General features: G+C 47.8%; 6 protein-coding genes across 8 annotated transcripts; 4 read left to right on the top strand and 2 right to left on the bottom strand.

Moving 5' to 3' along the window:
• Window positions 1-6,246: 6,246 nt before the first annotated feature.
• GDF2 (growth differentiation factor 2) lies at window positions 6,247-9,476 on the top strand. The gene is made up of 2 exons (XM_048859491.1): window positions 6,247-6,592; window positions 8,530-9,476. The coding sequence occupies exons 1-2, from the start codon at window positions 6,247-6,249 to the stop codon at window positions 9,474-9,476; spliced, it is 1,293 nt and encodes a 430-aa protein (XP_048715448.1).
• A 20,067-nt stretch (window positions 9,477-29,543) lies between these two features.
• On the top strand, window positions 29,544-50,924 carry RBP3 (retinol binding protein 3). Its single transcript, XM_048859055.2, has 4 exons — window positions 29,544-32,661; window positions 39,707-39,897; window positions 47,708-47,850; window positions 49,308-50,924. Exons 1-4 carry the CDS (start codon window positions 29,614-29,616, stop codon window positions 49,634-49,636), a joined length of 3,711 nt encoding a protein of 1,236 aa, XP_048715012.1. The 5' UTR covers window positions 29,544-29,613; the 3' UTR covers window positions 49,637-50,924.
• An 8,445-nt stretch (window positions 50,925-59,369) lies between these two features.
• Window positions 59,370-75,814, bottom strand: ZNF488 (zinc finger protein 488). The gene is made up of 4 exons (XM_048858914.2): window positions 75,698-75,814; window positions 70,159-70,381; window positions 62,760-62,988; window positions 59,370-60,782 (listed from the first exon to the last, which is right to left on the bottom strand). The coding sequence occupies exons 2-4, from the start codon at window positions 70,372-70,374 to the stop codon at window positions 59,617-59,619; spliced, it is 1,611 nt and encodes a 536-aa protein (XP_048714871.1). The 5' UTR covers window positions 70,375-70,381; window positions 75,698-75,814; the 3' UTR covers window positions 59,370-59,616.
• Window positions 75,815-101,448: 25,634 nt separating this feature from the next.
• On the top strand, window positions 101,449-180,858 carry ANTXRL (ANTXR like). Of its 2 annotated transcripts, XM_048858309.2 has the most exons (18): window positions 101,480-101,999; window positions 119,478-119,549; window positions 119,677-119,748; window positions 121,845-121,926; window positions 122,034-122,067; window positions 124,410-124,489; window positions 124,868-124,936; window positions 125,122-125,202; window positions 125,307-125,367; window positions 137,159-137,257; window positions 139,086-139,155; window positions 142,317-142,395; window positions 145,770-145,865; window positions 147,470-147,508; window positions 149,289-149,387; window positions 150,952-151,119; window positions 152,238-152,318; window positions 175,657-180,858. In XM_048858309.2, the coding sequence occupies exons 1-18, from the start codon at window positions 101,743-101,745 to the stop codon at window positions 175,876-175,878; spliced, it is 1,761 nt and encodes a 586-aa protein (XP_048714266.1). In that variant the 5' UTR covers window positions 101,480-101,742; the 3' UTR covers window positions 175,879-180,858. The 2 variants fall into 2 exon arrangements, 1 of the variants encoding a protein (XP_048714266.1); XR_007357692.2 differs by lacking the exons at window positions 152,238-152,318; window positions 175,657-180,858 and adding an exon at window positions 144,258-144,363 and having other exon boundaries at window positions 101,449-101,999; window positions 150,952-150,983.
• Window positions 180,859-191,900: 11,042 nt separating this feature from the next.
• On the top strand, window positions 191,901-212,616 carry LOC125640502 (annexin A8-like). 2 transcript variants are annotated; one of them, XM_048859046.2, is made up of 13 exons: window positions 191,901-192,019; window positions 192,630-192,677; window positions 197,960-198,050; window positions 198,321-198,415; window positions 199,338-199,451; window positions 201,711-201,801; window positions 202,505-202,584; window positions 203,219-203,278; window positions 203,614-203,707; window positions 207,926-208,021; window positions 208,236-208,294; window positions 209,241-209,363; window positions 211,699-212,616. In XM_048859046.2, exons 2-13 carry the CDS (start codon window positions 192,657-192,659, stop codon window positions 211,756-211,758), a joined length of 984 nt encoding a protein of 327 aa, XP_048715003.2. In that variant the 5' UTR covers window positions 191,901-192,019; window positions 192,630-192,656; the 3' UTR covers window positions 211,759-212,616. The 2 variants fall into 2 exon arrangements, with proteins under 2 accessions (XP_048715003.2, XP_048715004.2); XM_048859047.2 differs by lacking the exon at window positions 191,901-192,019 and adding an exon at window positions 192,407-192,531.
• A 55,798-nt stretch (window positions 212,617-268,414) lies between these two features.
• NPY4R2 (neuropeptide Y receptor Y4-2) lies at window positions 268,415-285,821 on the bottom strand. The gene is made up of 2 exons (XM_048858910.2): window positions 285,693-285,821; window positions 268,415-273,714 (listed from the first exon to the last, which is right to left on the bottom strand). The coding sequence occupies exon 2, from the start codon at window positions 273,601-273,603 to the stop codon at window positions 272,479-272,481; it is 1,125 nt and encodes a 374-aa protein (XP_048714867.2). The 5' UTR covers window positions 273,604-273,714; window positions 285,693-285,821; the 3' UTR covers window positions 268,415-272,478.
• Between the last annotated feature and the right edge of the window lie 1,413 nt (window positions 285,822-287,234).

Here is a 287,234-nt window from a genome sequence, read left to right as displayed (position 1 = left end):
GACTGCTGCGCTGGGCATCGCAAAATGGGGAAGAGATGGCCAGCCCTCTGTGGAGATAGAGGTGGTTAGGGACTATTTAGAAAAGCTGGACGTGCACAAGTCCATGGGGCCGGACGAGTTGCATCCGAGAGTGCTGAAGGAATTGGCGGCTGTGATTGCAGAGCCATTGGCCATTATCTTTGAAAACTCGTGGCGAACGGGGGAAGTCCCGGATGACTGGAAAAAGGCTAATGTAGTGCCAATCTTTAAAAAAGGGAAGAAGGAGGATCCTGGGAACTACAGGCCAGTCAGCCTCACCTCAGTCCCTGGAAAAATCATGGAGCAGGTCCTCAAAGAATCAATCCTGAAGCACTTGCATGAGAGGAAAGTGATCAGGAACAGCCAGCATGGATTCACCAAGGGAAGGTCATGCCTGACTAATCTAATCGCCTTTTATGATGAGATTACTGGTTCTGTGGATGAAGGGAAAGCAGTGGATGTATTGTTTCTTGACTTTAGCAAAGCTTTTGACACGGTCTCCCACAGTATTCTTGTCAGCAAGTTAAGGAAGTATGGGCTGGATGAATGCACTACAAGGTGGGTAGAAAGCTGGCTAGATTGTCGGGCTCAACGGGTAGTGATCAATGGCTCCATGTCTAGTTGGCAGCCGGTATCAAGTGGAGTGCCCCAAGGGTCGGTCCTGGGGCCGGTTTTGTTCAATATCTTCATAAATGATCTGGAGGATGGTGTGGATTGCACTCTCAGCAAATTTGCGGATGATACTAAACTGGGAGGAGTGGTAGATACGCTGGAGGGGAGGGATAGGATACAGAAGGACCTAGACAAATTGGAGGATTGGGCCAAAAGAAATCTGATGAGGTTCAATAAGGATAAGTGCAGGGTCCTGCACTTAGGACGGAAGAACCCAATGCACAGCTACAGACTAGGGACCAAATGGCTAGGCAGCAGTTCTGCGGAAAAGGACCTAGGGGTGACAGTGGACGAGAAGCTGGATATGAGTCAGCAGTGTGCCCTTGTTGCCAAGAAGGCCAATGGCATTTTGGGATGTATAAGTAGGGGCATAGCGAGCAGATCGAGGGACGTGATCATTCCCCTCTATTCGACATTGGTGAGGCCTCATCTGGAGTACTGTGTCCAGTTTTGGGCCCCACACTTCAAGAAGGATGTGGATAAATTGGAGAGAGTCCAGCGAAGGGCAACAAAAATGATTAGGGGTCTGGAACACATGACTTATGAGGAGAGGCTGAGGGAGCTGGGATTGTTTAGCCTGCAGAAGAGAAGAATGAGGGGGGATTTGATAGCTGCTTTCAACTACCTGAAAGGGGGTTCCAAAGAGGATGGCTCTAGACTGTTCTCAATGGTAGCAGATGACAGAACGAGGAGTAATGGTCTCAAGTTGCAGTGGGGGAGGTTTAGATTGGATATTAGGAAAAACTTTTTCACTAAGAGGGTGGTGAAACACTGGTATGCGTTACCTAGGGAGGTGGTAGAATCTCCTTCCTTAGAGGTTTTTAAGGTCAGGCTTGACAAAGCCCTGGCTGGGATGATTTAACTGGGAATTGGTCCTGCTTCGAGCAGGGGGTTGGACTAGATGACCTTCTGGGGTCCTTTCCAACCCTGATATTCTATGATTCTAAGTCAATGGGAGTACATCCGGCACTGCTTCTGAGGCAAAGACTTGCTCACCAAATCATGACGATGCAGGCAGCTGTGAGAAACAGCTCACTGATCCACATAAGGCCTGTGGTCTGCAGGTAAAAATTCCTCCCCTATACACAATGGGTGCACTTAAAAAGCATAAGACCTGGTCTACACTTACAAGTTATGCATGAAGAGCTATGTCAGAAGTGTGAACAAAAGAAATCACAACCCCTGCCCAGCATAGCTATGCCAGCAAAAGCCCTAGTCTAGGCACAGTTGGATACCTTGCTCAGAGAACTGGTATAAGCCATCCTGGCAAAAGAACTCCTGCCTGCTACCAGCTGCATCTCCACTAGGAGGCTTTACCAGTAGAGATGGACTGGCAAATCTTTTCTGTTTTTAAGGCCTAACCCCAGATTTTCAAAATTGATTACTGATTTCTGGACCCTTAATGTTTGGTTGCCCAACTTGAGACATCTGTGCAGAGGCCTGATTTTCAGACAGTGTGGAGCATTTGACAACTCAGAGTCAGGCCCCTTTTTAGGCATGTCAAATTTGGCATCCAAAAATCATGAGTCACTTGAACATCTAGACCCTAAGCTGATGACCTTTGAGCAATAGCACTGTGGAGGGGAATCTGGAATTGGAGCACCTGAAAAAAAATTGCTTCTGGCAAACACTCTGCTGCTTCCGGTGTACTCAGCTCCATCCCTACCTGGCAGCAGGGTACTACCCATTCCAGGCTTGAATGAACTCCTGTGGACAGAAGCCGTCAAGCATTGCATGCTTCCCATCATTGGCTTCAGATTCTACTTGTTTGCTATTTAAACCCAATACAGCATTCCCCCTTCTACACGCAAGTTTGGGTCAAAATCTGTCCTTCAAAATGAGTGATAACGTGTGCACACCCATCTCGGAGCAGCATTTGTCCTGTGACTCACTGTGCTCTGCCCTTTCACAATGATGGTGGCCAAACATTTACATTATTAGTGTCAAAACTTAGGTCCCTAAATCTGTATTTAGGCTTGTAGTGGCCTTACTTTCAAAGGTGCTCAGGAACTGAAGCTCCCTGTTGACTGCAGAGGGAGTTGCAATTGCTCAGAACATCAGGAATTTATTAAATGCCTAAATATGGATTTAGGAGCTAAAAGCAGCTGTGTTTGAAAACACCGGCTACTGTGCCCAGCATAAGGATCCCCAATCCTTACTGGGGCCTTTGGATGTTACCATAATATAAAAATATTTGCTATTAAACACTTTGGTTTAGTAGGAGTTGGGTCTGAACCAATGAGAGTTGGCTAGATCCTTGTGGCAGTTGACTTTGCTGTAATATGACCATTTTAGTAACTGCACTTGCTCTTAATTTAAGATGTCATCTCTGGTCCATTTAAAATCATTCTTAATGGTGCAGCTGTCACCATCTGCAGTTGGGGGAATGACAGCCTTGCTCCTGTTCCCTGTGTCTGGTCTTCTTTTGAAGTGGATTTGCTCAACCCACTTCCATTCAGGTTCTCTTTTCTTGCTAAGAGTATCCCATAAGCCATTTCGCTGATGACCAAATGAACTGAGGAAATACTTTCCAGTTTGTTAGTTACTGAGGAGGATGTTAGAAAATATCTACGAGGGGTAAACATTTTTTTATATCAGCAGGCCCTGCAAACTTGCACCGAGTGTATGAAAAGAATTGGATGAGGAGACCTACTGATGTTAACGTTTAATAAATTGTAGAATACCTGAGCAATTCCAGAAGACTGGAGGAGTGCTAATGTTGTGCCAATATTCAAAAAGGGCAAATGAGATGACCTGGGTAACTACAGGCTGGTTAACAGGAAATCAGTCCTGGACAATATAATGGAAAAGTGATCTGTGGTTCAATTGCTAAAGAATAAAAAAATGAGAATAAAGTTAAGCCAGTTAATGTGGCTCTATGGAAAATACATCTGGTCAAACAAACCTGACTAGATTCAGATTAGAAATGTGGTCGATAAAGGTAAGTGCATGGATGTGATATACTTTACCTTATCTAAGGTATTTGACCAAGTACCACACAACATTCTGATTTTAACAAATCCGCACTATACAAAAATCAATGGAGACTGTGTTAAATGGATTAAGCTCTAGCTAACTGACAGATCTCAAGTAATAGTTATAAATGAGGAATCAGCATTGAACAGGGCTGTTTTACAGAGGTTGTTACTAGGCCTGAAGGTATTCAACATTTTCAATGATATCTGAGTAAACATTAAAAAAAATCAATGACAATACATTTGGGGATGACAAAGATTGGTGGAGTGGTTAATGATGAGGAAAGGGCAGTCACACAGAGCAATCTGGATTGCTTGGTAAAGTGGGTCCTTTCAAACAAAATGCATTTTAGTGCAGCCAAAAGCAAAGTTCCGCATCTAGGAACAAGCCATGAGGTCCATACCTAGAGAATGGTGGGCTGTGTCCTGAAAGTGGTGAGTCTGAGAAGGATTTAGCAGTCAGAGTGGACAAAGAACTGAACATGAGCTCCCAGTGCAATGCTGTGACAAGAAAGGCTAATGTACAGTCAAATGCATAAACAGGGGACTAGAAAATAGGGAGGTGATTTTCTCTCTTGGTGAGACTAATACTGGAAGACTGCATCCAGTTTTGGTGTCCATATTTTAATACAGATGTTGAAAAATTGGAGAGGATGCAGCAAGGAACCACAAACGTTATGTGAGGGCTGGAGAAAATGCCTTGGGGTGACAGACTTAAAGAGCTCAACCAATTGAGTTTATCAACAAGATTAAGAGCTGACTTGATTACAGTGCCTAAGTACCTTCACAGGGAAAAGATACCAGGTTCTAAGGGGACCTTTAATCTATCAGAGAAAGGCATAACAAGAACCAGTGGCTGCAAGCTGAAGCCAGACAAATTCAAATGAGAAATTAAGCACAAATTTTTAACAGAGAGGGTGATCAACCACTGGAATGAACTCCCAAGGGAAGAATAGATTCTCCATCTCTTGGTGTCTTCTGATCAAGGCTGGATGCCTTTCTGGAAGATATGCTGTAGTCAAACGCAACCTATTGGGCTTATCACACAGGTACATGGGCGAAATTTAATGACCTGTGATAGACAGGAGGACAGACTAGGTGATGGAGTGGTCCCTTCTGGCTTTACACTTTATGAATCTATGAACCCCCTAGGAACTGCTGCAGGAACCAGAACCAAGGATTCTAGGTCTGCTTTGAAGAGAAATAGGTGGAAGTAACTGAATTACAGAGAGCTTGCATTATGCAATGGGCTAGATATGTCCTGCGAGAAATCTGAAGAATGACCAGCAATGAAACCTAGTTAGAGGCAGAAACTTTCATGAGTCTTTGCAATGAGATATTTTGTTTAGGTGATCTGAGATCTCATAGTACCAATAAGACAACATAGCACCCAAGCACTAGGGGTTAATTGGTTCTCTAAAAATAATATGCAGATAGATTAGGTAAAATGATTATGTACACTTAGATTAGAGCATTAGAATGATTAAATTAAATTAGATTAGATTAAATATCAGGTAATATTTTTAATATTTTAACTGGAGTTTTTCCTCCTTAAGGCACACAAAAATATATCATAATTCTTATTTTTTGCCTTGGCCTATATTCACATGGCACACAAACATATCCTTGGCTAGTCTTCAGTGTCTTCATAGGGACTTTATGTTTCGCTCAGGCTTAGTAGGCCTGGCTTTATCTTCAAGAACAACCAGTTATTGTTGCAGTGACATAGGAGTGAACTAGTTTAACCAACGACCTCATGTACAAGAATCTAGGAAAATACATTACATAACATACTATAAAGCCAGATTTTTTTTACGCCCTCCACCAAAGGATGTAAACTAAAAATGGACAAGCTGGCAAACAATTTGAGGCAAACTTGACACAAAACAGATATTTCACTGTGTACAAATAATAGCTCTTGGATGATAAATGGAAGAAAATTTTAAGGCTGTTTGTATTGTCATGAGATCACAGCTTGCAAAAGAACAGGGTTCCAGATGATTGATTTTTGGAGGACATACATTAAGGGACCATGGTATAGATTTGAGGGGTGATATTTGCTCCCCTCTAATGGAGCTGTTTGTTCTTACTCCCTATTTTTTATTTTTATGGAGGACTGGGGAAAACCAGTCTTATTCCTCCCTCCCCTTCCCCCCACAAAAAAAGTTCCTCTGAAGCCCTCTCAAAGTTGGCAAAGAAATGATAAAAACATAATTAAGCAATGATGACCCTGAAGTGAAATGTGAATTCTTTACAGTATACAGTGTCCAGCCACATGTGTTTTTTCAGATGTTTATAGAATCTTCATTAACTAAGAGCTTTGCTAGATAACAGAAGCTGAAGCATGGCATCAATGGCTGAGATAAGGGCAAGTGTACAACCAATCGGCTTGACAACTGACAAGAGGCTGGGGTTTGCAACAGAGTGCAAGAGAGCTCAAGAAAGTGTTTTGCAAAGGACACTCCAGTTGTTCGCCTTCTGTTTCCCTTTCTTCTGCCTCTAAATGAAAGGAGAGCTCTAATCAACTGGAATATCCCTGTCTTTTTTCCCCCTCCTCCATTGGAAAGTGAACATATGAAATATGCACTATTTTGGGGTGATGGCTGCATTGTCTGTTTTCAACATCATCACTTGTTTGGCAAGAGGCAAGCCCTTGGAAGCCTGGGGCAAATTATCAGCTATGGAGAACTCTGATAAATCCTTTGGTGATCCTGGAGAGGTGGAGGGTGAGACCCATTTCAACTTTAAAACCTTCCTGGAAAACATGAAAGCGGATTTCCTGAGGAGTTTGAACTTATCGGGCGTCCCTTCGCAAGAGAGGTCTAGAGAGGAGCCACCACAATTCATGATTGACCTGTACAACAGATATGCCAAGGACAAGTCTTCCATCCCTGCATCCAATATTGTGCGGAGCTTTAGTACTGAAGGTATGAGATGTTTTAAGAATATAGGCTGGGGTTTTAAGAGAAGCATGAAAGAGTCAGTTTCAAATCCCATTGAAATTCAAAGGGAGTTGGGAGCTTAATTCCCTTACGCTTCTTTGAAAATCCCAGCCATACTCTGTTTTGTTATCCTTTCCACCGCTCCCTATTTTATTATAATTTTCAAGGTCTTAAATCCTTTTCTTTGATTTCTCATCAGACCATCTCCCCTTTCTTCTCATACTGATTCAGTTGAGTCACCACAATTTGGTAACCCAGCATTTGATTCTCAAAGCTAGAGATTTTGAGCTGAGCTGCACAATTTGGGGCTAGATTTTGAAATATTTGAGGATGTTTGGCTCCAGGATGTTGCTCCAGCCCTTTATAAAGAGAGGAGCTGAGCAGGAAATATGGCTCCAGAGTTCAGTTATGAACACCAGCCCTTGCCCTCAGAGTTCTGGACTGTTTGGATTTGGGGTTTTGGTTCAGGCCCAGCTCAGCTCAGCCCATCAGTAAAATATCCATCCATCCAGTGCTTAATTTGTGCCAGGGCTTGCCAGGGCTGAGCCCCAGCACTTCTGGGCTTGCTGCATCAGTTATGAATGTAAAAAAATTTTCTTGAGCCCCGGCACCTCTTTCATTACAAACTAAGCACTGCATCCATCTAAGATAACATACAACTCAAAGATTTTAAAAGCCGCATCAAAAGAAGCAATAAAAGTGGGGGGTGCAAGTGTTTTAAGTGAATTTAGTGCTGGCAAAAGGAACCAGCCAAGAAGAATCCAAGCTTCCATTTATTTACAGACTAGACACAGCACAAACAGCAACACAGCCATCTCCACGTTCCCCCACAGCCATACCCAACCCCAATGCAGAAGGACCCTTATAGAGTGCAGTCTCCAGGGCCACGTCCTCTGCTCCTCTGGCCATTGTGAAGATGCTTTTGGCAAGGTGGACACTTGTCCATTAGAAACTGGACTGACACCCATCCACTCATATAGACCAGTAGACAGCCATCAGCTGGGGGTAACTTACCAAAGCACAACCAGCCTGATCTTCCAGACATTCCTAGCACCTCCAGCTCCCATGGACTTCAGCAGGAGTTACAGGTGCTCTATTTACCTCTGAATATCAGGCCCTACCAATCTGGGCTGGACCTGAACCATAGACTTAGAGGTGAAAGGTTCCATATCTGATTGCTGAGCCACCAAGCTAGCCAGAACCTGGAGCTTCTAATTCAGACTTTTAAAGGATTGATTGTCTTCTCTAATTCTTCCCCAGTGCAAGATAATTTTTGCGCTAGCTGCATTGGAGAACTCAGCTAAGTTGGCCCAGGGGGGCATAAACTAGAGATATAAATTACAGCTCCCTATACCTGAGAATCCCTCTCCATTGGAAGGGGAATTCACCCCAGAGCAGAGTAATGGCAGTGGAATTTGTATTATAAACCTCCATGGATGTTTACAGCTTTAATTCCTGCCGGTGCTCTTTAGAAAGGCCACATGGCAGAACCTCTATGGGAAGCCACTACATTCACAACCCCCCTCTCCCCGCCCCAGTCATGTCCCCATTATAAGCCAACACCATCTACTTTTGGGGCAGTGCAGGCTCCTTATGTGTGAGCATGCCACACTCATGCACGCACATACAGAGTGTAATTGAAGGTGTGGTTATTGTGGACCACCGCAACTTGATCCCCGGTGGAGTTGCCACCATTAGGGACCGCCATCTGGGTTTTTAACCCATAACTCTGAAGTGAAGCCAGTCCGTTTAATTTAATGCTAGTGGCCATGGTGTAACTTCACTCTCAGCAGCTCCTAGTAGAGGGTGGGCATTTCTTCTGAAATATAGTATGCAGCTTGCTAAGTGCTTTCGTCCTCCTCATTGGATTAGCCTCTCTCATAGGAGGCAGGGTGACAGCTTTTCTTAATCTCCTGTTGCAGATGTTGTTTCTCTGGCTTCCCTGGAAGAAAACCCATTTCAGAAACACATCTTGCTCTTCAACGTCTCTATCCCACGGCACGAAGACGTCACCAGGGCTGAGCTGAGAATCCACATATCCTGTAATAGGGACATTGGGCCTCTCTCTAGACTGGAAGGCAACATGGTAATTTATGATGTTCTGGATGGAGACCTCTGGGAAAATCCAGAAGGCACCAACTCATTCCTTGCCTCCCAAGATATCCAGGAATGTGGATGGGAAATGTTTGAGGTGTCCAGTGCTGTGAAAAGATGGGTCAGGGCAGACAAATCAAAGACTAAAAACAAGCTTGAGGTTGTTGTTGAGAGGAAAACCCTGGGTGACTTCGCTTGTGGGAAGCTGGACATCAGTGTTATGCCCGACACTAAAAATCTGCCCTTGTTAATAGTGTTCTCCAACGACCGAAGCAATGGGACCAAGGAGCCCAGAGTGGAGCTCCGGGAGATGATTGTTCATGAGCAGGAGAGCGTGCTAAAGAAGTTAGCAAAGAACAGCACTTTGCCCGAAGAGGAAGAGGAGGCAGAGGAGAAATCCTTATCCGTCACTGGACTCCACCAGCCTTCATCGAGAAGCAAGAGAAGCACTGGTACCAACCACTGCCGGAGAACCTCCCTCCGTGTGAACTTCAAAGACATCGGCTGGGATTCCTGGATCATTGCGCCCAAAGATTATGATGCATTTGAATGCAAAGGGGGATGCTTTTTTCCTCTGACAGACAACGTGACCCCGACGAAACATGCTATCGTCCAAACTTTAGTGCACCTCAAAAACCCCAAGAAAGCTGCCAAGGCCTGTTGTGTTCCTACCAAACTGGATTCGATTTCCATCCTCTACACTGATGATGCTGGGGTACCCACTTTGAAATATAATTACGAGGGGATGAAAGTAGCAGAATGTGGGTGCAGGTAGTACAGGGCAGCAGCTTTGAGAGCAAGATCCAACCTTTCTGCTCTTGTGTAAATCTGTATATTAACGATGTAAATGTAAATCCACACAGGCAAGCTTTTTTGTTTTTAAAACTAAAGCTGTCCAGAATGGCAGTCAGTGTAAATAAATTGCACATAACGGGGTACAATGAAACCCATGTTACAATATTGTGCAATTGAAAGCCCAATACATTATTTAATAACAGACACCAATTCATCCTGCAGAATCTGAATATGGTTTTCTGTTAATTTAATTAAACCTTGTGATTGCAAATCACAAGATTTGCCAACCTGGTTCCTGATTGTCAGAGCAGCCTAAGGGATTGGGAAGCCCAGTTCATTTTAAGGCCAAGATCCACAAACGGACTTAGGCACCTACAACCCAGTGCCTAAGTCCCAGTTTCAGGTACCACTATGATCCTAAAAACCCTTGCTCAGCTGCCGCCTAACCCTACAGACACCTAAACTCACTTGGCACCCAGGTTTTTGCTGTTAAGGTTTCCTAGGTGCCTATCTCCCACCTAAGCCCCAAGCAATCCATGAGCCAGGAGAAGACAGGCAGAGGAGTGCCTCTCTCACCCCGGGGACCTACTCTGCTTGGCATGCTCAGAGGCCACCGGAATTCACCCAAAACAGTAGGGGGAGACCAGGCAGTTAGGCTGCTCAGCTGGGATGTGGGAGACCCTTGGTTCAAGTCCCCCACTGTGTCTGATGAGAACGGATTTGAACAGTGACCTCCTACCTCTCAGGTGTGAGCCCTAACCACTGCACTAGAGAGAGATTCTTGTGCTCTCTGGCCCAATCAGTATTTTATAATTAATGTGGAACAACCTCAATAGGAGAGACACCTATCAGAATAGCCCAGTGGCTAGGCCACTCACCGGAGAGATAGCAGATCCATGTTCAAATCCCTTCTCCCTATCAGGCAGCCCTACGACTTTAACCAAGGTTCTTCCACAACCAAGGGTAGTACCCTAGCCACTGTGGGGAAGGCGAAGAAGGAGCACCTCCTCCATTGCCGTTGTGTGTGGAGCGAACCAGGCACCTAACTCATTCTCACCAGCTGCGCATCACAAGCAGAGACAGGTGCCTCCCTGAAGTCTGGCCTTCGTCACTGAGCTCCATGAGAGCACTGGGGATTAGGCCACAACCTTCTCCTCAGGATCTCTGATTGGCTGGCTTCATGGGGGAGCTTAGGCAGCCTAGCGTGCTGGCTTTTGTGGACCACATTCTAAGGTGCCCCCCATCCCCCGAGATTGTATAGGAGCCTTTCTAGCCATAAGTATAGTTAACACTGGAACAGGTTGTCAAGCTGTCTACATCACTGTAGTAACCTCAGGGCAGATTGTTAAGAAGCAGGGCACAAACCCCAGACTGCTTGTGAATTCCATCCTTAGATTTCACCAACCAATTATCAAGTGTAAACTGCTCAGGCACTGTACAGCCTTAACATGGAAACAGACAGTCCCCTTGGTACTCCAATCTGTCTTCCCACCCAGATACACCTGCCTTGGTGATAGATGGTCCCTTACACCAAGAATCACAGCAATATTCAGGTTACTCCCAGTCCCAGAGGACCAGTCACTTATCCCAGGTCAATTGCAGCTTAGATCTCACACCAAAGACAATGCTTGTAGCCAAACTATATAGAGATGTATTAATAGGGAAAGGAAATGGGAGAGTTTACAAGATTAAAGTAGGTAAACAGACACGCTAATTACAATCACTTCAAAAAGATAATTGAAGCTTCTATAATCAGCAAGTTCTAGGGCTAACCCAGGCTAAACAACTGGGGACCTCTGGCTTATGCCTAGAGACCTTGCCCTCCAGAGTCAAGGCGGCATGGAGATACTCATTTCCTTCTGTTTGGGGTTTTTATGCCCCTCCTGCCATATGCACTGAGCTGCAAACTCAGCTGATGGGCAGAATCCACTTGCATGACTCATCTTCATGGTGGGGGCAGGGCAGAGCAAAAAAGCCTTTTGTTCTGTTTAATGTTCCACACTACATTCTGTCTGGTGTCGATGGGCTTTCCCTTTGGGGCAGGACATAATGCATTTGGTTGCCGATCACACTAATTAACGTCTCCCTCCTGTCTGGTGATTTACATAGTTACAGAGGTTTATAATACCAAGACAGAAGTATTATCTTACAATAGGAGAAACAGATGTTGCAAGTGAGATTAATGCAGGCAGCAACTCACAAACATTTCAATAAAGATTAAATTCTTATAATTCTCCTACCGATTTTAACACACAGGTGAACCAAACTGATTCCAGCTAAGTATTTGGCAGTGTTCAGGTGAGACATGGGAACCTCAGCATGGTCTGCCAGCATCACACAGGTTAGCAAGGGCAGTTGTGGGAACCCCTATCATTGGAGCTTTTTAAGAACAGGTTAGACAAACTTAATCCTGCTTTAGCACAGGGGATGGACCAGATGACCTCTTGAGGTCCCTTCCAGCCCTATATGTCTATGATTCTGACTTCTTGTAAGTGACAATTTGCAGTATTCCAGCTGAGGTTCTCAAGTCTTAATTCTTTCCAGTGGCTCCTTTCTGCGTGTGGCAGGTGCCTTGCTTCAGCTTTCTTATCCTTCATGTCCCTATTTTTAACCCCTTTACCACACGTCCTTGAACGATAAGAAGTGCAGCCTTCCGCCTCTAAGGCACGGTTTCTTCAGAGGAGCTGCATCCCTTCTTATCTCCACACACAGATAAAGAGCCACTTGGACCTGCTGTACATTCTTAGTACTTCCGCAGGAAAATATGCAGGCAAACGAGATTAATAATTAGAAGCTGCATCCGGCTTCCATTGACGTCAGTGGAAGCTGTGGAGCATTCAGCACTTTTGAAAAGCAGGCCATCTTCTTCAGTGCCAAAGTGTGGACTTAGAAGCCTAACATTAGGCTGCTGTTTTTTAAAATCTTTGTCATTTACCATCCAAAAGCCTCTCTTTCCTAGGTAGAAGCTGAACCATGTTTGGTAAGACATGGCAGCATAAGGGAACGTCTCATCATACAATTTTCCTCCAGTCTTTAGGTTTTTGTCCACTAATCAAGGACCCATTCTTGATGCCTTTAATCAAACAAGACTTATTGAATTCAGTGAGTGTTTTCCCTGAATAAAACCTAAGGTGCTTTCAATTGGGCCCAGCTGGTTGGTTTAAATACTGCACATGCAGCCATTATTTCCTTCCCTCCCCACCCCCACCCCAGCATTTCTGCTTCTCGTGCAAAGCCTCCCATGAAAATCCTAAAGAACAAAATTCTGTATCTCTAGCCCATAACAAACTCGCCATCTGTTCAAACTGATGTAGCTATCAAGGAGATAAGAATCTGAACAGTAGCTGAATGTTTGGCAGGCGATGTGATTTAAATGGATACATGTGTTTTAAATCAGGGCAGCCTGAGGATAAGACAAATTCATTTGGCAAGAACCATTCCACTCCAGAATCCAATACACAGTTTATTTACTATTGTTAACTTGATACAGAGCAAATTACAGCCACCTCTGTCATGGCTGCCTGCTATTCCATCAAGAGCTTCTGGTGACATCATAAGCCACGAGAACAAAGCTTGATTCACTAGAATGCTGGGATTGATTTATAGCCCTTTTGTTCAGAACTGGCTTGCAAGACATAGATCGGGGATCTGAAGTCATGCGTGCCCATCACCCACCTTCCACCTCGCCCCCATCTGGGTTTCCATTGTCTCTTCTCTGCTCCCTCCCCCTGTGTCCTGCTATCTTCACTCCTATTCATTATTGCAACTCCCCTCCCTCTAAGCACCCACTGTTCCTGCTGCCTTGACTTCCCTACTGTCTCCTAAGAGCCTGATCCTGACAGCAGCCTTTCCTCTCCCCAGTGCACACTTCCAGAAACACACAGTAACATGTCAAGGTGCTGGTAGCTGATAGCTCCCATGTGCTTCAAACACAAGGCCTGATTCCATTCCGATTGCAACTGCAGAATGGTGTCCGGAATCAAATAAAAAAGGGGGAGGGAAGAGACATTGTTTTCCTGATAGTAGCTGGGAGAAATGTAATGAGCATCGACATTTCTATTTTCTCTAGCCTGAAGTTATATGTTGATATTTGTTTACAGAGCTCATTGGTCCCAAAGGCCAAAATACACATTTTTGGACCCATAGTCAAATCTCAGCCACCATAGCCTAATTGCAGAGTAACTCCATTGAGCACTCTGGATTTACATCAGTGAAACCAGTTCATCAAGAAAGACGCAGAGCCAGATCCTGGCCTCTAATAAGGCTGCTAAAGTGATGTAAAACAGCCTGAAAGCTGGAGATTCTTTAGGCATCGGGCAATCCCAAACTGGTGAGGAACTGATATACAGCCAACTGATTCTAGGATGGTGGCATGGCTAGGGGAATCCCTGTCTATAGGAATGGCCCCCTGAGAGCTTTGCCTGAGTAAAAATCTCAGGATTTTGTAAAATAATTAAATAAAACAATTAATTAATGACTGACTTTATTAGAATTTTTTCTGGAGGCTCCTTGAGGCATTTGAGAACAGGCATGGTAAAGCACACTACTGTGTCCTCATTGTTCCTATAGATTCACATTTCATCCTAATGTCCAATAATGCTAAATGCGCTTTAAAAACTGATTACTATCTCTACTGAAATGCAGCCAATTCTTTGGCGGAAGGTGGCAAGTAGTTAACAGTGCACAGGAACACAGGGCTACAGATTTTAGGAAGGGAAAGGAAGCCTACCATATCCAAAGGAAACCACGAAGGGCAGATTTAGGTTGGCAGGATGGAATCACTCATTTCAGATTTGGCCAGGACATCCCTGGTCTAGTGAGTGCTATGGGGTCTTTTGCATCTTTTTACACATCACAACATTTTGGGAAGCAGAGGTGGGAGGGGAATTCTTTTACCTCTAATTCATGGCACACGGTTGAGTTTAGCTTATATAAGTTGCTTCTCCACTACGTATAAGGGAAAGAGTTTTGCCAGCTTCAGAAGCTGGTTTAAGAGGTTTGCCTAGCCCTGAATACTGCCCATTTCCAAGCTTCACTAATCCATGTCTCTAGATCTATACATTCTCCCCCAAAAAAACTTTGATAGCTAGCAGCCGAAGTTGACAAAACTCTAAGCAAGACATCACACAAAGCTGGTGCAGATACTGGGCCATGTCTGCACCGTGCTTGACACAGCCTAGCAAAGGGTGCTGCAATTGTGCCACATTTATGCCACCCTGATCCTAACCCAGCCTGGTGCAATATACAACCTCAGGGCTGCTCTAAATTAAATTCATCTTCCCCTTTCCAGGCTGCTATGGAGATTAGGAATGCATATCCCATTCCTGTCCCCTTCCAGTGGTGGCTCAGCCACTTAGAGGTTGATAAACATGTTCCACACTCAGTTAACAGAAGGGGGTGTTTAATTTTCAGTCAGTAGCAGTTCATGCGTTTAAAACCAGAGATCTGGGATTCAATCCCCACTGCCAACAATCCATCCAGGGCACAGATGCTCCAACCACACCCCCAGTGTCGTTCTTGACATTAAGGTGAGGAAAGCTTGTGTTAGACAAAGAAGTTCTTTTAAGGATAACTGTACATCCACCTAACAGCTCACAAACCTGAGCCTGATCCAGCTCTGATCAGCATTCAGAACCCTGTGCGCCTGTGTGAGCAGTGACCCCTGTTACTCTCCAGCCATCCCACGCACGCACACACCCTTGCAGAACTGTTACTCCATAATGCCCCCATGCCTGGACCTGGCTTGGAGTTGAGCTTAGGGTGACCAGGTGTCCGGTTTTCAACCGGAACACCCAGTCAAAAAGGGATCCTGGCTGCTCTGCCGTTGACCGTTTGGTTGGCGGTGCCGCACAGCGGGGCTGGCAGGCTCCCTGCTAGCCTCCGCGCTGTGCAGCTCCCAAGAAGCAGCCAGCATGTCTGGCTCCTAGGCTTAGGGGCGACCAGGGGGGTCCATGTGCTGTCCCACCCCCCGTCCGCAGGTTGAGCTCCCATTGGCCAGGTCACGGCAGGAGACAAACTAAAGCGACTCACAAGCGCGGCTGTTGAGGGGTCTTGGCACATGCCTCTCCTGCTGCTGCCGGCCCTCTCCTCCTCGCGCTCCTCCTCTGGCTGGGCTTGAGCTGCGGCGCAGGCTCCTGCGGCAATCCCGTGGTCTGTGGCCCCATCGCCAGCACCCAGGAGGTGGAGGTGTGTATCCCCGTCTCCGAGTGCTGGGAATGGGCCTGCTGGAGAAGAGGGGAGGAGAACAAGACAAACCCAGTGCCCAGTCTGCCCTGGCCACCTCTGGGAGTCGGGTGTGGGCCCGGCCTGGCAGCACCACCCCAGCACCGCCTCCACCCCCACAGCACCACCCCCTCGTCCCGGGACAGTCCTCCTGAGTCCGCTGCTGGCCTCAGCAGCCCCGGACTCTGGGCAACTCCTCCCCCGCAGCCCTGCACCCCCATCCCTGCATCCCTCCCCATCCCCCTCACTGCGTCGCTCCTTGTCCCAAGCCTCCCACGGGGGCAGGGGCTCAGGAAGGGGCAGGGGTGTTCGGTTTTGTGGAATCAGAAAGTTGGCATCCCTAGTTGAGTTGACTCACCTGCTCTATGCCACCTGTGTGCTTCCTTAAGCATTCTGGCTGATTTGCACTGCCAGAGCAACCCCAAGCAGCGGCAGCATCGAGGGGAAATCAGGACCATTGTTTTTCTGAAAACCCCACATGTTCTAAACTATGGAAACAGCAGCTAAGACTAACATATACAACACTGATACCAAACATCACACACCATTCATTAATGCAGCCCCCCGTCCCCCCTCAGCCTCCCTTCTGCCCCCCTCAGCCCCTGCACCCCCCAGCCTTCCTCCTGACCCCTCCCCACCCATTCCACTGCCCTTCACAGCCCCTGCACCCACCTCAGCCTCTCCCTGCACTCCTAGCCAGCCTACTGCCCCACAAATCTCCCTGCACCTCCTCAGCCTCCCTCCTGCCCCCCACAACCCCTGCACCCCTCTCAGTCTCTCCCTGCCCCCAGTCACCTCACAGCCCCCTGCACCTCCTTTAGCCTCCCTTCTGCCCCCCATAGCCCCCTGCACCCATCCTTAGCCTCCTTCCTGCCCCCATCCCCTGCACCCCCCAGCCTCTCACTGCCCCCCTACCCAGCCCACTACCCCCCACAACTCCCCTTAGCCTCTCTAAGTCTACCTCCTACCCTCACACACTCCCTCCATCTCCCTTTCACAGGGTCTATGTGCTTCCCTCATCCCATGTCCTGTCCAGCCCCTTGAGCCCTAGACTGGCAGCCATCTTGTCCTTGGGCAGCTTCAGTCTTGCGGAAAAATGGTGGGACATGGCAGCAAACTGTACTAAGGGCGGCCTCCCTTCCCCATGCGGGCAGGCTGTGGGGGATGGTGCCCATCGCGCTGGCTTCAGCCCATTGACAGTACTAGATGGTGGCCATCTTGAATAAGGGAAAAATTCACATGTTGGTGCCTTTCACCATGTTTTCACGAGGCAGGAAAAAACTGCCTGGAGTGGCTGGAGTTGCAATAAAATCACAAGCATTAGTCATACTGCCTCACGTTCTCTTTCCCAGGCAGGGCCACTGCTTCTCGGGGAACAGACCCCAACTCTCCCTAAGCTCGGCACCTTTCCCCCAAACTGAGTGACTCGCCTCTTCCCCTCTCTAGAGCTATTTTCCCCTTAGCACGCCTGCCACAGTCCCTGGGTTCCTGGGTGCTGCATCTCCTGCTCTCTCTGCAAAGGCATGGGTCTGCTTTATATAGTCCCCATTCCCCCTCCTCGCCCCCCTGGCCAGCAGCCTCTTGAAAGGACTGGTTCATGGGAGTCAGCTGTCTGGTTGTTTGTTTTCTCCCCCAGGTGACAAGCCACGTCTCACACACACCTGTGCTTTGTCATCAGCCCAGCCAGTTAGCTGCTGAGAGCTAGTGATGTCACAGAGGCCTGTGCTTTGTCATCAGCCCAGCTAGAAGTGCTGAGCTAGTGACATCACAGAGATCTGTGCCTTGGCTGATCTAGTGATGTCAGACAGGCCTGTCCTATGACATCAGTGCAGTGCACTGGAGTTTGGGAGCCAATAACCGCTCAGAGGCCTACTTCCTGATTCCAAACCAACTAGCTAGAGATTCTGTCAACATACATTGGGCACGTTCCTCCTACACCAGAGTGATGGCTAACAGCTCCAAGATCTGTTTGACCTGGGTTCAAAACTGGCAGGCTTTCAGCATGACATGCTCTTAGAATCTGTTAGGCCACAGTCATTTGTGAGTTCTGGCAAAAAAAAAACCCCAAAGAGTATTGGGAGTCACTGGAATTCTCATTGTTTCATGTAATAAGCTAAGAAAGAGAACACTTTATGAGGGTTTAATAATTATTATTTGGCTAACTCTGACAGTGTGTACCAAACGTTTATGATCTAAACTGGACAAACAAGGGATTGGAAGGTACACACCAATACACGCTTATTCCCCAGTTTCTTTGGAGAATTACTTGCATCAGGCCCATAATTCAGCATATGGGTCCAAAATTAGTCCAGGTTGTATTGCTGCAATGCATTTTACTTGAAACCCACTTAGAGGCGTTTATTGGTGAGGTACATGGCAGCTAACCTGCTAGGGTTGCCAACTTTCTAATGGCACAAAACCGAACACCCCTGCCCCGCTCCTGCTCAGAGGCCCCACCCTTGTCCCTCCCCTTCTCCAGGGCCCCGCCCCCGCTCACTCCATCCTCCCTCTCTTTGTTGCTTGCTCTCCCCCACCCTCACTCACTTTCACTAGGCTGGGCAGGGGGTTGGGGTGCAGGAGGGGAGTGAGAGCTCTGACTGGGGGTGTGGGGGATGAGCGGTTTGGGGTGAGGGAGAGGGCTCCAGGCTAGGGCAGGAGGTTGGGGTGTAGGGGGGGGTTGAGGACTCCAGCTGGGGGTGCAGGCTCTGGGGTGGGGCCAAGGGTGAGCAGTTTGGGGTCCAGGCTGGGGCCAAGGGGTTCAGACTGCAGGAGGGGGTGTGGGCTCCAACTGGGGGTGTGGGCTCTGTGGTGGGGCTGGGGATGAGTGGTTTAGGTGAAGGAGGCAGCTCCGGGCTGGGGCAGAGGGTTGGGGTGCAGGGGGGTGAGGGCTCTGGGGTGGGGCCAGGGATGAGAGGTTTGGGTGCAGGAGGGAGCTCTGGGCTGGGGAAGAGGGTTGGGGTGCGGAAGGGATTGCAGACTCCCGCTGGGGGTGTGGGCTTTGGGGTGGGGCTGGGGATGAGGGGTTTGGAGTGAAGGAGGGGACTCCGGGCTGGGGCAGACGGTTGGGGTGCGGGGGGGTGAGAGCTCTGGCTGGGAGTGTGGGCTCTGGGGTGGGGCTAGGGATGAGGGATTTCAGGTGCAGGAGGGGGTTCAGGGCTGGGGCAGGGGGTTGGAGTGAGGAGGGTGCAGGGTGTACATTCCGGGAGGGAGTCTGGGTGCAGGACGGGACTCCAGGCTGGGGCAGGGGGTTGGGCTGCAGGTGGGGTTTCAGGGTGCAAAGTCCCGGCAACACTTACCATGGCTGCCGGGAAGCAACCGCCAGATCCCTGCAGCCCCTAGGTGCATGGGCAGCCAAGGAGGCTCTGTGCGCTGCTCTCGCGCTGGCAGGTGCTGCCGCTGCAGCTCCCATTGGTCACTGTTCCTGGCCAATAGGAGCTGCGGAGCTGACCCTTGGGGTGGGGGCAGTGTGTGGAGCCTCTCTGGCTGCCCATTCACCTAGGGGCTGCAAGGACCTGGCGCCTGCTTCCAGAAGCCACGAGGAGTTAGGGCAGGCAGGGAGCCTGCCTTAGCCCCGGGACCCTGCTGTACCGATGACCAGAGCCACCAGGGTCCTTTTTTGACCGGGTGTTCTGGTCAAAAAATGAATGCCTAGCAACCCTATCACCTGCTCACGGGAATAGTTTGGCATGAGCTTGTTATATCTGTGCTCTCTCTGTGGCCTACATGAGCTCCCCATGTGCTTCTGATTGCAACACAAAGTCTTGGCTAAAATTGGAGCTGGTTGAAAAATGATGAGTACCTTTGGCTTAAAATTTTGAAATTTTCCAATTTTTCACCAAAATATGATTTTTTTTAAAAAATTCCCCCTTTTTCTTCCTGTTTTCCTCTTCCCCTTCTCCCTTTTCTCCATTTTGCCACTAGAAAAGGGAAGGGAGTAAAAATTGGAAAAATACCCCCAACAAATGGAGGAGGGTTATATTTTTATCAAAAAATTAGAAAGTTTCAAAAAGAAAATTTGTCATGAAAAAAAGTTTCAAACAAAAAATTTCAGCTCACTCTAGTTTTAATCTATAAAGGCCTGTACAGTCTGGGATTTGATCGCCTCAGGGACTGTCTCTCCCCACACAACATCATGACAGCAGAAGACCATTTGCTGAGAAAGCCCTACCTAGCCTTAGTTCTTTCAGGTTGGGATAGTTAAAGGAACCTAGGGGAGTTATTAATTAATTATTATTATTATTAATAATTATTTGTATTACCATAGCAACTAGGAGCCCCAGTCACAGACCCCCATTGTGTTAGGTGCGCTACAAACACAGACAGTTGCTGCTCAAAGGAGTTTACAATCTAAATATAAGACAAGAGACAACAGATGGATACAGACCACCAGGACAGTGCTAAGAAATAATGGGATGATATTGGTCAGTGTAATAGGCAGCAGTCTTAGCACATCAGCAGCTGAACCTCTTCCCTGAGTATGTGGGAAGTGTCAAGTTTTTTGTAGGCATCATGGCAAAGGAGAATTTGAAGGAGGGATTTGAAGGAGGAAAATGTTTTGTGGATATTTATGGGGAGCTCCTCCTAAACATGAGGGGAAGCATGGGAGAAAACTAGGAGCCCAATTAATCTTGCCTCCTATTAGTCCAGTCCCCTGGTGATTTCTTTTGCTCTTCCTGGGATTCCATCACTTTGCAGTGTTGCAGTTGTGTTGGTCCAAGCCTATTAGAGGGACAAGGTGGGGGAGGTAATATCTTTTATTGGACCAACTTCTGTTGGTGAAAGAGACAAGCAAACAGCTGTTCTTCAGAGCTTCTTTTTCAAGCGGCGTCTCTCAAAAGCTTGTCTCTTTCACCAGCATCAGCTTTGTTGACATTTGAGCACCATGGTGGCCCTATAAATTATCAGATCTGACCCATAATATACTTTTTTTCTATTTAGCATCACGGAAACTCTCATTGCCTTAAAATGACTTCCAAGCACATTTCTGTCTATGATACAATATTCTAAATATAGCCATGCTCATTTTCTCAAGCCAAAATCAGTTTGTGTCAAACGTTTGCCTTTAGCCTCTTGACATGTACAACACAGTGCGGAACGTACCAGACGGAGTCAGTGACTGATCTTTATTGATGACAAAGCTGCTCTTTCTGCCACCTTCAGATGACTCTGTTGCTACTGCAGCTTTGGAATGAACTAGGGTCTTAGGATTGGCCTTATAAGAAAAAGGATAGCAATGTCTGCAAAGAGAAGGAAAGTTCACAGGAGCTGAAAATGATTAAATCTGCCCATTGTGGAACCCATTGAGAGTATGGGCTGAGAAATTTGGGACAGGTAAAAGGATGTAAGTCTTTCCTGAGTATGTGGGAAGTTCATACCTACAGGATGTCAGAGAGTGAAATACTTGTGGAAGCTTTCTTAAAAGGGTCACATAATTTTATGATCTATAAAAACTAGAGCTGAGCTTGAGCTATAAAGCTCAGATCCAAACTAGATTAGTTCAGAACTGGGTTTTTGCTTTAGCTTATCATAGAGGTCAGGCTCAGTTTTGAAGTTCCAATAATGCCATAGAGAGTACACTTATAAAGTTTGCAGACGATACCAAGCTGGGAGGGGTTGCAAGTGCTTTGGAGGATAGGATTAAAATTCAAAATGATCTGGACAAACTGGAGAAATTTCTGAAGTAAATAGGATGAAATTCAATAAGGAAAAATGGAAGGTGTACTGCAGAAAGGGATATGGGGGTCATAGTGGATCACAAGCTGAATATGAGTCAACAGTGTAACACTGTTGCAAAAAAAGCAGACGACATTCTGGGGCGTATTAGCAGGAGGGTTGTAAGCAAGACACGAGAAGTAATTCTTCCTCTCTACTCTGCGCTGATTAGGCCTCAATTGGAGTATTGTGTCCAGTTCTGGGTACCACATTTCAGGAAAGATGTGGACAAATTGGAGAAAGTCCAGAGAAGAGCAACAAAAATGATTAAAGATCTAGAAAACATGACCTTATGAGGGAAGATTGAAAAAATTGGTTTGTTTAGTCTGGAGAAGAAAAGACAGAGAAGGGACATAACAGTTTTCGAGTACATAAAAGGTTGTTACATGGAGGAGGGTGAAAATTAGTTCTCCTTAACCTCTAAGGACAGGACAAGGAGCAATGGGCTTAAAATGCAGTAAGGGCAATTTAGGTTGAACATTAGGAAAAACTTCCTAACTGTCAGGGTAGTTAAGCACTGGAACAAATTACCTAGGGAGGTTGTGGAATCTCCATCATTGGAGGCTTTTAAGAACAGGTCAGACAAACACCTGTCTAGTTCAGCGGTTCTCAAACTGTGGGTCAAGACCCCAAAGTGGGTCACAACCGCATTTTAATGGGATCTCCAGGGCTGGCTTAGGCTTGTTGGGATCTGTGGTGGAAGCTGAAGCCTGAGCCCCATTGACTGGGGCCAAAGCCGAAGCCCGAAAGTGGCAGTGCTTGGGTGGGCTCAGGCTTTGGTCCCCCCTCCTGGGGTCATGTAGTAGTTTTTGTTGTCAGAAGGGGGTCGTGGTGCAATAAAGTTTGACAACCCCATGTCTAGTTGTTACTTACTCCTGCTTTGAATGCAGGGGACTGGACTAGATCAGTGGTTCTCAAAGCCGGTCTGCCGCTTATTCAGGGAAAGCCCCTGGAGGGCTGAACCGGTTTGTTACCTGCCGCGTCCGCAGGTTCGGTCGATCGCAGCTCCCCCTGGCAGCGGTTCGCTGCTCCAGGCCAATGGGGCTGTGGGAAGGGCGGCCAGCACATCCCTTGCCCCGTGCCACTTCCCGCAGCCCCCATTGGCCTGGAGTGGTGAACCACGGCCAGTGGGAGCCGTGATCTGCCGAACTTGCAGACGTGGAAGATAAACAAATTGGTCCGGCCCGCCAGGGGCTTTCCCTGAACAAGCGCTGGACCGGCTTTGAGAACCACTGGACTAGATGACCTCTTTAGGTCCCTGCCAGTCCTATACTTCTATGATTCTGGATCAGGGTGCTCAGAAACAGGGCTTTGGTTCAGGCCTTTCTCTAATAAAAGTATTAGTAAGGTACATATGTTAAGAAAAGAGGAAGTCAAATTTTGTGTTTCAAGGCACAAGTGTTCCTTTGGGGTCAGAAAGGATTTCCCCATATAAGTGGCTATGAATATAATGGGTCATTTCACCTTCCTCTTGAGCATCAGGTATTGGCCACTGCTGGGGTCAGGGCAATGGAACTGATGGACCAATTGGCTGAACCAGTCTGGAAAATCTTCCATTCCTGTGTCATGGATGTTGAGTTGTGCAAGTTGGGGAATTTTTCATCACCCATCATGTAGAATTTTTATTGCGTGCCCTGTGTGAAACTAGTTCTGCCTGCATGCCGTTACATTCTAATGTCAAGGGAGGGGGGGGACTCAACGATCTGAAATGAAAGAATCAACCAGACTGAGATGAAAGCAGTGTTGCCAAGTCTTGAGCTTTAGCATGAGTCTCATGATATTTGGTATGTTTCTTAAAGCCCCAGTGCCTGGAGTCATGTGAATATGTGAGACTCTCAACTTCCACTTTTTTAAAGTAACTTTCTAGCCTTGATGGTTGCCCAGAAAAGCTTTCAACATAACCAAAATGCACCCTAAAGGTTAACAGAAGGCAATAAAAAGAACCCGAAATGCTTTTGAGCCAATCTTAAAATTTTTTGGTTCCTGACTCATGATTTTTGAACACATAGAGTTGGCAATGCTGGATGAAGGCATTCAGAACCAGGTGGGACCAGGGCCCAAATGGGTACAGGAAACTAAGTAATCAGTTTAACTGTGGATAGACCGAGATCATGTGGGTTTAGGTTGCTACACAGCACTTATTCTGCTTGGGTTCAGTTTGAAAATGCTTGGCCACTCTCAGAGCACAGGCCACACAACCTCCCATCTGTGTCTTGTTCTGTTCAGAGAAGAACAGGGAGAATCTGTAAACTTCTTTTCATGGCAAGCTGAAGTAGAGCTAACCCAGGTAATGTTGCGTCGATGTCATGCTACATTACCTAGTGTCCTCCCGCATCACAGAAGCAGGAAGTAACGGAGCACAATGAGCATAACTTGATGTGACAATGCAACACCTCTCAGATATTTTTGAAAGCCCCGTTCATTTTTTGGTACTTTGTTGTGTTTTAAATGGTGAAGAGATGGGACCTCTCCAGACACCAGGAAACTTTGTGTTCCCCTTGTTGTTATTTAGCGCTTTTACTGCCCTTCCTAGTACTGATCACCTATCCCGATATGAGCAAGTCTGCATTATGCACTATGTAGTAAAAGATTTTAAAAAGCCATTGTAAACATGCAACACCATTAATGTTTTCTGGGATGGAAAGGTGGATGCTTGAAGCATTCAGGCTAATGTACAGATGGACAGGAAAAGAGATCAGTGCTGACACATTCTTAGGGACATGGGTTATTGTACTTTTTTTTACTGATTCCTGTCACAATGGATCCATTTTGCAGCCCTGCTCTGTGGCTCGTGGGCATACCCTCTTGCAGCAGCATCACTGAAAGAAAGGAAAGAAAGACAGAAAGAAAGAAAACCCAACACCCAACCCCAGGAGGGAGAACATGTTAGTCTTTCATGTTCTGTGTCATTCAGATCACAGGTATTTTGTTCTTAATAATCTTTTTTTTCTCGTTCATAATCAGCCTTGGCCAACATTGTGTTTTCTTTTTCAAGTGAAGGTAATCCAGGCAAAAGGGGCCATATTGCCAAACCTGGAAACTGACATGCTCTGGCGATTGACAAAGGCAATTCAATTTTCCCACAGAGTGGGCCTCAACCCTGATCTGAAGGGGCCACATCTAAGGCCGAGCGGTTAAGTTGACCTGCCTCGTTCTCTCTCCAGCCATGACTATGGGGGCCAGCGTAGACTGGGACAAGGAGCCTAGGAGTGAAGGAGACTGGGACTGGATGCTGGTGGTTGATAGACTGCGTGGGGGAGGCTACGCAAGGAGATTGCAACCCAGGAACTAGGAGGACTAGAACCAGTGGAGGGGAACAAGGAGTCAGATGGCCTTTTCCATCAACAAATAGCTATGAAACCCCCTGGCAAAGTGTGTGCCATGCTCCTCTAGTGCCAGTCGACAATAGATGATAACCTACTATTGCTATCAGTTACAATGTTAGCTCAACTGGTGAAGGTCTATGTGGTGGATCTAAAGGTTCCAGCCCTGCTGATGATCTATGTGGATGTTGATTTGATTTCACATGATGGAATTTCTGTTTGTTTTTTATAAAAACCTAAGAAATTTCATGCATAAAATTACACTAAAAAAACATTTCTAAAGGTTGCAAAGTCAAGCACTCAAAAGTTAGGACGTGCCAGAATTAAGATTGTCTGTGCAACCTTAATTTGGTCTCTTGTGCATATGCATTATGAGAGAGTTTTAATTATGTGATCATGTACTATTTTTTCCCCACAGGTCCCCCTCCCTCATTCAGTACAGTTCTCTAAACATAGTGTTGTGTGTGTAATTACTATCATTATTATTACAGAGATCAGGGGCCATTGCACTATGTGCTGCATATACCCCTAGAATGAGAAAGTCCCTGCTCTGAAGAGCTTACAAACTAAACCAACAAGACAGACAGTGGATGGGAGGGGAAACAGAAGCCCCAAGAGGTTAAATGACTTGCCCAAGGTCACATAATGGGTCAGTGGCAGCGCTGGGAGTGCCATGACAATCTTTTGAGACCTAATCCAGTGCTGTATCCACCGGAGCAAGGTCCCTGGGTATGAAGGTACCATGGTTTTGCCCCACCTCTAAATGCCATTTTTTAAAAGGTATCAGAGAATTCTTAGTTAACGAGCAACCTCTTCTAAGCAATCAGTTTTTGTATCGTTGTGCCAGCCACTCCTGGCCCTTTGGGGTAAGAGGGTTCTGGAGGAGAAAGGGAGCACGCCAGGGGTGGGAAAAAGACAATGTGCTTTGGTGATCATAAGCAGCAGGGGGAGCCATTATCTACCTGCACAATTTAGAGCAGTCTCTAGGAGTGGGGGGTGTGGGTGTGTGTGAAAGGTGACTAAAAGCTTCTTCTGCCCCTTTCCACCAGGAGTCACCAACCCTGCTCCGGCTCACACGGGCGTCTCACCCTACACCATTACGAATAAATTATCAGCAGCAGCTTTAGCCTCATCTCGGTCCTGCCTTTGGTGACCCAGCCGGCTGCCTTTCTGAGAGCAGGGCTGACTCCTGACTGACGCTGGCCCAGCTGCTGCCTGAGACAGCAGCAGACAGAACATCCTGTACTCAGCACTTTGGCCACAGAATGTTCCTTCCTTCAACAGCCTCCTGCCCTGGCTGCTTTGCAGGGCTGCAAGCCGTTGGGGTTTCCCCCTTCCCTAGTTAAATCTCAGGGGTGACACTGTGTATTTACAGGAGACGCATCATTACCTTTAAGGAGCGTATTCTTTTGGTAACGGCAGTGTTCTCTATCAGTTTGGATAAACATGGCAGGCCCTGAGTTTCGCAAGCAAACTGAAAGTAGCTCAAAAGGCTAAACTGTTTGAGTCACTCTCGCAGCCTGCAGCACTTCCACTAGCTGTGATTAGGGTTGGCATGTCCCTGAGTGCCACTGCAGCAATAGGCTCGGCCTACATATTGTACGTTTTAGGGCCAGGATCAAAGGGAGGTCCTGACGCTCTTGTGCAATTGGAGATCCCATTGCTTCAGGGACCAGTCAATAGGTCCAACCCCGCAATTCACTGGTGGGATGGAAGTTAATGTTACATTTAAATAGTTAGGACCCAGAAGGGGTGAATACCTACATACTGGGTCAGATAGCTCAGTGGTTTGAACATTGGCCTGCTAAACCCAGGGTTGTGAGTTCAATCCTTGAGGGGGCCACTTAGAAATCTGGGGCAAAAATTGGAGATTGGTCCTGCTTTGAGCAGGGGGTTGGACTAGATGACCTCCTGAGGTCCCTTCCAACCCTGATATTCTATGATCTCATGATCTCACAAACTAAGGTATATCAATCCACTGGGGATCTGGCTCATTGAATCCAATGGAGCGACACTGATTTACAGTGGCTGGTGTAAATTAGCATCGCCCCATTGGAGCTAATGAGCTAGCTCCCCAGCTGGTGTAAATCAGTGTAGCAATACTAAAGCTCAGGATCTGGCCATTGGAGTTCAGGTTCAGGGTGGAGATGCTTCCTTGGGGTCCAGCTGCTTGTCAGTCACAACCTCTTGAGTCTGCGAAACTGGACTGGAAATTTCATAAGAACATGCTCTTGCCAGATTTCTGGCACTGTGATTCTATTTTTATCTTGGGTTCTTGTCTGGCCCGCCCCATCACCACAGCATCTGAGCACCGCACAGCCCTTAATATATTTATCTACACAGCCCCTCTTTGAGGCAGAGCAGTGCTATTATCCCCATTGTACAGATGGGGAACTGAGGCATGGAGAGACCAAGTCATTTATCCAAGGTCACACAGAAAGTCTGTGGCAGAGCCAGGAATTTAATCTGGGTCTCCCAAGCTTGTGGCCAAACCGCTGGACCATCCTTCCCTCTTAGGGTACAGCCTCTTCATAGTATTTCAGTAGTTTCAAGTTGAATCTATCAGCGCTGAGTCCTCAGGAAAAAAAATTGGCCAAACAGCTCCAGACCTCATGCGTTCATTTCTCAACATGAGCCAAGGTTGAACAGGGAGCCAAGGTCCAAGATACCAATGACCAGAAGTGAAGCTAGACACATTCAGACTGGAAATCAGGTGTAAATTTTTTATAGTGAGGGTAACTGGGCCAACTTACCAAGGGTCATGGTGGATTCTACATTACTAGTGATTTTAAAATCAATATTGGAGCTTTTTGAAAAGCTCTGCTCTAGCGCAAACAGAATTATTTAGGGGAGATTCTCTGGTGTGTGTTGTGCAGGAGGTCAGACTGGATGATTACACTGGTCCCTTCAGGCCTTGGGAGCTATGAATCTATGGTTAGACACGGCCAAAATTCTTTTGCTGAAAAAAAATGGAAAGCAAAAAATGTTCAGAAGAAATTTTCAAGGCTGAAACTCAAAAAATATCTATATTACCAAATGCTGATTTTTTTATTTTATTTTATTTTTTTTACTGAAAACAGTTTTTGTTTCAGCTTTTTATCAAAAAAATTTTCATCGGAAATTCCAACGAAAATGACAAAATTAATTCCCCCCCCCAAAATTTCCTGAGAGAAAATTATTGGTATTTTTTAATTATCTCAAGCTATTATTAGAAATTATCTCTGTCTATGTCTATGAAAATGATTTGCCACCTCACCGCCCCCCTCCGCCCAGCTTACAGAGTGGTGGAGAATTCAGCTTTGTGACAAAAACCTCATGGAAATGTTTCTGCATTTTTCTAGCAGCTCTGGTTATTCTATTAGCTAAATCCCCACCCTTATAGCTAATGCACACTCATGTGTGGCATAAACTACATTCATACTAGCCTACAGAAAATGCCTGCACCACTGCCCATAAAGGACACAGGCAGAATATGAGTCACTGGTGAAGCAGATCCCAAGGCCAGGTAGGACCAGTGTGATCATTTAGTCTGAGCTCCCGTGTAATGCAGGCCGTAGAACTTCCTCAAAATAATTCCCATTTGAAGTAGTGCTTTGATCAAAGCAGAAGTCAGCTAGAAGTCAGTCACCACTCCATGACACTGAGGGGGATGGCCAGAGCCCCTGTGCACCCACCGGAACATGGCAACAGGTTGATGCACATTCTTCATTCTGGAAGCAGGTGAAAGGGCTGCAGCTCCTTCTCCCTGGGCTATTCTTGCATCTGCCGCATGGCTCAGAGGATCATCACTCAGCCAGCACTTGTCTCAAAGGTAAAGCCAGAATCTGGCCCCGTCGTGTATCTTTGTTATGTCACCCTGTAGCTCGGTATGTTGACAGTTCAAATGGATGCCACCATCAGCTGCATCCCGCTCGTGCTGATCCGCTTTCAAACTCTTAATACAATGGGGTTCCGAAGACACTGGAGAACAAAGTTCTATTTTAGTATATCAAGTCGAATGTCTATTGGCTGGAAGCTGTGGCCAGACACGACCATATGTTACCCAGTGGTATTACCAGTAAATCCTCATTGAGTGCAAATTATGAAGATTAAAGTCACCTCAGATTTAGCTGCAGTATGTTGAGGCAAATGTATTTTACACAGCCCCATTCAAAATTATGGGAATTGTCACCACTGAAATGAATGGGCTGTTGTTACCTTGCATTTAATAGGCTGTTTCCAAATGTTCTGTGTTTCCAGTTGAGACGCCATAGCTGCAGACTGTAAATAGAACCTGTTGCAGTCAGTGGGCTGGAAAATACCAAGGACAGAGAATTATAAGTAATCACCAGGGCAAAAATACCAAATTATCTGCTGATCTAGCCTAATTCAAAATGTTCCAGGTATTATTTTGCCACAAGTGACAATAATAGATTGGATTATTGCTCTTCTAATTGTGGTTCTCTGCCAAATGGCTCTGCATTTAAATGATTTGAGGTTGATAAGTCTAGACCAGTTTAAAATGGGCAGTGGTGTATTGAAAGCAGTTAACTGTCAGAGGGAGACCTATAAGTCTAACAACTTGGAATAAACATCTCCTTGAGTGTTCTTCATTACTGTTTCATAAGAGGTTTGGAAAGTGGCATGATGCTGAACTTCATCTATTCATGCACTTTGGCTGATGCACTCCAGTTTAATGAGATTAGAGGTTTAATGCAGATAAAAGACTTATCGAGTCGGTACTCCCAGATTTAACACTGGGCTTTCAGTGCTGATTCACAGACAGAGAGGGTCAGTGGAGAGCTAAACGTGTCTAGATCTACAAGCATCTCTGGTTTCTTATCAAGGTGCAATTTATTTTCCTCCCTCTAATGATTCAAAATGATTGGGGGACCTCTCTTGTTGTTATCAGCTCTGGTTTTCTGCAACGTATGTACTGAGGAAATCTTCCAGCCAAATCTGGTGCGGGACATGGCCAAGGTCCTTCTGGATAATTACTGTTTCCCTGAAAACCTGGTGGGGATGCAAGATGCTATCGAACAGGCCATCAAAAGTGGGGAGATCCTGGACATCTCAGATCCCAAATTGTTGGCCAATGTCTTGACGGCTGGTGTACAAGGTGCCTTGAACGACCCAAGACTGGTGATCTCCTACGAGCCGTTGGCTCCTGTGGCTCCAAAGCAAGAAAATGAGGCTTCCTTTACTCGGGAGCAGCTCCTGGATCTTATCCAGCATGTGGTCAAGTACGAGCAGCTGGAGGGAAACGTGGGCTATCTGAGGATTGATCACATCATCGGCCAAGACGTTGTGCAGAAGATTGGGGCTTTCCTGGTGGACAAAGTGTGGAAGACTTTGATGGGGACCTCTGCCCTGGTGCTAGACCTACGCTACAACACTGGGGGGCAGGTCTCCGGCATCCCTTTCATCATCTCCTACCTATACGAAGCCGGCAAGGTGCTGCACGTGGACACGGTGTACAACCGGCCCTCCAACACCACCACGGAGATATGGACCCTGCCCCAGGTGCTGGGTGAGAGGTATGGCAAGGACAAAGATGTTGTCGTGCTGATCAGCCGGCACACCACTGGGGTGGCCGAAGATGTGGCTTACATCCTCAAGCACATGCACAGAGCCATCATCGTGGGGGAGAGGACAGCTGGGGGCTCACTGGACATCCAGAAGCTGCGGATCGGTGCCTCCCATTTCTACATGACAGTGCCCGTATCACGGTCTGTGAGCCCTCTGAGCGGGGGTGGGCAGAGCTGGGAGGTCACCGGGGTGCCGCCATGTGTAGCCAGCCAGATGGAGCAGGCCCTGGAGAAGGCACTGGCCATCCTGTCAGTACGCAGGGCAGTGCCTGGCATGATCAGCCGCCTCATGGGCATACTACAGGACTATTACACCCTAGCAGAGCGGGTGCCCGTGCTGCTGCAACACCTCTCTGCCTTCGACTACTCCTCCGTCCAGTCTGCCGAGGACCTGGCCACCAAGCTCAATGCCGAACTGCAGGCTGTGTCCGAGGACCCACGCCTCCTGCTCCGGGTCACCGTGCCAGGCGAGGCTGCTACCTCACCCATGGAGGAGGAGACCCCGGTGGCTGCTGACCTGCCCGACAATGAGGAGTTGCAGCGGGCCCTGGTGGACACCGTGTTCCAGGTGTCAGTGCTGCCAGGCAATGTGGGCTACATGCGCTTTGATGAGTTCGCTGATGCCTCCGTGCTGGCTAAGCTGGGCCCCTACATTGTGCACAAGGTGTGGGAGCCCCTCCAGGCCACCGAAAACCTGATTGTGGACCTGCGCTACAACCCTGGGGGCCCATCCTCAGGCGCCGTGCCCCTGCTGCTCTCCTACTTTCAGGACCCCACCACCGGCCCTGTCCACCTCTTCACTACCTATGACAGGCGCACCAACCACACACAGGAGCACAACAGCTGGGCTGGGCTACTGGGCCAGCCCTATGGGGCCCAGCGTGGCATCTACCTGCTCACCAGCCACCGCACGGCCACTGCCGCTGAGGAATTCGCCTACCTCATGCAGTCCCTGGGCCGCGCCACTCTGATCGGCGAGATCACAGCGGGCAGCCTCTCACACACCCGCACCTTCCCTCTGCTGCAGCCAGAGGAGGACATCACCCAGGGACTCAGCATCACCGTGCCCGTCATCACCTTTGTCGACAACCATGGAGACTGCTGGCTCGGTGGCGGCGTGGTGCCGGATGCCATTGTGCTGGCTGACGAGGCGCTTGAGAAAGCCAGGGAGGTGCTGGCTTTCCACCAGGTCATGGGAGCACTTGTGGAAAGCACTGGACAGCTGTTGGAGGCTCACTATGCCATCCCAGAGGTAGCTGGGAAGGCCAGTGTCATGTTAAACACCAAGCGGGCCCAAGGTGGTTACCGCTCAGCTGTGGACTTGGAGACATTGGCCTCCCAGCTCACCAACGACCTGCAGGAGGCCTCAGGGGACCACCGTCTGCACGTCTTCCACAGCCATGTGGAGCCCACCGCCGAGGAACAGTCCCCCAACAAGATCCCCACTCCAGAGGAGCTGGCCTACATCATCGATGCCCTCTTCAAGGTTGACGTGTTGCCAGGCAACCTAGGCTACCTGCGCTTCGACATGATGGCCGAGGCGGATACAGTGAAGGCCATCGGGCCGCAGCTAGTGCGCCTGGTATGGGACAAATTGGTGGGCACTGACGCGATGATCATCGACATGAGATACAACATGGGCGGCTACTCCACCGCCGTGCCCATCTTCTGCTCCTACTTCTTTGAGCCCGAGCCCCGGCAGCACCTCTACACCATCTTTGACCGCAGCACCTCCCACAGCATTGAGGTGTGGACCCTCTCCCAGGTCACTGGCCAGAGGTATGGCTCCCTGAAGGACATCTACATCCTGACCAGCCACATGAGCGGCTCAGCAGCCGAAACTTTTGCCCGCTCCATGAAGGATCTGCACCGGGCCACAGTCATTGGTGAGCCCACCATGGGCGGCTCGCTCTCGGGGGGCATCTACCGGGTTGGCAACAGCTCCCTGTATGCCTCCATCCCCAGCCAGGTGGTGCTCAGCCCCCTCACCGGCAAAGTGTGGAGCGTGTCGGGGGTGGAGCCACACATCACCATCCAGGCGAGCGAAGCCATGGCTGCAGCCCAGCAGATTGCCGCCTTGCGCGCCAAGGTGCCTGGCATGCTGCAGACAGTGGGGAAGCTAGTGGCGGACAACTACGCCTTTGCAGACATGGGGGCCGACATGGCGACCAAGCTTACTGCCCTTGCCCCCAAGGACACTTACAAGATGGTTAACTCCGAAGAGGAGCTGGCCAAGAAGGTGGCAGCTGACCTGCAAGCCCTGTCTGGAGATGCGCACCTGAAAATAGCCCACATCCCAGAGCCCTCCAAGGGCCACATTCCGGGGATCGTGCCAATGCAGGTGAGTCTCTCACATGCTCAGCTAGGGACTCGCTACCATCTGTCACATGGGGTCTAGGACTGTGTGCAGCGAGTTAAGGACCCCAGCTACATTCCTGGCCCATATTTCTAAACCTCCCAGGTTTCCCAGGCTCCAGCACAGAGGCGAAAGCCCAAATGGGTATAGGGCATGCAGGGCTTTGTAGGGGGACCTTACTGCTCTGGGGCTGCTGAGCTGAGCTCTCCCATGACCAGTGAACATGGAGGGGTTGCTGGGGGTGGGGGGTAGGGAGCGTACCACTGATTACATGGAAGATGTCTCATACCAGGTGACTTCTGACTTCTTCTCAGATGCTCTAGTTTTGCCACGTTGTATTAAGTTGGCCTCAGTAAGTACATTACTTGCATGACCAAGCCTGATGGCATTGATTTTTCGATCTGAGATGAAGTGGTTGCTCTAGGGGTCTTTAACAAGAGACATGTCCATGCATTTTGTAATCTACCCTTCTGCACGTATAAGATAACCTCACCCACCATCTCATTTTCTGTGACTCCCAGGATTGTAGAGAACTCCCTTATATTGACCATCCTCTCCTAACGGGTCTCCTAATCAACATTAGAGAGCTTGGCCGCGCTTTGCCTTGGAAAAGTGGCTGGATAGATGCTAAATGACCTCAAAGAGAATTTGATTTTTAATAATCCACTTTTGCCCCCGCTGTGCGGTTTGCCTGGCAGCGCTTCTGTGTCATTCTCAGCTGAGCTGCTCATACCCGTGGAGTGCTTCAACAAACCCTTTTATTTGATGTGCTGGAGGGAGCTCCCAGGAGTCACTTGTTAAAATTCCATCACAGATGGACTCAGCCCCTCCTTGGTTACGGCTGTAGCATCCCTGACCCAGACAACTTACCCCTAGGGCTCTTAATGTTGCCTTTGGAAGAGCGCCTTATTTTGCTTTTGGAGCGGACCACATGGTCGGGCATCTTCCTGAGGAAAGAGATCCCTGAGCTTCTACCCTGTGAGGTCTTTGGCTCGTACAATTTATTGTGGGGGGTGACCCTGTGCCATGCTCTCAGCCTCTGTCCCTGGGGATCACGATTGAGCATTTCCAGGGAAGGGCACTTGTTTTAGGTTTGTTTGCCCAGAGGTGCTGCCCCTTTCCTTGGCTGTGAGAAAGAATTTGTGCTAAAAACGGGAAACTAATCAATGGATTCTCCGTTCCGTTGCTCACCCACCTCCCAGTGGTCCTGGGACATGGGCATATCCCAGGCTAATGGGGAACTTTTGTGGGAGCTACTTGCTAAAATATGGGCTACACCTCACTGGTGATCTGCTGTCAGGTCCGTAAAAGCGCCGTCTAGCAAGTCAATCCCCCTACCCCTGCATGTAATAGTTATTTATGAGTGTCTATTATTGCCTGGTGAACCCTGATTGTTGGAAGCAGATTCATAGGATAAAAATCTAACTTAGCACCTCATAGGTGAAATTTCAGCCCCGGTGAAGCCAGTGGGACCCCACACTCAGTAATGCTTCTGTTCAGTCCTGCTTGTCCAGGGCAGGCATTGGAAGAGGTAGGATGGCTCCTCCGTAAGAGTAGAGGGGGAGAATGGAAAGGGGTCAGTAGCCTCCAAGAGGGAACGCATATCTCAGGAGCAGAGAAGGTCTGCAGTCAGCTACGGGTGGCGAGCAGTCTGGGAGCAGACTCTCTCATGGTAGAGTACAAACCAGGAGAGGGATAAGGGCTGGATAAGGGGAGGCTGGGCTTGGGGAGTTTCCAGAGCCGAGAGCAGGAGTGGACTAAGAGCTGGAGATGAAAGCCTCAACCTGGTGACAGGGAGAGAGCAGTAGAGGCTGGAGACACTATTGTGCGGAGCACTGGGGCAGCAAGAGGGCCCACGACGCGCCAGCAATGTAGCCTCTTCTCTCTTTCCATAGCCAACTACAGCAGCTAGCCAAGTGCCAGCAGTGAGTGGGCTCAGCCCAGAGTAGCACCATCGCCCCACAACTCAGATGGGGCCCCCGCTCCCCTCTTGACCCTCTTTGCAGGACGGACATTGGCCTCTACCTTGCTCTAGCTGCCACAAGGGGGTGCTGTCTATACATTTTTCCTGAGAACCCCAGTGCCACTGTCCAGAGAGCACATACCTCAAGGTAACGTTGAAGCTCACATTCCCAAGTGGCAGACTGTAGTAGATGAATCTTTCCCAGGGCATCTTCATTCACTGCCATAATAACCCCTCCAGCTTACTGCCTACATCCTTCCTAAAACGAAAGGCACCAACCTTCAGAGCCAGTCAGTCCCTCAAAAGTGGGGTTTGCTTTAGCTTGACCCTGATAATAAAGCAGAAGAAAGTGATGGTGTGCGGGCGGAAGAAGGGGAAGGATGCAGGTGACATGCATGTAGCCCTGGTTTGGCCACCCCATTGAAACAGCTGCTAAACCAGCATTTAGCGAGTGAAGAGATCTCCTCTGTGACAGCGGCAAGGTCAGTGCTAGCTGGAGTTCCCTGGTGCAGAAATGCTAGTTGCCCCAGTCAGGTTTCCCAGGGGCTAGCATTATGTAGGTGTTTGCTGTTCAGAACATAGCCCCCACTTTTGCTGTGAAGCAGGGTTCCATATGCTCACAGATGCCTGCTCAGCAACCCCGGCTCCAACTCCCCAGGCTTATCCTCTCGGCTGATTCTCTTGTCTCTTTCCCCCCCCAAACCACAAAGTCTCCAAGGACTTTTCCCTTTGCGTACTGAGACGTCCATGTGAATGAACACCCAGGCCCTGTAAGTTGCATGGGGCTGGGGCAGAAAGGACATGCTGCCCAATTTTTCCACACGTGATGTACTAAGTTCAGATGACAAGGATCACAGATGGGGCCCTTTCCTCCAAGCTCCCACTAACCCCCTACATTTGGGGTTTAATTTACTGAGTCTCCAGCTGAGAATAGGGCCCCTAGTAGCCTCCTCACTGCACATCTCTAGTAAGCAGGATTCATTTTAAACAGCAACTGTCCTTGCATCTCAAATCTTCCCTTTCCTAGGTAAATATTACATATGCACAGTCTCTAACCCCAGGGGTGCTTTCTGGGGTATTGTCAGTATTTGGGGAGGAACGAGGGGGTTTACGGACAGTTCAGTGCGAGTGGGGAAGGGAAGCTTATGTCTTTTTGCTTGGCTACACTAATGAATAAAGGCATAGCACTTTGCTTAAAGGGACAGTGTCAGGACAGGGGTAAAAAAATCAATACCTATTGTATTACCAGCAGATGAAAGAATTTAACTGTGGGCCCAGTTCTCGTCTGGTGTATACAAGTGTAACCCCATTAAAGTCAATGGAACTGTGCCAGTTTACACCATCTTAGAATCTGGCTCCTATACAAACCTAATGGACTCTTTGCTGTTTATTTCCTTTTCACATTTCGCTCGGGCTGGACCACGGCAACGCATTGACCCAGATCTCCAGAGCTCTCTTCCAACCCTAATCTTCTATGATTCTATGTCCCTTGCTTTTGCCTCTCTCTGATCCTCACACTCTAGCACAATGCAGTTACATGTAGGATTCACAACAACGCAGCCAGAGCCACTTTTTAAAAAAGTAAAAACACCACACACAGTCTGTTTAAAAGTGCCTGTTCATTTTTGGGTTTTGTAAAACTGATTTTGAATGAAATCCTAAATTTGGCTGCCTACCGTGTACTTGCAAGCTTTCCTTTCTATGATAATATGCCACTGTATTTGTCTGGAAATAAAAATGTTGCAAACTAACTCCAGCCAGAATATTAATTTACAGGACACCTGTTCAAATAGCTCTGTAGCAGTGGGCCGGCTAGTGTGTTTGTGCACCACTGCTCCCTGCTGGGTGGAATTAGAACAGCCCAGTTGTGTGTTTGTCTTGACGCTCTGGCTGGTAGAGTGCTGTGATTACATGAGAACCTCAGTTCTCATTTTAAAAAGAAGTAAGTTTCTAGCCTTGCTGGTTGCAGAGAAGACATGACCTGAATGTAATTCTCATGGTTTAAAAACCACATGCAAGAGAAAAAGAACCCAAAATATATTTTTTTAAAATCTGATGATTTTTAAGCCATCAGGATTTCAAGGCCGTATGGCCCATCATTTTTGGATGCCTGGAACTGGCAATGCTGTTTGTTCATAGTACGGAAGTACCTAGAGGCTCTGAGATCAGAGGCCCATTGTGCTAGGTGTTGCACAAACACATAGTAAGAGACATTCCCTGCCCCAAAGACAAGAAAAGAGTGGGAGAGGAAACTGAGGCAGGGAGCAAGGAAGTGATATGCCCAAGGCCATAGAGATGATCAGTGGCAGAGCCAGGAATTAAACCCTACTCTTTGAAGGCCAGGCCGACATCTTAGTCCTGCATCAAGCCACACCATCTCATTCACGTAGCATTACTATTGTGTGCTCAGTGTTTACAGCACAGGGCCCACAGACCCTATGCTGTTAGTGAACAGCAATTCTTCTGTCACTCAGGTGGCATGGGCCTGGTCTGTTGGCACGGGAAAAATCTCCATTCTAATTCTAAAAATTCTCCATTCTAAAAATCCCCACTGCTTGCAGTGTTCTTCTTATTTAGGCCCAGAGAGCTTATATGTAACAATTCAACCCTTTTAATTTAACCATGCTGTCATGAATTTCCCGTTGTGTAAGAGGAAATAACTCACTACTGTCAGCCACCCATGTTTAAAAAACAAAGCACGCATCAGGCCACTCCACATCATGAGATTTAGAAAGAAAGGAAAGAAAAAAAGCTTTTTATTTGCCTTCCAGCTTTTGAGCCATTGGGATACCCATATTTTCCAGCTTTTCACTGCAACCATCAAGGCCAGGTGGAGATACTCTCCTGTTCACATGACTCCAGGAGCTGGGGCTTTAAGGCAAACACCAATTAAACACAAGACTAACAGTAAAGTCAGGAGAGCTGGTGACACTTCTAACAAGTGTGGCGCTCCGAAATGGGCACAGATTGGTTACAAGCATGTTCAATGAGCGGGTAAGAAGCTAGATCATAAACCACATAAGTGTGAACAAATACAGAGCTTATTTTTAACCAACATGCTCAGCTCACTCTTACTTCTCCCAGATAACTTGTTTGCAGTCCAAAGTACTTACAGTAACATTCCCCTACCTAGCATCCAATTTACAGAGTCTCGAAATATCCAGTTTCCTCTAGCCCTTCCCCCCGGCTAAGGAATTCCACAGCCTCCTTTCCCAGGGCGATGATATAGCTCAAGCCAGCTTCCCCAGCAGTCATATTCCAGCCCCACTTCATAGAGTTTCCCTTCCAGCAAGTCAACTAACAGCTAGGTTTTGATCCTGGTCAGGTGACACCGCTCTAATTACCACCTGGTCCCATTCACTAGCTGGTCCTCTCCTCCCTTAAACACCTATTCCTTAAAGGGACCATGTCATGGAACAGGGTGGGCTGGCCCAGAGCTCCCCCTTACTCTCTAATGGGGCCAGAACATTGTGAAGGTATATTCCAGAAACACATCTGTAGATGGGTTTTTTTCTGACCTCTCCATTGCAAGGAGGGGTTCAGCATTTCTGCACCAGACCAAAGCAGCATCAGAACAATGCAATGAATGCTGGCTTTTTTCTTTAAACCCTGGGAAGATCAAGTTGCATGGCTGTCACAGGCGTGAGTGACAAGGTCAGCAGCGTTGAACTGATATGTCTGCAGCCCAGACAGCGGGGTTGTTTTCCAGAGGGCACAGAGAGAAAGAGGGGCAGAAAGGGAATCCACTAGGCAGCTCTTGCGTTTAGATCAGTAGCTGGTACCAGCAGGGACTCGGGATCCACAGTCAAAGTTTTGGCTTTGCAAAAGGCACTGGGATGGTGGCAGCAAATAGCTTCAGGAGCAAAGAGGAAGAAAAGCCCTGGGCTTCCAAGTAGCACTGCCTAATGGGCTAGCACTCAGGAGACCTGGTTCATTTCCTACCTTGGGTGAGTTACTTCCCCTCCCTGTATCCCAGTTTTAACATGGGAATAATGATACTCCTTTGTGATGCAGGTGGAGATATACTGCTGGGAAGGGGGCAGTTGTACTTGCAGAGGCAAAACCACGATCAATAATGTACATTTACCTTAAACTGTTGGGCTGCATTCAGTCTGGGCAGGCTTTTCTTATCACTGCCATAGCTCAGTGTCCCATCAGCATTTATAAAGGGAGCCTCTCAGCTCTCCGGTAGAGTGGGGACGTTTAATAGGGGGAATAAGGGATTTGCCCAAGGTCACATGGACACTGTGGCAGAGCTGGGATGTGCATCTACGGACCAAGGACGTTGATCCGTTCTCAGAGACGTGCAGGCAAAGCACTGAAGTCTGACTGGAGGAGCAGGCTGTGGCCCCACTATAGACAGGGGTTACAGGGACTAGAGCCCTGCCCCCGAACCCGACAGGACCCTACAACAAGTGTTGAGTCTGGGCTGTGCCGGGTGGGAAAACAACTGGATCCTGTTGGACCCGACTCAGATCAGCTGTCCTCCTCCTGCCTGTGGGGTTGTTGTGCTGGCATCTGCATGCCCCGCTCCTGCCAGCCATTGCCACCTAGTTGTGCTGCGAGTGTGCCAAGGAGTGCTCTAAAATTAGGCCCAAGCAGACCTCACCCATGGACACAGTTCTTCTACTTGTTGGCTACACCTTGTCTTTCATTATTTGTTTTCTATGTTTGCCCTGGAACATCCAGATGAACAAAATAAAGTTAATCACTGCCCTGCATGTGAGATTCCAGACACATGTCCCACATATAAGCATCTTAGCACAAGGGCACCACATGATATTCCTGACACATGTACCATGTATAGGAATCTTAGTACATGGCCACCACATGATACTCCTGACACATGGCCACCACATGACATTCCTGACACATGGCCAACATAGCCTCTTAAAACAAGTCTCCCACATGACATTCCTAACACATGCCCACCACATGACATTTTTAACATAAGATTCCTAACATATGCCCAGCATGGGCTAAACCTGACACATGTGATTCCTCTCCAATCTTATGCCAAGAGTGCAGTGCCAGATAATGATTTTTTTTTTTTTGCAACGCTTTCAGATCCCTTCCCCAGAAGTATTTGAAGATCTGATTAAATTTTCTTTCCGCACCAACGTATTTGAAAACAACATTGGCTACCTGAGATTCGATATGTTTGGAGACTGCGATCTTCTGACCCAGGTGTCTGGGCTGCTGGTGGAGCACGTGTGGAAGAAGATCGTTCACACAGATGCATTAATCATAGACATGAGGTAAATTCTGGGCAGAAATTCACCACATATTCTGTTTAAGTATCATTTTATTTGAAACAGTGAACTCACAGATTCCAAGGCCACATGGGACCATTGTAAAAAGAAAAGGAGGACTTGTGGCACCTTCAAGACTAACACATTTATTTGAGCATGAGCTTTCTTGAGCTATAGCTCACTTCATCGGACCATTGTGATCACCTAGTCCGATCGCCTGTGTAACACAGGCCAGAGAATTTCCCCAAACTATTTCGTAGAGCAGAGCTTTTAAAAACACATCAGATCTTGATTTAAAAATTGCCAGTGATGGAGAATCCACCATGACTCTTGCTACATTGTTCCAATGGTTAATTACTCTCCTTGTTAAAAATGTACACCTTAGTTGCAGTCTGAATTTTCTTCAGAACTAGATTTATGTGGTTCACTGTCATGCCATGTCAGCTAATACTGGGGATGAAATGAAGAAAAGGAAAATTCAGGGTGAATATCCAAGGAAAATTTCCTAACAGTGAGATCTATTAGCATATGAAATGATGTCTCAAGGGAAATTGTTCCATCACTTGGGACATTGAAAACTAGATCGGAAAACTAGGAAATATACCATAGGACAGCGTTTTTCAAAGTTCGGGTCGCGACCCAGTACTGGGTCACGGCATGTCAGGCACTGGTTGCTCTGGTCAGCACCGCCGACCAGGATGTTAATAGTCCCGTTGGCAGTGCTGCCCAGCTAAGGCAGGCTAGCGCCTACGTGCTCCGACACCGCGCTGCGCCCTGGAAGCGGCCAGCAGCTGGTCCGGCTTCTAGGCAGTAGGGCCATGGGGCTCTGCGTGCTGCCGCTTCCCCGAGCACCGGCTCTGCACTCCCACTGAGAGCTGGTGAGGGGTGGTGCCTGCGGGCGAGAGCCGCAGAGAGCCTTTTGCACACTTCCGCCTAGGAGCCAGACCTGCTGCTGGCCATGTCAGGCGCAATGTGGTCTGCAGTGCCAGGACAGGCAGGAAGCCTGCCTCTGTACCCCAGCTGCGCCGCTGACCGGGAGCCACCCGAGGTAAATCCGTGCCCCAATCCCTGACCCAGCCCTGAGCCCCCTCCCCTCCCAAACCTGGAGCCCCCTCCTGCACCCCAACTCCCTCATCCCAGACCCCACCCCAGAGCCTGCACCCCCAGCTCAGAGCCCTGACCCCCTCCCACACCCTAACCCCCTGCCTCAGCCCTGAGCCCCCCAAAGCCAGAGCCCCTCCTGCATCCCAAACCCCTCATCTTCGGCCTCACCCCAGAGCCTGCACCCCCAGCCCTGACCCCCTCCTGCACCCCAACCCCCTGCTCCAGATCAGAGCCCCCTCCCACACCCTGAACCTCTCATTCCCAGCCCCACCCCACAGCCCTCACCCCTGCATCCCAACCCTCTGCCCTAGCCCTCAGCCCTTCCCACACCCCTAAACCCCTCATCCCCAGCTCCACTGGATTGCAGGCATCAACAATTATCTTCAACTGGGTCCCCAGAAAAAAAGTTTGAAAAGCACTGCCATAGGAAACAACCCTGAACTGACACAGCGTTGGGACCTCCCAGCTGTTTTCCATCTCTGATCTCTATACAAGCACTGACTGTATATGCCTTTGTTTACCTGCGTGTGTTGGTTAATGATATATTTTATTATAGGTGATGGTCAAGCGATTCACTAGTAGAACAATAGATGCTACTGTGGGCTGCACTAAGTTACACCAGGGGATCAGTGCAGATTGGTCCAAGAGTGAGGAGCACGGAGGTGGCCCACCCACCCCCCATTAGCCCTCTGAAGCCCAGTTGCAGCAAGGCACTTAATCACATGCCTAACTTTAAACAACAACTTTACTGAGCCGCCCAATGTATGAAAAATGGTACATATTCTTAAGGGTGAGTTGCTGCTGCTCTTTGTCTTAGCAACCATCTACAGAGGTGCAAATAGTTCACTTTTACACAGCACTCCCCTCGGTGGTTTTCTTGCCTCAGCCGTATATGAGGCCGCAACACAACTGGCAAATATTTACCTAAAAAATAAACCCAGTGTCAGAAACGGTTTCAAACGCTCAAGAAACGCACACATCAATTACAGTCAGGAGTCTCGCCGTATTCGGCGTTTTGCTTAAAGCCTCAGCTTCTGGAGTCTGGTGGTTCTATGAGAATCATCTCCGCTTTCATTTTTTAAAAATTAGATTTCTAGCCCTCGTGGGTGCAGCGAGAAGCTGGAAAAGGAGACACAAGCACACGTCAGGGCACAGAATCCAATACAAAGGACCCAATGTTTATTATGGTTTTAAAATCTTGTAACTTTTCAGCCAATCTCGCGTTTCTTTGAGGGGCCCAATGTCTGATTTGTGAATGCTGGGGACTGGCAATCACATTGTTATCTAGGTCTGGCCCCCATCCCTGTGCTATCTGAGCCCCTCACCATCTTTAATGGATTTATCCCCGCAACGCAGAGTTGTTGTCACCAAAGTGCAGACAAGGAACTGAGGCACGGAGAGACTAAGGCCCAGATCCTCAAAGGCTTCACTCCTTTTGATTGGGACCTAAGTGACTCGCCTCCCATCATACAGGAAGTCTGCGGTCAAGCAGGGACTTGCACCCAGGTCTTGAAAGTCGTAGACTAGCGCTCTAACCATTGGACCATCCAGGCTGGATTTTCCACCGCAGCTCATATTCCTAGAAGCAGGACACATGTACGATTAGACACACAAGGCAGGGGAGATGATATCTTTTATTGCACCAACCTCTGCTGATGAGAGCTGAGTAGCTCAAAAGCTTGTCTCTCTCACCACCACAGGCTGGCCCAATGAAAGCGATCACCTCCTCCGCCTTGTCTCTCGGATATCCTGGACTGACACAGCTACACCACCACTGCGTATAGACAGTTAGTTAGTGCTGCTGTATTATTATTATTGTCTTGTCAAAACACTCATCATCCCAGAGCTCTCAACAGTGGGCTAGAAAATTTGCAGCGTCCCCCCCCCACGGATTTTCACAGACAGGAGGCATTTGACATTTTCTGCTCCTTCCATGTCCTGTAGACTCAATCAACTCATCACCATGTGAAATCCGCACTGTAGGGCAGGCAGCTGCTCTGTCATCTCACTGCCTGGCTTCAGGATGGCTTTGAAGCTTTGTCTCTCTCTTCCCCAGCCAGCTGCTCTAGATTTGCATTCTGGGGACTCTCCTTAATAACATCCTGGTGAGAAACGTTTGTCATCCTCCCTACCCGAAGAAAGTGACCCAAAGATTCAGATAGTCAAAGATCGGAAGGGAAACGGCCAGGGATCTTTGGCTGAATTAAAGTGGTCTTGGATTGATGGCATATGAAAAATAATCACTTTAATTTACAAAGAGGCGTTCCTACACCAAAGGGCTTTACAAACTGGTTTCAAGGATCACTTCCCCTCTCTCTGAAAGGGGCGCTGCCTGTGGGGGGAAAGCTTGTAACTGTTTAACAACACTCAGCAATGCTACGGGGCAGTTTAAGACAGGAAGTGAAGAAGATTCTCCTGCAATTGTAGGGGGGAGTTTAGGCAGGCAGAACATAATTGCTTGCGATAGACTGGAACCAGGGATGTTAGTGAAGAGGTTCCACTCACTGCTGGTGCACCTCCGTGAGGCTAAGTGTGGGATTAGCTCTCACCCCCTCCTGTCAGTTGCTCATGCTGCGGCCCTTCTCTGGCTCTGTGTGACTCAGGGTGCTCTCTCTTCATGACTCAGCCCTCTGGCCAGGTCACTCTAGTGTCCCCCCCACTTGTGGGGTAACAAAGTCACACCAGACAAGCTGTCTCAGGTGGTCTTTTGTTCCATGTTGCCAGGTCCTGTGCCACTTTCCCAGTGGCTGGTAGGGGAACCCAGGCCCACCCGCTACTCCGGGTTCCAACCCTATGACTTGCAATCCAGATCTGCTCAATCTCTGTTGCAGTAGCTGTTTTCCTGGGCTCCTTCCTACCCCATTCTTCTCTCTCCTGGCCTATCTCTGGGTTTACCACCAGAGATTCCTCTGCTCCCCGTGGCTACTTCACCCCTCTCAGCTGCTTGTCAAGTTCCCCAGTCCAGGGAAAGACCAGCACTTACTCTCCCCCTGGATCTTCTCCTTGTCCCTGGCCAGATCTCTTTCCCTCTAGGGAGTTTCAGAGTAACAGCCGTGTTAGTCTGTATTCGCAAAAAGAAAAGGAGTACTTGTGGCACCTTAGAGACTAACCAGTTTATTTGAGCATAAGTATCCGATGAAGTGAGCTGTAGCTCACAAAAGCTTATGCTTAAATACATTGGTTTGTCTCTAAGGTGCCATAAGTACTCCTCCTCTAGGGAGTGACTGCAGACCTCCTCCCTGCTCTAACTTCCTGGCTTTACACTCCTAGCCCTGCTCCCACCCCAGCTGGGCTTCACCTGTCATTAATGCTTTGCAATCCCTGATTCCCTTCCAGGTGCAGTGTCTAAGGTTAACTGGCCCATCCTGGCCCACATTAACCCACTCAGGGCTTGTGTGGGGTAGACACCCCGTCACTCACCCTTCCTGCAAAGGGACCAGAGGACACCAGTTCTCGCTGACAGCACGTTTTGAGGTTTCAACTTTGTCTGGGTTCCATACTGGAACAAAACCAAACCTATCTGCATTAAAGCAGAGCTGGGTCTAAATGCCTCAGAGTGGGCAGTCGGGCATCGGCACATGGGGAAGTCCAGGTTCAAATCCCAGCTCTGCCTGATGCAGGGCACAATTTTTCATTCCCAGATCATGCTGATTCCAACAGAGCAGATACTTGAATCTGGGTTTCCTATACCCCCAGGGCAGCACGCTACCCACCCCCCTAGAGAGTGTGAGAGATTCCCTCGCTCCCCAGCCTGACAGTCTTCAGCAAAACTGAAACATCTCGGTTCCAACATTTCATTCTGTCAGAAGTGGTCTGACCCGCCCAGCCTCACCCTGGCCAGCACCTCTAGTAGTACGGCTCTGCGCTCAGGATGGCTCTACACCTACTGACGAGGAAAATGGCATGTGCTGAATTACCAATATCCCTTGCTGGAGCCACAATGCTCTTTAGTGTGAGTTCCTCAGCCCAGCCCAGCCTAGCCTGATATAGAGCAAAATTCCACTCTCTGTTACACTGGTGTAAATCTGGAGTACCTGCATCAGAGTCAGCAGAGTTATTCTCAATTTACACCGTTGTAACAGAGAGCAGAATTTGGCCCATGATTCCCCTTCCAAGCCCTTTCTCATTTCATTGTGGGGGGGAAAAGAGGGGGAGCTCATCTCCTGCCCCCAGCTGGCAGTGAGCTCATAATGACAGTCCTGCAGGAAAGGGACCGTGACTGGAGCCCAGTGTGGTTCAATGGAGTTCATGGTGCATGGCAAGTGGAAAGCTAAGAGTCCGGGCTTATCCATTCACATCCATTAACCATGGCATTGCCTCCTGCACCCCATTCAGAACCCTCCAGCACTCTGCACACCCCTCATTACAGTGACAACTGCAGCAGCTTGGGCTGTGACAGGTACAGCTGGGTCCCTGCGATGTACTGGCAGCAGAGCCTCGCTCTACTCTTCCCCAGCATTTTTCATCCCTAGATCTCCACATGCGTTACAAAGGAGATCGGAATCATTATCCCCATGTTACAGATGGGAAAACTGAGGCACAGAGTGACAGAAAGTGACTTGCCCAGGGTCACCCAGCAGGCCAGTGGCAGAGCCAGAACTAGAACGCAGGTCTCCTCTGAATCCCAGTCTAGTGCTCTGTCCACTAGCACGCAGGAGAACTGTGTTTCAGGCTGATTTGGCTATCACTGACTCCAGCATGAGTCCACTGTGGCCGTTCCCACATTGCGTAGGAAGCTGGGCTGATTTCCCTGTCTATGATGGAGTGACCCCCCTGGATTCTACTAACCCCTCCCTGGGCTGGAGAGCCATTTTTTGCTTTGGGGTTTGGCTGGATTGCACTAAATATCAGTTACTGCCAGACCCTACTACAAGGTCTGTGCCTTCCCCCGGATGTTAAATTACAGCCCGGGAACACCTTGCCCTCACTAGCTGGGGAGCAAGGGCTAAACATTTCCAATACAGTGCACTAGACAATGTTCTGATTGAAAGGAGAAAATAAATTAACTCATTCTCCTCCTCTACACCAGCATGTTGAAATCGGCCCTGGGATGCAGGGCAAAGGGGAAATACTTGTAGCAGCCTCTTGTGACATCTCTGTAGCACATTACATTAATGTGTGTATACGTCTGCTGTGCATGCCGTCAGATATACAGATTAGAGATGCTCCAGACTGCCCACTCGGGGGCGCTTTACACCACAGCACATATGGCATTTATTTACAGGAGAGAAATGGCTGGTGTCATTAATGGGGACATGTTTAAAAGGAATGGTGTGTCTTTGCAGCAGGAGCTCCATCTGGGGTGATACATCTATGACTTATATCTTGAGCTGCTGATGTAGAATTAAAAGGGAGATTCTTAGTTTAAGAATCATGGGCCAAAATTCTCAGCCTTGCATGCCCTAAGTTAGGCACCTGCATGAATATTTAGATACCCAAATATGCCGGCTGATTCGATGTGGTGCTGAACATTCACAGCTCCGATTGGCTTTCATGGGTAGGGCAGGGGCTGAAAATCAGGCCCCTTATTCTGGTGCCTAAAAATGGAATCCAGCGTCTAGATTTACACAGCAAAGTTTGAACGGATTGGCTCATTTTTAAAGGCCTTTGCTTCTGCTAGTAAGAGCCTTAGGTTAATAAACCCGGAGAACTATAAGAATGTCATGTCCCCATTGACGCCGCTTGTTTATTCTGTGCATTTTGGGGCCGGGGGGTGACCCAGGAAAATAAACCAAATGAGTTTCACTTCTTGTTTCTGGTCAGGTTCCCTTTCAGATTCTCAAGGGCCAGAACAGTTCTGCAACGTTAGGGGTGCAAATACTGCGGGGCAGAATGCACTATGTAAATGGAAGCCATGACGTCTAGGCCATATTACTGGAGGTGTGCAAGCAGTTGCATTCTCTGCCACAGCACCCCCTGCCATCAGGTCAAGGTACTGCAGGGGTCCTCACATCTAGCACACCTGTTGCTCACCTCTTTGAGCGTTTCTGGGGCAACAGAGAGTCCAAACATCTCAACAAAAGACCCTTTCACCCTCTGGAGCTACTCCTCAAAACACCTGTCCTGAGCTCTGTCCTCAGCCCCATTCCAGGTACAAAAATCCTGGTAGAGGAACTCAGACCCACCTTCTGCCCTTGGTGCCAACCAAGCTAGGTCTGCTCCTTCAGATATCCTGCTGCTTCCATGGGCCACATCCTACCTCCTAGCCCCTTACACTGCTTCCCCGCAACCTGTGGTTCACACAGTCTCTCTTCTGGCTCGCAGCCCTCTCCACCTTTTCCCTGGGTCTTCTCAGCTCCATGGTCCTCCCCTAGAACCCAGGACTGCCCCACTGCCTTTGCCAGGGCCCACCACAGGGACTAGGTCCATCCCTGCAACCCTCTTCAGCTTATCTTCACCATGCCCTTCCCAGAGAGGGGAAACACCCTGCCTTTTCTGTCCTGGCTCTCCTTCTACTGACTGGGTTCTCGCTCTCTTTGCAGTGAGCCTTGACCCGGTCACAGCTGCCTCACTAATGGTAATTAAGCCACCAGATCAGGCTCAGCTTGGGGGTTGCTTAAAGGACCAGCCAGCCAGTGACAAGGCACTACAAAGCAGACGCTTGTGGGAGGGAGATGGGCAGGGCGGGGCAGTTGTACTATTTGCCACAAGCTTTCAGTTATGTCCTTACATGCTTCGGATGAGGGGGTTTTTTTTGTTTGTTTTTAAAAAGGTACAATATTGGAGGCCCCACTTCCTCCATAGCAGCCCTGTGCTCCTATTTCTTCGATGAAGGGCACCCAGTTCTCCTGGACAAAGTCTACAACCGACCCAATGACACGATAAGTGAGATCTGGACCCAGCCGCAGCTCGCAGGTGAGTTATCAATTGCTCTTTGTGAGAGCTTTTCCTTTCAGGTGACGACAAGTACTCTCAACCTATTTCCCACACCCATGGAATGCTGGTTTCCTAGCAATCCATCAGAAACAACGTTCCCCTACCACTAATGGCCAAGCCTGTATGGAGAATGGAAAAGTAATGAGCAGAGGAAAATGATATACTCCAAATGTCTGAGCTCCCTGAATACTGATCTTAATGTTAAGGGGGGAAATTGCAGACAGTGCTGGCGCAAGGTGCTGCATTGTCGGCCATAATTAGACATGGTGAGTGCTCTGGAGCAGCGTGAATTGGTGACCTGTTTGAGCATGCTGCAAACCCCCAGAACGGACAGAATCCCATTGACTTCAGCGGGAGTTGGATCCGGCCCTACGTATCCGCTATGATGATTGGGGATATCTTCTGGGAGGAGTTCATTTGTTGGTGGCACGGGTTGTTTTTAAAATGAATTCTCTAAGAGAAGCTTCGAGCATGAGGCGGCCCCCTTGCTGATCGCTCAGAGCTGGCTATCTAATAAGCTCCCAGGATTGTCACTCTGTGTGTGGGTCACGCTGACGTCTAGAATGTCTGTACGGTCCACGTGAAGCAGCTACAAGCACTGCCGAGTGCTTTTTGTTCAGAACATCGCCAGGTTCCATCATCACTGGGTTTGGCGACCGTTCCCGACCAATTTGCATGTTCTCTGCTTTTTCTTTACACTTAATAAATTTGAGGCATGCCACAGCCTGGGCTCTCGCCTAATCATTAACTAGAACACCATGGGCACCTATGACAGACAGATACTTAAAGAAGCTTTAAAAGCTTTAAAAAGACTGGATTTTTAAAGGAGCTTAGGATCAGATTTCCAAGTGCTCAGCTCCCTTTGCGACACCTAGAGCTTAGCACCCAACCAGCACTCAGTGTGCTGAACTATTTTGAAAATCTGGCACCAAGAGGAAAATCTACTGCTCCCATCTGGTTATGTAAGGGACACAGCCAAGTCAGTTCAGATCCCAATTCGAGATTTTCTATAAAAGGGTTTGGCAAAACCTCTGATCAATGGAAATGTTGATGTGCCTTTTTTTTTATTGTGCCTAAAAAAATGTGCCTTTTTTTTATTGTGTTTGAGCTCCACAGAAAGCCCTGTGAATGTAAAACATGTCCCCCCTTCCCCCATCCCCATTTTCAACTCAAGCACCCTCGCAGTCTTGTTACTGCAGGAGAGCCCCAGAGGGAAACTGACTCTGCACCACAAGTGAAACTGACTGGCCTTGCTTACCATGTGTCATTTGAGGGCAAAAAGCAAATTCATACCCTTCAAGCTAGGGAGTGAGTGAGGGTTTCAAAATTCTTTCAGGGGCTATAATGCAAGGCGGGATGGGAAAGCCCTTTAATTGTGCCTCGGCAATTTTTTGAAAGTGGAACTTTGTAAGGACACTTGCTCTTGCCTCTCACAGGTGAGCGGTACGGCTCGCAGAAGGGCTTGATCATCCTCACCAGTGCTATGACGGCTGGGGCAGCCGAGGAGTTTGTGTATATCATGAGGAGGCTGGGCAGAGCTTTCATCATTGGAGAAGTGACCAGCGGTGGCTGTCACCCGCCTCAGACATATCATGTGGGTGATACCGGCCTCTACATCACCATCCCCACCTCCAGATCCGTGACCTCTGCTGATGGCACCTCCTGGGAGGGCGCAGGGGTGGCTCCGCACCTGGAGGTGCCAAGCGAGACAGCTCTCATCCAAGCAAAAGAAATGCTCAATGCACACCTGCACAGCTCCCAGTAAACTGGCTGGCGCAGCGAGCTCCCTGCCAGAGGGATCTAGGTGGCGCTTTTCAAAGGCACTTAAGGGGGTTAGGTGCCCAAATCCCATTGATTTCCTAACTCCCTTCAGCCCCTTTGAAAATCGCAGCCAAGGCTCACCGGGGGCGTGACGCACCCCTCTATGGTGGTGTTTCTGTCCTCGTGACACACGCACAAAGTCCATCGTGTCTGCTTTGGAAAATAACGTGTATGTTCCCCCTCCTGTGTCCTGAAGAGGAGTGAGAAATAGATGCAAGGGCCCAATTCCCAGCTGAGTTCATCTCCCGCCTGGCTCCTTGTTCACGTGTTCCAGAAGGACCCTTCTCCACCAGCCCCGGCACAGCCTCCCTGTATTTCTGGAGTTGCATTCCTAGTACTCACTCCCCCAGCTCACAGAGAGATGGGTGGGGAGTGAGCAGGGAAAAGGCAGTGGTGTGACTCTGCCCCCAATGTGCCAGCTGGCATAGCTAAACCAGCAGGTCAGGGTAGGAAGAAAGTAACCACCTTCTAGTCAAAGCCAAGAGCAGATTGCGCCCAGCCCAGGAGCAAGGGGGAAAGTGGCGAAGAACCTACCTTGCCAAGGCACAATTCCCTCGCTGGGCTCATCCTGGGCTGGTGCAGTTACATGCTTCTCTTGGCACGGAGTTAGTTAAGGGACAAGCGAGCCCATAGCACCCAAGTATGGTAATTGACATGAGCCCCAATCAACTCAATACATCTCTGAACTTCAGGAACCCTCTGATCTAGTAGTTTGTCTGCCTGTGTAGGGATTTATACATACCCTCCGCTCACTGCAATCTGGGTCTGAACTCTGTTGCTCAATCCCATCTCCACTAAATACCTGTCTGAAGGCCCTGAAGAAAGTAGATGAGCTAGCGTAGGCACCCAGGTTTGGAAACTGGTCTTCAGAAGCTGAGTTAAACGTCGCCTTTCTGCAGTATGTAGTGGTTACACGTTGGGTTTGTTGAAACTCAGCGTGCAGATTTAAAAAGAAAAAAAATGCTGTGTTTTAAACACCGAATCACGAAGAATATATTAAAAGATTGACCTGGAAGGAGTTTTAACCATCAAATAGACTTTGTACCATTTCTGTGATGTTCACCTTTTCAACATCACTCAGTGAAACCAAAGACTGTTCAGACTTCGCTTTCCATTCATTTTCATGGCTGGGTTTCTTGACGCTGCAGGGGGCTGTTTAAATGGATAAAAGTTTGTACAGGACCTTAGCTAGTCAAAGCACTATATAAATGACAAGTATTAAAAACACTAAATCTGGCAATGCCCACAGTTGTCAATGCATTCATAAAAAACACCATGAAAATATTTGTATCCGTACTAGGTTTTGAAAAAGCCCCTTTGAAGTCTAAAGAAAAGGAGTACTTGTGGCACTTTAGAGACTAACCAATTTATTTGAGCATGAGCTTTCGTGAGCTACAGCTCACTACATCCGATGAAGTGAGCTGTAGCTCACGAAAGCTTATGCTCAAATAAATTGGTTAGTCTCTAAGGTGCCACAAGTACGCCTTTTCTTTTTGCGAATACAGACTAACACGGCTGTTACTCTGAAACCTTTGAAGTCTAAATGAGCTAGCTTTGCTTCTTTTGTTTTCCGAAACACAAGTCTATATTTCCATGTGAACAAAGGTCATCAAGTGTGAATGCTCCTATTTGCTGTTACTTACTGGCTATTTATTAATTATTTTCCTGTTTTAAAAATTTCAGTCATCCCGTCAGGGGCCAGAAATTCTGCCATGTGACTTAAGTGACAGCACTAATAGCAAATAGAGTTAATTCGTCAAAACACACCCGTGGACCAAAATTTGTTCCCATGAACTACATGGTGATGATTTACAAATGACAGACGCATGACGGAAAATGGGATCAGTCTGGGAAAAGAAACAAAAAAGTTGCATTTTCTAAGCTAATCTATTTGCAATGGATAACTCAGCCAGCTCTGCTGAATCCCACTGGATTTGTCTTCACTAGAAAGTTAGGTCATGTGAGAACATGACCTTGAAGAGTTGTGTTAACTTACACAATGTTAACCATGATTTAACACTTAATGGACACAAGTACAATTGTGTTTAACACCCCGTCAGCTAGTCATGGTTCACCTCTACAGGGCTTAAAATGGACCAGCTGATGGGGTGTTAAACATGACTTGTCCCTGTCTACACTGACTGCTAAGTCATGATCATCATCATCTATGTTAATACAATGCCCCAAGGTAGTGTTCTAACACAACCTAATTTCTCAACAAGAAAGACGAGGGCCATTGAAAACCATTTGTATGAAGAGAGATTGAAAAGGCTGAGGCTGTTAACCAGAGAGAAGAGATGAATAAAAGGGGATGTGATAAAAATACTCAAGATAATGCATGGGGAAGAGAAGGTAGCCCAGGAGTTCCTGTTTCCCATCTCATAATCCACAAACAATGAAACTGAAAGGAGGCAAATTCAAAATAGAGAAAAAGGAAAGACTTGGAAAGGGAAGCCTGTGGAACTCATTGCCACAAGATGTCATTGAGGCCAAGAGCATAGCAGGATTCAGAAAAGGACTGAACACTTCTATAAACAATTGTAACATCAGGCATTATAATGGTAAATACTAAAAAAACTTTGATGTAAACTCTAAAGATGGAGGGTTTAGATCCCATCCAATCTCCAATGGCTGGGAGTCAGAAAGAAGTTTGTCCTGAGGCAGGTGTCCCACAACTGGCTGCTGTAGGGACCTTGAACCTTCCTCTGAAGCATCTGGTGCTGGAGACAGGATACTGGGCTAGTCTGGGAAGTGCCATGTTCCTCGTAGAGAGGAGCCCTGGGAGCAAAGGCACCACGCAGGGTTGTCTCCCAGACAGCGATGGACATCCGAGAGCACACAACCCCATCCTGAGCAGCGCGTGCCCCAGGCGGGGTTTGTACCATGGGGGAGGTGGGAGGGAGAGACAGGAAATGGAAAACGGAGTACCCTAGGGGTTGGTCTTGGGGCTGGTTTTGTTCAACATCTTCATTAATGATCTGGAGGATGGTGTGGATTGCACCCTCAGCAAGTTTGCAGATGACACTAAGCTATGGGGAGAGGTAGATATGCTGGAGGGTAGGGACAGGGTCCAGAGTGACCTAGACAAATTGGAGGATTGGTCTAAAAGAAATCTGATGAGGTTCAATAAGGACAAGTGCAGAGTCCTGCACTTAGGAAGGAAGAATCCCATGCACCGCTACAGGCTGGGGACCGACTGGCTAAGCGGCAGTTCTGCAGAAAAGGACCTGGGGATTACAATGGATGAGAAGCTGGATATGAGACAACAGAGTGCCCTTGTTGCCAAGAAGGCTAACGGCATATTGGGCTGCATTAGTGGGAGCACTGCCAGCGGATGGAGGGAAGTGATTATTCCTCTCTATTCGGCACTGGTGAGGCCACATTGGGAGTATTGCGTCCAGTTTTGGGCCCCTCACTACAGAAAGGATGTGGACAAATTGGAGAGAGTCCAGCGGAGGGCAATGAAAATGATTAGGGGGCTGCGGCACATGACATATGAGGAGAGGCTGAGGGAACTGGGCTTGTTTGGTCTGCAGAAGAGAAGAGTGAAGGGGGATTTGATAGCAGCCTTCAACTACCTGAAGTGGGGGGGTCCAAAGAGGATGGAGCTCAGCTGTACTCAGTGGTGGCAGATGACAAAACGAGGAGTAATGGTCTCAAGTTGCAGTGGGGGAGGTCTAGGTTGGAAATTAGGAAAAAACTATTTCCCTAGGAGGGTGGTGAAGCACTGGAATGGGTTACCTAGAGAGGTGGTGGAATCTCCATCCTCAGAGGTTTTTAAGGCCCGGCTTGACAAAGCCCTGGCTGAGATGATTTAGGTGGGGATTGGTCCTGCTTTGAGCAGGGGGTTGGACTAGATGACCTCCTGAGGTCTCTTCCTACCCTAATCTTCTATGATTCTAAGGGGCCAATAAGGGCGAAGAGAGAGATGAGGGAAGGGATGAAGCAAGTGGGGGAGTGAACACACTGAGGAGACGGGCTCAGAGGCAGGCAAAGGGCAAACCAGAGGCAGAATGTGTGGAGGGACAGGGGGAGGGGAGCGAAGGGCTGGAGAGAGAGGCTGAGGGGAAGGGAGGGAATGGGAGCAGGAAGGGGAGTGAAAGGGGCCACATGGTGGGAAGGAAAAGGGCAGAGCGGGGAGGAGAGGAGATGGACCAGGATGGGGGGCAGCTATCACTGTCTCACTTGGGCACTGCAAGTTTCTCTCTTCCTGCACTATGAAGGTCATGGGCCAGATCCCCAGCTGGTGTAAATCAGCATTGCTCCCATGAAGCCTGTGCAACTCAGCTGGTGCCCACCAGCCAAGGTTTACAGCTGGCAAGGCAAGTGGGCCAGAGTGGCCGCATTCAGCGCCGACAGCTGCCGGGGCTCAGGACAGGATGCATGCTGCAGTCCCTGCATCTCAGGGCAGGGGCATCCTGCAGCTCTGGCGGAGATTACTGTGTCACAGTGAAGAGCCGCTGCTCCCAGCGGGGAACGGGTCCCCTCTCACCCATCCTTCAGATTCCCTGCCTGGTAGTTTCCCTTTTCTTGGGTCCATCTGACTCTCGCTGCTCGGGGACGCTGGCCCCAGGTTCCTTAGCCCGAGCACACAGGGCAGGCGACAGGAACTGTGTTCTGTGGGCCCGGACAGGAAAAGGGACTGTGTATGGATGGCAACCTGGAGCAGTGGACAGGATGCTGGGCTGGAGGCAGAAGAAGCAGGCTCCATCCCCAGCTCTGCCATTGACTGGCTGGAGGATCCTGAGCAAGACACTTGTGGCCACATTTGCCAGAGTGGCCTCTGATTTGGGGTGCCTCAGTTTCCCACACTGCAGCCATATGACAGCTCTGAAATGGAGCTGTGAGCTGACAGGGGGGAGCCCTCAGGCCTGAAGAGCCCCCCTAGGGCCAATGGAGACAGCAGAGATCTCCCACTGCCTTCCTGCAACCCCAACCACCAGCACTTGTTCAGAGAGCTCTGCCTGAGTCTACTGACCTCCATCTTTGGGCTCCCCTAGTGCCACCCACTTCCAAAGGGGCTAGGAGTCCTGGCATGTTACTGGGGTCAGCAGCTCAGAGCACAGGGACTGGTCTCCCTGACCCCCACCCCTTCTGGGGACCGCAGATTTCCACCAAGGAATGGCTGCCGCTTGATTTATTAGCTCTTTGCGGCTATGGACAGAGACAGTCTCATTCCCTGGATAGTGACCTTGGTGCCTCCGTCTCTGACCACAGCACAACAGCCCTGGGACCACACCTCCCAGCCAAACACCAGCTAATTCACTCAGCCTCCCAACTCCCCTGCGACTCACGTCTCCCAATTGACTGACTGAGACAGAGAGGCCCAGGGAGGTAGCGGCAGAGCCGGGGCGGAACGCAGAGCTGCTGACCTTCGGTCACAGCCTTTCTTCTCCAGCTTAAAAATCCTGCTCCTTTCCTCCTTCACTCGGGCCCGAGAGGGATGCACAGAGCTGCACTGGACTTAGTCCTCAACCCCTGCGTTAAGTCCCTCCACCGCCCCAGCCCCCTCTCTGCTCCCCGGAGTGCCGGCTGGATGTCCTTTCATCTGCACCAAGTTAAATGTTCGGACTCCTAGACGTGGACTGAAAACACTTCCCGGGTGATGCACTTGTAGGAAGTTTGTTTTTCTTTGTCCCGTTTGGCTTTCTCCTCCTTTCTCCAGCAACAGCTGGTTCTGCAAGAAATCGAATCCCTCCATTCTTGGGCGGACACACTGGATTATGTTAGCAGGCTGAGACGAGAGGCTCTTTAAGCATGGATGCGTGAGGAAAGATGTGGTCCCTCCTTGCACTGCGAGCTTTATGTGTAAGCTCATTGTGCATACTGGGGCTTCACCAGTGCTCTCTCTTATCAGCACAGGTGGGGCTGACAACTGAGCTGGGACCATCAAGTCTCTCATCAGTCAATGGTTTGTGTGCATTCCAGCCCTGCTCAGGAGAGCACTGCTGCTTCTGCTTGAAATAACCATGTACTTTGGTTGACTCAATGTCTGAGATATGGATCACTATTTGCTCCAGCTGCCAATAAGCAAGGGCAACACAGCAGAGATCTGCAGTATGGGTCCTCCCTATGTGCAAGAGGAAAACTCGCAATCCTCACATGCCAGGGGGCTGCTTTCACTCACCCTTTCACAGGGGAGGAGGGACACGAGGAGTAAACGCTGACCAAAATCACCCTAGCACTTGTTGGTTTTAAATTCTGGATTGCAAGCGGCTTCTGCCACTGTTCAGATCTGGTTCTATTTTCTATTGGTGTGTCTAATATAGGGTGACCAGATAGCAAGTGTGAAAAATCGGGACGGGGTGGGGTGTAATAGGTGCCTATATAAGAAAAAGCCCTGAATATCAGGACTGTCCCTATAAAATCAGGACATCCGGTCACCCTAGTTTAACAGATGGAACTTCAGTGGAGCCATATTCCACCAGACTGTGCAGTTCTGTTGAAATCTAACAGCGTTGTGAAATTAGGTCAATTTCACTGGCATTCCATTGAAGGGAAAACAATTTCCAACATCCTGGTTCAAGATCTTCAAAATGAACCATTTCAGGTTTTTATTTAGAAATGACTTGCCACTTCAGTTGTTTTTCTGTTGTATCATATTGCATATTGTACTGCAATACACAACATTTTTAAAAGTTAACAGGGCCATTAAATATTTTGAACGACTCCAAATGCTTTTTTTCCCCCTGGAATTTTGAAATTGCTGGGTTTTGTTCCGATTTGGAACACAGCCAAATTTCAAAACTTCAAAGTCCTTCATAAAGTGGAACTTCTATCTCCCCCCAACCCCCTTCTAATACCGGAGGTATTTACACAGTGCTAATGGCTGAGTTCCTATGGGCAAGGGATTCCCACAAACAGGTTAGCTAAAATATGAATTTTCTCCTCACAGAAAACAATGGCATTGCATAACCTGTGAAGAAAAGTCTTCAGGGCACCCAAGATGCAGGGCCTTACTGAATCTGGCCCTTTGAGCTGGTATTGAAGTAATTTCCCAACACAGGGGTAGAGAGCAGTGTGCAGCTGGAGGTGCTGACTTCCATGTGACATGCAAGACCAAGGCCCTAACCACATGGTCATTGAAGATCCAGGATTTTTTTTTACAAGAGTGTGAGAAAATGTTATGTCACAACTGCATCAAATGGCCTTTGTCTTACTTATCCTGGGCCAACTCTGATCTCAGAAGATGCAGATGTCAATCTGGAATAGCACCCTGGATTTCAGAGGAGTTATTCCTGGGTTTGCACTGGGGTGAGATCAGAAGCCATAATCCTCCTCATATATGAACACTTCTACTCTACTGAGTTCTTCATTACGCTTTATGGATTTTGACTTCTCCTTGACAGGCCAGCTCCCAGCTAAAGCCAGACAGAGCTAAGTTTGGCCCAGAAAACTTAGACATGAATAAATTCCTTATGTGATAAATTTCATTGGACACAGACGTTAGAGGTGGAAAAGATGCAGGGGGCGAGGAGGAGGGGGGAAATCACATCTCGCCCTGCCCAATGCAGGATTATTTCTTGCACTGCGTGTTCAGTTCTAAATGACTCCAGGAACAGAGCTTCCACCACATCCCTTGGAAGACGGCTCTACAGTCCAACAGACCTCCCAGACTCAATTTGCTTCCTCTCAGTTCTAGAGCATAAGCCGCAAGCTGTCACATGTAATCATTCCCTTGCCTTATCTTGGGTAAAGCCTGGGCCTGTCTAGCTTGGTTTTTGGCCTGCATTTATATGGATGGGAAACTTCCACCCATGAATGCTGGGAAAAAGACACCCCCTGATTCATGGAACTCTCTCAAGAACTGACAGGGAGTGTAATAGCGCATTGGATCCAACTGCCAGCCACCTAGGCCTTCACAGGTGTGCTCCTGACCACTCCGAATTTCCCAATGACATCAAGGGAGATCGACTGCTGAGCCACTTGCCCTATATACTTCAGTCGGACTCCTTCAGTTAAGACACTAGGTGCAGCTCTGGTTCCCCGGCTCCCGCAGACTATAGTATAAACAGAAGGAGTTCAGAGACAGACAGCCAGAATTAGGGGCCTGGAAAAGTCAACATCTGAAGAGAGACTAAATAAGCTGGAACTGTTTGTCTTAGACAGAAGATGAGTAAGAGGGGACGTGATAAAGGGATTCAACATCATGTGTGGTATAAAGAGGATCGAGCACTTATTTTTACCTTTGGCATGATACGAGGGCAAGGGGCCACGCAGTGAAACTGAAAGATGACGGATGTAAAAACTGATCGAAGAAAACGCTTATTTTAAAAACACAACATACCATTAGCCCGTGGAACTCACTGCCACAAGATAAAGGTCAAGAGCTGAGCAGACCTAAACATTGACAGCCTATAGTGAGACCAGCCACGAGTACCATGAGGTAGCATTTCTTTTCATACGGGACCTAGCCCTCATGTTTCAGGGAATAAACTGAGCACTAATTGATGGGGGCTGGAATAAATTTCCCCAGCAGCAGGTTTTCCCATAACTGTCCATTCCTGGGAATTTAACACCTTCTTAACAAACAGCTGCCCCATGGCGGAAATGGGCTATTGGCCTAGATACTCTGCTCCAGTACAACAATTGCTATGTTTCCTTATTACTTTGCAAAAGAACTGCTAGCAGTAGAGGGCCTGTAACTCAGAACTGAGCAGTTCTGATTCCATCTAGCAGAGGGCACTGGTGATACATTCACCCTGACCAGGGCATTAACATGGCCAGTAGTGAACAATGGACCAAATTCTGCCTCCATTGTATCTGTACAAACCCAGTGAATTTCATGGCTGAATTTGGGCCTGTGTCTATTTGGTAACAGTGAGCACAAGCCACAACATAGAGATCTGGATCTCGGTTTAAAGAAAGACGTTTCAGAGTTTGCAGAGTATGAACAGAACCCAGATCTACTGATGTTCAATCACATCCTCTTCTGAGTTTGGTTTGGTCCATTACAGAAGAGGGGTGTTTACACAATTCAGATGGTGTTTGGATCACAACTCCCTTCAGCAGCCCTGGGGCAGGCCAGAGTCGAGGTTTCGTTTCAAGCCAATCACTGTAATCAAGTATGTCTATTTCCTTTACACAACCCAAGCTAGGAAAGTGGCACCCTCTAGAGTCTGGTCCACATAAGAGGATAAAAGTCTACTACATCTGTCAGCAAATGGTGTTATTCCTTTAGTTTAAGTATTTGAGTCTGAAGCTTTTTAATGCTGAGTGTCCGAGGTTCAAGCCGGCTGGCACTAAACCAGCCCCTGTTACTAGAAGTGGGTGAAAATTTTCTGTCAAATACTAAATTCACTGAAAAATGGAGTTTCGGTGCAACCAAAACACTTGATAAATTTGGGTTGAATTCAATGAATAATTTTGGCCAAATAAAAAATGAGGAAACATTTTTTTGAAAAAAGTCAAAACGTCATTTCAAACCAATGTTGGAATGTTTTGTTCAACCCAAAGAAAGCATTGTCATTTTTTTTGTTTTGGGGAGAAAAATGGGGAAAAAAATCAGTTTGGGTACAAAACTAATTGATTTTTTTTCAGATGATTAAAAAAAAAATCAATTATTGGCTCAGCTCTAATTGTTGCATATGCATATAACGGCACATCTCACATGCGGCTGCAACAGATTGTTGTCTGTAAAGCAGCAGCTTCTAGCCTACATTAATAAAACATTTCAATTAATTTCATCATTTTATTTCCTCAAAAATATACCAACAAGCGCTTGGCTGCATTTTCAAAACCGCCGACCCCTTGGTCGCATGTAAACATATATTTTTTGTGAAGCATCGATTATAAATTATTGTAAACAGCTGTTTCCTATAAGAAATTAATTTAAACACTGGAAAAAATAATAATGATACCAACTAACGTTTTCCCTCCCCACCCCCCCAAGCTGGTCCTGCAGTCAGATCAATCTACCCAGCTCTAATTATGAGAGGTCATGTGTCGGGATAAATGGTGCCGTTCCCGAAAGTACTCGTGACAGATTGGACACGTCAGCGCCTCCTCCCGTCTCCTCTTGCACTGAGACTCTGCCGAGGAGTAGTCCTTTTTGTGATGGGACCGCATGTGGAAGACTAAGTCGGACGTCATGCGGAAGGAGAGGTTGCATTTTGCGCACCAGTTCTGGGCAGCCACCCCGAAGGACGTGAAGGTGGGCGGCAGCAGAGTCAAGGAAGAAGAAGAAGAGGAGGTGGTGGTGGTGGTGGTTTGCAGCTGCCCCCCAGTTGGTTTTGGCCACGGTTCTGAGGTACACGGGAAAGCGTTGCTCCGGCTGATGCTCGTCTGCAGTGCCTGAGAATTACACAAGTCACCGACAAAGAACGTGGAATTCAAAAGGTTGCCATAGCACATGACATCTGCTGTGGTGATGAAGCCAGACAACTCCCCCAGGCTCTTCGGTAGCTCGTTCATGAGATGGGAAGAATTCCCGGCAGGCTTGTCCACCAGACACTTGGTTGGCTTGCTAAAAGCACTTTTCTGTTCCCCCCGGGCTCGGGTGGGCCATACGAAGGAGAACGCGCTACTTGAGGAGTTCAGTACCACGTCCTTGGGCATCTGCTCTTTGCCAAACTGGCCCAGGCCACCCCCTTGCTCCACCTCCTTCGCTCTCTCATTCCTCAACCGGTCCTTCATCCTCCTGACCTCGGTGAAAGCACTCTGTTTCTGCTCCAAGGCATCCTTCTTCGCCGACAGCTTCCCTGAGCTGAGCTTCCAGACGGAGCCAGCCAAGGCGTGTTCCCCCACCGCCTCCTCCTTGCCCCCATAGCTGTGAGCTTCCCCCAGGTTATTTGTCTTCTCCAGCAACACAGATTTCCTGCTCCTGTTGTTCTCTGCCTCTTCCGACTTTGTTCTCTTCTCCCCTGACAGCCCACGGGGATCATCTCTCCGCATGGCTATTTTGACCTCCAGATCCCTTGCCAGGCTGTGGAAGTTTGTGGCCTGCTCAGGCAAGTGGCCCTTCCAAGCCTTCTGCTCCTGCAGATTTCTCCACGGTGGGGCATTCTTCTCTGGGACACAGAGGAAGCGGACGTGGGCCAGATAGGAGTGCCCACCTTTAAAGGCCTGCTCGCATTCCGGGCACCTGAGCTCTGCGGAAACAGAAAATAGCCATTGAGTTTTGCGTAGTCAGAGTCCTGCCTGCTCCTAAGGCCTGGCTGCTCTCGCTGACACTAGTCTAAACCAGGAGCAACTCCATTGCTGGGACACTGGGGTCAAGCTAACTGGAGTGCAGGGTCAGGTGCCATCTTGCTACAGGAGGCACCTTGCATACATTTCCTTCCATACGCTCTACAGCCCGATGCTGGCTGCTGAGTCATGTGCTCACAGCAGACACGGGCCTGAATTGACCCTTCGAACTCTGTGGCAGCTCAAAGCCCAAAACCCAGATCTGCGCCTGATCTTGCCAACAGCCAAATCATCTTTACAATGGTCTCGATGAGAAACCCAGCTCCAAGCACCCTGTGGATCCAAAACCAGAATCCAAACGTGGCGGCACCTCTCTCTACTCCATAGATCACTCGGGAAGCCTGCGTACAGGGGACAGCCCTACTAGTTGTACGGACAGAATTATGCCGGTGTTCTTAGAACACTCCTATTCTGGGATAAGAGGCCTTTTTTCTATTGCATTTACATCCCCTCCAAAGTGACATAAGCTAAACTGATAAAAAGGCTGTCTTATACTGGATATCTATGTGGGAGGCGGTTATACCAATATAACTCTACTGATTTAAATTCACACCTTAGGTAATATCAAAAAAACGTTCCCACTTTGAGTTGGTGTGATAGGGCCCACAATGGCCACGAAGCCTAGTGGCTAGATCGTTGGTTAGGGGGGCTGTAGGGAGACCTGAGCCCTCCTTCTCCCTCAGGTCCTGGCCCAGGGTCCTGTGTTGCTCAACCCCTAAACAGGGAAGATGGCTCTTTCTCCCAGCCGTGGCGGGGGGTGTTCAGGGCCTGTTTTCCTGGCCTGCTCCCTATGCAAGTCCTTTTAGTTTGGGGCGTGGCCCCACTAGTCCAGTTGCCCAGGGCCATCCCTACCCATATGCAAAGCATGCAGCTGCGTAGGGCACCAGGAAATTTGGGGCATTGGCTGCAGATATAACGGGGAGGGGCTATTTGAACCCGGAGGTTTTCTTTAACCCCTGCTACGCCCGGCAGCAGGCTTTCTGCTCCTTCACAGTTGGTAAATTTCCAGGCCACCATAACCAATTTTAAACCGCTCTAACTGTGTCTACACACACACACAAGTTGCACTGCTTTCACTAAAATCAGTTTGAAAGCAGACTGGGTGCAGACTCCTGTGTGGACACACTTCTATCAGTTTAAAATGGGTTATAGCAGACAGTGAATTTACTAACACAACCTATCTTGCTACAAGCCAGATTTAAATTAATTCAAGACCCTCCACACTGGGTTTTGACAAAGTCCATTTAAATATCACACCATAAGTTACACTACAGCCTTGTGAGTAGATGTGGTGTGAAGCTGTCAATCTTTCCCTAATGCACAGTGTTTCTTTAAAAGACTGTATTGCTTTCTGTGTTACTCATTTTCAAAGCAATTCATGGAGTATAAGTGAATCTCTCCCAGCCAGATGTGTTCCCAAGAGCCCCTGAGAATCAGGACCATCTGCACTTACCCAGGTCTCAGCTAATTTAAGCAGATTGAGCTGTATCAAGAAGTGTTCAGACCATGAGCTGTTTTCTGTAGCCCAGTTCAGTTACATCATTCGAGCTCACCTCTGACCCTATGGCAGCACACCCGAACCCCTAGGCTCGAGCGGCTAGCCCAAGTCTCCACCGGAGCAGCTACCCTTAGTGAGCTAGCTCAAGCCCTGTTAGCACAAGACTGTCAACCATGGCTGGAAGACTCCCTTCATTGACTCCAGCTCAGTGCACCAATAAAAAGATTTGCTTCTAACTGCCCAGCCCTGAAAGCCCAGCCTGGGATCGGAGAGTCAAGCTGGTCTCTTCCCCGCTTGCCCAGCATCACCTGTAACAAAGATCTTGCTCTCAGTGATACCCGCACAACCTCAGTGTCTGGCAAATTTTCTCTTCAGTACTCACCAGTTTGGAGAGTCCTGGCTTTGATGGCGCTGAAACCCAGGAGCCTGGAAAGCTCCTCATCATACCACACAAGGAGCTCCTCGTTTTTGCCTATTTTCCTAGTAGATCGATAATACAACTGGCTGTTTTTTAAGTAGGCTTCCAAGTTCTGTTCCTTGCTATTGGCAGCTGCTTGAACGAGCCTCATCCAGGGCAGTCCAGCGGGGCTATGCACCGAGGTGACATCTACCTGTTAGACACAAGGCAAAAAGGGAGACAATAGGGACCAAGGATGCATAAATTCATCAACTCTCTCAGCAAAGACTGTCCTTTCTTGTCTTGCACGTGATCCAGTATGTAAGGGCCGTGGCCCTGACGCAGCAAACGCTTACACAATGGGCCTGATCACACTGTCTGCAGCCTTCCTGAACTACACCTCGCGCCCATGGGACCACAGAGCCTGCAGCTGTGGGAAGGCTGGCGAGATGGTGGGGCCATCTGCATCAGCCCATGGAGCAAGACAGAGACACCAGAACGCGGCAGGCGGCACCCTCTTAAATGATGGAGAAACCTGTGCTGTCCTACTCAAAGAGTGACTCCCCCTGCCCCGATACCCACCCTCTCTCCCTGCCCTGCTGCTCCCATGCTGCCTCTCCCCAGTCTTCCTCTGCAGCATATGTGCTCTCAGCCCTGACACAGTCATTTGGGAAATCTCACCTGCCCACTTTCCTCTCTCCTCGGGCTGCAAAGAGAAGGAGAATCCCCAATACACACAAACACACACACACACACACACACACACAAGGTTCTTCCTCCATAATTTCAGTATCGCTCCATCTCCAACAGGCCATGTCAGGGCAGGGCTGTCTTCAAGTGATTGTGACACTGCTGTTAGTTTGCTGCTCTGGGACAGCAGCTCTTTTCAGACCTGACACACTCACTACACCTAACACACCGTTGTCACAATATATACCCATAAGGTGGCATGTAATATATCACTGGATAACTAATAACTCACTGATCATTAATATTCTTGCATGGTACATGTAGAGGGTCTGTGCAAAGAGTTATGGATGTGTTCTTGGATTACGTTATTAAAATGTGTTTGGCAAGCAGTGCGTAAGTCCAGCCTGTGCTAGACAAAGGAATGAGTATCTGATTGACAGGCAGGGAACACAAAGGTACGTTTAAACAAAGCCATCAGCCTCATGAGTGTGGGAGATAGCCTCCGGATTATAAAGTCAGGGGCCTGAACCTCAGCTGAGAAGTAACTGAATCAGCTGATTACACACAAGATTACTGTATTATAAAAGTGCATCAAGTCAGGTCTTTTCTGAAAGCTAATGACACACTGGTGATTAATATCACTGTGAAATGTCTGTATTAACACTCCATGAGGGATTATGGCTACTCACTGATATTACGCTTTAAAATCTGTGACCACAGGGAGAAACAGGCTCTCTTCCAGACAGGAAGCAGGGAAGGCATCTAGCTACCTATCTCCAGTGAAATTAAGCAAGCCCCATTTCCATACAAATCAGCAGGAACATGAGAAGTTCACAGGAAGGGAAGCGCTGAGTCTGGAGACAGAACAGGGAGCTTGAAAGAACATAAGGAAAGAGAAGAAGCCATCTCAATATCCACAAGGGGCCAGACCTCTTGCAAGCAGAGAAAGACAGGAAGCTGAAGTCTCTGCAAGACTTGCTATCACTTAACCTAAGCCCTTTTGTTAATAAATGTCTTTTATTTTTACTGGAACCCAACTCGGTGCTGTGCTAGCAGGGCAGGGTGTATTTTCCCCAGCTGTAATGTGCTTTTGTCACTTTAAAGGAGCAACACACCGTATTCATTCTCGTAGTGCTCCAGTACAGAGTTGGCAACTGCAAGACAAATGGTCTGGGGGAAATTCAGGACTGACGGGTGTTGGGGTCCCCCAGCAAATAGTAACCCAGGCTGGAGGAGAGCAGAGCAGGGCTGGGCTGTTGTGCTGTAGACAGGCTGCTGGGGTCAGAGCGCTGAACCAGGGCTGCATGGCACACAGACACTCAGGGGACTGCACGCTTGTCTGCTGGCTGTCGGCATCCAGGCTGTGAGCCCCCGCAGCGGAGCACTGAAGGCACCCAGGGTTACAGGGCTAGCAGTGACACTCCCCCTCACTGGTGTGGGTTGCCCCCCCCCACCCCGAACGTCAGCCCTCCAGGCCCTGTGACGTGCGAAGAGCTGCCCAGAGCAGCTACCTGTTCCTTCCCCTCCCCTGGGAGCCCCTCTCCCCTTGTGCCTGGGGTGCAGTGTCTGCCAGCCAGCGGCACACACAGGTAATTCTAACCCAGCCACTGCCCACCCTCCTAACTGGCAGCTGGCTCCTGCAGTCCCCATGCCAGCCCAGCTTCCAGCTTCCTCTGTCCATGCAGTCCTCCAATCTCTCCTGGCCAGCCTTGGCCATTTTACTCAGAGCTCCCTGTGTTTCCTGCTCCCCACCTGGCTGGCTGCCTGGCCTCTATCCTGCTCTCCAGCGCCCACTCCCCTGGCAGCATTCAGATCCCCACTGCTACCAGAAATGCAGAGCTCCCTGCCCCTGCAAAGCTCCTTCCCTGGGAGATTCTCGGATCACCTCACTGCCCAGTCATTCAGCCTCACTCACATCACACCTGCCCACCCCAAGATAGGCCAGGACCATTATCCTTGTGGTACAGATAGGGAAGCTGAGGGAGATGAGGTGACTTGCCCAGGGTCACCCATCGAGTCAGTGGCAGAGCAGGGAACTCAAGATTCCTGGTCTGCTCTCTAGTCAATAAGCCTCGATCTGGAAAGCATGAGTATGGTATGCCAGATAGAAACCAGAAACTCCATTACATTGTTCTCTGTTGTCAATTCACTCCAGAAGAGAAAGTCATAGAGAAATTAATGTAAAATGATAACCTCTCCCTAGGCTATAATGAACAAGCCTATAGAATTTAATAAATAACTAGATCCCTGCCCACTGAATCCTATAGGACAGTTCAAAACCCCTACAGAAATTATCTCATTCTCCATTAAATTGTGGAGGGCTTCAGAATTATTACTGCAGAACCCTATTAAACATCTGTAGAGTTCTTTGGATTTCATCTCTACTAATGCCTATAGAGCTTTTCCATACAGGATATTATTAAATACAACTAATAAGCACTTATACCTTGCTCTCCAGCTTCAGAAATAGTGCAGTTTATTCATATATTTGCATCAAGTAAAAAATTCAAATTTATTTCAAGGTATCCATAAAGGACAAGCACTCAACAACTGAACACTGCAGACTCAATTATTTCTGAAATAATGTGGTATCGCCTAGTGGTTCTCAACCAGGGGTCTGGGGCCCCCTGCGGGGCCGCAAGCAAGTTTCAGGGGGTCTGTCAAGCGGGGCCAGTCTTAGACTTGCTGTGGCCGAGAGCAGAAAGCTGAAACCCCACTATGTGGGGCTGACGCCTGGGGCCCTAAGCCCCACCAGGAGCCTGAGCAACTTTGCTTCGCAATGCCCCCTGTGGCATGGGGCCCCGGGCAATTGCCCTGCTTACTACCAGCTAACACCGGCCCTGGCTTTTATATGCAGAAAAACAATTGTTGTGGCATAGGTGAGCCATGGAGTTTTTATAGCATATTGTGGGGGCCTCAGAAAGAAAAAGACTGACAACCTCTGGTATAGCCGGTAACAGCTAATTATAATATACGTGCAATATTACATATGACCCCCCCCATATAAAAAGAATTATATTTAGGTTACAAAGTCAAGCACTCAAAAGTTAAAAAATGCCAGAATTTAAGGTATTTAATGTTACCTGTGCAATCTTAACTCCGCTCCCTGGCACATCTGCATTATGATATGCTCTTTAATTACATGATCCCATAAAATTTTTTCCGCAAGACCCCAGCTCATTCAGTGCACAAGATGGACGATGCTCTGAGAATGACACAGCTATTCAATATTACTTTTATCCTCATTGCTTTATGTGCGGCCCTGCCTTATTCACTGCATGCCATTCTAAACTTGCACTGAATAGGGAATTATTAGTTTCCTCATGGGCTTTCCTTTGGGGCTCATCACAGCAGTATCTAAGCCTAACGAATATTAATTGCAAGGTAGAGAGGGTTTCCACAGCTTGCAAACAGAGGCACAAAGCGATTAAGGACATTTGGAAAAAAAAAAGTCTGCTAATTTTTGAGCGCCTCAGTGGTTTTGAAAGAGAGAAGTTTGGAAATGAAGCATATTTTGTAACAAGAATGATTTAAATTTCACCCCAAGTGATTTCTCTCTCGGTTTCTCCACTAAGTGCCTCGCAGCTATGCCATGGGGTTTTGTAGGAGAAACAGGGTTTTGGACATCACTGCTCTGTTTTTACCCCTTGGAATGCAAGCAAAAGTATGAGCACATTAGCAGCTTGGCCAGAAGAATGAACTATTAAGAGACAAAAAGAACAGGAGTACTTGTGGCACCTTAGAGACTCACAAATTTATTTGAGCATAAGCTTTCGTGAGCTACAGCTTACTTCATCGGATGCATTCCTCATGAAGTTGATAGATTTCCACTCCATACGGCTAAATTCAGTGCCTTGCATAATGACAGGTTTCAGAGTAGCAGCCATGTTAGTCTGTATTCGCAAAAAGAAAAGGAGTACTTGTGGCATCTTAGAGACTAACAAATTTATTTGAGCATAAGCTTTCGTGAGCTACAGCTCACTTCATCGGATGCATTCATTGGATGTAGCTCACGAAAGCTTATGCTCAAATAAATTTGTTAGTGTCTAAGATGCCACAAGTACTCCTTTTCTTTTTGCGAATACAGACTAACACGGCTGCTACTCTGAAACCTGTTAAGAGACCATTAGTGTAAGAGTTAATTAGTGTAAAGGAGAGAATAAATTAGCATGCCCTGCAACTGGTTCTCTTTAAACTATATGGTACTTAATGATGATTGACAAATATGGAAGTCTGATGCCCCCAGTGGTTGTAACTAATAGCTAGGACAAAGGCTGTCACTAATTAAGGCCTTGTTGTCAGAAGTGCCCAGCACCAACTTCCCACTCTAAGCACAGTCAACAGATACGCAGGATCTCTGGAAATTAGGCCCTAAGAGAGAGGGCTGAACACATGGAAAGGGGACAGGGAATAAGTGAGAGGACAGGACAGAGAAGAAGAGACATCAAAGCCTAGCTCAGGGTGTTTTGGTCTGCATGTGGACGTACTGCAGCGCCCAAAGCCCAGCTCCTCTGCTTATGTGTCCTCTGGACAGTGTGTGTACCTCCCTTGTGGAGGGAAGGGGAAGGCCTCAGTGGCCCAGAGAGGCTCAGTCGCAACTCCACTATAAAGAAGTTTGGCTTTCAAGGCCCCTCGGGGAGGGAAGAGAAGGGACCTTTCAGGAGAAGGCAGCCGGCAAAGGACACTGTAACTGGCTGGGCAGGGGCAGGTTGGGTTTAGCAGGCCTGACTGATTTAGAGATGGCTGGGAGGAGGACATGGGGTAGATCAAGTTGAGGGAACCCTGTTATTTCTTAGGTCTGGGGTGCAGAAAACATCAAGGGAACTTGTTAAATTGAGGGTCCTGGGACTCCATGGAATCATAGAATCATAGAATATCAGGGTTAGAAGGGACTGCAGGAGGTCATCTAGTCCAACCCCCTGCTCAAAGCAGGACCGATCTCCGACTAAATCATCCCAGCTAGGGCTTTGTCAAGCCTGACCTTAAAAACTTCTAAGGAAGGAGATTCCACCACCTCCCTAGGTAACGCATTCCAGTGTTTTACCACCCTCCTAGTGAAAAAGTTTTTCCTAATATCCAACCTAAATCTCCCCCACTGCAACTTGAGACCATTACTCCTTGTTCTGTCATCTGCTACCACTGAGAACAGTCTAGAGCCATCCTCTTTGGAACCCCCTTTCAGGTAGTTGAAAGCAGCTATCAAATCCCCCCTCATTCTTCTCTTCTGAAGACTAAACATCCCCAGTTCCCTCAGCCTCTCCTCATAACTCATGTGTTCCAGTCCCCTAATCATTTTTGTTGCCCTCCGCTGGACTCTTTCCAATTTTTCCACATCCTTCTTGTAGTGTGGGGCCCAAAACTGGACACAGTACTCCAGATGAGGCCTCACCAATGTCGAATAGAGGGGAACGATCACGTCCCTCAATCTGCGGGGAATGCCCCTACTTATACAGCCCAAAATGCCATTGGCCTTCTTGGCAAGAAGGGCACACTGTTGACTCATATCCAACTTCTCGTCCACTGTAACCCCTAGGTCCTTTTCTGCAGAACTGCTGCCGAGCCATTCGGTCCCTAGTCTGTAGCGGTGCATTGAAATCTTCCGTCCTAAGTGCAGGACTCTGCACTTGTCCTTGTTGAACCTCATCAGATTTCTTTTGGCCCAATCCTCTAATTTGAGTAGGTCCCTCTGTATCCTATCCCTACCTGCCACCGTATCTACCACTCCTCCCAGTTTAGTGTCATCTGCAAACTTGCTGAGGGTACAATCCACACCATCCTCCAGATCATTTATGAAGATATTGAACAAAACCGGCCCCAGGACCGACCCCTGGGGCACTCCACTTGATACCGGCTGCCAACTAGACATGGAGCCATTGATCACTACCCGTTGAGCCTGACAATCTAGCCAGCTTTCTATCCACCTTATAGTCTCACCCTGCCAGCCCCAGGCCACTCCAGGGGCATCTTTCTCCAGACAGCCCAGACTCCCCTCTAGGCTCTGGTGGCAAAGTCCCAAAAAGCAGCCTGAGAGTCTGGTCCTAGAGTCCAAACACACGCTAACAGCCCTGACTCCTCCCTCCTGGTGCCCAGGCCCCCTCCAGAGATCTAATCTGGCCACTAGAGGCAAAAGCAAAGGGGAGGAGACCCCCCCATGGGGCTGCAGCTCCCCCTGCCGTGCAAGGAGAGACAGGGTGGAGAAGCATGCTCTGCTCACTCCTATGCTCTGTCTGGACAGGAGCAGCCAGGGCCCATACTTAGACTTCAAACCACGGCCCCAGAGCCACTCGCTCTCCCTTGGGGATGGCAGGCAGTCCCTGCAATGGGATAGTGTGACCCCTCCTCCGCCTTGCCAAGCCCTCTTGGATGTTCATCTCCGAGTGAAGACATGCCCCTCATTCCCCCCCATCCCAGATCAGTTCAGCGGCAGGTCCAGGGTGTCTCAGAGTGGGACGGTACTCATGCTTTGGGCTCTTTCCCCCACAGGAACAGTCCTTGCTGGGATCCCCTCAGAATCCAACCTCCAGGTCAGCACCACGCTGGGCCAGTTTCCCCTCTCGGCGGAGCTATTAGCTGTGCCAAACCAGGGATAAAACTATATCCCATGCCAACGCCCCCGGCCGAGAAGAGCAATCCGGAGCAGGCGGGGAGAGGTGACAGCCTTTCCAATACAATATAAAATACCAGGCTCTCCTACCTTAAATACATAATGGATATTTCTTCTCTCGGAGCATTTCAGGGCAATAAAAGCAACAGTGTCCAACAAGGTGTTCTGCAGCATACACGGTCCGAAACTGGCTTCCTCTGGGATGTCTTGGGTGGTATGGACAGTTGCAAATACATCTGGGAAATGATGATGTAGGAGCTTGTTGTCACTCGTCCAGAGGAGTTTAGGCCAAGATGTCAGTTCCATCCTCAGTCTGCAACAAAGCAAGGAATCACTTACACTGGGGATAGGAAATTGAAGGGGGGGGGGGGTTAATACCACAAAGGCAGTAAGGAGTTGGAATTGAATTATAACCGGATGGGATCTTTAAACTACTTTAAAGCTACTGGGGACCAACGCATTGGCATTGGTGGAGATTGCCTGGCACATGGGAGCTTGCGGCTTTATTGATATCCAGCCCAGAAAGAGACAAGCTATTCCGCACTAAAGCAGCAATCTTAATCTGTTGAATAAACCAGTCTATTTTTTCCAGGGCGCTCAGTCAGCTGCTCCCACGCCCAGTAGCTCCCACAATGCTGACCGCTTATACCCGGGATCATGAAGCTTTGGGCACAGTAGCGAAAATCTCCAGTTGATGAAAAGAAAGCCAAGCTAGTCCACCCTAATCTCAGCCCTGTCTATTACAGGATCACAGGCTGCCGGACTTTCTCAAGACACAGTCATTGTCTGCTTCTGCCCCCCAAAATGGAAATGCTGGGATTGTTCCAAACGCTTGTGGCTTTTCTACATCAACTGAAGATTTCTCCCACTGTGTGTGCTGCCTTTTATGTCTTGTTTGTACTTTGTAGGGTGTGAGCCCCGGTGTCCTGGCCAGATTCCAGCCGGGGAAATTATGGTCCATTACCTAAGATGCCCCTTTCTTTCCTGGCCTGCTTTGTTGAGCCTTGATGCTGTGTGCTCTTAAATGGCTGCCGTGCTGCACCCCTGAGGTGGCTGCATTTCAATTTACATTTGATTAGTTAGTAAATAAAGTGATTTGAGATCCTTCTCGGTTAGCGTGAAAGGCACGGTGTAAATTAGAGGTAGAGAAGCAGGAGTGGGTTTTGGTTTGGCAGAACCTCCTCAGTCCAGGTTTGGGTTTTGCAGAACCAAACTAGGGATGGTTTAGATCCGAGGTGGGCAAACTACGGCCCACGGGCCACATCCAGCCCACAGGACCCTCCTGCCCGGCCCCTGAACTCCTGGCCCGGGAGGCTCACCCCGGCCCCTCCCCCGCTGTTCTCCCTCCCCTGCAGCCCCAGCTCACTGCTCCACCAGCGCAATGCTCTGGGCGGTGGGGCTGCGAGCTCCTGGGGCAGCGCAGCTGCAGAGCCCGGCCTGACCCGGTGCTCTGTGCTGCACAGTGGCGTGGCTGGCTCCAGCCGGGCGGCGCGGCTGTAGTGCTGTCAGCCACTGGTGCTCCAGGCAGCGCGGTAAGGGGGCAGGGAGTGGGGGGGGGAGGGTTTGGATAGAGAGCAAGGGAGTTTGCGGGGGCGGTCAGGGGGCGGGGGGGTGGAATGTGGGTAGGGGTCCCGGGGGGTAGTCAGGAATGAGCGGAGGGGTTGGATGGGGCAGCAGGGGGCAGTCGGGGCGCAGGGTCCAGGGGCAGTCAGGGGACAGGGAGTGGTGGATGGGGCAGGAGTCCCAGGGGGGCCATCAGGGGGCAAGAAGCAGGGGGGGTTGGATAGGGGGCGGGGCCCGGGCCACACCTGGCTGTTTGGGGAGGCACAATACATACAATTTTGGAAACCTGATGTGACCCTCAGGCCAAAAAGTTTGCCCGCCCCTGGTTTAGATCCAGATTGCTTTCAATCTGAACACCCTGAATCCATGAGGCTTGCATAAAAGGGTTGTTTTGTCGCATTTTATTCTGATTCATTTGTGGCAGTTATGAAGGCCCGGGCAGACTGTGACTCCTCTGCCTATGTCCCGACATGGCGATCTCAGACATCGGTAACAATATAGCCGGGGCAGTAGGTTCTTGCAGGGACTAGTGAGTGACTAGTGGGCAGTGCTATTAAATGAATCGGAGCTCAGGGGCTCTCTCTAGCACCTTGGGGCTGGGCCTGGGAATTCCACACACGGTTAGGTTGCAGGGTTGGGCCCTTAGCCATTTCAGGGCTCGGTGGGTTATTTACCGAGACACAGCTCCATCAAGCTCCCACTGAAGGCAGTGCAAAGCTCCTCATTCACTCCAGGGAGAGCTAGATCAGGTCCATAAAGCAGAGAGACTGAAAGAGAACAGTAACAAGCCTTGAAGAGCTCTTGACCTTAGAAATACCGAGATGGAAGGACAGATGAGCCAATCTAACCTCTCTCACCTTGTGCCAATGGGATTGTTTTGTTACAATGTGATTTAGAGCTTAAGCTAACGGGATGTAAAGCGCTCAATACGCAAGGGAGCGGCACTGACCCAATTCCGGTTCTACCTCAATTTAATCAAACCAGAACAGTTTTCTCATATAGGCAAGGTCTGCGTCCCCGTCCTGCAAAGATTTTGTGCTTAATGTAATGCACTGTGAGTAAGTCTTTGCAGGATCACGGTCTAAACAGACAAGATGCTAAGACAGACAGCAGATGGGAGGGGAAACAAAGGGACAAGGTGGTAAAATGCCAAGTGCCCACAGTTACGTGGCAGGTCAGTGGCAAGATGGGACCAGATCCTAAGTCTCCTGACCCCCAGCACCAGAGACAACTCACACTGGTGCACGCTGCCTCTGGCTGCATTACGCGCCTCATGGCTGGTGGCGGAACTAGACTGGACAGTTGTGCTCTCAGTTGATCAGTTTCACTTCCTGGTTCCCAAGCACTATCCCATGCCCAGTGCTGCTGTGTTTGTGTGACACCACCACTGGGATACTATATAGCTATAGAATTTCTTTAAACACTGTTTTCATTTAAATGTGTGGGAGGATGGGGTTTACTTAATGAAAACATTCTGCTCACATTCGTTTTTAGAGAGCACTTCAAAAGAAAACAACAGAGCATAAAAATGTTGGCCTAAATTACTAAAAACAAAAAAAAATAACTGTGGGAATAAATTGTGGGCCCTGGCCCAGATCCCTTGTCTAGCAAGGTTACTCCCTTATCAAGGCAGGTAAATGCCACAAGCTGGGAATGGTGTTGTCTTCCTGGTATTATTCCATCTACCTACCTAAGTTCCTAGAAAACAGCTCCCCTCCCTGTAACTGGCCAGACTAATACAGTGTTGTTCCCCTTCCCATGCAATGCAGATAGCAGAATAACCCCCTTGTGAGGAGTAGGGGCATCCCAGGGCAGGCCCGCTCCCTGGTGGAGGAATGTCACAGGCTGACTGGCCCTTTAAGGCAAGAGAAGCTCAGCCTGGCCCCTGGTCTAGCAGCAACACCCCTCTCCCCTCCCCTGCAGCTGATGGTAATGTGGCAATTGAATGATAATTAGTGAGCCCAGGTGTGAAAGGGGAGGACCAGACTATACAAGCTGAGGGGGCAACCAGTGAGGGAGGGGCTTGGCTTGTAGAGTGAAAAGAAAAGATGAGATGCTACAGGGCATACTGGTGTAGGTGAGTGGGAGCTCTGAGACAGGCCTAGGCAGGCAGGCCTGACTGACTGACCCACAGGGTGCAGGTTTGGCTTCTGTGCAGGAAGCCCTGGGTGAGGGCCTGCAAGGAGCAGAGGATCCCCAGTGGGAGGGAGTCAGTGAGGGAAGCCCTGCTAAGACAAGAAGCAACAGAGGGAAAGCTCTGCAGGAGCAGGTCAGGCTCCTGTGGGAGAGGCCTTGACATAGGGTCAGTAAAAACACCTCAGTGGAGCCGGGGGGAGGTGCAGGAGGAGAGTTACTCACTGGATGTTTAGCTTGGACTTTCAGTTGGACCTTCTGTTACCCTAGAAGGGAATTGAGCTTCGTGTGGCTTGGTTGGAGGGCTGAGCCCCTGAAGACCTGGTGAGATGCAGGTTGGCCAGCAGGTGGCCCCAGAGACAAGGACCCCTTGAAGCATTGTGCTCTGACACTAGGGGTGTTGAACGCTATCTTACAAGGAAGAACCACTGAAGCTGGGTATATTTGAAGTGTAACTTGCTTTACTTACACGCAAACAGGTTCTGGAACAGAGGTGGTTACAAACTGCACCCAGACAATACCCACTTCTGGAAATCTCAGCCCCTGCACCAATGCCTAGTTCCCAGGAAGCTTCTCTGTCCTGAGAATTTTGCCTCCAACTAGGGCAAAGCGTAAACTGTCTGCTACCTGCCACTTCTCTTCGCTTAACTTTTTCTCCAAGGACTATATACTACATCACAAAACCAACAACCTGCAAGCCTGTCTGCCAAATACTGAAAACTTGCTCATGTGGTAAGAAAAAGAGCATGTGAGGCTATGTGTAACAGTACCATCTGGTGATGGCTGCCATAATATATTTCCCCAAGACCTGTGCATATCTGGAGTGGTCCACAGAGGCACAAGTCAGTCACATGAAGGCTCAAGGCCTTAGCAGTGCTGCCCAGCCTCCTCTTTGACGCGCCCCCCCCACAGCAGCCATGCTACTGGGGCACCCCACTGAGTAATGCCCTCAGGGTACCCCCAAAAGAGACCTTTCCAAACTGCATAGGGAAAGTGGGTGTCCTAATACTGACCGCTCCACAGCGTGTGTGTGTAGTGATGCAACTTCTGCCACAGGCCCAGCCCATCTCCTCTCCTCCAACAAATCCCAACCAACCATGGAGGGTTTCCAGAGGTTTTGGGTCAGAGGAGGGAACTATGTCACGGAGAGCGCAATCCCTACTTCTGCGCCCGCTGCCCAGCAGAACCTGCTGGCTGCCTCCCACTCATCTCTGGCCATGGAGGGGAAGGGAAGATATGGCTTCTTGTTAAAGGGATCATATTGTCACACACACAGCTATAGGGAAGGTTGCTGCAGTGTTCTGTTACTACCTGGGACGACTCTGTCTTCTGTAACACTGCACTCTCTCTGCATGACAGAGCATCAGGGAATGAGGATTGATTGGGAATCTCAGCTAGTATCTCATTAGCCCATTTTCACCCCATCCCACCTCTAGCATCTCTCCAATGCAACACGCCAGCTTTGCTTGCTTGTTGCTCAGTGACTGAAATATCCAAAGATCAGTGGCAGACAAAGTCCCCATATCCCGCAGGATTGGATGCCAACGCCTGTGAGTGACAGCTACGGCTGTATTCATACATACGGAAAAGCTGGTTATGTGAAAAGCGGGAAGCGTATTGTCTGTATATAGGAAACAGGCTTGTTGTGGTAAGTCTTGTACTGCCTGCTGGTGCTGAAAGCATCCAGCAAGTGAAACTCCTTAGAAGTTGAATAATTGATTAAATGCACCACCTAGTGTTTTGCCTCAGCATAACACCGCACTCTGAGATAGTCACAGCAGGGCAACCTTCTAGTTTCTGTAGTATACAGGTTCTTATCCTGCCCTCATCCCCATGGTATCTGAGACCCAGATCCACGAATCTAAGAAAGATAGGTGCCCCTCCACCTAACTCATCTGTAGGGCATGATCCTGTGGATGGCCTCTGAACATACCCACTGGATCTGACCTGCAAAGACAGATGTTCCTCCACCCATCTTCTCCTGGTTCGTAGATTGCTCTGGGGCTTAGGCAGGAGATAGGCATCTGGGTGCCTACAGGGAGCCAGCAGCGTCCAAGCCCAGAGACTGGAATTTAGGCACCAAGGAAACTCTTATCCTGAAAACACAGGCACTGAGTGAGTTTAGGCACCTACAGAGTTAGGTGAGTTTTGTGTGTTGCAGTGATGCCTAAATTGGGACTTAAATGCCTACGTGCCTTTGTGGATCTAGGCCAGACCTCCTTCCAGTAGTGCATTAAGCAATGTGTCTAATATCTATCTCATGTGGTTTGTTCTCTCTCATCCTCTCTCTGCAGGGAGAATTGTGTGTGCAGTGGGGTGGCTTATTGGCATAGAGTTTTGGTTTGTGGGAGGAGGGGGTATGTTAAATGTACATGTGGTTCTGGGTTTATGTTAGAGAAGGCGGCTGGAACTTGTTGCAGAAGATGGGGAGATCTCGGATGGTCCTTCATTCCTGGGGGAGTCTGTTCCGCAGTCTGGGACTGGCCCCTGAGAAGGCTCTGTCTCCTGCCCAGACGAGCTTTACTCTTGTGGTAGAAAGTTCCACTGTACCTGAGGAGCAGCATTATTGACCATGAACTTATGCCAGGGCTACAGGCTTTGAGAGACCTGGTACGCCTTGAAGATAAGGACCAAGACCTTGAACCTGACTTGATAGTGAGAGACTGTCTCCTCCTTGACCTTTTAACCACCCTCCCCTTGAGAGATAAAGGTAAAGGAGCCTCTGCAAAGGAATTAGAGAGAGAAAAGAGGGCTAGAGGAATAGTGTTGAGTGATGGAGAGGAGCCAGACCTCTATGGACGCTTATCAGGCATCGTGGACAGGAGGTGGGGCAGGGTTTATCTGCTGGGAGAACGGCAGTGAATAGAGGGACAAAGTTACACTTTAATAGAAAACTGGCTTTTTTTTCCTCTAAACCAATTTTTTTTTTTCAAAAAAAGTGTGGCTATTATTGAAACCTTTTGGTGGCATTTTTCATAAGTTAAAAAATGATAAATACCATTTGTCATGTACAGAAAGCCACACTTTGCTGTCTGATAACCCTTCCAATCAACATTTCTGGTTGTTGGGTTTTTTTAAAAAACACACAAAAATTCATGAAACTCCCAAATTGGGGCCATTTCAAACCCTGTGAAACACAAACAACTTCAATATGTTTCATAAACTTTTGTTTCCATTATCTGAGCAACTCTAGCATTGAGGGGGAGAGGAGGAAGAGGACTAGGGTGGAAGACGCTGAAGAATGGAGAAAGAAGGACAAAACTCCATCATGGTTGAAAGAAACTAAGTCTCTGGAGACAATTCTGCCTCAACTAGCCCAGTGCCGCCCCAATGGAGTCAAAGAACTCAAGTCAATGATGTGACAGAATAACTCTCCTTGGAGTATGAACACTGGACTGCTCAGGAGCTAATCAGCCCCACACTTTTGCTGTTCTCCCACCACTCCTTGCAAGTCCAAAAAAATACAAACAACTAAGGAGCGGACGTCTGCAAGGTCAGAACTGACTGCTGTCACATAGGGATCTGCTAAATTCTCTGGAGGGGTTTTCAGCAGGTATGTGACTAATCTATAGCAGAGTGTGATGATCTAATACAAAAAAGCTGCAGCCTAAGAAATGCAATGCAATGTGACAGCTTAACATTGCAAATACACACCGACCCTTATTTAGCATACACACTAGAAAGAAAGGAGCCTAACGGTAAGGTGGTAGAACAAAGTTCATTGTTAGGGATGGGCCAAAATACGGAGCTGAAATATAAATGCCTTTAAATCTAACCTTCCACCAAAATTAAATTCCTGGATATGAACCTACCTCTGTGGGTCTGATTTGCATTTGGATCCAAAGCCAAAGGGGACACCCGAGTAAGTCTTTGCAGGATCACGGTCTAAACAGACAAGATGCTAAGACAGACAGATAAGATGGGAGCTTGAAATAATCTCAAACCTCAACCTTGAACTGATTCAGCCACAACCCCAAATTCTGAAACACCCTAAACCTCATTTGGGTCCTGATCCAAACCTGGTGTCCTCAGCAACAGAGTCAATACTGATTGAGGAAAGCCACCATCATTATTAATTGAGCACTTTCCATGGGGCCATAATTAGTGAAGGAGAAGCCCTATTCAGACACCTAACTTCTCTTGGAAACCAAAGTAGGTGTATTGTTCAGACAGTACACTGATGAGCACAGGGGAGAGAGAGAGAGAGATCTTGTTCTCTGTGGCTTTGTCTAATCTAGCCTTAGCTAACTCAAATGCTGGGACCACCACCACCATTTTTACATGGGAGCTATTTCCTGATATTGAACCATCCCTTCTCTTCGCTCACGACTATCCCATTATTCCCAGATATACCCCGTTAGAATATACTGAACTATTCCTCTTTCACTTTCTGGCACTTACACCTGTCAAATACTTGCTGATGATTATCAGCGTCCGCCTTACTCTTTGTTTGCCCAAGGTAAACGCATCTCCTTCTCCTCATTAGTTTCTCAGAAGCCAAAGCTTCCAGCCCTTAAATCAGTCTGCTTGCCCTTCTGTGAAATCCCTCTGGTACGGAAGTGCCTACAGCTGAACACAGGTTTTTCTGACTATGCTCAGACCTAGATACTGCATTGCCAGATCTACTGATAGATGGGAAGGAGTTCAGGAAAGAAGAACACAATTGAGCAGGCAGCCAGGAGGAGTGATTTGTAAGGAAAGGCAATGTGGCTCATTTAGTGAAGTGACAGCCAAGAGGTGGCATGTTAAGTCTCCAAATAGCTGAAGGCATGGACACCAAAAATGAAGGAGAATTATCTAAGGTGGTAGCCAGGGATACAACTAGCAGCCACCAGTTGAAATTGAGAGGTAAATTGTAATAGATAGAATCTACCTCATACACAGCACACTTCATCAATAGATCTCAAAGCACTTTACAAAGAGGTTCAGTATCATTATCCCCTTTTACAGAGGGTGAAATGACTTTCCCATCATCACCCAGCAGGCCAGTGTCAAAGCCAGGACTCAAACGCAGGTGTGTTGAGTCCCAGGGCAGTCTGCCCTCTTAGGAGTAGTGCTGCCTAGGGGTCAGCCATCCCAATCACATGGCATGGCCCTTTAAGATTCTGGGAGGTTTTGATGTAGCAAAGACCTAGGAACTAAGAGGTATTGGTGGAGAGGAAGCGGTCCGGGGAATAAGTAGCTCGTGGAGAAGGTCAGTTCCTGTTTCTTTAAGGTCCCGGGGCTAGGAGCTTTGCAGAGCGCTGAGCTGGGAGAAGGGGGCGGGCATATATGCTGCTTCATGCCTCAGAGCATCAAAGACACTTGTAGGAGATGACTGCCTTCTGAGCCTGAGGACCAGCTGAAGGAGAAGTTGGCTAAGGCCCTGAAGCTGGCCTGCATTATAACCCAGCCCCAGGGAGGAAGGCTGGGGACTTGCATCTCATGGAGAGGGACTGGAAGCACAAGTTGGCTCCTGGAGGAACTGGGGCACAGAAACCTATTGGGGCTCCTGTATGGACCCAGAGAGGGCATGAACTGGAGCAAGTAAACAGTGAGTGAAGCACTGAAGAAAAGTTGATAAACCAGCCCCACCCCCAGGGGACAGATGTTCTGAATTAAGCAGGTCTGGCTGACTGACTGAAAGGGCACTAAAGACAATGCACCTGCAGGGCTGCAAGGGGGTGTGTTTGACTGCAACCCCACCCCACCCCATAGAACTCCGCCCAGAGGCTGAATAGCAGGACAAACTACCTGGCCATGAGTTCTATTAAGGCGATGCTGACGCCCCTCCCCGGCTTGGGCAGTGGGGGAAGGAAACAACCCTGCACGGCCCCACACAGGCACCAGCACTAGATCCTGTGGTGCCCCCACTTCTCCTGCAGCAGGCATGAATTGCAGTCTCCCCAGCAATCCTGACCCGTGCCCCCTTCAATGCAGTTACGTTTACAGAACCTTGTGGCATGCCTCTTGCCACCTCGACAGTGGCGTGCTTCGGTCCAAACGCCACTATTGGGAATGCCCTCACCTCCTGGAGAGAGGGCCCTGGTGCGACAGCACCCTGCCAGCACCCTTGCCCCTTCTGTATAAGCAGCTCCCACCTCCCTGTGCTCTCCCTTCACAAGGGCTTCTCCACCAGTGGGACAAAATGACTATTGACAGGTACTCTCCATACTATATCACAACTGAAAGCTCTTCATGTGGATGAGCGTAGGGGCTCATTGCTTTATGGATTCCTTGTCCCCCAGAGAGTATCTGATACCCCCGTGTCATGTCCCTGAGTATAGATTTTGCATCTTGATTCTGGAGATAACTGAAAGATCTGTCAAACAGCCAGTACCTGTAGGCAGGCAGCTCCCGATGGAGTGTGCACCTGGGGACGTCCCCGTGAATTCTTCACTAGACGGTGCACGAAATAGATGGTGCAGGACCAAGACAACTGCTTGCTCACACTCCCAAGAGTTTGTTTGTTTCTTGTGGGCCCAGTTCTGCTACCCTCGTTCACAAGACAAAGTAGCCTCATTGGAATCAGTGGGGCTATAGTAGGGTAAGTGAAAGATACTCCTCAGTGAGTAAGAGTAGCAAAAGCCAGCCCCCATAGCCAAGCTCTGGCTGTATCTATTCAGTGGAGCTGCCTTTCAGCTATGTCATCTCATCTGCCCTGGATCTGAGGTTCCCTTAGTGTCCCAGGTAATGCTACTCTGAGCAGTCTGGGGTGCTCGAGTGTGGTCATGTTTGACATGGATATACCACTATACCTGGCACTCACGGAGCTAGAACTTTCCACCCACAGATCACAGTGATTTACACGGGGGTGCCACTATTCGACACACAGGAGAGTGGGGCTGCACACAGACAAAGTGGCTTGTCTGAGGTGGTGCAGCTAGTCACAGTGGCAGAGTCCGGAACAGAGCCAACACCAAAGCACCTGTGTTGCCCTATATCTAAGCACTTAACTGCCCTTATCACCCCAGGACCGGAGCCCCTGTTCGCATGAGATCTTTGGAAATTAATAATACTGACAGATCTTAAAACTGAAATTAATAATACTGTACATTGATTTGGCACTTTTGATCATAAATCATCCTAGAGGGCTTTACAGACAAGAATGGATGTGCAAACTACATGCAGGGATTGCTTTGTCTACGCCAGGTGGTGAAACCGGAACAGCACTGAACGGCCGAGCCGGTTGACAATTTTCCAGTGGAACAATTGCATCAAAAAATGCTGATTCAAAACATTCCACAGGAATGTGTCAATTCTATTGAAATTTCCTATGGGAACCGGGCAGGCTGACCGGCCAAGCAACCTACTTGCCTGCTCTCCTGCCAGTTCACCTGCCCACCCACTTCCCTGGGCTTTCCAGCTCCCTGGCATCCCACTGGCAGGATCCTGGGCTCTCAGGCTCCCTAACAGCCCACCTGGCAGTCTGCCAGCCTCCCTGGGCTTCCTCCGCAGCCCACCTGGTAGGCTGCCAGGGCTTTCTGGGCTCCCTGAGCAGCTTGCCAGGCAGGCTGCTGAGCTCCCCAGCTGGCAGGCAAAAAGATGGGCTCCCCAGCTGATGGGCTCTCCGATGCTACCTGGCTGGCCAGCTCCCCAGCAGATGGGAAGCCTGGGATCCCTGTGAGAATCTTTCATTTCAGAAACCCCAAAACGTTCCTACCAGCTGGGCCACCCCTGGAAACATTCTAGGGTGGGTTTGTTTGTTTTTTAAACTTTTTGTCGTTATTCAAGATGCATTTTCCCCCCCAAACACTCAGTTTTTCACAGGATGGAAATACATTTCCTGGCCAGCTGTGCTGAACAGTCCCCACACCGTACACTACACAGCAGCACTAGCCCATAGGGCAGAGCGTGAAGAAGTATCCCACCTCCAGCTGAAGCTGCAGGGCGAATTTAAAGCAGCGTGAATCCAGTTACATACACTGGATCCTGGGTAAGACACCAAAGCTTTAATGACCACAAACAGGGAGGAGTCACGATCTCAGTTCTAACACCCCAACCAAAAGCCAGCATCTTAAGCACTCGACCAGGGGAGTGACTATACACACTCTGTGGAAGAGTCCCAGATTATCCTGCTGAACACAGCAGGGCTGGAGCTGTCCGGGAGTCATTGATGGCTCCCTGATTCTCCAACTTCTACGGGCTACTCCAACTTCTACTAACTGGCCACCATCCATAGAGGGCCCATACACTAGCTGAGCATAGCCAGAGTGCAGTATGCTATAGCCACACCCCCAACATGCACACTATACCAGATCCAAAGTGTAGGGAGAAGTGGCACAAGGGCTGGCTATGCCAGCTGAGAGCCCCCTGATGCTGGGGGAGTTCTCAGCAAATGAGCTGGAATGCAACCAGGAATCTGATCCTGAATTACCAACACCACTGGGTTTTCCTTAGAGGACTCACCTCTGCTTCCAGACCTGACCTCACTTCTGTTGTGAGAGATGACAGCACAGAGTCAAGTGGCTGGCAGACACTGGGGATAGATTTGGCCCATTAAGTATTTCCACTGCTGTATTTACACCAGAGGTCAGTCAATCAGTCAGTCTTGTTTCTATGACTTCCTTGCTTTCTCTCAACAGTAAAGGGATGAACATAGCCTGCAAACAAGGAAAGGAAATGATCACAACCACTAGGCCAAGTTCTATTGTGAGTTAGCAGTGGTGTAAACAGAGTAACTCCACTGAAGTCAGTGGAAATTAAACCAGTGTAAAACTGATGTGTGAGAGAGGAGAATTAGGCCCTTCAACTTGCTGCCCACTTTTGGCCTTCGAGAGACAGAGCACCACATGGAGCGGGTGTAGGTTTCATCTGAAGTGTTCAGGGAGCAGGAGAAGTTGGCAGATCTCCTTTGAGAAGGAGAGAAAAGGACTGAAGAGAAGACAAAATGTTAAGCCCAGAACTAAGACAATACTTTGGTTTGCAAGGCGAATTTCATGCAAGGATCTCATTGAACTTTCCAGGCAATTACTTAAGACCCACTACAGCCTTATAGAACAGATCAACATTGCTACCCCCATTTTACAGGTGGGGGAAAACTGAGGGGGTCGTGACTTGCCCAGGATTTCCCAGTGAGTCAGTGGCAGAACTGGGAATGGAATCTAAGATTTGAAACCCAACCTAGAGCTGGGAAGCCAACTGCTTCCCCGATTTTCGGCCCTTTGCACAGGTCACAAGCAAACTCACAATCTACTGGTTTTTGGTTTTGCTTGATGTTTTTTCTAATGCCAGGCTCAGCTGGAGGGGAGATGATTTCATATGAAGTCCATAAGCAATTTGTCTGTGTTAAGACATAGCCCTGTCACTGAAACATTTTAAAATAATCATTTTCCTGACTTCTCTCATAATTTAGATCCTAATCCAAGTAAGCCAGCCCCTCTCCCAAGGCAGAACACTAGTGCAGATATTTCCTCTCTCTCTTGTAAATGTCTACATTTCCCAGTTCTTGCATTTCCTTTACTCCCATTTGCTAGGAGAACATCTTGGGGTGGCCTGGGAATTTTTCAGGTTGTTCCCTGAGAGATGAGCAAACACTTTCTCCCCCCTACCCAGAAAGGGGAAAAAACAAAACAGTGAATTCATTTTCTGTGCAGCCCTGACTTTCCAGATCCCTGACTTTCCAGTGTTTGACCTTAAGATGTCGCTAGTAGCTCTTGGAAACAGCCTGACTTCCTGCATTTCATCTGTGGGCTTAGTGAAATAGCAAACTAGAGGCAATCCTAACAGGCGTTCCCCCATCCTCCAGCCTTCATAGAACTTATCATGAAAAAGAGAATAGAGGCAGTTTACTTATTTATTACAGGGAGGACAGATAGCACCACCTATTAAGTTTGCTCGATGCTTCCCATTATCAGACCCTGTTTTCAGTTGCTTATAACTTTTTCAAACTTTAACCATTTGGGCTGAAGTTTTCCATGCCAGGTGTCTACCACAGGCTGAATTGCTGTGGATAACTTCAGCCAAAATGGTTCAGTTGTTGCCAAAAATGAAGCTAAGGAAAAATACATTGTTTCATTCATGCTATAATCTTCCGGTGACTTTTTCTTTGAAAAGCTTTAGCATCCCTGTGCTTTGGAGCAGGGATCTGAGACATGTGGCAGAAGGTGACATTTGTGACAGGGCTGGGCCTTTTGCTGTCACTGTGAATGTCTGCCCAAATTTGGCCAAGTTACAAGCCTGGTGGGAGGGGGGGAAATGTAGTTTGCACATGCTCTGTAGACTTATTAGATTTTAGTAGCTAAATTCCCCCAAGATTCCATCTGCAATGGGCATGCTCCAGCAGAGGGCTGCAGTTGCAGTTCTGGGCTGCTGAGGGCCTTGCTGGGTCCAGGGTCATGCACCTGAACAGAGAACAGGGAGGCTGGCTCTCCCGCGCTCTTAATGACCCTTCTGCTGGGCCCACGCAGCGCAGAGGAAGGAGCTGCCTGATTTGAAAGCGGATGGGACAAAAGCCAAATCTGCAGTGGGGTCAGAGGGAGTAGCGTGTATGGTGAAGACGCACTATGCTGATGTGACAGGGCTCTCCCATCGGCATAATTACTCCACCTTGGCGAGAAGGAGAAGCTATGTCAGCGGGAGAGCATCTCCCACTGGCACAGCACCGGTGTGGACAGCACAGAACTTGCATCACTCGGGGAAGGGAGGGGCTTTTTCACACCCTGAGCAATGTAATTTAGATCGACTTAAACAGTAGAAAAGGAGTACTTGTGGCACCTTAGAGACTAACCAATTTATTTGAGCATGAGCTTTCGTGAGCTACAGCTCACTTCATCAGATGAAGTGAGCTGTAGCTCACGAAAGCTCATGCTCAAATAAATTGGTTAGTCTCTAAGGTGCCACAAGTACTCCTTTTCTTTTTGCAAATACAGACTAACACGGCTGTTCCTCTGAAACCTGTCATTAAACAGTAGAGTAGATCTGCCCTGAGTCTCACCATTCCTCTGCTGTCAGCAAATATCAGTGAAACCTATGGGCAAAGTGTTCTGTCCTCCACCAGTGCTGCTCCATATAAAGGATGAAAACCTATCAATTCCTTTGTTAGCTCATCTGGCAGAGATCTGTGTGGTGGATTGAAAGGTCTCAGCCTTGCTGATGATGCATGTGAGTGTCAATATAATGCCACATTCTGTCTTTTAAGTTTGCTTTTTTAAAAGCCTACATCTCTCACACACAAGTCTATGTTAAAGGTTGAGAAGTCAAACGCTGAAAAGTTAGCAAATGCCAGAATTAAAGTTGTATATGTAACCTTAATTCAGCCTCCTTGTGCAGATGCAATATGAGGCAGTCTTTATTTACATGATTATGTAGGACTTTTTCCAAATTAAGGTTGCATAGGAAGTGCCAGAATGAATATTGCCTAATGTTTGAGTTCTTGGCTGTGTAACCTTGATAATGTTTTTTAAGCTTAGGTTTTGTGTATATATAGTATGTAACAGGCAGTCTCTGCTCCATATAAATGAATACAATTGTCTCTTCACATTGGGGTTTGAGGAAACATAAATTTAAAATAGAAAGGAACAGGTTTCTGAGAGTTTGTGTTTGAATTTATACAAAACTATGAAAAAGTCTACCACCTGATTTTTGTGTTTTTATTAGCGGCTGTTAACAGTTGGCTACCCCCATTCTCTAACCACTAATAAAACTCTTAGAGGGCAATAATAGTGAAAAGACCAGGATTTGGAAAGCTGACAAAAAGGGTAAAGGTGAACTGATTGATTTAACTGGTTACTTTGTCACTGTAATAAATTAACACTCCAAATCACGGAAGCACTTAAGCACATGCTTAACTTGAAGCCCATGAGTAGTCACGCTGAAGTTCAAACAGTGGTGATCACATGTTTTAAAGTTTAGGGTGACCAGATGTCCTGATTTTATAGGGCAGTCCCGATTTTTGGGTCTTTTTCTTATATAGGCTCCTATTACCCCCCACCCCCATCCCGATTTTTCACATTTGCTTTCTGGTCACCCTATTAAAGTTGCTTAAATTACTTTGCTGAAATGTGGCCTATTAACCCACAGTGCATGGGTTATAAGAAACATGCACTGTTAGGGCCCAGATGAGCAGTGGCTGTATTAAAGAACTTATTATAAATCCCTAGAACTGGTCAGAAAATACCAAAGATTACTGAAATTTCAACAAAAAAGAGGGGGCGGAAAGCTTTCCCCAAAATTTCTTTTTTCCATCCAGTTGTGTAAAATTTCATTGAAATTGGAGGAGGAAAACTCTCAGTTTGAGTGCTGTCTCTGTTTTTGTTGACCCCATTGCACAGGTGTGAATCCTAATCCTACCCTTAGAATCCAATCTTTCAGCCTGCCCCAAATCACATTAGAGTCAATTGAAGTCTTTCCATTGACTTCAGTGGGCCTCTTTTGTGTCCCCATCATGGTGAGAAGTGCCCTGGTGAGCAGACAGTCCTGGCAGATCCACAGCACGGCCAGCCCAGCTGTGGTGACTGTATTGTTTGTTGGGTCCCAGACCCCCCACCTTCTTCTCCCCACACACATTTGGGACCTAGGCATAGCCCTAGTTTGCCTATGTGATAATTCTCCCTGGGGGCAGGTGAGGAGAAAAATGTGATTGAACCAGCCCTGCTCACAAGAGTAGCTGTTCCCAAGGGATCTCCACTATTCCTGTCTCCCCAGCTGCAGCCACTTACCACTGATTTGGCAGCTTCCCTAAAAAAGGCAGTGGAGGTAGCAGCTGGCTAGCACAGCCAGGTGAGACATGGAAGGCTTTGAGTAGGGGCCCAGTTTGCACTTCAGAACCTCGGGAATGGAAACTGACTAGACAGAAATTGGCCTGTTTGGAGGGGATGGGATCCAGTCCGGATCTCTTATTCCAGATCCAAACACCTCCAAGCCTCGGCGGGGTTCAGACTTTTTTAGAGCTATGATGTCATCAACGTCCAGCCCTGGAGCAACTGTGGATTGTAGACCCCCCCCCACTTTTTAGTGAGTCTCCATTCCCTGTATGCCGCAGTACACACCATACAGTCAGTTGGATTAGGATGAACCAGCAGATCTCAGCTAGATACGCAGCACAGTGACCCACAGTGAAGTGGAATCTCCCCAGAAAACGGTGCGGGGACCGCCACCCTGGATCAGAGTAGGGAGGTGATCTCATGGACCACCGCAAGGGAGCAATTTCATCTGCTGAATCCGAGCCGGGCAACTCCCCCACTGAAGCCCAGAAGTGACATTTCTGAGACTCAGCACTGACATGCGGCTGGGTGAACTGCCTGTGATGCTGTATAAATAGTGAGCCGTGCCCATAAATTCAAAAGGCTGGGATTTGAAAAGAGCCTAAGGACCAAGGCACCCAACTCCCATTGGCTTTCAAATGGAATTGGGCACCTAACTTCCTCTGGTTCCTTCGAAAACCCCAGGTAGAAACTTAAAAAGAGGGTCAGCCTTTTTAAAGAGTGAATTCACTAACCCAGCACATCGTACCGAACGGTTGTCTCTTCCCCGACCACACACGACTGCTAGAGCTGACTGAACTATTATATGGGAACAATTTATCCACTGGGTTTGGCCCTTTCCATTCCAAGGCCTATACACAACCTAAGACCTCAAAATAGAGCTTAACTGGGATTTCACATTGGCTTTGTGCCGGCCCCATGCCCTCCATGAATTGTCTATTAACATATCTTGAATTTTATGAATTGGTTTGTTATTTCTAAGTGAGGGACGAAGGCTTTTTGTGCACGTATTTTAGTCTCTGGTGGTTTGCAAACTATTCAAAGCAAGTAGTCCAGAGTATCTGAAATTCAATATTTGAGCTGTGTGCCGGGCCACCTCAGTTGCCTGGTCTGGTTTCTGGTTACCCTGTTAAGCTCGGATAACCCGACCTCTATGAACACAACTGCCTGACTGCATCTTTGGGGTGCTGGATCACTCAAGGAGGGGAAACAGCAGGTCTAAGAACTGTCTATTAGCATTTTAAATCTTTTCTGTCCCCTTTTACATGAAAAAAAAATATATCTGGCCAAATACATGGACCTTAGCTTTTTAAATTGCCGAGTTCTCTGGCTGAGGGAGAGAGAAAGCTATAGCCTTGATTTATTCCCTGGCAGAGAGAGGGGAGGGAGGGAGGGAGAGAGAAATTTACAGACAGTCCCTTGAGTCACTTAATTGAGAGTCCCAGAGCTCTGGCCAGCATGGTTTGGAAAGCTGCATTCAGCAACACAAGCCACTTTGTATAATTGCCAGCTGCACAGAGTGAATTCACTACTATGCACCACCATCGTGTGTAGCTTGCGTGCTATCAGGCAGATGACTGTATGGTCCCAGGACTATCTGCATGATTCCACAGAGTGATTTTCCTCAACATTGACTCTCCTCTATCTAACTGGCCCATATATCTGGGTAGTACCAGGAACAAGTGCAGAGTGCCTTCGGGCAAAGGATCTGTCTGCTGTTTGCGCATCCTGCCACCACCCACCCTATTCCCCCTCTCACTGCTGCTCATGCTGAGGGATTGTTCAGTTGTTTGCATGAAAAAGATCACTGACTTTCTCGTTCTCCTGCTCCCACACAAACACAACCACACAAGCGGACAAGGTGAGCGCTTCCAGGACCAAGATCCTTGTTCTTACAGTTCTGTACGTTCACTCACTAGACAAACTAAGCCTGGAATGAAGATATAAATTTTTAATAGTGAGATTAATTAACCATTGGAACAATTTACCAAGGGTGGTGCAGGATTATCGCTGACAATTTTTAAATCAAGATTGAGTGTTTTTCTAAAAGATCTAGTCTGTTCTAGGAATTATTTTGGGGATCTTCTCTGGCCTGTCTTATACAAGATGTCAGACTAGAATCACAATGGTTCCTTCTAGCCTTGGAGTCTATGAATAGCTAGATGCACACAAACATCCGCACAAACAAAAATCAGTTTCATGAATATTCAGAGAAAAAAATGACCAAAAAAGGTGCTAACAAAGTCAGATTCAACCAAAATTTGTAACTGGTGAAAATGTTCACAAATCATTTCCTTTCACTATTAATGCAATTATAATCCAATTTATAATCATCTCTTTTTTTTTTTTTTTGACGTTAAAAGGACTTTCATCCTACCGGTTTACAAGATTTTTAAACCACATTTGTGTTGAACAATATTTGTAATAACCAAGAGCTACTAAAGATACCAGGATTAATATTGGGTTGGCTGTGTGTCTGTTCCTTTCTGAAAGTTCCATACGTAGTTATTACATCCTTGGCATACATATATACTTTGAATATTATAAATTATTCTCATTTTCTCGTTATGATGGGGGATATCTGAAAGGAAACATCATTCACTTTTAGGTGCCTAATACTGAAGTGATGGTTGAGGTGAATACTACTATGTAATGTGAAGATTTGGTGAACAAGATAAATACTGAGTTTAAATTACTATGATGAGCAACTTTTATTTTCCTATGAAAGATTTATTTGCAAGAAGCTATGAATAGGACTTAAAATAACTTATGATACACTATTTGCTTTTTCCCTCATGATATTCTAAATAACTTCTAAAATAAGCAGTATATCACAGTGTCATGGGGACATAATTGTACTTGTATTAACAAAAGTATCATTACAAACATTAAAAAAAACTACACATAATATGCTAAGATTTTAGCTAGCCGTTTTCTTTAAAAATTAATTTGTTTTCCTATTCGCTTGTTAAAATAATCACATTCAATTAGCAGAATAGAGTATATTTTGACTTTGCATTCATGTAATGGTAATAATGCTCAATCCTCTTTTTCTTTTTGGTTCCATTTTGCAACACATATGAATTGTATTGAAATACCATAAGTCACCTAAAGCCAATCTATTTTCTCTTTATGATCCAGTTTTTTATTTGATTTACTTGCACACATAAATGACTGACCCAAAAAAATCTCAATATTACTCTTACAGTCTTCGTATTGCCTAGAGAAAAATCTCTCTCCCACTCTCGCCTTCTGTGGTACCAATTATCTTTATTAAATGGTGACCAAAGCTGTCAAGCACCATATTTAGTAATTTTTGTGAAAAAAGACTGAACACAAGGGATATTTCCTGAGTGATGGCTCACATTCAAATACTGCATTAACTACAATTGTAACTGATTTTTTCTGGACAACTGAGACCCTAAGAAACAGCTGTAAATTCCCTTTATCAAATGTCTATTGACATCCGTTTCAAGCAGCAGGTGTTTGATAACAGAAGACATTATTCAAACGTTTCACACACCCATACTAGACTGTTTTCTACCAAGTAAACTCTTCCATGGAAGGACTGGCAGATTTAATGGGGGGGGGGGGGTTAATTGACAATGGAAACAGATTCTTATTTATTTGGCCAGGAGATTTTTGCTAAATGGATTGAATCAGATTTAGAGGTCAATAGGAAGAAAGAGGTCTATGCCAAAGAAAGTTCACCAATACTAAATGGCAATTAGTCCCTAGATAAAAGTGTCTAAACCATGATCCTATTGTGATAGTCGCCAGATAGTGTTTTGATGAGCTATTGTGGTTGTAAGGGTGACAAGAAAAAAAAGCGGGAAATGATTATTTAAACGGCTCCACTAGAAAACAGCCGGGGGGGGGGAGTGAGAATTGGTTAAAGATTCATGGGGGGAGGGAGTTAAGACAGGTTGTTTTTGTGGGGTAACCTTCACAAAGTGCCTTCTTTCTGCCCTGCCAGAGGAGAGAGGAGATCTTGTTTGCACAGAGAGATGTGCTATAAAAGAAACACGAAGCTCGGAAAAACACTCCCAAGTATTCGGGAGGTAAGCTAATTTGATCGTCCTTCTCTGATCATTTTCCCTGCTCCCCACGAGTCCCACACATCTGCCCCTGTTGAGATCTTATCTGAGGTGCAGGAAGTTCTTCCCCACCCCCATCACTTTCCTTGGCTTGAGTTAAACGGGCAGTTCCAAGGAAAGGCCAAGCGAAGGGAAAAGTCTGAGTCCAGGAATGCTTCAGAAGAGCAGCTCTCTGGACCGTCCCCACCCCTGCTCTGTGCAGGGAGGCAGGGCTCGTTCACACGCTGCCCATAGCCCTTCCCAACCCTCCTGGAAGACCAGGGTCAGTCCCTCGAGGAAGGGGCACCACCAAACCCCTCCTGATCCCGCAGTCCCAGGTGCGGGGGGAGTTCACCCTAGACTCCCTGCTGCTCTGGCGGCTCAGCCGGGCTGCCGCCTCCAGCCCTGCGAGCCCCAGCCAGCTGCCCCCTCCAGCGCCGGCAGCGAGCGAGGCCAGCCCCAGGCCAGAGCGATCAACTTTCCCAGGTGTCCCAGCGGGCTCCGGGGGCTGATCCCTGCCGCCCGCCCGCCCGCCTGCTGGCTGAGCAGCTGCTCCGCACCCGCCCATCCCATGGGGCACTGCCAGCGAGGGGAGGGCGGAAAGGGACCCGGCCCCGGCCCCGGCCCCGGCCCCCGCCAGGCGCGGACACACGCAGGGAGCCCGGAGCGCCGCGCAGAGCCCGCTCCCTCCGGCCGCTCGCTTACCAGCTGCCGCCGCCGTTCCGAGGGGGAGCGGGCAGGCGAGGCTGCCACTCAGCAGCGCATCCCGGCTGCAGTCCCAGCCGGAGCGGAAAGCGCCCGGGGGAGCTGGGCGGAGCGGGGCCGCCGGGCGAGGGGCCAGAGCCAGCTCCGGGCGGCGGCTGCAGCCTGCGGTGCCTGCCCCTCGCTCGCCCTGCGCCGGGCTGGCGGAACTCAGCGGCGTGACAGCCCCGGCCCCGCGCCCGCCCTGGTCCCAGCCCCTCTCCCCCGCACCCGCCCACACTACCGCACACCACCTGCTCCCCCGCCCGCCTTGGACCCGCCCCCCACGGCACAGCTCCACCCACAAGTCCCCTGCACCCGCCCCCCTACGGCACACCCCTTTCCCCCCTCCCTTCACTGCATCCGCCCCCTACACTCCACTCCCCTGCACACACACCCCAGCTTCCCCCTTGTTTCCCCCCTCCTTCCCCCAGCACATCGCCCACCCTCCCCCTGGTCCCCACCTCCAGGGCACATCCCCCTCCCATCTCCATCCCGCCCCCCCATGCCACACCCACAGGTCCCATCTCCTGCTTCCCTAAATCTCTTCCTAACCCCATCTGTGGTTTCCATCTTCCCCTCTCCCTATGCTCTGTGTCTGCCGTGCTCCCAGCCCCGTCCTGCCGCGTTGCCCCCCATCCCCAAGACCCAGTCACTGTGCTCCCCATCACCACCTGTGCCCCTCTCGTGCGCCCCCTCTCCACTCCCACTGCATCCCGCCCTCGCCCCCCGAATCCACTCTCACCAATCACAGCTCCTCCCCGCCTCAATTCCCCCCTGGGCCGTCTCTGATTGTCTTTGTGCGGGAGGCGAGATCCCCCCTACAGTCTCCGGACAGACACAGGGTCACCGGGGCAGACAGATGCTTCCCAGCGAGTGATCGCTGCAGTTGGTAGCCTGGCACTATTATCGTCTCAAGGAGTTTGATAAGCAAGGAGATCCTCCGAGTGCCTTCCTGGCCTGATCCCCCTGGAATCCTGGGACTCGCCCTCCCCAACACCACACCCCACTGGGAACCCCTGCCCCAGAAACACTCCCACGAGCTAGGGATTTCTCCCCCATACACCCCTCCCCAGGAAAACTGCAGCCTTCTCACCAGAAATGCCTTCTTTCAAGTCACCCCTTCTTCTCCCAAGAGACACCGCATGGAGCCCCACCTCTCCCCCCAGGAACTAACTCCCCTGCCGGCCCCCCTTCTTCAAAGAAACTCTACCCCAAGAGCCTGGGGGAATTCTGCACCGCTGTGCATGCACAGAATTTATGTCCCTTGCAGATTTCTTTGCTTCCCTGCAGAAAAATGACATTCTGAAATGGAACCAAAGGGAAACCACAAGAGCAGTCTTGTTACCCTTCCCAGCAGTATGTTTCGGGGCCCAGGGCAGCTGGCAAAGAGGTAAATCACTATGATGCAGGAGGTGGGACTGGGGAAGACCCAGCCCCTGGCTCCGACCCTGCACCCTGCTCAGCTGCTAGTCCCGGCTGGGCTGGGGAGGACGGGACTGCCTCTTCCCTTGCACAGCATCCAGGGCCTGGTCAGACTCACCCCAAATTTCTCCCTCAGCTGAAGGAAGCTCTGCAAACTCCCACCCCGTGTCCTGCACCCATAGCTCCTCAACTGCAGGGGGAGGGATCCCTGCACAGGGAGCTGCTCCCACATCAACCCAACCCCTGTGCCTCCACACCCCCTCATACCCAGACCCTCCCACCAAGCCCCACCCCCCTGCACTCAGACCCCCCTCCGATGAGCCCCACTCCCCCCTGCACCTGGAGCCCCACTCCACCGAGCCACCTGCACCTGGATCCCCACTCCACCAAGCCCCAACCAGCTGCATCTGGATCCCACACTGAGCCCCCCACACCCATGCCCCCTGCTGAGCTCTATCTCCCCCCAAGACCCCTCCCACTGAGCCCCAACCACCTTAATTTGGACCCCCTGCAGAGTCCCATTACCACTGCACCCAGAACCCTACAACAAGCCCCTGTGCATCCATATCCCTCCACACCCGGATCCCCCACTGAGCCCACACCCAGATTGCCCCACACAGAACCCTCTCAAGCCACACCTGGATCCCTCCACGCTTGGTTCCTGCCTTGCTGAGCCTGCCTGCCCACACCTGGTGCACCTGGAACAGAGGGGCAGAGCCTTGGGGTGTTTCTGGGGCAAGCCCAGTTCTCCTGCTGTGTCAGGGTTGGGTACAGCCTCACCGCTGAGTCCTGTCCCAGGGGGAGCTGCACAGTGATCTCCCACCTCTGTGCAGCCAGTGGCCTGTGCTCCCCAGTGTCATGCTGGAGCCTCCACATTTATTTGACAAACAAAATTTGCAGAATTTCAAAATATTGTATACAGAATTGTTTTTATTTTATGTATTTATTTATTTGGGGTGCAGAATGCCCTCAGGGGTAGCCTTTGTATATTACAGGAGGCCAGCACAGCCAGCCTTCCAGAGCAGCTCTGGCTTGTGCTGTCACATGTCCCCTGGTGCCATTGCCGTTCCCAGGCCTGCACTGGTTAGACTGGGTCCTAGGCACACACCTGGTCCTGATTCTGGAAAAGGTGCCAAGAGCTTAGTGGAACTCCTTGAGGAATTGGAATGCACTTCTGATGAGGAAATCTTTATCTCACAAGACGAAATACAGTCATTTATGGCAAACAACAAGTCTTTTTACAGCAATAGAGAACAGTACCCACAGCGTCTGAAGGAGAAATTTAATAAATACTGCCGCTTAAATGATCACAAGAGGCCCATTTGTAGCGGTTGGTTGACAAGGGCTGGAGCGAACTAAATACAATAAAATAGCTCTGTCTTTCATTGACATCCTCAAGATGACTACTGCGCCTTCTCTTTCAAAAACTTAATTTAGTGACTTATGGAAAAATTTTATCTTAAAATCAATGTGATTCTTTTTCTTTTCTTTTTTTTTTCTTTTCTTTTTTTGGTGGGGAGATTAGTGGAGGTGATTTTGTTAATTTCACCCCACTCTCTTCCAGTCTGCAGAAGATTAAGGGGGTTAGAAAGCAGGTGTTTATTAAATAGTTAACTCTGGTGAGATACTAGGTGCTACTAGACACGCTGCTCAATTCCTCTGGATGGGACTTGGAAAAGAGGTTTCCTTTGGGGCTTTCTTAAAAATGTTCTGTAAAGCAGACGCCCCAATCTCTGACTGAGTGCTCTGATTTATAGGGCTAGTCTAGGGATTCTGGCCACGTCTGGTCTGATGGTAAAAAATGTTTGACATTAAAATAATCTTTGCTTCACAGGAGGCACTCGCAGGAAAGAAATTATGGATCTGTTTGGGGTATCAAACGACTTCTGAAACAGCTGGTATGTAAAATAAAACCATCAGCTGTCTTGTCATGATCAAATATTCCCTAAATCTGGGCTAGCAACATTGCTTTTGAAAGATGTCGTTCCCTATAAATGCCTTTAACGCCTGGTAGAAAATTCTTGTGAACATGTTGACAAATGAAATAACCCGGGTTATTTGATTAACGTCCATGTAATCTAAATATTGGCTTGTATTGAGAAAGGAAATGTCAGCTTTGTAATGCTTTTGAAAGGAGGGATTTTCGCAGTAATTCGAGAGTAATTTTATACCAACAAAACCTACACTACGCGAAATATACTGAAGGGATTAAAGAGAGGATAGAGCAGGGATTTTAACTTTCTATAAGAATTCCGATCATGCAGAAAGGAAGATAGATAATCTGGTAACGGGTCCAAACATTGCATCCAGCTATTATTCCAGCGGCTCATCACCAGTCAAGGGATGGGTTTATCTGGTGCTGCGGCCTTTTAATCTCTCTTTGGACACGTTTTCTGTAATTGGATGTATGCGGCCGATAAATGAGATCAGCAAATTCACATTGTTGGAGCTGTTTGTTTATATTTCTCAAATTGCATGCAAATGGGTTAATAATAGACAGGGAACTCATTAAAAAAAACACCCCAAAACCCCACCCTTTTCATTTGGGCGCTGGAACCATTACAAGAACATGTGCTAAGATTATTTGTGTCGATTCCCTGATGGAAACAGGATCTAGAGAGGTTAGTGTCAAATCAGCTGATGGGATTGGATGCAGTTGGTTTGGTTTTATTTTGAGCAATGCATGAGCAAATGAACATAGGCCTTCTTGTCATTTTCAATCGTGCAGCTCCCCACCCCATGCCCTGTCCCCTCCCGCCCCTGCTACCCGCCGCGCGCCCAGTTTGATTAGACAAAGGGGTTAGACGCCATCTCACCTACCCACCAGTCAGAGGCGTTGTCAAGTTTGCACAGGGCATGAAGCAATGAACCGGTCATCTCTCTATGCTGATGCTGATTTTATAGTCAGAACGTGAACCCTGGAAATATCAAAATGTGAAACAAAAATATAAGCTCTGCAGAGCTGGAGTGGAGCAAGAATTAAGTCAAAATCTCCCCTAACCACTGTGCTGTCTCCCCTAACCCTGACACACATTGGTATTTAAAGTATGAAGAAATCATTGCCGAGTAGTTCTGTAATATCTGGACACAGCAAAGGGGGGTGGGGTGGGGGATAACAGACTTTTAATTCAGACTGTTCTTAATTCTCAGCTCAATAATTATAGTTGCATGATTATTACACTATCCCCAATTTTATAAAGGCCTTCAAGTATGCCCCACTGTTGCGCTGCAGGGTCCCAAGGGGGCATTAATAGATAGTCGCTGGGGTGTTCTGTTTACTGTCTCTCTGCACGTGTATCCCGTGTCTATACAGGAGCAATGCAATCGATTGTTTATGAGGGAGCCGGAATGAAAAAGTGATACCCTGCAGAACTGGTAAGAAACATGATGAATGTGCACGAGCCACTTAAATGTCAAAAGATACGCGATGCGTACTCCGGTTTATTCCAGGTTGAAAAGCACGGTGTGGGGTAATTATACCTGCAACACTGACAGGTACCAGATCTTTGTCGCGCACCAAAGGGATCCGAAGCGATGAGCATTTGGCTTTGATTTTAAAAGGCAATTTACTGGATGGATTTCAATGCATACAGAGGGGTGGAAATCTGTTTCTGATCTGCCCTTGGCACATTTGCGCCTCGGACACGTCTGCAGCAGCCCGGGAAAGAGACATTTCCCTTGGAAAGGACGCCTAGTGGGAGGGGATTCTCACTGTCCTGAAGTCACTTGTTCATTTTGTGTGTGTGTCAACATATAGGATGCGGGTTGCTTTTATTTCCATCTCCATGATCTAAGTTAACCATTGGGGCTGAAATGGCCAGGGCAGCAAAAGTGGTTAACACACGCAGTGCATTCAACTTCCGACGGGCATGGTTTATACCGAGCACATTGTCTACTAAAACCATTTGATCCTCTTTCTTGCTGACCCGCCTACAGCCAGGGCGGTCTGATTTTCTGAACTGGGTCCAGTGAGGAAACGTGAAACGAAATCGGAGCCGGTTTGCTTGTAGCTTTAACGTTGGCTCAAGATTTTCTAGCAGTAACTTACCCAGCAGAGAGGGGAGGTGTGCGTCTGCGCCCAGATGTGAGTGTGATTGCCTATCCGCGTACATGGGAATGTGTGTGCTTGTGTTGCAGGTGTGTGTGTGTGTGTAAGCGGAAAGACTGTGTGTATGTGAAGGCTGTGTGTGTCTGTGTAAATGGGAAGGGCTGCAAGTCTGTGTGGGAGGGCTGTGTGTGGTATTTGTGTGTGTAGGCAGAAAGGCTGAGTGTAGGTGTGAGATCTGTCAGTGTGTGTGTGTTGGTGGGGGTGTGTAGGTGGAAGGGCTGTGTGTGTAGGGGAGTGTGTGTAGATGGGAGAGCTATGTGTGTATTTTGTGTGTGTAGGCAGAAAGGCTGTGTGTATGTGTAGGTGTGAGGACTGTCTCTCTGTGTGTAGGTGGGAGGGCCGTGTGTGTATTTTTGTATGTGTTGGTGCGAGAGCTGTGTGTGTGAGAAGGCTGTGTGTATATGGGGAGGGCTGTATGTGTATTTGGGGAGGTGTAGGTGGGAGGGCTAGGGCTGCGAGTATATGGGGAGGGTTGTGTGTGTATTTTTGTGTGTGTTGGTGGGAGGGTTGTGTGTGTATTTGCATGTGTGTAGGTGGATGGGTATAGGTGGGGAGGCTGTGTATTTTGCATGTGTTGCTGGAGGGCTGTGTGTGTGAGAAGGCTGTGTGTACATGGGGAGGGCTGTGTGTGTATTGGGGGGGTGTAAGTGGGAGGGCTGTGTGGGGGCATTATTGTGAGGGGGTTGTGTAGGAACAGTTGTGGGGGGGGGGGAGATAACAGAGCCGGGGGCGCCACGTTCCCGAGCCCCAGCCTGTATCTGGGCAGTGAAGTGACTTGCTGGCCGCGTCTCCCAGCCTGGCCGGGCTGCGGCTGTTGGCGAAGGGGCCCGGCGCCCGCCGCCTTAGCTCGCTCCCTCTCTGCCCCGCCCGGCCGCGCCGGGCCGGGCCGGACCGCGCCAGCCCGCCAGGAAGCTGGGGAGAGGCTGTAGCCATCCCGGCGCAGAACTAGTGCTGTGGAGCCCCGGGACCCGCCGGCAGGGGGCGGCCAGTGCCATGTGAACACATACACAGCTACACCCCACATACAGACACACAACACGCACAACACATGAACGGCAAGATATGCACAGAGTCCTGCACACACACAACACACACTCCTGCACATAACACCCCCAAATGCAGACACAGTCACACAGCACACATACACAACACAGAGTCCTGCACACACACAGCACAACCTCCTGCGCATGCACACGGTACACACAACACGGTACACACAACACATGCCTGCACACGCCACACATACACAAAGCCCAGCCCTGCACTACATCTACACACCCTTCCAAATACAGACAGAGACACAACACACACTCCTACGCACACCATACACAACACTCCTGCATGCACACCCCACATACACACGCAACACACACACACATCACACATCCCTATACATACACACAAATATACACACACACACCTGCACAGACACACAACACACACTCCCACATGGTCACACCAAACATCTTCTGCTTCCTATCCATAGGCACAGTCAGCCGCAAATATACACACTCTCTTGCACCCACGCACCTCACACAGAAATACACACAATGGTGCATAGAGGCAGCAGTCATAGGTACACAAACACAGCACATCCATACACATTCACATGCCACAGACATACACCAGGTTCATATATTCACTGGCAAATCTGGCCCCAACACACACACATACAAACACGTGGACGGCACACTGAGACAGCAAGCAACGACATAGAGGGAACCCGCCCTGCTTAGCTTCCCTATAGCAGTGGTTTTTGACCTGTGGTCTACATGGACCCCTGGGGGTCCAAAGACTGTGTCTAAGATTTCCAAAGTGGTCCACACCTCCATCTGAAATTTTTTAGGGGTCTGCAAATGAAAAAAAGTTTGAAAACCCACCAGATCAGAGGAATCTTTACCTTGGATCCCACAGGATTGGAGGTGGGAGGACCAGACTGCCCTTCTGATAGTTTCAGCACTAAAGAGGCAAGCATCAAGGGATCAGGCTACAACTGAGAGGGATTTAATTCCCACCTGAATGCACACTTCAGCTCAGAACTTTGCCTCTGGTGCTATCTGTTGTGTGACCCAGAACAGGAGATGCTAATGTGACACTGTGAAAAGGTTGCTTTGGAACTTAGGAAAGGCCATACTGGGTCAGACCAATGGTCTATCTAGACCACCATCCTGTCTTCTGACACTGGTCAATGCCAGGTGCCCCAGAGGGAATGAACAGAAGAGGTAATCATCAAGTGATCCATCCCCTGTTGCCCATTCCCTGTTTCAGGCAAACAGAGTCTAGGGACACCATCCCTGCCAATCCTGGCTAATAGCCATTGATGGACCTATTCTCCATGAATGTATCTAGTTCTTTTTTGAACCCTGTTATAGTCTTGGCCTTCACAACATCCTCTGGCAAGGAGTTCCACAGGTTGACTGAGTGTTGTGTGGAGAAATACTTCCTTTTGTTTATTTTAAACCTGCTGCCTATTAATTTCATTGTGTTATGAGAAGGAGCAAATAACACTTCATGATTTACTTTCTCCATACCAATCATGATTTTATAGACCTCTATCATATCCTCCCTAGTTGTTTCTTTTCCAAGCTGAAAAGTCCCAGTCTTATTAATCTCTCCTCATATAGAAGCTGTTCCATACCCCTAATCATTTTTGTTACCTTTTTCTGTACTTTTTCCAATCCCAATATGTCTTTTTTGAGATGGAGCGACCAGAATTCAAGATGTGGGTGTACCATGGATTTATAGAGAGGCAACATGATATTTTCTGTCTTATTATCTATCCCTTTCTTAATGATTCCCAACATTCTGTTCGCTTTTTTCACTGCTGCTGCACATTGAGTGGATGTTTTCAGAGAACTGTCCACAATGACTCCAAGATCTCTTTCTGGAGCGGTAACAGCTAATTTAGACCCCACCACTTTATATGTAGGGGGTTATGTTTTGCAAGGTGCATTACTTTGCATTTATCAACACTGAATTTCATCTGCCATTTGTTGCCCAGTCATCCAGTTTTGTGAGATCCCTTTGGAACTCTTCAGGGTCTGCCTGGGACTTAACTAGCTTGAGTAGTTTTCTATCATCTGCAAATTTTGCCACCTCACTGTTTACCCCGTTTTCCAGATCCAGACTCCTCTTTGTCACTGAGAGCAGGGAAACAACCAGACCCGCTCCTGGTCCTCAGAAAGAACTTTGCTCTCTGCAAGGGGAGCGATCTCTCTTGGGGTTGTGATGAGAGGCCGGCTAGGAGTCTTTGGGACAATATAATTGCAGCAATTTGCCTTCCAACCCCTATGGTCGCTCTGGGTTCACTCTCTGAAAGTGAGCCTTCCCCACAGAGAAAGAGCAATGTCCGTTCCCAGCTCTCTCATCCGAAGTGACTACTCGCATCCTTCCCTGTGGCTCTAGGCATTAACCAGGTCCCTTCTCAGGAACTGTGACTGGTGGGGGATTGGGGGAGAGTTAGTTCCCTGCTTGGAGATGGGCGGCTGGAAACTGCTAATTATTCAGATTTCATATGCAGCATCCAGATGAATGCGGGCTTTGGCCAGTTCTTTCAGGGGCATTTTTTGTGGGAGAGGTCCAGGCTGTGTGTTGTGTGGAGAAATCTTAACTCAGTGATTTATTTGAACCGTACCAACACCGTCCATCCACCCCCGTGTATAACACCCACAATACATAAGTCTCTCGGTGTGTGTTCGTTTTTATCATTAGAAGAAAACGTTTAAGCGTGGGGTGGCATGACGGGGAGAAAGCAGCAACCTGCACAACAGCAAGCGGGCACTTTCCTTTGCACGCGGATGGAAAAGGCGTGTGGCACGGGCAAGGTGGCTTGATAACAGCGGCTGAAAGAGGCACCGATTCGTTATGTTTCGGAAATCGCAAGGCTGCCTCCCGGACGTAAAACGTTCCCCCTCATCCGCCTCCCTGGGGACTCTTTCCCCGACTGGCAACCGCGAGGCACCGAGGGTAATGAGCAGCTAGGGAGCGGACGAGTGTACTGTTATTGACCAGAGGCGTTTGGGCGACTAATCGATCTGCGGCCCAGCCGGATTGTTTTAAAAGCAGCGCTTTAAAAACAATCGATAGCTCGATAGGAGCCTGAACTGTTTTCATGACACTGGGGAGGGTGGCACCAGTGTTGATTAAATCGATTCCCCTTTAAACAAAGGGCAGCAGCTGAGTAAACATCCGTGGAGCCAACAGCCTCTCTGCACGACCCGTTCCCAGTGCTGGGGTCCAGACAGATCACTCCAGTTCGTTTGCCTGCGGTCTAGACACATCGCTACCATTCTTTCTCCTAGCCCTTTACCTGTTGCATGATTCCAGAACGGAGCCCCGGCCGTGCCCATGACAGACACGCCACAAATAGCAAAGCGGTGACCGGTCCTAGTTGCTTTAGGGTCCCTAAACACGGAGCATGGTTGTAAAACCAGCTGCCTCCGACGGGAAGGGGGATGCTGCAACAAGCCTAGAGGGAGAGACTTCTAGATTTGCCAGCAAACGAATCCAGAGCTGACTCTCAGGGAGGGAGACGAGGCAGACCCGAGCTGTACCCCTGGGCATAGCTCTGGTGTTTGGTGGGGGTGTGTGTTGGGGGATGGGGGGCATCTCTTGCTAGTTTGCAGCCTTGCTCTCCTTTCCCTGCTCTGGAGCCCGGAACAGGAAAGTCCCAGCTCCGCTTCCCCACCATAAGATCCTGTCTCCCCCTCCCTACGAATCTGTTCGCTCCCTATGGGAGGAGGCACGCAGGAAATCGGGGCTGAGTTACTACTCTAGCAACCAAGCCGAGCCTGTTAGCGCGGGGCGGGGGGATGGGGCTTTAGGTACCGTCTGCCCGGACCCGGATCCAAGCCCCGCTGCCACACAAAAATCTCCCCCACCCCCAGCAGCAGCTCTGCCCTTGCATGGACCAGTGGGGTGGGGGAGCCGAGATCTGGTTCTGCGCATGTTTGAGAGGAGATCGGGAACTTTTCCTTTGCTTCTGGACAGACGCCGAGGGCTGCGGGGCGGGGGAGGGGGGCAGAGATTGAGGAAGAAAATGGCGAGTCGTGGGAGTTGCGTGGAGAAAGCGGCTTTCCTCTGCGCCTTCCTGCTGGCCACTTGCAGCCTGGCGTCCTGCGCCCAAGCGGAGCCGGAGGAGGAAGGGCGAGACGACCAGCGCTCCTGTCACGGGGCCTTCGATCTCTACTTCGTCCTGGATAAGTAAGTGACAGTCCCATTTAAAAGCGGTTATTCACCCTTCACTGCCTTTGCGCTGCTGCTCCTGCAGCGGGGATCTTTGCTGCTCTCTGGGCGGATCGCCGGGGCATGCCGGCCTCCCACGCTGCCCGCGCCTTGTGCACAAAGGGAGCACTGTGCAAAGCAAAGGCACCCCCCAGCCAGGGAAGCTACAGGTCACACCCACAGGGGCACCGGGCTTTTCAGCGCCTCGGTGGCCCAGCAAAGGCAGCCATGCTCCGGAGAGCCCGTGAATGCCGCTAATGCGCGGTTAGTAGCGCATAATGCGCGTCTTGCGTTATCTCTGGGCTGTTGAAGGATTTGGTGGGCTCTAGGCTGTACCCCGTTGCATTTACTTAGTTCTAGGCTTAAATCCAAAGAATTTGCTTAGTTCTAGGCTATCACCCATGGCATTTGGTTAATTCCAGGATACCGTAGAGTCTGTGCAAACTGGTTAATTTTAAGAATCCAACCCCTGTTTGTCCCCATTGCTTACAGCCTTACAGGCATGGTTTAAGGCATTTTAAAACGTGTTAGCTGGTCATGGTTAATATCTGAGGGGTTGTCCACACTAGTGTTTAAAATATGTTAGTTAAAACATGTTGGCTAACACATTTTTAGACACTATCTGTTATCCTAGTTTAAACATCGCCTAAGGTATGTCTACACTGGAATTTGTAGATATGTTTTAACAGGTGGTACTCAAGTCAACTGTAAATTATAGTGTAGACACTACACAAGTATTAGAGGACATGGGTTCTCATTCCTAGTTGTGTTTAACTCTAGCAAGCAGCCTAGGGTTCAACATGACAAGCAAGAAATGTTTGTGTCCCATCTACAGTAGAATTTACAATTGTGCTAGTCAAGATGCTTTAGTTAGGACATGTTAAAACATGATTAAAGATTGGAGCTTTTTTTCAATGTGCATCTGACCAGGTGATGGCGCGCGCTCTCTCTCTCTCTCTCTCTCTCTCTCTCTAGCAGGGGAATTGTTGACTCTGTCAGGCCTTCTGCTGAGCTTTGGGCCAAAAAGCACCTTCTCAAAAAAAGAGGGTGACTTTGTTTTGCTTTGAAAGCAAAAGGATGCAAAGACTTCCTAAGGCAGTTGTTGTTGTTGTTGTTTTGTAGCAACCTGCACCACAAAATACTCTACTTCCTACTAAGGTTTATTACAAGGCTTTCTGACTCCTGCATCAAATGCACTCCTAGCAAGGTTTTGAATTGTTATTATCAATGTTGTCATGCTGTTCTCCAGCGCATAATAAAAAAACTTTCAGTAAAAATGGATATTGGTGTTTGGGATTGGGGTACTCTCTATGGCAGGATATGGCATGTGTATAACTTTATACAGTGTAATTTCCTTGCCTTAAAATGTCATTGGTATATGCCTAGTCAAATCTAAGGCTTTAGATACTGGTTAAGGTACTGTCAAACCTATACATTGAAATTGTGTTGTAACTTGATCCCCTGACTTGATTGTGACTGTGGTATGGATGATCTATGTGTAGGGTCCAATCCTGCTGCTATTAAAGTCAATAGCAAAACTCCCATCCACTTCAATCATAGCAAGATCAGGCCTTGAAAGTCTGCAAGAGAATAAAAGCCGAACTGTTTGGAATGAAAAAATGCAAAAGAGGTAATTTGGCCATTTAAGTTGAAAGAGTTTCTTGTGGTTTTAAGGTCTGAACTTGCTCCCACTGAAACCAGTGGTGAAATTCCTGTTGGCCTTTTGGGAGTAGGGCTGTTACAATCTGCAAGGATTACGTGAAAGCATCACAGTCTATGGGCTATTCGCTGCCCTTGCGCTGTAGCAGAATGTCCAGGGATGTTGGTGGGAGCTGTGCATACAAACTGAAGTTGTATTTGGCCCTTACTGCTTTTCTATGTGACTGGTGGTATGGCAGCAAGGGGGTTTCTGAGGACAGATCTCATGGATGGATGGACTCTGGCTCTTGGAACAGTTTAGCCAGATGGAGCCAGATAATAAGTAAGAGTTGACAGGGTGGGGGGTATCACTAAGTCTTGGAAGGGAGGATGGCCAATCAGAGGGGGATGGGTGAAACTGAGACTGTAACATTCACATTTTTGGAATCATATTTATTCAGGTGTGAATTGGGGAGCGTTTCTGGTTCCAACTTCTAATGGAATAACCCCCAGCAACAGTCAGTGCTAGACATTGGGGTGCCAAGTGGTGCCATCACATCCTATACAGCACATTGTGGATTGCCTTCCTCCATTGTGCCTGGCCAGTTCAGAATTAGAAACATTCAGCCTTAATGAGATGGATAACAATGGGGTTGAAATGTTGCCATTAAGAAATGTCCCGGCTTGAGTCCTATGGCCATGTGAGGCCCTCTCTGAATGAATGTCTGAGAAGTCAGCCTGGGTGAACCAGAATGACTTTGTCCTCTCTGTTGGTTTGCTCCCTTATGGGAAGATGTTATCTCACATCAAAAGCAGGCAGACTGAAGGAATACAACACGTTTCTTCCCTTGTTGGTGCAGGCACTGTACATTACTGCAATAACTTTGTCAGGGCATGATTTTCTTTTTCATCTGGCCAGCTGGCGTCTGCAGGGATCAAATGCTCAGGACGTCAGCCGGCAGAGGGGAAAAGATCATGCACTGGTGAAGTTATTGGTATAATATATGGTGCCAATTAGAAAGAGAAACTTGCTGAGTTTGTGCAGTTTTTCCTCCTTCTGATGTAGATTACGTCTTCTTGTATTAGCTCTATGGAATAGGCAGCTTCAGAGCAAAGAGACTGAACTGTGGGTATGTGAAGGCTTGACATGGGAAAAAAGCAAAGACCTATCTCAGACCTCCTAGATGGTGTCATGCCACACACAGCAGAAGGTCAGGGCAAAGCTCTTATCCCTGCAGACAAACCTCTTGAAGCTACCACAGGTAGATACAGTCTGCCCTCTGGGTTCTGTATTCTTACCATGGTATGTTGTGCTGGAACAGCATTAGCCTGTGTTGGTTCTTGGAGGGGACACCTTCAAGTTATGGACAGAGGTGCTGGTGATTCAGAAGGTAGGGCTCTTCTGGTTCAGACTGATACTAGGGGGAATGTCGTAAGGGTAGGGCTCTTAACTCCAGTGTGCTGGTTACAGGGGGCTAGGGGACTCAGAAATCAGAGGGCTGATCTCCAATTGCACTGATGTTTATATAGTAATGCCCTGGTTGTCAGAGATGCTGAGCACCCACAGTTCCTGCTGTAGGCCACAGAAGCTGTGTGTGCTCAGGAGTTGACACTGGACTGGTGCTTAGGTTCTGCCGAACCCATTGCCACAGGTCCCTCAAGTTTACAAATTCACAGCTTCTTGGGGTAGTGGCCTCCTGGCTGCTGCTGACAGCCCTCAGGCTGCATAAGAATCCAGCTGCCTGTCTCTGCACTACATCCTCTGCTCAGGGGTTTGGTCACTTGACTCTGTTCAGATCACATGGTGACATCCTTATGCTGTGTTATCCCCCTCTCCTCTGCTACGTTGTTGCTGTTGACATCCAGCTCTTGTTTGCCACTGTGTCAAAATGCACTTGCAAAAAAACAACTGACCTCTAGTGTTTTCTAATTATAGCGGCGCCTGATAGCATCACTATAATTGTCTATCAGTGCAGCAATTATAAGTCCTTAATTTAAAGGGGTTTCTAACTCTGCCATGAACATCTGCTCCTGGCTAGTGCTTGACATGACAGGTCTGAGCCACATAGCTATGTGTATTTTTATTTACTGAATGTGAAGAAATCCTTTTGCTTATTTTTGAACTCTGCGGCTGGAGAAAGAAGGAACTGGAGATTTTTGGATATATTTTTGCATTCCTCTAACTGGGGGGTTTCACAAAGATAATTTATATTTTAAGCAAAATTGAGTGGGGCAGACTTGGGGGTTTCAGACTTCTGTTTATCCACAGGACAGACAATGGCTGTGCAAGCTACCCCCGCTGTGTTCTTGCCAGTGTGCATCAACCCTGCTCTGGAAGTGCGCTTTCAACAAGGAGACCAATTAGTCCTCTGGGGAAGTGGATTAAGACTCATTGCATCCAGGCCACACAGTCACTAGATGGGAAGGTCTTTCTGTAACTATTGCCCTTGGTCAATTTTGGACTGATGACCTAAAGGTTGCTGCAAGCTATTGCCAGTCTCCACAGTCACCCAGTCCCTACACACTGTGTGCTTTATTTTCAAAAGCCCAGGTTGGCAAGGACATTGTATGTGCCAGGAAAGCCAAGAAAACCATCGTTTTGTTTCAAACGTTCTGAGTGAATGTAGTATTCACAGAAATGATGGACTACAGGCACTGGCTAGAGCAGGGGTGGGCAAACTTTTTGGCCTGAGGGCCACATCGGGTTTCCAAAATTGTATGGAGGGCTGGTTAGGGGAGGCTGTGTCTCCCCAAACAGCCTGGCGTGGCCTGGCCCCCACCTCCCATCCGACCCCCCACCCCCGCTTCTCGCCCCCTGCTGGCCCCCCCGGGACTCCTGCCCCATCCACTGCTCCCTGCCCTCTGAACACCCTTGGATCCCCCACCCCTGACTGCACCCTGCCGCCCCATCCAACCGCCCCTCCCATTCCTGACTGCCCCCCCCGGGACCCCTGCCCCATCCAACCCCCCTGTTCCCCGCCCTCTGACCGCCCTGACCCCTAGCCACACTCCTACCCCCTGACCACACCCCAAACTCCCCTGCCCTCTATCCAACCCCCCCTGCTCCCTGCCCCCTTACCGCACCACCCAGAGCACCAGGTCAGGCCACGGGCTCTGCAACTGCGCTGCCCAGAGCGTTGTGCCGGTGGCGTGGCGCACTGAAGCTGCGGGGGTGGGGGGACAGCGGGGGAGGGGCTAGGGGCTAGCCTGCCCAGCCAGGAGCTCAGGGGCCGGGAAGGAGGGTCCCGCGGGCTGTAGTTTGCCCACCTCTGGGCTAGAGCAAATAGGAGCTGTGCAGGTTTCCACCCCCAGTCCTCTCTATGAATCTTTGCCCATCTTGCAACATTCCCACTGCTCTGGTCCAAGGACTTGACTTCAGCGCAGGGTATTGATCTGTCTCCGGTGCATCTCCAGCGTCTCTCTGCAGGGGGTCTCTGCACTGACTGCTGTTCTGTGTACTGCTTGTGTGCACTGGATCAGAGGGAAACCCACTAGATTTAGGTAAAAAATTTTAAAAAATGGATGGCTAAATCCAGGCTTGGACACCTAGGAAAGTGGCTAATGGGAGATGCTGGGCTCAGCACATTTGAAAATCACACCACTATTTGAGGTCCCACACTATGGACTCAATCACCTAACGTTAGCCTCCGGTTTTGAAAATCTTAGCCTCATTTCGCTCATGGCCTATGTTAAGATGGGATCAACCTATCTAGAAGCCCAAACATTAATATGCTGTACTGCCTAACCCTAATTCATCAGCACATCTGGGATCTGATCCTCCAAACTGACGCAGAAAGATTCCCACTGAAATCTACGGGACTTTTCATGTAAATAAGGCGAGCTGAGTTTGCCCCTTCAACTTAATTGATTATAGCAAGTTTAAATTTCTGAATATGGTTCTATCTATCTATCTATCTATCTATCTATCCATCTATCCCCATGCACCCTATATATCTATTCCCATGTACCCCATCTATCTATCCCCATACACTCTATGTATCCATCTATCTCTCCCCATACACTTAATCTATCCATCCTCACACACCCCATCAATCTATCTATCCATCCCCATCCAACCTTCTGTCTATCCCCATACACCCTATATATGCATCTGTCTATCCCCATCTATCCCATTTATCCATCTCTCTATCCCCATACAGAGCCATCCATCCATCTCTCTATCCCCATACACCCCATCCGTCCATGTATCTATCCCCATCCATCCTATCTCTCTCTCTATCTCTCAATCTGTCTCCATACACCCCATCCGTCCATGTATCTATCCCCATCCATCCTATCTCTCTCTCTATCTCTCAATCTGTCTCCATACACCCCATCCATCCATGGTTCCTGGCCAATGGGAGCTGCAGGGGTGGTGCCTGCGGATGGGGCAGCATGCAGAGCCGCCTGGTCACTCTTCAGAGCAGGAGAGGGGACATGCTTCTGGGAGCTGCTTGCAGTATGCACCGCCCGGAGCCTGCACCCCTGAGCCCCCCCTGCACCCCAATCCTTTGCCACTGCCCTGATCCCTGTCCTGCCCTCCGAACCCCTCAATCCCAGCCCAGAGCTCCCTCTTGTATCCCAAACCCCTCATCCCCAGCACCACCTCAGAGCCCACCCCCCATGCCCCAACAGCTTGTCCCATCCCTGATCCCCGTGTTGCCCTCTGAATCTATTGGTCCCAGGCCGGAGCACCTTCCTGCACCCCAAACTCCTTCATCCCTGGCCCCACCCCAGAACCCGCACCCTCAGCCGGAGCCCTCATACCCCAACCCCCTGCCCCAGCTCTGATCCCCTCCCAACCTCCAAACCCCTCGGTTCCAGCCTGGAGCTTCCTCCTGCACCTTAAACCCTCATCCCCAGCCGTGCCCCCCCCGGCACAGAGCCCTCAGCCCCCCCCCCCAACCTGGAGCCCCCTCCTGCACCCTGAAATCCTAATTTCTGGCCCCACCCCAGAGCCCGCACCCCGAGCCAGAGCCCTCACCCCCTTCTGCACCGCTATCCCAATTTTGTGAGCATTCATGGCCTGTCCTACAATTTCCATACCCCGATGTGGCCCTCAGGCCAAAAAGTTTGCCCACCCTCTGTCTATCTCCATACACCCTATATAGCTATCCATCTATCCCCATATACCCTATCTATCTATCTATCTACCTATCTATCTATGCCTTTCTCTCTCTCAGCATAATGTAACCTAGTCATTTATACCAAATTTATCACTATGTCTGAGGTCAGATTAAATGATCACAGTGGTCCCTTCTGGACTTAAAAATCCATGACTCAAGGAATCTGAGTGCCTGCAGGTGGTAATATGCATTATTATCAAACCCTGATCTGATGGTATTTTTTCCTATCTGCCTTTTTTCGCTGGGGTATAGTGTAGCTGATGTTTAGATTTTATGTAACCAGGTACAATGGCTGGAAAGTTTTGCTGCAAATGTTTGCTTTGTTTTGGACATAGCTTTGTTATTGGAAGCAGGTTGTGTTTCTTTGTACTCTGTCCAATATTACACAAGCAGAGCTGCCTTTTGGCAAAAAGAAAAAAACAATTAAATCCAAAAAGAAAAAGCATAAAGACAGTACAAAGCGAACCAATGAACAGTGATTTTGTTAGATGGCACATGTATATTTAAAAGGGTGAGGAAAAAGGCATAGCAGCATGTCAGCATCTTATCTGCAATATTTAAATAAGGGTATATATCTGTATGGAACTGCATTTAATATAGTAAGAGCCCGAGCCCTACCCAAGGAAGTAAACTGAAAGACTCCGATTGACTTCAGTGGGTTTTGGGTCATGCTCCATAAGCATATAGTTGTAGGGAGTAAGTTATTGCTTCTGGGTGTGAGCTTGCATGCCTGAATCTCACAATGTGAATTTGCACAGGGCATGCGAGGACTGGACCCTTTATGCACAAACGGAGAGAAGAAGCATGGCTCTTGCGCATTACACTCAGCAGAAGTGCCTGTTTCCTGGTCAGCAGCAGTGCCTCCTGAGTGACGGAGAGCAGCGGGGAGTAAGGGCCTTGGCTTTGCTGAATAGAACCAGAACTGCTTAACTGTGTGTCCGAGGCCCTGTACTGCGAATAGCAAAAGTTCTAAGAGTAGTGGGCTGGCTGGCTAAATTCCATGTCTGGTTTTGGGTTTCCTTTCCCCATGTGCTGCCCATTTCTGTGGGTAGATGTTGGGGAAGTTGCAGGAGGGAGCTGGCTTGGCTGCATGGTCAGACTGATAGTGATCAGACCAGTGACAGTGTTTCGAGGGAGGTACCCAGAGTAGATAACAATGTGGAGCTGGGAAATTTTACTGCCATTTTATTTCATGGGAGAAAAGCTCTCTGCAAGGGGATAGTGTCCTGGCCTAGCACTGGTTCCACTCTTAAAACCTTTTGGACTCAGCTACCTTGAGAGGCAGTGTGCATCAGCAGCTAGCCTGCTGGACTGGGACCTAGAAGATTTGGGTTCTAATCCTGACCCTTGGTGAGTTGCTTTTCTGTGCCTTTGTTCCCGCCCCCATCCTTTGTCTTGTCCATTTACGTTGTAAGCTCTTTGGGGCAGGGCCTGTCTCCTACGTTATGTTTGGACAGTGGCCAGAATAGCGCAGTCGGATCTCAGCTGGTGTGTCTAGGTGTTATTGGAATACAAATGCTGGTCCCTCTTACCTTGGTGATCCATCCACAAAGGGTCCTTTCCAGGCCAGTGCTCAGGAGAGGAGGAGTCTTGTCACTTCTGATACTCTGCTGGCTCAGGAGAACAGAGCCGTGGGATGGATGGATGTGCATGTGCATGTCTGAAACCATAACAAACTCCATGCCCTGAGGCTTTGCTTTTATTCCAGAGCCACTAATACCAACGTGCAGAATTCCCCTGCTGTCTAGAATGTGGTTGTGGCTGCAATTAGGTCTCGCCAAATAACAACCAAGCTCCAGATTTCAGTGCAAGGGGCCCTACTCAGACACATGTTCATCCCTGTGACGGGCTGGGCCAGCTTTAGCCCTGGGGTAAGCAGGTACTGCACTCCGGGAGTGCAATGGCCCAAGCTAAGCCCAGCACATCTATAGAACAATGGGTTAGAACGGTGGAGTCCATTCTTGCTTTGAGACCACCCTGGAATGCTGCCTTCAGCTTGGAGCGCCTCCATATCAGATAGGCAGGAACTCAGCAAAAAACCTGCTCCCCCATCCATTTTCAACCTCCCCAGTCTTTTCCCACTCTCAGTAGGGGAGAGCAGGTCTTTGGCATTACCACCAATCTGTCCCCAGTTCAAGCACTGCCATTTCCATGTATCTGTTGGCTGTAAATGCAGCAGGAAGAGGAACCCTTTAATGTAGCACAAAAGGGGGTGTAACTAGGAGCAATGGGATGAAACGAATCAAAAGAAACTTCAGGCACAATCTTCGCGGCATTGATATCTATTGTGCGGTGGAATGAACTCCCCATGGAAGTCCATTGCTTGGGACGTTTAAAACTAGCCTCCATGAAGCGCTGAGAATTACATGCCTGATGCTGCATTTACAGACGTCAAAAGCAGATTAGGAATGGATTTTAATGGCAGCAGGATTGGGGATGGAATAGATGATCTGCAGAAACAGTCCCTGTTTCTAAGTGTGTCCTATTTGTCATAGGCGATCAGGTAGTATTGGAAATAGTTACTAGTGGTAAGACCCAGGGCATCCACTTTCACTGCTAAACTATGGAGCTCATACACACTGTACCCTGTTGATCTACTTGGTCTCTTCAGGGCAGCCCCTGCCTATATGTTGAGTCACATACGTTCCAGCGCAGATTCTATGCTGCGCCTCTCAGGAGATGCAGAGATAGAGGGGGGCAAAGATAGCTTTATGGAGAGGGGGCTGGGGGCTGGAGCAGAGATCATCCTGTTTTCTGCACGTTGCTGTAAATTGGCTGTGAATGATACCTCTTCTGTGCCAGTTTTGCCTGCCTGGTTTCAGCGGGTATCGGCTTACGCCATTCCTTGAGGAGTTGCGCTCTTGTTGTGATCCACTCAGTCTTGCACCTGATCGTCTCACAGACATCCCTAAGGACAGGACAGGCCTGACTGTGATAACAGTCACCCCAGCTGTGACACAGATATAAAACTCCATTGAGTTAAAAGGAGTCACTCCTGGTTTACTAAGGTGGAAGCAGGGGCAGAATCAGGCCCTGCCTCTCACAGTTCTCCCTTTCCACCCCCTCAGATGCTGATTCACCTCAGCCCCGTTGCCCCAGAGAGGCATCAGTGGGAAATTCAGGCAGGCAGCTGCTGCTCAGGGCTTTCAGTCCCGGATGGGACAGGGAGTGCATTCTTAGCCAGGCTGTGGTTTGCTGACTCTTCTTTTTGTGTCTTGGATAACAGAACTGCACTCCCAGCATGGGGAGCTCACTCGCAATGCATGGCTTTTGTGGGTTGTGCATTCATTGGGCCTGATCCTGATCTGGTCCTGGCTGCTTCAGCCTGTGATTATATTGGGATCACTCTGGATTTACAGCAGAACCTGACCTGGAATGTCTCTTCCGGCACGTCACTGCCCACAGCAGCTGCTTGCTGCCTCATCTTCTGCTCCCCCATGAGGATGGGATGGCATGGGGAGGGGCCCAACACATTGGGTAAAGTGTTGCCTCCTGGCTGATAGGCTGCTGCTGAGGGTGATGGCGTGTCTCCTCCCCTGCCCAGAAAGGCAGTGACATAGGTGCTCGGGGTGCTACTGCTACCAGCTTGGGGGGCCAGGGGGGGGCACTGCTGCCTCCCTGGGGATCTCCAGGTGCTGCCCGTGGGGGAGGAGGATGCTCTGGGCATGCTGTAGGGGAGGGGGCAGACCAAGGAGCCAGCTCTGGGGGTGCCGTCGGGAGGGAGGCCCGGATGCTGTATCTGGTGGTGCAGTGCAAGGGGAGGCCCGGATGCCGTACCTGGGGGCGCCGTGGGGGTGGGGAGATGCTGAGAAGCCGGCTCTGGGGGCATCGTTGGGGAGGGGGCAATAGTGGCCTGGGGAACAGCATTGCCACTGCCAGGTCTTTTTTACTGCTACCATGAGTATCACAGACATCGTGAGCCACAGAGAATATCAACTTACTGGGTCGCCACAGCTCCCTGTGGGGAGTGAGGGGGAGTCAGTCAGGTCTGAGGCCTGGCTGATGTGACCGCCCCACCTGGCCTGACATGTGAGTGAACCAGGGACCTTCCGAGCCAAGAGCACCAGTCTACAGCTTGAGCTGGAGAGTGAGGCTGTAACAGACTCTCATCCTCTAGCTCAAGCACAGAGAGGGACCCAGACCACTCTGAGCAGTGCTCTGCAGATGCACTGTATGATCCACCACCCGTCCAAATCCCCAGGCCAGGGACCAGCAGGATTTCATTTCTGCTGCATCTCCGCATGCCTTCCACGAGGACCTGTGTGGGACTCAGAACTGCACTGTTCAGCGCTGCCATCCATTCTGCACTCTCAGCGTGGACTGACTCCATTGCCAGCGTTCAGGAACCTGATTCTGTCATGGCTCTCTCCTGTCAGTACTGTGTGATTTCGCTGATGGTCTGACGCTTGGACAGGCCAGGAGCTCTGCCTTTCTATGTGATGATTGTGGCTCAGGCATCAGAAGACAGTCATAGAATCATAGAATATCAGGGTTAGAAGGGACTGCAGGAGGTCATCTAGTCCAACCCCCTGCTCAAAGCAGGACCAATCCCCAATTAAATCATCCCAGCCAGGGCTTTGTCAAGCCTGACCTTAAAAACTTCTAAGGAAGGAGATTCCACCACCTCCCTAGGTAACGCATTCCAATGTTTCACCACCCTCCTAGTGAAAAAGTTTTTCCTAATATCCAACCTAAATCTCCCCCACTGCAACTTGAGACCATTACTCCTTGTTCTGTCGTCTGCTACCACTGAGAACAGTCTAGAGCCATCCTCTTTGGAACCCCCTTTCAGGTAGTTGAAAGCAGCTATCAAATCCCCCCTCATTCTTCTCTTCCGTAGACTAAACATCCCCAGTTCCCTCAGCCTCTCCTCATAACTGATGTGTTCCAGTCCCCTAATCATTTTTGTTGCCCTCTGCTGGACTCTTTCCAATTTTTCCACATCCTTCTCGTAGTGTGGGGCCCAAAACTGGACACAGTACTCCAGATGAGGCCTCACCAATGTCGATTAGAGGGGAACGATCACGTCCCTCGATCTTCTGGCAATGCCCCTACTTATACATTCCAAAATGCCATTGGTCTTCTTGGCAACAAGGGCACACTGTTGACTCATATCCAGCTTCTCGTCCACTGTAACCCCTAGGTCCTTTTCTGCAGAACTGCTGCCGAGCCATTCGGTCCCTAGTCTGTAGCAGTGCATGGGATTCTTCCGTCCTAAGTGCAGGACTCTGCACTTGTCCTTGTTGAACCTCATCAGATTTCTTTGGGCCCAATCCTCCAATTTGTCTAGGTCCCTCTGTATCCTGTCCCTACCCTCCAGCATATCTACCACTACTCCCAGTTTAGTGTTGTCTGCAAACTTGCTGAGGGTGCAATCCACACCATCCTCCTGATCATTTATGAAGATATTGAACAAAACCGGCCCCAGGACCGACCCTTGGGGCAGTCCACTTGATACCAGCTGCCAACTAGACATGGAGCCATTGATCACTACCCGTTGAGCCCGACAATCTAGCCAGCTTTCTATCCACCTTATAGTCCATTCATCCAGCCCATACTTCTTTAACTTACTGGCAAGAATACTGTGGGAGACCGTGTCAAAAGCTTTGCTAAAGTCAAGGAACAACACGTCCACTGCTTTCCCTTCACCAAAGAACCAGTTATCTCATCATAGAAGGCAATTAGATTAGTCAGACATGACTTGCCCTTGGTGAATCCATGCTGACTGTTACTGATCACTTTCCTCTCCTCTAAGTGCTTCAGAATTGATTCCTTGAGGACCTGCTCTATGATTTTTCCAGGGACTGGGGTGAGGCTGACTGGCCTGTAGTTCCCAGGATCCTCTTTCTTCCCTTTTTTAAAGATGGGCACTACATTAGCCTTTTTCCAGTCGTCCGGGACTTCCACCGATCGCCATGAGTTTTCAAAGATAATGGCGAATGGCTCTGCAATTACATCCGCCAACTCCTTTAGCACTCCTGAATGCAACGCATCCACCCCCATGGACTTGTGCACGTCCAGCTTTTCTAAATAGTCCCGAACCACTTCCTTCTCCACAGAGGGCTGGTCACCTCCTCCCCATGCTGTGCTGCCCAGTGCAGTAGTCTGAGCAATAATCCAATAATCCAGCCTCGTCTGCAGCAGTTATCCAGTGTTCATTTGCTGCTCATTTAACCGACTCTGATACTGACCTGAGTGATTTTAAGGGACTGACAAAAACAGCCAAGAGCAATGACATTCCAGTGCAGGTTCCGATGGGCAAATGTCCATTTATACCCAGTGGAGCTGGAACATTTTTAGTAGTGGGGGTGCTGAAGGCCAGCATCCTTGCCCCTGTCTGCTGTCCTGGGAGCAGGGCCGTGTCTCTGGGAGGGGGAGGACCCAGACAAGGGTAAGGGGGCCAAAGCTGTGGCCACAGCTGGGGGTGGGCGTGGGGCCAGGAGCAGAGCCCCAGGCAGAGGCCAGGAGCAGAGCCCCAACTATGGGGCCGGGCGTGGGGCCCTGGGAGTGGAGCCCTGGAGGTCGAGGGCCAGGCACTGGGCCTCAGGAGTGGAGTTCTGGGAGTGGGGGGGTGGGGCTAGGCACAGGGCCAGCGGCTGGGGAGTGGGGCCAGTGGCCGGGACCTTAGAAAGAGAAAGAAAAGGAGTACTTGTGGCACTTTAGAGACTAACAAATTTATTTGAGCATAAGCTTTCATGAGCTACAGCTCACTTCATTGGATCCATACAGTGGAAAATACATTGGGGAGATTTTATATACACAGAGAACATGAAACAATGGGTGTTACCATACACACTGTAACAAGAGTGATCAAGAAAGGTGAGCTATTACCAGCAGGAGAGTGGGGCGGGGTGGGTCAGGGGGGAACCTTTTGTAGTGATAATCAAGGTGGGCCATTTCCAGCAGTTGACAAGAACAGTATGTGTGTGGGGGGGAATAAACATGGGGAAATAGTTTTACTTTGTGTAAAAAGAAAAGGAGTACTTGTGGCACCTTAGAGATTAACCAATTTATTTGAGCATAAGCTTTCGTGAGCTACAGCTCACTTCATCAGATGCATCCAATGAAGTGAGCTGTAGCTCACAAAAGCTTATGCTCAAATAAATTGGTTAGTCTCTAAGGTGCCACAAGTACTCCTTTTCTTTTTGCGAATACAGACTAACATGGCTGTTACTCTGAAACCTTACTTTGTGTAATGACACATCCACTCCCAGTCTTTATTCAAGCCTAAGTTAATTGTATCCAGTTTGCAAATTAATTCCAATTCAGCAGTCTCTTGTTAGCGTCTGGTTTCAGAGTAACAGCCGTGTTAGTCTGTATTCGCAAAAATGAAAAGGAGTACTTGTGGCACCTTAGAGACTAACCAATTTATTTGAGCATGAGCTTTCGTGAGCTACAGCTCACTTCTCAAATAAATTGGTTAGTCTCTAAGGTGCCACAAGTACTCCTTTTCTTTTTGTTAGCGTCTGTTTCTTAAGTTTTTTTGTTGAAGAATTGCCACTTTTAGGTCTGTAATCGAGTGACCAGAGAGATTGAAGTGTTCTCCGACTAGTTTTTGAATGTTATAATTCTTGACATCTGATTTGTGTCCATTTATTCTTTTACGTAGAGACTGTCCAGTTTGACCAATGTACATGGCAGAGGGGCATTGCTGGCACATGATGGCATATATCACGTTGGTAGATTTGCAGGTGAACGAGCCTCTGATAGTGTGGCTGATGTGATTAGGATTATAACATTCAAAAACCAGTCGGAGAACACTTCAATCTTTTTGAGCACACCTCCCCCCCTCCCCCCGCTCTACTGCTGGTAATAGCTCACCTTTAATGATCACTCTCATTACAGTGTGTATGGTAACACCCATTGTTTCATGTTCTCTGTGTATATAAAATCTCCCCACTGTATTTTCCACTGAATGCATTCAATGAAGTGAGCTGTAGCTCATGAAAGCTTATGCTCAAATAAATTTGTTAGTCTCTAAGGTGCCACAAGTACTCCTTTTCTTACTGTATGGAGGATGCCCCTCAGTGGCAAATCCCACCCGCTGCCTTTTGAAGTGTCTCCAGCCGAAGGGTGGTAAAGCACAGAGATCTGGCGCAACCCCCTTTCGGAGCATTGCAGATTCTCTGGGAGCATCAAATATAAGGACTCCAGCCCACGACAGATCTCAGTTGCTTTTCAGACGTAATCCTCCCTCCCCCTGTATGAATCTGATCACAGTCATTTCCATTCACATGCCCCTAGGTGTGCAAAACTCCAACTGGTGTTACACGCTCATATGAATTCCAGAACTAGGGCCTTCACTATAGGCAGAGCACATAGCAATGCCTAGCACGAAGGTTGCCTTGCTTAAGCATTTCTATTCTAATGGGCTATTTTCAGCAGCTGAAACATTTCTCCAGCTTTCACTTTCCAGGCTGATATTTATAGGTCTGTTCTCTGCCAGAGGGTGAATTTTTCTTTAAGATTGAGCAAAACCAGTTCAGCTATTTTTGAGTAGGCAGTGGGTGAAAAAGATACATTTTTGGCACTGTAAAGAAAACCTGTTGCGACCATTCTTTTCAAATCGCAGTAACCCCTCAGAAACTTAAAATCCAGCCCAAAATAGTCTCTAAATTGGACATACGAATAATAGCAGGGATCACACTTAGCTCTTAGACGGCGCTTTTCATTAGTAGCTCTCCGAACACTTCACCAAAGAAGGCAGGATCATTGTACCCATTCTACAGATGGAGAAACTGAGGCCTGGGTAGGCTTGTTCCTTGCAAAGACCCATTGGTAATCTTCTTTGGCTGAGCTATCACGGCTCAGAGTGGATTTTCAAAGGAGCCCAATGAAGTCGGAAGGACATACTGCATTTTTTAATTCACAGGAAAGGGTTCCTCCATTAGCATGACCCCACTGTTCTGGGGGCACTGCACATGCATGCGGGAGCGGGTGGAGTAGAATTTCTCTTTCGGCGTGTAGGTCCCGGGTGGAATCTGATCTTCGAGTGTGCGCCAAGGCAGAGCTCCTAGCTTGGGAGGGCGTGCCTCATTGCAACATGGGTTTGTATCCCCACTGTCCAACGCTGTGCCTGCTGGTTCGTTTAGTACATGGAATCTGATTTCTGCAGTGAATGAGGCAGGGGTCCCCCAGAAAACAATAGCCTGTGATCGTAGGGGCAGGGCTAGATAAGGAGTCCCGTTCTGTCTATCTTAGGTAGTCATATGGCCCCATTACCTTGATAATGGATTTGTCTTCACATCACCCCTGTGAGATAGGACCAGACTATTCGCCCCATTTTACAGAGGGGGAACTGAGGCACAGAGAGACCAAGTGACTTGCCCAAGATCACACAGAAAGCCTGTGGTGGAGTGGGGAATTGAACCCTAAATCCTATGCGAGCACCCAAACCACTGGACTATGCTTCCTCTGTCAATGCCTGCTTTTCCCATGTTCTGGCAGAGCACAAATGGCTAAGGTCAATAAGATTGGCACTTAAGGTAGAGAGCAGTTTATCATGTCTTGCTTGGTGCTGGTTATGCTTTAGTTTGGTTACCTCCTTGTATTTCCTCCTTGCACAGCAGAGGAATTCACATGGTCTAATAAGCCCTTGCTCTGTGATCCTTTGGCAGATGTTGTTTGTTTATGTAACTTTCTCCCTGTGGTTTGCATCTCCTCTGCTTGTGATTCAGTGCTTGGGACACAGGACACATGAATTTGCCCGGCAAAGAGAGCGAATCCAAGTGTGATAGACAGTAGAGTCCAAGGCAGGGCTCCTAAACACTCTGATATCTCACCCTTCAGAGACTTTATAATAGTCTGAAAATGTTCATTGCTACAACATAGGGGTAAAATACTCCTCTCTGACCCACACAGTGGAAATGTACTTCTTATTTGCTTTACAGTAACACCTAGAAGTCCCATACACTTAGTAAGAGACAGTCTGTGACCCAAAGAATTTATAGTCTAAATGGATGAGACACTGAAGGTGATATTATCCCCATTTTACAGATAGGGAACTGACGCACAAAGACTTTTAAGTGACTTACTCAAAGTCATATAAGAAGTCTGGGGTAGATCCAGGAATTGAACTCAGATCTCCTGGGGTCTAGACCTGCACATTAACCACAATATTAGCCTTCCTCTCCATGTTACTTTGAAAGTCCACTCTACCTAAATGAGCAGGAATCCATGGATATTTTCTCCCATATATGCTGGGAGAGCAGAAAATCAGAGCTGAGATTCTTCAGTGCAGCTCTGAGAGCAGAATTGCACCCTGGGAAAGCAAATCCTTCATTTCATCACAAGTCTTAGCAAAATAAAATAAAAAGAAATTACAGTTTAAAGAAAGGACAGGAATTTTTACACTGTAAAAATGAATAAAAACAACTGGCAGAACACTCTCTTCACGTGGCTTAAAATACGCTATGTACAGTAAAATAATTATGACACAATCCTGCTTCCCTTTAAGTGAGTGGGGAGTTTGCAGTTGATTTCAATGGGTACATGATTGGGCCCATTGTTAAAGTTTAGAATGGAATTGTTGTATTAGGGTGGTATTTTCAAAGGAGCTTCAGCAAGTTAGTTGCCCAACTCCCACTGATTTGATTCTTACTGCCTTAGAATACCCCATTCTAAATATGCAATAGGTTGCAGTCAATTCCACTGAAGGGGGAAATTAACCTAACTGGTTATAATTTGCATTTAGGTCTGGAAGTGTCAGAAACCACTGGACAGAGATCTACTCTTTTGTCGAGAGCCTGGCTGAGAAGTTTATAAGGTAAAGTTTTCACAAGCGGAGACTTCAATTACAATATACATAGTGTTTCATCTGCTGCTTTCTTAGAGGCTGCCAAATATGCTGAGACGATCTTGCGTGTGATGTGGATTTGTTCTGTCTGTTTCAGTCCAATGCTGCGCATGTCCTTCATTGTCTTTTCCTCGCGAGGCACTACCATCATGAAGCTAACAGAAGACAGGTAAGTACTTCACCTCCTTCAACCCAAGAGAGCTAGGGACTCCTTAACTACTGCAAGAGCTCAGGACTGGCTAACGTTAGTCTTTAGTGTGGATCCGCTCCTGCGCCTATTGGAATCAACTGAGGCGCTTCCATTGGGAGCAGGATCGAAGGTCATATGCAGAACAGCCCTTTGGTATCCCATTTGCAGCCCTGGGACAAGCAGGTAGCTCAATGCGCTGGTGCTCTATCAAGCAGCATTCCTAAGGCAAGCCCGGCACTTGCAATCCGGGAGCAGTTGCCCGCTTTAGGTACGGCAGCGCCACCCCACTGATTTCAGAAGGGCAGTTCTGGGGTAAGAGAGAGCAGGCCCTAGCACTGTGTGCAGAAGACACGGTGTGATAAAGTGCTGCAGTGTTCTCCAGGAGCGGTCCAAAGCATTTCAGCAATCAATCCTGCATGGTTCTGGACCACTGCTAAAGGATATGGCTGGATATTGTTTTGCAAGAAGTGCTTCCTACTCGCACCATCTGCTTCGAATGCTGCGCCGCTGCAAAGCCAGCCAGAGGAGAATTCCATCCTGTGCTCCAGTGAGAGAAAGGGGAGAATCTGAGACTGCAGCAAACCTCCTGTTTCTGCCCCCCTTTGCAACCAGATTCACTCTCTGTTGATTGACTTAGGGCTGAACTTTTGCCCTCACACAGTCTGTTTCCCTCTCCCCTCCGCTATATCTATCACACTGGCCATCTCTCCCTATGTGTCTGGTGCTGGTAGTGCTGTGTGCCTACGTCACTCTGAAGCACCTCTTAAAGGGAGGAGAGGGGAATTGGAATGGTTTAACCGACATCTGGAGACAGCCTCTCAGATCCTTCTGCATATTCTGGGGCCTGGCCCTGAAGCCGACTGGAGTGTTTCCATTGACTTCACTGGGCTTCGGATCAGGCCCCAAGTGGGTGTCTAGAGGCCGGAGCTAGCTTGTGTTTACCTTGCTCAGGTGGATTTACCCTTTGCAAGGTGAAAGGTCGATGCTAACCCTGTGGCGATGTTGGAAACTGGCATTAAAACATTCCCTGATCTAACCCCCCTGCCATATGCCGTTCCCCAAGTGCCATTTCAGCTCGTCCTACACTTTGAAAGGGCAGAATGCACTCCTCGCCCCAGGGACATCCCTTCTCACAGCCTCAGATTTCACATCTGTCCCACAAAAACTCACACTGCCTTGCTGTTTATTACTGTGCTGCCCAAATGGCTGGATCACCAAACAAAGGCTGGGGAGAATGTCCCGGGTGTTTATGAATGTTTCTCCACAGCATCTGACTTTTGGCCTTCCTAGGTCCTTCCTTTGGGGTCTTTGTTCCACGCTGTTGTTGTTAGTGACCTCAAGACAGGATCAGGGCCCTATTGTGCTAGGTGCTGTACATACACAGACAGCTATGATTCTGATACCCTCAAGTTGAGTGGTACCTTCCATGAGTGGACTTTGAGTGAACCTTCATGGAATAAGGTGCTATTCAAGATAAAAGTGACAGTACCAGAATCTGTCCCATGATAAGGAACAGTTTGGGCCCCAGATGTTTATCGGGGGAAAGAGGGTTGATCACTTTTCAGATTAAGAAGCCCACAACATTCGGACGCTATTTTCGTACACTTTGGCCTCTTATCGTTATTTTGGGTCAGATCATAACTCAAGATTTAAGCCCTGAGGGCTGTCCAAATCATTAGTTTTGGTTTGCACTTTATAGTGATTGGGGCCGTCAGAATTTCAACCCCGGCTGAAGTTTGCCAGAATTTATATCTGTTTGTTTTTTTTAATTTGGTCCGATCCCTAATTACAATATACCCCCACTGCAACCACAGAACAGAATCCTTCAAATGGGTTTGCCATGACGTTATATCTTGGATCCATTTCTATATGTCATTGGATGCAGGGCAGCTTTCAGAATGTTGGGTTGTAGTGATGCTGTTAGTTACTGACCCTTTGGCCCATGTGTCTGTGGTGGTGCATTGTTCTATTCTGATCAAATGCTCTCAGGGGCTGCATATCTTGCTGGGTTTCAGGAATGTCTCAAAGCAGGAAAATGAGATTTTTTTTTTTTTTTTAATTCTTCTCTTTTCAAGGGAAGCCATAAGACGGGGGCTTGAGATTCTTCAGTCTGAAGTGCCTGGAGGAGATACATTCATGCATGAAGGATTTAAAAGGGTACACACTGTGGAAACTTCTCGCTTTGATTTATACTTCTTAACTTCTGCTTCTTTTGCCCCTGTTGGACCTAAAAAGAGATAATAACTTTTTACTCTTTGTTGCAGGCAAATGAACAGATTTACCATGAAAACTATGGAGGTAGGGACACTTATCACTGCCATAATTTATTTTCATTGAGAAGCTGGGGAGGATGGGGTTGTCAGCATGACCTGTAATTAACCCGTGGAAGAAAGAAATGTTGGGGGAGGAGCTAGTATTACACCGTCTTTCCATTCCAGCTTGATTAAAGCCCTGCTTTCAAATTCATAGATTCTAAGGCCGGAAGGCACCACTGTGATCTTCTAGTCTTGACTTCCTGCATAACACAGGCTGGAGAATTGCATCCAGTGCTCCATGCAGTGAGCCTCGTAATTGCTCATCTGATTGGACGCAGTCTAGAAGTATTGGGCTTTACATGTATCATTCCATTTTGAAGCACCCAATCTTGTTTGCCTGATGTACCCCAAACTCTCATTTGACCGTCAGCATTGCTGTGAGTGCGATCTGACACCCATTGCATTCAGTCGGAGATGTCCCATTGATTTCACTGGGCTTGGGATCAGGCTCTCCATCCTTCTGAACTTAAAAGTAACCTAAAGTAGGGTGGGGGAGTATGTTTGTGTCCTTTTTTGCTTCTGTGCATAAAGGTGGCTTAACATTTAAAGAATGTCTTTTTCCTGCTTGCATTTTACCTTGGCTATATCAGGGATGTCAAGACTTTTCTTCCCTATGTTGCTGGAGGTCTCCTGGAAGGATGCAGAGATATGGGTTAGGCACTCACTAGGATCCTAATTGAATTAGTGGTGAGGTTTTAACAAAAGTGCCCTTCTCCCAAGAGTTTCTCTGGTGTTTGAGTTAAGTAGGTGTTAAGAAAAACAGAGTTCTGAAGAGCCTGCATAAAAATGGCCTCTCCTCTCATTCAGTCAATGAACCTACTAGTTTTCGAGGGAAAAAAAGAGTTGACATGACAAAGTAAAGTATGAAGAAGAAACAAAATGTAAAACATAAAATAACAGCAACGATCTTTCCAGCCTTCTTCAACTATTTAAAAAAAAAAAAAGCGAGGTCAAGACCCATTTTTCCCAGCTGCAGGTCACTTTTAAGGCTTCATGTTTGTGGCTATGACATGACATGGCAAGGACTGCACGGCATAAGAAACCTGTCAAAACTCATCAGGCTCTTAAATTTCCGGTAATACTGGAAAGACATTTGAAACGGAAAGAAATTATTTTAAAAAACAACATCCCTGGTCTTCCCCACTGCTCGTATTTTAACTGCTGGACCTAAGAAGTGACATCAGATGTGTGTCTGAGCCACAATATACGTACTGGTTGGGAGTAATTGTGCTAGAGCGCTATATTTGGCTGTACATTGCTCTGCTGTATACTTGGCTACTCACTGTGGCTAAAACTCGTCTGGAACAAAGCCGGCACACCCCTTAAGACCTATTTTGAAGATTTAGGTGGGATGTAAGGGGTGCATCAACTATGTGCTGGATCACCACGCATGGGTGAATTTTATCCCCTCGGCCTGCTCCTGCATTCTTTGCACACCTGGAATCCCCACTGACTTCAGTGCACATTCTTGCACAAGGAATGCAGGAGTTCTCACACAAATCCTGCTCACTATACTCACCTTGGTGGGGGCGGGGGAATTGCTCCCCTCTGACCTGCAGGAGGAGGCATTGGGATGGCAGGATGCATCCCTTAGGGAGATCACCCCAGCTTGCTCTGTCATGGCACAGGAATTGGCATCCCCTTCTATAAATGAACCCCCTGAACCACAGATCCCTGCTGCCTTTCTCTGCAATGGTCACACTCAGAAATGCTTGTCAAGGGGCGATTCCCCCCTCTCTTCTCCCTCTGGCCTCACCCCACCACAAGGTTCACTGGAGGATCCTCAGTGGGATCCAGGCAGGAAAAGTGGTGACCTGAGGCAGCAGGCTTCTGGGGAGGTCTGTGCATGGATGCTGCTGGAGCAGTACCCTCCCGACTCACACTGATTCCCTTAAGGAAAAGGAGTACTTGTGGCACCTTAGAGACTAACCAATTTATTTGAGCATAAGCTTTCATGAGCTAGCTGTAGCTCACGAAAGCTTATGCTCAAATAAATTGGTTAGTCTCTAAGGTGCCACAAGTACTCCTTTTCTTTTTGCGAATACAGACTAACACGGCTGTTACTCTGAAACCATTGATTCCCTTGTGCTGCTTGTATGATGAAGATGAACAGGATTTGGCTCATAACACACTGTTCTGGGTCAGATCTTCAGCTGGCATAGATTGGCATAGCTCCATTGCAGTCACTGTACATCAGCTGAGCTTCAGAGCTCTGTATTCATTTGTCAGCAAAGAAGGATGCATTATCTAAACTTATTTATCCATTGCCAAAGCTTCTGTAACAGCCATACCTAACCCCAGCCATTTTCACTCTCACCCCTGCAGGACTCCGGACAGCTAGTGTGATTATTGCTCTGACAGATGGGGAGTTGCAAGAGGTTCAGTTTTATTATGCTGAGAAAGAAGTAAGTCCTCATTGAGTTTACCCAAGTTGCTAAGGGTATGTCTACACTGCAATTAGACACCCATGGCTGGCCCATGCCAGCTGACCTGACCTTGTGTTCCCGGGTCTGTTTAACTGCGGCATAGACGTTTGGGCGGCATCCCCAGCTCTGGGACTCTCCCAGCTTGCAGGGTCCTAGAAACTGGGCTCCAGCCTGAGCCTGAACATCTGCACTGCAATTAAACAGCCCTTTGCCCGAGCCCAAGTCAGCTGGCACCGGCCAGCAGCGGGTTTTTAATTGCAGTGTAGACATACCCTAAGTGGTTCATGTCAAACTTGTGAGCATCTGCTCTTGGTTCCAGTTTACGTGGCTTTGCATGTAATGGTGTCTTTCATGTAGGCCGACAGAGCCAGAAGCCTCGGAGCTATCGTTTATTGTGTTGGAGTGAAAGACTTTAATGAAACTCAGGTAATTTGGGAACTTTTTTTTTTTTTTGTTCTCCCCACCCATTCACAGCATCAAATGAGGTCATTTACTTAATTACCAGTGCATAAATCCATACCTGTCAGAGCTCTGCCTGTCAGCAAATAGGCTCGGTTTTAGATGCTGCAATTTTGTTTGTCTTGTGCATTTATGATGGTCTTTCATTGCAGCTGTCGACAATTGCTGACAGCATTGATCACGTTTTCCCGGTAACTGGCGGCTTTTATGCCCTGAGAGGCACAATTGATTCGGTGAGTGGGGTATTCCAAAAGCGAGAGAAATGCGCCCTTTCCCACATTCATTAAATGGCGAAACAACACCAATGATCAAAAATCCCATTATCTTCATCTCTTAGATTCTGAAGAAATCCTGTATTGAGATCCTGGCAGCTGAACCATCCAGTGTCTGTGCAGGAGGTGAGCTTATATTGAAATCAAATGATATGGCAAATGAGAGTGGAATTACAAAAATGTCTGATAGCTCCCTACAAAAGCACCAGATCCAAAGCCCATGGAAGTCAATGGAAAGTCTCCCATTGGGCTTTAGATAAGGCCTAGTGAGTCCGTGCTCAGCTCAAGAAGGAAGCTACAAATGTAAAGATAGGCTCAGCTTTTCAAAGTCACTGAAGGGAACTGAAATTAGTAGGCATTGGGGTAGTGTTTTCAAATGTGCCCAAGTGACTTAGGAGCCTATCTCATTTTCCAAAGTGACTCATGGCTGGATTTTCAAAGGTGTCTGGGTACCTAAAGATACAGAGAGGCACCTAGGCACAGATCCTCAAAGGGTTTTAGGCTCTTTACTCCCATTGGCATCCCACCTGCATAGGTGCTTTTGAAAACCCCACTAGATGCCTGTTTGTATCTTTAGGCACCGATATAGCTTTGAGGATCTGGTCCTTAGGAACCAAATTGTAAGAGAAAGGCAATGGGATTTAGGCTTCTGGTTGGTTATGTCATTTTGGGACCTAGATTCCTATATCCCCAAGCCAACTTTGAAAATTTCAGCCATTTATTACAATATTAGGCTCTGCTCTTATAGCCCTCATATATATAAGCAATCTTTACTCATGTGAGTAGTCCCAGTGACTTAAATTGGACTACTCAAATGAGTAAAGATTGCTTTGTCTGGGTTTAGAAGCCACACCCATCACTGTACTAACTGAGTAGTTTTCAGGCTGCTTGTTCCTGCTAGCCCATTTCTGGTTACCTCCCATCCACAGTCTGACGTAGGCCCAGCCTTGCTTTGCTTGAAAATTAAGCATGAGTAAAGCACAAGGTGATATGATTTTGCATGCATCAGGGGAAGATACTTACACGAGGAAGGGTTTGCAGAAACAGGGGCATGCTCAAGTGTTATAATCATGGAAAAGATTTTGGAAAGTACTTTGCATGAAATTATAGTATTGTGTGGCTGAAATCCAACAGTCCTTACTCAGGAAAAATCTCCCTTGAAATCAGTAGGCGTTATACCTGGCTAAGGACTCCAGAATGGAAAGTATTAAGTTGGTTACGAAGGTCAAAAGATTGTGAGCCATTTTCCAAAAATGTTTCCTGATTTATTATTTTTTCAAATTCAAAAATTTTTGACCAGCAATATAACTGGTCAATTAACATAAGGAAATTTAATGGCAATTTTGTTTATATTTTTCCTGATCTCTTCCCAGCATACTGAAATATTGTCAAAATTTCAAAATTTGGAAAATGATGACCAGCTCTGATAATAATGACAGGTTTCAGAGTAGCAGCCATGTTAGTCTGTATTCGCAAAAAGAAAAGGAGTACTTGTGGCACCTTAGAGACTAACCAATTTATTTGAGCATAAGCTTTTGTGAGCTACAGCTCACTTCATCGGATGCATGTAGCTCACAAAAGCTTATGCGCAAATAAATTGGTTAGTCTCTAAGGTGCCACAAGTACTCCTTTTCTTTTTACTGATAATAATGAAAATAATAATGAAGACACCTCATATCTTGCCTTTCATCTGAAGAATGCCAAGTGCTGCTTATTTTCTGAACAAAAGACCCACTTACTGTACCAATAGATTTGCAACCTGTGTCACAATGTTCAGGAAATATTAGCTCTATTAGAAGCTCACGAAAGCTCATGCTCAAATAAATTGGTTAGTCTCTAAGGTGCCACAAGTACTCCTTTTCTTTTTGCGAATACAGACTAACACGGCTGTTCCTCTGAAACCTTAGAAACTGCAAGCAGTCAAAGCGATGATTTTGTAAAACACACACGGATGTTTCAGGTTTAAGGAAAGGTGATCGGAGCTTTACTGAAACAGAAATAATGAACTGCAAAGACCAAGATACTTGGTGGTTTGTAAAGTGTTAGCATTTTGCATATTCGTAATGAAAGAATTGCTAGTGTGTTTGGTAAATGAAAAGTATCCCCAGGGGAGCTGGTGCTAATGACATGCCTTTCGTGTTTAGTATATTGAACATGTAACCCTTCTGGTTTGTGTTAGCAATTCATTTGCTGTGTTTTTGTCTGTTTAGAAGACTATTGCAGCAGAGTAATAATGACACCATAAGCTTGCTGTAAGGTATAATTTACAGCATGGTTATTTAGAGCTTATGCTACTGTCTTGCATTCATTTGCTTATCCATTACAAAAATGAGCACATATAAAATAGCAATGGTGCATGAAAGCTGATTCCGAGCATGTCAGACCAAAGATGTAATTTGAGGAAAATCTAGTAAATATTGCAGAGAAGAGAAATTTTTGTTCAGTCTTCATTCCCACACGTCAATTGCTGGAGGATACTGCATTACATATTTCATTTTAAAACATCCTCTGGTGTTTCCGCTATTCTTCTGAATATTCCCAAAGGAGAAAAGGCGGAGAAGATATTTGCCACAAGACATTATCCATGAATTATTAAAAATGGAAGCTTACTGATTAAAAAAAAAAATCCTAGTAGAGCTGGTCAAAAAACAGAGGAAAAACTTGGTGAAAAACCACAAAATTTCAAAGCTGTTTTCAATTAATAAGGGTTTGAAATGGACCCATTTTTTGTTTTATTTATTTGGCAAACATTTTCAATATAAATGTGTGTGGAAATGGTTATCAGATTTGTTTGCTTGCTGAAAACCTGGTTTTGTCAAATGAAAAATTTCAGTAACCATTTCAATAACATGCTTTTATACGTTTTGATAAAAGTTATGAAAATTTCATGAAAAATTAAAGATTTTGCAAAGTTGATAATTTTCTTGAACAGTTCTCTCTCTTCTTTTTTTTTTTTTAAAAAAGCCATATTTCAAGAAAAATTTTTCCCAGTTCCTCTTCCTGGTTTATTAGTTCTACAACTTTCCCCATTTTGTTGACGGAAATAGATTAAAAGATTAACTGAAATACGTATGTGACTTTTGAGGTGAGCAAAATGTTTAATTCGAGCCAAAATGTTTTTTTTCAAATTTTTTGATTTGCTGAACATTTCTGAAAAATGTTATTTTTGGGTCAGCCCGAAACACTTTAAAATTCAATCAAAATTCAGCAAAACAATCAGTTATTTGCACAGTGCTGGTGGGTCATTTCATTGAAGCGGGGGCCACTGCTCATGGTTCTGTATGAGCTCTGTGCCTATTAATAAATATTTGGAGGATCCAAAAACCTTGATAAAGTGGCAAATCCTTACCTGCATCAATATCCCTGGACAACAATATACAGTTGTTATTTTGTTTAAATGCAGTGTAATTTATACAGTTTATTACTTCATCTTTGTTAACGTCTAACTCATATATGCACACACACACACAGAGATATAGTACAGACAGTCAGATATATAGATACACACACACACAGATATGTACATATAAATTCCTATCTCTAGATCTTTTGGAAATTTTCTTAAACCAACAGTAAAGCTTGTTTGCTTTCAGCGCTGAAATATGCACATCCTGGAGCCAGCCATGCATTTTGCATGAAATTCACCAAAGTGGGGGCGTAGTGGTTAATTGGGGGGTTATTCATAATTCTTACTGACAATTTTAATCTTTATTCTATAATGCCAGATTCTGTGTTACTAAGTCAATGGGACTTTTGCTTGAATAGGGACCACAGCAGGTTTTGCCTGTTCATTATGAACAATAATTACCATTATATGGTATTTACTATTTAGCAATGATCTCAGGTTCGCTTTTGAGGTGCCAGTGGTTTAATAAATTGCTGAGGAAATGACTGCTACGTGGCGTTAGCTGAATTCTGACTAGTTCCAGTCTGGGGGCTGTATGTCTGAGATGGAGCTGGCTGGTACATCCATTTACAAATTGATCTAGCCGGGTTATGACAGCTCTCTGATGCTTAATTCTTTTTGACCCTGCAAATTTATAGTTCCTTATGTGGGGAAATGCACTTAGGTCTTTCTGTTCCCTCTGATTGAAAGTGACCAAGACATGCAGCCTGTAAACAGGCGATCAGTGTGGAATTGGAGGTGCTGGCTCTGCTGTTTGACAGCATCATTGCTTTGATTAGGCTCTCGGTACACAGATGTGATTGAAAGGTTTTGCTGGATGTGGCATCCTGCTGGCCCTGTCAACTCCCAGGTGTGGATGCAAGCAGTCAGCTCCTCATCAGAGTCAGAGAAGCGAAGCCGACAGCACAGCCATGGCGCACCAGCTTCAGCCCACCATCTCGCTGCCAGCGCTGCCCAGTTATTTCACTGCTGACCTTTTTCCCTTCGCTGTCTTGTCAAAAGCAACAATCTAGATTCTGACAGTAACTAAGAAAGAAAAGGACGCAGCCAGAGCCAGGGCCCAAAATTAAATAGAATTAGCCATTTCAACAGGCCATCATCCCGAATATATTAATGCTCCATAGCATCTGAAGGGGGGACTGCTCAATAGCAACAACACAATCCAGCCTTGACTGTTTACATTTCCATACAAGACTGTTATTGAAACTATATTGTTCCCCATGTGCTCATGTGGACAGGTTATTATGGGGGCTCTGGGCTGCTTTAGCAAGCATCTGTGCAAAGTTGCAGTGACAGTGAGAGGAAGGGCAGGATGGATAAACTGTCTTGACAAGATTAAACTCCCAGATGAGGCCGTTACTGTGAACATTTTGCATTTAGAGTCCTCTGTAGTCACAGTGATGGTGTTTTTTAAAAAAAACAAACCCTCGAACATTAATAGTAATTACACCTTTGTGGCTGCTGTATTTGAAAGCCTGTTCCTTCAGCAAAGCAAACAGCTGTTTCATTTTAACGTGTTGCTTTTCTGTACGGACAAAAAAAATATCGTCTTGCCCAGATGGTGAGATCATTTTGAAGTTAGCGGCTGAAGAAACGGGTCAGAGGGCAAGACTTGGTATGCAAGGATATACATGTACAGCTGTCACTACAGCGTGCCATGCGCCGAGAGGGGAGTGTAACCCACGTTCACATTCTGGGTCAAACGCTACTGTCAGTTACCTTGGTGTCAAGGAGCAGTCTCTGATTCTGATCAAGAGTAACTGCAGTGAAGTAAGTTGGTTTATGTCAGTGTAAACTGATGCATGATATGAATCAGGCTCGGAGTAACTTGATTATCGTCACTGGAGTTAATGCAGGTTAATACTGGGGTAACAGATAGTTAAATTTGGCCCTCAGTCTGTTTTAATTTATTTTAAGGAGCATTGGGTGCTGATGCAAATCATGCCATAATAAACAGGCCCACTTCTGTGCGTTCAGCTCCCTGATTCAGACCATCCTTCTGCAGTAAAGCACCAAAGCACATGCTTAACTTTAGGCATGTGCTTGAGCCCCATTGTTTGAAGCACCGGTTTAAACTTCAGCATGTATTTAAGGAGGAGGTTTTCCAAAGTGCCAAAGGGATTTAGGTGCATCAGTCCCATTGGACTTCTGCATCTAAATCCTGTAGACACTCTGGAAATCCTCTCTCTAAGTGCTTTGCTGAGTGGGATGGGTTTAAGCACATGCTTAAATTGGGGCCTGAGAGTACAATTTTCAAAGGTGCCTGAGTGACTTAGGGACCTGTCCCATCGACTTTCAAAGGGATTTGGGCTCCTAAGACACTTAGGCACCTTTGAAAAATTTGCCTTGAATGACTTTGCTGGGAGCAGAAAGTGAGTAACTGATGGTAGCATATGGGCTACATGCATTAATACACAGCACTGAAGCTGCTGCAGGTATTTCCCATGTGCAGCTCTGCTTTTGCGGATGGGCTGTTCACTACAGGAGCTCCTTTTTCTCTCCAAAATATCTTTCCAGCTCTTCACGTTCCCCTAAATCTTGCATTGTCTCTGTAGAACACCAGAGCAGAAAACCAGTGCCCTCTCCTAGCATGCAGTCTTAGATCATGGAGTACTGATCCACACAAACTCTTAGCAGTCACCTGAACCACTGCCTTTGCAGATCCAGATGGAACTTGGTAGTAAGCCCAGGAGTACATATATGTCCGTAAGGAAGCATGTCTTTGGGCCTTAACCTTTTGGTTGCAGGGCTAACTTGCTGCCCTAGCTGAGGCTCATTTGCATCTGTAGTTCTTAAGAACTTTGTACGATACCACATTTGAAATGTATTTTATGAGACACCGGAGCCCCATTGCCACATTGCAAAGCCTTAACTGAGGACAGGAGGGTCTGATCCTGCTCTTGTTTGCGCTGGGGTCACTTCATTAACTTCAGAGGAGTCACTCCTGATTTACTCCAGTGCAAGTGAGAGCAGAATCAGGATGAGGCCCCGTGAGTCTGGGCTGAATAAGGAGAATGGCTTGGAGCATGTACGCTGGTTTGCAGTTGCTGAAGTAAATGTCCTAAGGAAATTGTTTAATCCATTATTAAATGTGGTAAACAAAGGTATCTTGGGCCTGATTCTGATCTCACTCAGACTGCGGTAAATCAGGTACAACTCCACTGAAATCAGTCGGCCTGATTCTCATCTCATTTATGCTGTTCTGCCCCAGGGTGACTATTGGGTCCCATGGATTTAGCCCTGATTTATGCCAGTGTCACAGGAGAATCAGGCCCACTGATGTCAATGGAATTCTACCCTAGTGGCTACGGCGCACCCTGAGCCTGGCAGGAAGATTCCATCCTCACCCCTCACCATGACACCCCCTGGGCCACGCTTGGCTATCATGGCACGGTACCACTTCCCCCGAGGAGTGTACCCAAGAGGGGGATGAGCTAATGACGGCTTGGGGATTGGAGCTCCTGGGTCAGACTTCACCTCTGTTCGGTGCGTAGGAGTGAGTGGCAAACCATGGTGTCACAATGGGAATGGTTGGAGACTCGAGGGAACGGTCTCCTCCATGTCCATTTGGCTGTGGTTGTATCCGATCCATAGGCCCTGTGCATTGCGTCCTCCCTGTCACAACTGACAGCTCCTCGGATCTCCAGCCATTGCAATTTCAGCAGGAGTGTAGTCTAGTAAAAGCAGAATTCCCATCTCATCCAGGTTGATGTCCGTGCCAACCTGCTACACAGACAGGGGAGTATGGTGTGGCGCTGGGCCTTTCACTTGTTTGTTCTATGGATGAGGAGTATTTGCCATATTGGGTCTTAGCACTGGGCTGCTGCCTCTAGCAATGGCCTGTGCTGGATGCGTCAGAGGAAACCCCAAATCACCTATTTGCAACCATTGGGGAAGAACCTCAGCTGGGGTAAACCAGCATCATTCCAATTAAGTCAGTTGAACAATGCTGATTTACACCAGCTGAGGCTCTGGCTCTGAAAGAAATTGTAGCAAACTGGTGTGTTTTTTCACTATGGAAGCTGGTTGCGTTTGAGTCAGCTCAGACACTGAAGTGTCCCGGTTGGTTTCATGTCCTGGCTCGCGGGCAGTTACCCTGCTGGGTTTCTCAGCACAGCAAGGGAATGTTTGGGTGCATACCACTTCAGCTAGTGTGGAGGGCAATGCCAGGGGTGGGCCACTGAAGGAGCTATGGGTTCCACAGTTAAAAGGATCGAGGGGCCCTAACACCCCATGCTAATGGCACGGGGAGTTGCACTACAATCCTGCATCCTGCTTCTTCTCTGGGAGTTGCATTGCACCCCTTGAACCTCATAGATTTTAAAGCCAGAAGATAATATAGGCCAGGGAATTTCACCCAGTGATTCCTGCCCCAAGCCCATATTCATCGAGTCATATAAGCCATATCTTGGTGGTTGAGCCAGAGCATATTTTTTTTAGAAAGAAACATCATATCTTAATGTAAAAACTCCAAGTGATGGAGGAATCTTTGTTGACAAGTTTGAGATTTTAGCTCCAAAGTCAGTTTCCATGCTCATAAGAATGGCCCTACTGGGTCAGACGAAAGGTCCATCTAGCCCAGTAATCTGTCTTCCGACAGTGGCCAATGCCAGGTGCCCCACAGGGAATGAACAGAACAGGTAATCATCAAGTGATCCATCCCCTGCAGCCCACTCCCAGCCTCTGGCAAACAGAGGCTAGGGACACCATCCCTGCTCATCTTGGCTAATAGCAGTCCCTAGTAGACCCAAACAGCAAGCAACAGGGTTACACTATTAGGTGGGTCTCTCATTCCTATTTAGAGGCCTGCTCTCCCCATAGAACTTGCATTGTTATTATAATGGGGATTAATTTTCTCTCCTTCCAAGTGCACAACAGTCTATGACAATAAGAGTTTTGTGTGCCCAGTGAGAGCAAAGTGGCCCATTGATTGTGCAGTCCGTAAGCAGCTTCCATTTCTAATGCACACACTGTGGGCCGGTCCCATGTTCAGTCGTGCTGTCCTGTGGGTTGAAGGTTTAAACCACTGAAGTGGGGTAAACATGAAAAGAAAGACTGAAAAAATCTACCCTTCTTTTCCACTGAATTTAGGCAAGAGCACTAAGAAGTAAAGATGGCCACATGCTGCGGAACTTAGATCCAGAATTTTGGACATCCCAAGGTTGGGGAGGGTTCGGCTGGAGGTCTTGGGTCAGTGCCTTGTATATATAGGGGCCACTTGCAAGATTCAGAACTGTATGTGCAGCGGGATTACAAACATCCTCCGAGATCAGGGGAGTTCAGGCTACGGGTGGGTTAGAAAACCTGACCTCTGAGGAAAGGTTGAAAAACAACTGGTCATGTTTAGTCTTGAGAAAAGAAGACTGAGTGGGACCTGACAACAGTCTGCCAATATCTTAAGGACTTGTATAAAAGAGGACGGTGATTAATTGTTCTCCATGTCCACTGAAGGTAGGATAAGAAGCAATGGGCTTAATTTGCAGCAAGGGAGGTTTAGGTTGGATATTGCAGAAAACTTTCTAATTCTAAGGGTAGTTAAGCTCTGGAATAGGCTTCCAAGGGAGGTAGTGGAGGTAGTTCCCATCACTGGAAGTGTTGATCAAACCCCTGTCAGGAATGGTGTAGGTTTACTTGGTCCTGGCACAGCGCAGGAGGCTGGACTTGACTTCTCGAGGTCCCTTCCAGCCCTGCATTTCTATGATCCTATGACTGGGTTTAGCCCATCATAAAGATGCGGGCTGTCTGGTGATCTAGGGTTCCCATTTCAAACACGTCAAAGTCTGTGTGCCTTTCCGATCAGGCCCTGTTAGAAACAGAAGCTGTTTCTTATTCCCCTGGGATCTAGTGGGGAAGTTGGAAATTTCCGCTGCCTTCGAATCCAGGTTTGCTAATGGATGAAGGCAACCCCCCTTTCAGTCCCACATGTCCCTCACCACTGGAGTGTCTGAGCATCTCCCAGACCAGTCACTGCTATGGGGGAAATACAGTCCCCATTTTAGAGACAGAGAAGTGAGGCACTGAAGAAGCGACTTACCCAGGATCATGCCAGCAGCTTGTTGCAGAGATGGAAATGATCCCAGGCCCCTAAGGCCGAGTCCAGTGCTCTGTCCACTAGACCATCCTTCCTACCTTCTTCTCTTCTGTGCTTGCTTAGGTGACAGGTGGTGGCAATTGAGCTGAAAAGCCTGAAGAGGCATTTCCTGCCGACGGGAGCAAAACACAGTTACTTATGAAGGAAAAATATCACAGGTTTTTGTTTTTTTTTCCCCCTTCACAACAGAAGCCGCATAAGCCAGAGCAGCAGCTTTAACGTGTGCTAGCGATCTGACCAGCAGACAGCTGGGGAGCATCTGATGTGGCCAGCCTTTTCCTGGGCCACCGTTTGTTTCTGCTGGGGACAGGGTGCGGGAGAGAGGGAGAGAGAGCGTGAAGGAAAATGGCAGCTGCCAATCTCTTTGTAACTCCCACGAGGCTCGCACAGGTTGGCCCTTGTGTGAATAGAAAGGTCATGTTTCACCAGGGTTTGTACCAAGGCAAAACTCTCCTCTCTAATTGGCATTGTGTGGGGGAGGAGTCTCCACTCTGCCATTTCTCTGGGAATGGAGCTGCTGCTGGGATAGAAGCATATTGGTGAGGAGATCTCCCATGCGGGTCTGGGAGGAGTATTGTGCCCTGAGTTGTCATGCATAGTTGCCTGGTGCCTCCCTCATTCACATGGGTGTCAACCAAAGTGGAGTCACTCGGGAGGAAATCAGGACTAGTGCGAACCGAATCAGATCCATCATGTTATCATAGCATCTTTCGTCTAGGCATACGGCAGAGCCACACTTTCAAAAGTCACTAAATGCCAAACAGTTGGTCTTGGTACCTGGGGCTGGCCTGCTACAGGGTGGCCCCGGCCACTCCTTCCATAGAATCCTGGCCCTTTAAAGATCACCCTCTGGCCTCGCGGGCTGAACTCCATTGCATAGCGCTGAGATCCTGTAGAAGGACCCTCCCATCCTGGTTGTAGTGGCTCAGAAGAGTGCCACCTACTGACAAGCCAGCACCACTTCCTCTAGCACCCAAAGGGATTGTTTTCTGGAAGGTCGCCAATTCAAATACTGACCGAGGCCAGATGCTGCTTAAAGGTCTGACAAGGCCACGGTGGCAAGGAGAGTCAGCTGCTTCTGAGGAGTGTGCTCACTTGTCCTGTCCATGGACAGGAAAGGAAATGATACTGGGATAGGGAGATAAATAGCTGCTCAGCTTGGCTCAGCGTCAAGGCTGCATCCTGGGCAGCCAGACCTAGCAGTCAGAGCCAGAGTCCACTGTCAGCAGTCAAGAGTCAGCTGGGTCAGGCAGGAGCCAAACCAGAGATCAGAACCGCAAGTCAGAGGTCAGGAGCCTTGTCAGGTCAGGACACCTGGAAATCAAGCTGCGGGAGCAGAAGCAGGAGGCACCAGGTACATAGTCCAGAGCAGGGTAAATCTGGGGTGTTTGGACAGCTTCCTGTTGCTGGCTTAAATAGGGCTGACGGGCCAACTGGCTGCTAACAGGACGTAAGAGGCGGAGCCTCAAACTGGAGCTGGGCTTCATGCATCCTGGATCAGCAGGCTGCCAAGTGGAGGGCTGACATATGGCTACTCCTCTGGCCCCGGGTTTGAGGCCCGTGAGTCATGACAGTCAGAAAGATGAAATAAGTGAGGAGCATCCATCTCCCCTGACTCAGGAGGATCTAATGGCCCATGGCCACCTTCTGCCATGAAAAGGAAACAAGTTATATACATCCATCCACTAAATGAAATACTCAGCCCTCCTCTGCTGTGGGACAGAACTATCCTCTAGGTCTCCCCAGGCATTCTGAGTCTAATTAGCATCCACTGGCTTAGACTGTCAGTTCCTTGGAGCTTGTCTTGTACAAGGTCACTTCACACCACTCCAGCAGCACACAGGGGCCTCAGTGTAAATGGGGCTCAGGCTTTGTGTGTGCTCAGCTAATAAGGATCTGGATGCAAATCCCACATTTTGGATGAATATATTATAGGCCAGCTTCCCAGCTGGTGTAAATCAGGGTAGCTCTGTTGATGTCAATGGAGCTGTAGCAATTGACACCAACTGAGGATCTGGGTCTGTGTTTGGACTGACATATTATTTTGATCTTGAAATATTGGGGAGGAACAAACCCTGGGGAAATGAATTCGCAGGAGGCAAAACATGACACTGTTGAGAATGTTACAAGCAAATATCCCTTAGGGGACTAAAAAAAGTCCTCCACTCTTCTACAGCAATGGTCCATAAACCACTAGTTTGCACTAGCGACCCTGCAGTGCTTCGGGCTATCACTGCAGAGTAGTGTAGTCATTTATAACAGCAGGGTCAGAGTTAATCATTTGATTCAGACAGAGCAAGATTCAGCTGCTGTCATTTCCTACTTCAGATCCCAGTGGGATTAGACAGAAACGTAGTCTTTGAGAGAGGAGGGGGAAAAGGTCAGTCATTTGTCATCATTCATTCTATTTACTCTTGCAGAATCCTTTCAAGTTGTGGTCAGAGGCAACGGCTTTTATCACGCAAGAAACATCGATCAAGTTCTCTGCAGCTTCAAGATCAATGACACCATAACAATCAGTAAGTTGATGGGCTGGAGATTTTATGCCCTAAATTGCGCAAGGATCCCGACCCAGCTCCTCTGAGTCAATGCGAGTCTTTGCATGGACTTTGGTGGGCGTTCTTTAGGGCCCTAGTCCCATATTATGGGTCAAATCCCAAGATCTGGGAATCACTTAAGTCATACTCTGAAGGTAGTGCCTAGGCTTTGTGCTGGGTCTTTCATCCTCACTGCAAGAGTGGAGATGGTTTGACTTGCTGTCCACACAGATACAGCCTGTCTGGTACTGTGGGGGGAGACGTGAAATTGCCCGCCACTCTCGTGTCCATTAATAACACAGACTGATGCTGTCCTGATCCAAGGATGCTGTGCTCAGACACACGTCAGTTTCACTGGCTCAGGAGGGAGTGACCAAGTGTCCCTCTGTGAAATGAGTTTGTCTAAAGTATCATAACACAAAACCCAGCACAACTGTGCTAAATTGGGCCCCTTGTGGGCAGTCTCAGCATGTAAACTAAGGCTCGAATGGGGCAAAGAGATGCCCCTCTCCCCACCATGTCTGAGAGCTGCTCCTCTCTCAGCCCCAGATGAGTAGGGTGTGGCACGCTGGCCAAGGGACGGTGTGGGGAAACTCACACAGCTGCTGCTTCTGGGGCTCACCCTCCCCTGTGGACAGTATTTGGCCTCCAGGATTGGTATAGACTGGCACCCCATGTTAGCCCTAAAATCACACTGGGTGGGAGCTCCCCTGGGGCCAGTGGTTGGGCTTCTTTCTAGCCAAGCCTGGTTCCCCTGGGTCTCTCTCTGGCCATACACCTCAGCTGCTCCCTGCGCCCCTCTCCTAGTTCTGAGCTGAGGCTGTGTCTGGGCCTGCTGTGCACCTGCAGACAGCAGTACCAAGCCACCTTTTGCAGGCTCCGCCCAGCCCAGCAAGCCCTCTTCAAGGGTATACCTGAGCCAGCTGGCGCACAGCAGACCAGGTGGCCTGTAGCCAATCATCTGTTTTCACTTGGGTTGGCTGACCTACCCTCGGTGGAGTGACACTCCCGCCCTCCAATGGGGAGCTTCAGGGAGTGCCAGATCACTCATCAGCTGCAAAGGAGGAGAGGATAGCTGCTCTCCTCTGGCCATCCTCTCACCAGTCAGTGCCGAGGGGGCAGAGCTGGCCCCATCACGGGCATGCTTTGCATGTGGAGTGGGGGCTCCAGACACAGAGCCACCAAAACATGGAACTGGTATCCTTATTCTGCTGCATCTACCATTGCACACACCCACTGGGTGGTCACTGTAGGGCGGTGGCTGGAGACTTCTCTCTGACAGCATGGGACTCCTCAGAGTGGTACTGGGCTAGAAAACAAGAGGATTTGATTTGGAGGGGGCAGTTAGATGGACTTTGCAAGCAGACAAGATGCTCAATAGAGAGACGAGGGAGGTGAGGTCACATCTTTTATTGGACCAACTTCTGCTGGTGAGAGAAACAGTCAAGAGATTGTCAGTAAAAGATGTGCCCTCACCCACTTTGTCCCTCTAATATCCTGGGACCAGCCCAACTACAACAGCACAGTGTCCAGTATATACAATACTAAGCCAAACATTTAGGTGACCCATCCTGAGGGTGGCCTTTGAATGGTTTGAGCTGGGCGATGTCACAGCTGGATGTCACAGCTGTGACAAGGAATGACAGGTAAGACAGCCCCTAAAGACAAGGACCAGCTCTGAGCCATGTCCACACTGGGCCTGATCTGGCATCTGCAGTTCTCACTGACGTCAACAGCACCCCTCCGGGTTGAGCCCGTTCGGGAGACACTGCTCTTTCCGTACGTTACAGTCTGTCTTGTTTCCTTTTAGATGAAAAACCGACTATTGTTCAAGACACCTATTTGCTTTGCCCTGCACCAGTAATAGAAGACATTGGACAGTAAGTACGGCTCTGCAGCCTGGGCTGAAGGGGAGGGGGCGTTGGCGGTGGGATCAATAGGCATTTTGCCTAAAAAGGACTAAGCAAGGAGGTCAGGCGTGTGCAGCTTTTCAGAAGTTCACTGGCAGGTTCAGCGCCATCCTGATGGACCAGACCCTCCCCTGGGGCGTCAGCATGGCTCCGTTCAAGGCTGAGCACACTTCAGCGTGGGGCTCCTGCCCCCATTTGAAGTGGTGGTGGGAGGGGCTGCAGCCTGCCCCTCCGGCCTATATTCCCTAACTTGCCAGTGCACTTAGTCGTCATGATGCCTCCTTGAGGAGCTGGGCCCTGCAGTGCATCATGCAGGAGGGACAGGGATCAGACTGTGCGATGCTTCACCCAAACACATGGGCAGAGCATTGCATCTGGGTCCGCTGGTAAAAAGAGAGTCAAAACCAACATATCGGGTGTCACGGATCCACAGGGTCAGTGCTGCGGCCCCAGCTTTGGAACAGTCAGTGGGAGGAGCCCTGCAGTGTGCCAGACCCTCTAGGGGTCTCACTCTTCCCCCAGGGTAAGCCACGCAGCTTCACCGCCTCCTTAGATGGGACCTCTGGGCCTTCAGCACTCCTGCTTCACACCAGGAGCTCAGCGAGTCCCACTGGGACAGACCCCTGAGGAAGACTTGTGCAGTCTTAGGGAGCAACGCACCTCCTCTGCTAGCACCTGCAGGGACATATCCAGCGTTGTTACACTGCCGGGTTTATTAGTCGGCTGGAATGCACATAGGAAGGCCTTGGTTAGCACAGAGGAATGAAGGTTAAAGCACAGTCCAGAGTCCAGCCAAGCTGCAGTGAACCCCACTGTTCAAGCTGTCTCCCCGTCTGTCTGACATGTGTGCCCCCGGAGCCAACGCTTAATGTCCACCTCATCCCCTGCTCCCCCCAGTCCTTTCTTCCTGACCTGAGGAGAGGCGGCTCAGGCCTCCCTGCTGAGAGGTGGGGCAGTCCATATCTCTCTGGGCCATTGGTTGCTAGGTGTCCATGTCTGGGCAATTGGCTTTTCCATTGTCTTCTCAAGAGCTCCATTGATATGGGACGTGAGGCCTCAGACAGCTAGGGCCTATTCCTGCCTATGTCTTAGCCTGATCTGAGAGCAAACATGCCCTTTTCACCCACTAGGTAGCAATGCCGCATATAGGGGAAACTGAGACACACATATTCTTCATACAAATATTCCAAAAAAATTCCCGCTTCGTCACATTGGGTTTGAAAGTTACGGCTTCCAGATCAACCCTACCATAATCGGTTGCGCCACATTTCCATCACCACACACAACTTCCCGCTGTTCATGGGCATGCGGAATAGTATGGATGCATGAGGGGGCTGAATTTCTGGGCATCCTTCTGCTCTCATGTACATTGGTGTAAATCAGGAGTAATGAATGAAGTCTTGCACTAGTGTGGAATCTGTGCCGTGGGGCGTAGAATAGTTGCATTCAGGAGCTTGGATCAGTGCCTCGTAGTGAGTTTCACCAGGGCAAAGAGTGGGTGTGAAATGCAGCCATTCTTACCTGGTGGCATGTTACATCCACTCTGCTTAGGCAGAAAGGACTACACAGGGTGCAGGGCAAGGGGGGGTTTGAGCCCTTTGATCCTTTTTGTGCATTGTAAATAAAATCCCTACAAATTCACACCAGCCTAACTGAGGACAGAATCTGGCCCTCTGACTACACTGGCAAACGGCCACATTCTCCTCCGTGCAATGCGATTGATGGTAGTGGTGCTGCACCAAGAGATGTGAGTTCCAAGTCATCTGAGCAGGATGCAAAGCTGCAGATCTCAGAGGTTCGCTTTGTAGGGACCTGTACAGACTTTTCCTTCAGCTTTTCTTTGGGTTGGTTCAAAAGAAATCCGAAAGCAGAAAACTCCCAAGTATTATTTGGTTTGACTCTGCAACTGCAAATTACACAAGGTACCACGGGAACCACGTAAATTTGTCCATGTCTGTGAACCTTTTAGCGCATTCTGGCCTAGGCTTCAAATTTGCAGCAAAGCTGGCGCTAGGCAAACTTTATGTGGTTTCAGGTTTCATCTCCCGGAGCTCTAGTCAGGTATTTCGTCTGTCTTCCTGCTTCATGGGAGGTTCAATTTAATTCTCCCTAAACAATCTCTGGTAGCCGAGAGACTAGTCTGTGTAAACAAGACTACTGAGCAGAGAAGGAGGAATTGCTTTAAGTGTTGAGTATGTGCTCCATCAATTTTGAATATCGGCAATTCTGAATGTCAACTGAATGTATGTGATGTCCCCTCCACCCTGCATTTTGCATCTAACTCTAGAGTGGATTGAGATTGTATTGAATTTCAAGCAAATTTCAAATTTTGACACCCCTCCCCCCAAAAAAAGAGGGGGGATGGATTTCAAGTGTCTTTATTTATGAATCAAATTTAGTTTCCTGTGTTTGGATCTTCTCTGCTCTCGCCAATGATGGTGACTCCTCCACCCACCTCAGCAACTTCTTTCGTGACCCAACCCCCTGTTAAAGTTAAAGGGTTGAGTTGTGCCCCATTTTATCCCCCTGCAATCCCATTGGGTGCTCAGATACTATAGTGGGGGTGGGTAGATAAGTATTTAGATAGCTAGGTGGGGTTTAAGCCAGAGCAGAATTAGACTCTTAGGGACAAGTGCTAAACTGGTGTATGCCAATGACAATGTACACTAGCTGAGAACATGCCGTCTAACCTAAGGCTAGATTCTGCTCACAGCTACCCTGGCGTAAATCCAGAGGAGGTCTGTTAATTTCAGTGGCGATGCTCTGTGAAAAGGAAAGCCCAGTGTGACCCCACAGTATTCCCTGCTGCAGCTTAAACCTGTAGCTTCCCGTTTTAGCACAGGTCGTATTGCAAATATCTGAGCCGTAGCATTCTAAGTCACTGAACTAGTGCCCTGTACCCCCAGGGAGAATGGAGTCTATTAATAAAGAACATATGCCCCAACTCAATTTAGCCAACGTAACAATGTTGGCTTTTGGCCAAGCGAACAGTCAGATGCAGGTGAGCACCTGCAGTCACATAACTGCATTGACCAGGCAGGACATGTGTTCAGGAGCCAATGGCCAGGAAGAAGGGGAACAGTGGGTATAAAGATGACACTAAAAATAAATGTATCTGTTTTGTGCTTTAGGGTGGTTTTCCTCCAAGTCAGCATGAACAACGGGCTAACATTCATCTCCAGCTCTGTCAGCATCACCAGCACACAGTGTGTAAGTATGGGATGGAGCCACCTTGAGAAGAAAGGGTTGCTCTCCGGGGAAGGCCTCTTCTCCATCGCGATTGCAGAGCCGATCCCAGCAGCACACTAAAAAGCAGCGAGGGCTGGCTGAGAGCAGTTCATGAGTGATTGCAACCCATGCATGGATCGCGACTGATTCATAAGTGCAAGAATATCCTCCCAGGAAAGAGAGAGAACTGCCGGTCTCAGACTGGGTCTGGGAGGGACCCATGGACCCCCCAGAGGAAGCCAACCCCCCAGAAAGTATTGGCAGTCCACCAGTATTCTTCTTCTGTTCCCCTGTCTCATTCCCATTCATTAGGGGGTGGTGTTTGCCACTGGAATGGGGTGAGGGTTGGCCTTCCTGGCATGGGGAGGACCATAAAGGGACAATAGCCCCAAGTGCTGGGATGAGCTTTTCCTGGAGGGGTTGTTCTGTCACCCAGCCAAGGGAGAGCTTTCTGTGCCGCTGATACTGATGGGAGACGGGGAGAGAAAGGACTGGGCTATGCGGCGGCTCCGTGGCTGGCATCTGTCTGCCATGGGGGAGCAGGACAGGAGTCAAGAGCCCCAGATGACCTTTTAGGGAAGATTAACTTTAGAAGCAATCAAATAATCCAAGCTAAGAAGCCAACTATGATGAGTGATCTGCTCACTGCACCTCAGGGGAGAGAATAGCCCACATCCCCAGCTGGCATAAATCAGCAGAGAGGCAGTGGACCTACATCAGTTTACACTAGCTGAGGATCTGTACCCATGAGTTGAAGTGACAGGAGGTTTGCTATAATAGCTGGATACCAAGCATTTCACACCCAGGTCATGGGTGTCAAGGTGAGCTTAGTTCTGGTCAGTGTCCGTGCCGCCTGAAGGCTATTGGAAGGGGTTGATGGTCTCAGGCTATGTCACAAAGCTGTCATAGAATCATAGAATATCAGGGTTGGAAGGGACCTCAGGAGGTCATCTAGTCCAACCCCCTGCTCAAAGCAGGACCAATCCCCAATTTTTGCCCCAGATCCCAAATGGCCCCCTCAAGGATTGAACTCACAACCCTGGGTTTAGCAGGCCAATGCTCAAACCACCGAGCTATCCCTCCCCCCAGAATACCAGAATACCATCACACACGATGTGCCTTCATTGGGCCCCTTTGTGGCAGCGTCAGCGAAGAGGCCATGGAAGGAATGGGTCCCGAAATCCACATGGCTGAGGTGTCTGACTTTTTCAGCTACCACGCTGGGAAATTTAATCCCAGAGCTGTGGGAAAGTCACAGGGTTTAGTCACTTGGAATTGAGCAGGGATATTTTTGCTGTTTCACCTGGTTTCAAAACCCCCTCGAAACTTGGCAAGAATTGCAATGAGATAGGGATTTGACACCCGGACAGCATGCATTTTACACCCACGTCCCCTTCAAAGCCATCCCAGGCTGCTGCAGCAAAAGCTTTTGCAATGATAGGCCCGGTTTTGGGTCAGTAACGGACCGTGAATTTTAACTCGCTGTGTATTTGGTTACCGGTGCTTCACACGCTTCTAATGGAGATTGAACTCTTAGCTCTAGCGGGGGTCCCTGCAGGTCAGAGCTCAGCCAGGCTGCTGGGGAAGGCATGCATTGCCATTGCCTCGGGGTAAACAGAGGACTGCAATCTCCAAGGCTGTCAATCTGGCACTTTTCACCAGCCCTTCAAGTCACTTGTAGCTTCAAAACAAGCAAGAACAGGGGTCCGATTCTCAGCTGATGTGCAGCAGCCTAGCTCCATTGAAATCAGATCGCACCGCTGAGGGTCTGGCCCACTCTCTGCAAATACGTTTTCAGGCTTGTGCGGAATCTCATGCATTCAGGTCTTTCTTTATCGTTTTAGAGGATCCTTCCGTTTCCTTTCTCTCCTGTTTCCTTTGCTGTGAACAGCAGCAAGCTGGCCTCCTCGGCCCTCATTCTCAGACGGTTCCTCTGTCCTTTTCTGTACAGTAAGTGTCTTTTCTTCCCCTTCCTCCTGAGGTTTCCTCTCCGGCCCCTCCACCAACCTATTTCCAGTCTTATCTTACCGATTTCCTAACCATCTTATCTGATTGGCTCCTAGCCCCTCCTCCATTTCACTCCCAGGTTTTGCATCTTTTCAGCTGGCTGGCCCTGTTACCTTCGTGACACTGAGATCATCCAACACAAACTTTGACATAATATAACTGACTTTGAGAAGGTTTCCATTAGCATGGATAATAGGATCATGAGGGCAGCTGGGCTAAAGGTTTACTGCTAGCTCTTACCATCACCAGCTGGCCTGATGCAGCCCAGGGAAACTACAGATCCCATCATGCAACATTCCACCTTGTAGCAAGGGTTGCTTTTTGTAGAAAAGGCTCTTCGTTCCTTGAAGAGGTTGTGTTGGGCTGCAGGCTGTGCACAGGGGCCTGTGTGGTGTCACTTAGGGTGAGTGTTTTATTACAGAAAATCTGCAGAGGGATACAGCTAGTGATTGGTTTCGCAAGACTTTCCAGATTAACTCACGAAGACCAGGATTTTCAGAAGGGCTCAGAACTCACATCCAAAGAGCTCGGCTCGGATATAGCCACCAAACCAACGGCTGTTTTTTCAGAAGAGCTCCGTGGCTTTGGGTGCATGTCTGCTTTGAAAATCTGGTCACAAGTTTCACAGTGAGAGCCTCTGGGTGTTGGGTGCTTTTCAAATTGTAGCCCCAGGTATGGGTGCTGAGCACTTGACAATGTGGCATTAAATGCCAACCAGGCTAGAACATTGTCTACACCAGGAAGCAGTTTGAATACAAGAGGCAAGAACTTAAAGTCTTTGTTCCAAACATTGGCATAGTATGGATGTCAGACATGTCACCTGCACCTAATTTATTGCCCCATGAATGAGAGTATTGTAGCAAAATGGCCCATTAGCACAGTTAAGGGATCGGAAGATACAGTCAGTCATGGCTCGCTGCATGCCTGAGTATCCATAGCAAGATCCTGCAGTCAGAAATCAGGCAAAACGCCCCACCACAGACACTGGGGAATGTTGTCTTCAGGATCACATCCTTAGGTTCCAATTCAGCAAAGCACTTACCCACGTGCTCAAATACCATTGAAGCCAAAGAGACACAAGCATGTGCATAAATGCCCTTGCTGAACAGGGATGCGATCCTGTATCAGGGCTTGAAATATTAACTCTTGTCCCTGAGCGTAGAATCCAGTCCCAATGACAATAATGATAAATTCTCTATTCTTTGTATAATCTGATTAAAACCTTTAGTGAAGCAAACCAGCTCCTTTTCTCCAGGTCTAACAGCGCAGCCTTTGGGTCTCCTGCCGGTGTTAGCCTGCCAAGCTTGTGCCATATTAAGGTAACCTGGAAACAACTGTCTTGTTTGCAGCTCAGTGGGACGATCCTTTTCATCGCACTCTTAATTCTGTTCCTGTTGCTGGCCTTGGCGCTGCTTTGGTGGTTCTGGCCTCTGTGCTGCACGGTGGTGAGTATGGCCTTTGATCTTTGTGGCTTAGTTTCCTCTGCTGTCTGACGGAAGCTGGAGTTAAAAGCCTGGAGAGATGTTCAATAGACAACGAGAGGAGCAGACACGAATCTTCATCTTAGGATATAAACTGATCTATCTGTATGGCCCTGATTCAGCAAAGCACGTAAACCTGTGCCTTCTCCCATTGACTCCAATGGGACTCACGGACACGCGGAAAGTTAAGCAGGTGATGAAGAGCTTTGCTGAATCCGAAGTGAGGCAGCAGGGTCGGTTTGTTAGAGTACAGGACTAGGAACCGGAAGATGTGAATTGCATCTGCAGCTCTGCCACCAAGCTGCAGGGTGACGTGGGCAAGTCGCTTCCTCTCTCCATGCCTCCATTTCCCACCTGCACGGAATGGGGTTAAAGATACTGGTTTTCTTTGTAGAGTGCTGTGAGATCTAGGGATGGAAAGCGCTAGCTATGATGAGGATGCGTGTGTGTATGCTCTTACTTTCATTGGAAATGCATTTCATATGATTGACATTTCAACTCATGGGTTAATGTTTCGCCGTAGTGTTGGACTCAAATGACCCGTACAGGTTAAGGGAAAGTTTGAACTCACAAAATCTGAGCCTATGTTATGGGCGATTCAATCTGGTGTATAAGCATTGGTGACTCATCTACTCCAGTTTCACCCCAGTGCCATTGCACTGGCTTCAGTGCCATTATTCCTGACCGCTGGCCCAGGGGAAGCGAGAAGCAAGTCAGGCCCAGTAACGTGCCAGTCTAGATGGACAGGGCTGGCTGGTGGTAGCTCAGTTCATCAGCAGGCAGGAGAATCCCTGCAATCCCGTCTCTACCAGCTGTCGGAGATCACACATACCACACTGCATGCCAGCCATTGTCCCAAAGGAAAGGTGCCAGCCATCCTGTTCTGCCAGCTGTCTCCTGCCCGCTGATCCATTCAGTGGCACGAAAGGTCACTGTCCAGGGAGCCAGCGCAGCCTGCTGAATGCTGTGGCATCGCTGCTGGGAGAGAGAGGGCGACCCTCCATCCAAAAATGGGCACGCACCTAAAATTAGGCTTGGCAGAATTCAGGTTTTATTTTTATCACGACAATGGATATCGATGTTTATTTTTAAGCTTTTATTTTTATCAATTTAACTTTTCACCCTTGCAGGGAACTTTTCACAGTTGGGGGGCAGACAATGGTGTGGGGGGGGGGAGGCAAACAATGGGCAGGGGCCGGACAATAACCCGTTAATGACAGTTCACATTGAGATTCAAATCGTTAAAGGTTTATAACCGCTAAAGCACAACTTGTCAACATCACAAGTCAAAATATACAAAGTAAATATCCTTAAATCAAACTCTCCGGCAGCATTGTTCTCACTTTGTCTATCTGTACATTTCAATGATTATCAATGGAAATATTTTTTCACCGGTTTGTGTGCGCGCAGTGAAACCGACGTTTACTGATAAAATTCAATCCTTCTGCACCGACCTGTAATGTGAGCCTAGGGGAAAGAGAAGGACCAAGTCCAGGGGGACAGAGGCAGTGACAGGGATATAAGGTGTACCTTTAACTCTGATTCTTTCCATTGCCTGCATGTCGTAGGTCATCAAGGAGCCTCCGCCACCACCGCCCCCAGAGCCTGTAAGTATTTTATTTTTCAAACCATAATACTACTGTCTGCAGCCACTGCAATGTAACACATTGCCTAGGAACTTGGTGGGATTCATAATGTCAACTCTGAGGCTGTGAGAGAATGTCTCCTGGGATAGGGTTAGCCGTGCCTTCAGGTCCATATATATGCACACAGATGCTCTTCATCCATGGAAAAATACCTGCATAACCCCGAGCGAGATGCCTACAGAATCACTTTTTTGGTCAGACCGATATTTTGATCCATGCTGCTGAGCATCACGCACGAATGAAAAACCATATTCCCAGACGCTGTGCTCAGTGCTGCAGCCTGGCTCAGGCAAAATTGTCATTGTTCTCAACGGGAATTTAACCTGAGGAAGGAGTAAAGGTTAGAGTCCATCATCAGGTACAAGGCAGTGTGGAGGCTGTTGTCTAGAGGATAGGTCACTGGGCCAGGACTCGGGAGACCTAGAGATTGTGTGCCTGGTTCTGCTACTGATGTCACTTCGTCTCTCACTCTTTGTGTGTTTCGATTGGAAGCTCTTTAGTGCAGGGTTGTGCCTCGCTGGGTGTGTGCACAATGGGACCCTGATCTCAGGTGAGGGGGAGCGTCCTGCCTGTTTCCACTCCTTACATGCACACACAGAGTTAATCCGTGGCAAAAATAACTGCCTAACCCACACAAGCAGGCTGCAGTTGGCTGCTAACTTGCTGTAACTTGGCATCCATCTGAGGAGGGAACCACAGCTGCCATTTTGAAGTTGCCAAAGGCCACCATTACTGTCTTTGGGAGCCTGTGATTTGTCCCGAGCAGCAACTCTGTGGCAATTTAACGTGAAGCCTGGGGTGGGGGAGGAGGTTCTGTGGAGAGACGTTGCTGAGCCCTTCTCTGTGTCATATGCATTCTGTGCACCAGCAGGTGTGGGGATCAGACCTTCAGCTGGTAGAAATTGGCCCAGCTCCACTGAAATCAGTTCAATGCTCCGCAGGTGGAGTAAATTGAATTGGAGGCAATGAAGCTCCACTAATGTACCTCAGCTGAGGACCCTGCAACATGTCTCCCGGGATGTCAGTGCAGGATCATTCACCAGCACTGAATTAGGTTAAGCAAGGAAAGAACTATGGCTCTGAAAGAAAACCAAGATCTGGACTTCTTCACATTTTGGGTTTGCTAAAAAACCAGCTCAAATCTTTATAATGGGCCAGATCAAACACCCCAGATCCAAGCCCCCCAAAGGTACAAAATCCAGTGCCTGATCTGAATGGTTGCAGCCTGAGCCCATTGCTGCAAAGAACCAAACAGGGCAGAGGAGCTAGGTACAGCTGCAAGGAAAGAATGCTCCGACGTGCATGTTAGTGAGCTCACAGGGATTGCCTTTTCTCCTGTTAGCAACATACTGTTCTCAAAGCACAGCTAGGAAAGGGTTTCATTTGGCGAAGTGTTGGACATAGTCTATGGAACATAGCAGCAAGGCCAGTATAATGTGCAATTCATCTCCACTGTGCCTTCTACCCCCTTAAAAGGCAGTTGTGATTTTTGAAGCTTTATGCATATTTGACCATATATAAAAGCAGCCTGAAGAGACAAGAAGAAGGGAACAGACAGTCGGCTTTGACTTCTCTAGGAAAAATTGCAGCTGCAGAGACAAGAGGCTTTTGTTTGCTGTCAGCACATAAATATAACATACAAAGCCACATAGCCAGGGATAGGGCTGTAGGATGTTCGCTTGTTTACATCCCATGCTGTGTGCATGAAAACAACAGAGATCACTCTCCTTCTTTCCCGCAGGAATCGGATGATGAAGATGGATTGCCAAAGAAAAAGTGGCCAACCGTGGATGCATCTTATTACGGAGGCAGAGGTGTTGGTGGAATTAAGAGGATGGAGGTATCAGGCGCTTTCGTTTCCTGCGTCGCAGTAAACAATCAGAACCTTTTTAATTGAAAACCACGGCAAGATGTTTTAAAATGCTTTTTACAGAGTTATCATGATGGAATAGGGAGGCTGTTTTTTAATTAGGACCCATCTACCTAATCACACCTGCCAGCCCAGGAATCAGCTATCAAGCTGCCATCGTTTGCATCGTGCAATTAATTGTGTCTGGAAGTATTAGTGAGTGCAAATTTGCAGATTGAGGAATGGGATGAGGACCAAACACTTTCACTTTATTGGATCAGATCCTCAGCTGGTGTAAATGGGTCTCACCCTATAACTTCAGTGGAGTGAGGCCAATGTATACCAGCTGAGGGTCTAGCACTAATTGGCCAAATTGAATAGAAGTGATTGCTTCTTAGCCCCAGAGGTTGGGATTTTACAATCAGGCACTGAAACCTGATGCACTATCAGTTTGGCATGGGAGATTCTGACTCTTGAAACCAAGTGGCTAAGCAGCTGCATAGGGTAAATCCTGCCCTGGGATGCATTCATACAGCTCCCATTGAGGTCAGTTGGAACCCAAGAGAGAAGCATAAAACTATAGGGTTAGAAGGGACTGCAAGTATCATCTAGTCTAACCCTCTGCTAAGATGCAGGATTTGTTGTGTCTAAACCACCCAGGACAGATGGCTATCCAGCCTCCTTTTGAAAACTTTCAGTGAAGGAGCTTCCATGACCTCCCTAGGCATTTGTTCCACTGGCCGACTGTTCTTACAGTTAGGAAGTTTTTCCTGAGATTTTAAAAAGGTAGTCTTCTATTATTGATATGAATTGAAATGTATTATTAGGGGAAATCCAGCCCTCTCCTACGCAGCTATGGAGAGTCCTTTGCTGAAGAACATAGTGTAGTGAACTAGGACTAACTGCCCACCAAGCCTGAGAGCCACTGCTCAAAAGAACCCTTCAGGGCTTTTCCTCCTTCCTGGATACTTTTGTCACCTCTGAGTTGGAGGGCTGCAGTGCCCTCTTCTTGGGGCTATTGGTGGAGAGCACCCAGGAACGTTAGCTACTCCCCTGCCATGGGAGACCATTCGTGGCGTGTGTGTTGCCAGAAGATGCAGACTCTAGCAGATTGCTGCTGGGCTGTTTTCAGTGGAGGATCTTTGACTTTGGAACCTTGATAGACCATGTCTGATGACCTTCAGGGTCCAGTGCAACATGCATCTGACTACCCTGGGTTTTTCCCAAGTAAAGATTTGGATGGGAGGTGCCTGCTGGCTAAAGAGCTGGCTGGGAAATTGGGTGGGGAATTGATTTTTTGGAGTTTCCTCTTTACAGTGATGGTTCGTTCGGGGATTTTCCTTCTTCATTAGTTGGTGGCTGTATGTCATGATGGATTGTTCTGACAGTAATTTTGCTTTCAAGGAGGTCACTTCTCCCAGAGGCGTGAGCGATTGGTGCGTGTTTCACAGACACTGAGAGGAACTAGATTAAATAGTAGAAGTGTCTAGTTAAGACGTGTGTCAGCACTGCTCACCAAAGCCTCTGTGTCCACGATGTGCTCTTACCACTTCAGGTGAGGTGGGGAGACAAAGGGTCAACGGAGGAAGGGGCCAAATTAGAGAAGCCCAAAAATGCCGTCATCACATTGCCAGAGCAAGAGTATGAGCCGTGGGAGCCCAAGCCGAAGAAACACAATGTGAGGAAGCCACCTTCCCAAAGGAAATGGTACACTCCAATCAAGGTAACGCATCTGCACGTCAGCTTTAAAATGTGGGTCATTTATGCCAGGCATGTTACCAAGGACAGGTTCCTGAGCACATTTCTCATGGTTAGCCGTGGGGTGGGAGAACTATTGTAGGGGTCACCATTTCTGGGACTAGACATCTCACCAGGCAGCAAAGGCTTGGGAACTTCTTTCACCTGTTTTCCTGTCCCTCTGCACTGATTGGATTCCATCAGAAAATCCCAGGATCTGTTCTCAGTACAGCACCGGCTCGGTGATGCACACCCAAGAGGGACAGACGATGTAGAGGAGGTGGGAAGGATGGCCGTGTAGTTACGGCCCTGGACTGGGACTCATGGATTTCAGCTCTCGTCTCACCCAGCTGTGCCAAAGACGCAGTGTGCACCTTGGCAAAGCCAGTTAGGGTCAAGTTTTTAAAGGTCTTCAGGCGCCTAACGGTGCAGAAAGATACCTAGAAGGCTTTTCAAAAGTGCCACTGAAATCAGTGGGAGTCAGGTGCCTGTCTGCATCTCTAGGTCTCTAAACACTTTAAAAATCTTAACCTGTCTCAGTTGATGCTGCTGCTGATAATGCATCTTTATCTCCCAGGGTTGGTTCACCGATGTTCGTGTCATACACTGAAATCCTCGATGGGAGCAGCCAGTGAAGTTCAAAGTGTTATGAAAATTGACTAAGCGATCCGTCTTTTGGATGCTTATCTATGCCAAGTCTGCTCTCTTCTGCTTTATGGGGCCACCCATCATTGGACTTCCCACAAGCTTCTTTGGTTCTTCAAGTCTTTTCTTAACGCTGTCTAACCCCGTTCACCTAACTGCACCTGCTGATCTATGTTAACTGTTCATAGTAAGCCAGATGCATCCTTAATGTGACTCCAGTCGGATGGATTTGTTCCATTATGTGCAATGGCTGGTTCCCCTAGGCACTCAGTATTACAGTGATGGGCATGCTATAAATACACAGACAGATAATAATGAGTATACAAAGAGCAGCGGCCTCCGGGCCAGCCTGTGTGCCGACGGTTAAACACACAGTAATATCACAGCAAGTCGACTGTCGTTTAATTTCACATTGTTCTCTCAAGCATTGTTGGTCATGTCACGTATGTTTGATTCCAGGGCAAACTTGATGCGTTGTGGGCTCTGGTTCGTCGAGGCTACGATCAAGTCTCTCTTATGAGACCACAGCCAGGGGATAAGGTAAGTTGTCATGGACGCACTGTCATGTCGATTCTTTGTGGTCGGCAGTAATGCTCATTTTTTCCCTCTTCTTGAGAGCTTGTCTCTCTCTGGATTACCCTGAGGCTAAAATCCATCACTAGATCCTGAGGTTTAACAATGAGCTAAAATGTTTGCAGTGGCATCTGTTTAAAAGCATTGCCCCTAATGGTCAATCACTGTCTCTCTGGTGCTGTCCTTTGATCAGACACACTTAGAGACTAGGTCATTTGAAGATGCCGATTCATCTCTTGACTGATGTTACTTCTCCATGATGCGTTTCTTGCCTTTACTTCTGTAAGCAGAGATGCACTGGAATTAGCGGTTGGGTTTCTTCATTTGTGCACTCGAATAGATTCTTGTGTTCTAGTTTCATATAGAATAGTAAGCGTTAATAGATATTGGATCCTGCATACCAACGGCTCACAAAATGTTTTACTCATTCAATAGCAGAATTAAATGACAGGTAAGAGAAATCATAAATCACGCAGGGTCCCATCCTTCTGGGAAAATTCCCTGGAATTGAACAGAGAATAACGTTCCTGTGGGATTCTAGTGCAGGGCTATAATCTGCACACAATCCATACGTGGGCTTTAACATTCTAGAGAGAGGATCTCCTGCTTTATTCAGTTCCATGGGCCAGATCCTCAGCGGGTGTGAATCACAGGTATGCCAATATGCACCAGCAGAAGATCTGGCACTGTAGGATCTATAGAGTGTAATTTCTGAAGGACCCTGTTGGTTTCACCCCTGTTACATTCTGTAGGACTTTTCCATAAGGCAAGCACTCCTCTGCAGGAATGATCCACACAGGGGATGTTAGGTTTCAGAGTAGCAGCCATGTTAGTCTGTATTCGCAAAAAGAAAAGGAGTACTTGTGGCACCTTAGAGACTAACAAATTTATTTGAGCATAAGCTTTCGTGAGCTACAGCTCACTTCATCGGATGCATTCAGTGGAAAATACAGTGGGGAGATTTATATACATAGAGAACATGAAACAATGGGTGTTACCATACACACTGTAACGAGAGTGATCACTTAAGGTGAGCTATTACCAGCAGGAGAGCGGGGGGGAAAAAACTTTTGTAGTGATAATCAAGGTGGGCCATTTCCAGCAGTTGACAAGAACGTCTGAGGAACAGTGCGGGGTGGGGGAATAAACTTGGGGAAATAGTTTTACTTTGTGTAATGACCCATCCACTCCCAGTCTTTATTCAAGCCTAAGTTAATTGAATCCAGTTTGCAAATTAATTCCAATTCAGCAGTCTCTTGTTGGAATCCGTTTTTGAAGTTTTTTTTGTTGAAGAATTGCAACTTTTAGGTCTGTAATCGAGTGACCACAGAGATTGAAGTGGTCTCCAACTGGTTTTTGAATGTTATAATTCTTGACGTTTGATTTGTGTTCATTTATTCTTTTATGTAGAGACTGTCCAGTTTGACATGGCAGAGGGGCATTGCTGGCACATGATGGCATATATCACATTGGTAGATGTGCAGGTGAACGAGCCTCTGATAGTGTGGCTGATGTGATTAGGCCCTATGATGGTGTCCCCTGAATAGATATGTGGACACAGTTGGCAACGGGCTTTGTTGCAAGGATAGGTTCCTAGGTTAGGGGTTCTGTTGTGTGGTGTGTGGTTGCTGGTGAGTATTTGCTTCAGGTTGGGGGGCTGTCTGTAAGCAAGGACTAGCCTGTCTCCCAAGATCTGTGACAGTGATGGGTCGTCCTTCAGGATAGGTTGTAGATCCTTGATGAGACGTTGGAGAGGTTTTAGTTGGGGGCTGAAGGTGATGGCTAGTGGCGTTCTATTATTTTCTTGGTTGGGCCTATCCTGTAGTAGGTGACTTCTGGGTACTCTTCTGGCTCTGTCAATCTGTTTCTTCACTTCAGCAGGTGGGTATTGTAGTTGTAAGAATGCTTGATAGAGATCTTGTAGGTGTTTGTCTCTGTCTGAGGGGTTGGAGCAAATGTGGTTGCATCGTAGAGCTTGGCTGTAGACAATGGATTGTGTGGTGTGGTCTGGATGAAAGCTGGAGGCATGTAGGTAAGTATAGCGGTCAGTAGGTTTCCGGTATAGGGTGATGTTTATGTGACCATCGCTTATTAACACCGTAGTGTCCAGGAAGTGGAACTCTTGTGTGGATTGGTCCAGGCTGAGGTTGATGGTGGGATGGAAATTGTTGAAATCATGATGGAATTCCTCAAGGGCTTCTTTGCCATGGGTCCAGATGATGAAGATGTCATCAATGTAGTGCAAGTAGAGTAGGGGCATTAGGGGATGAGAGCTGAGGAAGTGTTGTTCTAAGTCAGACATAAAAATGTTGGCATACTGTGGGGCCATGCGGGTACCCATAGCAGTGCCGCTGATTTGAAGGTATACATTGTCCCCAAATGTGAAATAGTTATGGGTGAGGACAAAGTCACAAAGTTCAGCCACCAGGTTTGCCGTGACATTATCGAGGATACTGTTCCTGATGGCTTGTAGTCCATCTTTGTGTGGAATGTTGGTGTAGAGGGCTTCTACATCCATAGTGGCCAGGATGGTGTTTTCAGGAAGATCACAGATGGATTGTAGTTTCCTCAGGAAGTCAGTGGTGTCTCGAAGATAGCTGGGAATGCTGGTAGTGTAGGGCCTGAGGAGGGAGTCTACATAGCCAGACAATCCTGCTGTCAGGGTGCCAATGCCTGAGATGATGGGGCGTTCAGGATTTCCAGGTTTATGGATCTTGGGTAGCAGATAGAATATCCCAGGTCGGGGTTCCAGGGGTGTGTGTGTGCGGATTTGTTTTTGTGCTTTTTCAGGGAGTTTCTTGAGCAAATGCTGTAGTTTCTTTTGGTAACTCTCAGTGGGATCAGAGGGTAATGACTTGTAGAAAATGGTGTTGAAGAGCTGCCTAGCAGCCTCTTGTTCATATTCCGACCTATTCATGTTGATGATGGCACCTCCTTTGTCAGCCTTTTTGATTATGATGTCAGAGTTGTTTCTGAGGCTGTGGATGGCATTGTGTTCTGTACGGCTGAGGTTATGGGGCAAGTGGTGCTGCTTTTCCACAATTTCAGCCCGTGCACGTCGGCGGAAGCACGCTACGTAGAAGTCCAGTCTGTTGTTTCGACCTTCAGGAGGAGTCCACCCAGAATCCTTCTTTTTGTAGTCTTGGTAGGAAGGTCTCTGTGGGTTAGTATGTTGTTCAGAGGTGTGTTGGAAAAATTCCTTGAGTCGGAGACGTCGGAATAGGATTCTAGGTCACCACAGAACTGTATCATGTTTGTGGGGGTGGAGGGGCAGAAGAAGAGGCCCCGAGATAGGACAAATTCTTCTGCTGGGCTGAGAGTATAGTTGGATAGATTAACAATATTGCTGGGTGGGTTAAGGGAACCACTGTTGTGGCCCCTTGTGGCATGTAGTAGTTTAGATAGTTTAGTGTCCTTTTTCTTTTGTAGAGAAGCAAAGTGTGTGTTGTAAATGGCTTGTCTAGTTTTTGTAAAGTCCAGCCACGAGGAAATTTGTGTGGAAGGTTGGTTCTTTATGAGAGTATCCAGTTTTGAGAGCTCATTCTTAATCTTTGCTTGTTTGCTGTAGAGGATGTTGATCAGGTGGTTCCACAGTTTCTTTGAGAGTGTGTGGCACAAGCTGTCAGCATAGTCTGTGTGGTATGTAGATTGTAATGGATTTTTTACCTTCAGTCCTTTTGGTACGATGTCCATCTGTTTGCATTTGGAAAGGAAGATGATGTCTGTCTGTATCTGTACGAGTTTTTTCATGAAGTTAATAGATTTCCATTCCATACGGCTTAATTCAGTGCCTTGCATAATGACAGGTTTCAGAGTAGCATCCGTGCGAGTCTGTATTCGCAAAAAGAAAAGGAGTATGTGCCACCTTAGAGACTAACCAATTTATTTGAGCATAAGCTTTCGTGAGCTACAGCTCACTTCATCGGATGCATTCAGTGGAAAATACAGTGGGGAGATTTATATACATAGAGAACATGAAACAATGGGTATTACCATACACACTGTAACGAGAGTGATCACTTAAGGTGAGCTATTAGCACTCTTAGGTTTTCCTTCATGTGCAAGTGACAGGGAGCTCCAATCCCCAGATCTTGCCACCAGCCCAGGTTTTTGACACAGATGCCCTGTGTCTGCATACTGCCTCCTGATTTCCTTGGCAGCAGTTCAGTCAGGATTCAGGCACCATCAGGACCTAATACAGTAATACTGACTCTGTCAGGGATCTTCTGAGGGGAACCGTTGCCCAGATACTGGCTGATCCTGCCCTGGGCCCTCCCACCCTCTGATCTGGATTTGTGCAATGGAGATTTAGATGGGTTGCGCGGAGAAGACTGTGAAACTATTTCTCCCCATTTCTGTGCCCCTCTCGGGCCAGCGGCCCTGGGTTTCAGCACCCCAGCTCTCAGTGGGAGTGTCTGGGTGGGAGTTGCCGAATCCTGCAGCAGAGTTACATCCAGTACAATAATAAAGTGCCTGTCACAGGGGCTGAAGTGGCCTTGTGCTGGGCTTCCACACCTGGGTGAATTTCACCCTTAGTAACCAACAGAAAAGGTGGCTCCGATTTTCTTTTAAAGCCAATTAGGTGCATCACTCCTGCTCATAGCAAGACGCTGCTGTGCCCTGGACCAGGAACTCTCCCGCATCAGTATTTAGTCTTCAGCATTCTCCACTTTTCCTTTTGCCATAAATGCAACTCAGCTTCCTATGTTGCTCTGTAAAATTGCCTTTTAACTGGTTTACCAGGCTGCGTTTCCTTAGGCAGCTGCACTAGAGTCACTTATTTACTTCTTAAGCACGGCCCTGGGCTTCTGAATAGACCATTGAGGCCCAGCTGTATTTTGATAGCAGGCACATTGTATAGTAGTATTCTATCCTCCACCTTTCACTCGCGCTGCTGGTAGGTTTCTATCCCTGCAGAGCACAGTCCTGCCACTGTCAGACCAGTCAAGAAACATACAAGGGGCTGACTCAAAACAGAGATTCTCAGTTACTTGCCTACAACACTGCTGTGTGCAAAAGAAAAAGAAACCAGCAAAGAGGCTATTTAAAATGGAGCGAGCTGAAGGATTGTTGTATTCAGGGGAACATTAGAAAATCAACCGTGCATCTGGGGAAATAGACTGGAAAGAATCTCATTGAGTTACATTCAGTGGAAGAATAAGGGTCATCTCTGTTCTATGGGCTGTGAAATTAACTATCGCTGAAGAATATTGAAAGGGAAACAAGAAAATGACTGGGCACGGTTCTGTTTTCTGAAAAATGCACTGGCGGAAGTTGCATCTCAATTCTTTTATTCCATTGCAAGAGCCAGCATTGCAGGGAGCAATATTATTGTATATTATTTGTATTCCAGTAGCTCCTACGAGCCCTGAACGAGATGGAGGTCCCGTGCAAAAATATACACCCAGCCCCTGACCTGAAGAGCTTACAGCATTGCAGGACTTTTCATGTTGACAGAACCTCTACCATGCAAGCTAAAGGAATGACACAATTAGTTGAGAGTCAGTAGCAGGTTCTCAGCCTCACCAAAGTCAGCCTCTAGAGGGAGACATGGTCATTCTCTCACTCGTATGCACACTGACAGTGCTAAACCGATTTTCTCATTTCATGCTCCTCCAGCTCGTAGGGTGGGCTTACCGTTATTCCTCTTAGGCTTTGCCTGCACTTGGAGCCGAGCGTTTAATTCCCAGCTCCCATAGATGTACCCACAGCAGCACTGCTGCACCTAGTGCGCTAAAGCTAGCAGTGGAGCTGGGGGGAGCACAGGCGGCAGCTTGGGCCAGCTGTCTGAGCTGGGGCAACGGAAGCTGCCTAAAAGTGCACAGTCAGCGCACAGTCAACCTGTGGAACTCCTTGCCTGAGGAGGTTGTGAAGGCCAGGACTATAACAGGGTGTAAAAGAGAACTGGATAAATTCATGGAGGTTAAGTCCATTAATGGCTATTCGCCAGGATGGGTAAGGAATGGTGTCTCTAGCCTCTGTTTGTCAGAGGGTGGAGCTGGATGGGAGGAGAGAGATCACTTGATCATTACCTGTTAGGTTCACTCCCTCTGGGGCACCTGGCATTGGCCACTGTTGGCACATAGGAAACTGGGCTGGATGGACCTTTGGTCTGACTCAGTGTGGCCTTTCTTATGATCTTATGTGGGGGAGTCACCAGTGCCCAAACTGCTTTTTGACTCAACAGAAATTTTCTTGAGGAAATTTCTATTTTCACCCTCATTGTTTAGGGTTTTTTTTTTTTTTGAAAAATTGAAAACATAAAAAATGTTTCGGCATTTTCATGAAAAGCTACAAAAGGTTTTTAAAAAGAAACGCTGATTCCCTCCCTCCCCCGGAAAATACACTGCATGTTTTAATGAGTTCATGGCTTTTTTGCAGCTTGTCCTGCAACTCCCGCAGCACAGAGGGTGCCCGGGTCAGCAGACTCGGTCTTGCGAGGCTCGTGCTTAGCTCTATAGACACCATAGCTTGGGCTCTGAGGCCTAGGGAGGGGGCTGGGCTCAGAGCCAGGCTCCAGCCGGAGTCGCAGCTTAAAAGTGCCGTCTACACAGCTGTGTTTAGTGCCGATGAGCGAGTCTGTTGAGCTGGGTCGGAGGCTTGCTGACGCTGGCTTTGTAAACGTACCAGAGGGGAGCGTATTAGGTGTCACCCCTGGTTGGCCTGTTCACTGTCCCATCCACGTGGCCCTCTTCCTCTTCTCCCTGTCCTGGGAACGCCAGAACCCCCAAGCAATTACCAGATCGCCAGCCCCAGGCATTCAGAAATCATGAGTTGGGTCACAAGATCGGCTTACCATACAGGAGATTTTTTTTTAAAATTAAAAATCTGTGGGAGGTAGGTTTATTTGCCTGGTCTCTTTTGAGCCTTCTTTGGAGAAGCTGCCCACATCAAAGTGTGCGCGAGCATCTTAAGGGACAAATTCAAGGTGACAGCCTAGGCAGAAATTCAGAGCGCCCCGCTGGCTGCTGGAAGGGGACTTGCCGCCTCCTCCTCTGAGAACCCTGCTGCCTCTCCACTCTCCTCCTTCCACACTATCCAGTCTTCCCCGTCTGGCCCAGTCCCTACAGTCACCTGCCGCCACATTTTCCCCTCCCTTTCCCTTTCCAGTATCCTACCCCTGACGCTTTCCCTCTGCCACCCCCAATTCCGCTGCAGCCTCCTCAAGCAACCGGGTGCCCCCACTCCCACCTGGACTCTCTGATCCCCTGCCAAGGGTCGCTGGGGGGGGGCGAGCCCCGCCCCACAGCCCTGCCCCACAGATATAGTTCCAAAGCGGTGGCTCTAGGCCGGCCCTCTGCAGCCGTAGCAATAGATCACGTCTGTGGGAATCAACCCTGGCCTCTCGGTACTGAACAGGTTTCGGGGCGTCCCAAGAGGAATCGGCATCTCCTTAAGAAAAATCCAGTGGCACTGAGTCAGACCCATCCCTGCTAACTCCACAGACTAAGACCAGGGATGAATGTATCCCTCCTCTCCTAAGAGCAGTGAGCAGAGTGGCACAGCCCTGGAATGACCACATGGCAAAATGCTGAGTTTGCTGCTTGGGGAGATGAGTGATTATAACATATCCCTGTATTCCAGTAGCACCAAAAGGCTACATCCGAGATCAGAGCCTCATTGTGCCAGGCACTGTGCGAACACACGTTGATCCTCAGCTGGTGGGAATGGTCATAGCGAAATGGAGCTATACCCGGGTCCACCAGCTTAGCTTCTTCTTCGGAAGGAGAGAGAGCCCCTGTCCTGCAGAGTTCACAGTCAATATAGAGGAGGCAGGCAAAGGTGTGGCAGAAAGGAAGAAGTATCCCCATTTCACAGGTGGGAACTGAGGGTCCCTCTCTGTTGCTGAATGCACTGCTCACCCGAGTTCCCTGCCAGGAGCTCCTCTTCCTCTAGGGATCAGACAGTGAGGGGGAAACACACACACAGCATTAACCCGTCATTACCAGGCAGGCCGTTGGTTGTGGGTGGTTCTCTAGAGGCAGAGGAGGGACCAGAGTGTGTGTGGCTTGGGTTTGCTCTGGGGTTCTCCTCAGCAGTCTGGCCACAGAGGGACCCTGCTGCTGGGTTTGTAGTTATGTTATTTTAGTGCTGGCGAAAGGTGCCGGCTTGATTGCCCTGGGGACCAAGATCCTTCTGATCCACACAGCTGGGAGTGCCAGCTGGCCTTGTCAATGAGGAGGTGGCATGGCCCTGCAGATAGGGCATCAGAGTCAGGGTGTTTGGGTCCTATTCCTCACTGTCATTGATTTGCTGTGTGGCCATGGGTGGCTTGCTCTGTGCCTCAGTTTCCCCTCCTATAGTACGGAGAGAAGGACACTCCTGCCTTTGGAGAACACAAGTGTGTGTGTGTGTGGGGGGGGGTGTTACATTAATGTCAGCAAAGACAGAGAGCACTGTCTCCCCTGCAATTCACACATACTGCCCTCGGTCTGCGGGAGGAGCATTCTGAGTAGCCCACGGGTCTGATCCTTCTTGCTCCTTGTGTGCTCGTCTACACCCGTGCAAAGTGGGTGTGATACATCATGGCTGGTACAAGGCGGGAGAGGAGGGGCTCTCCTATGGGCTTTACACAAGTGTCCAGGATGCCCCAAGGTGGGGGAGAATCCAGACCCCTGGGAGGAATCCACTGGTCTCCTTTGGCATGGGGCAGCTGATGGAAAGGGGCCCCCTGCAGGCGGTTTCCCATGGGACCTGCAGAGCCAGCAACGGTGACTCTGATGTCCCCGCTCCCTCCTGGAGGAGAGCAGAGTGTGTGGGGCTGGAGGGGCAAGTAGGTGGAGCACAGAACCCCCCCCCCTCGCTCTCCTGCATCTGGTGCTATAGAGGCCATTGCAGGAGGGGGGTAAGTTAGAGCAGCCTTGGGGGATGCCCTAGCCTGCCACCAGGGGTCACACCAGCTCCCAGCAGCCCCTGGGTAGGGGAGGAGCCAGCCATGCCCCCTTAATCCCTGGGCTGGCATCATGGGTTTGCCTTCCTGAGCTGCGATGTTACAGATGTTGTCTCCCCACTCCCTTTGCTCTGGGATGAAAGTGAGGTGCCCCGTCCAAGGGCCGGTTTAGTTGCTGCTTTCAGCAAATCCACTCTGGTTTGCAGTTCAGCACATACTGTGCCAGGAAATTCTCCACTGCTCGGTTTACCAAAAACCTCAGCTGAAAAAAAAAGAGACATTCTTTTCCCCCGACTGAATGGCTTTGGTTTCCTTGAAGCTTTTAGAAAATTATTTTATTTTTGTCTCTGAAAATTACCTGCAAGGAGGTGAGATCTTACACTGGACTGGCGGCATCCTGCTCTCACTGACACCTTGGGTGACCCCAGTGCCTTCCGCTGTAAGTCAGTGATCCTTCCCCAGCATTAGCCAGCAGTTTGCACGTTCAAGGTTCATCCCAGGGGAAAGGAGTTAGCAACCAACTTCACAGGAGAATCTGAAAGCTGCATTTAGCCTGGATTTTTCTCATTCCTCAAAATCAGAGGAACATTTCACAGGCATCAAAGACTGGCTGGCTAGGAATATAATAACGGGCAGCCAGGACTCCTGGATCCCATTCAGAGCTTAGCCATCGACTCCCTGAGAGAACTTGAGTGAATCACTGAGGCCAGTATTTTAAACAGTGGCCTGAGATCTTGCGAGTGTCACTAGTTGGGTCCCTGACTCTGTCCACCTTGGGGCTGGGTTACAAAGGGGCTAAGCCCCCCACTGACTTGGTTGGAGCGGTGGGTGCTCAGCATTTCAAGGCCTCAGGCCTCAGGTGTCGCTGCAATTAGGCTTTTGCTTTTTTAAAATGCTGACCTTAACTGCTCTGTGCCTCAGTTTCCACACCTGTAAAATGGTTACGGGATGGTGGCAGGCTTATTTAGTTAATCGCTATCAGGCACTTAGGACTCATCAGGTGAAAGCTGCTATAGAAAGACAAAGGATTATTAATTGCTAATAATTATTTCCAGGCTGCTACCCACAGGTGGTCAGCAGGTTGGATCCAGCCTGTGTCTGGTGGCAGCACATGCCCGTCAGGCCTCGCTGGCTGCCTGCAGGACAGTACTGTTTGGAGCTCATTCTAATTAGGTCTTTTCAAGTCCCAGAAATAGCCTCTAATAGGATTGGAGCCTGATTTCCTGCCCCTTGCTGGGAGACATGCTGTAGCCGCCCCAGTAGCGATTGGCAGAGCTACACGAGGTGCTGGGACTGCAGAGTTTGCCTCTTTCGGACCACATTCGTCAGAGATCTCTGCGTGGATCTGGGGCTTGCTTTCTTCCCGTAACCCTTGCGGAGCCAATTACTTTCATAAGCCGCTGAAAAATTCAAGAGACAGGGGACGCCAGCTACCATGATAGGTGATCTCGCGTTGTCACTTCCAATGAGCGTGTGGCGCCCGGGTAACTTTTTGCAGTGGTGACCGATGTCTGTAATGCCGGGCTCAGCTGTAACAGGCACCGTGGGAATCAAGGATCCACAGCACATGGCCAGTTGCCCAAGTGCGGCCGCAGCTGTGCAGATGGGCTGAGCTCACAGCTGGAAACATCTCATCTGTGACCTAAGGAGTTTCCTGTCCTGCAGGGAGCTCCCACGCTGGCATTGCTTCTCTCAGGCCCTCTTGTATGATTTCTGACTTGGAAAAGGAATACACAAGTGGGCTTGGCAGCATCTATCTGTCCTGGGTATATCTAGGGCTAGCCAGCTCCAGAGCCCAAAAGCTCTCTCCGTAATGACAGCTCACGGATGAACCTGCTGCCTGCATTCTAGGGCCAGAGAACAGAAAAAGGGCTGGGTCTACGCTGACAGCAGCATGCCCCAGGGAAAGCAGCGGCTGCATCCACACTTGTCACTGTGGTGTGTGGCCACACGTGGCAGTGAATGGCTCTGCCGGGGCAGGCAGCAGGGAATGGCTCAAAATAGCATCGTAGCTGTTGGAGGCACTGCTTGGGCATGTACAGAGCCCATGTAGGATATTTGTCTTGGGATTCAGAGACATAGGGCATCCTACTCCCCTGGGCTGTGCCTCGCCATCTACACTGTTAGCTGGGCCCAGCGCGGCTATACTCTGCACACCACCGTCAGCATAGACATTACCCAAAGCACAAGCAGGAAGGGAGGAGCTTGTGGCTAAGGCGGTGTGCTTGGAGACCCCAGTTCAGTTCCTGGCTCAGCCACAAACTCCCTGTGTGACCTTCTCTTCACGCCTCTGTCCCCCCTGGCGGAACTGTGATAATAAAACATCATCCCATTGAGAATGTTTGTAAGGCACTCGGTTACTTTGCAGAGGGGGCATGTAAACTGCGAGGAAGCTTGGCCTGGCTTTTTAAACCTCTGCTAGCGCAGTGATCTTTATAATACCCAATGAGCCTCACTGTGAGCAGCTGGCAGACCACAGTCTGAATGCCCCCAAACAGCTGGGCTGCAGAGTCAGACGGTCCCTTATTAACTAGATCCCCCCACTTTAAAACGTCTGCCAGCATCGAGAGCCCCCAATAGCTCATTGGGTCCCAGCAGGCCTGCACTGCAACTGTACAATTTTATTCCTGCCTTCTTAAGTGCAGCACACACCAGCAATAGTGAGTCTGATCCAGAGCCCATTGGTATCAATAGAAAGACACTCCCACTCCACACCACTTGACTACAGTGAGCTTTGGAGTGGGCCTATAAATCAAAACACTCCGGGGCCTGATTTTTAACAAAGCTAGGCTCACAGATGCATGTGCATCTGCGCACCACATGCAGATCAGGTATTGGCACAGGGATATGGCCAGTTATGCATCTCACTGGTCACGCACAAGTACCCAGCACAGATGCACAGTCCTAGTAATTACACATGCAAATTAGGTACACAATTGCACCTGCATTCATATGCATACATTCCAAATGCAAAAAAGACCCTCAGTTTAGAATGACACTCCTGCATAAACTGAGCTCCATTTACATCAGCAAGGCTCTCCTGTGGGTGTCTTTTTCAATCCACTGCTGGGGTTGCAAGTCCCTAAAACTTGCCTGGCCAGTTTTGCATCCAGGCTGTAAAACTAAATAGACTGGTGTGAGCTGAGGTCGTATCTATAGCCTGAGTTGGTGACAAATGCTGTCTGATTTTTGTTTGCATTTCTGTGATGCCTTCCAGTTGAGGATTTCAAAGTACAGTGTGGCCTAGTGTCTAGAGCATGGGAGTGGGACTCAGACAATCTGGGTTTTATTCCCTACAGGGGAGACCTTGGGCCAGTCACATCACGACTCCGTGCCTCCGTTTCCCGGTATGTAAAATGGAGATAATGCTATCAACCTCCTTTGTGAAGCAGTTTGAGATCTACTGATGAAAAGCTCTAGATAAGAGGTTTCTAACCATCAGAACAGTGAAGTTCTGGAACATGTTTCTAAGGGGAGCAGTGGGAGCAAAAAAACTAATTTGTTTTAAGACAGTTTGATAAATTTATGGAGGGGACAGTACCATGAGGTTGCCTACCATGGCACATGGTCCATCCATGAAAGCTATTAACAAATATCTCCAGTGGCCAGAGATGGGACATTAGATGGGGAGGGCTCTGAGTGACAACAGAGAATTCTTTCCCTAGTGTCTGGCCAGTGGGTCTGGCCCACTTGCTCCGGGTCTAACTGATTGACATACAGTATTTGGGATCAGGAAGGAATTTTCCCCCAGGTCAGATTGGCAGAGACGCTGGGGGCTTTTTGCCTTCCTCTGCAGCACGGAACACGTGTCACTTGTTGGTATGAACTAGAGTAAATGGTGGATTCTGTGTCTTTGGAAGCCTTTAAGTCATGATTTGAGATCTTCAGTAACTCACCCAGAGGTTAGGGGTCTATTACGGGTGTGGGTGGGCGAGGTTCTGGGGCTTGTGATGTGCAGGAGGTCAGACGATGAGTCTAGAGAAACTGGGCCTGAATCTCCAAGTGATACTTAGCTGTACCTGGGCCCAGTTTTATTTTTTATTTGGACTCTTCCTGGCAGTTTTGCCACTTTACTTTCCTGTGATCTCCACTGGCCAGGGAGCTTCCCGGTGGGCCTGATCCTCAATCACCTGAAGGCAGCATTGGGCCCTGTATTTCAGAATCCTGTGTGATGGTATCATAGAATCATAGAATCATAGAATATAAGGGTTGGAAGGGACCCCAGAAGGTCATCTAGTCCAACCCCCTGCTCGAAGCAGGACCAATTCCCAGTTAAATCATCCCAGCCAGGGCTTTGTCAAGCCTGACCTTAAAAACCTCTAAGGAAGGAGATTCTACCACCTCCCTAGGTAACGCATTCCAGTGTTTCACCACCCTCTTAGTGAAAAAGTTTTTCCTAATATCCAATCTAAACCTCCCCCACTGCAGCTTGAGACCATTACTCCTCGTTCTGTCATCTGCTACCATTGAGAAGAGTCTAGAGCCATCCTCTTTGGAACCCCCTTTCAGGTAGTTGAAAGCAGCTATCAAATCCCCCCTCATTCTTCTCTTCTGCAGGCTAAACAATCCCAGCTCCCTCAGCCTCTCCTCATAAGTCATGTGTTCCAGACCCCTAATCATTTTTGTTGCCCTTCGCTGGACTCTCTCCAATTTTTCCACATCCTTCTTGTAGTGTGGGGCCCAAAACTGGACACAGTACTCCAGATGAGGCCTCACCAATGTCGAATAGAGGGGAACGATCACGTCCCTCGATCTGCTCGCTATGCCCCTACTTATACATCCCAAAATGCCATTGGCCTTCTTGGCAACAAGGGCACACTGCTGACTCATATCCAGCTTCTCGTCCACTGTCACCCCTAGGTCCTTTTCCGCAGAACTGCTGCCTAGCCATTCGGTCCCTAGTCTGTAGCTGTGCATTGGGTTCTTCCGTCCTAAGTGCAGGACCCTGCACTTATCCTTATTGAACCTCATCAGATTTCTTTTGGCCCAATCCTCCAATTTGTCTAGGTCCTTCTGTATCCTATCTCTCCCCTCCAGCGTATCTACCACTCCTCCCAGTTTAGTATCATCCGCAAATTTGCTGAGAGTGCAATCCACACCATCCTCCAGATCATTTATGAAGATATTGAACAAAACCGGCCCCAGGACCGACCCTTGGGGCACTCCACTTGATACCGGCTGCCAACTAGACATGGAGCCATTGATAACTACCCGTTGAGCCCGACAATCTAGCCAGCTTTCTACCCACCTTGTAGTGCATTCATCCAGCCCATACTTCCTTAACTTGCTGACAAGAATACTGTGGGAGACCGTGTCAAAAGCTTTGCTAAAGTCAAGAAACAATACATCCACTGCTTTCCCTTCATCCACAGAACCAGTAATCTCATCATAGAAGGCGATTAGATTAGTCAGGCATGACCTTCCCTTGGTGAATCCATGCTGGCTGTTCCTGATCACTTTCCTCTCATGCAAGTGCTTCAGGATTGATTCTTTGAGGACCTGCTCCATGATTTTTCCAGGGACTGAAGTGAGGCTGACTGGCCTGTAGTTCCCAGGATCCTCCTTCTTCCCTTTTTTAAAGATTGGCACTACATTAGCCTTTTTCCAGTCATCCGGGACTTCCCCGGTTCGCCACGACTTTTCAAAGATAATGGCCAATGGCTCTGCAATCACAGCCGCCAGTTCCTTCAGCACTCTCGGATGCAACTCGTCCGGCCCCATGGACTTGTGCACGTCCAGCTTTTCTAAATAGTCCCTAACCACCTCTATCTCCACAGAGGGCTGTCCATCTCTTCCCCATTTTGTGATGCCCAGCGTAGCAGTCTGGGAGCTGACCTTGTTAGTGAAAACAGAGGCAAAAAAAGCATTGAGTTCATTAGCTTTTTCCACATCCTCTGTCACTAGTTTGCCTCCCTCATTCAGTAAGGGGCCCACACATTCCTTGGCTTTCTTCTTGTTACCAACATACCTGAAGAAACCCTTCTTGTTACTCTTGACATCTCTGGCTAGCTGCAGCTCCAGGTGCGATTTGGCCCTCCTGATAACATTCCTACATGCCCGAGCAATATTTTTATACTCTTCCCTGGTCATATGTCCAACCTTCCACTTCTTGTAAGCTTCTTTTTTATGTTTAAGATCCGCTAAGATTTCACCATTAAGCCAAGCTGGTCGCCTGCCATATTTACTATTCTTTCGACCTTGTGTATGAGGCACAAGGAGGAAAATGACTGCTCCTTTGATGTGAATAAATGGAGCAGCAGCACGTGACCTCTACTGAAGACATCAGCAGTACTCCATGAGCAGTAAATAGGGAAGCCAAGCCGTCCTCTGCGTTCTGGGGAGTGGGCCTCAGGCAAGCTGGGTCCAGTTTCCAGCATTGCAACAGCCCTCAGGCCAGTCAATTTGATCTCTCTGTAGATGGGGAATAATGCTTCCCCCACCCTTTATCTCTTTAGGTCCTGATTCGGAAAAGCACTTAAGCAAGTGCTACCCAGAACAGGGATGCGTTCCTGAACTGGTGCCTTAATTATAAGGCAGGATGTTCTCTTACTATCGAGGGCGTGTCTAGACTAGGACAATGGGGTGTATTTTGAAATGCGTTAGCCGGAGCCCTGTTCTTGGTCGTGGCAACTAAGTGCGGCTGTAATGTAGATAACCAATAATAATGTGTTGGATGGAAATGCTCACATTCCCTTACGGATTGCCTGCAAGCTGGTAGGCACTGGGCATTCGCCATCTTTCATTTTTCTATTTGAATTTACCGTAGGTGCTTCTTGGTTTCCCTCTATAGTATCACAGGGGTAGCCGTGTTAGTCTGGATCTGTAAAAGCGGCAAAGAGTCCTGTGGCACCTTATAGACTAACAGACGTATTGGAGCATAAGCTTTCGTGGGTGACATCATGCATCTGACGAAGTGGGTATTCACCCACGAAAGCTTATGCTCCAATACATCTGTTAGTCTATAAGGTGCCACAGGACTCTTTGTCCCCGTCTACTGTAGTATCTGAGCTCCTCACAATTTTTAAGGTACTTATCCTCACAGCACCCCTCTGAGATGGGGGCCTGCCGTTATCCCTGCTTGTGTTCTGTGAAACCGGCTCCATTCATATAGGAAGAGGCCCAAGAAGAGAACAAACAGTTAAGAAAGAGGTGAAATGGATTTATTTTTCGAATGCCTGGGGGAGTGAGGGGGCACAGGTGGAAGAATCACATCTTCCTTGTTAGATATCAGCACCTAGTTTAGCTCTGGTGTTTAACATTCCCTCACTCTGGTCCACTTCTGTTTATCATACCATTTCATAATTTGCAATTGCAATGGCCAGGAGCCACCTCCCCAGTCATTAGAAAATCATTATCCAGGAGAAAATACTTCTTACATTAGGAGGTATTTAAAATACCCAACCTCTGGGTGGACAGGGGGGAAAAAACCCAACCATTTGTGGTGATTATTTTTAATGCTCCAAGTTGAGACGTAAAAACTGAAAATGCAAAAAAATGATCAAAAGCTCAATCAGCAATCAAGTTGCAGCTATTTTTAACCTCTCACATTTCCCTTTATGTTTGATAAGCTTTTCTGTCCTTTAAATACAAAATCAAAGCCCCAGCCATGAATGTAGCAGTTTTCTTTAGTAAGAGTTTTTCCAATCCTGTCTGACATCCAGGCGTACTTGGTTCAAGTGACAAGGAGTTTCACTGCTCCACGAATTTCTAACCCTAACGCTATGGGGTAATCACTGCAATTGCAGGGAAAGCGGGGAGGGTTTTAATGAGCCTTGGCATGTTCAGCACACAGTTAGCATGAAGCGATGCAGTGCAAGGAAGCTTTTGACAAACACTGATTTGCATAGATTGTGGTTCCTTGAAACCGCATGTTATCGGCCCGATCCTGATGCCATGCCTAGGCAACGTGAACAGCAGATGTTCAGCACCTCTTTGGATCAGCTCCTTCCCCGTAAAACGATTACACCCAAAACGGTTTTGGTGTCTGATCCATGAATTAATCAATTTAAAGCAACCCGTTGATCTCAATGGACTTTAGCTCAGGCTCCGATTGTATATTTTGAATTGAATTTTTAGGGAGCAAGGTTCAGATGCTGCCAGCTGGAGGGTTCTTGTTCCCTTAAATCTCTGTTCACTAAAGTTTCCCAAGAATTAATGTCTTAACATTAACTTAGGACCCACAAAGGTCAAATTGCTGAGACCTCCCATTGATTTCACTGGGCTTTGAATTCGGGCTTCCTGTCAGTTCAGTTGATTCTGTGACTCAGCTTATGCATCTAGTCTCAAATATCTCATGCTTTGTAAGTTGACGTGTTCATTTTATTTTTAACAGCGACCTGTGTTCCTTTTCTTTTGGGTTGGTAGACAATATTGAGTCGCTGTTTGTATTCTTTCGACCTGCCTATCCATGCTTACAAACAGAAATATCAATGATATTTTATTTTTTTAAAGCAGTTTATAGAGAGTGAAGACGAATGTAGACCTGCTGTGTGTATAAGATAAATGTACCCTCGGTAAAAACCTATTGACCTCAATGAAGATAAAATAGTGATGAATTCGGCCCATTTATTTACAGAGACCCAAACGAAATTACATTATTCTCAGTTGTTAATTTCTTAAAAGTAACATTTTGGTTGGTTTTAAAATTATATTTATACAGATATACCAACAGATTGTTTTATTCTAGAGTGACCAAACTTTAAAGGGATGTTTTCAATTAAAATTTTACCCTAAAATTTAAAGGCAAAACAAGATTTTATAAAGTCTACGCCCCTCAGAAATGTCCTCAGGGCTTAAAACAAAAATTCCGGTGGAAACAACTAAAACAAATGAAAAGGAGTACTAGTGGCACCTTAGAGACTAACCAATTTATTTGAGCATAAGCTTTCATGGGCTACAGCTCACTTCATTGGATCCGATGTAGCTGACAAAAGCTTATGCTCAAATAAATTGGTTAGTCTCTAAGGTGCCACTAGCACTCCTTTTCTTTTTGCAAATACAGACTAACACGGCTGCTACTCTGAAACCTAAAACAAATGAGTATTCCCTTCCCCAAAGTCAAAATTGCAGTACTAAGAATCTTTAAGTGAAATTGACTATAAACAAAAATTAAACTGACTTTCTTTGCTTTTCATTGTGCAAACTGAGAGTAATGCAAAAAGTCTACAAAATGGCAAATGGAGTAGACTTTTAACCGTCCCCTTTTAATAATCAAAGATGCTGTTAGTACCATAAGGAAAGGCATTTGGTTATTTACAAGGCATGATTTTTAAGTTGTTGGTGTCCCTTTAAATAGTGCTTCCTATTTTGTTGACAACTTGTTGCAGATGAAAAAGGGTTGTGAAGCAAAGGGTTGGGAATCTAAACACTCAGTGCTATGGTGAAAATGACCAAGAAACAAGTTTTAGTGGCTTTCAAAAGTCCCCCCGATAAACCACAGCAAAAAAAAAACACATCCTAGGTGGTCAAAGAGGCAAAGCAATTGAATTACATGTGATTGTTACACTGGGATAAAAGCTGCTTTGAATTGCCCTGATTGATCTGGCTAGAGTCAAAACAAGGGCAGATTCTGCAGCTTCAGTATTTGTACCTTTGAAAAGCCAATTTGGCAAACAGCGTAACAAGAGACTAACAAGTGGATAGACATATGGGAAGGCAAAATAATAGTGTATTATAAATACTGTGTAGATGGGAACTGAAGTAAGGGCATAACTCCATATGGCATATTGCTGATCTGCAGTTGGTTCATGAATGACAATAAAGATTTACGGGTCAGACCATCTGAGCGATTTCATGCCTGCAGTGAGGGTGGAACCAGACAGAACTGGATTTATTCAGATCACTTGCTTCTTAGAAAACAAAAAAGCGGCTACCAACAGCTGTCGAAGTTGGGATCATTGTGGCATTACCACAGTTGACAGCTCTGATACCTTCCCTTAAAAGATTTAATGCTGCCATACTTAAGGGGAAAATAATGATAGCTCCACCACTGGTGTGATTGCAGCTGTCAATCCTTATTAATCAATCCCGTTGATCACAGTCCCTCGATCATAGGTATGTGTGGGTAGAAACCCGAGGAAGGAATGCAAAAGCTGTATTTAATTTAATCTTTATTCAAATGCACTTTGCAAGCTGTTGGGGGTTGGGGGCAGGAATACTTAAATCAAATGTAGGGTATGAAAAAACCCTATAATTTCTGTCTCATAATAAATGGGCTTTTTGTTACTTAATGTATATACTAACCCTGGGCTGATATAGGACTGTGTAACAAACACAAGGCCCTGCAGCCCTTACTTACGAGCATAACCCTTGCCCACAGAAGTAACTGTCTTGGCACCACTTGTTTGATTACAGCTTGCAGGATGTGGCCCGTAGCTTACTGCAAGGCTGAATTCCTCAGCACCGGTAAAGCACTTTGAGATCTGAGGAAGGTGAAAAGCATGACTGATCAGTCGTGATTATCTGCTCCTCTGACTCTCTCTGTAATCCTAATGCAAGGCATCAGTTCAGCTTTGATTGATCAGTGGCTGCTGCGGGTGCTCGGAGGAATTTGCTTTAGTATTAACCAATCGCTTGTTGCCATATGAGATCGGAGCCGTGCACCGATAATCTGTTGTGAGGAAATGTCACAGTATATACATCGATCATCCCAATTGTGCTCTGTCAAGCTCCAAACCCAACTTTATTTTTCATGACACAATGTGAGGCCTGGCCTTTAAATTACCCAGCTGTCTGACAAATCCAAGAGTGTGGCAGAACCTGGCAACAGTTTGACGCCGCCTATCGCTTTAACTGATGTGAAAGTAATGCAAACAGATTTCTGGGCTCCCCTTTGATTATACACTATGAATACATTTGAGACTAATGGTTGGGGGTGAGGAAGGGCACGGGGCAGGGAAGACTTGCAGGCAAAAATACTGATGTGCGTTTGAGGCTTTGCACTTACAGAGAGGAAGGGTTCTTTTATTTCATTTTGTATCTGACTTTTTCTATAGGTTGAGCAAATAGACTTCACTCACAAAGTGATTCTTCTAAACCCCTGGCAAATGCACAACCTTGTAAATACAAAGGCAAAAGCATTTGTGTACTAAAGTGGATTTGTGGGGCATGCTGCATGGCTGTAGATCTTGGTGGCTTTATCAGGCATCATTTACTAATCTAGCAGGGAGCAGATTTTGAATATAAAGGAAACCAGTGGAAAAGAAGACAAGTGGCCCTTAGAGACAAAGAAGGATGATGCAATGGTTTGGGTGCTAACCTGGGACTCAGAAGACCTGCGTTCTATTTCCTGATCTGCTACAGGCTCCCTGTTTGATCTTGGGCTTGTCCTTGCTGAAGAGTAAAGCCAGGCTCTTTGCTGGGTGTTGCTCCTGTCCATCTACAGAAACCTCTGACACAAGTGTGGTGGTGTTTCAACATGGCTACCTGTCTTGGTGGGGCTATAGAGTAAAGCCTGGGTATTGCTTTCACCTGGCCACTTTGTAGTTAGGATGCAGGCTAAACCACTCAGTGCTGATAGTCCTCCAGTGCCTTCCCACAATTCCCCTGGGTGCCCAGAAGGGCAGGAAAGTTCTCCCACAGTTCCCTGGGAGAGAATCACAGGGCGGCTCAGCTCAGGGCAGCACAAACAACTGAAGTCCTAGCACTTCCTCTGGGTGAGTACAGCACAGTGTGGCTGCTCGCCCCCAGGCAGGACTACCCTGGGTGCAGATCCCCTCCATTAACTCTGCAGCACAGACATAGCCTTAGCCTCTCTGTGCTTCGGTTCCCCAGCTGTACAATGGGCATAATATTCCCACTCTGCCTCGTCGGGTTCACAAGGATAAACACAGTGACAGTGCACAGACACTATTGCAATGGGGGTCCCGGACAGAGAACTGTATGTGTATACGTTTAAACATAGCTGCCAAGTCTGCGCAGCTCCGGGTGTAATATTCAGATATTTAATTAACTAATTGGCATAGAACCCTAAACTTCAGCTTCAAACGCTGGAGGCTTTAGTACCAGTGAAAGGCATTAGTCCTTTGTCTGTCTACAGGATAGCAGCCAGGCAGGCTTCCCACATGTGCTGCTCTCAGCCCCTGGTCTGGAAGTAGGGGTTCGTCTAAAGGTAACAGGTGCAGATCACTCTCCACAGCCCGTTCAGGACTTGGCCTCTCTATTCCCTCGGCCACTTAATGCAAAGCCTGGTGGTGAGTTTGTGACAAGGGAGCTGGAACTGAGACCCACCAAACTCATCTCATTCAGGGGCTACCTGGAGTCCATCTGAGTGGAGCAACTTTTAATTACTGTTGAGCTGGGCTGGATTACAGGGCTCGGAATCTCATTAGGAAAGCCTGGAGCCAGGTAGGCAAGTGTAACATTGCCCCGTTTGGGTCATCGGCAGGGATTGAGCCTGGGAATGTACACACCTCCAATGAAGCTATACCCTAACTCTGCTGTCCCGTGCTTGAGTTCCATCCGGGCTCTAACGGGTGATTTCAAAACCCCGCCAGCAAGATGGTCGTGCAGATCGATTCTTGAACAGCCGGGCAGTGGGCGGAGCCTGCCGCGTTGAATGTTCTCAAGCCTAGAGCTGGGCGGGAAATGGGTTTCCCATCCCACGAACATTGCTGAGATTTCAAAAAACAGATTCCTGTTCTGCAGAGGGATGGCACCGAGGCCTTTTCTGCGAGAAAACAGGGAATGAATGACATAGCCCAGTGGCTAGGGGACTCACATGGGAGACCTGGAATCAAGCCTCTCCAAAGCAGACAGCTTTGGGGGAGTGAATCTGGGTCTTCCACATCAAATCCTGAGTTGGAGGGATTTGATCCTGGGTCACCTACATCCCAGCTGAGTGTCCTGACGGTTGGCTACTTGGAGCGGGGGCTTACTTTTCATACTTATGGGCGGTGTCACTCCTGCATTTTCAAAGAGCCATCATCTTTAGCCTTTTATTTGCTAGTGTGGGGCGTGGCTCACTCTCATAAGCACAGACTCTTGCCACGGTTAAAGCAACAACTTTGCTGTAAAACTCTCCCTCCCTCCTTGCACCACCAGGAGGATGCAGGGCCAGATCCACACCTGCCGAGTTTAGCAGATCAACCTGGGACATTGGGAATCTGCAAAGGATGTAATGAGTTTCCCCTAGCTGCGGCAGGGGGTAGCATGGGGAGCCATGCAAGACTTGGCAGTTGCAAAGCTGGGCAGGTCAGGAGGTGGGGGAGCGGCTGGGGTGCTGGCATGTGTCTGGGATTGCTGGGTGGGCTCTGGTGCTGGCTGGGTGCTTCTTTCCCTCTTCCTCTCTGGAGTTTGGCTGGAGGGAGCCCAACAGAGCTCTGCTTTGGCTGGGGGAAGCCCGGTTGAAAATATGTGTAGTCCTTAAAGAAGCAGGACATCCTTCAACATTTCCCTCAGTTTCCTCTTTGTTTCCCCACGCACTATGGTGTTGAAATGCCACTTAGGCAGCTCCCAACAGCCCAGCCCACGCGATAGGCCACACCCATTTCAAAATCCCCTAAATCGGGAAACACGTTACGCTATCATGTGACTTGCTGATGTTCTCGGTGTGGGACTGGAGGACTAAGGACCCTAGGCCATGTCCTGCATAACCACACCAGCAGGCCTCTTAAGGCGGCTGGTTTGCAGTCCAAGAACTGCGTTGCTTTTGAATGCTAGTGCGTGTGATGTGCATGCGCCCCATAGGGGTACTTTGCCATACCATGGGCCTTGTCCAAAGCAGGACTTGGACTAGTTTTGGGGCGTTGCCTTCTGCCAGGTCAGAGCTATTGTGCTTTCTCCAGCAGTCTCTTGTACGCACAGAAGACGGGTCGATGTTAGTGTAGATCTAAATGGAGAAGCAAGGCAAGGGGTGGGACTCCTCTTCATTGAGCATACATTGACTTGTCCTGTATATATCATCAGTCCTGAGACACAGTGAGGTCTAGTGGTTAGAGCAGGGGCCTGGGAGTCATGAAACCTGGGAGTCACTGCTTTGCTTTATACAAGTCTGCCCCCGCTCTGTGCCGCTGTTTTCCCAGCTGTCAAATGGCGATACCTGCGGGAAGGGCTTTGAGATCTGTGGCTGACAAGGGACAGTGGAAGTTCAAAGTACTGTAGCATGACTGTGGCAGAGCCACCCACTCAGAGACCCCTTTTCCAATCCCCGCTGGGAGACTTCAACACAGTAGCTGAATTTCAGGGTGGGCCTTTTTCTCACTAAGAGGCTCAAGCAAAACCTGGGTCAGAACCGTCCCGTGTTTGATAAAGCGAAGGGCTGAACTTTGCTGGTGGGGGCCCAATGAATGTCCAGTGGATGAAGATCGACAGGCATTCCCATAGCAAAAAACAGCATTGCATCCCTTTGGCACTGGGCTTGCTAGCTGCTGCAAAACACATGGAGGTTTTACAAATAGCTATTTTTCTTTTAACCAGGGACGATGCATAAACTTCACCCGGGTGAAATCAGACGGAAGCACCACCCCATACCGCCCGCCGCCGAAGCACGACACCACCCCCCTCAACAACGCTCCGAGAAGTGCCTCGCCTTCGGCCTCTCTGCAGCCTCCTTCCAGGCAGCCGCCTCCTGGACCTCCCCCATCCCGAGTGCCCCCGGGACCTCCTCCGGCGCGCCCGCCCCCACAACCCCTGGCTTAGAGTGCGGCAAAAACCAAGATTGCTCTCTGCTGAGCATGGCATATTTATTGAGGCTTGGTTTACAGTCGAAAGATAGCGAAATTTGTTGCTGGTCAGCAAAAAAAAAAATTGCCAAGTGTCAGTTTTACTGTATAAATATATTTATGCCACACGTGCTGAGTAAACATTCAGTGGATAATTCTGGAGCTACTGGATGTAGAACAAAACCAAACAATCATCTAGACACAGTAGTAGTGTTTATATAGACAGACACACACGCACACATTCTTCGGATTTATCCACACATGACGTTTGTATGACATTATATGTCCTATCATACATGAAAACCCAAGCCAGATACACATGCATCAGTCAGTACAAAGGTGCCACCTGCAAATGAGTTGGGTAAATTGAAAGTCGCTCTTCTCCCCACAAACAGAACGCAAACAGGGAGCAGTGATTACAAGGGAGCATTCACCTTGCTTTGTTCTGCAAGGGGAATTTCCTGGGTAATGACAACAGAGCAAGGTGAGGCTATGCACCATGCAGTTCCAGTGATGTAGGGTGTGGAATCTGCCCTGTGATTTCTTCCTCCCCCCCCCCACCCCCCCGGAGAAGATCAGTATTGAAACCAAAATCTTTGATTTAACTAGATTTGGCCTTTGTTCTTAATTTCCTCAGACACAAGCAATAAAAGCTAATTTGCGGGTCTGCAAACCTCAGACTGGGGCAGATCTTTCCAACGTTCAGGGGAATGTGGAAAAAAGTTTCTAGGTCCGTTTGCATTTTTAAATTTTCATTTACATAAAAAGGCCTCCCACATGGCACAGATGTATATGTCCCTTATATGTGACTGCTACTGTATATAAGTAGCATGTTTGATACACCAGACATACGTGGGAACACATAGGGACTGATCCCACGTCTGTTTCCCATAGACTTCACTGCTAGCAGGAGCAAAGGATCGAGCTCTTTTGTGATTCAGATGAAAACACATCTGCGTCCTTTTTTTTTCACAGAACTTCCCCGTTCCCCCAGTATGGAACATTACTATTTATCTGTGTGTACAAAACACACAGCATCTGACTTGTCAGCATGGGCTTTTCTTTTGGTTTTTCTTCATGCCAATCCTGTGGGACTCCCAAACATTGATGAGCCTCAGTTGTGCCTGACACTAGGCAGAGACATAAGTGCACGCACGTAGGTTGTAATATCTGACGTGGGATTACGGGGTTCCTCATGACTGGGCTTGCTAAATGCTAAAGCCTGAGTGGGTTGTATCCAGCTCATCCCTAGTGAAGCAAAATAACTCCTGGACTTACATTGCTCCCCCCATCCTGTATTATTCTGCATCAGAAAGGGTGTCTGCAGATCCACATGGAAATGGTATTACTGTAGTCGTAGAGAGGATGTCCATGTTGCATCATAGAATCATAGGACTGGAAGGGACATTGAGAGATCATCTAGTCCAGTTTCCTGCACTCATGGCAGGACTAAGTATTATATCTTATTGGAATGGTCGGTCTATTTGTGTGGGGGAGGAGATATAACCTTGCACCTGTTCTTGGCCATGTAATCCCAAGAGGAAACTGTAGTAATGCCTTGCATTTACTCTCGCTTTATGGCATGTGCACTCCTGGTGCGACGTAAAGAGGCCAGATCAGGGGATGATGAACGGCCCAACAAGGCCTAATTGGTAAAAACATGCAGCGCTATGGCATGCTATTGGGCCGTAAACTCAGCTCACAGGAATCAGCATAACTCCACTGAAGTCAGGGGAGCAGCACCCATTTACACCAGTTGAGGATCTGGTCCCATTGACTGCAGTGGAATTGGTCCTGATTTAGACCTGAGACAGCAAAGCACTGAAGAATGTGGTTAAGTTTAAATCTGTGATTAAATTTCATTGAAGTCAATAGGATTATTTGCATGCTCAAATTGGGGCCTCACACTGCACTGAGAGAAGAATCAGATACATTACTTATAGCTCGGTACAGTTCTACCTCCCTTACCCCACATGAGTGCGGTCTGCTGGGTTGGCCCATAGGTGGCAGAGACGGGGGAATGGCTTGTGGGGGGTTAACATCTCCATACTTCTATCTGGATTGCTCCCCCTCCATTTAAAGCATTTGCTTTGAGAGCAGCACTCCCACATCTGCAGCCAGTGTGACATCTAATTAGTCATCAGTTGTTTGTTCTCACTGCTTTGAGTTGAAAGGCAAAAATAATGTGTCTTATTCTCCATTTTAGTTATGGCAAAACTCCACTGTCTTCAGTGAACGGGACTGGATGAGCCAGGGGGAGAGTGGGAATGGGCTGCCAAGTTTTCCATGGCAAGACCATCCATTTAGTCCAGACTGGGAGTGACTGGAAGTTGGTATTTCCTGATATCTCTTTGGAGGCCTTTGTGGAAAGAGTTTGGTGGGTCGCAGCCCAGCTCCTAGCGGACAGGTGTCTACATCACAATAAGCAGTTGGCATTAACCGCCCCTCTTATTGGCAATCTCAGCGGAGGCCGATAATTGAAATGACAAAGGACACTGAACATCCCTCCCAGCCTCAAGTGCTGTCATAGAGATCTGGCACATGGGTGGCGAAGCTTGTGCGGCTACTGCCTGTGCATACAGAAAGGACATCAGGGCTGTCAGACCTTTCACCAACACTTAATTCACCACCAGGGGGGACTGAGGTACTAGCGAGACCCACAGTGCTGGGAGCAGATAACGAGCAGGGAAAATTAACTTACAAAAATAGGTTCCATTTATAACGTTTTTCTTGACTGGCCAGGACTACTTTTAGCCAGTGATTAAAGCAGGGTGCCAAATTCTGTCATCGCTTACTCCTGTGTAAATCCAGAGTAGCGCCAATGACTTATGGAGTCACTGCAGATGTACACCAGTGTAAATGCCAGTGGAGTTTGGCCCAGGGATCTGTGTTACATATGCCAATGCCTAGAGGTTTTTCACAAGCTATTCAAACAGCTGACTCATCTGCAGATTGACAGGTATCACAATGCCGTTACCTTTGCAAAAATGTGTCTAGTCTTGGCTGTGCAAGGAATCCATCTTCAATAAACTCAGGTGCACAGCTGGGATCGCAATTGTTTGGGATTCCAGATGATGAGATCTGTTCGCAGTGCTAAATTCACCACTGCATTACCCAAGCTTTACACTGCTCTGACTCCATCTCTTCTAAAACTACCCCAGCATACAAGTGCAGGAGGGCAAGGGGTTTCCATGAGTATCAATAGCTAGAGAGTTACATTCCCAGGAAATCAGCTTTCGGTTTGTATCGCAAACCTGCCCCTGCAGTGTCTGCCACCCAAGCACTACAGCACTGTGTGAGAGCTGGACAGTGGAACTGGGGAGAAGCAAAAGTGAAACTGACCAGTCTATTTTCATCCTTCAAGCTGAATGCAGCGCTAAATGTAAACCTAGGGCACTGGCTGCAAAAAGGACATTTGGACTCATACAACTCTTTTCCATTTTTACTATTTCAGGAGTTACAATAACACAGGTGTTAAGCAATTTGGGCTTTTTTTTTTTAAGTCTATTTCATCAGATCCTCGGCTGATTTAAATTGATGTTGCTCCATGGACTTCAATGGAGCTATGCCACTTTGCACCAGCTGAGGGTCTGGCCCGGGATTTTTAACCTGACAGGGTGCCTTTCACTGGCCTGATGGTTGAATATGCTATTGTTGTTTTCATCTGTATGTTTGGCCAGTTGTGATTACAGTGCTCCATAGCAAACACTGTAAGGAAGTGTTTAAAAGGGAATGATTCACCAATACCTTGGAGCCTCCCATCTCATTTTCACCTGTGCACCGTGAGTGTCTAATGCTTTCCCTGGCGTGAGTGCAGAATTTGGATTTGGGAGCATCTGGCACACACTTAACGCTGGTGTAAACAGTAATGCAAAATGCAAAGCAGTGGAGAATCAGACTCCAAGTGATCAGGATTCATCCAAGACCACTGTGGTTTAGCCTATTAAGGGCTGCATACCAACTGCAGTTCCTGATGCATCAAGATCAAGGCTGTGGGTCAAACAGTCCTAAATTTACAAAGCTTCAGCTCCTCTTATTGGTGAGTGAGCTCAGTGATGGGTTGATTCATGAACTGTACCAGTTCAGATGCACATGCACCTGTTGTTCTCTAAGCCTTTGTATTCTTGTGATGGCTTTTGTCAATGTGATCGGTACCATCCTTTGACTTTTTCATTTTAAAAAAGCATTTTCCTGAGAAAACAGCCCAGCTTCTGTAAATATAGAGAGATTAACACAGAGGAGACAGGACACTTCTGGACTTTACTGCTGGACAGTTAGAGTAATTTATTAAAAGGGACTTAAGGTGAATAAATACAGATGGCCCAGGATGTTATGCATGTGAGTGTGATAATAAGGTATGGTATTCTCAAATTGTTCTCTTGTAGCTTTGGGAAATGGGAATTATTGGGTACTGCCTAGTATATTTAGACATTTGTTACTGATCTGATGCTTTTGAGTAATGCAAAATGTAGTATAATTAGGAAAACCAGGAGATTTCTAACCTTTAACAATGCTTGAACAGATATGTAGATAATGATAGATTTACATTTTGGGGAAGAGAGAAATTGCTTGGTTTATAAGGGAAAACAATGTACTGTACAAATATGTTCTAGAAAGAGGTACGCTCTCAGAAGTAGTGGGGATGTGGGCTGACATGACTGCCATAAAACATTGGGGACAGAGGAAGTTGACGGATTTCTTATTGCTAAAGTTTAAGGGGGTTCTTCATGGGGGTTTGTTGCCGGTACATGTGGTACAACTTTCTGTAACTAACATGCTGCTTCCATGTTATAATTGTATAACTTTTATGCATTTTGTGCGCCTGCTCCATTTCTCTGAAAAACCCTGCGACAATAATATCTACATGCAAATGTGGGAAATGTAGCCAAAATCTCATAATCCAACGTAATGTAGTCTTAACGGATTTTAAATCAGCAATAAAAGTGCTTAACAGTTACCCATTAGAGCGAATGATTTCACTCCAAGGGACATTTTAAGTGGCGCAAGTTTATCTGATCCTTTAATATACTGTTCCTCGTTAGTACATTCATGTTGTGGCTAGAGCAAGGAACTGGGAGTCAGGGCTCCTGAGAGCTAGCCAGTGCTCTGCTGCTGTGTGAAGGAGTGTCCTGCCTCTGAATGGACAGCCAGGTGCTCACAACCACAACAGGAGATTCCCTGCTTCACCCTCGGGCTGACGTATTTAAACAAAACCAGGGAGCTAGAAGCTATGCAGGTTGGCGGGTGTGTGTGATCTCCCACTCCCTGGCTACAGGAGACTGACCCGAGCAAGCAGAGACTTTCTCTAAGGACTTGGGCAAGGAGCTTTGAACCTGAGGCCTCCGAGCTGTGACTGCAAATGCTCCTGCCATGAGACTTTACTAAAGGAGACACACCTCTTTTGGTTTTTGTTTTTGGCTTCCCTTGGCCCTGATCCTTTACAGAGGGAATATTTTGATGCACCAACTGGAAAATAAGGTAGGGTTCGCCTGCAGTGCCACACCTGATCCCACGGGGATGTGCAGGAGGGGCCCATCCCTTTACATACTGACCCAATGGGCAGCTGTGTGCCAGCTGCTTGTTCTATGACTCTCTTTTCCCATTCCTGAATGGGAATGACAATCCTTGCCTATCTTGCCGGGCTTAATTACTTAGGAGCACGTTTTGATCACAGGTGCACGGCTGAAAATTCAGAGTAATTCCACTGAAGTCAACTGCCACATCAGTTCACATTCAGGTCACAATTGCAAGGGTATTTTGCTACCTTGAGGGCTTGAAGTATATTTAAAACAAAAATGAAAGCTGAGATTCCAGAGCATAATTCTGCAGCATGGAGCAAACTCTAGGGCAAATTTTACAGCTGCGGGATCATGGGACACACAGGGCTCTTCCTGTGGGGGAGATCTTGCATTTCTTGCTCAAGCAAAGCTCCCACTGATTTTGGGAGTCTTGCCTGTGTAATGACAGAGGGATTGGCCCTGTAATTTCCCATCCCACGCAGCCTAGCAAGCCCTTTATTTTCTTGCTCGGAGCATTTCCTCTGAATCTCTCTGCATCCCCATGGGGATAGAGACACGGGCTTTAGCAGAGACGCAATGGAAGTGGAGAGGTCATGGGGATAGGCCACAAAAATCTGCAAGCCACAATGACTAGCAACCAAGGCTGTGGCAAAGCTGCACACGGTCCGCACGGCATGTCAGCCACAGCCCCGTACGGAATGAGAGTGGGGAGGAGAGTGGCCAAGAAGCTGATGCATGCAGATCTGAGTGGGCAGATGCAAGCACGCAGCCAGCTGGACAATGCAGAGGCCACAGGGAGGGAAAGCCAGGGAGCACAGAGAGCCAGATTCATCCCTACACTGGCCTATTCAGGGGCTGTTGTCTTGCTTCACAGTCCAAACAGGGCTTTGCTGGGGCACAGAATCCTGTGGGGGGGCGGGCAGGAAGAGAATGCCCTGACCACACCCTCTTCCCGCCCCTGCTACCCCCACCACTCACTGACTACTCTGGCCCTCCCTCCGCTTCTGCAGAACTTGGGTGTAGAGGCTCTGTGACCCAGGGGAGGGCTGGACACCTGACCTAAGATCCCTTTGCACTGTGAAGGGGTTGCAGGCTAAGGGTCAGTCAGGCTCAGGAAATTGCATCACGCCTAAACCCAATCCTGCTCCCTAGGAAAGCGCCCGGAGTTGGCTTAGTGGATCTGAGTGCAGCGTTAAGTCCTTGCACCAAAGCAGTGGCAGGCTCTGGCAGGCAGAGCCTGTCCTGTGGCCAAGGGTGGGGGCCATTATTCTGTTCGTCCCTTTAACCTGAGTCGATAGCTTTTGCCCCAGGAGCTCATCCCTTCATCAGCAGCATTGTTGTCTCTGACAAACAGCCTGGCCCAGGACACAATTCACCCAGTTGGGCTGCATGGCCTCCACTGTCTTGCCCAGCTCTAACTAACGTTGTGCCATTGGGGTGTTACGGGAAAAGCAATCCTGTGCTCTTGAAAGAGTTCAGATGCACAAAAGCTCTCCCGGAGCCAGTAACAAACGCCAGATGCTCGCTGCAGCTGTTGCTGGTTAGTATACTCATAACACTAGCTACAGGCCTGAGTGCAGAATTCAGCTCTGACCTGAACTCCTCTAACCATTTGGCTTCAGGGTTTTGGTTCCAGCCTCTCTATAAATAGCCTGTTATGCTGATTTAGCAGCTTCCAGCCCAACATACACAAATGTACCCTAGCCTGCTGCTCCTGAAATCAATGGCAGGACCCTACGGGCTGCAGCATTTGAGGCCAGGAGGTATGCTGCCCTCTAACAGGCAAAGCCAGGTTTTACACTCCTGACTCCTATCACATAACCTTCTCTAGAGCAGACTGTGGGGTGAGCGACCACTGAGAAGCCTCAGCCTTCAACAGCCTCCCGGCCCCCTGTCTGCTCTTGCTGATTGCAGCTGTCCCTCCCTGAAGTAACCCACTGAACACAGGTGGGAATTGGTTCTGTTACTGTGTAGCTGGCCCTTTAAGAGGGAAGTGGCTTCAGCCCCATCTGTGACACTGCCCACTCTCCCCCTAGGTGGGAAAAATGAAGTTCATGGGCCCCAGGCAGACTGCAGGGGTAGATATGGGAGAGGCTGTGAGGGAACTTCCCTGGAGGGAAGTTGAAGTGGGGGGCTGCAGGGCTGCTCCTGGCCATGCAGGAGGTGCTCTGAATGTGGTAACCCTCTTACAAGCCCATTTCCTCCTGTACTTAGCACTGAGGAGTAGCTTGTGTGCTCTGGCTCCAAGGCAGATGATCCCATGAATGGAGAGGGGAGCTCCCAGCAGGATAGTGTCCTAAGTGACCCCAGGTTGTGGGGCTGGCAGTGCCCCCTGCAGGATAATGGTTTTGAGGTGATCCTGGCTTGGGTGGTGTTTGCTCTGGGTTCTTGGATAAATTTCTTTGTGTTCCTTTATTAGAGACATTTGCATAGGCTCCCTGTTCTGTAAGGGCCTGATCCAAAACCCATTAGAGCTGACAGGCTCCCGATCCAACATCAGTGGCCATCTGTTCCTACCCACCTGCTGTTGCCTCAGTCCCCTGGGTGGGGCAGTTCTGAGCGGCAGGGCCTGGCTCACACGCTGCATGAAGCATAAGAAGGACCAGCTAATAGGGAGTCAGGGCTTTATCAAAGCACTGCACACGCTCATCACCCCCCCCCCACACACACACACACAACTTCCACTCCAGCCAGGGGCTGTGTCAGCTCAGCACCCTGGTCCTTGGGTCCCTTTAATTTGGGCATCGGAATGTGGATTTAGGTGCCTCGCTGCAGTGACCTGGGGGGTGGGCTGCTGAGTGCTCATCCCAGTTCTGGCACTAATGTACTTCATGGCCTCGGTCAAGCTGTTTTTTGAGTGCCTCAGTTTTCCCATCTGAAATGCTGGGCACTCCAGCCTGAAGCTTTGGGCCCTGGTTCTCAGTGCTCAGCACTAGACACTGCTGCCTCTCCCAAATAGGAGGGTTCCCAGCAGTGCTCGGTGGGCAGCAGCAGCTCTTGGGGTTCACTCAGGGCTGCGTTCCCTGGGGGTGGCTCTTGTGTGGCGCTGCAGCAGGGGCTAAAATGATATGTGGATATGGCCTGTATGTGTGTTTGGAGCTAAGGAAAGAGCCTGGTGTATGTCTGCTTTCCTGGGCTTTGCTATCCAATGCCTGATGCTTTCCCCAGCAGGAGGCTGCAGCAGTCTGGAAGACATGGGGGTAACATGCTGAGGGGAAACACTGACCCCCATGATCCTGCTGCCTCTGTCTTCCCTGGCTCTGCTGCGGAGGGGTGAGTTTCACCCTGTTGCTGCAACCTGCTGACTCTGGGTTTTTTGGCCCTGCGCTCTGGGCTGGGCATGCTGGTTTCACATCTTTGTTATTCAGTCCAAAAGGAGATGGAGGAGACTGAATTTCTCTCCCTCCCCCACCCCAAAACAAGGACTAGGGGTGGCTCTCCACACCCTCTCTGGCTGCTCTTCCAGGCCCCCAGCTGGGAAAGGGGCCATAGCCTTTCACGTTTCTCATGTGGCTAGGGTGACCAGATGCCCTGATTTTATAGGGGCAGTCCTGATATTCAGGACTTTTTCTTATATAGGTGCCTGTTACCCCCCCGCCCCCCTGTCCCAATTTTTCACACTTGCTGTCTGGTGACCCTACATGTGGCTGGCTCAGATTAATCACTGACTCAGTGGTCAGACCCTTGTCCCATCCCTCTTGCCAAACCCTCCCTGCAATGGATTCTGTGGGGCTGATGTAGCCCAGCTCTCATGGTAGGCTTTCTGTGCCCTACAATCCATCTCCTCTCCCCACATTGTCTCCCCACTGTGCCATCTGATGTGTGACGGGATAGATTCAGTCTGGCAAGGGGCCAAGTTTCAGAATCCAGGAATTGCAGGATTAGGGGCATCTAGTCCAGTATCCGGTCTCTGACAGTCACCAATGCTAGCAGCTTCAGAGGAAGGCTCAAGAAGCCCTGCAGCAGGGAGTTATGGGATCTCCCCATCCCTGGAAAATTCCTTCCTGACCCACAATAGCCAGCTGTCCAGTTATGACCTGAAGCAGGTGGCTTTATCCCTTCCAGAACTCTTGAGTACATTTTAGTCCTTACTCTGGATATTCTTGTTATCCCTATAAATGATGCGGGTGGGTGGCTGTTTTAGTTGACTCAGTGCTAGCAAGGGGTTGAGTAGAGGGCCTTAAGCAAAACCCCTCATCTGAGCATAACTGTGGTGATGAACCTTTGGCCCCTGTGGCCAACATGGACTGACCCGAAATCCTAGATCTGACCATCCGGCATCTCTGTGCTCAGGCTCCTCTTATGATCAAAGCTGTGTGTTCCCCTCTTCCTAACAGCAAGTCTCTATGCCTGTGGAATGGGTTGGGCATGTCTCTGTTTCCCAGCTGGGTTCCTTTCTCTGAATTTCAGCAGATGCTGGCCTAGCATCAGAAATACTTTCCAGCCTTAAACCGCCCCAGCTACATGGCAAATTCTGCCCTCTGCTAATAAATACATAGGTGCAATTCCTATGGCCTTCAGTGGAAGTTGCATTCCTTTCGATAAGGACAGAAATGGGCTTCTTAGGTCTGGGACACTGATGAGTGAAACAGTGCTATTTTTAGATTAGCCACTGGAGGCCAGTACATGACAATGTATTTCCATTAAAGGCACAGCAAAGCCCTGATGTTGTGGTTCATAGATTCCAAGGCCAGAAGGGTCCACTGTGATCATCAAGTCTGACCTAAACACCTGCCGGAGGCACCACTCGGATCTGAATCTTGGATCTCCTGTTTATTAGGCAGGCACCTTAACCAACTAAATCACAGCACCCTCTAAAAGTGCCTCACTGGTTGATTGTGTGTGGGGGAGGCGGGGCAGCCAAACAGAGACACAGCACCTACTGCAGCTTGTGTCTAGGAGAGCAGTGTGCTGCTAGAAGAACTTGTGTCAATTTATTAAAACTAACTTATTGGAATTACAGCAGCTCACAGGAGCGCCAGTCATGGACCAGAATTGTTGAAGTAGGTGCTATACAAGTACTAAATACAGCCCCTGCCCCAAATAGCTTACAATCTAAGCAGAGTCAATATTGCTGTCGGCACGGCAAATGTAACATGATCTACAAATCGTGTGCTGACATGCAATACTAGTCCAATTAGAAAGGGACCATGCCACCTGAGTAATGTGTACCACAGACCACTGGTGACCTGTGGTGTTCGGAAACCCCCATGGTATCCCAGGCTGTCGGATGTGCTGTGCCTTGCTAGAATGAGTACGGCTGGGTGGAAGGTTTCCAACAATGTTTTTCTGTTGGAAAATGCGGATTTGATTAAATGGACACACGTGGCGGGCATGTGTCGATTTCAGTGAAATTCCTCTGGAAACCAGGCAGATTTCTGCCTGCCAGACACGTTTGCAAACCTACCTGGTTTCTCGTAAGCTCACCTTCCAGATCCTCAGCAGCCTTGTTCTCCCAGGGCTTCCTGGCTCCTCAGCAGTCCAGAAGCCCCAAGAACCTGTTCCCAGACCCCTGAGCTGTCCAGCTCTTCACCTAGTGGGCCGCCAGGGCTCCAGGCATCTCTCAGGAAGCCTTGGAAACATTTCTACGGGGAGAAAATGAATTGTCAGGTTTTTTTAAACAAAATCTTGGAATTTCTTTTCTTTTTCAGTTCCATTTCAGAACAAAGTGGCTGGTTTTGTTTTTTGTTTTTGTTTTTTTTAAATTTTGAAATTGCCCACTGAATGGGGTTTCCAGCCACTCTAATAATGACCTGCCCTCTTCCGCGAGGCAAGCATTTAACAAGAGATTGTCAAGGGGTTTGGGGGAATCCACAAACAACGGTTACTCCTCCATGTTTTTAAAACTCATGGGTGCTTGCAAATAACATATTGCCTCACCAATACTTCCCACCTCTGTGCCACCATGGCAGCACACTGAGAAACAGGGGTTGTATATGCTGGGTGGTTGTTGTTGTGTTGCTTTATGTAATGAATGCTAGATTTTAGGAATCAAATTCTCTGCTGGAGTCATCTGGTGCAGTTCCGCTGAAGTCAGTTTCTCCCAGCCCATGCTTCTACAGGCATATCATCTCAGAGGTGCGTTTATAAGATGCATATGTACTTAAATACATCTGTACATGTCAAGAGAAAGTATTGCTCTTCCTTAGTTGTGGCCAATTTATAAATCCCCTTGGCTAAAAGCTAGGGGAATACTTGTTTTCCTTATGTGGCCTTATGAAGCAGCCATTTTTTTATTTTTTATTTTTGGGGGGGAGGGGGGTAATAGGTTCCTTGCTTCACTCCCACAGGAATCACATTCGTCACTGAAATCCGGCGCTGTGGTTCTCAAACGTCTGAACAAACGGAACATATCAATAATAGCAGGCTTTACAGATGCAACAAGCAAGAGTATGCTGCTCTCCTACAGTCACCGCAGTGACTCGGCAATGAAAAAGAAAGCGACCATCTCCTTATCGTTGGGCAACATTTCCAAATGTGGGTGCCCACACGTGTGCATACAAGGCACCTCAATCAGAGTGGTCTGATTTTTTTTTTCCTTCAGGGCTGTTCAGCTCCTGGATAAGCTAATGAAGTGGGAGGTGCTCGGTATTTCTGTTGGTCTACATGGGGAAGTTCACCAGCAGTACGACACTGGCATAATTATACTGCTAGATTTCAGAGTAGCAGCCATGTTAGTCTGTATTCGCAAAAAGAAAAGGAGGACTTGTGGCACCTTAGAGACTAAGTGAGCTGTAGCTCACGAAAGCTTATGCTCAAATAAATTGGTTAGTCTCTAAGGTGCCACAAGTACTCCTGTTCTTTATACCACTAGAGTTATACCATATAACTCCCCAGGTGGACACACACTCCAGAATAAGTGTCCACATCATACGGCACTATACCAGTATAACTTCAGCAATAGAACTATCCCAGTGTAGTTCTGCTGGTTACTTTTCCCCATGTAGATAAGCCTTGAATCTCAGGTCACTTTTATTTGGATGCCTAAATATGGATTTAGCCTAATTTTAGGCTTCCGAGTTTGAAACATTTGGCCATTGTGTACAATACTTGTGATAAAATTAGAGTTGAGACAGTCACAATTTTTTTTCCCCATTTCCCATTACTTTTTGCAATTGGTGCAATTTTTGCAACCCTTTCAAACTGAGTAAGGCTGGGGGTCTTATAGCTAAGGCAGTGGGCTGGAACCCAGCAGATCAGGCTCTGATTCTTAGCTTGCTCTCTGATGTTGTGAGGATTGATGTTTGCAAGGTGTTCAGATATTATGGTGACAGGGCGCTATAAGGATGCACAATTTATGGGAAACTGGATATTTTTTTTTTTACTTTTTTTAGCAACAAAGCCACTCTTTGCTTTTGCAGAAGACTTAAAAAACTTCACTTTTTTAAATAGCATTTTTGGGGACCTATTTTTCCTTCTCACTGGTGCACCATGGCAATTCCCTGCCTCCCCCCCAGTTAGTCTCCCCCTTTTTGTTTTTTGGGTTTTTTTTTCTTTATTTGCAAGTTCACAATAAAATGTAAAAAACCCTGTATTTCAAGTAGTTTTGTATTTGTCCAGATAAAAACCAGTACTCGAGTTGCCTCAAACAGGACTGTCTGGATTTTTGTTCTACAAGTAAGCGTCCACGTTATCAAGAGATCTACCATGAAGAACCACCTGTACCTTTGAACTGCAGGTTGAGCTCACGGTTCTGCTGTGCTGGGCCTACTAAGTAGAAAATGAGCCCTTACCATTGCAGGGCCCAGTTCTCCAAGCCTTGTTCATATCAATGAGTACTCTTGCCAAGTGTCAATGGGACAAAGGTCAATCTGACTGAAGTGAGGGTTGCAGATTCAGCATCAGAGAGAAAGCAGCAGCATGTGTCTATTTATTCCTGCCTCCCATTGCCAAAGGCTTTTGAGAATGCTATTGCCATGATCTGCAGAACATCTAAATGTATAAAACCGGAGGCTGGATTCTGATCTCCGTGTAAATGGGGCATAACTGCACTGACTTTGATGAAGTCGATCTGGTTTTCTAGCGATGCAAGTAATGGAAATCTGGCCCCCAGAGCTGAGGGTCTGGTCCAACACCCTTTGAAGTCGGTCCCTCTCTTGACTTCCAGGGGCATTGGATCCAGTCCTCAGTCAGGGAACATGAAGAAGTAGCTGCTAAAACAAGTGATTAAGTAACCTGTCTGTAATATTTAAAAAGGCCTGTTTCTTCTGCTGAAGACATGATTTTATATAGTATCTTATTAGATTGTCTGCGCCCCACAGAGCTGACAATCTTTTTGTTCTGTGTTTGTACAGCACCTAGTGCCTTTCCTGTTCTACTTATAAGTTCGCCATTGAGTTCACCATTATCCTAGGCTACTGGACATAGGTACTCCAACTTCTGTATCTTTGGTAGTGGCTAGCGCCACAATGCTGGAGTTAGCCCCTATTTTTACCAAAGGGATCCTCAGTGACCACATAGTCTTGGTTTCTCCTCTCGTCTGCTTTATTATAGACTGTTACTGATTAGTGTAATAAACCTCCTGGCTCATTACTACATGTAACAGTAACTTGCATCCCCATGATCATTTACAATGTATTAATACACTATTGTTTCATTTCCAGTATCTTTTTTTAAGGTTCTCTCTTTTCAGATGGATCAGTGCAAATGTAAGAGATGCTGCTAGATTGCATTTGGGTTTTGTAGAAATATCAGGCTAATTCGCTTCCCACTTATGTCAGTTTACATTCATGGCTAGCCATTGACTCGCTCCTAATTCACACCAATGTGAGAATGGAATCGGGTGTCGGGGTTTTACTAAGCCTTGGTTTCCATGCTTTCTGAACTTTCTTCTATCCTGTTTGCTGTCCTAACACAGCAGTGTCTGACTAGCCTGTTGCAGTAGCCCAGGAAAGTGAATGACTAGAGATAGGCCATGAAAATCTTCACTGTGAAAAATGCACAAAAGGCAGAAAGGAAGTGAATAGCATGGATGGTGGAACGGAGGTAATCTGAGTTTTTAAAAATATCATTACACTGAAAATTTTTAAACATGACAGCCTTCTGCAAGCTACAGCCAGCGCTGTGTATTCTGCTTTCTGCAGGCCAAATCCTCCATTACTTTGTGCAGAGACACCCACATCCTTACATAGCAATGACAGCTACTCCACCCAATGATCTCAGGTGCTCTTAATATCCGAGGTAAGGAAAGTTTGTTTAAAAATGTGGTTTGTTGAGTTTTTTTTTGTTTTGTTTTTTTTTAAATGAATGACATGTGGGGTCACATCTTCCCATGCAGCCAAATAGCTCAGTGGGCATTTAGGGCCACCTGGTGGCACAAGGGATGTGGAAGGAGGCATCACTGTGCTGTCCCTACACCCTAGTGATTCTTCATTGGCTTTGGTATTCTTCAGATTGTAGCAGGCTGGACCAGGTCGAACAGAGCAGCTCTAAGTTTGAGAGGGCAAAGGTCTCTTAAAGCAGCCTTAGCACCTTCCTCTCCTGAGGGCTCCCACTTTAAAAAATATATTTTAAATCTGGGAAGTTTGAGCAAACTCTTGTCAGTCATTCTTGAATTCCCCAAAGCTGCCAGTGGGGAAATCAGCACAGAGTTTAAACACCACAACCCCAAACCTCTGGCAGTCCTGACAGCAGAACTGAGAAAACTTGAGCACAGAGCTAACCCCAGGGGTGGCCCAGAACTCCAGAGACCCCTGACAATCTAGGGCAGCTTGCACAATAGGCCAGACTCTGGCAACTTCTGCATAATCCTGTGATCATCATGGGGAAACAATGTGAGGGGTGGAGCTGCAGCTGTCAGTGTTGTTCGCTAACTCAGGGCGTGGATGTTGGTCTCCAGAAAGGAATGTTACTGAGACAGTTATTGACCCTGGAGAGCTGGGCACCGCTCCGGGGCATGGGAGGAACTACTCCCTTACAATCTGTCTTCCAAAGCCTTGCAATAACTGCAATTCCCCCATGGCAGCTTGAGCACGTGGTGCCTGGGCCCAGTCTCTAAAGGGGAACAGGGTCTAAAGTGGAGATCAGTCTCTCCAGGTTGGGCTGGTCTGCCTAAGTCAAGGTGGCCGAGGCTGAGGGGGTGGGAGGGCAGGGAGGAGTAGCCGCTAGTCCCTCACTAGAGGGGCCTTACAGTTCACAGTAGTCCAGTCCCTGGTTTTCATTGGGCTGCCTGGCATTTTGAGAGCTGTGGGCCCATTACATTTGTATCCATCTTGCTCAGGATGGGCTGATTCCCTCCCCTTTCCCCCCAGGAAGGCACATGTAACCAGATTTGTGTATCCCACCGAGGGATTTGGAAAAGCCCCAAAGTTTGGCCAGCTTTAGTGGGAGGGGGGAGGGCTCATGAGTCCATCACCCCGAGAGTAGGTGATAGCAATGGAATCTCCACAGGGCTACATCTAGTTGCTTTGGGCCTGGCTAACAGACCACTTCCCTCCTCATTCAGGTGCTGCTGTGATTGTCGGAGGCCCTTGAGTTCCCAGACCTTGGTACGACAGAGAGGGTGCGTCTGTCTCGCAGCGCCTTCTCCACGTGGGGCTCTGGAACGCCCTTCCCTCCTGGGTCTTCACAGCCTCAACGTAGTGAGCTTCAGTACAAGTTGTAGGTCTCCTTTTTTTCTCCTAGGCTTTGCTGGGAGGGATGGGGCACTGGGTGGGGATTAGCTGAGGGAATTAGTGTCTTGTTTTGTTCGGGTACAGGTAGAGAGTCCTTTAATAATTAGAGAGCAATTGATCTGAGTGTTTTATGTGCTCTGGGCCAGACTGGTATCTTGACATTGTCTGGCTGTCATTTCCATGGTGCACAAGCCCCTGGGGCTCAGGCAGGCACATTGCAAAAATCAGAAGGGGAAATTCAAACTTTAGTCAACCAAGTTGGAAAGTGAGGCTCTTAACCAGGGAAGTCCTGTTACTAAGCAACTGCATCTCTGCCAGTGAGATCATCTGTACAAAAACCGGTCAAACCATGTCTTTAAGGTGTTGCCTTGTGGGGTGTATAGAAGAGGAAGGCACATATCTGTACATTTTTTGGTGCAGAGGTGCCAGTTAGACCCTGCAACGGCCAGTGTGAATAGACCTCCAGAGAGCAGATTTTTTTTTTCTTATTTTCTAGTGGTGAGTTTGCAGGAAACTTTTTTTTGTCTTTCCAGTTCACACATGCTCAAGACCTTTAACTTTCAAAAGATCCAACATGTAACTTCCTTTATTTACAGGCAAAAAGAATTGCTACCAAGTGTACCATGGCATGGTGGAAGGGCTGGGTAAGTAGAGGAAATACTGGCGTGTGAAATTCTCTGTACATGATTTTAGAGGCGCATTGTCATGCCTCAGACAATATATAAATTCTATGTGTAGAGACAGAGTAAAATCCTTCCACTTACAAACTGACCACACCTGATGCATGACCACTCTGTGTGCGTGTGTTTGATTATGAGGAATTTGTTAAATATGTGTGCTGGTTTTTAAGCAACAGGCTAGCACTTTTATTGGCTGTTTGCTTATGAGAAGGGGTTAGGTGGGTGGAGACTTTACTGAAGGACATCTGAACTGAGGAAATGAGTTCTGCATTTAGTTCTGAGAGCTGTGAACAACTTGGTCAGTCTCTTCCCTTGTAGGAGTGAGTTACATAGTCTAGGTCCAGCTCCTGCAAACATTCGACCTCCCATTGTCATCAGCCTCTCGATTGGCCACCGGGCTGATTGCTCGAGCTGTGGTGGTAGGTCCTGGTCCTGGAAGGAGATGTGGTCTTAGGTAGCTATTCAAAACCTTCCATGGCAGTGGCCTATCAGTACGGAGAGCTGGACTCAATGGGGAGCCAAGACTACAATGTTCCTTTAAAGTTCACATTACTTTGAAAATGTACATTTCAAATCTGGTCCAGTGGCTGAATGGCTTTCACTGAGGCAGACCCATTCTGTACCTGAGGTCAAAGTGTGGAGGGCAGCAACTGATCAGGTGTGTAATTTAGGCCCCACTGAAATTAATGGCAAAATTCCTGTTACCTTCAGTAGGTTCAGGATTCCACCCTGAGACTTTGTACTGATTTACCAAGAGCTGGAGATAAAGAGGAGACCTAGATGATGATGATGATGATCTGGTCACTGGGAAAGCATTTACTTCCTGAACGCAGTCACCTACCAGCCACCAGAGTTACCAGGAGCCCTGTCCACAGTCGAGCGGGTCAGAAACATTTTGATGGTACACTTTCATTTGTTCCATTGGAAGCCTGGCTGGCTTCCTGCCAGCTGGGCTGTCCAGCACCTTCCAGAGCCCACCTGGCAAGTTAATGGCGAGCCAGGGAGATCCAGCTGCCCAAACTATAAGGCACATGGCTCTTAGGCAACCTGGGTTCTTGGAGCTTCCAGGGTCTCTGGCTCTAGGGCAGCCCATCAGGCAAACTGCCCCAAAGCTGGGCAGAAAATAATTCCCTTCTGCAGAGAACTTCAGAGCTTTGGCTTTTGTTCCAAACTGGAATGAAACCAGATTCTGAAATCTCAAAATCCTCCACAGAATGGTGTTCCAGTTCTCCACCCAGCCGCATTCCAGACACCAGCGCCAAACCGTCATTATCCGGATGGGGTTTGTTTAGCTGTCTTCCATTAACTGTTTTTGTCCCAATGCTGCCTCCTCTTTGTATTGCCCGGTAGCTGGACTCTATGGTTCTCATGTGATACAGATGGTGCTTTTACTCTAGCCAGTATAAAATATGGAGAACAGTGAGGGCCAGGATTCTACTTCAAGTGGGAAAAACATTTTGCTCTGGTTTTTGACTGAGAGCATTACTGGTAGAGTTGGTTTGAAAATAGACAAACCATTTAATGAAAAATTTCAAATTTGAACCCTGTGAAATGGAAACAAATGAAAGTTTCCTGTGTGTGTGTTTTTTTTTTAAATATTGTCTCATTTTGCCCCCCTCCTATTTCTGCATGAAACTTTTGAAATGTCAGCATTCCTCTTCCACCCCACCCCGTTTCACCACCAGGTTCAAGAAGATGAATAATGGGTGGAGGGGGGGCATGACTTTTTTTCCTTTTAGTTTTTAATTTTGCTGCTCTGTCACTCTTCCAAAATTGGAGACACTTTGAAAAATGAGAGTGGAAAGAGGAAGCAAAGCACAGAACCACGACCACTCCAAAAGCCCTGGAAATTGTTCCCCCTCCCCCAGTTTTTTTTTTAAATGGACTAAAGTTTGAATTTTCTTTTGCTTTTTGAAAAACAAAGTGAACATTTCAATTCAAAATTTTGAAAAATGAATATTTTGTGAGAAACTTTCCAGTTAAAAAAATCCAGGCAAAACCCACATTTTCCCACAGAAAACTTAGGTTTTGGACAAAATACCACTTTTTTGTGAGAAGAAACTTTGTTTGGGAAATTGTAACTGGAGATAGTCAAGTAAAAAAGCCTAACTGAGGAGCATGTCAGGTGGAGTAGATCCCGCTGCATGCCTGTCTAATGGGGCTTGTTCGTTATGGCAGTGCTGCATATATTGACTCTTTTCAGTCAGCTACCTCTGAGGAGTCACCTGGAAACAGAAAGCCGGATGAGTCTCAGCTGGATTCCTGTCCTAACCTGATATGGCCACACCTTTCTCCCTCCCTCTGCTATGACAGCCAGAGAACACAAATAGAGGACTTGTGTGGCTGTGAGTGATGCCTGATTCCTTCTAGCCAGAACTGACTTAAATCCCTGATTGGGATTTTTTTTTCATAAGGGTCATTTAAATTTGTGTGCCTTGCCCCAAGAGCCCTATAAATTAAAACTCACCTTTGCAGTTCCCCAACCTCCGAGTCACAGTGCACCAACTGAGAGCATTCCCCAGGCTGCTCTAACTTACACCCAGGCTGCTAACAGTCTGCAGGGACTGAAGCCGCAGCCAACAGTGGGGCATCCCAGTCTTCCCTCCTTTCTTCATCCACATCCCCTCTGCCTGGAGCAAGGAATGAGTGGCATGGGAGTCTTGATGTTGATTATAAGCAACAGTGTGGTGATCCTTCCGGGGTCAGGAATGCTAGCTGGACTGCCACCTTCCACTGGAAGTAAAGCACAAAGTGGCAACACCTCACTTGAGGATCTGGCCCTTCACATGGTTCTGGAGGAGTGTGAAAAGGAGGACAATGAATTTGAATTTCATGCAGTGGAGAAGTGTGAGTGGAAGGACTGGGGAGACAATGCAATCAACAGGGAGGAAGATGTTTATCAGGGCAGCTAACTTTGGGTGCCCATACAGGGACTGATGTAAGTATGAGGATAAATAAAGACAAACAGGAATAAACCTAATATTCAAACTATGGGCTAAGTAAACCTAACCCTAGTTAACTAAATCTAGACAGAGGAACTCTATAGGCCCATAATATAGAAGGAAGCAAGCTTCACATACAAGAAAAACTGTGCAAGTAACTCTCACTATTCCAACTGCTTCCTGTCCTAGGCTGTGTGTCCAAGGGAGCTAGATATAGTAGCATGGACATATGCAGATAACTTTCCATCCACACAGACGTTTGCCTTTGTTTCTTTTGCATAGAGCTAGGCCACCCCAACAGCTGCTTTCAGGCAAACATAGTCAGCTGGCAGGAACCTTCGATTCATAGAGAATAAGGCCAGAAGGGACCATTCTGATCATCTAGTGAGTCTGACCTCCTCCTGCGTGACATGGGTCATAAGCATTTCACCCTGTGGTTCCTGCTTAAGTATGAATCCCTTCTGCTATTACCACTGGTGCAACCTTGGACTCCATGCCTCTTTTCCCAGAGATTTACCAAGCAGTCCAAGTTCTTCCCACACACAATCCCTCTTCTGCCCATATCCTTCCAGCCCACGGCTGTCTCCAAGTGAGCCTTGCCAGGTAGAAGAGCTTGAGAAAGATTCCTCCAGGAATCGCATGCCTGGTTTCTAGTGAGATTTTGCAAGGTCACCAGCATGCAGCTCTGCCCTACAGTTACTATGGGCATAGTTCCCATCTCCTACCTGGCAGGTAGAGCTAACAAAAGCTGAGTAGGGGTGACTATTGGTTCCATTAGCTCTTCATTGGAAAACAGAGTTCAGTGTTGGCAATTGCCTCTCATGGAGGAAAAAGAATGTCAATAAATGCATTTGACTAGTCAAAGAAGAATGCTGACTTCCCTTGTAAGGTTCAGGATAGGCGGGAAGGAAGATGATCTGAAAGTCTAGCAAGATACGACATGTTGCTTTCACAAAAGCAGTCTCCTAGGCCTGAGTCCAGCTGATCTGGAGACTTTGGGGTCTTCTAGATGGGAAAGTTTCACCCATTATATTGAGATGGCTATCCTATATGGACTCCTAGTCTGGCATGAGTGCCTTTTTCAGGTTTAGCATCAACCCCTTCGCAAGCAACATAAACTAACCTGAAAAGGCCCTCTTATACTGGAATAAGGCTGTCCATTGGGGGGTAATACCAGAACAACTGTACTGGTGTAAGTTCACACGTTAATTTGTATCAAAAATCTTTCCCAGGTAGACAAGGCCTAAGGCCCCAAACTATTGGGAGTTGGTGGGTAAATCCAAGCCTGTCCCCAACTAGCTGCATTAGGTGAACCCTACACTGCAAGGCTGGGTTTGGGATGTTTGCATCACAAGGTTGGGATGTATTGAAATGCTACCACTTAATAAACAGCACAGGGAGGAGAGGGCTGGCCGTTTCCTTGCGGCTTGCCCAGAGACCCCCTCTAAGTCAAGACCCCAGGCCGGGGATGGAGGAAAGAGATTCTCGCTCAAGTTTGCTAAACCTGAACATCTCCAGTTTCATCCACCCTTGCAAAATACACTGGTTCCTCTTGCTTGGCCTGTAGCTCTCCTTTGGGATGCCACACCCTGTGAAGCCAGTCATGCCCAACTCTACCTCAATCAGGAGCCAGGCATGTGAAGCTACAGAACAGAAAAGCCCATGTTTTCAACTGGGATATGCCATGGAACAAATGAAGTTATGTATAAAACTACCCTGCATGATAACACTCTGGTTATAGCAGTAATGTAGTATCACACACAAATACTCAACTGTATTAAACTATGTTTGTGATTTACTTGGTGCTTGGAAAACTGTTTAAAATGGCAAGTGATCACTTTAAGATTGAAGGGTTTCTAGGTCTTGCTTGCAGGCTAGGTAGGGAAATTTGTGATCTGGGGCTTGCAGAATCAGTCTGCAAAAAGGCAGCCTAGAACAAAGTGGGGAGAGTTGTGCCTCTGTTTTAGGGAGCAGCCTGCTTTGTCTCTTTCTGTTTTGGGTTCTTGTGTGTTATCATTCTGGATTCTAAGAAATAAAGTTGTTACATTGCATCCTTTCCAGCAAGAGTATTTTGCATGTTTATCTAACTTATGTGTGTATACGCCATGAACATAACAAGATACCACCTTTCAGGGCAACAGGAATGTCCAGTTTCGATAGTCAGGTCTTTCTGCTGGGACTGCCATTAAGGAGTTAATCAGCACCTATTGCAATAGTGTAATCTGTGCTCTAAGTCCACAGGGACCTGGACTGAGCCCTATCAAACTAATTTCACATGGGATGCATAGTTGCCTTTTCTTACAGCGTGATGAAGATGGCAGCTCAGTGAAAGGCACCCTGAGCTTTGACCCCACACCCGATGCCCAAGTTCTGTATAAAGCCATGAAAGGACTCGGTGAGTTGACTCTATCTATTACCAGCCATGTTTTTAAAACATTCTACACTTTGGTTATAGCATTAGCACAATTCCCTACAGAAAACCACAGCCATTTGTGCCATCACATGGGAATTCAGAATCCAAGCTGCTCCAAAATGTGCCTAAATCCCCTCCTTGTGAGGGCAGTGAGTTTGGGAAGGTTGGATGGGTAATACCCTTGGGAGTTTGACATGTCTTGCCTTATTCTCCTGCACAGTGTGTTTACATCCTATCATCGTTTGTTTCCAGGGACAGACGAACAGGCTATAATCAATGTCCTCACCAAAAGGAGGAGCGCACAGCGTCAACAGATTGCCAGATCGTTCAAGGAACAGTTTGGACAGGTTATCCAGAGAAAGGACATGTTTGATCAATTTTCTCTTTGCACTGCATGATGCTTTTCCTGAGAAGGGAGGTGTCAGAGACCATGGGAGCACTGCCCTCTGCTGGACGGAATGTCAGATGTTGTGTGTTTGTGTCACCCATTGGTTTATTGGCACTGTTGCTGTAGCTGTGTTGGTCCCAGGATATTAGAGAGACAAGGTGGGACTGGTAATATCTTTTATTGGACCAACTTCTGTTGGCAATAGGGACAAGCTTCCAAGCTTAACAGACCTTTTGTCTCTCCCCAATAGAAGCTGGTCCAATAAGATATTCCCTCACTCACCTTGTCTCTCTCTAGGTATTTTATGGAAGGGTACAGAGGTTCTGGGCACTGACATTACTACAACAGTGCAAGTCTACCTTCTTAAGGTAGGTAGACTGGAGGTCTGTGTTCTTGGGACCCAAGGTTCTATCTAGTGCACGGATGCAGTATAATTAATGACCATAATGTTCTGCAGCATCCAGATTTCTTGTCCAACACCCATCCCCGGATTTATTACCAGGCCTGGGCTGGCCAGGGCATGTGTGTGTGAAGAGCAGAGCCAGTTGGAAAGCCACAAACTTCCCTATGGGAAATTTCAAGGATTTGGGTTTGTGGAAGGGTTGTGGGGATGAATTCTATAATGTTTGTGAAGTGCCCAGATATTGCAGTTATTGGAGGAGGCACTACAGAAATACCTAGACACAGTCCACTCATAAGGGTGGCCTCCTGATCAGCCCCATAGGTGCTTGTATAATAAGCCAGTCAACATGACACTGTGCATCAGCTTTATCGCTGTAGCTCATCATGGGGGTTACAAATGGAGATTCAGGGAAAGTGACGTGCAACGCAGTGAGCATTGGATGCACTCTTCCCTTAATTAGATCTTTCGTCTTTAACAGGATCTTATTGCCAGCTTGAAGTCTGAACTGAGTGGCAAGTTTGAGAGGCTCATCATAGCCCTTATGTACCCACCATTCAAATACGATGCCAAGGAATTACATGATGCCCTGAAGGTAAATCAATGACATGCTGCTTATTAAGTGGTAGTAGGAACACTGTGTTAATTTCCTGTGCTAATACAAGTGCTTGGTAGCTGAACTGGATGAACCCTTTCCACTGTATTGTTTCTCAGCAGGCCAATGTTTATAGCAAATATTTGGCTGGATAAGCTATTACAGCACGTCTTTGGTGGAAAGGGCACCCTTTAAAATATTATTTATGCCTTTGACTTGAGGTCAACAGCAGAACTGTGCAAAATTCCGTATTTCTGGTGAAGAATGATTGAAAAATACAGATCTCTATTGCCACTTCTTGCTCTATAAAATTCCAAAGTTCCTCTTCTTTCTGCCCAGACAGCTACAGCTCTCATCTAGGCCCTTCTCTGCTGTCTTGACAACTGTAACCTCCTCCTCTCTTGGGCCTCCCCAACAATGTCAGGTCCCCACAAAACACAGCTGCTAAGATCATCATCCTCACCTTCAATGACCACATCACCACCTTCTTTGAATCCCTCCAAAGGCTCAAGTTCGAAGTCCTTTTCATGCCCTTCCAGGCCCATCACATAAGAATGGATATACTGGGTCACACAAAGGTCCATCTAACCCAGTATCCTGTCTTCCAACAGTGGCCAATGCCAGGTGCCCCAGAGGGAATGAACAGAGCAGGCAATCATTGAGTGATCCATCCCCTGTCACCCATTCCCAGCTTCTGGCAAACAGAAGCTAGGGACACCATCCCTGTCCATCCTGGCTAGTAGGCATTGATGGGCCTATCCTCCATGAACTTATCCAGTTTTTTTTTTAACCCTGTTATAGTCTTGGCCTTCACAACATCCTCTGGCAAAGAGTTCCACAGGTTGACTCTGTGTTGTGTGAAAAAAATACTTTCTTTTGTTTTGTTTTAAACCTGCTGCCTATTATTTTCGTTTGGTGACCCCTAGTTCTTATGTTTTGTGAAGGGGTAAATAACACTTCCTTATTCACTTTCTCCTCACCAGTCATGATTTTATAGACCTCTATCATATCCCCCCTCAGCTGTCGCTTTTCCAAGCTGAAAAGTCACAGTCTTTTTAATCTTTCCTCATATGGAAGCCGTTCCATACCCCTAATCATTTCTGTTACCCTTTTCTGAACCTTTTCCAATTCCAATATATCTTTTTTTGAGATGGGGTGACCACATCTGCTTGCAGCAGTCAAGCTGTGGGCGTACTATGGATTTATATAGAGACAATGTGGAATTTTCTGTCTTCTTATCTATCCCTTTCTTAATGAGTCCCAATATTCTGTTCACTTTTTTGACTGTTGCTGCACATTGAGTGGATGTTTTCAGAGAACTATCTGCAATGACTCCATGATCTCTTTATTGAGTGATAACAGCTAATTTAAGACCCCATCATTTTATATGTATAGTTGGAATTGTGTTTTCCAATGTGCATTACTTTGCATTTATCCACATTGAATTTCATCTGCCATTTTGTTGCCAAGTCACCCAGTTTTGTGAGATCCCTTTGTAATTCTTGGCAGACTGCTTGGGACTCTCAGCACATCCCCTCCCTGCTTGTCCCCTGTTGTCTACTGCAGCCTACTCATCAAATTTGCTCTGCAAGGGAGGCCATCCTCAGCTGCTCATTCATCAGTTTCTAACACCAACATCCCTGCACCTCCTCTCAACCTGCCCTTTGTGCATGGGATGCCCTCCTTGGACCAACCCATAAGGCTACTCCCCTCTCCTCTTTCAAATCCCTAACCTCTGACATGAAGCCCATAAGAAATCAGCCAGTGATGATGGCTGGAGGGGCAGGATGGGGTGATGTCTTCTTCCAGGTCCGAAGAGGTTGGTATGGGATGTTTGCATCCCAAGGTTGTGATGTGGGACTTTATTTCTCTACTTCTAATTATTTGCAAAATTACAAGTGGAGAGAAGCTTATGAAAATTGTATGTAGATGGATAGATTTGATTGCATCATTCTCCTCACACCCTTCTAATGCCACTTGTCATTGAAAGCCTTGATGAATGCATTGTACATGGGCAGAGCCCCATAAAATCAACTTCAACTCTAGGATTGCTCAGAGGAGGGGTGAGCCTTAGCAAACAAATCTGTACTGAAACTGAACAAGTTGAATGTGGTTCCAGGTTTCACCGTGACAATTTATCACAGCTCAGCACACACCCTATGACAACCCTCAGACACTTGAGGGCTATTTTTCTAAAGATAGCTTTAATTGCATGGCAAAGTATTTTCTCCCACTCTTTTTTCCTTTTTCCTCTTAAAGGGTCTAGGAACAAGCGAAGGTGTCATTATAGAGATCCTGGCATCACGGACAAAAGTGCAAATTAAAGAAATAATCAAAGCTTACAAAGAAGGTAAAGCAGCTTACACTACACTGTGTGTGACGGAAGTACTGTGAGGGGGTTTTGTGGCAATTGAATGAACTGATAACATTTTCCGTAGTAAGGCGGGATCTTCAAAAGAGCTTGGTGTTGGCTTCCCAATGGAGTCAACGGGAGTTGGGCCAACTCTGGCTGCTTCTGAAAAAATCCCACCTTTAAATGTCCCATCTAGTAACGGGCAAACCTCAAAGGTGTCATGGGTTTAGTTCATGTGGGTAGCAAGCAAACCAATGTTGGTGTAATGGAATCTTCCTGTCTATGGAGCTGTATTTGTTCACCGGGTTTTGCTTTACTGGGACATGCCCCAGTTGGGACTCTGTCAAATTTATGTCCATGCCCATCCTTTAATCCCTTCAAGGCTCCAGGGCAGCATTTGGTCTTGAGAGAGGGTTTCAGAAAATAAGGCCCAGATTCTATAAGGTACTTAATTAAATGCATGCTTGGCTTTTGAGCATATGCTTGGCCCCCTGACTTAAAATTAGAAACTCTGCTGATGCATGTTCCTGAGTCGGGGCTAAGTGAGCTGCTCACAGCCATGTGTTTCCCTCAGGTTACCTTCTTGGGGCCTGCCAAGCATTCATTTGGTTCTGGAAGGCATGGTGACACCTCAGTCATTCACTGTGCCTTTCAGTGAACACGTCACCCCCGCCTCTTCTTGGTCCTCTTTCCCTTGCAGAGTATGGTTCTAACCTGGAAGAGGACATCAGATCGGACACAAGTGGCTACTTCGAGCAGATATTGGTTTGCCTCCTTCAGGTAAGTTTGTGATGAAAGAATGGGGAGCCAGGACTCTTCATCTCCCCTTCTTCTGATTGGTACTAGCAGTGAGTACAGGCCTCTTATCGCAAGCCCACCTGCTGCAGATAGCCATCAGAATTACAGATAAATCACCCGCACAGAGAGACCCCTTGAACTAGATCTCTGCTTTAAAAGCTGATGCAGAGTCGAGAGTTCCTTTAGGCACTAGTAGTTAGCCTCCAAAACTGTTTCTGTGAGCTCCGCCACTGGGGGCACCATCCTATACACCATCCATTCCTATACAGCAACCTGGGCATTGCCCTCCAGCTAGTTTCAAAAGTGCTGTACCCCAATTGCATTGTGCCCCCTTTCTATACCCTGCCCCACAATCTTCAGAGAGCATCTCCATGCATCAGAATTATTGACCTGAGTTAAGCAATAGCAACTGATCGGCTAAAACCACTCATATGATGAGGCGCCAATCACCAACAAGGATTTTTCTCTTATATGGTATGTAACAATAAGGCTTATCTACCTGGCAAGGATAAAGGGCTGGGAGGATGAATTTATTCATCTATAAAGTGCTTTGAGATCCTCATGCGGGCAACACTGTAGGAAAGCAAATAACCGTGTTTCCATTGTACCCTCCTAGGGCGAGAGGGATGATCCAAGATGCTATATGGATTCAGCGATAGTGCTTCAGGACGCACAGGTATTTCTATAAAGTGACCGGTCCTTTACCATAACGCTGATTCTTAGGGTGTGACCTGAAGGCCCTCGGTAGGGAATGGAATTACTCACCCTGCTGTAACAATTAGCTACTATCCCAGTTTAAACAAAGGCAAGGGTTGTGGTGTGAAAGGGTCTAGCTTGCCTGGCAGCAAGTGGCATGGTAAAATCAGTTATCCAAGCAATACAAGCAGTGCCCCAGCACACATCCAGCGGGAGCGGAAATGCTGCTTTGCACCAAGCCACATGAACCCCTCCCCTGTGAGATCCATGCCTCGAATGTCACTGGGAGCTGTAACCAATGTATTTCAATCACAGGCTCTTTACGCTGCTGGGGAGAAGATACAGGGCACCGATGAGATCCAATTCATCACCATCCTGTGCACCAGGAGCGCCACCCACTTGCTGAGAGGTACAGAGCAGGGGGATGTATTTTCATGCACGGCAGCAGCTTCCAAAATGAGAAAGCATCCCCCACAGAAAGCAGATGCAAGGCCGCCCAAGCCAACCGGGACACCCAAAGTTAGGCAGCTAAATCTACATTTAAGCACCTGATTATGTGCCCTGACTTTTTTTTTCTGAGGTGTTGAGCATCCAGAAGCTCCCATTCACTTTGGTGGGAGATCTGAGCACTCAACACAGTCCATTTACTGAAGAGTTCAGATACCATAGAGACTGGTGTGTTAGACAAAGATGGCTGGAGAGAAAGATCAGGTGGGTGAGGTGATATTTTTCATTGGATCAACTTCTGGTGGAAGGCACAAATTTTCATAGAATTCTTCCTCAGATCTGAAGATGGTAATCGCCGTGTCACCTTCTCCAGACCTGAGGAAGAGCTTTGTGATGCTCAAAAGCTTCTCCCTTCCACCAACAGAAGTTGGTCCAATAAAAGATATCACCTCAGTGAGAGACAGAGAGAGTGTCACTTTCTAAAATGCATTACAACATGCTGTTCATACTTGTGGCATGGTTTTATGTTGAAGAATCACAACACACCCAGGTAGAATCCCCGCACCATGCTCCTAAAAACATGATAGATATCAGTGACAGAGGGAAGTATGACATCAGACCGTCCCATGAGCAGCATAGAGCCGCCAATGACCACAGATTGTTCAGCCAAACAGGCTTTGTTACGTTGGCTGTCGTGCCCGTGTTCATAATAGGCCAGTCACCTGGTGCGAAGTCAGACCATGTGCCTGCAGCAGGTGAACCTGAACTTTGCTTCTGTGGCCTCTTGCTAGGAATCTGAGGCCAGCTCCCTCTTACATTTCCAAATGTAATCTCTCAGAATCAGTTCAGTATTGCTGACCTCGAGAGATCAAAAATCATGAGGCAGACCCCGCCCCCCAATCATGTGTTTTAAAAAATGTTGATCAAAGAAGGGCTGGAGGGTAAATAGTTTGAGATCCACTCACCTAATTAAATGTGTCATGATTCACATGCACACATTGCACTTATATTACTTTTTAAGGTCATATTAAAGAACATTGATAGAGGTTTAATCATTCAAATAAGTGATCATGTCACAGTAAAAACAATATGGGTTTGGTTTAGCCTTTTGCAAGAAGCAGCTCTTCCCTGATTTCCCCCCACCGCTCTGAGAGCGGAGTAATGGTATCTATTTAAAATTCAGTTCATTTCAACTCTGTTCCAGCTAAACTTATTTCTGATACAGGCCTGAGCTGAGAAGGTCATCTCCAATCTGTTAGTGTCTTTCACCGTAGTATCTAAGCACTGAGGTTAGAGGAGATAAGCTTGAACGCTGCCCAGATTTATATTTGAAGCTCACTGTGTTACACAGAACGATAGGGTTAGAAGGGACTGTAAGGGTCATCTAGTCTCATCCCTGCCAAGATGCAGGATTTGTTGCATCTCAACCATCCAAGACAGATGGCTAGCCAGCCTTGTTTTGAAAATCTCCAGTGAAGGAGATTCCATGACTTCCCTAATACACAGGTCTTCTTTAACTGCTAGCTCTGTGTGCAGGTCTAGAAGTCAAACTTGAGGCTTAATAATTCCTCACTTGCAATGTCTACACTCTACCTAGAGAGAAAACAAATCTTCACTGCTGTGGTTCAATATGAACTTTCTGCAGGAATCTGAGTAAATCCAAAGATCTTGGAATTTACCTCTGTATTTTTGCTTATGGTTTTCTCACTTAGTGGTTTTTCTTTTTGCAAGGAGGAAAACAAGAAATTCGAGCGTCCCCTGGTGTTTTTCCCCCATCCAAAAACTGAAGGGCCACGAGCAGCCCAGATCTTGTTAGTTCAGTTTTACTTCAGCTCCCTGAGCCAGTGACAGCAGCAAACACAAAACTGAATGCTAGAGCCATGCAGACTCCTCTGGAACCAGATATAGATCAATAGTCAAACACAGGGATTAAGGGCCAGATTTCCAAATGAACATGCAATGAGCGAACCTGTACTTCCAAATGTAAGCCAGTAATTACGTACACCAGTGCCCATCTTCGTGCATAGAATCATAGAATCATAGAATATCAGGGTTGGAAGGGACCCCTGAAGGTCATCTAGTTCAACCCCCTGCTCGAAGCAGGACCAATTCCCAGTTAAATCATCCCAGCCAGGGCTTTGTCAAGCCTGACCTTAAAAACCTCTAAGGAAGGAGATTCTACCACCTCCCTAGGTAACGCATTCCAGTGTTTCACCACCCTCTTAGTGAAAAAGTTTTTCCTAATATCCAATCTAAACCTCCCCCACTGCAACTTGAGACCATTACTCCTCGTTCTGTCATCTGCTACCATTGAGAACAGTCTAGAGCCATCCTCTTTGGAACCCCCTTTCAGGTAGTTGAAAGCAGCTATCAAATCCCCCCTCATTCTTCTCTTCTGCAGGCTAAACAATCCCAGCTCCCTCAGCCTCTCCTCATAAGTCATGTGTTCCAGACCCCTAATCATTTTTGTTGCCCTTCGCTGGACCCTCTCCAATTTATCCACATCCTTCTTGTAGTGTGGGGCCCAAAACTGGACACAGTACTCCAGATGAGGCCTCACCAATGTCGAATAGAGGGGAACGATCACGTCCCTCGATCTGCTCGCTATGCCCCTACTTATACATCCCAAAATGCCATTGGCCTTCTTGGCAACAAGGGCACACTGCTGACTCATATCCAGCTTCTCGTCCACTGTCACCCCTAGGTCCTTTTCCGCAGAACTGCTGCCTAGCCATTCGGTCCCTAGTCTGTAGCGGTGCATTGGATTCTTCCATCCTAAGTGCAGGACCCTGCACTTATCCTTATTGAACCTCATCAGATTTCTTTTGGCCCAATCCTCCAATTTGTCTAGGTCCTTCTGTATCCTATCCCTCCCCTCCAGCGTATCTACCACTCCTCCCAGTTTAGTATCATCTGCAAATTTGCTGAGAGTGCAATCCACACCATCCTCCAGATCATTTATGAAGATATTGAACAAAACCGGCCCCAGGACCGACCCTTGGGGCACTCCACTTGATACCGGCTGCCAACTAGACATGGAGCCATTGATCACTACCTGTTGAGCCCGACAATCTAGCCAGCTTTCTACCCACCTTATAGTGCATTCATCCAGCCCATACTTCCTTAACTTGCTGACAAGAATACTGTGGGAGACCGTGTCAAAAGCTTTGCTAAAGTCAAGAAACAATACATCCACTGCTTTCCCTTCATCCACAGAACCAGTAATCTCATCATAAAAGGCGATTAGATTAGTCAGGCATGACCTTCCCTTGGTGAATCCATGCTGGCTGTTCCTGATCACTTTCCTCTCATGCAAGTGCTTCAGGATTGATTCTTTGAGGACCTGCTCCATGATTTTTCCAGGGACTGAGGTGAGGCTGACTGGCCTGTAGTTCCCAGGATCCTCCTTCTTCCCTTTTTTAAAGATTGGCACTACATTAGCCTTTTTCCAGTCATCCGGGACTTCCCCGGTTCGCCACGAGTTTTCAAAGATAATGGCCAATGGCTCTGCAATCACAGCCGCCAATTCCTTTAGCACTCTCGGATGCAACTCGTCCGGCCCCATGGACTTGTGCACGTCCAGCTTTTCTAAATAGTCCATAATCACCTCTATCTCCACAGAGGGCTGGCCATCTCTTCCCCATTTTGTGATGCCCAGCGCAGCAGTCTGGGAGCTGACCTTGTTAGTGAAAACAGAGGCAAAAAAAGCATTGAGTACATTAGCTTTTTCCACATCCTCTGTCACTAGGTTGCCTCCCTCATTCAGTAAGGGGCCCACACTTTCCTTGGCTTTCTTCTTGTTGCCAACATACCTGAAAAAACCCTTCTTGTTACCCTTGACATCTCTCGCTAGCTGCAGCTCCAGGTGCGATTTGGCCCTCCTGATTTCATTCCTACATGCCCGAGCAATATTTTTATACTCTTCCCTGGTCATATGTCCAACCTTCCATACTTACCCATCATATGCACATACAGATACTTACTTGTGTTTGTGTGGTGCCAGTATTTTTGTGTTTCACATTTTTTGGAACTCACCTGAAGTCAATGGGAATCAGGCCATCCACTTCTGTGGGCTTTGGGTCAGGCCCCTCAGAAATGCAATCAGTGGAAAAAAGGCACAAAATGCCTGGGGAATTGTTTGGCCTGGATTTAAAAGTCCTTCATTTGTTGTTTCCCACAGTCTTTGATGAATACCAGAAGCTCGCCAGTAAAAGTCTAGAAGACAGCATCCAGAGTGAAACCCATGGCTCACTAGAAGATGCCATCCTGGCTATTGGTAAGGGACACCGGACTCCCTTACTTTTGTCTACGCTTCTCTTCTACTGCGGTAGTGGGCTAAGCATATCCATCCCATAATACCAGGGCACTTCTTAGCTGCCATGATCTCATGGGGAGGTTTAGGGAAGACGATAGGGAGTTGAATTACTATAATCTGCTGTCCCTGGGTTAGACTGATCCTGGGCACTAACTGAATGTTCTCCTGTGTCTAGTGAAATGCACAAAGAACATCCACAGTTACTTCGCAGAGCGGCTGTACCATGCCTTGAAGGTAAGACTGTTCTAGCACAGGCTGTTCAGAGCGGGCCTACTTCTCCTCTCACTTCAGTCCGAAGCGCTGAAGGGGCAGTGGGGTAAAACTGGTGCAAGTGAGAGCAGAGTCCGGCCCAGCCCCTTTGGAAGAAGAGGGACATGTAGAGTTAAAGTCCTGAAGGAGCTTGCTTCTGTGGAGTTGAGACTGGCACAAAGAGTCCAGTTCAACCCTCAGCTACATAAGTGTAACCCCCACAGAGGTCATCGGATTTGCACTGGGTATAAATTAGGGCTGGGTTTTGTCCCTAGTGGTGGTTGAATTGTTCTGGTACCAATAAGTTTCCTGTTTTTTTAGGATGCATTTTTCTCAGTGACATTAAAATAAACAAAAGAAGTCCAAGGGGAAGTACATGGAAATCCCTAAAGCCTTTGGGGCTGAATGTGTCAATGCTAATCTTTAGCCCACTGAGCATAGATGTAACAAAGAAATGTGGGGCCTATGCAGTCTCCTTCCCTGGAAGACTGCAAGTGAGAGACGCTTCCCCCAAGTGTTTTGCAACTGATGAATATCCCCTTCTTAAGGGTAAAGGACTAAATGGATTGGCTGGAGTCCTGGGCAGATGCTCTGTAAAGCTATCATGCTTAGCTGTGCTGTATGCACCAATAAACCTCCGTTCCTGCTTGCAACCCTGCAGGTGTTTGCTCCAGAGTTTTTCATGCACAAAGATTGGCAGTCACACCAAACTGCAGGTTTGTCACATGAATAGTGAGGCACCAGGATGAGAGGCAGAGATGTGCTAAGTTCATTCTCAGCAGCATCTGAAACCTGGTCTCTTCCATCTTGGACCAATTTGCAAACACTAAATCTGCTTTCTCTTCTCCCCACCCCCCTCCCACAAAAGAGAGAAAATTAGATCATGCCAACACTCGGTGGCACTGCCAAAGTGATAAATGTGTCATTGCAGGGGGCAGGCACTTGTGATGGGACCCTAATAAGGATCATCGTTTCCAGGAGTGAAATTGACTTAAATCTCATCAAGGCTGAGTTCCTAAAGATTGCAGGCAAATCTCTCTCCACCATGATTCTGGTATGCTTTGTTGTTATGAATCACTGACATGCCTTTCTGGTACATCCATCACCATGGTGTCTGACGACTGGGTGAAGGACTACCCCCCCAAGTAAGATCGTGAGTCTCCCCCGTCCATAAGTCCTCTGAAAAGAGTCAAAGTCCAGAGGGAGTTGGGGATCCCTCCTTGCCCATTAGGGAAACACCTGGCTGAGCAGGTGAGCCATGGAATGTCACCTGCAGGTGATAGGACTTGTGCTCAGACTAGTTGCTGATGGAAGCTGGTTCTACTGCCACAGGCTCTGCACCAACCAAGCTCTGCTCCCACGTGCTTTGAGCTCTGCCAGCTGAAGCATCATGGTGGAACACAGTTGCTGTCCGCTGTCCTAGCTCCCTTCCCAGCCCGTGTGATTCAGCACACATTGCCCATTCTGCCCTAGTCCTCTGTCAAGCTGAACGCCACCAGCAGGCCTAACAGAGCACTTTGGAGCCAGCAGGGGCAAGACAGTCACCCATTTCATCTCTGAGGTTTTGCAGCCAGAGGATGGAGCCAAGCGCAGGGTTTTGCAGAGGGCCGTGGCCCTGTTTGGATTGGTCAGAAATGTTGCAGGCAGAGCTTTCTGCCTGTCATCTCCCACGCAGAGCCAAGGGGCATGAAAATCTCTTGGACCAACTCCTCCAGGGGGGGAACATCCATGTTGTTCTGTCACAGATCCTAGTGAGCACCCCGTCCAGCCACTCTCTAGGGCTGCAGTGAACGGAATGCCAGGCTCTGGATTGCCCAGAGTTTTAAACCCCTGGAGCCTAAATAGCGTCCAGCCATTGCCCTGATGCTGGGTTCCCTAGGCACACTCTCGGGACAAAGATCTTCTCTCTGGCACCTCCTGTGGGGAGCTGGAACCGGCTGTCCCGTTCCTAGCCCCTGGGTACAATGGTGACTCCTCAGACTCCAGTGTGTTTGAACGCACCCTGTCCCAGAACTCCACCCCAGAGGTGTTTGGCTTAACTCACTCAGAGGCACACAGCAGCTGTGAACATACACTTTGCACAGTCTAACGCATTGACACTCTTCTCCTTAATCATGTAAAGCACAAGAGGGCACAGATCATATAAAACAATAAACACCAGATGCCGGTCCCTGCCTGTTTCCTCTCCACTCTAGGGTTTTCTTTGGGCTGGGGGAGAGACTCTTGCATTGTCCAGAAGCCTTTTGGGTGGACTGGAGGAAAAATGGCTACAGTGAGTTACAACTGCCGGGGATCTGGCCCATATACTGTGTGTGAGAGATCTAGAAACTGAACATTTTCCAACCCCCTGTCTCCCCACGGAATACTTTGGAGTTGGATTTTTCTTTTTTGGTTTCCAAGCTGGTTGCTCATCCCTAGTAAAAAGCCACATTCTACAGTGGGGTTGAAATCCCAACGTTCTCCCATTCTATCATTCAGGGTTGTTCCCTTCCCCTGTGCAAATGGCACAGAGGCCCCTGTATGAGCAGTCCCCTGGGAAATCTGTCTGTAATTAAGGCCCCTTCTTCTAATCTACATTGTCAGTATCTGTCATGTTGATTAATGATCGGTCGTCGAGGGTCCTGACTGAATAATAATTCCTGCTGAAACATTGCGGAAGGTCCCCCAAAATACCCAGAGAGGATGAAATGAGCATCTCATCACTTTCTCGTTAACACTCCCCTCAACAGAGACTGAGAGATTTGTCTGTTTCCTAAAAACTTGACTTACAAAGCACATTAACCAAGGAAGAGTTCTACACTGCCAGCGATCGGGGGGCATTAAAACTTTGGTGGTGCAAGGTGATAATCAGTGACAGACGTAGATTGAGCAGCCAGCCAGACCATTTTAAGGATGCTCTGCAGGCCCTTGATCCATAAGCAGCAATACTCTATGCCCCTTTGGGAGTTGCGGCAATGATGATACCAATTTGATGCTTCACAGCTAAGTGCTCCACTCATTCTTCGCCAGTGAGTGGGGAGAATGGTGCGTAAATGCTCAGGCAGTTTGAACCTTGAGTACAACTGGCTTGAGTCTACTTTACTTTTCATTTACATGATTTTTTTTTTACTCCTGAGTTACTCCATTGACTTAGTGGAGTTAGTCCTGATTGGTTGCAAACCAGTATAAGTGAGAGGAGAATTGGGCTCAATATATTACACTGAGGGGAAACCCTATTAGGCCTGTTTCTCCTCTCACTTACAACGGGGTGTAAATCAGGAATAAATCCATTGAAGTCAATGTAGTCTGTCTTTCTCAAAGCCCCTGTCAGATGTGAGTGCATTCTATGGGGCTAGAATGCTAGCACGGTCCTCCACCTTCCATTCTATTTTTGCTCTTCCCTCTGTCAGGAGGACACGAGTGGTGATTACAAGACAGCCTTGCTGAATCTCTGTGGCAGTGATGAATGAAGAAATCTGAAGGGAAAAGGCAAGATGTTGAAATGGAGGCACGGAAACCGTTGGCAATGAATAAGTGTCTGGGAATGGATGTCTAGAAAATCCCTAGCACTGAATAAATAGAAAATGGAAAATCTGCTTTAGAGGCTAAGATTTTTAAAGGAATCTATGTGATCTGGGTACCCAACAAAGAGCTGTTCAGGAATTTTTCAACAAATCATTTTTCCCACAGGAAAAGGCCAATTTGTCAAAGTTGAAACTGTTCACAAAACAGTGCCCGTTTCAACTCGATAATTTTTTAATTTCAAAATGATCAAAACATCCCAGTTTGACACTTTCTGAACAAAAGTTCTGGCGTTTTGGCTTGAAATTGCTTTTTTGTTCATTTTGAAATTGGAGTAAATTTCACCTCAAAAAAAGGTTTGAAATCAAAATGAAACATCTTGGAAGGCTTCAGTGGGGCTGCTCCCGGGAATAAGGGGTGCAAGAGTGGGTGGGTGCTGAATTCATCGTTACAAAACCAATGGAGCTGATTCCTCCCTTGCTGACACCAATGGAAGCCAGGATAACTCAGCTGAAGACAAGGGAGTTACATCCAACTAGTGCGAGATCAGAACTGGGCCCGATATGTTTCCTGTGAACACACGTTTAGCCACGTTCTGGTCTCAGTGGGCCTGATTCTGCTCCCACGTACAGAATCGCTCCATTTATCTCTGTGAAGTTCTTCTGCCTTTACTCTGCTGTGACCGAGAGCACAAAATGTGGCTCAGGAGCCAGACAGTGGCGCAGGGAGAACAAGATGAAATGTTCCTGCAAACTCTGTTTTGCTCTGACCAGCAGTTCACCCCTCGGCTCCTTCCTTGTTTCAAGCAGGCAAATTAAATGCATAATTACCAAAAGCCATTATGTGCAACCTGGTGATTTTTCTGATGGGGCAGAGGAATCTGCCTGCGGAAGCCAATCTCCCTTTTTTGCGCGCCTGAAATTAACAAGGATATGTGCATTTAGGATGGGGTGTTCAAAGAGTCCTAGATCCCCTTGAGCTGGGCCTCCAACTCCCTTAGGAGCCTTTGGTGATGCCATCCTGATACATGACACTTCCCCCACCCTGACAGCCCCAAGGTGGTTGTGCTTGAAGATATTCACGTAAGTCACATGGACTGCAATGAATCATCACAGTCTCCCTCATTCTAAGGTTTCCATCTAGTTTTACAAGAGGGAGGAGAGTCAGGAGGATAGGAGGATGTGCCCCCAGCCAGGGTGACAACCCCACTTCCTCAGGAAGCTCAGCACCACCTCCAAGCTGTGTGAGCATCATGCGACTCGCAATCCACACTATGCACCATTGGAGTGTGAGCGATCACACAGGTGTTTCAACCTGTTGGGTGGGGGGCAGGGAAGGTCCTCATGACCTGCCAGCCCGCTGCAGCTGTGGCAACATGTCTCTCCTCCGCAGATATTTCCCTTCCTTGGGGGAAGCACTGTGGCAGGAGATCCGTGGGTTTGTGTTCACCCTTTGTGTCATGGGAATGCCTGAGGGGTTTTCCAGCTGGCAGGGATTAGAAGTCAGGGCTTGCTTTCAGGGGGATGCCTGGAAAAATCTAGAAGGGGTGTGGATGCAGAAATGTTACCCAGCCCTCGTAGGCGTCTCAGTGTGAAACTTTTCCTACCCCGTGGCAACAGGGAAGTGACGAGGTTACACAACTCTACCATTAGTTGTGCAGTACTATATAGCAGTTAGTAACCCATCGCTTCTACTCTGCTCTCCTGGTCTAGAGGTCAGAGGTTGCGGCGGCAGCGGGGGGGGGGGGTGGTTGTTAGACCAAGAGCCCTGTGCTCTAGCCCTCACTTTGCCACTGACTCATGTTGTGACCCATGTTGCTGCTCTGTGCCTCAGTTTCCCCATTTGTTCAAGGGTGGTAGTTACACTTATCGGTGCTGTGGGACTGAACTCCTCTCTGTAGAGTTCTGTGATATGCTCAGGGGCAGGAGAAGCTCTTCTGAGGTGTAGGGCAAAGCAGTGCAAGTCAGACTGTGCCATCATGGTTCATGCCCTATGGTATTCCGCCACAGGGGAAGGGGGGAGGGGAGGAGAGACGAAGAACCAAACAAGTGCGAACAGGGCCCTACATCAACGCCGTGCTTGCCGGACGCAGGTGAATGGGGCTGTTCCACCAGAGGCACTTTCCCCTGCTGATAAACAAGCAGGGGCTGGGGGCCACTTTCCAGCACGAGATCATGGTTGTGCAACTGGCACAGAGGAGCTCATCTCTTCCCATTTGTGTGGCCGGCTGGCATCTTTTCTAATGGCCACCTGCACTGTCTGGGTCACATCTGTCTAGCCCACCCCTCTGTGCTCCAGCTGGGATCAGTGCCAGTGGTCCCAGCCGTGCTCCGCTCCTGGACTGCGCAATGTATTCACTCCATTAAAGTAAGCAAAGCAAGGACAATCTCATCTCCCCCCCACCCCCGCAGTGGGTGCCAAATCAGGGAGGGCCAGAGTGGGGCTTGGAGTGCACACCTCTGCAGGACAGGGGAGTGAGAATCTCTCCCCCCCCCCAGCAGGATGGGGTGGAGAATGAGTGAAGGCTTGGCTTCAGCCCCCCCTGCTTGCTGGCCATGCAGGGCCTGTCCTAATTTGTCCCTGGTATAAGCCAGCAACATGTTACTGGAGCAAGGGGCAATCAGAGCGAGGGCTCTGAGCAACAGACCCTACCCACCCCCACCACGGCAGTTTATGCACCATCCCTCGCTCAGGGGTTGTGACGAAAGGCACAAAAATCTAGCCCTAAAACTATAACCTTTGTATGCCGTCCCTTTAAACCAAAGCCCTGCACAACAGCTGCGGTCAGGAAGGAAAGATGGACAAGGCCAGTGTAAGCAACTATGGTGCTCTCTAGCTGCAGGGCTTAAAATTCAGGCCCTGCTCCTGCAGTCGGATTCATGGGGCTCCACACTGGAGCTCAGGGCAGGGGTCCAGACTGCAGAATCAGGGCCTAGGGGTGTAGCAGTAACCTATCCCCACCCTCACTGGCCCCAAGCTCTGATGCCCCAACAGCTGGTGGGCTCAGCTCTGGAGTGAGGGGCTGTATGATGTGTGTGCCACCACCACAGGGCTACTCGCATTGGACTACGCAGGACAACAAACATCTTGTGCTGTGGCAGACTCAGCTGCTGTTTTTTAGGGGACGATCCTTCTGTTGTTGAAGTCAACGGCAAACCTCTCAGTGACTGCAATGAGGGCAGGATCAGGCCCTTAGCTTTCAAATAAATGGGTGAAAAACCGATCTATTTCTCGGAATGAGACAGCGAGACAAGCAGGTCCCGAATGCTGGATGCCACCAAACAAAACTGGACTTGCAGCACCACCTTGTGGATCACTGGGGTGGGGGAATAACCCAGGTTAGAAAGAACCAGAGATGTGGGGTGAAATCTTCAAAGGGGTCTGGACTCCCTGGTGTCCAACAAACTTAATGGGAACTGGGCACTCAAATTCCCCAAGTGATGTTGAAAATCCTACCTGCATTCTCTAAAAGAATGTGAACACCAAGCCTGTGCTGGGAACCCCGAAAATGGGGCAGAAGCAGCCACATTATCCCAACTATTATTATTATTTGTGGTGTGATAGTGTTTAGATGTCTCAGCCATGGACCCAGGCTCCCAACAAAAAGACAGTCCCTGCCACAAGAAGCTGAAGATCAGTACCTCAAAGGTATTTAGGCGCTTAACTTCCATTGGATTAGGTGCCTAAATACCTTTGAGGATCTAGACCTTACTGTCTAAGTAGCCAAGACAGACTAAACTCTTCAGGGCAGGGACTGTCTTTTTGTTCTGGGTTTGTACAGCACCTGGTACACTGGGGTCCTGCTCCATGACTGGGGGGCTCCTAGGTGCTACCACAATGGGGTGGGGGGGAAAGAGAAAGTGACTTGCAAAGGTCCCACAGGGAATTAGGGGCAGCGTCGGGAAATGAGGCTGGTAACAGAACAACAGAGGGAAGCCTGGCTCGAACAGCACAAGCACTGGGAAGCAGCATGACTGTAAGACATTGATAAGGATTTAATGATGTATCGATTGCTGGTAGAACATTCGCTAGATGAAAGGTGTTTTAATAAAGAGGAATCAATTCCTAACCACTTTGAGCTGGCCTTTTCAAACCACAAATATTTACACAGGGGCCTTTCATTTCATTCACCATTTAATTAATGGGAAAAACTTGAGATAAACGCCAGCATGTGTTAGTGGAATGAATATTCAGGTCTCTGATCCTGTCCAAAATAAATAAACAAAATACAGTCATTGATTTAATTATCACCAAGATCCAGACAGTGTTTGTCATCCTACCTCCACTTACAAACCCTAGGTTTAGTTGGTGCACTGATCCGGAAACCGGGAGTTAGGGGATGATCCCAAACCAAAGTGGGAGCATTCCTGCACAGTGATATTCCTTTCTGCTTCCTGCAGTTAAAATTATACACAAATCTTGCAAGCATTTGTTGTGCAAGATAAATATGGCAGGACAACTTTCAGATGTGTACAGGCTGTAATGCTTCCCAGCTGCTTACAAGAGTTAATCTACAATAAACCTTGGGGACTTCAACACCAACAACATTTGGTCATTAACCGTTCCTCTAGAAAACCTATAGCACCTGGAGTGCTGTAGATTGGTGGGATGTCCATGACTCGGCTACACTGAAAGGACTTTGCAGGCCCTGGGAATCTGCTTCTGCATTTCCAGCTGGATGAAAACAGCTATTGTGAAATGGATACAGATTTCCCTAAATTTTGTAAGTGAAACAACAAAAGGGAAGGAATTTAACCTTTGGGAAAATAAATAGCTTACAGTCACTCAGAGGAACCAGTGCCAGTCCCCCAGTGATGATGAAGCCCAGGATGTGTTGTAAGCACACTATTAATAACGAGTGAGCACTGCGTTGTGAGTCTGTAATTGGATGCGGGGTTTCAGATGAAATTGCTCTTTGGGGTGACAAATGACAATGAGCCTTCAAATCAAGTTACGGCCTCACCAGGAGCTGAATCATGGCTAGGATTGTTCTCCTGGGTAAAGATGGATATTGATTACAGGTGCAAGAAGGCTTCTTTGGCTTAAACTTTGCCTGACGTTTTCCCTTCCTTGAGCAATGAGTCCACACAATTTCGTGGGAGTTTAAGTCCACTCTCAAAAACAAATGTCAAGTTTAAGGGGGAAAAAAGGGAAACGTAAAATTCACTTCAACTTTTTACTTTTCCAATGTTTACCAACCAAAGATCTTAAAACACTTAAGAAACTCCCCCAATAGTTTATCTAGCATACCTTGTTGTTTATCTTCTAGACGTTGACAGTTTTTTTCACTTTATTCTTTGCTCCATTATTTTATTAGGACACTGCCCAACTTACTTGGGAGTGGGTATTTTGCTCATGGTTTGTGTTATGAATCCTGTTTGTGGTGTTTCCCCAACATAATGCTGCATTGTTTCCCTCCTTTATTGAAAGGCTTTTGCTACACTCAGACTCTGTGCTTGAAAGAGGGGAAGTATTGCCTTTTAGAGGCGCCCAGTGGGGTGGTACGTAATTGTCCCAGGTCACTGGGTGGGGGCTCAAGCCGGTTTTTACATTGTGTTATTGAAAAGGAACCGCTAGATACTGAACCCAGCCTTTGTTGCTGCCAATTCTGATGGGCAGAAGGGTTACATATGATTGTTTGCTATTCCTGATTCACTCTTCATATAGCGTGATTGGTCACCTGAGTCAGATGGCATTGTTTCTATTTTCTGATTGGACAATCTCAGCTTTATAAAGGGGAGTCTTGTCTCTAGTTCTGATCACACCTTAGATTGCTTACTGGTAATTCTTTGATGGACCTTTTGGGCAAATAATAAAAGAGCTTTTCAACATGACTGCCAGAGCATTCTTAGCACAAATACTCCTGTGGCTGTTTATTCACAATAAAAATCTTGGTGATTTTGCTTGCTTTTTTTGTGAATAAAGTGTAGTTCACGCAAATGTTCATGATTGAGTGAGTGAATTAAAAGGAAAAAGAATTATCAGGTTTTATTCCTGTCAATGCTTTTGCTTCTTTAACACTTTTAAAAATGAATTAGCTGGTAACAGCCCACCTTAGGAGAGGGTATAAATGCACCAAACCCTGTCTATACTAGTTGCTAACATGTTTTTAAACAGCACTTAATTAAAACCTGTTAGCTAACACACCTTTTTCCTGGACTAGACAAGATTCATTAGCAGAAATGTGAAATAAACCCAGAGAATCCTGTCTCTTTTCCCCTTTTCTAGCTACAAGATGTAAAGGTGCAGATAGTACCTGCATGGCCCCTTGTGGTTGAGATTGGCACTGCAGGTGCCCTTGATTTCCCCTGGGTAGGACAGGGATAGGTTCACTTTGACAGCAGAAGCAGGTGGGGAAGAGGAGAAGCCAATGTGCACTAACAAAATACCATGTTCTCTTTTAATAAGGCTTCAGGACAGACGCAATTACAGCAAACAAGGTCCTCAGCACAGGACCCTTGTTCAGAGCTCCCAAACATAACACCATGTCTTTGAGTTTGTAGGAGCCTCAGAGAAACCATTGCAGTCCACATGACTTCTACTCCCCGCTCTCTCCCCCTGCTCCCTTTTCCTGTTTAGATAGCCCATCCCTTGGGTGGGGCAGGGCATCGTTGATTGTATCCCCAGGGGTAGTACTCCATCATGCCAGACCGCACATAGTCACTTACATCCTGGGCCCTGGTTTTGTTACCGTTTTGCATCTGAGGGGTGAAACCAGATGTTTTGCTTGACCTGAACAAAAAAAAAAAAAAATCGCTTTTTCCATGTGAGACAATTTTTGAGACTTTGACTTTTCCCACCCAATTTGGTATGCAAAATTTTTTTGAACTTCTGAAAATATTCCCAGGAAGGGAAACCATTTCCTGCCCAGCTCTGGGCCTTATGTCCCAACAAATGTGTGGGGCTAGGGGCCAAAGCAAGACCCAAAGGCGCCGAACCCTAGACGAGAACACCCTGTAACAAATCACTCTGCAGCTGAAATTGGGACTGATGTCCTCTGGGCCAACGCACTGGAGATTGAACCAGGAACTTCCCAAGCTACAAACTCATGCCCTAGTGCTTAGCTTATCCCTGGTAACTTGAATTCTAGGGTGCAGCTACCATGCCCCATCATGCCTCATTCGTAGCGTCACGCTGGATAATCTTTCCCCTGCAAAACCTCCTGAGCTGGGGCACACGGAAGCCAAGTAGGTGTCAGTGTGAGACACTAGCATTAACACACTAGGAGGCAGGCTGGGGCCCTTTCCACTGTTGCCACCACTCTGGATTTGGCACCATCTCTAATACAAGCATACGAGCCTCCGGCTTTTCCTGGCTCATGGGTTGTTTTGTCTTTGTGTGTGTGGCTGGGGTGAGCTGTGATTAACAGAAGCAGATGGGGGAAACTGTGGGAGTAGGGTGACCAGACAGCAAATGTGAAAAATCGGGACAGAGAGTGGGGAGCAATAGGAGCCTATAAAAGAAAAAGACCCAAAAATCAGGACTGTCCCTAAAAAATTGGGACATCTGGTCACACTGTGTGGGAGACACAGGCAAAGGGAGGCTTTTTTTTCCTCCCTCTCCAACTGAATTGGCCAAATTATCCCTGTTCCTGTGTAGCTGTGATGGGAGTGGGGGACAGAAGAATGTGCACAAGGCAGCTGTAACTTGGCTGCAGGCACCAGCGAGTGCACAAGCTGGGGGTGTGAGCCAGATCCGCCTAAGGCAGTCAGGGCCCTCCCTGCAGACCAGCAAACACCATAAGGCCTCCGGGGGAGAAGCACTGCTGACACCTTTTTAAAGGGGTAGCAAACCCAAGGCTTGGGGACTTAGCTAAGCACACGCAAACCCCACTCTCTTCGATCTGGCAGAGTGCTGCCTGGATCTCTGCAGAGTTCTTGTGGTGGTCCTTAAGCTTCCGGCAGGCCCTGTCTGCAGCACTGGAGTCTGGTTTGCAGCCGTTACAGGGTGTGGGATGGGGTATCCAGAATGAGTCTCTACGGCCTGTAGACAACAACTGAGGCGAGCTCAGCTGGGCTTGGCCAAGCCACTTGGCTTGTTTTGGGCTCATCTGGTGCAGCTGGCTGCAGGGTCTCAGCTGGGGCAATGCGTGGGCCGCAGCCCAGCCAGCAGATGGAAAGGACTCTGCTGAGTGCTTAAGTCCACACTTGTGTCAGGCTGCCAGACACAGAGCAGCTCTTTGGCAACGGAGGCTTAGAGCTGCTGTCCTCTTCCCCTGGGGGTTTCCCAGGGGTCAGAGACCCAGAAGTGAACCTCGGGGGGACAACAAAACTTTAGCTGTGCACAGCACAGCTATTCCTAAGCATTTCTTTACTCAAGCACCACCAACCACCCCTAGACAGATCCTTTGCTCCCTGGGCGAGAGTCATGTTGTAGTGTTCGTGCCCCCCCTAGAGGTGGATGTAGTGGTCATGGTGACTGCCAAGAGCCACTGTTTAGATGGGCCACCAGAGGGCATTATGGGAAATCTATAGACACTCTAGGCTGGCAGGAACTAAAGGTCACTCAATGCCTCACACCCATTGAAGTGGCCCTTCTGTGCCATGGCTCAGAGCGGGTGAGAAGGAGACAGGAGTATAGCTTTGCACCTTTCCTCACTGTTGCCCAGCGTCTGTGACACAGAGGTGACCATTCTTTTTGAAGGGGCAACTTGCACCTCATCTGTGTGCAACAGGGAGCAGAGGGAAGGACTGTGCCTCCGACAGTCAGGAGGCTCTCCAGTACCCCCAGCCCAGGGCTGTGCTTTAAAGGCAAAAACTAGCCCTACCAATGCAGGAATAGTGGTGAAGTGCCCGAGGAATGAGTGGGAACAGATGTAGGAATGGCTTGTGCCACCTGTGAGTGGCATAGTACAACAGCCCCAGGTTCTTGTGACTAGTGTGATTGCAGGAGTCAACAGGTGGTGCTGGGACACACAGTCTTTTCCTTACTGTGAGAGCACTGGTCGGTCTTTGAACAAATGCTTGAATTATTAGTTTTGTGATCTAGTTTATTTTGAGGGGCGCTGTTGCAAATAGCAGGAGAGTTTGCCCCTTGCCTTAATCTAACTAGCAAACCTCTCCAACAGTTGTTGTGGAAGAGTTGCTCCCTGGGAACTGAGCACTGGAATTTGGCTGATGTTCCTTAAAGAGGGGATTGCCTGATGTGGTTTGTGACCACCTCTGTTCCAGGGCTAATGTATGTAACATACACAAAAAAGTTACAGTAGTAAAACCACAGTTCACATCATTGATTTCTCATCCAATAGGGAGCCAATCAGCAAGGCCTGCCCCTCTGCTATTACATGACAAAGAGACAACAATAGTTTGCTTGATGTCCTGATGCCAGGAAGGGATAGAACACTAAGGACTGGCATATTTAAGTCTGGATTTGGGCAACTGCGTTAATGTAAACTGAGTCCCCATACCTCAGAGAGCACTGACGAAGGCAGGAGGGCCTTTTAATTACAGCTGAGCTAGTTGTTCATGGTGAATAAATGATCAGACAGATGTAGCCCCTTTCTCAGCTTGCTCTGAGATTGGTTTTCTCAGGTCATAGAGTCATAGAATACCAGGGTTGGAAGGGACCTCAGCCATGGAGGGGTCATCAGGAAAGATGAGGGGAGGCTGTGTGGTGGAGAAGTTCTGAGCTGTGAGGAGCAGCAGGAATGGGAGATGGATTCTGAGCCTGGAAAGGGAAAGGGAGAAGGTTCAGGGATGAGTGGATCAGAGCCTGACGGGAGGTGGTTCTTAGTGGTGGGGGAGATGGATGCGTGGGGGAGTGGGAGGGTTCTGAACAAGGGGTCTGGGTGGATTGGATGGGATCCAAGGACTGGTGGGACTGTGCTCAGAACCAGGTGGGGGATGGGTGGGTGTGATAGGGTGTTCACCCCCACACTAGCCCAGAAGGGGTTAGTGAGGCTGACAATTAACTGGATAGGCCACAGCTGAGAGGAATTAGGTGGCCTAAGTAATCACCCTGAATGATGGGCTCAGCTAAGAAGGTAGGGTAGGGCTAGGATAAAGCCAGGAAGCTGGCAGCAGAAAGGAGACTGCAGTGAGGGAGCCTACAGCTACTCTCTCAACATTAGAGGGAGAAGGAGTGAAACCTAGGGGAGAGGGTATAGGAAAAGGCTTGGGGGAAATGGCAGAAAGAGGTCAGATGGCACAGACCTTAGCTGCTGATTAGAAGGTCCCTGAGCTGGAACGCAAAGTAGAGGGTGGGCCCCCTCTGTACTCCCAGTCACTGGGGGAGTGGCACAGTCTGGACAGTGGATGGGATGGGGAAGTTTGCTGGAGGCAGTGCATATAGAGAGATTTTGATACCTCTGGAAGGGGAGGACTAGAGTGACCTGGTTAAAGGGCCATGCCATGAAAATAAAGCATGCTAGAGAGAGAGGTGGCAGGGCACACGAGCGAACAGCAGAAGGGGGTGTCGGACCTGGAGGGAGATACTCCCCCGAGCAGCCAGGTGGAGGGGCCCTAGAGGTGAGTGTACCCCATGACAGTGGGGCTGGCAGGTTACATGAGAGGTGTTGGCTAGAGTGAGTGGATGTATGACCCGGGGAAGTGGCTGGACAGGAGACCTGTCAATGAGGGAGCGAGTGTGAGGGAACTTGTTGTGCGAGTGTATTGAGTGTGGCAGTATGAAGGGGGCCGGCCGTGGGAAGTCTCAAAGCAAGAAGACTTTGATCTCTGCTCCCTCTACAGGGGAAAAGCCAGCTGGGGTCAGCCTCATCTACATGAATGATGGTGTTGCTCACCCCTAGTTCCACATGCCGTGTTTTGGTGCCTTAGCTGGAATTTGTCTATGGTCTGATTGTACCAATACTAACGGATTGTTACTGTCATTGTTTGCATGAGAGGGAATTGGGCAAGACATGCCCTGGAGAAAGTGGGTCACCCTGAGCATACAGAAGGTGATTTGGGAATGGGATTCAAATTCAGCATGAGAGGTTGGAGAGCTCTGTTAGCAAGACAGGGAGTGCTATGTCAAGGAGCAGAGACTCTGGATTGGGGCCCTGCTTTGCTCTAGGTTCCTGTTTGGAAGTTCTGAGCCCCATGTGGAGTGATTTTTTGGGGGACCAGACTGGTGGCATTGGCACAAAGCTTCCTTTGGACCAGGCCTGCATGGAGCAATGATGGTAGTACAGAACTGGTTTTATAGTGAGCTCCAGCTGGAGCGCAGAGCTGGCTGCCCAGTGCCCTGACAGGCAGTGATGGTGCTGAGCTGATTTTGCTGTGGGAACTAATCAGAGCAGCTGCAGCAGAGCTGAGGTCACAGAACTGGCCCAGGAAGAGGCCTGTTGGAGCGGCTGCAGGACTTGATAGATTTCTCTGGCCTAGACAGATGGGGAGGCAAGTCACCTCCTGATGGCTGCCAGTCTAACTAGACCAGTGAGTGGGGTTTAGGGTGGGGGGACAGTTGTGTGATTAAGTTTTGGACCTCAGCAAACCAAACAACTAATCCTTGGAGCTGTGGGGTTGATGCAGTGAGGGTGTTCAACTCCCGGTTGTATCTAAATAGATATCTACCTATCCGGCTCTTTGTGCTTGGTTATTCCACCCCCCCATTTGCCTTCAGTAAGACTTGAGCACTGGCTCCTAGTTAAGAGCATGCTTTGGTGCTTTGCTGAATCAGGGCCTTAATATAAATCCAATATTGGGCTGGATTTTCAGGGAAGCTGAGAACCCCCAATTCCTACTGACTTCAATGGGAGCTTGCTCAGCCCTTTGACAATCAGGCTAGACTCTCAGAGCAAGGAGGGGCTTGCGGTGAAGTTGTTGCTCTGCCGTGCAGGAGAGCTGGAGTCATTTCGCAGCACTGGCATTGGCTCCCAGGGTACACTTGGGCAAATTACTTAGAGCATCCACAATAGCAGCTCTAGCATGGACACAGAGCAGTGCACTGTGGGTAGCTGTCCTACTGTACAGCTGGCCACGGGGTACTTTGGAAAGGGTTTGCAATGCTTCATGGGGGCAGGTACAGCATCACATGATGCGAGTTTCTCAATCCCATTGTTCCATAGGCATCCTACTAGATTGCCAGCCGCTTTTCAACTGGCCTGGTAACCTGTGAGCCAGCCGTCTGTGTCAGAAAGCATGGACCCTGCACTTGAAGGAGCATTTTAACACTGAGCCACAGGAATATTTATTGCTGTAGTGTGCTGAGCCTGGCATTGTTGTTTGCACCCTGTTATGACCCTCGTAATGATTGCTCTGTATATAACAATGCACACACATCTATTCCTATTGTCTGTGAATATTAGCAGCAGCCACCATGTGATGGAGAATAATGAAGATAAATTTAGTTTCCAAAGTACGTTTGTATTCCACACCCGTGCAAACATACCTATGTAATGCTGAGGGAAACTTCACGCATGCAGGGGAAAGTAATCTTAAAGAAGGGGGATGGAACAGGGAATTCACGAGCACATACACTAACGAGGCTCTCGCAGCTGGGTGTACATGCGGCTGTCATTGTGTTCAGTCTCCGGCGATGGAGTTCCTTGGGTACTGCTGTGACCCTGGAAGATATGTGGGAGGGGGAGAGAATGTAGGGAGGTCCTGGAAGGTGGTTTCTCTTCTAATTAAGCTTTGATGATTGGAGAAGGTAAAGCTGTCTTGAAAACTGGATTTTGTTTTAACTTTCACAGCTTCCGCAGGAGAATTAAATCTCTTGTCTACAAAACTTGTACCAATTTCCCCCCTTTCATCAGTAATTTAACCCTGCACAGTTTACATCCATATGAAAAAGTGAAAGGTAGTGGTATCTGCTTTCCCTTTTCCAGGGAAGGTTTTAATTCTGGTTTCATTCTTCCTTAAAACCATGCCCTATCTTCCCACAGCCGGAGGCTAAGACCCTCACCCCCACCTTAACTGGTCTCCCGCCCCCCCCCACCCTATATCCCACCACCCTGACTGCGCCCCCGCCAGTCTCCCACCCAAACACCACCATCTGACCCCAGCCCTCTCCAGGTCTGCAGCTCCGCACCAGAGTGAGTATTTGCCTTCCTTGCCTTCTGCTATGCCTGCGGCAGCTCTTTGATTATTTTACAGGGCACAGCTGCATGTCCCTAGCATAGCCCTTCCCCTCCATGCCCCAGGCAAGTCCTCTGCCCACAGACCTAGGAGATCCACCACCTCCCATGGAGTCCAGGCAGGAGCGGGTTTGCTGCATGGACCCAGCATGCTCAGCCGGGCAGTTGCTATGTGGGCTCTCCACACTGAGGTAGAGCAAGTTCAAAACTTCCTAGGGTTTTAACCCTTGCTGAGGAGGGGCGTTCACCTGTGTACCCAGCTGCAGGGCAGTGGAGTTCAAAACGGTGACCAGAGCGGTCACGGTGGGCATTGTGGGACACCTCCTGGAGGCCAGTTACATCGACGTAAGCCATGCCATATCGACACTGATGCTCCGTCGATCTAACTACGGAGGCGAGTTAAGCGGCGGGAGGAGCATTGGAGGGTGCACGCCTCCATAGCTAAGTTGACATATGCTGCCTTATGTTGACTTGACTTTGTAGTGTAGACAAGCCCTAAGCCAATGAGGCAGTGGGCCAGAGAGCGAGTATGTGAGTGACTGACTGTAGTCTAGTAGCTAGGGCACTCCCCACTCCAGGAGGTGAGACCCTGGGCACAGTCCCCCCGCTCCAATTGCTCTTTAATTATTTATCCACCGTGGAACGGCTTCAGCAGGAGAGATTGAGGGATCCCCACCTCCGAGTACCCCACAGCCTGGTGGTTAAAGCCCTTGCCTGAGGGATGGGAGACTCCTGATCAAATCCCTTCTTCCCTTTAGGCAGAGGGGGGAAGTGAACCTGTGCCTCATGTCCGAGGTGAGTGCACTAACTTGTGGACTAAAAGTTATAGGGTGGGCACCCCCCAGATTTAGAATGGGACTGTACCAGATTGGGTTTCACAAGCAGGTTGTGTGGAGAAACACCTCTCTAGCCCTGGTTCATGAATCACTCTGGGGCTAGGGTGCCTAGGGAGACAGCAGTGCTCATGCCCAGAAGCAGAAATGGAGGCACTGAGGGACCTTTCACTGCAGAAACTTAGGCACCAAATAAGTTTAAACACCTACAGGATAGGCAGCAGCCAAGTGGGAGTGTAGTGGATCCTAAAACTGGGACCTAGGCACTTCAATTTGGGGTGTGGGGGCCTGTGTACCTTTGTGGAGCTGGGCCTAAGTGGTCACTGGACACCACATTGTCCATAGTGAGAAGCAGGGCTCAGGATTTAATGATCAGTAGTGTAAAGCCTCTGTTCCTGTGGCTCAAAACCTTTAAACTAAGTTACTAAGGTGCAGCTCTCCCTGTTTTACCTAGATCACTGCGTTCTGAACCTGCAACCCTTCTCCTTTGTCTCTTTATTTTTTTTCTGCCTCATTGTTCTTCTGGGGAAAGGTGCTGGCCTGACAACTGAGGGGACTGAAGTCCATCCCACATGCAGAGAACAGATACAGCTATGATTCAACCTACTTACACACATGCTTCAGGCAAGCCAGGGTTGGACGGAGTTAGGGTAAAACTTTTCAGACAGCTCTAGCCACAACTCCAAATCCCTCTGTAAAATGTTACTGCAGCAGCAAACAGGGCAAAAAATAATTGTCTTGAGGATATTGTCTTAAAGCTCTCCCATTAGCTAAGAAATACCGTGGCTAAAAACTGGTAGCATTTGGATGACCTTCCTCTTGCTGTTCTTCCAGCTGATCCTAATACTTGACTCTAGTCTATACAGAGGTCACTATCGGCAATAATAAACTCTCAAGTGCTATTACTTCATTGCCAGCATCTGGATTGCTACTTGAGGGATCCAAAGTAATTTAAAAGGTAATAAATTGAAACAAAATCAGTCTGTTGATGGCCCTGCCTGTGGTACCTTTTTAATTCATTTGGGGAGAATGAGATTATCCTAGTCATTAGAGGCAGACACTGGTGATGAATGGGGTAGCATGCCGCACGGATGGCATTAATTAAATCCTCATGAGCACAGATAATATCCCAGCAGGAAACAGGAGAAAACAGAAAAGTTTAATGTAAATATGGCAATAATAATAGGGCTACTGGCTGGCTAGGATTGCTGGCACCAGCCGAGTGTGGTTTTTTGTTGTTGTTGGTTTTTGGTTTTGTTTTTGTGGGTTTTTTTGTTGTTTTTTGCAGGGCGGTTTAAAGAGCAATTATTATTTAAAGTTACCCCAATCAAGATTAGGGCCAAGTTGTGCTGGGAGCTCCATGCACAAATAGTATGAGACAGTCCCTGCCTTGAACAGTTTACAATCTAAATAAGCAAGACATGTAAAGGGTGAGAGAAGACCATATAATTATCCACAGTTCACAGCGGGACTTAATGGAGAGTGAGACTAGATATTTCAAAAGCAGCTGTGTGACACAGGAGCCAAAGGTCAGATTTATTAAAGCATTTAGGGACAGACCTTTTTAGGCACTTACTGATGCAGACAGGTGCCTAATGGGCTGTACAAAGCACCTAAGTGAGTTTCCCATCCTGGATGCTGTTTGTTAACATTCTTGCTAGTGATGGGCCCAAACCAAATCTTTGCAATGGGACAGTCCCAAACTTTTGGGAACAGGAGTTTGAGATCCCAACCCTTATTCAGATCTGAATTTCATAGGTGGTCCCAGTGGGTGAGATTCTGGGCATCTCAGAGGCACAGCACAGGGCTCACCATCCAGGGAGAGGGGAAGCTAAGGTGGTTTTAAGTCCTTTGTGCCTTTCTAGTTCTGGCTTGTTGTTGGGGCCAAAATGTTCCCTTGCATAACTTATGCAGACCATCTCCTCCTACTTCTAACAAGTCCTTTCTATCCCTGGAATCCCCCTATTCTGGGGCTAGTTACAGCTGTCCTGAGCCCTGCCTGCTCCAGGAGGATTCTCTTGGGTACAGTGTATAGGGGCTGTAGCAGGAGGGAAATGTTCTGATTAGGTTGAGCCAACATTTTGGACCCATACACCCCCAAACATTGTGAGTGGGATGAGGGATACAAAATTTGGCTCTACAATAACTGGATTTTAAATAGAGCTTTTCACCTGTAGATCTCTCAGCACTTTGAGCAAAGTAAGCATCATTAGCCCCATTTTACATATGGGGAAACTGAGGCACAGAGTGGGACATGACTTCCAGAAGATGACCTAGCAGTCCAGAGAACCCAGGTCTGCTGATTCCCTGTCCAGTAACTGCCTCTGTTTACTTACACCATTCTGTTTGTTTTTTGTTTTTTTACAACATGCTGTTTTCCTAATGCAGATGTAGGAAAGTGCTTTAACAAAGAGGTTAGAATAGGTTGAAGCTGTAATAGTCACAAACTGAATGACATGAATAGTCATAAAAAAACAACCATTTCAGGGCACTAATTTCATCAGCAAACTAATTGCAACTATTGCATCTCTACACAGAGTGCTTCCACTGATGTGCACGGTCTGAAATTGTGGAAAAGTAGCATCACTTGCCCTATAACCTCAGCCATGTAGAACACAATACCATCCACAGCCTCAGAAACAACTGTCAGCCTTTTTGATTATGATGTCAAAGGAGGTGCTGTCGTCATCATGAATAGGTTGGAATATGAACAAGAGGCTGCTAGGCAGCTCTCCAACCCCACTTTCTACAAGCCATTACCCACTGAGGGTTACCAAAAGAAACAACACCATTTGCTCAAGAAAATCCCTGAAAAAGCACAAGAACAAATCCGCACAGACACACCCCTGGAACCCCAACCTGGGGTATTCTATCTGCTACCCAAGATCCATAAATCTGGAAATCCTGGATGCCCCATCATCTCAGGCATTGGCACCCTGACAACAGGATTGTCTGGCTATGTAGACTCCCTCCTCAGGCCCTACGCTACCAGCACTCCCAGCTATCTTCGAGACACCACTGACTTCCTGAGGAAACTATAATCCATTGGTGCTCTTCCTGAAAACACCATCCTGGCTACTATGGATGTAGAAGCCCTCTACACCAACATTCCACACAAAGATGGACTACAAGCTGTCAAGAACACTATCCCCGATAATGTCATGGCTAACCTGGTGGCTGAACTTTGTGACTTTGTCCTCACCCATAACTATTTCACATTTGGGGACAATATATACCTTCAAACCAGTAGCACTGCTATGGGTACCTGCATGGCCCCATAGTATGCCAACATTTTTATGGCTGACTTAGAACAACACTTCCTCAGCTCTCGTCCCCTAATGCTCCTACTCTACTTGCGCTACATTGATGACATCTTCATCATCTGGACCCATGGCAAAGAAGCCCTTGAGGAATTCCACCATGATTTCAACAATTTCCATCCCACCATCAACCTCAGCCTGGACCAGTCCACACAAGAGATCCACTTCCTGGACACTATGGTGCTAATAAGCAATGGTCACATAAACATCGCCCTATAGCGGTCAGCAGGTTTCCGGTATACTTACCTACATGCCTCCAGCTTTCATCCAGACCACACCACACAATCTATGTCTACAGCCAAGCTCTACGATACAACCGCATTTGCTCCAACCCCTCAGACAGAGACAAACACCTACAAGATCTCTATCAAGCATTCTTACAACGACAATACCCACCTTTGTCAATCTAAGGTACTTGAATGATCTCCATTACCATAGCATCTGAGCAGCTCTCAGCCTGCAATGTATTATCTTCTCAATACCCTTCTGAGGTATTATCCCCATGTGACAGATGGGGGAAACTGAGGCACAGAAGATTAAATTCATTCCCCATTGGGGAAGTTTTTTTGCCATTGAATTCAGTGTGGCTCAGAGAGGCTACAAGAGTAGCCCCAGGTCACAAATGACCATCCTTATGCCTCACTTTTCATGATGCCTAGCTAAACATTTCCATTTCCCAAGCATCTCTTCATCAGAACAGAGAATAAGGTCAAGGAGTGAATTAAACAGGATGAAGAAACTCCTTTCTCCCCCTGTCCCCCACACCCCAGAGGTGGTCTCCCCGTGTCAGGGCTGAGATAGTTACAGGGCAGTGTGGTGGAAGCTTGCGCGGTCACTACCTACATTGTGTCTGAACTGAGGCTAAATGGAGAACTTTATTCTCTAGAGCAGGGTTTCTCAGACTGGGGTCTGCGAGGCTACTCCAGAGGGTCCACAAGTCATGTCCGGGAGGCCGCCAGCCACACTGATCAACTCCTCCCCTGCCCTCCCAGTGCCTCCTGGACACCATGGAACAGCTGTTCAGTGACTTGCAGTAGGGAGGGGGAGGAGTGGGGATGGGGTGTCTGCAGGGGAGGGGACAGAAAGAGGCAGGGAAGGGGGGGTAGAGCCTTGGGGGGGAAGGTGTGGAGTGGGGGTGGGGCCTAGAGCTGAGCAGAAGGCTTGGGAGTTTGTGGAAAAAATCAAAATGGGGGTCCTTGGGTTGCTAAAATTTGAGAACGGCTGCTCTAGAGCCATCTCTCTGGCACCTCTTACCAGCACCAAGTTAGGTAAAAGGTAAATAATTTTTTTTAACTAGCTGTTATGGCAGAAGTCCCCAGATAGCATGGTTACACGTAATATTGCAAATGCAGAGTATGCTTATAAAAATTGTTGATGACTTGAACCTGGGAGGGGTTGCCAGAATTCAAAATGACCTTGACAAATTGGAGAATTGGTCTGAAGCACTACGATGAAATTCAGTAAAGACAGATGCAAAGTACATCACTTAGGAAGGAAAAATCAAATCCCCAGCTACAAAATGGGGACTAACTGGCTAGGTGATAATACTGCCAAAAAGGGCTTAGAGTGGAACACAAACTGAACATGACCCAGGAATTAACATTTTACCAGCCACTAACCACTAGAACAATTTACCAAGGATCGTGGTGGATTCTCCATCACTGGCAATTATTAAGTCAAGACTAGACTTTAAAAAAAAAAAAAAGTGTGAGGGGGGGGGGCACAAAAAGCTGTGCTCTAGGAACTATTGTGGGGCAGTTCTCTGGTCTGTGTGGTCTTGTCTGGCCTTAAACTATGAATCTCTGAATGTGATGCAGCTGTGAACAAGGCTGATCATCTGGGGTTTAGTAACAGGAGCATCCCTGTAAGACCCAGGAGGTAATTGCTCTGCTGTAACTGGCACTGACGAGGCCTTGGATGGAGTACTGTGCCCAGTTTGGGGCACCACGCTTCAGGAACAAATTGGAGCAAGTCCAGAGAAAAGCAACAAGAATGACAAGAGGTTTAGGAAACATGACCTATGAGGAAAGGTTGAGAGAAGTGGGCATGTTTAGTCTGCAGAAGAGAAGGCTGAGGGTGGAGATGGTAAGTCTTCAAATATTTAAAAGGTTGTGATTAAAAAACAATGGTGATCAATTGTTGTCCTGGCCTTGGTGGGTATGGAGAAGAAAAACATTTGCAGCAAGGGAGATTTAGGAAAATCCTTCTAACTACAGTAGACCCTAGCTATAATGCTCTTTGCAATAGCGAACCTTGGGCTGTAGCAAATGTGGTCCCTGGATCCCACCTCCAGACCCGCCTGCTGTGGCGGGGAGCTGAGAACTTCTCCAATCCCAGGGCTGCAAGGGGGAGGGGACTGACCACTTCTCCAGCCTGGGGCTGCAGTGGGGGAATGACAGGTCCTCCAGCCCCGGGGCCACTGCCACGGGGGCAGGGGTATGACAGGTCCTCCAGCCCCGGGGCCACTGCCATGGGGAGCACTGTCTTCTCCTGCAGCAGCCCTGGGGCTGGGGGAGGGCTGTCAGCTCCTGCAGTGGCCCTGGGGCTGGAGGATCTGTCTCTCCCCCTTGCTATAACAAACCCCTGGCTCTACTGAACAAATGGCTTGGATGTTAAAGCGAGGGTGCACTGTATAAGGATAGTGTCAAAGTCAGATTCACTGAATTTGTCAGACCACTCTGTTTATTAGCAAAGCGCTTTGCCAGTGCACCCAGATATGTGAGCCTCCTGCAAAAGCTCAAGCTAACTTATTTATACAGATAAGCCAAAGCTAATTTAACATAGGAGACAAAAGGAAGCAGAAACTGACACATATACATACATACATATCTTATTTGCATACTAATGTTTACCAATCTCCTAGCTCAGTAGGAGCTCTAACTTAATTAGTTTAAGGACCCATTGTCTCACACTCCTTAATGTTTCTCTTCCTGACAACTATATTTCAACAAATCTTTCAAGCAGCATTTCTTTAATGAATTTTAATTTCAATATAATTCATTCTACTTCACAATCCCTCCTTTTGGTCAAGCTACGCAATGACCAACAATTACTGGGTTCCACATATCTATTGTTCTTTATCTCTTTGTTCATCAGTGATATTTAAAATCATCAAACTAGCACTCTGGTTTGGGGCAGCTATCTGTGTAGCATGCCTGACACAATTTTGGATGCAACAGGAAAGTAACTGAAAACATACAAAAATTATTAGGTTTCTAAACAGGAGAGTTAGGACTCCCTGAAACAACCAGTTTCCTATGCCAAATAAATTGAAAAGGTTACTTAGCCACTTCCATAAAGAACTTGGCTCTTCGTGGGGAAGATATGTGATTTGTTCTAAGTGGCTAGCACGATCTATTACCTCACTGGTGTTGTCTGGTATATACACGCAGCAGTCTTTTCCAATGAGACCACAAATCCCTCCTTTTGCCGCCAGCACTATGTCCAATGCCTGACAGTTTTAGAGAGCCATCCGTCGGATTGCCCATTTCTTTGGCCAGGGTTCTTAAACTTTCTCCGGTTTCATTTGCCATTTCAACTACTGCTTGTAACCTTAGGTGCCTTTTTGCATGGTGTATTACTCCCCCCTTCCCAAGTTAAGGGGCTTATGTTATTTACATACCATTGGGCATCTGTTAAGTCCCTTCTTTTTCACCTGAAATTGCAGAGGCGTTCTCGAGGGAAGGTTCCTAGCACTCAGAATTGTGGGAAGAGCCAGGCAGAATAACAGATTCCTGACCAATTAGCTGGTAGTGCGGTAAAAGCTCTGGTCCCACACCCCCAGCGATGGCCTATTAAGGCCGGGAAGGGTTGGTTGCACTCATTTGTCATATAGGTGTTTGCAAAGGAGGAGTAGTATCCCCCAAAGGGTACAGGGAATTCTCCTTACGAGGAGTGGTGTTATTTGCATGACATTGAAAGATTGTATTGTTTTCACTAAGGTTACTGTAGGGGGAACATGAGTGATTTCTCTGTTTGATCCCAGGTGGAGAAAAAAATTCATATCTCCATACCCGGCCCGCCACTTTTTAGTTTTTTGTTTGAATAATCCCATACACCATTGGCCACAATATGCTGAAGGCAACGGCTTTTCCCCAGATCCAGCCCTGTCCCATTACACACCCAACACCAATGACCTTTTACCTCCACCACACTTATCCATTTAGATGCATTTATTCTCACTACTTCCCAAGTGTCATTGCTGTTCCATATTTTGTTAAACGGACGAGGCCCTCCAGTGAGGTCTGGGGACTTGAGTGGGATAGCCAGGACAGGAACACCAGTTTGAGAGTTGGCTGGGATGTGGCTGCAGACCCAGCAATTAGAAATATTAAGGGTCTGAGCTATCCACACCTGCTGCTGGATAAAAGAATTGTCATTGTGGTCTCCCCAGATCGTAAGATACCAGCAGCTGAGGAACAGGCAGAGAAGCATGTTGGAGGCAAGGCTCTTCTGGTTCTGACAACCTCAACTGAGGGAACCGCAGTCACAGTTTTACGCCCACCAGGCAGTAGGCGCTAGACTTGCTACTTTTTTTTTTTCTTTTTTTTCCGTCTGCTTCTGGCAACCCTTACGAGAGCGTAGATTGTAAGGTGTTGCAGATTGTTCCTCTATGTCTTCTTCTGGAGTCAAAATTGACTCTATGTTGTCCTGAGGTGGTGATTGGTTCTCTGGGGATGGTGCTTCTTACACTGTGAAGCATGTATCCACGCTGCAATGCCAGATAGTTTAACAGCCGTCTGTGTAGTAAGCAGTACCTGATGAGGACTCTTCCACCAGGGCTCCAAGGTGTGCTTTCGATGATGGCGCCGTACGTAGACCAAATCACCTGGCTCGAGGTTGTGGCAAGCGTCTGAGGTGGGTTCTGTGGGCCAGGCGGCTCGAACCTGTGAATGGAAGTGACTTACAGCTTGCATTAGTCCCTTGCAATACTGAAGGAGCGCACTGTGAGTCAAGTTCAAATCTGGAATGGGAGTAATGATAGTCATAGCTCGCATAGGGCGTCCCATAACAATTTCAAAGGGACTTAATTTATGCCTTTGGGATGGAGTGGATTTCATGTCCATAAGGGCTAATGGTAAGGCTACTGGCCAGCTTAATCCTGTAGAGTCACAAATTTTAGCTAGCTTATTCTTAAGTACACCATTTCGTCTTTCAACTGCACCTGCACTCTGTGGGTGGTAGGGACAGTGCAACAGGTGTTTGATATGCAATATACGGTCCAGGTGTTGAACAAGTTGTCCAGTAAAATGTGTACCCCGATCACTGGACAGAGTAGCAGGAATTCCCTTGGCAGGCATAATATGATTTAACAAACATTTGGCAACAGACAGTGAGTCAGCCTTGCAACAAGGAAAGGCTTCAATCCAACCAGAGAATAAACATACCATAACCAATATAAAATCATATTGTTGACACTTAGGCATTTGTACAAAATCAAGTTGCCAATGCAAGAACGGTACTTGAGGCAGGCCCCGGAACCCCTGGGCCACTTTTACAGGTTTACCAATATGGCTTTGGCAAATGGTACAGGCCGCACAGTGGCAGGCTGCAAAAGAGCTAAAATGGGGGGCCCACCATCCAGTCTTAGTTACAGCAGAGACCATCCCCTCCTTTCTGACATGTGAAACACCGTGTAGCAGGGTGGCCAGAGACAGGTAGAGTGACAATGGGGCTACAAAGGCGCCAGTAGGCAAGCGCCAAAGAGAATCAGGATGAAGAGAGCAACCTTGGGCAACCCAGGATTCTCTCTCGGTTTCTGGGGCAGAGTCCTGGAGCAGGGTGAGGTCAGTGAGGGACGGCGGCGGTATAGAAACAGAAAGGGAACCTAGAAATGCATCTGGGGAAGGTTCTATGGCAGCAGCATGTTTAGCAGAGACGTCAGCAAATGTGTTACCCTTAGCAACATCAGTATCCGCCATTGAGTGGCCAGGGCACTTAATAGCTAGGGCAGAGGGAAGTAAAACTGCATACAGGAGGGCAGCGATGTAGGGCCCATTGTTAATAGGGGTACCGGCAGAGGTAAGGAAACCCCGAGTTTCCAAAACCCCGAGGGTACCAAAGTCATGTACAACCCCAAAAGCGTAGCGGGAGTCAGTGTAAATGGTGGCAGAGCGTCCCTCCTCCAAAAAGTAGGCATGGGTGAGGGCAACTAATTCAGCGACTTGTGCTGAGGTTACAGAAGGTAAAGGCGCAGCTTCCAGGGTTTCAGAGAGTAGAACTACGGCGTATCCTGCAAGGAGACGACCTTGGTCCTCTCGAAAACAGGAACCATCAGTAAATAAAACAAGGTCAGAGTTAGGGAGAGGGACATCAGAAAGGTCAGAGCGCGGGACGGCAGAGACAGTTGCAAGGCAGTCGTGGGGATCAGTCATTAGACAAAGGAAGGAGAGTGGCAGGGTTTAACTGAGAACAACGCTTTATGGCGATATATGAAGCTGATAGTAGTAAAAGTTCGTACCTGGTAAGGCGGGCAGAGGAGAGGTGGCCTGTGTTACGTTGTAGCAGGAGAGTTTCTACAGAGGGAGGGACCAGGAGGGTAAGAGGAGAGCGGAGAACAAGGGAATCAGACATTTCGACTAGGCGCACTGCAGCAGCCGCAGCACGCAGGCAGGGGGGTAAGCCTTGGGCAACAGGGTCTAAAGTGGCAGAGAAATAAGCCACTGGGCGGTTCTTTTCTCCGTGCATCTGAGTGAGGACTCCACGTGCACACCCAGATTGTTCATGGCAGAAAAGGGTAAAAGGCTTAGAATAGTCAGGCAGCCCTAAGGCAGGGGCAGAAGCCAAACCCTGTTTGAGGGAAACAAAGGCAGAATTGGGTCATGGGGGTCAGGCACAGAGCATGGGGTCAGGCACAGAGAATCGAGTGAGTTCCTGGAGAGGTTTTGCAAGGGAGGCATATTGGGGAATCCACTGTCTGCAAAATCCAGCCATGCCTAAAAACTTCCAGACCTGGTGCGGGGAGCGGGGTTGGGGAAAGCTAAGGATAGCTTGGACGCGGGTGGGAGAAAGTGCACGGGAACCCTGGGAGAGGAGAAAGTCAAGGTATGTGACAGAAGCTTGACAGAGTTGTAGTTTAGAGTGAGAAGCTTTGTGACTCTTATTTGCTAGGGCAGTAAGGAGCACTAAAGAGTCAGTTTCAGAGGCAGACAATGAAGGGGAACAGAGGAGTAGATCATCTACATATTGGACTAGTGTGGACCTGAACGGGAAAACAAGGTCAGCAAGGTCTCTAATGCTTGGGAAAAATATGACGGGCTTTCAGTATACCCCTGGGGCAGTGTGGTCCATGTGTACTGTTGCCCCTTGTAAGAAAAGGCAAAAAGGAACTGGGAGTCAGGGTGAACCGGGACAGAAAAGAAAGTAGCACAAATCAACAGTAAAATGAGTTGCATCTGGTGGTATAGAAGTCAGAATAGTCACTGGGTTAGGGACAATGGGAAAGGCAGATATGACAATGCGGTTAATTGCTCGAAGATCCTGAACAAACCGCCACAATTACCATCAGCTTTTTGAACTGGGAGGATAGGGGTGTTACAGGGGCTGGAGCAGGGGATGATAATGCCTTGTTCCTGCAGGGCGGTCATGACTGGAGCAATTCCAGCCTCGGCTTTGGGGTTTAAAGGGTATTGAGACAGGTGAGGCAGAGGTTTGGAGGAATCGACAATAATGCAGACGGCGTCAGTATGTAAACGGCCCACTTCAAACGGTGGGTTGGCCACAGAGAGGATGGGATCTGTGAAATTAGGTGTTCAAGGGACAGGACCAATGGGCAGCAGGAGACTGGAGTGTAAAGGGGAGTTTCAGACAGTAGGGAGGCTACAAAATCACTCAGAGGACTGGGGGATTTGTAAGTAGAAGCCATTCGGGGAACAGTAAATGGTACAGCGAAGTTTACATAACAGATCCCAACCCAAAAGGTTCACCGGAGTGGAATCCGAGAGGAGTAATGCATGGTCCGTGGAAAGGGGACCAACCTGGACTGGTAGAGGTTTTGAAAGGGGATAAGGGGTTGGGACTCCCGTAATGCCCACAGCGGATATGGTTTTTTCGGAGCGGGGAACCTCAGGCAGGTCGGCAGTACAAACTGCAGAGAGTGAAGCTCCCGTATCAACAAGGAAAGGGAGAGAAAGATCATTAATAGTCAAAACACATTCACCTGTGGGAGTGAGAGGTAGTAAAGGAGCTAAAATTTCCTGAGGTTCCCTGGTGTTCTGTCATTGCTGTGGGACAAAGTAAGTCTGGGGACCGTCGGGCTGTGCCGACAGGGGGTCTAGCTGGTTGTTTACAGAGCTATTAGGCCGGCACGGACACTCATTTTTCCCAATGTCCGGGTTGTTTACAGTAATTACAAACACGCCAAAAATCCAGTTCCACGACCACTTCCATGACCACATCCCCCTCCCCAGTACTGTTTACCTTGCCCTGAATAATGCTGTATTTGCAGGGCCATTAACTTTTGGAAAGATTATTCCTCCTTTCCCTTTAGAGTGCAATGGCAGTGTTCTGCCACTGATGGCAATTTATCCATGGTTTCAGTTTCCCACCCAACACTTACTGGCAGTATGCTAAAGCGAATAGCAGGTAGGAGGCCATTAAACGCATGAGCCAGGGCGCCCTTCCCATTTTCAGCCGGTTGCTGTATACCAGAATGTTACAGAAAAACGTCAGTCACCTGGGTGCGATAGTCACCCGGACTTTCTCCCTGTTGCTGTTTACAGCAATGTATGGCTGTCCAGTTTGGTTTTGGAGTCCATACTCGAGATGGCCTCGTAGGTTTTTAGCTTGGTCTTTACACTTTTTCCGGTATTCAGCGTCAGGACTGGTGTCTGGTAAAGTTGAATGGCGCTCACTGACAGGCCAAATGGCTGCTGTGAGCCATTTTTCTTGCTCGCTAGGGGTTACAAGTAGCTTACACAGCTGCAGGAGGTCTGCCTCAGAGGGTTCATAGGTGTCATAGGGTAGGATTTTTCAGATGCTTTGGAAAGCCTTTTACAATTGAAAGAAGCTCTGTACAAGTCCAGGGTTCATAGCTCCAAGTGGGACCCTCTTGTTGGCCCCCAGTATGCAGGATTTGGAGGGGAGCCTGGATAGGTTTAGAGCCAGAGTGTAAGCGTTGGGCCCAATCAGTGTCCAGGCTATCTTCGTATGTATGGGGAAAAACAGAGGAGTCAGGCAGACTGGAGGGTTTCGGGGGGATGGGGGGTTTTCTTTATGGGTCTGAGTGGTACCGGAGGAATGGGCCTGGGCGTTATTGGACGATCCGGACTGGTCTGAACTGGAGACCCCTGGGAGGAGTTGTGACCACCTATTGATCCGATGCAAGGATGCCAGGCCAATTAATGCATCTTCCTCATAGTCATCCCCAGAATTTAACAAGGGGTTTTCTTCGTCCTTTTCCACAATGAGATGGGAGTATGAAGGGGACTGGGATCGATCCTGGTTTTCTCGGAGAACGGGATAAAGGGGAGCGCTCTGTCTGGCAGCGGGAGAGGAGGCTTCTAATAAAGCTTTTAACTTATCATTTGAATCTTTGAGAGAGGCAAGTTTTGATTCTGTCCACCTATGATTTGCTTCTTCCCACCACTGCATGAAACAATCAACCTCTCCTTTTGCCAATTTAGTTTTAGGTTGGCCGAGTTTGTCTTTTAAGACGTCTACTCGGTCTTTGTTCCGAGATCCTAACAGTGGCCACTGAATTTTGGGATTCTCCTGAGTTAGCCTAGACCATTTTTTCCAGAAATTTACAGGAGTCCGGACCCTTCCTAAAATACATAAAATGAGCCGGCATTCCTTTAGGGAACTGTCCCGACTTAGACGTCTGGTTACCCATACAGGAGGACTTTACACACCAATCACACAAGAAGGAAAGTTGGGTTCGTCAGAGCGATGCCCGGTGCAACACACAAAAGGTGCCCACAGGCTACTGCCTCAATCGCCCTTGCTTTCACACCAAGGGTTTTGCCCAAGGCGCAGTGCGGCTGCGATTGTGCAGATTTCACTCACTCAGACCGTGGGGACAGGAAACCTTTGGTCAGCTGATCCCTGGACAGAAACGGCGCCCAGACTCAAACACACCACAGGGAGGATGCATAGACACAGAGACAAGACAGTCCTCAGTCCGGACAAAACACAGAAATAATTACCTGACCAGATTCCCGATGTCAGATCCTGGGATACCTACCAGAACAGAGCGGGGAAAAAACAGGTTTGATGGCATAGACTTCACTGTGGTTATGCACCCTTCCATTCTGGCAGAGGACCAGTCGGGCCAAATGCCCAGGTGCCAGCTTGCCATGGCCATTCTAAGAACGGTCAGGAGTCACACGGCCCCAGTGAAGACTGTTGCCAGCTCGGTGGAACCTCCAAATTGTCAAAGTCAGATTCAAGACTCACTGAATTTGTCAGACCACTCTGTTTATTAGCAAAGCGCTTTGCTAATGCACCCAGATATGTGAGCCCCCTGCAAAAGCTCAAGCTAACTTATTTATACAGATAAGCCAAAGCCAATTTAACATAGGAGACAAAAGGAAGCAGAAACTGATAAATATACATAATCTTATTTGCATACTAACATTTACCAATCTCCTAGCTCAGTAGGAGCTCTAAGTTAATTAGTTTGAGGACCCATTGTCTCACACTCCTTAATGTTTCTCTTCCTGACAACTATATTTCAACAAACCTTTCAAGCAGCATTTCTTTAATGAATTATAATTTCAATATAATTCATTCTACTTTCACGATAGTTAACACTAAAAAAAGCTACCATGGGAGGTTGTGGAATCCCGATCACAGGAGGCTTTAAAGTACAGGTGAACAAACACCTTTCGGGGATGTCCTACGTTTACTTGGTCTGATCTCAGCGCAGGGGGCTGAATTAGATGACCTCTCAAGATCCCTTCCATCCCTCCATTTCTATTATTCTTTTTCTTAGCAAGCCAGCCGTGTTGAGTCTTTGAAGAAAATGCTGAAGCATTGGTGGATTTCTGCTGTGTTTCTCATTAGGGAAGCTGTGGCAAGTAGTAAGGGCATTACCTGCCTGCCTTAATCTCTCTAGTCCTTGACACGAGTTGCTCCCTGGGAACCTGGAATTGGTATCTGGGCTGAGATCCTTTAGAGGGATTTTGTGTGCCATTTGTAACCACCTCTGTTCAAGGACTCATGTGTAAAATGCAAATAATACAAATTACACTAAGAATATGCTCAGATTTCATGCCACTGTTATTTGGCCCTGACATAGCCCACTGCTTGGGAAAGGGACATGCCATGGTGTGGGTCTCACCCCTGCAGCGCCTCCTGCTGGTCTCTCAGTGAATCAACTCATCCAGCCTCCAGAGCACCCTCTAAGGCTGGTGTCCCACTTGCCGCTGGCTCCCATGTCCCTCCCGGACCCTGGTGCCCCTTTTTCCAGGGTGCTGCTCCCTGGCAGTAGCCCCAGTCTCTGGGTCTCCCCTCTCCAGGGAACCCCACCCACTATCCCCACCTCACCTCAGTCTTTGGCTACTGCCAGTCACTCTTGAGCCCCCGCACGCTGGGGCAGACTGCAATGTATAAGCCAATCATCACAGGCAAGGTGGGTTTGGACCTGCTGCTTCTGCCCACCCGTGGGCTGCCCCCTGCAACCGCAGTACCCTTTTTGGTCTTACACTAGGCCTTCAGCCTGAGGGGTTTCCAGGCTGGAGCTCCCCAGTCCTCTGGCCTTCCCCCAGCCCTGCTTCACCTTAGGTACCCAGGTACACTCCCAAGCAGCCAGGCCCTTCTCCCTCTAAAGGTAGAGAGGGACTGTTCCAGGCCCACTGCCCTCTTATAAGGGCCAGCTGAGCCCTGATTGGGGCATGGGCCACAGCTGAGGCTGCTTCCCCCATCAGCCTGAGCTGCTTGCTCCCAGCCACAGCCCTCTCAAGGGCTGTTTTTAAGCCCTTTAAGGCCAGAGTGGGTGACCACCCTGCTACAGGGCAACTTAACAAATAACCCACCAGATTCTCCTAACTCAACCCCTTCTCTGGCTTTGCAAACCGGCGCCTGCAAAATGGAGTCGGAAGGACTGCACAGCCTGGCAGTTCGTCACAGCCACATGCCTGCCTATGAGCCTGCTGGGTTTGGAGGTCGTCTGGTCAAGGAGCTGGGATGTTAATGATGCTGCAGCTCCTGTTTTGCTGGAGCTCTATAAAGGTCAGGCAAACAAATCTCTAAGAATGTTTATTGTGGGGTCAGTTCAACTTTCCTTTGCAGCAGCCGAAAAAATGATCAACAGAAACCCCCCGCCTCAAGAACATTGCTAGTGGCTTCTTACAGTGGCTGCAAAGCTTGAACTGTGACTTGGGCATTCTGCCAATTGCAAGAGCATTGCTGTGATGGGACAAGGTCAAGTTCTTGGAACTGGGCTGAAGCCTGACTCATGCCAAGAACTAGAGTATTGAGGCCAACTTGGCCACATAGCTCTTAAAAACATGCCCCATTTCCCTACGGGCTGAGCCTGTTGGAACAACTTGGAATTCCATGTTTATTTTTGCTAAACCCATGTCAGGGAGAGCAGGAACTGAAGACAATTGCCCAAGTAATGGGCTTTAAAAGGATTGAGCATAGGCCTCGACCTGCAAGCTGTTCTGCCCAGACGGGCCTTGTAGCCACATTGAGACCTTGTAACTTTTATCGGGCCCTGTGTGGATGCAGAGGTCAAGCCCCATGGGACAGTATGCAGCATTGGGGCTTATGGGTCTGATTCCGAGGGGTGCTGAGCATCTGTGGTTCCTGCTGATATCCGAGAGAGCTGTGGGAGCTCAGCTCCTTTCACTGTCGGGCTCTCTCAGAATGTGTGTGGATGCAATGGCATTGGAGAGATTGGGCTGGTGTGGTGCAATGGAGCTACGCTGGAGAACCTCTTGGAAGCATTTGCAAGTGACGAACCTGATTGATTGCTCGCTGAGTGGCACTTGCCCTATAGATCATGTTATATACATGCAATGCAACGATCATCAGAAGCCCTAGAGCTGTTCTGCCCACCAACAGACTGTCCTGGGAGCAGAGCTGCTTTTACTGACAGTCCCTGCCATTTAGCTTTTCCAAGCCAGACAACCCTCTGGCCCTCAGACCTGGAATTTGCTTCCCCTGCTGCTCTGACACAGCCCGGGTTAGCTGGCCACCAGCACCCCGTGTTTTCTGTACATGTGACTTGAGGGTACGTTAGGTGGGATTTTGCAAATCCATTAAATAAGGATGGATTCAGGGTTCATGTTCATGAATGAACATCAGTTCAAGCTCACAGGCCCAGGTTCATGAACCCTCCCCACCCAGTCTCTCTCCCTCTTCCTAACAGTAGCCCCACCTGGACAGACTGCATATTGGGTCGGGGTAAGGTAGACTAAGATGGCCCTCTCTTGTGGCCCCCTGCAAACTTTGCAGCCCATGTAACCTTCACTGCTCTCCACATTATGTAGTGTTAGCTCTTGTTAATTATTAGTGCCGAGGCATGTACGGGTTCGGAGACCCGTTTTGCTCAGGGATGTAAAACGCATGGGAAGACACACTCAAGGTATCTACTCTCCAGTTATTCCTCTGAAGTTAGCCTAGTTTAAGTGAGAGCAGCCACACTGGGCATGTCCATACTGCATTGTAAACCTGGGTCTGTGGGACCCAGGCTCCTGGCCCCACTGGTTCCAAGCCCGCGCTTGAGTGTCCACACTGCATTGTAAACCAGCAATTCTAAAATGGCTGGACCTGGGTCTCACAGCTGTGCTAATCATAGAATCATAGAATATCAGGGTTGGAAGGGACCTCAGGAGGTCATCTAGTCCAACCCCCTGCTCAAAGCAGGACCGATCCCCAATTAAATCATCCCAGCCAGGGCTTTGTCAAGCCTGACCTTAAAAACTTCTAGGGAAGGAGATTCCACCACCTCCCTAGGTAACCCATTCCAGTGTTTCACCACCCTCCCAGTGAAAAAGTTTTTCCTAATATCCAACCTAAATCTCCCCCACTGCAACTTGAGACCATTACTCCTTGTTCTGTCATCTGCTACCACTGAGAACCATCTAGAGCCATCCTCTTTGGAACCCCCTTTCAGGTAGTTGAAAGCAGCTATCAAATCTCCCCTCATTCTTCTCTTCTGTAGACTAAACATCCCCAGTTCCCTCAGCCTCTCCTCATAACTCATGTGTTCCAGTCCCCTAATCGTTTTTGTTGCCCTCCGCTGGACTCTTTTCAATTTTTCCACATCCTTCTTGTAGCGTGGGGCCCAAAACTGGACACAGTACTCCAGATGAGGCCTCACCAATGTTGAATAGAGGGGAACGATCACGTCCCTCGATCTGCTGGCAATGCCCCTACTTATACAACCCAAAATGCCATTGGACTTCTTGGCAGCAAGGGCACACTGTTGACTCATATCCAGCTTCTCGTCCACTGTAACCCCTAGGTCCTTTTCTGCAGAACTGCTGCCGAGCCATTCGATCCCTAATCTGTAGCGATGCATGGGATTCTTCCGTCCTAAGTGCAGGACTCTGCACTTGTCCTTGTTGAACCTCATCAGATTTCTTTTGGCCCAATCCTCCAATTTGTCTAGGTCCCTCTGTATCCTATCCCTGCCCTCCAGCGTATCTACCTCTCCTCCCAGTTTAGTGTCATCTGCAAACTTGCTGAGCATGCAATCCACACCATCCTCCAGATCATTAATGAAGATATTGAACAAAACCGGCCCCAGGACAGACCCTTGGGGCACTCCACTTGATACCAGCTGCCAACAGACATGGAGTTGTTGATCACTACCCATTGAACCCGACAATCTATCCAGCTTTCTATCCATCTTATAGTCCATTCATCCAGCCCATACTTCTTTAACTTGCTGGCAAGAATACTATAGGAGACAGTGTCAAAAGCTTTGCTAAAGTCAAAGAACAACACGTCCACTGCTTTCCCTTCATCCACAGAACCAGTTATCTCATCATAGAAGTCAATTAGATTAGTCAGGCATGACTTGCCCTTGGTGAATCCATGCTGACTGTTCCTGATCACTTTCCTCTCCTCTAAGTGCTTCAGAATTGATTCCTTGAGGACCTGCTCCATGATTTTTTCCAGGAACTGCGTCCAGACTGCACTGCTCAGACCTTCTAACTCGAGTCTGTGGCTTGAGCTGTATCCACACTGCAAAATGACAGGACTTGGACCGGAGTCTAAGCAGGACTTGGGCTCTGACCCACCTCACTAGCAGGGTCCTTGGACCTGACTCCTGAAGGCTTTCTGACCTGAGTCAGACTGATTTGTGTGTAGAAAGAAGCAGCACATGGGCTCAAACCTGAGTCAGAACCTGGGCTTATTGTGCAGTGTAAACAGACCCACTGCAAAATAACCCTCAAGCTGCTGTGTCTAGACTAACGCTTCGCTCACTCACATCTGGCATTAGGACTTCTGTGTTCACAGCCCATGGGTCTTTACACTGCAGCAATCTGAGCGGCTCTGACTGCTTTCCCAGGGACAACATGTCTGTCCTTGCAGGGCACATGGGGGGGATTATGGGAAGGACCAGCAGCACTTGAGTGGTGTGAGTTTGCATCCACACTGCCCGGCGTTAGCAACTTTGTAGTGAAGACAGGCCCTAAGGGCTAAATCCTCCGCTGTTATGAATCAGGGTGGCTCTGCTGAGGCCAGATAAGGAGTATTAACTGACTGCAGGGGACCTCTGCTGATCTGCACCAGCTGTGGATCTGGCTCTACCTCCACAAACTTTCAGCACCCAAGGTTAGGAAAATTACGAGTGACTGAAAATAATAATGCCTAGATTTTATATAGTGTTTTTCAGCGGTAGATCTCAAAGCGTGCCACAATGTTAATGTATTTAGCCTCACAACACCTCTGTGAGGTAGGGCAGCACAGATGGGAAACTGAGGCACAGAGAGACTAAATGACTTGCCCAGAGTTTCAAATGAAAATGCTACTCCAATCTTCCCTACAGGGGTCAGTCCTGCTTTCCCGATAATAATCTTGGCCTTGCTCCCAGGGCTGTTGTGTGGCATCATTCATGTTTGCAACACACCTGGTGATCCTCTATGAAGATGCTTCATAAGCATGAAGCACCACTATTACTTTTAAAGCACAAACATCATAAATGAGGAACTGGCTCAGTAGTAAGAAGTGGACATAGACTCATCAGCTCTGAGGTTGGAGTGTAGGGAATGGGAGAACAAAGCGCAGATATTGTTCCCATAGGGGAACGATGAAACCCTGGTGAGTGATTATCGCTGAGGAAGGTCTTTGAAGATTTGTTCTCTGGCTCGGCTGCTGCAGAGGTAGAATTTAGGCTCTAAGGAAGCTGTATTTGAAAGCGGAAAAGGTCTGGAGCCACAGGAGTGGGACTGGCATAAGTGGTTGCTGCAGAATCTCTCTTTCATTACCAGAGTGTCATAAATATAAAGGGAAGGGTAACCACCTTTCTGTATACGGTGCTATAAAATCCCTCCTGGCCAGAGGCAACATCCTGTTACCTGTAAAGGCTTAAGAAGCTCAGCTAACCTGGCTGGCACCTGACCCAAAGGACCAATAAAGGGACAAAATACTTTCAAATCTTGGTGGTGGGGAGGCTTTTTTTTGTGCTCTTTGTTTACGTGTGTGCTCTCTCTTGGGACTGAGAGAGGCCAGACAGAAATCCATTTTCTCCAACCCATCCTAATCCAAGTCTCCCATATTGCAACCAGTATAGGTAAGCCAGGCAAAGCGGATTAGTTTATATTTTGTTTTATGTGAATTTTCCCTGTGATAAGAGTGAGGTTTATTCCTGTTTTCTGTAACTTTAAGGTTTTGCCCAGAGGGGGATCCTCTGTGTTTTGAATCTGAATACCCTGTAAAGTATTTTCCATCCTGATTTTACAGGGATGATTTTTCTTTTTCTTTTTTAATAAAATCCTCCTTTTAAGAACCTGACTGATTTTTTCCATTGTTCCAAGATCCAGGCGTTTGGGTCTTTGATTTTGTAACCAATTGATTAGGATATTATTCTCAAGCCTCCCCAGGAAAGGGGGTGTGTCGGGCTTGGGGGGATATTTTGGGGGGAAGACGTCTCCAAGTGGTCTCTTTCCCTGTTCTTTGTTTAACACGCTTGGTGGTGGCAGCATACTATTCAAGGACAAGGCAAAGTTTGTATCTTGGGGAAGTTTTTAACCTAAGCTGGTAAGAATAAGCTTAGGGGGTCTTTCATGCAGGTCCCCACATCTGTACTCTAGCGTTCAGAGTGGGGAAGGAACCTTGACAGGGAGTAAACTGAGCTCTAGTGGAGACCAAGCTAAAGCCCAGGATTCCTGAGTGATTCTAACTCCCCTATTTGCAGCAGCTTATCGCTCTTAGAGACGTTCACCAGCTGGGTTGGAAACATCCCGACCTGGTCTCTGCCTGACCGTGTATTTTCTCTGAGCAAGAAAATTTCCCATTGTTTCTGTGTATGGAAAAAGATTCCTGCAGCTGTGGCTCTGTGCTGCTGAAAGCCAGGCCTGAGGTTTCTCATGCAAGGAACCTGGTCACAGAGGTGCCCTCAATCAGGGCACGCTTCTGAAAACTTGGCCGCCTGCGCACCTCTGGGAAGGGGCTGATTTTATCACCCACATAATACAAATGGAGGAACTGAAGAACTAGAGGTCAGGATTAAAGGTGGCAGGGCTGGGAATATCGCTCAGATCTTCCAGCTCTCAGTCTTAACCAAATGACAACGTACTGTAGAGCTCATCTGCCATGCGGAGCCTACTCGCTGGAGCTGCCCTGTTCTTTCCAATGTGTTAAAGGCTCATAATTTTTAGCTGTGTTCTGTGCAAGTGCCATTTCCATGGACCGGTCTCCTGGGACTGACCCCTTCCAAATCTGTTCATCTGAATGGCATTTTAAACGGTAGGGCTTCCTGCAAGGACTAAAAAAGGTTGGAAGAGTCATGAGCTAGTGTAAACGAGGGCAGGATCTGTGCATTCCCACATCTGAAGGAAGCACTGTGAAGATGCCCATGGGTGTGTGAATAAAGCAAGCCATGTGGGAAAGCAGCAACATTAGGGGTTAGTGAAAAATAGCCACAGCTGGAGGGCTACTCTCCAGTCAGGGCATACTAGCTTACGATGAAGAAAGTATGGTCCTGTGGTTGGGTTAGTGCTGTAGAGGCCTAAGTTCAGGTCCTTGATGTGCCCCAGATTCCTGTGTGAGTGCAGACGAGATATTTAGGCCCAGATACTTAGATTCTGAACTTTCACTGAATTCAATGCGAGTTAAGCACCTAAGACACTTTGGAGGATCTGTGCCTTAGTCTCTTTGTGCTTCAGTTCTCCACCTGTAAAACAGAGATCCTAGCACTGCTCTACTTCACTGGGTTTTGGAGGATAAATTCCGTAAAGGTTTGAGGTACTCGGATACTACAGATCTTGGATAGAGATGTGTAGAGCTCATGGAGTTATTGCTTGGGGAAATTGTGTGGTTAACTTTGCTAACTTTTCTGTTCATTAATAGTTTTACAAAAGGCCCTGATGACAAATACAGCCGTAGTTCATTCAAGCCCTCATGAGTCAGAAACATGAGCTTAGTGTGAACTCCTTGCTTCAGCTCTTTGCAGAGGATTTGTTAACAGAAAACAAGGCTAGTTTAACCAGCTATATTTACTTGTTCTGAATTGTCCCCCACAGCTCCTGGTGGACAGCAGCAGCTGTTTAACATCTCCCCAGCAGTTTAGGAGGGAAGGTTAAAAAGAAGACTATCTAATCCCACTGACACTCCATGGAGGAAGTGAGGTTAGTGCACCATGATTAGCTGAGTTGGAATATGCCCAAATTGCCCGACACACAGCTGGCAAAAAATGACACCAGTCTTTAATGACAACAAGGGAGCAGGACCTCAGGTCTATAGCACATTGGAAAGGAGGTCAGGCCAGCTGTGACATTAAAACTATTGCAAGTCATGTATATGTACCCTTGTACTACCTGGTGCTATGAGCCTCTTAAATATAGTCTGCTCAGCAGAATCTGCCTGTGCTAGTGGTGGGATGGGAGACCTCTGAAAGGGTTCCAGGTGGGGCCAGGAATTCAGCAGCAGATGCTTTCCCACCACTCAGTGTTGCATCAATGTAAGAGCTGTAGGTACCTTCTTTTTGGGGAGGTCTTACCCATTTGTAACAATTAAAGATTCCACATCATTCCCTGCTTCCCCCACACACCACAAAGTAGACTTAGTAGTCCCAGTGTTTGGCCCAAATTCCAACCTGGGTGGTTACATTCTGCCTACCTATAATCCCCCCTGCATTTTCAGTAGGATACAATGTTCTTCAGTTCCCACCCTAAACTCTTGTGCAGCTTTGCTGAGCGCTGTTAAACAGCTGCAGTGTGTCACCCCAGAGTTGGCTGCATGTCAGTGACGGGTACAGTGATTCCTGTCATTAAAGTTTCAAAATGTTTTTAGCTGAAAACTGCTGTGGGCAAGTCTTTATTACAAGCTATTATAATTATAACATCCTCTGTTTAATGAGGACGTGTTTTCTCAGGAGAGTCATTTTAAGTGGGACATTTCCCAAGGAACCTGAGTTAACTAATGATATTAGCACTGTTTAATGAGGACAGCTTAGAAAAAAATCTACTTTTTAAAAATATTAACATGGGGAGGGGCGGGGGAAATCAGGTCCTGGCAGAGGAAAAGATCACTCAAACTCCTCCCAGAGTCAGTCCCTGGCCAGTGAGGGTTCAGCGCACACCATGAAGTTCCAGGACAAATTTGTATCCATTCCCCCTTGTGCACCCGCTCATATGCCAAGTGCTACCTGATCTATTTGTATTGATTTCAGTAGAGTTTCTCCAGGGTAAAACTGGTGACTCCAGCTCATCCATCATATTCAGTCCAAGAGAAAAAGTCCACGCTAACCATATAAATGACAGTTGTAAACACCGTCATGTTTCAACCACAAAAATATTCACGAGGCTCAGGAACAAAATTGCAGGTGAGAATGAAGACATAAAGGGGGAGATTTCAAAGTCACAGAGGGCAGTTAGATGGCTCTTTCTCACTGAAAGCCAGTGGGAGTTGGGCACCAATCTCTCATTTGTGCCTTTGAAGAATCTCTCCAAATCATTTTGTTTTTGAAATCCATCCCATTATCTCTATTTGCTAGGCACTTCAGCTGCAACCATCTAATTAGTATTGTTTTTGGCACTATGAAAAAGTATGAAATGTTACCACTTAGTCTCAGTTCAACTAGGTACTTCAACATGTGCCTAACTTTAAGCACTGACCTCAATGGGACTATTCACATATTTTGAGTTAGGAACATGCTTAAATACCTTGTGGAATCATGGCCCATATGACCCAGTGAGCTAACAGATCCAAAATGGGTAACGATAGCTGGAGCAACCTGCATGGAACTAGGAAGGAGGAGCACAGGTGGCGAGAGGACAGAGTTTGGAGGAAGCACCAGAAAGCCAGTCTGTGTGCACATGGCTGGAATGTTAGCTGCAATTGCAGCACCTTTGTAAGTAGTTCTCTTAATAAAGAGCCAGGTTAGTTTTAGAATCATGGAGTCCGTGTTATTATCCAGCACGTGCCATGTGAAACAAAAGCCATAATTTGACCAGCACCCGAGCTACCATGCAGGTTGGAATTTCAAAGGGCTTTGAGATTTGGAGCCAATGAGTCTGAATTGGGGACAGAACCTCAGCTGATTGAAATCAGTGAGGTACCCTGATTTACGCCACTGGCCCTTGGCCAGTAAAATGAAACAGTGATACTTCACTTAAGCAAGAGCCTGATCTCATTGACACCTGTGTAAGTCCATCAACTTCCTTGAATAGATTCATACTGGTGGAGCTGAGGTCAGAATATGGCCCAGTAAAAGCAGACATAACTGCACCGTTTTTAATTAAAAGATGCAGACAGTTATTGCTATTCAACAGTACTTCTTAAGTAGTGTTCCTATGGATCTAGACTGGAGTGGGCAAACTATGGCCCGTGGGCCACATCCGGCCTGTGGGACCATCCTGCCCAGCTGGGAAGGCTACCCCCGGCCCCTCCCATGCTGTCCCGCCTTCCCCGCAGCATTGCCACCGTGCGGGCAGCACAGCTTGTGCCCGCCCACCTCCCAGGCTTTCAAATAAGCCTGTCCTGCCACTCTGAGTGGCGTGGTAAGAGGGTGGAGGGAGGGGGAGGATTGGATAAGGGGCAGGAGGCCCCGGGGGGCAGTCAGGGGACAGGGGGAGGTTGGATGGGGAGGAGGTTTGGGGGGGGCAGTCAGGAGACAAGGAATGGGGGGGATTGGATAGGGGGTGAGGTGTCGGGGGGACAGGGAGCAGGTGGAGTTGGATTGGAACGGGAGTCCCGGATGGCAGTCAGGGGACAGGGAGCAGCGGGGGTTGGATAGGCGTGGGAGTCCCAGGGGGTCTGTCAGGGGGCAGGAGTGTGGATAGGGGTTGGGGCAGTCAGGGGACATGGAGCAGGGGGGGTTGGATAGGGTGTGGGGTCCCGGGGGGGGTTTAGGGGCGGGAGGTCCCGGGAGGGGGCAGTCAGGGGACAAGGAGCAGGGGGGTTGGATGGGTCAGGGGTTCTGAGGGGGGCGGGAAGTGGGAGGGGAAGGATAGGGGGCGGGGGCCAGCTGTTTGGGGAGGCACAGCCTTCCCTACCTGGCCCTCCATACCGTTCTGCAGCCCCGATGTGGCCCTTGGGCCACAAAGTTTGCCCACCCCTTATCTAGACAGTGCATGTAAAGTCAGCTATTCCTTTCCCGGTTAGGTAAAGGAGGCCTAATAGTTAACAGAATAGGAATAATCACACTGGAAATATATCCAGCAAGCCTTGCACAGGAATGCATTCTTGGGGGACTGGAGGGCTCATTACTGCCACAAAGCTTACAAGACGTGAACTAACTCCAACTAAGTTCATTGCAAAATCAGATGGTTCCCCGAGAACTAGCCTAGGACTGGGGTTCAAGTCCCTGATCTGTTTTAGGCTTCTTTGGTTGTCACCTACCCCCTCTGTGCCTCAGTTTCCCATCTGTACATTGGAGATAATAGCACCCCCCATGGCCACTCCTAAGGATGGAAGAAGGTGATGGTGTTGGAAAGATAACTACCTTAGAGAGGGGAGGTGCTGAGCTAATATGGTAATAATGGGGTACCACAGACAGGTAAATAAAAGCATCCTGTCTCCAGGACTGTCAAGCCAGCATTGTTCAGGGTCACTAAAAGGTTTTTCCCCTTGATTACCCATTGCCACTCCTGGTCATTTTCACTTTCTTCCATCATTAGGGCTGGCAGGTTCTGGGGGGTCAGGGGAGCACACACGGATGCTTTGTGGGGGTGGTGAGAAGTGTCTCTGGCCACTGGGAGGAGGGGGCTAGTTAGGATTCCTGCATGAACCCCTCCCACCTCATATCCCATTTCTTTGCTAATAACCCCAGCCCACAACTGCGGATCCCACACAGGATCAATAACAAAAGAATCACTGGGCCAGAGAGAGCGGTCGAGAAAGCAAGTGTGAGAATGACTCTGTGGCTGGTGGTTAGAGCACTTGCTGAGAGGTGGGAGACCTGGGATGCAGGCTTCTGCTCCAATGACACTTTAAATTGCGTATCCACAGTGGAAACAGCTCTAACAGGAGAGAATGAGGATGGGTCACATCACATCCCATGTGAGTACCCTCACTACAGGGCTAGAAGTCATCTCCGCCACCATGTTACGTTTGAGTTTGTCTACGAGGCCCAGTCCGGGAGGTGAGCTCTGAGCACGCTTACCGGATCAGGTGAGCTAGGTGGAGGAACGCCCATCTTCCTCTAGTTCAGGAATTGCTCAGGGCTTAGGAGTCTGGACACCTCGAGTGGGGCTGAAGTGCATGTGCCCAGAGGCAGAAACATGGAGCTAAGGCACGTCAGGCATCTACAGGATTTGGCAGCAGCTGAATCCCAGTGGGGCCTGATTCTGGGATTTAGGTTCCTAAAGTGGCAGGCACCTAAGTCCTTTTGTGAAGTAAGCCCAGGGTACCAGAAGGGTAGCTGTGTTAGTCTGTATTCACAAAAACAATGAGGAGTCCAGGAGTACCTTAAAGACTAACAGATTTATTTGGGCATAAGCTTTCATGGGTAAAAAACCCTTGAAGAATTCCACATGGATTTCAACAATTTCCACCCCCCCCCCCACCCATCAACCTCAACCTGGACCAGTCCACACAAGAGAGCCACTTCCTGGACACTACACTGCAAATAAGTGATGGTCACATAAACACCACCCTATACGGAAACGTACTGACCGCAATACTTACCTACATGCCTCCAGCTTTCATCCAGGACACATCACATAATCAATTGCCTCCAGCCAAGCCCTAAGATAGGACCACATTTGCTCCAATCCCTCAGACAGAGACAAACACCTACAAGAGCTTTATAAAGCATTCTTAAAACTACAATACCCACCTGGGGAAGTGATGAAACAGATTGACAAAACAAGACGGGTACCCGGAAGTCACCTACTATAGGACAGGCACAATGAGGAAAGTAACAGAACACCACTGGCCATCACGTACAGCCCCCAGCTAAAACCTCTCCAACACCTCATCAGTGATCTACAACCTATCCTGGAAATGATCCCTCACTCTTACAGACCTTGGGAGGCCAGCCAGTCCTCGCTTACAGACAGCCCCCCCAACCTGAAGCAAATACTCACCAGCAACTACACACCACACCACAGAAACACTAACCCAGGAACCAATTCCTGTAACAAACCCCATTGCCTACTCTGTCCCCATATCTATTCAAGGGTCACCATCATAGGACCTAATCACATCAGCCATACCATAAGAGGCTCGTTCACCTGCACATCTACCAATGTGATATATGCCATCGTGTACCAGCAATGCCCCTCTGCCATGTACGTTGGCCAAACCAGACAGTCTCTATGTAAAAGAATAAATGGACCAAATCGGACATCAGGAATGGTAACATACAAAAGCCAGTAGGAGAACATTTCAATCTTCCTGGACATTCTATAACAGATTTGAAAGTAGCTATACTTGAACAAAAAAACTTCAGAAACAGACTTCAAAGAGAAACAGCAGAACTAAAATTCATTTGCAAAAGTAACACCATCAGTTTGGGCTTGAATAAGGACTGGGAGTGGCTGGCTCGCTGCAAAAGCAATTTTCCATCTCTTGGTATTGACATCTCCCCATCAATTATTGGGAGTGGACCACATCCACGCTGACTGAATTGGCCTTGTCAACACTGGTTCTCCACTTGTAAGGTAACTCCCTTCTCTTCATGTGCCACTATATTTATGCCTGTATCTGTAATTTTCACTCCATGCATCTGAAGAAGTGGGTTTTTCACCCACGAAAGCTTATGCCCAAATAAATCCGTTAGTCTTTAAAGCCCAGAGTGTGTGGGCTGCATTTGGAGCAGGTGGGACAGTCCCCTGCAAATGGATGGCCAGATGGATCCCCATCTCCATTAATTTAAACCATCTGGGTCAGATCTTCAACTGGAGCAACTCCGTGTAGCTCTATTGGAGTCAATGATGCTATGCCAATTCACACCAGCTGGGGGTCTGGCCCTCTAGCCACATAGACATTCATTTTGTCTTCATTTTCTCCTTTCCCCCAACACATCTTCCCTCTTACCCTCCATATTATTTAATATTGGTATTGGGGTGCACCTAGAGACCAGGGCGCCAGAGTGATGGGCACATGCCATGTCTTCTTCCTTGTATTTTTCACTCAGATCTCGATGGGGAAAAAACATCCAGCTAATTCAGGCATTAGTGTCCCAGGCCTTCACAGGCGGAGATGCTCTCTTTCCCAGTTCTATTCATCTACAAGTCCACTGCCCTCCACGCTGCCAGAGCTCCCAGACAGGCTCCAGTCACTCAATGTTGTTGTTTTTTGTATTGTGTCTGTGCTTCTGACAGGTTTTAATGGCCAATGAGGGGGAAATTGCAGGGGTAAGAATAAAGCTAAATATAAACCATGGGCTAACGTTTCTATAGCTCCCTGCTGGCTCCCATTCATAGGGTGTCTCTGGGCTCTCTACAGCCTTCCCTTTTGTTTGTGCACAGAAATAACAAGCATGGCTCAGATCCTCATCTGGTGTAAATCAGCGTAGTCCCATTGGCCTCAATGGTGCAATATTGATTGACGCTAACTGAGGATCTGGCCCTGTATGCTGAAGATTTTATGTCTTTTTTTTTTCCCCCATCATCTTCCTCACAGAGGAAGGGATAGCAACTGCCCAGACAAGTTTACAATCTGCATAGACAAGTTTACAATCTGCAAAGAGGGAGAGGAAAAGTGAGGCACAACTAAGTGTTTTGCTCAATGTCACACAGCAAGTCAGTCAGAGCCATCGAACCTATGTCTCCAGACTGCCAGTGCAGTGTTTTATGTACTGTATGCTGGGGGAAAATGTGAAAGGATTCCATGCTTGTCAAACTAAACTGTGGCTTTATGAGGAGAACTATTTACAGGGATGCTGCAACTGCAGTTGGCATTCCAGCCATGTGCACACGGACTGGCCTTCTGGTCCCTTCTCTAAAGCCTTCCCTCCTGCAACCTGTGCTCCTCCCGCCAAGTTCCATGCAGTACCCTATCCACTAGATCACACTGCCTCTCCGTTGTGTAGATAGATAATAGTGAATGACTGTGAAAAAACTTAGTTTAGTACCCACTGTACTTCCAATTCACGAACCCCACTTGCTCTCATGGATTGGGGGTGGAGGGAGGAGGAAGAACCATGGTTCTTGGATCTTCAGGGTTTTGAAAGAAGGGAGATCCCAGGGAGGGCTGGCTCAAACCAACTCAGAAATCAGATGGGATTAAAATGTTTAAACTCTTTTGGGGGAGGGACCATCTTTTCATTCTATCTCTGTACAACACCTAGTATAATGGTGGCCTGATTCCTAAGGGGGGTCTCTGGGCACTAAAGTAATTGGAATAAGAAGAATCCACAGGGGTGTGAACTCTGAATTTACTAAAAAGAAGAGAGTCTACTGAGGGCCAATGTATAGCCTGCAGCAGTCTCCAGCCAAGGTGATTCCAACCAGGGGGATATGGGATTATCCTGGGGGCAGGAAGGATTGAAAGGATCACTACCATTCTTCCATGGCTCCCAGCTGCAACATTGGAATCCAGATCTGCACTGTGCCCAAGTTTGGATTGGGGCTGTTGGGTTTGGCCCTGGTCTCTCTTCTGAACATTAATGAGCCCACAGGCCCCAAACTGTGTGTCCTAGGTCACTTGGGTGCCAGGCCTTTGGGCAGCAACAAATCTTCCCCTGAGACTTCTCTGCCTTGCTGTGAGACTCTGGGAATCTTCCTGAAAGAGCTACTCAGCCTGTAGTCCTAGGCAGCTGGCTAGGCTGAGAAAGTTCTAGCAAGCACTGGGCAGGAAGGAAAGGAGGAGGCAGGGAGGGCAGCTTGCTGCATCTTGTTAGCCATGGAGAAAGTGCTCCTGCTCCCCACTCTTTCCCTGCCCCAGCTCCCATGGGGCATTGCCCCTTGACCTAGCATTGTGCCTACTGACCATCCATCCCCATTCCCTGCATAGCTCTGCCTCTGAACTTCTCTGATCCAAAGCCCATTGACATCAATGGGAGTCTTTGCATCGACTTCAATGGACTTTGGCTCAGGCCCCAAGGGCATAATTCAGTCCTTTTCTTTCCAGCTCCTCCATTCCCCTTTGAGTCCTGATGCCGTGGTAGGTGCTGGAGTTGGGGGTGGAGGTCATGAGCAGATTATCTGACTTGTCAGTGAATCTGGCATCAGTGCTGGGGGGGTCTGCACATGTGCTCATCAGGAGCCCATGCAGTGGAGAGGGAAATCTAGTTCACTGGGACAGGAAGAGAGACCACCCCACAAGGGAATCTGTACCACAGACTCAAGGGCAACATGTGGCCAAGGAAAGTGTTAGTATCAGACCGCTGTTGACTCCACAGGAACTAAGCTGGCTGAAAGATCTGGGCTCTCAGATCTGGGTTCTCAGTGCCCTGCTCTGTGGTGTGAAATGGGTGAGAAACCTGGCCCTGAGAGCAGCACATACCTGAAACACAGATGGAACGAGAGGCAGGGGAAAGGTCCATCAGAATGTACGTTGGGTGGGAATACAGCTGGCCAGAAAATTGCAAATCTTTTGAAATTTCGATGAATGAGAAGTGTGGGGTGGAAAAGATCGGTGACATTTTTGCAACTTTCTTTCTTTCTTTCCCTGCTCTAAGTGGGATGGGTTTTCAGCCAACAGGACAGCTTCCAGTTGCTAAGATACACAAGACATTGTCATGCTGTTGCTTAGCTTTTTGTCCAGCTTGAAGCTATTCAGTAGAGTGCATATGGGGAGGGGGAATGTGTTTGGTATTTTTTCTTTTAATTTCGAGATGGCCCTTGTCTGGTTTTATTTTGAGGGAGCAGAGCAAGCAACAGAGAAATGAAGGATGGTCCCATCTTTAAAGTGGCTAGGGAGAGTCGGTGTCTGGGAATTATTGAAGCTGAAGCATTTTTGCACTGCAGTGCCATGAGGAGGCAAGGGCTAGCATAGTGAGGTTCGTTCCAAACAGGTCAGTGATTTGAAAACCCAAAATGTGCATTCAATTGTCTCCTCTTTTCAGTACCAGTTATACTGGGGAAACTGAAACAGAGAGACTGAAGGCTCAGAGCCTTAAAGGTATTTAAGTGCCTGTCTGCCTCTTTAGGCACCTAAGTCCACCATGTAGGCTCCCCTGATATTTTCAAAGCCAGCACTCAGCTGATGCCTAACCCTGTACCTTAGAGTACGTCTGCACTGCAATAGAAAATCCATGGCACTACGTCTCAGAGCCTGGATCAGTTGACTCAGCCTCGCAGGGCTAACAATTGCAGTGTGGATGTTTGTGCTTAGGCTGGAGCCGAAGTCTCTGAGACTCTCCCCTCTTGTGTGGTCTCAGACCCCAGGCTCCAGCCCAAGCCTGAACATCTACCTTGCAATATCATAGTCCAGCAGCCCGAGCCCAGTGAGCCTGAATCAGCTGACCCGGGGCAGCCACGGCCGTGCTGTGGGTCTTTTATTGCAGTGTAGATGTGTACTAACCTTCCACCAGTCAGGATTTTCAAAGCACCCTATGCTACCCTATCGCTAATGAGCTGCTTAGAGCCCTTGCTCCAGGGCAAGCCTCGGAGGCCCTGAAGCTGGAATTTTAAACTAGGCAGGGGAATGCCTAACTCCCCAATGGGGCCAGATCCTGTAGGTGTGCTATGACCAGGCCTAAGGCCTGGTATCCTTCAGATCCTGCAACAGAAGGGCCAGATGCCAGTCACCAGGAAGAATGGGGGCACAGGGAAACTGCATGACACTTGCACAAAAGGAGAGCTGGGGGCACAGGAAAATGTAAAGTGAGCATGAAAGGTCTCAAACACAAGCAGGAGATAGACCGAGAGAGACTGTTTCAGCTGCTAGGACAAGGACTGCATAAGGCAGGTTAGCCACTTAGGTCCCAAACTCTGGGAGAGGAGTTGCGGCTGAGGTTACCTCCCTCTGTCCCATCAGCCAGGCAAACCAAGTCAGCCACTCAGGTGTCTAAGTGCTTCTGCTCAGCCTTTCACTCCTGGCTTGTTTCAGTGGCTCCCCATTCAATTTGCTGGCTTCTGGGGATCCCTTCCTTAGGCGCCTAACTCTCCCCATGCATTATATGGAGCGCCTCGCTTGGGGCTGAGGGGCCAGGAGGGTTAGGCATTGCAATGCTGCGCAGAGCAACAACTAAGTACCTCTGAGGGTGTGGGCCTGAGGGACTGAGCCGAGGGCAGAGTGACAGAGCTGGGAACAGAACCCAGTCATGCTGGTTCTCAGTGCCCTAGCTGACCATGCACCCCGGAATGGTATCCAAAGGGTCCCTGATGCCTAACAGTGAAACAGAACTGACTGCAGAGGTGCATCCCTGTAGAGACTAACACAGAAAAACAGACACCTGCATTTGATTATGCAGCTTTGACCTAGCCTTCATGTGCCTCAGTTTCCCCATCCGTAAAATGGAGATAATAGCTATCCACTTTTAAAACCAAGATAATATCTACGGATTAAAAAATGGTCTATGAAGAGTCAATATTATTATTTATTATTTGCTATTATTTCTTGGCTTTATTGATATTTATTGAAAGTATTGGTAGCAATATTTGTGGTGTTTATTTAGCTGCAAAAATAAATGTTCTTCAGCTTTTCCATTGTTGACATCCTTTTGTCTGCGAGAGACAGTGGGAATTGCAGCCTATGATGTAGATGGCTTGCAGCGTCTCACCTTTTTATTCTCAGTGTTAAATGGGGATTTGTCACAAGGATATTTCGAGGTAACTAGGCCAGTGCAAATTTCCATTCCCTATTAGCAATAAGAGACTATTGAGATCAACACAAACACAGCCAGCCCAGCTGATGGTGGAATCATAGCAACCGCATCAATTCATTTGTTTCCTGGTCTAAAAAGCTAATAAGCACCCCGTGTAATCTCCTGGATACAGGAGAGTCTTTTACAGGATCTTAAATCGGTGTCTTACACTTAACTAATCCTAAAGAAAAATGTAACCAAATGTGACTTTTTTTTCAACTATTGCTTTTGTAATGACTTGTGTTTGTAAAAATGAATATTTACTTAAGATAGCACTAATCAAAAAGCAAATTCCATTTGATTGTATTAAAGGGAATGAGGATTAGCTGTGCTACAGTGCACAAAACCATGCCATTTACTTAAAATCCAGGGACATGACTGCATTTAGATCCCTTTTATCCTGCAATATTATAAATGTCTCCCAATTTCTTTGTGATTTTGTTTCCAGTGAAAGCAACTGTTTACCCTTTTAAACATACAAACTATAGTACAGTCACTTGGCTGAAGATGAGCTACGTTATTTGTTTGTCACATCATTATTTTCTAGGGAACACTTGATTGATTCTGTTCAACCTTTTTGCTGAATGATGGACTTTGTTTCTTACTTCCTGGGAGACGGTGAAACTAAAAACCAGAAACATTTCTAAAATACTATTTATTGGGCCAAATTGTGAGAGAGGCTCGAAACCTGGCTAGATTTGTAATAACAAGAGTAACCTATCTATTGTTGCTGTTCTGCTTGTGATTTATAGAAAACTGTAGAAGTGAATAGTGTTCTGCCAGACAAGCTTGCCGTCTAGGGACCCAATCCAGGAAACACTGAGGGCCCGATCCTGCAAAGACATTGAAGTCAATGGACCTACTCACAGTGCATAGAATTAAGCATGTGCAGGATCAGGGCCTTACTTCTGGACATGGTGCTTATTACTATTAATTATTATTTATTATTTACTATAGTGGCAAAGCACCTACCTTCTGATTCTGCTCACGGTGGGTTCCCTCCAGAGCACAAGGGAATACTCATAGGTGAGCTCTATTGCTAGTGATCCTCTGTCTGGCCAGCAGCAGCCCCTCACCCAGATATGGAACACAATTACATTAATGCAAAGCTTTCCATGCAGGTATATGCATAGAGGACACAATCATCTCCTAGATGCATAGATTCCAAGGCCGCAGGGCTAATTCGGACATCTAATCTGACCTCTCCTGTTTAACACAGGCCAGAGAACTGCCCCACAATAATTCCTAGAGCAGATCTTTTAGGAAAACATCCAGTCTTGATTAAAAATTGTCAGTGATGGAGAATCCACCGCATCCTTGGTAAATTGTTCCAATGGTTAATTACACTCACCACTAAAAACGTAGGTCTTATTTCTATTCTGAATTTGTCTAGCTTCAACTTCCAGCCATTGTTAGGTCTTGTTAGACCTTGGGTCTTGTTAGACCTTTCTCTACTAGATTGAAGAGCCCATTATTAAATATTTTCCCCCAGACTGTAATCAAGTCACCCCTTAACCTTCTCGGTAAGACTATGCCTCTTAGGGTGTCCCTGAGAAAGAGGAAGTAGATTTGCCAATTGCAACCTTAATAAACCAGGAGACTCCAGAAGATTAATTTATGTTGTCCGGAGTGATATTATTGTACTTCAAAGGACATGTGTACTTGTTGTGACATATCTGGTGTCTGTCATGGTGGAATTTATGTGACATGAACATTGTGTAATTTTTACCTATTATGTGAGGAATTATTTTTTTTATAATTGCAACAGTTTAGCTGTCTGTCTAACGTGGAATTTGATATAGGCTGAGATTTAAAGGGAAATGAGTATCCAAATCCCTTAGGCAGCTCTGAGTATCTCAGCCATATTGTTCTAATACATGGTCGAGATCATTTTAAACATATTCTTGCTAGATCTCTGCAATGGTTGCTACTGCAGGTCAAATACTCTCTTTACAGGGCCAAGACGTTGCAGTAGTTCCTCTGACATATTGGAGTTACATTGGATTTCCTCCATGTAACTGAAACCTGAACTCGACCGAGTATTTGAGTGTAAATACATCTGGGGATTTCTTGCAAGGTATGGAGCTATTTCTGTGTTTACTAAAAGAGAAAGAAAGATTCAGTTAGAGACAAGAGATTTTCATAGATCCATACATTTTAAGACCACAAGGGACCACCGGGATCATCTGGCACAGTCCAGTGAATTTCAACCAGTGTCTCCTTTTAAAGTGTACTGATTTGGACGCCAAAGTCCAAAATTAAAAAATCCCAGTATATTACACTACAATTACCCACAAGCATTTAGTTAACCTTCCAGGAACATGAATTAATGGTAATTGCTGAAAAAAGATCATAAACACAGTGTAATTACACTGTCATTACAACTACTGTATTAGAAAGCGTAACCAACACAAATGGTCATGAATGATTGTGGGCACCATTAACCCAGCTCTAGTTTGCAGGAAGCCTTCTTATCACCATGTTCTGGCCAGGGGAGTTAATTAGACTTGAACTAAAGCTGGTGTATTCTAAGGATACAGAGATGTTTACCTGGAATTCGAGCTGCCAGAGATTATTTCTGACTTTCAAATATTAAACTTTAAAGTTCTGCATTCCATTTGCTACCACGTAACAAAGGATGTGTGTCCGCTGCCAGACATTTAATCTTGAACCTAGTAGAAACAGGCTATGAATGTACATAAGAACATGAGAACGGACATACTGGGTTAGACCAAAGGTCCATCTAGCCCAGTACAAGATAGTAAATCTTTATTCATAATCATATGTAAAAGATATACATTCATATTATTATTATTTCTACACTTCTGCTTAAGTGACTTAACCCACTACTTTTTACATATAAGTGTGTAGGGCTACACATGTGTATATATCCTGTGGGTTACTTGTTATTACTAAAACAATTATCCTGTGTTGTAATAGCCAGGGAAAAACACAATACCTACTGTAAATGACTAATTATATAAATCATTCAGCTGGACAACTTTTGTAAATGTTCAGACTGGCCTGTACAGTTTTATCGATTTCAGTCCAGCAGAAAACACTGAGGTTTAGTTCCATACCAGGCAACTACCAAATAATCTCTGCACTGGGACTGGGTTGCATGATTGCTGACTATTAGGAACACAACGAAACAGTTATGATTCATAGACCTAGTGGGTGTTGTCTAGCAGAAAAACATAACATAACAAAGTGCACATCTCAACCTTGTCGTCTTTATGAATTAGGGTATTCAAAGCACCCCCTTTAGAAAACAAACTATGATAGAAAGGTGGGGAGAGTCATAAAAGTTACATGGGTGTTGGTTTATAAAGATCTAGGACCAGATTTTCAAAGGTGCAGAGCAACAACTTCTACTGAAGTCCATGGAAACTGCAGGTGTTTGACACTTCCGAAAATCAGGCTAATACTACATGAACTGGAAAGCTCTGGGGAAGGGACATCACTGCCGAACATGTGAGAAAATATTTCATAGCAGTCCTGGGGATAGAAGAGTCCTCTTAGATCAGTGGTTCTCAAACCTTTTTTTTTTGCGGACCACTTGAAAATTGCTGAGGGTCTTGGCGGACCACTTAATGATCTTTCCAAATGTTGTTTGTACCGTTAGCTAACTAATGTAAAGCGCTTTGGATAAAAGTGCTATATAAAAAAAACTTTAATAATAATTAACGTTTTTTGTTGTACATATGAAAGCACACAACTCATATTTTAATATCAATAGTCTTACCTTTCTAATGCGATGGATGTGCCCTCTCTCCCCCACTGCGGCAGCCCCCGAGTTGGGGCTGGGAAGGAGGACCGTCTCTCCCCGGCAGCCACAGCCCTGGAGCTGGGGAAAGTCACCTCTTTCTCTAACCGTCACAGCCCTGCACGTCCCAAATTCCCCCCCACCCCCTCTTCTCACCCCACTTCCCCCCTATTTCTCCCAAGGCCACCACCTCACCTTACATGTGCATCTTCTCCAGGGTCCAGGCACCTAATTAGTGGAGCCACACCTGCGCGGCTCCACTAATTAGGTGGGAGGCCCTTCATTCTCTCCTGTGTGGCCGCCTAGGTGAGTACCTTAGAGGGAACTATCTGTGGACCTCCTGAATGGAGCTCACGGATGACCAGTGGTCCACAGACCACAGTTTGAGAACCTCTGTCTTAGATCATCTGGTCTCTCTCTCTGGTGGGTCTTCAGCATATATCTTCTTGAAGTAGACCAAATCCCAATGAGTGTAGGGAGCTTACCTTGCTCGAGATGATGACTCTATTATATTCTCCAGATATTTCCCATGTGCAGAGAATGGAAGCCCTTCTGTCTGGGTAAGTTCAGAACTTGATTCAACAAGTTTACCTTACCAGAAAGCAGCCTTATTCTCAAAGGAGGTAGCCTTAACTCTTATTGGGACTGGCTGCCTCTGGGCTGGGCTAGTGAGCTTTTCACTTGTAGGTCACCAGTTGGAATCCAGACCAGTTCAGCAGGGATTAAAAGGCATTCCCATCTAATGAACATCTGGTGGCCCCATAGGAGATGAGTTTGGTGAGTCTCAGTTCTAGCTCTTCCATCAGAAACTCACCACCCTGGCAGATGGAACAGAGAGGCCAAGGCCTGCATTGCCCATGATCCCCTTGCTATAGATATGCTTGGGGCTGGGATGAAAGTCATGTGAGTTATCTTGGTGGGATAACTCACATGACTGGAGTACTGTCATGGATGGTTATAAACTGTTCAGGAAGGACAGGCAGGGCAGAAAAGGTGGGGGAGTAGCACTGTATGTAAGGGAGCAGTATGACTGCTCAGAGCACCGGTACGAAACTGCAGAAAAACCTGAGTGTCTCTGGATTAAGTTTAGAAGTGTGAGCAACAGGAGTGATGTAGTGGTGGGAGTCTGCTATAGACCACCGGACCAGGGGGATGAGGTGGATGAGGCTTTCTTCCGGCAGCTCGCGGAAGCTACTAGATCGCATGCCCTGGTTCTCATGGGCGACTTTAATTTTCCTGATATCTGCTGGGAGAGCAATACAGCGGTGCATAGACAATCCAGGAAGTTTTTGGAAAGCATAGGGGACAATTTCCTGCTGCAAGTGCTAGAGGAGCCAACTGGGGGGGAGCTTTTCTTGACCTGCTGCTCACAAACCGGGAAGAATTAGTAGGGGAAGCAAAAGTGGATGGGAATCTGGCAGGCAGTGACCATGAGTTGGTTGAGTTCAGGATCCTGACACAGGGAAGAAAGGTAAGCAGCAGAATACGGACCCTGGACTTCAGAAAAGCAGACTTCGACTCCCTCAGGGAACGGATGGGTAGGATCCCCTGGGGGACTAACATGAAGGGGAAAGGAGTCCAGGAGAGCTGGCTGTATTTCAAGGAATCCCTGTTGAGGTTACAGGGACAAACCATCCCGATGTGTCGAAAGAATAGTAAATATGGCAGGCAACCAGCTTGGCTTAACGGTGAAATCCTAGCGGATCTTAAGCATAAAAAAGAAGCTTACAAGAAGTGGAAGGTTGGACATATGACCAGGGAAGAGTATAAAAATATTGCTCGAGCATGCAGGAGTGAAATCAGGAAGGCCAAATCACACCTGGAGTTGCAGCTAGCGAGAGATGTTAAGAGTAACAAGAAGGGTTTCTTCAGGTATGTTGGCAACAAGAAGAAAGCCAAGGAAAGTGTGGGCCCCTTAATGAATGAGGGAGGCAACCTAGTGACAGAGGATGTGGAAAAAGCTAATGTACTCAATGCTTTTTTTGCCTCTGTCTTCACGAACAAGGTTAGCTCCCAGACTGCTGCGCTGGGCATCACAACATGGGGAATAGATGGCCAGCCCTCTGTGGAGAAAGAGGTGGTTAGGGACTATTTAGAAAAGCTGGACGTGCACAAGTCCATGGGGCCGGATGAGTTGCATCCGAGAGTGCTAAAGGAACTGGCGGCCGTGATTGCAGAGCCATTGGCCTTTATCTTTGAAAACTCGTGGCGAACGGGGGAAGTACCGGATGACTGGAAAAAGGCTAATGTAGTGCCAATCTTTAAAAAAGGGAAGAAGGAGGATCCTGGGAACTACAGGCCAGTCAGCCTCACTTCAGTCCCCGGAAAAATCATGGAGCAGGTCCTCAAGGAATCAATCCTGAAGCACTTACATGAGAGGAAAGTGATCAGGAACAGTCAGCATGGATTCACCAAGGGAAGGTCATGCCTGAATAATCTAATCGCCTTCTATGATGAGATTACTGGTTCTGTGGATGAAGGGAAAGCAGTGGATGTATTGTATCTTGACTTTAGCAAAGCTTTTGACACGGTCTCCCACAGTATTCTTGTCAGCAAGTTAAAGAAGTATGGGCTGGATGAATGCACTATAAGGTGGGTAGAAAGTTGGCTAGATTGTCGGGCTCAACGGGTAGTGATCAATGGCTCCATGTCTAGTTGGCGGCCGGTGCCAAGTGGAGTGCCCCAGGGGTCGGTCCTGGGGCCGGTTTTGTTCAATATCTTCATAAATGATCTGGAGGATGGTGTGGATTGCACTCTCAGCAAATTTGCGGATGATACTAAACTGGGAGGAGTGGTAGACACGCTGGAGGGGAGGGATAGGATACAGAGGGACCTAGACAAATTGGAGGATTGGACCAAAATAAATCTGATGAGGTTCAATAAGGATAAGTGCAGGGTCCTGCACTTAGGACGGAAGAACCCAATGCACAGCTACAGACTAGGGACCGAATGGCTAGGCAGCAGTTCTGCAGAAAAGGACTTAGGGGTTACAGTGGACGAGAAGCTGGATATGAGTCAGCAGTGTGCCCTTGTTGCCAAGAAGGCCAATGGTATTTTGGGATGTATAAGTAGGGGCATAGCGAGCAGATCGAGGGACGTGATCATCCCCCTCTATTCAACATTGGTGAGGCCTCATCTGGAGTACTGTGTCCAGTTTTGGGCCCCACACTACAAGAAGGATGTGGATAAATTGGAAAGAGTCCAGCGAAGGGCAACAAAAATGATTAGGGGTCTGGAACACATGAGTTATGAGGAGAGGCTGAGGGAACTGGGATTGTTTAGTCTGCGGAAGAGAAGAATGAGGGGGGATTTGATAGCTGCTTTCAACTACCTGAGAGGTGGTTCCAGAGAGGATGATTCTAGACTATTCTCAGTGGTGGAAGAGGACAGGACAAGGAGTAATGGTCTCAAGTTGCAGTGGGGGAGGTTTAGGTTGGATATTAGGAAAAACTTTTTCACTAGGAGGGTGTTGAAACACTGGAATGCGTTGCCTAGGGAGGTGGTGGAATCTCCTTCCTTAGAAGTTTTTAAGGTCAGGCTTGACAAAGCCCTGGCTGGGATGATTTAATTGGGGATGGGTCCTGCTTTTGAGCAGGGGGTTGGACTAGATGACCTCCTGAGGTCCCTTCCAACCCTGATATTCTATGATTCTATGAAAGGGTGAGCCCCAAACTAAAGCAAGTGCAGACGGGCAGTAGCTTTGCTCTTGCACAGTCGCTTTAGACCCAGCTGCCTTGTTTGACGCCTTTAGGAATGTGAACAGCAAATGGTGGCCACAGGGCTACTGGGTCTAAACACATTCCTAAGGGACTCTCCTTCCTTATGGAACCTGGGCTTCCACCTCGACCAAGGAGCAGTGCAGCAGTGTTCTGGTTTTCTTGGCAGCTGGCCCCAGACGCGCTGCTGACTCATGGCAATTCTTGACTCCTCCATGCCATAAAATGGAGCTAGCAGAGAAATATGGGGCTCCAGGTAAAAGGGACAACCACATCCTATGATCAGTAACTGTACATTCAAGTCCCTCCTAATACAACGTGGGGGCCCGAGAGTCCATGGTAAATATGTAAAGTCAAATTTTGTCTGGTCCTGCATGGATGCACAAAAGGAGGAAAGACAGGATGAGAGACAGAGGGAGTCACACCAGCGGGAGGTTGCCTCAGGGGAAGGGATAGGGCGGACATGTCCACACTGGTCATGAGAGTGGCATGGGTGAGCACACCAGCATCATAACAACCTCTACTTTGGTCTGTGCTCACCTACCATGCCCAACAGCTGCGTTTGCCCTGAATTCAGGTATGTGCTATTGGTGTAGAACCCACTGCTCCTCCTCCACCCCCAAGTGTGGCTCATGGCATTAAAAGCCATCAGACAGCCCCTCATTTTCCATCTCTGCCAGTTACCTACCTGCAGTGAGGACCGTGCTTTGTTCCTCTTGAAATTGCGAACTCTGGAACATAGTGCTGCTGGGGATGGCATTACGCTGCAGATGCTGATTGGATCCTATTCTGACATCACTCCCACCAGCCTACAGTGACATTACAGTGCCTGAAGGCAAGAGGCTACCCAGCAGTTTGCAAGGGTCTAGCCATAGCAGGACAACTCTGCCACTGGCTTCCTCAGTGTCATTGTAAGAAGCATGAACCATCGACAGATGGGCTCTGCATTCTTTTAGAAGCACCTTGTTGTATTTCAAATGGGGATGGGTGACCTAGTTGGGATAAACAGACCAGGCTAAAACGTCACCGGTCCTTCAGGCACAACCAGAACCAAAACGTTCAATAAAGTTTGGGCCATGGCTGTTTCTGTGCTCCCAGGATCCAGCCAGAGCCAGAAGCCAGAAGGATCCTGGGAGCACAGAAACAGCCATGGCCCAAACTTTATTGAACGTTTTGGTTCTGGTTGTGCCTGAAGGACCGGTGACGTTTTAGCCTGGTCTGTTTATCATGAGAGGCCCGAAGAGGTTCAGATGACCATACTACGACAGATTTTAAGCCTCTTTGTGCTGCCAGCTTCACAGGATCTCGGAGGATTGCCCTGCTTGGCTGGTGTGGCAGAATAGGGGTGAGTTCTCAAGATGTGGCAATCCTTTGCTGCTAGAATGACCCCAACAGCCATAAGCAGCTAGGCACAACATAGCAACCCTGAGGCTGCTCTAAGTTGCATTGGGGACTGAACAGAGCCTGAGCTGCTGCAGGTTCCAAGAAGTCAGAAAAGCTACCTTTGCCTATTCCTCCCTGCCACAGGGTGACCAGCCCCCTGAAGGGAAAATGGGGCAAGCCCCACTGTGCCATAATTAGCTGCCTCCCAGCCTGAGGGGGAGGGACTAAGGGGGTCAGGTCATAATCTGATGAACATCTGGGCCTCATAAAAAGGGTTGCAAGCACTCAGTTAAAGGAGAAAAACTAACAGGGAGCAGGCTGGGCTCCTGCGGGAGGCCCAAAGGTAGGGTCTGTAGGGAGTCCCCTGGGAGGGCAGGCAGTGAAAACCTGGGAAGATAAAGAGCATCCAGTGAGAAAGTCTGGGGGCAGTGCTCTGCTAAAGAAGCAAAGAAGAACAAGCGAGGCCCACAAGTAGGGTGAAGAGCAGGGAAATTCAGCGAGTGATGGACTGCAAGAGGGACACCAGGGAAAGCAGTCAGGGAGTTGGTGCTCTGTAGCAGGGCAGGGAAGGACCTAAAGGTAGCCCAGAAGGGTCTGAGAGCTGAGCCCAGATGGCAGGCTGAAGAGGAGGCCAATAGGAGCAGAAGAACCGTTTGTTTAGATGATCTTTTGACTGGACTCCTGTTACCCTGGACAGGGGACTGAACTTGAGAGATGACCTGGGCCACGAAAGCTGCACACTGCTGGACAACCACAACAGCAGCCAATAGCATTTGCCTCTTGGATGGAGGGGGCGCCCTGGTGAGTTCCCCCCCCGGCACACCCACTGGTTCCAGCACCCTGACTTTTGGGCATTTTCTTCCCCTGAATTTACTTAGCTTCTCCTCTCACTGATTTTCTATGAAGGCCTTGATGAAGCCAGCAGCCTGTGATCTGTCTCAGTGCCGCTGTGTGCAAACCTTTTAAATAGCTGCTACTGCCACTTTTCCAGCAGTATTAGCAGTGGGACACTAAGCTGCAGAGACGATGCAGGGACCATCCTTCTGAGGTGTCTCATACAGCGTCAAGCACACTGTTGGCAGTTAGCTATAATTAATCAGTCAGAATACTCTGCACATGAATGGCACTTTCCATATATAACATTTCCCCTTAATTAATACAAGGATCTCAAAGCAGTTGTTAGTCACTAATGAAGTAAGTAGTATTATCCCCATTTTACAGATGGACAAACTGAGGCACACACAGAGCAAGTGATTTAGCCAATATTATTATTTTATTTGTTAATTTGAGGTCCCCACATTGTGCCAGGCATTGCTCAGACACAAATAAAGATGATATCCTTGCCCTGATGAGCTTACAATTTATATTCATTGTGCCACAACAAGCGGGGACATAAAGAGACAAAGTGGGGCAAATGGACAGGACGGACAAAGATGACAATAATAAGAGCTCATGGTTACTTAGTAAGGCATGTACGCACGTCCTCCCCATTCTCACAGTAGTAAAGCTGGTAATAATTTCCCAAAGCATCACTACAACACACAGCAAACATAATAGGGCCCAATGCTCCATTACCCTGAACCTCGTTAGTCATTTACACCTGTGCAGAGTCAGCTAAAACACTGCTGTAATGACACCCCAAGTCAGAGGGTGGTTTTAGGGACTGAACCCAGGACCTCTGCAGCAAAAAGCATTCACTGCTACTGGTTGAGCTAAAGGACCAAGGAAACTAGGAGCCTAAATGCCTTTAAGGATCTGGGTCCAAGTCCATTAGCTCAGAGCAGATTCATAGACCTCTATGCTTCATCTAGCCACCAGAGTGGGACAAAACCGCAGTGTGTTAGCATGGCTTATGCTACCCCCTCTGATCTGTTAGCCTTTTACATACACTTTGCACTCACAGCTGTAAATGACTGCACAAAGTGCAGGGCAAAGAAGAATCAGACCCAACAGCTAACTCCACCCATCAAGAATGCAGCTTGAACTTGATGATGCTGTACAATGCAAATAGTTGCGCTGATGTATCACAGTTACAGCCATATAATAAATTCTCTGTCAAATAGGCTTCATTTAGCATTATGTTCTTGGAGCTTTTCATGCTAATCAGTGACAAAGATAAGCCTTATGTGCATGCACTCTGCTTAGAAGCAAAACTTCCATGACTAATTGTGTTGTTCCCTTTAACAGACTGGTGAGTACAGGATCACCTATTTACAAAGGGCTACAGATCAGATATCTTCTGTGCTGATGTGTGATCAGAGCTCGACATGCAGCTGTTAATTAAATATTAGAATTCTAACAAGTGCAGGAAACAAGCAGAATTACTCAAGGCTAATTGGGAGAAACTCATCTCTGGGAAGAAGCCCAGTGCGAGACCTGTGCTCTACTCAAAGCCCTTGAATAAAACACAGTTTATACAAAGTTCCTGTAAGTCAAGGAGTTCAGTCGGAATGAATATATTTTGTGCTTCTCAGCACTGATTGGTAGGACCATTCTGGTTTCAGTTACTGTACCAATATTGATCTAGGGATGTGGCCTACAGCCCACTTGGTCTGTAAGGGTACAAAGTCTTCTAGTGGAGTCTAACTCTAGCCCAGAAGTGGCATCTTCTACACACTAATCAAGAGAAACAAATTCTCCTCATCGTCATGGCAACTAATATCTAAAGAAGACTGCAGAAAGCTCATTGGGAAGGAGCAGAAATGCGTGTCAGATCAATAGGTAAAGATACAAAATGAAATCATGCATAGATCAGCTGACTTCAGGATGCAGATTTCTGAAGGGAATCAAAAGGATAGCTGCCACTAGACAGTTCTGGCATGGTCAAGAACTTGGGGTCTAAGTCCGTAAGCTGATGAGCATCTTCAACTTCCACTTACATCAATGAGTGAGATTCTCAGATGATGTAACTTGCCTCCATTTAACTCAGTAGGGCTGCTCCCATTTACATCACCTGAGGATCTAGCCCACTGGATATTAATGGAACTTGCTACTTTGTAGCATGAGATGGTTTAGCTCCTGTCTTCACAAAATCTGACATGGAGAAGAGCTCTGTGTGGCTACAGAACTTGTCTCTGTCACCAACAGAAGTTGGTCCGACAAATGATATGACCTCACCCACCTTGTCTCTCTAATACCCCGGACTGACATGGCTAAAGCTACACTGCAGTCACAAAATCTGCCCCATATGCTGGGGTCTGAAGGAGAATATGCATGGGTCAAATTCTGCTCTGACCTACCACTTTGTCTAGCGAGGTAACTACATAGCTATTGTATTTCTAGTATCTATGCATTGAATACCTTCCACCATGTGCAAGCCCACTGACTTGGATGAGATTGCACAGAATGTCAAGTCATGACAAAACATGACCCCATTTAGGTCTTTAAAACTGTCCTAGTATACTTTATATGAAAGTGTTGGTGTCCTTTCTGATTTGCCTTCACTTTCAACAGTGCCTAATATTGACTTCCATCTTGGTTTCCCAGCAGTAGCTGCAGAGAAATGTCTTGATAAAGAGAGGAACTCAGACTCCAGAAGTATGATGTACTGTTTTTTTCTAAAGAAAAATGAGTATTATGTTTCTTATGGTTTGCAGGTAAGTTGCCCAGACAAAGGGTAAAAAAATATCACTGAAGTGAGAAAGCACAAAGCTCGCTTCCATGACACAATTGACAACACACTTGATTTACATGTGGCTTGGATTTAATGTGTGTGACTCAATCCCCTTCATGTATTTTCATTGGTCTTCCATAGACTTTTCACAGTTTTGGCATCACTCCTTCCAAGGTCCTTTCTCTTCTGGGGTAAACCTGAAGCCTTGGCGCCTGTTTTCAAAATGTGCTTCACTCCACTGGAAGTGTCACTGTTCATTACAGCTGGCATTTCTACATCAGAAGCCTTTCTCCCCAGCCATTTGGTCCTTCCACATGAGAGAGCCTGTGAGCAGAATGAGATGCTAAGCAAAGAACGGATGTGACATTGGCTTAGTGTCACCTCAATCCCCCATCTGAGATCTGTCAAAGACGCCAATGATCCAAACATCTTAAAGTACCAGCATCTGTGACTGTACCTTTAGTAGCATGGAGACATAGGATCTACAGCCAGAAGAATGACAGTCAAGTCAATCTGACCAAGTTCCCATGTAAATCTGGGATTGTTTGGTTTTGCATCATCTGAAAAGGGAAGTGATCTGCATAGTCTCCATGAAGGGTAACAGAGGCAACAAATAGCGTAACACCTCCAACTGCTGTCTATCATCCATAGATGGTGCTAGTTCTTGATGCACCTTGTTACTGAGCAATGGTTCTGGTTTGTGCTAGTTCAGTGTGCCATGTGGTGTAGTTTTCTGGAATACTGTCATCAAGAAGCTGGCCAAAAGAGGGTACACGAGAAGCCCTAGCGTGAACAGAGATTTGTGAGCTGTAGCTCACGAAAGCTTATGCTCAAATAAATTTGATAGTCTCTAAGGTGCCACAAGTCCTCCTTTTCCTTTTTTAGACGTTTCCTTGAAGTTCAAGTGGTAGAAGCCTGTGGGGTTTTTGAAGTGACAGGTTCATGGCTGAATCACCATGCTGCATGGGCAGGTTTAACTGCCACCAATGTCTGTATGTAAGTAGTTACAGATATGTTACAGATCTGCTGGATGTGAACTACTGTGAACCTCATCAGCTGAGAAGATGAGTGTTTCCTAATAGTGGGTGAGAGGGGGTCAGTAATGTACACATTATATATACCCACATTCCTAGAGGAATGTAGGCAGAGAGGACCTAGGGCTGGAAGGAACCTCCTGGTCACCGAGTCCAGTCCCCTGCTATTGCAGGCAATCCTGTCTTATAATTCTGTTCGTAAACTTAGTGGTCAGCCTATCGTATGTATGTTTCCTACTAATACTGACAGAGGAGAATTTCCACTAACTCAAGTGTTTGAGTTGGAATTCCCAGGTTCTACCCTCAGTGATAAGGGTCTGCAGCTTAGCTGATGACCCTGCTGTCTGTGTGCAACCATAGATGTCTATTAAGTAGTTAGAAACAAAGCAACTTCTTGAGCACATGTCCTGTTTGCAAGAAGTCTGTTTTCAGAGCTGCGCCACCTCACCAATACATACAATTCGGTATCTCCTTTGATCTTCCTCACTTATCTATACTGATTATCTTTCCTTGCAGTCAATGACTGTTCTTCCAAAAATTGGACAGCAGCTGGCTATGGTGCACGTGTTGGAGTCAGACTATGGTGCCATCAATTGCTTTTATCATCCATGTGTAATAACCTCCCTGAAGTCTCTTCAGTGGAGACTTCAGAAGATGTTCCCTTGTGACTAGATGGAATTATGTCTACAGCTCAACCTCACGGAGCCTTTGGAGACTTCAGTCTGCATGGATGACAAAGGTAAATGTTCATATTCTTCCATTGATGAATTATGCTGGCAGCTCAGTATCAGCGACTTCACTTCTTTTTTGAAGTTATTGTTTAGGAACCCATAGATAACAGGGTTGACACAGGTGGAAGCCATGGCTACTAGATGGCACAATGAGAAAATAAGGTTGTGGTGGCAAGGGGAAATGGCTTTGTAATCCCAGTCCTCAATGCAATTGAAAACGTGCAATGGTAACCAGCAAACAGCAAAGGCAACCACCATGGATACTAACAAAATGTTTATCCTCCTCAGCTGAACCACTCGGCCACTGTATGCACTCTTCTCAAACATGTCCTTTCTCTTCTGCAAGCGTAAATAGATACGCAGGTAGCAAACCAGGATAAAGGAGAGAGGGATGCAGTACTGGAACAGCAGCAAGGCAGTGGTGTAGATGAGTCGGTGCTGGTCAGAAGGCCATGAGTCCATACATATGGCCTTGTCGGCAGAAGAATCCGTAATATAGGAGAACTGCTTGTACAAGTCATATGTCAAGACGGAGGTCGTCAGAAAGGGCAGAGACATAAGGCAAGCTAATGTCCAAATGACTACAATCCCTAGATAGGCTTGGGGGATGCTTGGCCTCCAGCCAGTTGGGTTTATGATGAGCTGGTGTCTTTCCAGACCAATGAGGACAAGGGAGAGAATTGACACACTCACAGAAATGCACTGGATGAAGGAAGTCATTTTGCACATGACCTCACCAAATATCCAGTAGTCCATCAGGGTGTAGACGATGGTGAAAGGCAGGCAGACGATGCTCATGAACAAGTCAGAGACTATCAAGTTGGTAATGAATATGCTGGTGACGTTGGCCTTCTCCTTCTGCCTGACTATGACACTAATCAGGCAAATGTTTCCGAGGATGCCTAGGATGGTTTCTAAGCTATATGAGGCGACTAAAAAGACAGTAAGGTCAGTTGTGTTTCTGCAGTGACCTGGGATATGTGTGAGGAAGCCTCGCTCTAAACTCCAATTCTTATTGAATGGAAAGGGAGGGACCATGTTAAGATCTTCAGTCTTGCTCATGCTGGAATCAAAAAGAGAGCCCAGAAATATGCAGGGAAACAAGTAGGATCTGGGTCTTCAGGGCCCTACCGTAAGTTCTTCTGTTCCGTTATGTAGAGACTCTGGAAATGCCTGCAAAGAAAAGAGAGAGATTAGTTCATCTCTTCTAGCAAAATTAAAGAAACAGAATTTTCTGGGAGTGATGAGCATTTTCTTCCCCCATGAACACTTTTCCATCTTCCTTTGGTTCACTGCATTAGACCATAAACTGGAGTAGTTTGCTGGACAGTGAAATGGGACCAAAGGCACTACTGGAGTAAGCAGGTTTAATTCCACTGGAGTCAGCAGTGTTGTGACTGAATGGGCCAGTAGGGAGGTTAAACCAAAATAATTTCCTGAAAGTCAGTAGCACTGCAGAGTTTCACTTCAAGTAAGCCAGGGTCAAATGATGGTTTGGGGTGAAAACCACATGAAACTCATTGGAGTTGCAAAGTTCTGATGCCAAACCAGGCTGAATTAGTTGGCTTTGGCAAACTCTATCAAGCGGAGTCAAAAAAACATGTGGCATGAATTGTCCGTGAATGGAACACACTATTGCATTCTTAACACCCCCTATCTCCAGTTTGAACTGGACAGCAGCACCTTACAAATATTCACACCCAAATCCTCACCTGGTGTAAACTGGCCTTGCTCCACCAAAGTCAAAAGGACTATGTGATTTATTCCAACTGTGGAAATGGCCCTTCATTTGTGCAGGGTCTAGTATCAAATCATCAATTTTGTGAGAGTTTCACAAAGACTGAAATTGCCGTGTCACAAAATCCGAATGAAATTATGAATATTTTTTTCACACAGCCTGGTAAAAGGTTGTTAGTCAGTTTTGGATGCTGCAAAGGAAAATTGACCATGAGCGAAGTCAGAAGGAAAGAGACGGGGGATTAATGAACTAATGGGATGCTGAAGGGATTTTTTTATTATTAATCCAACCAATACTTTATTTTCAAATAAATTTAGACAATAAAGACCTGATTTTCAGAGGTGCTGAGTATGCACTGTTCCTATTGACTCCAGCAGTTTGGCTGCTTGGCACTTCTGAAATTCAGACCCTAAATCCTTTATTCAAAGGTGTAATTAATTTTTGGCACAGCTGGAGTTCCCATCAGATTAGTTCATTTGAAGGAGTAATATACATTAGATTTTTCTTGTCATTCCCATTGTTATTTAGAGAAGTAATAGAAAGAAGCCAATAAAGGTATATTTTTCAGCGAGTTGCGTAGCTAATTGGACTCTTGTCAGTAGTAACAAGAGCTGCATAGCTGATTTCATTCTCTCCTTTGCAAATTTCTGTGGGAAAATTTCAATTTTGCCAGAATTTTTCAATGTTCCATTAGGAAACACCAGAAATGAAATATTTTGTTTCAGGATGGGCCAGCTCAAATTGAAGCTTTCCTTTGTCCAACCAAATACAAACATTTCATGTTGGGTCAATTCTACATTAACCTTTTTCTGCTTGAGCTGTTGCAGTGCCTCCTGGGAGTTTAAATTCAGGTACATTATGCCCCCACACTCCTCTATGGGCTAGGCTCCATGGCTGCACTACATATCCCATGATGCACAGCAGTGTCCCCTCCCCCCCAATGGTGGATGCTCCTATCAGGGTGCATCATGGGAAATATATTCCAGCTGGGGAGCCCTGCCTGTAGAAGAAAAATGGGGGTATATGCAACTCAAACTACAACTCCCATGATGCAATGCAGCTACTCAGGCAGACACAGTTCAATGTTGAACTGACCTTCCATTATGTGAAAAAAAATGATATTTTGACTTTTTATCCTGATTTGGAATGACAACAATTGTCGAGATCTTGGAATTTCCCACCCAGCTCTAGGTTTATATTAGTTCCCATTGTGAAACCACTGCATAATTTGGCACAATGGGAAGTCCCTAGTCAAGGGTGGCCCAGCATTGTAATAACTGGATAGACAGGGCACAGTGGTCCTTGACTACTATTGCAACCTATTGTCAAAGGGGAGCTGGGCACACAACGCCCATTAAGAGTCAATGGAAATCCCAGACATGGGCTCCAGCAGTGTCCGTAGCCCAACTCTGCTGATACTCCACCCACAGCCCTCCCCCCCGACCCCAGAGCAAGTCCCTTTTACTCCGGCTTTGCACAGGACTGTGCATTCCATTGCTGCAGGCATTTACCCCTATCCTCCACAGAGCCAGTGCCATGGTCCTGTGCTGGAGTCCAAATCCTCTGATGCATCCAAGCAGGGAAGAAGCAGACATCACCCCTGCAGGGAGCTCACCTGAATAAGCAGGCTGCTACGTGGAGTATTGAGGCTCGCAACATGCAAGATAAATATATACTTACCGAAAGCCATTATTTCCTGATTGCATAAATCTTTACTCTGCAATAACTGCTACCCAAACAGGCTTGTGAGTTTGAGATAAACTTTTTACGGCTGCAGAAAAGCAATCGTTGGAATATTACCATGTAAATAAAATGGTATGGCAAGCTTATCTCGTCGTCTGAGTAGCATTTATTGCTGAGGAACAGCATGTGCACAGGTGCCCAGTGCGGTGTGGAGGAGGGCTATTTTTTTTTCATCTTTATTCATTGTATCAGTTGGGTCAGAAGTTGCTGCCCTCAAGAACCCAAAAGAAAAGTTACAATCAAAAATAAAGTAAAAGGAGCTTCAATCTCTTTTCTCCGCTTGATCGGAGAAAATTAAAGCAGCAAGAAAGTGGAATGTTCTATAAGACAAACATGTAGGAGTGTCTAATTGCGATATTCAATCACACGTGTAAGAGTTGGTGTTCTTGACTCTGATTTGGCTTAAAAGCGATGTTAACCTTTGATCTAGATTCCCCCCCCCGCCCTCCTTTTCCTTCTCTCTTTCTTTCTACCTTTCTTTTCCTTGACAGATTAGGTGTTTGGATAATTCAGTTTTTGAGTGAGTGGAGAATGTGGAAAATGTCCATATTATTTCTAGGAAGAATACATATGTCTTAGTTTCCCCCCATTCGCTTTTGTATTGTTACCACCTGGGTGTAAAGGGGTTAATTTCCTTTCTGGGATGGTGGAGAAAGGAAGGCAGCGATTGGGTGCGAGTCACGACCTGAAGAAGAGCTCTGTGTAGCTCAAAAGCTTTTCTTTCACCAACAGAAGCTGGTCCAATTAAAGATATGACCTCACCCACATTGTCTCTAATATTCTGGGAGCAGCAGGATATCACAACAACTACAACACTGCAAACAGCCTGGGAATGCAGCTCCCTTGTAGATACAATGGAGGCCAACCATCAGACCACTGATTTTTCACAACTATTGGCCATGGGGGGGCAGGATATGTGAAAACAGCATGGCTAGGACTTGAGACCATAGAACGGAAGATCCTGCCATACCAGGGCAGGGATGAAATTGTGGATGTCTGAGCAAGACAGGCAGGTCGTGCTGCCAGCATGCACAGGGGTCTGTAGGCCTTGCATTATTGTTCTAATCTAATGACCCTCAATACTGTATTCCAGGTGACTTATAGACGACATCTGTTTTTTGAGAAGACTGTCCTGTGTTCCTGCAGCCATCTGCTGGTTGCATAGCTCCCAAAAGGGTAAGTCTCCAGTGGGGGTCCAGGTTCATCTGGACCTGCTGAAAGAGGCATGGTGAGAAATAGGGTTGTTGGAGCTAAGGCCCCAGTCTTAGGATAGCTGGGACACAGGCCTTCCCCTTGTAAAAAGTGGAGACCCAGGACTATCACTAAGAGTATGTTTGCAAAGCAATTGGGAAGTATGATAGCAGCACATGTAGAGGTAGCCTAGTTAGCTTTGTGATTGGAGCATGTGTAAACACCTCTGGGTTACTTCCTCAGATACATACCCAGGGCTAGCCCATGCTGCTGACTGAGCTGCTGCAGCTTTGCTGCTGTTTTCAGAGTAGCAGCCATGTTAGTCTGTATTCACAAAAAGAACAGGAGTACTTGTGGCACCTTCGCCCTGGTCTACACTAGGACTTTAGGTCGAATTTAGCAGCATTAAATCGATGTAAACCTCTACCCATCCACACGATGAAGCCCTTTATTTCGACTTAAAGGGCTCTTAAAATCGATTTCCTTACTTCACCCCTGGCAAGTGGATTAGCACTTAAATCGGCCTTGCCGGCTCGAATTTGGGGTACTGTGGACACAATTCGATGGTATTGGCCTCCGGGAGCTATCCCAGAGTGCTCCATTGTGACCGCTCTGGACAGCACTCTCAACTCAGATGCACTGGCCAGGTAGACAGGAAAAGAACCGCGAACTTTTGAATCTCATTTCCTGTTTGGCCAGCGTGGCAAGCTGCAGGTGACCATGCAGAGCTCATCAGCAGAGGTGACTATGATGGAGTTCCAGAATCGCAAAAGAGCTCCAGCATGGACCGAACAGGAGGTACGGGATCTGATCGCTGTATGGGGAGAGGAATCCGTGCTATCAGAACTCCGTTCCAGTTTTCGAAATGCCAAAACTTTTGTCAAAATCTCCCAGGGCATGAAGGACAGAGGCCATAACAGGGATCCGAACCAGTGCTGTGTGAAACTGAAGGAGCTGAGGCAAGCCTACCAGAAAACCAGAGAGGCGAATGGCTGCTCCAGGTCAGAGCCCCAAACATGCCGCTTCTATGATGAGCTGCATGCCATTTCAGGGGGTTCAGCCACCACTACCCCAGCCATGTTGTTTGACTCCTTCAATGGAGATGGAGGCAATATGGAAGCAGGTTTCGGGGATGAAGAAGATGATGATGATGATGAGGTTGTAGATAGCTCACAGCAAGCAAGCGGAGAAACCGGTTTTCCCGACAGCCAGGAACTGTTTCTCACCCTGGACCTGGAGCCAGTACCCCCTGAACCCACCCAAGGCTGCCTCCTGGACCCAGCAGGCGGAGAAGGGACCTCCGGTGAGTGTACCTTTTAAAATACTATACATGGTTTAAAAGCAAGCATGTGAAAGGATTACTTTGCCCTGGCATTCGCAGCTCTCCTGGATGTACTCCCAAAGCCTTTGCAAAAGGTTTCTGGGGAGGGCAGCCTTATTGAGTCCTTCATGGTAGGACACTTTACCACTCCAGGCCAGTAACACATACTCGGGAATCATTGTACAACAAAGCATTGCAGTGTATGTTTGCTGGCGTTCAAACAACATCCGTTCTTTATCTCTCTGTGTTATCCTCAGGAGAGTGAGATATAATTCATAGTCACCTGGTTGAAATAGAGTGCTTTTCTTCAGGGGACACTCAGAGGAGCCCATTCCTGCTGGGCTGTTTGCCTGTGGCTAAACAGAAATGTTCCCTGCTGTTAGCCACAGGGAGGGGGGAGGGTTGAGGGGGTAGCCACGCGGTGGGGGGAGGCAAAATGCGACCTTGTAACGAAAGCACATGTGCTATGTATGTAATGTTAACATCAAGGTTTACCCTGAAAGTGTAGCCACTGTTTTATAAAATGTGCCTTTTTAAATACCGCTGTCCCTTTTTTTTTCTCCACCAGCTGCATGTGTTTCAATGATCACAGGATCTTCTCCTTCCCAGAGGCTAGTGAAGCTTAGAAAGAAAAAAAAAAAACGCACTCGAGATGAAATGTTCTTCGAGCTCATGCTGTCCTCCCACACTGACAGAGCACAGACGAATGCGTGGAGGCAAATAATGTCAGAGTGCAGGAAAGCACAAAATGACCGGGAGGAGAGTGGCGGGCTGAAGAGAGTAAGTGGTGGGCTGAAGACAGGGCTGAAGCTCAAATGTGGCGGCAGCGTGATGAGAGGAGGCAGGATTCAATGCTGAGGCTGCTGGAGGACCAAACCAGTATGCTCCAGTGTATGGTTGAGCTGCAGCAAAGGCAGCTGGAGCACAGACTGCCACTACAGCCCCTGTGTAACCAACTGCCCTCCTCCCCAAGTTCCATAGCCTCCATACCCAGATGCCCAAGAACACGGTGGGGGGGCCACCGGCCAACCAGCCACTCCGCCACAGAGGATTGCCCAAAAAAAAGAAGGCTGGCATTCAATAAATTTTAAAGTTGTAAACTTTTAAAGTGCTGTGTGGCATTTTTCTTCCCTCCTCCACCACCCCTCCTGGGCTACCTTGGTAGTCATCCCCCTATTTGTGTGATGAATGAATAAAGAATGCATGAATGTGAAGCAACAATGACTTTATTGCCTCTGCAAGCGGTGATCGAAGGGAGGAGGGGAGGGTGGTTAGCTTACAGGGAAGTAGAGTGAACCAAGGGGTGGGGGGTTTCATCAAGGAGAAACAAACAGAACTTTCACACCGTAGCCTGGCCAGTCATGAAACTGGTTTTCAAAGCTTCTCTGATGCGTACCACGCCCTCCTGTGCTCTTCTAACCGCCCTGGTGTCTGGCTGTGCGTAACCAGCAGCCAGGCGATTTGCCTCAACCTCCCACCCCGCCATAAACGTCTCCCCCTTACTCTCACAGATATTGTGGAGCACACAGCAAGCAGTAATAACAGTGGGAATATTGGTTTCGCTGAGGTCTAAGCGAGTCAGTAAACTGCGCCAGCGCACCTTTAAATGTCCAAATGCACATTCTACCACCATTCTGCACTTGCTCAGCCTGTAGTTGAACAGCTCCTGACTACTGTTCAGGCTGCCTGTGTATGGCTTCATGAGCCATGGCATTAAGGGGTAGGCTGGGTCCCCAAGGATACATATAGGCATTTCAACATCCCCAACAGTTATTTTCTGGTCTGGGAATAAAGTCCCTTCCTGCAGCTTTTGAAACAGACCAGAGTTCCTGAAGATGTGAGCGTCATGTACCTTTCCCGGCCATCCCATGCTGATGTTGGTGAAACGTCCCTTGTGATCCACCAGAGCTTGCAGCACTATTGAAAAGTACCCCTTGCAGTTTATGTACTCGGCGGCTTGGTGCTCCGGTGCCAAGATAGGGATATGGGTTCCGTCTATGGCCCCACCACAGTTAGGGAATCCCATTGCAGCAAAGCCATCCACTATGACCTGCACATTTCCCAGGGTCACTACCCTTGATATCAGCAGATCTTTGATTGTGTGGGCTACTTGCATCACAGCAGCCCCAACAGTAGATTTGCCCTCTCCAAATTGATTCCCAACTGACCGGTAGCTGTCTGGCGTTGCAAGCTTCCACAGGGCTATCGCCACTCGCTTCTCAACTGTGAGGGCTGCTCTCATCTTGGTATTCATGCGCCTCAGGGCAGGGGAAAGCAAGTCACAAAGTTCCATGAAAGTGCCCTTATGCATGTGAAAGTTTCGCAGCCACTGGGAATCGTCCCAGACCTGCAACACTATGCAGTCCCACCAGCCTGTGCTTGTTTCCCGAGCCCAGAATTGGCGTTCCACAGCATGAACCTGCCCCATTAGCACCATGATGCATGCATTGGCAGGGCCCATGCTTTCAGAGAAATCTGTGTCAATGTCCTGATCACTCACGTGACTGCGCTGACGTCGCCTCCTCGCCCGGTATCGCTTTGCCAGGTTCTGGTGCTGCATATACTGCTGGATAATGCGTGTGGTGTTTAATGTGCTCCTAATTGCCAAAGTGAGCTGAGTGGCCTCCATGCTTGCCTTGGTATGGCGTCCGCACAGAAAAAAGGCGCGGAACGATTGTCTGCCGTTGCTCTGACAGAGGGAGGGGCGACTGACGACACGGCTTACAGGGTTGGCTTCAGGGAGCTAAAATCAACAAAGGGGGTGGCTTTACATCAAGGAGTATTTCAGGCAGGACTTCACGGAGGGTTCCAATAAGAAATGGTGCACCTAAGTTATTGTTCTTATTGGAACAAGGAGGTTAGCCTGGCCTCTGATTGATACATGGCTAGATTTACCTTGCTGCACCTTCTCTGTGAGTGACTGCAGTGTGACCTAGAGGAATGAGTCCCCTAGACGGGGGAGGAGGCAAATGAGTACAAAACAAATCTGGTCTATTTCTTGTTTTGATCCACTCCATCTATCTTTTACATCTTTGGCTGGCAGCAGACGGTGCAGAAGGACTGCATGCCATCCACATCTCATGGCTGCTCGGCAGAAGATGATGCAATAGGACTGCTAGCAATCCGTATCGCCTGCCTGCTCACCATAAGACAGTTCAATAGGACTGACTGCAGGACTAAAGAGCATGACCTGGTCAAGTCACTCCAAATTTAGTCCCTGCGCCCATGTCTGCCCAGGCGCTCCCAGCCGACGTGGCCAGGAGCACCTCGGACATGACGAGGATGGCTACCAGTCGTACTGTACCGTCTGCTGCCACAAGGCAATGGGTTGCTGCTACTATGTAGCAATGCCATACCACGTCTGCCAGCACCCAGGAGACATACGGTGACGGTTACCTGAGTGGGCTCCATGCTTGCCGTGGTATGGCGTCTGCACAGGTAACTCAGGAAAAAAGGCGCGAAACAATTGTCTGCCCTTGCTTTCACGGAGGGAGGGAGGGAACGGGGGCCTGACAATATGTACCCAGAACCACCCGCGACAATGTTTTAGCCCCATCAGAGTGCTCCATTGTGACTGCTCTGGACAGCACTCTCAACTCAGATGCACGATTGTTTGCCATTGCTCTGATGCAGGGAGGGGCGACTGAGGACACGGCTTACAGGGTTGGCTTCAGGGAGCTAAAATCAACAAAGGGGGTGGCTTTACATCAAGGAGTATTTCAGGCAGGACTTCACAGAGGGTTCCAATAAGAAATGGTGCACCTAAGTTATTGTTCTTATTGGAACAAGGAGGTTAGCCTGGCCTCTGATTGATACATGGCTAGATTTACCTCGCTGCACCTTCTCTGTGAGTGATTGCAGTGTGACCTAGAGGAATGAGTCCCCTAGACAGGGGAGGGGGGGAAGCAAATGAGTACAACACAAATCTGGTCTATTTCTTGTTTTGATCCACTCCATCTATCTTTTACATCTTTGGCTGGCAGCAGACGGTGCAGAAGGACTGCATGCCATCCGCATCTCATGTCTGCTCGGCAGAAGATGGTACAGTACGACTGCTAGCCATCCTCATCTCTTGCCTGCCCAGCAGAAGATGGTACAATACGACTGCTAGCCATCCTCATCTCTTGCCTGCCCGGCAGAAGATGGTACAGTACGACTGCTAGCAATCCGTATCGCCTGCCTGCTCACCATAAGACGGTTCAATAGGACTGACTGCAGGACTAAAGAGAATGACCTGGTCAAGTCACTCCAAATTTAGTCCCTGCGCCCATGTCTGCCCAGGCGCTCCCAGCCGACGTGGCCAGGAGCACCTCGGACACGACGAGGACGGCTACCAGTCGTACTGCACCGTCTGCTGCCAGAAGGCAATGAGTTGCTGCTACTGTGTAGCAATGCCGTACCGCGTCTGCCAGCACCCAGGAGACATACAGTGACGGTTACCTGAGCGGGCTCCATGCTTGCCATGGTATGGCGTCTGCACAGGTAACTCAGGAAAAAAGGCGTGAAACGATTGTCTGCCCTTGCTTTCACGGAGGGAGGGAGGGAACGGGGGGCCTGATGATATGTACCCAGAACCACCCGCGACAATGTTTTAGCCCCATCATGCATTGGGATCTCAACCCAGAATTCCAATGGGCAGCGGAGACTGCGGGAACTGTGGGATAGCCACCCACAGTGCAACACTCTGGAAGTCGACTCTAGCCTCAGTACTGTGGAAGCACTCCGCCGAGTTAATGCACTTAATGCACTTAGAGCATTTTCTGTGGGGACACACACACTCGAATATATAAAACCGATTTCTAAAAAACCGACTTCTATAAATTCGACCTTATTCCGTAGTGTAGACATACCCTTAGAGACTAACACATTTATCTGAGCATAAGCTTTCGTGAGCTACAGCTCACTTCATCGGATGCATTCCGATGCAGTGAGCTGTAGCTCATGAAAGCTTACGCTCAAATAAATTGGTTAGTCTCTAAGGTGCCACTAGTACTCCTTTTCTTTTTTCAGATATGTGTATACATACTGCATTTGCACCTCCTGATTGCAATGTAGACATACCCTAAGAGGGGGTTGCTCCCAGAGGGTCTATACAAAGGTCAGAGACAGAGCATGCCCTGTAGATCTGTGACAGAGAGCTAGTAAGATGGAGATAAAGAAAGTTATCATGGAGTGTATCAGAAGGCTCTGCAACGTATTTTGTTCTGTTAAAAGTCCAGTGTTTTTAATACTTTGCATTTCTATAGCACCCTCCATTGGAAGGGCGCTTCCAACACATTTACTCTCATGACACGCCTTTGAGGTAAGAGGAATTGTTACCCTCATTCCACAGAGCCGGGAACTCAGGCACATGGAGGTGAGAAATGATTTGTCCACTATCCAGAGGGCATCAGTTTCATTCTACCCAGGTTCACATGCCTATCAGCCTGGCGTGTGTAGTAGAGCCAGGAATAAAACCCATATCTCTTGGGTTCACAGTTCGGTGCCTCTCTTCCTCCACTGACCATGATGGGAAAAGTAGTTCAAGGAAAATAAGGAACAATAGAGTGACCTTATATTTCTGTCCTACGTCCTCCCCCAAAGGATCTCAAGGCTCTATCACCTATTCGCAAGCATTGCTTCATGCATCACACATGGAATTATAACTAAGCACTCCCTTACTATCATAAGTCTTGCCTGCACCATTATTTCTTATTGTTAATAATTGTGTTTATTACAGTAGTGCCTAGGACAGATTCCTGTTGCTCAAAAGTTGCTCAAATCGAGAGTAGCAGACAGTCCATACTGCCAAGAGCTTACAATCTAACGAGCAAGACAGACAAAGGCCAGGGGAAACGGCTGTAACATAGAAGGAAAACAACATCTATTGCCATTTTGCTACTCATGTCACTCTCTTGGGACCTGATTCACAGCCCGTTGAAGCCAATGGGGGTATTTCCATTGACTGCAATAGGCTTTGGATCAGCCTCCAGGAGTGTTTTCACCATGGGTGTCAGGTATCATAGGCTGGGGAAGGCTAAGCCTCCCCAAACAGCCAGGCATGTCCCATCCATACTCTGCCCCCCCCCTCCCAGTCCTCCTCCCTGTCCCAGCTCTGCTGCTTGTCTTCCCCTGTGCTGTGGCCCCGCTAGGGCTGGGGCCGCACCGCCCACCCTCCAGGCACTCAAGGGCTGGGGCTGAGCTGCCCACTCTCTGGGCGCTCTGGGGCTGGGGCCACACTGCCTGCCCACCCGGTGCTCTGGGGCTGGGGGTGGATGCTGTTTGGGAGGCTGGGGACGTGCTGCCTGCCCTCCCAGTGCTCTGGGGCTGGGGAGGGCAGGGCTGGGCTGGGGCATGGGCCAGTGGCCACGGTGGGGGGCAGGGGGTGGCTCTGGGCTCCAGCAGGGGGCATGGAAGGTGTGGGGGCTCAGGCAGAAGGGGCTGGACTGGGAGCTAGCCTCCCTGAGCCAGTGGTTCATGCACCACCGATGGTTTTCACCTTTGCCTCTGGATTGGAGTTGAATCCTAAAAAAACCTGCAACATATACGCAAGGGACTAAAGGGCTGCAGAAGAGTCCTTTTTTTCTGGGAATCTGACTTATGTAAACCCTGCATTCCCCAAGCATCTCTTGATTTTAGGCTGCACGACCCAGCCAGCAAACATGGCTCTATTTCTAACTGAAATACAAATCAAATTAGACAACTAGTGCAAACAGGCATAGAGGTACAGTTGGACTGCTAAAAACGCCACTCACAGAGCAGTGTATTGCAAAGCAGTCTAGACTCTAACATTTTCCATCTAGATTCTCCTGTTTTAAAACTTTTTCTTTCTTAAAAGCCTCTAATAAAACAATAACCCAATATGGCAACAACTCCTACTTCAAATCCAATCATTTCACTCAGGCAGAGAGATCATAATGCTCTTTCAAAATACCACTTGCCCATGGACTTGAGTTCAGAAAACTCTTGGTAAGTGTTTTCTGATAGGAAATCAGACAGAAATACCTAGTACAAAGAGGAAGATCAGAACAAGTAACAAAATCATGATTACAGCATAAACTGACAGCCTCCCAAGTGGTGATTTAATAGATACATCGATTCTAAGGCCAGCAGGGACCAATATGATCATCTAGTCTGACCTCCTGCAAAGTTGAAACAAAGTATTCAGAAAATTCTCACCTGGTAACATCCACACTGATTAAGAAGGTAGCTGCTCGTGCTGGGAATCTGTGCAGCGGCAGATTAGAGGAACTCAGGAGCAGCAGAGATTTGCTGTCCTCGCTCTGTTGCGATGGGAGATTTGGAAGGCATCTCTCTCTCTCTTTCTGCAAAGGGAACGTAGCCAATGAGTTTTGTTCTCTGCTGACGGCCCAGCTTTGAAGTGCTAGCTCCCTCTGTTGATTTAGAAATGTACGTGTTCTGCTGATAGTCAAGACAAACAGCAGCTGTGCAAAAGAGATATGAAACTATTTGAAGCGCGCTACAGGCTCCTGCGCGATGGGTGGCAGATATACTAACACACAAGGAATAAAAATTAAGCTATAGGGCCTGATGCTGTGTTCCTTACTGAGGCAGGCCTCCCTTTGGATTCGATGGGGATTTTTCCTAATGTGCATGATCAGGCCCCCGGTATTGGACACTTTCCAATTTCACAATCCACTACCGCTTGGCTGTGTATTCAGACTACAGAGAAGCCCAAGCTTCAAAGCCTTCATGATTCCGTGTGTATAGAGGGGATTGTTTGGGTAAAGTACCCATAGGTTTAGGGCCCCAAGGAATTGCAAATTATGGGGACTCAGAGCACCTTAGGGACTCAGAGCACAAATCCCACTGGCTTCTTTTTGTCTTCTCCTGACCAAAAGCCAGTGCCGGGAGTGGTACTACATCCAGAGCAGTGTAGTTTGGGCCTTCAGCGCTCAGGCATTATGCCTGCCAGTGGCTGCTCTTCTTCTTCAACTAATCTGGCAACCCTCATAAATGAACATTACAGGAATTGTAGCTATTCTGTGTTTCCACATACAGACCGCGCAGTTTTGCACCAGGGAGTGAGCTACAGACTTTCAGCAGCAAAATGCACAAGGCTCTGTTATTTGAGCTAACAGGATAACTATCGGAGTGGTTATTAAGTTGCAGGGTCTTATACTTTCTGGGACTGGCCATTAGCAGGGGACAGGCCCATTCACACGAGACCATCGCATTACATTCTTCTTCACTACATAAGCCAGCCCTGAATATCTGAAGTCCGTGGGTTCGAGTCCCACGGCTGCAAATAGGGTCTGATCCAAACCCACTGAAGTCTGCCAGTTTACTTCAGTGGGCTTTGGATCAGATCAATGTGCAATAGAGGGAGGTATCCTTGAACCTTCTAAGCCAGGCCAATTCAAATACAGTAATGCCACTGTTGTAAGTTCAGGTCTAGCAGCTGTTGAGTCATGAGAAAAATGTCCTAGGATCTTGTCACTGGTTTAGGAGACACCTGTGCTATAGCTTGGGCACAGTGATAGAGAGATAGATCTTGACTCTCCTGCTGGCTATTAAAGAAGCTGAGGTTTCCTGTCTGCCTGGTCCAAAGATACTGAAGCCAGAGAATCTGAGATGGTTTATTTAACGGGCTTGTTAATTCTTCCCTTATTTATTCAGTGTCTGTTTGTTTATTGTGCTACTGTTCAGAGCCATAAATAAAGTGGAGATATTCTAGAGCAGTGTTCTCAATCTTCTTGC

This window comes from Caretta caretta, chromosome 7 (assembly GCF_965140235.1).
Source record: "Caretta caretta isolate rCarCar2 chromosome 7, rCarCar1.hap1, whole genome shotgun sequence".
NCBI classification, from domain to species: Eukaryota; Metazoa; Chordata; order Testudines; family Cheloniidae; genus Caretta; species Caretta caretta.
This window is presented reverse-complemented; position numbering and strand designations above follow the sequence as displayed.

What these genes read in the sequence shown, in the direction of transcription:
- GDF2 (XM_048859491.1), top strand. Translation starts at nt 6,247, where the DNA reads ATGCACTATTTTGGGGTGATGGCTGCATTGTCTGTTTTCAACATCATC. An exon ending in GCGGAGCTTTAGTACTGAAG is followed by an intron (nt 6,593 to 8,529) that starts GTATGAGATGTT and finishes CTCCTGTTGCAG; the next exon opens with ATGTTGTTTCTCTGGCTTCC.
- RBP3 (XM_048859055.2), top strand. Translation starts at nt 29,614, where the DNA reads ATGATTGGGGGACCTCTCTTGTTGTTATCAGCTCTGGTTTTCTGCAAC. An exon ending in CGGGGATCGTGCCAATGCAG is followed by an intron (nt 32,662 to 39,706) that starts GTGAGTCTCTCA and finishes CAACGCTTTCAG; the next exon opens with ATCCCTTCCCCAGAAGTATT. An exon ending in GACCCAGCCGCAGCTCGCAG is followed by an intron (nt 47,851 to 49,307) that starts GTGAGTTATCAA and finishes TGCCTCTCACAG; the next exon opens with GTGAGCGGTACGGCTCGCAG.
- ZNF488 (XM_048858914.2), bottom strand. Translation starts at nt 70,374, where the DNA reads ATGGAACTGACATCTTGGCCTAAACTCCTCTGGACGAGTGACAACAAG. An exon ending in ATATCCATTATGTATTTAAG is followed by an intron (nt 62,989 to 70,158) that starts GTAGGAGAGCCT and finishes TGTGTCTAACAG; the next exon opens with GTAGATGTCACCTCGGTGCA. An exon ending in AGCCAGGACTCTCCAAACTG is followed by an intron (nt 60,783 to 62,759) that starts GTGAGTACTGAA and finishes CTGTTTCCGCAG; the next exon opens with AGCTCAGGTGCCCGGAATGC.
- ANTXRL (XM_048858309.2), top strand. Translation starts at nt 101,743, where the DNA reads ATGTTTGAGAGGAGATCGGGAACTTTTCCTTTGCTTCTGGACAGACGC. An exon ending in CAATGACACCATAACAATCA is followed by an intron (nt 137,258 to 139,085) that starts GTAAGTTGATGG and finishes GTTTCCTTTTAG; the next exon opens with ATGAAAAACCGACTATTGTT. An exon ending in GTGGAATTAAGAGGATGGAG is followed by an intron (nt 149,388 to 150,951) that starts GTATCAGGCGCT and finishes TTACCACTTCAG; the next exon opens with GTGAGGTGGGGAGACAAAGG.
- LOC125640502 (XM_048859046.2), top strand. Translation starts at nt 192,657, where the DNA reads ATGGCATGGTGGAAGGGCTGG. An exon ending in AATCAAAGCTTACAAAGAAG is followed by an intron (nt 201,802 to 202,504) that starts GTAAAGCAGCTT and finishes TTTCCCTTGCAG; the next exon opens with AGTATGGTTCTAACCTGGAA. An exon ending in GGCTGTACCATGCCTTGAAG is followed by an intron (nt 208,295 to 209,240) that starts GTAAGACTGTTC and finishes GTGTCATTGCAG; the next exon opens with GGGGCAGGCACTTGTGATGG.
- NPY4R2 (XM_048858910.2), bottom strand. Translation starts at nt 273,603, where the DNA reads ATGAGCAAGACTGAAGATCTTAACATGGTCCCTCCCTTTCCATTCAAT.